Genomic DNA, 278,680 nt, shown 5'->3' with positions numbered 1-278,680 from the left:
AGCCAAATTTCTTCAGTCTCCTGAGGTTGAAGAGGCGCTGTTGCACATTCTTAACCACACTGTCTGTGTGGGTGGACCATTTCAGATCGTCAGTGATGTGTACGCCAAGGAACTTGAAGCTTTCCACATGCTCCATTGTGGTCTCGTTGATGTGGATAGATGCATTCTCCCTCTGCTGTTTCCTGAAGTCCACGATCAGCTCCTTTGTTTTGTCTACATTGAATGAGAGGTTATTTTCCTCGCACCACACTCCCAGGGCCCTCACCTCTTTTCTGTAGGCTGTCTCATCATTGTTGGTAGTCAGGCCTACTACTGTTGTGTCGTCTGCAAATTTGATGATTGAGTTGGAGGCCTGCTTGGCCACGCGGTCATGAGTGAACAGGGAGTACAGGAGGGGGCTGAGCACGCACCCTTCTGGGGCCCCTGTATTGAGGATCAGCGAATTGGAGGTGTTGTTTCCTACCTTCACCACCTGGGGGCAGCCCGTCAGGAAGTCCAGGACCCAGTTGCACAGGGCGGGGTTCAACCATTTGTTCGCCTGCCATATCAGTTCTGTTATACTCACAGACATTATTTTAACAATTTTAGAAACTTCAGAGTGTTTTTATCCAACGCTACCAGTAACAGGCAGTTTACTTTGGGTACGTCATTCATCCGAACTTCCGAACACTGCCCCCTAGCCCTACGAGTTTTAAGGTAGAGGGGATATGATCCTTAATTAACTAGCCTCTCAAAACACTTCATGATGACATAAGTGAGTGCTACGGGGCGATAGTCATTTAGTTCCAGTTACCTTTGATTTATTGGGTACATGGGTGATTTATTGGAAAAAAGACTACAGTATCATAGACATTCGAGATGTAATGTACAGTATACGCAGTGGTGATTTCAGCATGTAAATCTTTGTGGGGCAAACTCCCCCCAATTGTTGTAGATGCGTGCCAGCAAGGCACTTCACAACACAACACAACACTAAAGAATACATTATAACGGTGGCAAACGATGGCCACAAACTATAAGGGCTTATATAAATCTGTCCCAACAGCAGTGCCAAAACCTTACCATTGTAGGCCTGCTGCAATCAGCGGAGCCTTGTCTGGGAGCGAAACAGTTCATTCAGCGTCATTTACTACCTTTAAAAAAAACATAGCTGTTATGGCTGACTTGTTTAAACAAATGTGGTTTCTACTGACAATTGAGATGTACAAACTATAGCATAAGGGCACGACTAGCGGATGAGAGGCAATCCGCAATTTCGATTAAGACATGTATGAGCGAGCTAGGACGGACAGAGTCAATATAACTAAACTCAGCAAAAATATAAATTTTTTCAGGACCCTGTCTTTCAAAGATAATTGGTAAAAATCCAAATAACTTCACAGATCTTCATTGTAAAGGGTTTAAACACTGTTTCACATGCTTGTTCAATGAACCACAAACTATTTATGAACATGCACCTGTGACACTAACAGCTTACAGACGGTAGGAGATTAAGGTCACAGTTATGAAAACTTAGGACACTAAAGAGGCCTTTCTACTGACTCTGATAAACACCAAAAGAAAGATGCCAAGGGTCCCTGCTCATCTGTGTGAACGTGGCTCAGGCATGCTGCAAGGAGGGCATGAGGACTGCAGATGTGTCCAGGGAAACAAATTGCAACCTAGAGACGCCTAAGACAGCACTACATGGAGACAGGACGGACAGCTGATCGTCCTCACAGTGGCAGACTACATGTAACACCTGCACAGGATCGGAACATTCGAACATCACACCTGCGGGATAGGTACAGGATGGCAACAACAACTGCCGAGTTACACCAGGAACGCACAATCCCTCAATCAGTGCTCAGACTGTCCGCAATAGGCTGAGAGAGGCTGGACTGAGGGCTTGTAGGCCTGTTGTAAGGCAGGTCCTCACCAGACATCACTGGCAACAACGTCACCTATGGGCACAAACCCACCGCCACTGGACCAGACAGGACTGGCAAAAAGTGCTCTTCACTGATGAGTCGCGGTTTTGTCTCACCAGGGGTGAGGAATGAGCGTTACACCGAGGCCTGTACTCTGGGGTGGGATCGATTTGGAGGTGGTGGGTCTATCATGGTCTGGGGCGGTGTGTCACAGCATCATCGGACTGACAATCTCAAAGCTGTGCGTTACAGGGAAGACATTCTCCTCGCTCATGTGGTACCCTACCTGCAGGCTCATCCTGACATGACCCTCCAGCATGACAATGCCACCAGCCATACTGCTCGTTCTGTGTGTGATTGCCTGCAAGACATGAATGTCAGTGTTCTGCCATGGCCATCGAAGACCCCGGATCTCAATCCCATTGAGCACGTCTTGGACCTGTTGGATTGGAGGGTGAGGGCTAGGGCCATTCTCCACAGAAATGTCCGGGAACTTGCAGGTGCCTTGGTGGAAGAGTGGGGTAACATCTCACAGCAAGATCTGGTGCAGTCCATGAGGAGGAGATGCACTGCAATACTTAATGCAGCTGGTGGCCACAGCAGATACTGACTGTTACTTTTTATTTTGACCCCCCCTTTGTTGAGGGACACATTATGTCAGTGACATGTCTGTGGAACTTGTTCAGTTTATGTCTCAGTTGTTGAATCTTATGTTCATACAAATATTTACACGTTAAGTTTTCTGAAAATTAATGCAGTTGACAGTGAGAAGACGTTTCTTTTTTTGCTGAGTTTATTTGTTTGGCACTCTTGAAATGTAAAGTGACAGAATTAAGAACATGGGCTGTTCTTACAGTATTCTCCCTGTACACCAAGTCAGAACCATAGGATATACGGTATAATGGGGGCTTATCAGCAGACAATGAAAGCTCTTACAATTTTCGATGATGACATTTATCTAAAACAGGCTATAGACTACATGTGCACCACCTACTGTAGTCAGAACAGTAGGCCAAGTTGTGAGGGGGAAAGGGACCAAAATATTAGGGTGAGGCACATGGGCTACTAACAGCTTATTACACAACATATACTTAGTATTACTTTCTTATCTACAGTATACATATCTCCCTGGTAAATTGCATAATTTATAAAGCAGCATACAATACTTTTCTGGACTTACCTTGTTGTGCTGTACTCACTTGAACAGGAAGGAGGTGTGGGGTCCTTCTTGTAGGCAAATTTTGTCATCAAACTTTGTTATCAAAGTCTGGCATTCAATGGATTTATGCTGCTTTCAAGACAACTGGGAACTCTGAAAAAAAACAAGGTTGAATCATGACGTCAGTCATATTCAGGTCGGAGCTCTATAAAGAGGCCCGAGTTCCCGACTTGGAATTCTGAGATAGATGACCGTTCAAAGCGTATTTTCCCAGTTGTCTTGAACTCACTGAAGTCTGAGATTTCACAGTTCGGAGTTTCCAGTTGTTTTGAACACAGCAGAAGTCAATGTTGAATGTTTACCATTTTAAGCTTTGAAAATAGACCATTAAAGACCACACACCCACTCCACTGAATAGCACGCTAGTGATTGCTTTGCAATGCTTGCAGTAAGCCACTGATTCCTTCAAAACCACTCATTGTTGAATTTGCGATTTCCAACTTGAAATGTGTATGCACCCAAAACCTTTTATCTATAATTTATCTTCATAACTTCTTACAAGGGTTAAAAAGGATTTGCCAGTAGATTGTCGACTTGATTCATGATGATAATTGCTAGGTTTCTAGCTAAGATTTTGAAAGTATGATGTTGACAAGTCCAATCAAAGCTACAGTAAATATAACAGGTTTTTTAGTCATTTTATCTGTGGCCAATGATCTTGAGTCTTCTTGGATGGGCACTTCTAATGTAACTCTATGGCCTCACCCAAGGTGCCTGAATTTTCGAACTCTCCCCATAGAGTTTGCGGTGACGTAGTGTCTCCATGAGTGACAGAACACTGAGCGAAACATGTCGCAACTAGAAAACATTACCAACCCCTGTGCTCTGTATTTTCTGCTGACTGCTCCACCACCACAGAAAACAATGAGTTAGGCTGAAACACCGGCATTTTCGAGCTGCCTTCCTCAAAAAAGCAAAAAAGAGACCATGTTTGCATGCGGCTTTAATAACTCAATGGAAAAAAAACGTTGTTTACAAACTGATATGTGACACCTATTAATGCCAAAAAACAGGCTTACCCCAAAAATATTTATGTACATTACCATTCAAAAGTTTGACACATCTACTCATTCAAGGTTTTTTCTTTATTTTGACTATTTTCTACATTGCAGAATAATAGTGAAGACATCAAAAGTATGAAATAACACATATGGAATCGTGTAGCAACCTAAAAAGTGTTAAACAAATCTACGTATATTTTAGATTCTTCGAAGCAGCCACCCTTTGCCTTGATGACAGCTTGGCACACTCTTGGCATTCCTTTAACCAGCTTCACCTGGAATGCTTTTCCAACAGTGTTGAAGGAGTTCCCACAGCACTTGTTTGCTGATTTTCCTTCACTCGGCAGTCCAAATCATCCCAAACCATCTCAATTGGGTTGAGGTCAGGTGATTGCGGAGGCCAGGTCATCTGATAGCCAGGTCATCTGATGCGGAGGCCAGGTCATCTGATGCAGCCAGGTCATCTGATTCAGCACTCCATCACTCCATTACTCCAGATGGGATGGCATATTGTTGCAGAATGCTGTGGTAGCTATGCTGGTTAAGTGTGCATTGAATTCTAAATAAATCACAGACAGCGTCACCAGCAAAGCACCCCCACACCATCACACCTCCTCCTCCATGCTTCACGGTGGGCACCACACATGCGGAGATCATCCGTTCACCCACTCTGCGTCTCACAAAGACACAGCGGTTGAAATAAAAAATCTCAAATTTGGACTCATCAGATCAAAGGACAGAGTTCTATTGGTCTAATGTCAATTGCTCGTGTTTCTTGACCCAAGCAAGTCTCTTCTTATTATTGGTGTCCTTGAGTAGTTGTTTCTTTGCATCAATTCAACCATGAAGGCCTGATTCACACAGTCTCCTCAGAACAGTTGATGTTGAGATGTGTCTGTTACTTGAACTCTGTGAAGCATTTATTTGGGCTGCAATTTCTGAGGTGCAGTTAAGTCTAATGAACTTATCCTCTGCAGCAGAGGTAACTCTGGGTCTTCCTTTCCTGTGTACGGTCCTCGTGAGAGCCAGTTTCATCATAGCGCTTGATGGTTTTTGCAGCTGCACTTGAAGAAACGTTCAAAGTTCTTGAAATTTTCCAAATTGATCGACATTCATATCTTAAAATCAAATCAAATTAAATGTTATTGGTCACATACACATGATTAGCAGATGTTAATGCGAGTGTAGCGAAATGCTTGTGCTTCAAGTTCTGACTGTGCAGTAATATCTAACAAGAAATCTTACAAATTCACACAAATAAACACAAATGTAAAGGGATGAATAGAATATGTACAAATAAATATCTGGATGAGCGATTGCGTGTGGCATAGGCAAGATGCAGTAGATGGTATAGAATGCAGTATTTACATATGAGATGAGTAATGTAGAATATGTAAACATTATTAGTGGTGTTATTTTAAGTGACTAGTGATACCTTTATTAATTCCATTTATTTAAGTGGCCAGAGGTTTGAGATTGTATGTTGGCAGAAGCCCCTCTATGTTAAGGATGTCTGTTTAACAGTCTGATGGCCTTGAGATAGAAGCTGTTTTTCAGTCTCTCGGTCCCTGCTTTGATGCACCTGTAGTGGCCTCGCCTTCTGGATGATAGTGAGGTGAACAGGCAGTGGCTCGGGTGGTTGTTGTCCTTGATGATCTTAGTGGCCTTCCTGTGACATCGGGTGCTGTAGGTGTCCTGGAGGGCAGGTAGTTTGCCCCCGGTGATGTGTTGTGCAGACCGCAGCACCCTCTGGAGAGCCCTGCAGTTGAGGGAGGTGCAATTGCCGTACCAGGTGGTGATACAGCCCGGCAGGATGCTCTCGATTGTGCATCTGTAAAAGTTTGTAAGTCTTTTAGATGAAAAGCTAAATAATATTGGGCTGTCGTTTCTCTGTGCTTATTTGAGCTGTTCTTGCCATAATACAGACTTTTTCTTTTACCAAGTAGGGCTGTATACCCCTTTTAACAAGGCACACCTGTTAATTGAAAATCTGGCTGAGAGAATGCCAAGAGTATGCAAAGCCATCATCAAGGAAAAGGGTGGCTACTTTGAAGAATCTCAAATATAAAATATATGTTGATCAACACTTTTTGGGTTACTACATGATTCCATATGTTTTATTTCATAGTTTTGATGTCTTCACTATTATTAGACAATGTAGAAAACAGTAAAAACAAAGACAAACCCTGGAATGAGTAGGTGTCCCCAAACTTTTGACTGGTACTACATATATTTAGCTTAACAGGTGGGGCTCAGAACAGGTGGGTTTCTGCTCCACCTGCCGTGAATGACGGGTCGCCACTGAGTATACATAGGAAGTGCTCATCACCTAGCTGTCACAGTCCGTTCTCTGGAATCAGGTGTGTCTCTACAGGTACCAGCTGTCTTCTGACTGGCTCATAATCACTGTGATTCACAGTGAACACTGTATTTTGGGACTGGAGTAATTATCACACACACAGACACCCATAACACATTTCAGACAAGGTGTGCCTCATAATGCTGTTTATATTTGTTTTAAGAAATACAACTGTTTAAATGTAAAGGGATATTAGATTTATTTAGTAAATCATATTTTTTCTGTCATTGTCTGAATTGTAGTAGTGTATACTCCAATGTGCAGTGTCGTAGAGTGGAAAGCAAACATTGGAGTGATTTAAAGGTTAAAGGAATGCCAAGACTGTGCAAAGCTGTCATCAAGGCAAAGGGTGGCTGCTTCAAATAATCTAAATTCTAAAATATATTATATATTTTATTTTATTTTAAATGTTTTAATTGGAAATGCAGGTACCTCAAAAAATGTTGACGTGTGTGTGTGTGTGTGTGTGTGTGTGTGTGTGTGTGTGTGTGTGTGTGTGTGTGTGTGTGTGTGTGTGTGTGTGTGTGTGTGTGTGTGTGTGTGTGTGTGTGTGTGTTTGTGTGTGTGTGTGTGTGTGTGTGAGATTGAGTGTGAAAGATCAGAGACAGACAGAAATAGTTGAGAGAGAGAGAGGGGTTAGGATAGACATGCAACCAAACTGGTCGTGCTCTGCCAATCGAAAGTAAAAGCTTCCAAAAGTTCTCCAGGTTGTTCATAGAAGCACATGTAGCCAATAGGACATTGCGAAAGGGTTAGACAGGGTTAGACAGGGTATTAAAATAGACACATGCTCTTAGCATTGCTGACAATGAAAGAAGTGGGCGAGGGAGGGGGGCAGACATGAAGGCCCAACCCTGTGCCACACCTACTATACTGTTGAGTGAGTCTGTAAGAGATTCATACATTCTGACTGGAGCCTTCCTACTGAACCCCTTAGACTTACCAACTTTCCATTCTAGAATCAGACATTAACAACAACTACAAAAACGAGGCATGGACATAACTGCAACTCATTGTCATCTTTCTGTTTACTATCTAATGATCCCAACCCCATTATGCTGGAGGGAGTCAGAGTGACACATCATGTCTGTTGAAGTCTTTGTTAGGGGATATTAGGTAGTGTTCAGTCCAGCTATTTCAGGGTGGCTCCCCACTGTACACATGACATTTGAAAACACAGGCGCGTTCAGTCTCGCTCTGGGGTTTGTTGGTGCAGTAAGGATTATTAGATCTAAGGAGGGAAAGAAAGGAGAAAAGCGAACACCATCACTCAATCTCTGCTGAAAAAAACAAGGTGTGTCCCTTGGGTGTGGGGTGTGTTTGGCCCTTCAAGTCGAGAACCTGGTTCTGATTATGCATACGGTAGAGAAGAAATGGGGTAGAACTGTTTGGTACATTGCAAAATAGAAATGTTACTGTCGTTGTTTTCACCCAAAAATACACTGCGAAGTGTCTACACACCTCCATACCCATAGCAGAGATTGGTTATAAACATTTCAGTGTTGGTTATAAACATTGAATTACCTTATATTAATAGCCCTAGGAGGACACTCAATACCTCTGAAGGATACAGGTAACTGGCCAAAATAAACACTTATTTGTAAATTAGGGATATAAAGTATATTGAAAGCAGGTGCTTCCACACAGTGTGGTTCCTTAGATAATTAAGCAATTAACATCCTATCATGGGTAATGTATAAGAGCATAGGGGGTTTAAAAGTGTGTGTGTGTGACCGTGTGTATCAGTCACCAGATCTCAACCCAATGTAACACTAAATAAGAATTAGTTCTTAACTGACTTGCATAGTTAAATAAATGTTAAATTTACTTAAAAAAAGAAAAATCTGGGAGATTCTGGAGCGGAGCCTGAGTCAGCGTTTTCCAGCACCATCAACAAAACACCAAATGATGGAATTTCTAATAGAAGAATGGTGTTGCATCACTCCAATGGAGTTCCAGACACTTTTAGACTCTATGCCAAGGTGCATTGAAGCTGTTCTGGCAGCTTGTGGCGGCCCAACACCCTATTAAGACACTTTATGTTGGCGTTTCCTTTATTTTGACAGTTACCTGTATATGCACATGCCAAACACTCTTCATTCTAAACATGGTCCGTTCAATAAGAGACACGAATCATGGATTCTGCTGCTCCATACATATCAAAGAGATATCTCATGATACAGAGATAGGACCAGTGGTGTAGCGGAGGGTAAACACAAGTAAACACCCTTTAATCACCTTTGTTTTGCATGACAGTTTACCCACCTTTTGGGGGATTGTATTTCATGAAAAACATGTACCACTATTTTAGCAGGGAGTATATGTAGCGTTACTTGTTTTCACTGTGACCAGCTATCAAAGTTTACCCACCGATTTTCTGTTTAACACTGCATCACTGGATAGGACCACATGTTATGTATTATTCACCATGCAGTTATATGTGGGTGCATTGATGTTTATCTCTCTTGTAATTACAGTAGCCTAATTTAATTGATGAGAAGCAAATATGAATGGCTGAATCTTTACTATAGTAATTACTGGAGGTAGACACTGGAAGTAGTGGCTATGACCACACACACACACACACACACGCGCACACACACACACACACACACACACACCAGAGAGAGTGCACTCGATCCATTAGGGATCGACACAGACCAGATTTAAACACCAGAGGGCAGAATATGTCATTCTGAAAAATCTACTCTCAGACACATTGTTTAAAAAGAGACACATGACTCAGTTGTTTTATCTTCTGGCCAAAATATGGATGTCTGGCCACTATCTATTTAAGATGGAGGGTTGGAGTGTTTGATAACATTGAACATGTGAGTGTCATATTGTTGAAGGTTGAAGGTTTTGTAGGTTTTGTAGGTTTTGAAGGTTTTGTAAAGCACTTCAGATCAGCTTCACTTGTTCCAGCAATCAGCTATTCGCTTGTGTGACGTTGCTGTCTTGTGTTAACGCTATGATTAGCCCAATGGTATTCAAGTCGGGGTCTGCAATGGGGTCACCAAAAAGGAACAGAAGATTAAGATTACAGATTATTGTATGGGACAATATACAAATGTTTTTGAGAAAGATCGTTTGAAAAATCTAATTTTATTGTGTAAACGTATGTATTGGTTTCTTTTCATTTTAATAAGAGATGAAAATGTAATGAATTGAGGGTTATTTGTTGATGTAAAAATGTCAGATTTTAAGGTTGTGTCATTATATTTGGGGTGGGGTCAAGAGAAATTATTGTGGAAAGAAATTGGTCCCCAGAAATTCTGGCGGAAAAAAATGGTGTCCCCGCTGAAGAAGTTTGAATACCACTGATATAGCCTAATGCTTACTTATTGTCTGCTGAAAGCACATACATGTAGGTGTTCCAATTCTCCCATACTGGAGCAGAGCCTCAGACTGGGTGTGTACTCCCCTCTCTCCTCCATTACTCTCTCCTCCTTTCCCTTTAAAGCCTGCTGCTCAGACACACCTCTCCGCTATGTGTGTCTAAATCGAATTTATTCAACCTAATAAAACCAATTCCCATATTAAAGTATTTTGTTTTTTTTAATGTTACAGACAGAAAATATAATTGTACCAACGAATTTATTGTATAATAATCACTTGTCCATTTGAGCATTTAGTTTGGGAAAAAAGTGAGACAATATTATTATACTCATTCGACCTTCCCGACCTCAAGAATCTTGCTTGTGAAGAGCGTGACAAATTCTTTGCACAGCTATCCGTCATATTCCCAGCAGAAAAAAGTTACCCCCAAATATAATGAACAAAAGGGCGTTACAGCAGCCTACTGTCTGTCTTCGTTTAAGACACTTTGGCGCTAGGAGTGGTCTGTCCAAAAACGACACTCCTCCGTGTTCTCACACTAGTAACTACAATATCTGCGCGACAGGAGACGTCGGAGAGGGTGGGCGTAGGGACGAACTCCTCCGATGTTTAGGACTACACTTCTTTCAAGACCATTTACCTTCTTTTTTTTAACAACATTGTAAATCAGAAACTGTGCTTGAAATTAGTATGTACGGCTCTCAAAATAGACTTCCGACAATGAGTCGGAGGACTAATTCTCGACCAGACCTGACAAGCGGCACTCAGTTCGCCGTTGGTGGAAACGGCTATCAACAGGAATATGGAGACGGATACAACTATTCACAAACTTTCTCCAAAACGTCCATGAGTGGAGGTGGTGGGGGCTACGGAGGGGGACTTGGAGGGGGGGCAAGGTATGTGCACCTTGCATTCAGAATTAGGCTAAAGGTTGGTTAAGGAGAGGATACAAATTGGACCAATAGTTAATGACTAGTTTATTGTGAATCTGATGAATAAATGCATTGTATATAGACAGTGAAAAAAAATCTAACTTTTTTTGTCAAATACATAAATCCAACATTGGATCAGCATTTTTAATCATAGTGAATTCGGGGATTATCCCCGACCAGAAATCGAACCGGGTTCCAGCAACTGTCTAGCCAACAACTTAATCGTTAGGCCAAGAGGTCCGAATCACGCGTTTAGGTGGCTAGGTGTTGGTTTGACAGTAGCTGGACCAGGGTTCGCGTACCGGTTGTGGCGCCCCTTGAGCAAAAATGGGCAGTATTTCTGTGGTAAGTATTAGAAAAATATATTTCAATTACTTCTGAGTATTTCGTCATTTGAAATACATTGGCCTGAACTACACTCTAGTGTATATTGCAACAAGATACTTTCGAGAGCTGTAATTTGTACTTTCACTCTGCATTGGTATCAGAGTTCTGAAGGCACTATGGTGCGATAAGAGCGTCTGCTAAATGAACTAAATAAGAAGTATATGACTGCAAAGCATGCTTAGTATTATTCTAATAAACTTCGCCCTGAAACAAGGCCAATAATAATACCCAGTGCGCTTTGCAGCTCATTTAGGAATGTTCATTTTCACATATATATTTACATATTGATCATTTAGCAGACACTTATCCAGCGTGACTTACAGTCAGAGTATTCAACTAAGATAGATAAACAACAACATATCACAGTCACTGTCAACATTTATGTAATATGTTACTGAGAACGTTGTTAGGCTGGCTATTTGAAAATGTATTTTTGTATTCTAAAATACAAAATACATGTACTTTAATTAAATACATTATTTTGATACATTGATCTTTATGGTATTTTGGAATATTAAATACTGAAGAAATACACTGTTTAGACTTAATTAAGATAAATCAGATTACATTGAAACTAGGCCTATCTATGATATTAGGGATCACATTATTACATTATGATTAGCATTATACAAAGTACTGTTTTACATTATGTATTAAATGACAAAACTACACTTACAATAGTGGTCATTGCCCTGATTCTATACAGGGCTTCAATAGCCTAAGCTACATTATTCAGTTAACCCACTTTTCCTCTGCTACATTATCCAGAATACAATCACAGATTACTCAACTCAACACATATTCTGGGTCAAAGTCAATAGATTGAGATCTGAGATCGATATTTGACTGTGTTCAAGAGTGAAAAGTGTTGGAAACTTTTAACACACAACATACACACACAAACCCTGAACTTGATCCTCCCCCAGAACGTGATGTCACCTCACGATGTCACGTACCTTGTTGTTATTGTTAATATTAGTATAATGCCAATATAATGGATGTGTTGTGTTGCAATGTCGCAAACGCTGATGGTGTGTTCTTTGTTTTGTCATGTTTAGTGTGCAGAGCATCCAACACAAAGCTCTCTTCCTGCAAAGCCAGTGTCAGGAGTACCTGCAGAGAGTACAGCAGATTCTCCAGGCAGTAAGTACCTTACACAGGTCAATTATGGATAGAAACACACATACATGTGTGGATGCACATGCCCACACACAAACATGTTTGGTTGTGGAATAGCAGCATTAAAATGGGTTTAGCTTTAGCATAATAATTCATCTTCCACTTACAAATTATTATTATTATTAATTATCCAGGATGTTTCTATGTAAAACAGGAGGATTTTGCAATGCTGTTTTTTTCTGTGTTGATGCAACATTGGTAGCAGCTGTCTTCAGCTGTACTGATAATATTGCACTCCTCTAGAATTACTGTCCTGAAAAGTGCTGTTTGCCTTCTCGTCCATGATTGGTCCATTATGATCTCCCCTCCCTGAAGTGTTTTCAGCCATTATGGGTCATAATGGTGTGGTCTTTTTGACCTTGTTGGTCTTCCTGGTTGTCTTTTTGACAGTTTAGTGCAGCGTTTCCCAAACTCGGTCCTCATGACCCCAAGGGGTGCGCGTTTCGTTTTTTTGCCCTAGCACTGGGGTGACAGGCAATCTAGTGGTTAGAGCGTTGGCCCAGTAAACAAAGGTTGCTGGATCAAATCCCTGAGCTGACAAGGTAAAAATCTGCCTTTCTGCCCCTGAACAAGGCAGTTAACCCACTTTTCCTCTGTAGGTTGTCATTGTAAATAATAATTTGTTCTTAACTGACTTGTCTAGTTAAATTATATATATATTTTTTAAACTCCACAGCTGATTCAAATGATCAAAGCTTCATGATTTGTTAATTAATTATTTGGATCAGCTGTGTAGTGCTAGGGGGGGGGGGGGGGTGCTCCCTTTGGGGTCCCGAGGACAGAGTTTGGGAAATGCTGGTGTAGTGTGTACCACAGCAGGTTGGTGGCACCTTAATTAGGGAGGACGGGCCCGTGGTAATAGCTGGAGCTGATTAAGTGGGATTGTTTCCATGTGTTTGATGTTGCTTCGTTCCAGCCATTATTATGAGCCATCCTCCCCTTAGGAGCCTCCACTGGTGTATACTGTGTTGCCATGTTCAGGCAGTTGTCTTGTTGGCTGTTTTGGTGTGCTTACCATGTTGACATAGTAGCTTACTGGGCAGTCTTGTGGACAGTGTGGGTGTATTGACAGTACTGTGTTGACTGTGTGTGTGTGTGTATTGTTGTACTGACCATATGATTGTCCTCCCCCAGGGTGGTCCAGCGGGGGAGGTGGACAAGCTAATGAGTATGTCTTCTGAGGCCATAGACCAGCTGAAGGGATGTGCCATGGAGCTGCAGCACATGAAACAACCCAAAGACAACATCATCAAGAGGTAAAACAGAGAAAGAGATGGAGAGACAGAGGAAGAGAGAGCTAGTGAGAGTGTGCTCATGTGTTTGTGTGTGTGAAAGAGAGAGAGAGAGAGATTGTGTGTGTTTGATACATTAATTTGCATATGTGTTTGCATTTACATTTGTGCTCAAAAACAGATGGGACGAATCCACTCTTATCTTTCATGTCTGACATTTGCTGTCTCACCCTCCCTACAGCATACAGCATCTCCAGAACATGCAGAGTGGGATCACCTCCTCCATCAGTGGCTCGACCAAGAGGAAGAGCAGGGGCAGCATTGGCTGGGAAGAGAGGGGGAGGACCTACACTGATGCCATGTCTTGGATCGGCCAACAGAAGGTATTAAAGCTAGAAAACCTGCAATTAAACCTGCATAATTTATCTACCGATTCCCCGTCAAGGTGATTGCAAAGGTTGAAATAGATGACTGCATCACTCTGGAACTCACCCCCTAGACATGCCATCCTTCTCTCGAAGCTCCAAACCGGTTTAGAGCAGTAGGATAGATAGTTTGAGTGTGTGTGTGTGTGTGTGTGTGCGTTTGTGTGTGCAGGGAGGTTGGAGCATGACACCAATCTTATCACAGATTCTGGCCTGCTGAAACTCAAACCACTACGATGCAAAAACATAAGCTGCTCAGAAAGAGAGAGAGAGAGGGTGGGGACAGACAGAGAGCGAATAAAGGGGGGAGGGAAAAGAGAGAGGGAGAGTGATGAAAGAGAAACGACAAACAAGGGGGAGAGAACACATACCAGAGAGAGAGAGAGAGAGAGAGAGAGAGAGAGAGATTGAGCAGTAGAGAGTGAAAAAGGGGCAAAAGAAGGAGAGGAATGTGAAATCTAACACTCACTACTGACAGTGTTGTGGAACATGACTGTTAGACTGATGACTTACATGCCTATGTGAACACACCCTGCACGCCTTGCTTCCAACTAAATCTGCTCAGTCACACACACACACCACTCCCTACCTCTCCCTATTTGGGGCGGCAGGTAGGCTAGTGGTTAGAGCGTTGGGCCAGTAACTGAAAGGTTGCTGGATCGAATCCCCGAGCTGACACGCTGTTCTGCCGCTGAACAAGGCAGTTAACCCACTGCTGCTACGCCGTCATTGTAAATAAATATTTGTTCTTAACCGAATTGACTAGGTAAATGACATCCCTATGTCTCACTCCTTACCTATCATTATCTCAGATGTTTTTCTTTCCCAGATGTCTGTCCTTCTGACTTTGTCACTGTGTTGTGTTGTGTACACTCTCTCCTTCTGTCAAGTTGACAGAAGTATTGGCAACAGTAAAACGGCAACAATGAAAACGTTTCTCTGTCGTGACCCTATTTGAGCGTCACATACTCTCTCTCCCCACCCACATACTCTCTCTCCCCACCCACATACCCTCTCTCCCCACCCACATATCCCTCTCTCCCCACCCACATATCCCTCTCTCCCCACCCACATACCCTCTCTCCCCACCCACATATCCCTCTCTCCCCACCCATATCCCTCTCTCCCCACCCACATATCCCTCTCTCCCCACCCACATACCCTCTCTCCCCACCCACATACCCTCTCTCCCCACCCACATACCCTCTCTCTCCCCACCCACATACCCTCTCTCCCCACCCACATACCCTCTCTCCCCACCCACATACCCTCTCTCTCCCCACCCACATATCCCTCTCTCCCCACCCACATACCCTCTCTCCCCACCCACATACCCTCTCTCCCCACCCACATACCCTCTCTCCCCACCCACATACCCTCTCTCCCCACCCACATACCCTCTCTCCCCACCCACATACCCTCTCTCCCCACCCACATACCCTCTCTCTCCCCACCCACATACCCTCTCTCACCCCACACACATACCCTCTCTCTCTCTCCCCACCCACATACCCTCTCTCTCCCCACCCACATACCCTCTCTCTCCCCACCCACATACCCTCTCTCCCCCCACCCACATACCCTCTCTCTCCCCACCCACATACCCTCTCTCCGCACCCACATACCCTCTCTCCCCACCCACATACCCCCTCTCTCCCCACCCACATACCCCCTCTCTCCCCACCCACATACCCTCTCTCTCCCCACCCACATACCCTCTCTCTCCCCACCCACATACCCTCTCTCTCCCCACCCACATACCCTCTCTCTCCCCACCCACATACCCTCTCTCTCCCCACCCACATACCCTCTCTCCGCACCCACATACCCCCTCTCTCCCCACCCACATACCCTCTCTCCCCACCCACATACCCTCTCTCCCCACCCACATATCCCTCTCCTACCTCTATATTCACTGCGACAGTGGAGCTCACCGAATAGACATTTGTGCATACCAGCTTACAAACATAAATGCATTTAAAAAAAAGGGTGGGGAAAGAAAACAAAAGGACGGAGAGAGAGAAGAAAAAGGGAGTGCAGTTCTGTAGAAACTGTCTGGGGGTGGTGGGGTGGCCAACCATCCCAGCTAGTTTCTACTGAGCACAGCACTCACCCTTTTTATTATCAAAGATGAGTGGAGTGAAGTGAACTCTCTACAGGGGGAATAGGTGGAATAGTTTCCTGCTGATGCCAGACACACTGACAGTGGGAACAGTTAATTATGATTTACTACCATCTAGAGGATGGAGTTAGGAAACACATTTATTTAGGCTTCCATACAAACAGATGTGGTTTCAGTAGCACGTTGTCACTGTCCTACAGCTTATATGGAAATATTCAATAGAATTGCTAACTAAATGACACCAAATTGTACTTTTGTTATTCAGTAATAATAATGTAATGAATCTTTTGGTGGCATGCTGTTTCGCAGTGTCGCTGTGGTAAAGTAAGCTGTATCTCTCCTGTCTGTCTGTATGCAGCGTCTGATCGAGACGTCTCCGTGGGGTGAGGACGCAGCCGCCATCGAGCAACAGATCCTGAACCAGAACAAGTTCCACAGCTCTATACAGAGGAGCCAAGAGGTGGAATGTGCCAGAGATGAGCTGGTACGTACTGTAGAGTTGACTATAACTTGGGCCCAGAGTTCCCCCTGGTCAGGTCACATGGTTCACATATAACCTACTGATCGTCTGTGTCTTTACTCAGGCCCAAAATGATGACAAGGGTGGCCTCCATTCCCTGCAGCAAGAATGGGACAGTCTTCAGGTATGAGTCCATATTAAACAACAATCAATTGAACAAAATACAATGATTTGATCATTCATTTCTTCAGAGTTATGATTAGTGTATTAACATTGAACTCTTCTCCTCTGTCAGAAAATGTCATTTGCTCGTACGGGCCAGCTGAGAGAGCTGCAGAACATGATCGAGGAGATCTCCAGGGCCATCATGTGGGTCAACGAGAGAGAGGAGGAGGAGCTGGTGTTCAACTGGGGAGACAAGAACATCGACGTCTACATCCCCAAGAAACAGGAGAGCTACTCCGTAAGGCTTTACACTGACATAATATCAGTTCTGAACACTCATTGATCTCATGTTACACTTCCTACTTTCGTTTTCACCTTGCTATTTACTAACTAACATGGGAACAACGGACATCAAAGTCCTTGCACTGGTAACCATTAGGAGACACGCCTAGATTCCTATGCTGTAGTAGCCTTTTTGAAGGTCCTCGCGCTGTCTCTTTCCAGAAACTGATGAGTGCCCTGGAGGTAAAGGAGAAGGAGCTAAACAAACTGAAGCAAAAAGTCGATGGCCTCCTGAAGAACAATCACCCAGCCTCAGACAAGATCGAGGTGAGATTCGCTTTACCCTTAGCTAGGGTTGAACATTTCCGCAACGTTCCCAAAAGATTCCTGGAATCAGACAGGTAAACACAGGAAAACCTGGGAATTTGGGGAAAGTTACCGGCCTTATGCAACCCTACCCTTAGCCTCCCATAAGTAGTGAAGTGGAAACATCAGTTTGTTCTACACTATTTATGGAGGTGCTGCTAGCTAAAAAGGCGGTGTTTGTTCCCTAGGCCTACATGGACACTCTGCAGACCCAGTGGAGCTGGCTGCTCCAGATCACCAAGTGTATTCATGTCCATCTGAAGGAGAACGCTGCCTACAGTCAGGTGAACACACAAGTGGATACTTCCATAAACACACAGACGTGTGCACAGACACGCACACACACACACACACACACGCACACACACACACACACACACACACACGCACACGCACACACACACACACACACATGCACACACACACACAATGCTGCTTAAAAGCTACCATAGGTCATTTTTAATAAACTTCCTGCTCCACTTCAGTTCTTCAAGGAGGCCAATGAGACCTACAGCAAGCTGCAGAAGGAACATGAGAACATCCGTAAGAAGTTCACCTGTGATAAAGGAACATCTCTGGAGAACCTCACTGAGCTCCTCAAGAACCTTGAGGTAGCTAAAATTGACTGACACCTGGGCATGTTTCTACAGGATCTCTCCCACAACTATCATAATATCAACAAATAGTTGACATGAGTATGATGGACATGGAGTGAGCATTTTTGCTATATATTAGACAACCCTCCTTACTACTCATACAGATGCAGGATCTTAAGTTGATCCCCCTGTTGCAGGTGAATTTACTTGCAATCCAGGAAATGTGAAACGTTCAGTGTATTTGAGGTTTAAAAAGGCTTCTGAACTTCCAAACGAAAAATGTGTCAAACCCTACAAAAATGTCCATTAATTATAATCCACATAATAATTCACATTTCCTGTTGCTGCAGGATTAGTTTCCTGCTGTTGCAAACTGGCTCAAATTAAGATCCGATATCTGTGTGTTGTTGAGGGTAACTCCTTCCCTCATATGTTAGCAAGGCAAACCGCTCTGGCTTGTTTAAAAAAAAATGCAATTGCGCAACAGAATGCAAATGACATACAGTTATATTGCAATTGTTTAGGGTGGTTCATGTGTCCCAAGACATGATTGATATGTAACTGAATTATTGTTGGTGAGAAAGTTGCGGATATAAAACTAGTTGGAATTTTTTGAAAGGGAGGACTATTAGCTTTAGGGATAACTATAGGACTATTGGACCTGTCTCCGTGACCTTTCTATGACATGTGTGTTGTCCCCAGAGAGAGAAGGAGACGATCTTGGAGAATAAGAGGCAGGTCAAAAACCTGGTCAACAAGTCCAAGAGCATCGTGAGGCTGAGACCACGTAACCCTGAGGAGAAGAGTAGTAGTCCTAGTCCTGTTATAGTACAGGCCCTGTGTGACTTCAAGCAAGACCAGGTCAGACAGACACACACAACACAACACAACACAACACGGATTCCAAATTGTTAACCCATGATCTTATGTAGCACATGCACATTTTTGTGTATGTACTTGTATACTACAATGCTTGTATACTACCACTACCAACACACACGTACAATATTTGCAGAGAACAACTGGAACAATAGAGAGTTTACACTGTTTTGCATGTGTTCTTTGTGTCCATCAGAAAGGGATCTTCAAGGGGGACAGGGGCATCCTGACGGACAACACCCAGCGCAGTAAGTGGCACGTGACGGGTCCTGGAGGTCTGGACATGCTGATCCCATCTGTGTGCCTCCTCATCCCCCCTCCCAACCCCCTCAGCATCGGACTGGCCAACAAGTAAGACTCCCTCAACATCCACGCTGTCTGGCTCTCTGACATTACTGCCATTTCAATAACTCTGCCATAAAAATGACATTACAATACATATTAAAAGTTCATTAAAGCTGGTGTCAGAATAGATCAACTGACTTCCTACTATTATGACACAAACAGATCATTGATTAGTAACTGATCCTATGTTGTGTATTGCAGGAATGAGCAGTACTACGAGGCCATCATGGGCATCTGGAATCAGCTCTACATCAACATCAAGAGCCTCATCTCCTGGCAGTACTGTGTTAAAGACATCAACCACATTAACTCTCTCACCCTCACCATGGTAAGGCCTTACACAAGACTACCACTTACACAGCGGCCCTCATCTGCTAGATGTACTACACAGCATCTGTCACATAATACAATAGTACTGTACTCACAATGTGAACAGGTAACAAAGGTTTTAGGAAGCAAATATCCTACATTACCATTTGGAGATAAGATCTATTAACTTGTGTTTTAGAAATGTCAAGTGTTGGTCTTATTCATACATTAATGTTTAACTCTAACATCTCAATATTTATCATCCACAACAAGAAGTAAGTACAGTTGGAGTCGGAAGTTTACTTACACCTTAGCCAAATACATTTAAACTCAGTTTTTCAGAATTGCTGACGTTTAATCCTAGTAAAAATTCCCTGTCTTAGGTCAGTTAGGATCACCATTTTATTTTAAGAATGTGAAATGTCATAGTAGTAGAAAGAGTGATTTATTTCAGTTTTTCTTTCTTTCATCACATTCCCAGTGGGTCTGAAGTTTACATACACTCAGTTAGTATTTGGTAGCATTGCCTTTAAATTGTTTAACTTGGGTCAAACGTTTCGGGTAGCCTTCCACAAGCTTCCCACAATAAGTTGGGTGAATTTTGGCCCATTCCTCCTGACAGAGCTGGTGGAATTGAGTCAGGTTTGTAGTTCTGCCCACAAATTTTCTATAGTTTGAAAATTGCTGCCAAGCATGAACCAGAATTGTGGAGGTCTACCATTTTTTGTCTGAGGTCTTAGCTGATTTCTTTTGATTTTCCCATGATGTCAAGCAAAGAAGCACTGAGTTTGAAGGTAGGCCTTGAAATACAGTGCGGAGAACCAGTATTTGATACACTGCCGATTTTGCAGGTTTTCCTACTAAACTATAGTTTGTTAACATGAAATTTGTGGAGTGGTTGAAAAACTAGTTTTAATGACTCCAACCTAAGTGTATGTAAACTTCTCTACTTCAACGGTATGTATAGTAAGCGTTCTCTCTACCCTTGGTGGTCTTTCAGAGTAGGCTTCTTAGCCCACAGTAGTTGTAAATCTCACTCTTCCTTCCTCTCTGTCACTCTCTCTCCTAGCTGTCCCAGATGCGTCCTGAGGAGTACCGTAACATCATAAAGAGTCTGGAGACTCACTACCAGGAGTTCCTCCGCAGCAGCCAAGGCTCCGAGATGTTTGGAGAGGATGAGAAGAAGAAGATGGAGGGCCAGTATTCTGGAGCCCAGACCCACTACGACACACTGGTCATAGGGCTGCCTACATACAGTGAGTCCTAGGGCACCTAGACTACCCAGTGGAGCTTCTTAGATGGCTGAACTCCTTCCCTGTCTACACTGCAAACCACATCAGTTCAATAGAAATCGTAGAGTCAGGGAGGTTAAGAGAATGAATTTAGTCATTGAAATAGGACACTGTGACCCCAATTGCTACAGATGTTTGCCAAGAAATCACTCATGTTATGTTGGATATAGGTTACTACATTAATATGTTATGCTACTGGATTTGATGCCAGTGCACTAAATTCAAATTGGTTCCATTTCATTTCACAGATCAATCCAAAGTGGACGTGGTCAAGCAGGAGGTGGTCAAGCTGGTGGTCCAGCATGAGCCGCCCATCAAGGGGGAGACGACCAATACCTTGCAGGGCTCTACCCTCAGCCTGACCCTGCTTAGTGACCTCCACGCCCTCAGACGCAGGCTGGAGCTGGCCGAGTCCGGCCTTAGCCACCACCTCCATGTGCCCCTGGGGGAGAACAGTGTGCAGGACTGCTCACAGCGTCTCCTAAAGCTGGAGGTATACAACCACATCAACGACAAAGACGTTCGATAGAGAAAATGGGCCTGTGAAAACTTTTACAAACTTTGCAATTCTTCCTCCTGTCTTCAATGTATCTGAGATAACATGACTGGATAGGCGATAGCAATGAAGGGAAACCTGTGTGGTTAATCCTATCCAATTGTGTATTTCTCTTTGAATAATCTTGATAGTCCTCAACGCAACCTATTATACATGATGGACTAACCCTTGATCCTGGTTCTCAGGGCATACGCCATGATCTGGACGGGGTGCGTGATGAGTATCTGAGGCTAAGCGAGAGGGTCCTCAGGCAGCTGGAAGGGACAGCAGCAGACTCAGAGCAGGCCAAGTTCCTCAGGAAAGAGCTGGACCTCCTCAACCAGAAACTGGGAGATCTGCAGGGACTATCCTCTGCCTACCTCCAGAGGTACGGCTCTCACGGGAGCTCCCACCTTCTAGTCTTCTTACTACGTTAAGAAATGGTTGCGGAAACATACTGGTTAGCAAATGTTTGTTGGGGGTATGTGTCAGCTCTGTGAAATGGTTATAGTTTGTTGTGGTTTTGTTTCATGTTTCACTGTTGAAATGTCATTTGCTGAGATGGTGTTGTAACGTGGTGCGTGTGTCTGCTTTCTCTGTGTAGACTGTCATATCTGCGGAACTTGCTACAGAGCCTCCTCCAGGCTGAGGATGTCATCAAGGTCCACGAGGCCCGTCTGACTGAGAAGGAGACCACCTCCCTGGATCTCAACGAGGTGGAGAACTACAGATCCTCCCTCAAGGTCAGATAAACCATCAGTTACAACTGCTGTCAATTCATATCTTTCAATCCATGTTTAGTGTGTACATTATGGAGTGTTGTGACTGTTTGACTCTGAACAGCCTTCTGGAACGGCCCTCTGAACGATGCTTCTGGGTTGTTGTGTGGTCTGCTGCACAATGGCTATGTCGGTGATGGCATTGCAAAGGGGAGTGTAATTTCAACTAGAAGAGTGTCAGTGTTTTTCCTGAGGCTTGTCTGTCTGTTGTCTGCCCCTACAGCAAATGAAGTCTGAACTGGAACTTAAGAGAGACTTGCTGAAGGCCATGGAGAGTGACCTGGTCAATGCAGTGCACGTGAACAGTCAGATCTCAGCCTCCTTCCACAAGTGTGATGTGGACCTGTCCAAGTACGCTGACCTGGTGGGTCAGATGTCTGACCGCTGGCGACGCATCCAGACCCAGATTGACAGCAGGTGAGGGTCACTTAGATCTCTAAACATACACTTCTCACATACACTCTTACAGACTCTTCTAAACACACACAGCAAATTCTCCAGTGTTAAATCAACACTGACAGTGTTCAATTTAACACTGGCCCAGTGTCTATACGGGTCCACACTTTAGAGTGTTAAATGAACACAGTGCTTAGTGCTGATGTGCTGATCAGCTTAGTGCTGATGTTAGGTAATTAACACTTTCAGTGTTATGCAATAACACCTTATATAGTATTTTTTAACACTAGGAAGTGTATATAGTTTGTACCAATGGTGTTATGCAATAACACCTCGTACTATTTTTAACTATCACAGCAAGAGATCTGTGTTGGGTTAAGGAAATAATATAATATAATATTTACTAGTCTTTACTGCAACATGCTCATGAGCATTTATAGACTTCAAAACTGGCAGCAGACATTCTCAAACTTAAATTAACGTAACCATAGACCACAAACGGTACAATACTTCAATCAATCAATTCAATGTGTTTATAAAGCCCTTTTTACATAAGCAGAAAACTAAACTAAAACCCTAAACAGCAAGCAATGCAGCTGTAGAAGCATGGTGGCTAGGAAAAACTCCCTAGAAAGGCACTTCCACTCACCGGTGGCCAAAAATAACGAACTGGAAGCCATGTTGCCACTAAGCCATGCCTCGAATATAAATTCCCAGTGTTCCTTAACTTCTTGAGTGATTTGTAGAGTTACCACCCATGACTATATTTGTTAGTGACAGAGACATGGTTGTTAAATTAGAACATTCTTTGTTCTGTGGACTTTACCAATTGAGTTTCTACTGTATGTTATCATAAAAATGTAACTGTTTATGAAAATACATTACATACAGTATATCATAAGGCCTTACTTTGAAGGCCATGTTTTACCCTAACACAGTGGTGTTAGCAATCTACTGGTTTACAGGCCACATTTAGTGATGTAATGTTTGATACCGGAGCTCTGAGGCATGCGCCGAAATCGCTAAGCAGTTTGCTTTGAAGCAGTGCGATGCTTGTATCACTTTATCAGAAGCACGTGATCAATGACGCCCAAGGCTTTGTTTTGTCAAACAACCACCTGATTGGTTTGGTATTGGTTCCGGTAGAAGGCAAAATTGGTACTGTGCGCACTCACAACGCGCTACGGCATCATCTATACTAATTTGTCTGTTCTAAATTCTTTTGACCAGCAAGTGCCACTAGTGTACAACGTGTTGATCATAGCTTCGTGTAATGAACCTATTTTCGACACAATTGGCCAGAAATGCTAAATGCTTCAGGAAGCTTTGTTTCCCCATCGTGAACCACATCAGGCCTCCCAGTCACATTATGCTGGCTTGCAAAATGCAACATTTTGATTCACCCGCGACCTGCATTCAGAATGACTGTCAGTCTTTGGGAACTTTGATAAAGGAGACAACCTTAACCATTTCAACTGGTGCAATCAATATAACCAAGTAAAATGTATGTTATTTATCTTTGTGTACCATAAGATGAATCAATCAATGTATATGCAAAAACAGATATTAAAAACAATCCCAAAACAATGGAGCTGCAGTAGAGCATGCTGGGAAATAAAGATAAAGATGGCCGTGGTTTTGACGGGAGTGTTTCACTCTCCACAGAGTAAAAATGTCTCAATCACACTCAACACTAGTTATTAACACCAACACTGGGGTACTTTTACACCACTGAGTGTTCATTTCACTTCTGAATCAACACTCGACATGTTACACAGAGAAATCAAGCAAGGTAAGACTGGCCAGTTTGCTGTGCATGAAATCACTCTCAAATCCAGTTCTGATGTTTCAGAATAATTGCTTCTATGCACTAGTAGGGGATCCATCACACTCAGCCTCCTTGCATTCCATAGTCTTCTTTTTGCTGGTAGTCAGCAACTCAATTGACCATGGGACTGACTCCTTTTTCGTTCTCCCTCCCTCTCTCCCTCCCTCCTCTTCTCCATCCCTCTAATAAGAGTGTGGGACCTGGAGAAGCAGGAGAAACAGCTAAGACATTTCCAGCAGAGCAGTGGAGTGGTAGACCAGTGGATAAACAATGCTAAACAGCGCCAGGACACCCTGCAGGCAGCCAAGTTCAGCGACATCCAGAACCTCATGGAGCACCTCAACAGACAGAAGGTGCACAGCCATCCCCCCCAAAAAAAAATTCTCCTCCCAAAATGCTGTCGTACAATTCTGTACAGTACAGCAACTAACTGGTTGTTTTGGGTATGATTGATAGATTTGAACACACTCATAACACGATATGTTTGATGGACAGGTGCTGCACAGTGAGATCAAAGGGAAGAAGGAGAAGGTGGAGGTTATACAGAAGGATGCGGACACCTGCGCTGCCTCCATCAAGGTGAAGGTCAACCTTTCACAACCTCTCTCAACACCTTGAATTTGGTTGTCACTAAAAGTATCGTACCAGTTTGCATATCACACCGCCAACTAAAAACCGTATCATGTAGAATGAAATAAAAACGAAATCCTTGTGTTCATACGTGGTTCTACATCATTCCAGGACTATGAGCTGCAGCTGGCCTCCTACAGTGCTGGACTGGAGACCCTGCTGAACATCCCCATTAAGAGAACCGTGCTCCAGTCCCCTGCCACTGTGGTCAGAGAAGAGGTAATGAACCAGCCTGTCCAACAGGGGGCAGTATACAGTGTTATAAAGATTTCAGGGCCCATTAATATAAAGCGTCTCAGAGTAGGATCAGTTTTGCTGTTTAGAGCAGTGTGTGTGTGTGTGTGTGTGTGTGTGGAGGGGGGGGGTTGTTATGTTTTATGCAGGGCCTGGTTTTTTTTTCTTTTCTTTTTCAAATGAGCCCTGTAATTACAAAGATGCACATCAAGTACACATGTGAAATGCAAAGCAGGAATACAAATCCACTATCATCATAGAAAACAAACACATTCTTCATCACCCTGATAATCACCCTGGTAATGTGGATAAAGGAGTTCATGAAACCTAAGGTGGCATAATGCCAGACATAATACCCTACAGGTATTACAGTGATGTTAATCCCAGTGTGGTAATCCTTGTTTTTTGGATTGATTTGCTATTTGGCTCTATTAAAAAAGGTGCTATCTGGAACCTTAAAGGGTTCTTTGGTTGTCCCCATAGGAGAACCCTTTGTAGAACCCTTTTTGGTTCCGGCTAGAACCCTTTTGGTTCCAGGTATGCCTTCAATGTAAAACCCTTTCCACAGAGGGTTCTACATGGAACCCAAAAGGGTTCTACCTGGAACTAAAAAGGGTGCTCCTATGGGGACAGCCATGGAACCCTTTTGGAACCCTTTTTTCTAAGTGTACATAGCAGTTCCTCTATTATAATGTTTGAGAGAGAGAGTCTACGACTGCTTGTTTATCTATTTAATCTAACTGTACCCCACTAGGCAACTGACCTCCAGTCTCGATACATTGAGCTCCTGACCCGCTCCAGTGATTATTACAAGTTCCTGGGGGAGATGTTGAAAAACATGGAGGAACTGAAGGTAAGGGCGTAATGGCAGAATCATACAAATAATGTGTTTGCCATATGTAGCATATGAGTTTCCTCCAAATTATTAATTTCTGGAAGTGATATGACTTTCCTTGGTTATGATAGAGTTAGGTTAATCTGATCCTAGTTTTTAAAGGCAACTACTTTTCATTGCGACTATTATCTCATTGTGACTCTTCTATTTTCCCCCCTCAGATAAGGAACACCAAGATCGAGCTTCTGGAGGAGGAGCTGAGGCGTCTGAAGGATAACATCCAGGACCGCAGCGAGAAGAACCGTTCCTTAGAGGATGCCCTGTCCAGCTATAAGCTAGAGCTCTCACAGTCTAAAGAACAGCTCATCTCCATGGAGGAGGTGAAGAGGACCACAGCCATGCAGGCCAGTGTGGCCAGGGAGAGCCTGGACACCACCAGCAGCCAGCTGACTGAGCTCAGTGACAAGTTGGCCCGCCTCACCTACCAGCTGGATGAGGAGAAGAGGAAGAGGAGGCTGGCCGAGGAGCGCTATACGAGCCAGCAGGAAGAGTACGAGGCAGCCGTGCGCCGGCGCCAGAAGGAGCTGGACGAGGTCAACTGGTCCAAGATTGACCTGGAGAAAGTGGTGAAGGACAAGGAGCGTGAGCTGGAGAGGCTCAGGATGCAGCTGGAAGAGGAAGCCACAAGGAGGCGCGGGGCGGAGCAGGATATCTCAAAGGTAAGAACGCAGTGCAACCAGGAGATTAGTAACCTTAAGCAAAACTATGAGTCGGAGATAAGTGTCACCAAGACCACCATCCTCAAGGCTTCTCAGCAGAAACAAGAGGACATGGCCGAGCTCAAACTGCAGTGTGAAAGACTAGAAGCTGATAAGAGTGATCTTGAAGAGGAGCTGAGGAGTTTGAGACTATCTGTGACTCAGACTGAGGATATGAGGAGGAAGGCAGAGGAGGAGGCCCACCAGCAGAGGTCTAAGGGGACGGAGGAGTCGAGGAGGAGGAGAGAGCTGGAGATACAGCTCCAGACCCTGGTCACCCAGAGAGGAGAAGAAGAGCTAAGGCAGAAAGAAGCATTGGCCGAGGCCACCAAGAGCAGCCATGAAAAGAGCAGGCAGATCAGCCTGCTCACATACAACCTAGATGAGGAGGGAAAGAGTAGGAGTGCCCTGGAGATAGAGGTCATCAAGCTGAGGCAGTCCTACACTGAGCTGCAGACCAGTAAGACCACCTCTCGGGAGGTCATCAACAAGCTCAAAAGCTCAGAACAGGAGATACACCTGGTCCGAGTGGAGCTCGAAAAGCAGACCAATGAGAGGACCAAGGCTGAGATGATGTCCGCCAGTCTTCAGAGCCGCATCCGGGACGTGCAGGTCATGGTGAACAGTCTAGAAGCGGAGGTGGAAAAGCAGAAGAGAACCACCCAGGATGAGTTCACCCGCAGGAAGAGGATAGAGTCTGAGCTGAAGAAGATGACGCAGAGCTGCAGAGAACACACCACCACCATCAACACCCTCCAGGCCAGGCAGGAAGAGGTGTCCACCTCAGAAAGGAAGTATGATCAGGAGCTCCGGCCTCTCCAGGAGGCTCTGGACAAGAGCCTGCGTGTGCACACAGCTACCACAGATCGCCTGGGTCAGGTATCCGCAGAGCTAAAGGCACTCCAACAGCAGCTCCTACAGGAGCATGCGAAGGTCCGTGAGGTCAATCTCCGCAACGAGAGCCTCTACAAAACCATTGAGGAGAAGAGCCGGCTGCTCAATGATGCCACCACAGAAATCGAGAAACTCCAGTGCCTGACCCAGAAGCTGACCAAGGAGAGGCTGAGGCTGGAGGAGGAAATGAGAGGAGTAAAGCAAGAAACATCCCAGATCTCTTCCCTGCATGTCCAGCTCCAGAGCAGCAGCAAGATGACACTGGAACTTCAAGTTCTCATCAAGGACTTGACCAAGGAGAGGGAAAAACTCAAATCGGATTTAGACAAAGTCCAAAAGCAATCATTTGAGGTATTTTGATTGATCTGAGGAGCCAATTCCAAATAATTCCAACTATTTCTAACAACTCTGCATGAATGACTGGCACTAGGAGGATCAAGTTCAAATGATTTACATGATAAATTAATGTTTTCTATTATTCTGTTTGTTTGTTTTTTTCTCAAACTTTTGTATGAGAAAATGGTTTTCCTTTTGTTCACTCAAATAACAATTTTATTGTTGTTAACAATTAATAACTATTACTCAACTATGAAATATTCATTAATTATTAATAATTCCTAAACTAACTCGCTAAATTCTATAAGTATTTCATCAATAACTTAATTGTTCTCAGAGGACCAATGTTCACCACCTGACTGCTTCCATTGTTTGCACTGCACTCACGATATCTACAGTAAATTAAGGCTATACATTCGCTGGTTGTTGGAAATTTGCTAACAATCTGCTAACAATAGTGTTCATCTTTCTTCCCTCAATATTTTTACCAGAAGGGAAGAGGGTAACTTTTTTTAATGTGTAATGATTTATACAGTCTTTATCCATACAGTTTTTTTTTTAAATGGGAGTGTTGACCAATATGTCTTATTTTCTCTTTCCCTTCCAGACCTCCATGATGGTGCAGCAGTCTCAGAACCACTACACTGAGATCCTGACTGAGAGGGACACCCTTCTGATCAAGTTGAAGCAGCTGGAACAGGACAAGACTCGCCAGGGTCGCTACGAAGAGGAACTGAACCGCGTCAAGGTCTCCCTTGAGACTGAGCTCCGCAACAAACAGCGTCTCCAGGAAGAAAGAGACAAGATCCACAAGGACTTTACATACTGGAAGAGCCAGTACGAACTGAAGGAGGGACAGATGAGGCAATGTGACTCAGACAAGGACAAGATGGAGAGGGAGAGGCTCTCCCTGAAGAGCGATTTGGAGCGTATGATGGTGGAGCTGAGGACTGTGGAGGAGAGGTATAAGGGCAGGCTGCAAAGCTCACAGGGGGAAGTGTCGGATCTGGCCCTGAAGAGAGATTCCCTGGAGAGGGAGCTAAGGAGGCTGCAGCAGAGGCCTGACTCCATGAGCATCCAGACCCAGACGGACGAGAAAGTGGTCACTGTGGATCCGTCCAAGCTGGTGTTCGATGGGGTTCGCAGAAAGGTCACCGCCCACCAACTGTGTGATTGTGGCATCATCAGCAAGGCCACACTGGAGCAGTTGCTGAAGGGAAAGAGGACCGTGGAGGATGTGGCAGTGGACATCCAGCTCAGCCTCAAGGGAACAGGCGTCATTGCAGGGATGGTCAGAGGCCCCCAGGGCAGGATGAGCATCACTGAAGCCAAGACCAAGAACCTGCTCAGCCAAGAGAGCGCCATCATGCTACTGGAGGCCCAAGCTGCCACCGGCCACATCATGGACCCCAAATTCAATGAGAAGATGTCAGTTGATGCTGCGTGCTCCAGAGGGGTGGTGGACACAGACGATAGAGACACCCTGATGACAGCTGAAGCAGCCGGCACAGGCTTCAAAGACCCTTACACCGGAAAGCTGCTGTCCATCGGACAGGCTCTAAAGCAAAACCGTCTGGACAAGAAGACAGCCCTCCGTTTGCTGCAGGCTCAGGAGTCCGTTGGCGGCATCCTGGACCCCGTTCTGAGCGTGTTCCTGCCTAAAGACCTTGCGCTTGATCGCAACCTGATCGACGAAGACCTCTACAGGGCTCTGAACAAGAAACCTGCCTGCTATCTGGACCCAATCACTGAGGAGAAGATCAGCTACAGTGATCTGAGGCTGAAGTGTAGGATGGAGCCCGCCTCTGGCCTGCTGCTCCTTCCAGTCCCAGAGAAGCCCATGACCGTGCAGGGTCTCAGGGGAGAGGTGTCTGTCACAGAGCTGATCAACTCCAACCTGCTGTCTGAGTCCGATGTGCAGAAGCTGAACCAGGGAAAGCTCAGCAGCAAGGAAATTGAGGACAAGCTCAAGAACTACCTGCATGGTTCTACCTGTATTGCGGGGATCTATGATGAAGCAAACAACAGGATCATGACCATCTACCAGGCCATGAAGGAAGGTCTGCTCAGACGAGGAACCACCCTGGAACTTCTGGAAGCCCAGGCTGCCTCCGGCTTTGTGATCGACCCTATCAACAATGTCTGCATGAATGTGGAGGAGGCCTGGAAGAGAGGCCTTGTGGGCAAAGAGTTCAAAGACAAGCTGATGTCTGCAGAGAAAGCAGTCACTGGATACAAAGACCCCCACACTGGCAACACCATCTCCCTCTTCCAAGCCATCGAGAAGGATCTGATTGAGAAGGGCCATGGGATCAGGCTTCTAGAGGCTCAGATCGCCAGTGGTGGCATCATCGACCCCAAGGAGAGCCACCGTATCGATGTAGACATTGCCTACAAGAGGGGCTACTTTGATGAGGAAATGAATGAGATCCTGACCTACGAAGGAGACGACACCAAGGGCTTCTTTGACCCCAACACCCAGGAGAACCTGACCTATCTGCAGCTGAAGGAGAGGTGTATCACCGACCCCAAGACTGGTATGGTTCTTCTGCCTTTGAGGGACAAGACCAATCCTCAGCAGATGGTTCAGCAGAGCAGCCAGAAGAACATCCTCCGTAAGAGGAGGGTAGTGATCGTAGACCCTGACACTGGAAAAGAGATGACCGTGAGGGAAGCCTACCATAAGGAGCTCATCGACTATGACACCTTTCTGGATCTCTCAGAGCAGGAGTGTGAGTGGGAGGAGATCACCATCAGAGCTTCTGATGGTTCAGCCCGTATGGTTGTGGTGGACAGGAAGACAGGCACACAGTATGACATCCAGGACTCCCTGGACCGCGGCATCATCGACCAGACCTCCCTAGATCAGTATCGTTTAGGAACCCTGACTCTGACCAAGTTTGCCGACCTCATCACCAGCAAGAGCAGCCTGAGCGAGCTGTCAATCACCGCCAGCAACATGGAAGATGTGGCCACCTGCACCAGTCCCACCCAGGCCTGCCCTTCTTCCCCCACCGTACGCAAGCGCTTCAACAGCATATCCATCACCTTCTCCCCAACAGATGAGTTTGATGAAGGGAGCCCCATAGCGGCCATCTTTGACATGGAGACAATGGAGAAGATCACCATCCCAGAGGCTCTACGGAGAGGCATAGTTGATGCCATTACAGCTCAGAGGCTTTTGGAGGCCCAGGCCTGTACTGGAGGCATCATCAACCCCACCAATGGCCAGCGGCTTAACCTGCAGGATGCCGTCCACCAAGGCCTCATCGATGATGACATGGCCACCAAGCTGAAGCCAGCCCAGAAAGCCTTCATGGGCTTCGAGGATGTGAAGACTAAGAGGAAGATGTCTGTGGTCGAGGCCATGAAGGAGAAATGGCTGCCTTACGAGGCTGGCACAAGGTTCATGGAGTTCCAGTATCTGACAGGAGGGCTTTTAGAACCCGGCAAGGGACAGAAGACCAGCATTGAGACGGCCATCCGGAGGGGCTGGCTGGATGGGAAAGGAGCACAGAAGCTTCAGGACACAAGGAGCCATACCAAGAACCTGACCTGCCCCAAGACCAAGCTGAAGATCTCCTACAAGGAGGCCATGGACAGCTGCATGGTGGAGGAAGGCAATGGTATGAAGATGCTCCAGGCTTCCTCCATGTCCAGCAAGGGCATTAGCAGCCCTTACAACGTGTCCAACCCAGGCTCCCGTTCGGGCTCCAGGGCTGGCTCACTGGCTACCTCTCGTACCGGGTCCAGGAGTGGCTCCCGCAGGGGCAGTGTGGATTACTCCTCCAGCTACAGCACCTTCACCACTTCTGCCTCCAACACCTTAAGCGTCAACTCAAAGTTCTAATATTAAAACACACATATGGGGAAGGAGGGTGTGGAGTAGAGTTGTTTTGGGGTCTGAAAATTAAAGCCTGGTCTTACCCAAGCCCGATGAGCTGAAGCCCGATGAGCTGAAGCCCGATGAGCTGAAGCCCGAGCTCAGGCCCGGTCCGACATCATAGAAATGTTATGAACCCAAACCCCCCAAAAAAGCTAGATTTCTAGAAGACATCATATTGATTTAAACTGAGAACGATGCGGCGGAAGCGGTTAGGCAGCCGAGTGAGGAGACGTGGAAACAGCCCGTGTCTTAGAAAAGCGAGGAGAGAGGAAAACTCACCTTAGGCCTAGTTATGATCAACTGAATTACGAAAATATTGGAATTAAGTAGGCTATAGGCTAATGTAATTGAAGGCATGTATCACATGTTTTCTTATGGAAACTCCCAAAGTCATATCCAACCGTTAGCCTATAATACATTTAAAGCAATAGCCATGGGTGGTCAACCTTGATGATATTTTCAGCACCGTTTTGATTGGGACCGTGCCTTCGCGCTGCTTTTAGACAAGCGTGAGGATTTGTTTTCACTGAATCTCCGTTTGGATATGTGTTTACAATTAGGCTGGGAAAATGTTAGCTAAATTGAGGTGAGTGCTCATGAGCCTGTTATACAGCTTAACACGTGGATTTTACTCTTCACTCCCGTAGTAACCTAAACCCTGTGACTTGTCTGATAATCAATCAATGTTATTTTGTTTCACTGAGTCTGTATAATTGGTTGATCTCTGGCTGGGCAAATAAGTGGAGGTGGTAGCTCATTTATTAGTTTGCTCATCTTGTCACCGATCAGCAACATTTTGCATGCAATAATGTAGCCTAAATCAAGTTCATATTTTGCACTTGACTCTGTATAGGCAACTCCAAAAGCCTGCAGAGGTTATGGAAATATGAACACGAGACTCACATGCTTTTGAAAATATTGATTGCTATTATTTTCTATTGGAATCATCATGAATGAACTAAGTGTTATTATTATTATTATCATCATCATTATCAGGCCTGGTAGGCTGTAGTAAACGTATATAATTTATTCACCATCGAGATGAGAGCACGTCCTGTTTTAGCTGTTTTAGCGAAATTTACATCAATATTTAATCTCAGTCATTCATTCATGTCATTACACAGCATACAAGTCATTCATGGCCTTAAATACAATCAGGCATTTTATTTTGAAAATGAAATAACAAAGGGAGCCTTGAATAATTAAACAATAAATCTAGAAATTAAACCATTTTTAATCTAACACCTGTTTGGCACACAAATACGCACGCAGCGCTCGGTCCTACCCTCCCTGTTCTCCTTCATCATTAAGCCTAGTAGAGGGAGGGGGAGAGAGATTTTTATAGAGAGAGCAGTAGTAGAAGCCAAGGTACGCTAGTAGTCACGAAGACAATCACGGTCCAAAAATGTATTTTACATAGTGCGGCAAATCTGAACCCCATCCGGCCCGAATACATTCTCAGAACTCTATGTCCAGCGGGTTTGGGCTGAAAATGACAACTCTAGTGTGGAGTAGATGGGGGTAGATGTGATGTGGCACATTTGTTATGGTTGAGGAGAGGGAAAGTGGGTTAGATAGGGTAGAATTTGTGATGTGGTATATCTTTCATTGATTGATTGTGTTTAGTTTGTTTTGTGCTGTTAGCTAAATCTGGTTCGGGGGTATAAAGGTTGAACATATTCAACCATTTGATGGATAACAGTTTGTTAGAATGAAATCTAAAATCCATGTAGATGTTTAGATTTTTTTTTAAACTTGAAAATAAATGTAGTATTGAAATATATAACGTTTTACCAAATGTTTTGTTATTATGCAAAGGGAATATCTTACTGCTTCAATGTCCTTGACTCACAGCATCTAATCTACAATGTCTACAATATTAATTTATCTGACTTTTAATTTTGCTTTAATATCACTCAATCACTGGCAAACATTAGCTGATCTGATTTTGGTTTTCAAGCAATCCTTTGAAGTAGCAATGAATGTACTTGACAATGACTAACGCCTCACAACACAATGTCCCAATGGTACTGAATTACAAAACAAGTAATAAACCATTATGAATTTAACCCGTTGAATAGATTTTATGTCATGATATATTTTGTATTCCAAACAATTGAAAAATAAAAGTTAATTTCCCAACACTGTCTTTTGTAAGTGTCATATAGAGATGGTTTAAAGTTCATCATTAGTCTATGGAGCTTTAAGAAGCATGAAAATAGGGAGAACATGCCCTCAACTATGATGATAATGCAATAGTGGGTTCACTCACTGACGGTTTGTCGAAGCTTGCGCTCTCACACTCAATGGGGTCGTTGAAGACCATGTCCCATACCGTCCACACTGTTCTAAAACTTTTTTTACTGTGTACATTTACCACAATCATAACTGACATAACGGTACAACTGCAAATTAGCAATATAATGAAAATTAACACAATCATTTAATGAGATGATATAGTAACAAAAAGTTGACTTAGAGGACAGCAACACAGGAATATCAGTGTGTGTGTGTGCGCTAATGCCTGGCTTTAGTTTGGACAGAGTCAATCATTAAGCAGGTCACTCCTTCTGTAACCAAGGTCCACCACTCACAAAGTGCTGTTATGTAAGCCAGATTCCACTGTCCTTAGGTCAGGTGCCAAACAATTGAATCATCATGTACCTTTGTACTACTACACAATATGAGGTACAGTCACTGTCCTCCAATGGTGTTGAAATGTGTGCTTCTGAAACCCTATGGTGACTGAAAGTGACTAACTTACTCTATAGAAATGACCTGTCCTTACAACTTATTGTCACGACTCATATTACATGTATATATCCCTCCCAAGTTTCAGCTTGTGCACTTTCTTTGCTTCTTGCCATACCATGTCACCAAGCCTAGGGCAGTGTTTTACAATTCCAGTCTATCCCCAACAGCACAGATTGCCCATTATATTGACCAGATACTCAAGTGGCCGCTCTAACAATTACAATAAATGTCTTAAAAATGAAGGCAAGATCAGGTGGGACCATTCTAGCCAATATAATGGCAGATATACAGTGGGGCAAAAAAAGTATTTAGTCAGCCACCAATTGTGCAAGTTCTCCCACTTAAAAAGATGAGAGAGGCCTGTAATTTTCATCATAGGTACACTTCAACTATGACAGACAAAATGAGAGAAAAAAAATCCAGAAAATCGCAATGTGGGATTTTTAATGAATTTATTTGCAAATTATGGTGGAAAATAAGTATTTGGTCACCTAAAAACAAGCAAGATTTCTGGCTCTCACAGACCTGTAACTCCTCTGTCCTCCACTCGTTACCTGTATTAATGGCACCTGTTTGAAGTTGTTATCGGTATAAAAGACACCTGTCCACAACCACAAACAGTCACACTCCAAACACCACTATGGCCAAGACCAAAGAGCTGTCAAAGGACACCAAAAACAAAATTGTAGACCTGCACCAGGCTGGGAAGACTGAATCTGCAATAGGTAAGCAGCTTGGTTTGAAGAAATCAACTGTGGGAGCAATTATTAGGAAATGGAAGACATACAAGACCACTGATAATCTCCCTCGATCTGGGGCTCCACGCAAGATCTCACCCTGTGGGGTCAAAATTATCACAAGAACGGTGAGCAAAAATCCCAGAACCACACGGTGGGGATCTAGTGAATGACCTGCAGAGAGTTGGGACCAAAGTAACAAAGCCACCATCAGTAACACACTACGCCGCCAGGGACTCAAATCCTGCAGTGCCAACTCAACTCGTCGTGTTTGGAGGACAAAGAATGCTGAGTTGCATCCAAAGAACACCATACCTACTGTGAAGCATGGGGGTGGAAACATGCTTTGGGGCTTTTTTTCTGCAAAGGGAACAGGACGACTGATCCGTGTAAAGGAAAGAATGAATGGGGCCATGTATCGTGAGATTTTGAGTGAAAACCTCCTTCCATCAGCAAGGGCATTGAAGATGAAACGTGGCTGGGTCTTTCAGAATGACAATGATCCCAAACACACCACCTGGGCAATGAAGGAATGGCTTCGTAAGAAGCATTTCAAGGTCCTGGAGTGGCGTAGCCAGTCTCCAGATCTCAACCCCATAGAAAATATTTGGAGGGAGTTGAAAGTCCGTGTTGCCCAGCAACAGCCCCAAAACATCACTGCTCTAAAGGAGATCTGCATGGAGGAATGGGCCAAAATACCAGCAACAGTGTGTGAAAACCTTGTGAAGACTTACAGAAAACGTTTGACCTCTGTCATTGCCAACAAAGGGTATATAACAAAGTATTGAGATAAACTTTTGTTATTGACCAAATACTTATTTTCCACCATAATTTGCAAATAAATTAATTTAAAAAATTGTCTGTCATAGTTGAAGTGTACCTATGATGAAAATTACAGGCCTCTCTCAAGTGGGAGAACTTGCACAATTGGTGGCTGACTAAATACTTTTTTGCCCAACTGTACGTGTGAATAACAGGCACAACTCCGATATAAAGTGTTTTTTTTCTCAAAGTTGCAACCGTAACAACCTAAGCATTACAAAACTTCAATTAGATCAAATAAGCCACGTGTAGCTAATAAGCAATTACATTTTTTTGTTAACTCATTGACTTCCATGCAAAAACTCATTGCTTGGTGATTGAAACAAAGAAAGCCACCTGCTGGAGAAGACCAATCTTGGGCCCAGTTATCCCTCTCGCTTTGCCTCTTCCTCATTTTTCTTGTAGCCCCAGACAAGCACACCTGATTCAACTTGTCAACTAATCATCAGGCTTACCGATCACTGTACCTGTACTCAGCCAATCTGTAAATAGCACACCCAACTACCTCATCCCCATATTATTACTTACTCTCTTGCTCTTCTGCACCCCAGTATCTCTACTTGCACATCTATCACTCCAGTATTAATGCTAAATTGTAATTATTTTCGCCTCAAGGGCCTATTTATTGCCTACCTCCCTACTCTTCTACATTTGCACACACTGTACATAGATTTTTCTGTTTTTCTTTATTTTGTGTTATTGACTGTACGTTTGTTTATGTGTAGCTCTGTGTTGTTTTTGTCGCACTGCTTTGCTTTATCTTGGCCAGGTCGCAGTTGTAAATGAAAACTTGCTCTCAACTGGCCTAACTGGTTAAATAAAGGTGAAATAAAATAAAAAAGGTTGTGCACAACATTTTAGTGAATGGTAGGATAACATTTCAAGGATTTTTAATTTAAAACACATTTCTGAATGTAGAGATGTTATCATCCTAATGTTAGATAAAACCCTAACTACTCTGGGGAAACCAGTCCAAATCTCTCTGGGTCCTCATTGACTCTGGGGCCGATGAGAGCTTTTTGGACGACACACTGGCTTCCGAGCTGAACATCCCCATTCAGCCTCTCTCTCTTGATCAGGTCACTCATAACACCACTCCCATCAACCTACCTGTGTCTGGGAATAACAGCGAGACAATTCAATTCCTGCTCATTAAGACCTCCCAGATTCACATGGTTTTGGGATTCTCCTGGCTCCAGCGACACAATCCCCTCATCAACTCTTGTTCTGCCCTTGAACAGGCAGTTAACCCACTGTTCCTAGGCCATCATTGAAAATAAGAATTTGTTCTTAACTGACTTGCCTAGTAAAATAAAGGTAAAAAAACAAATTAAATTAAAAAACTTGTGTATGGGTGCTATCATGGGCTGCAGTCTGTTCTGCAATTGTCCATTGTCAGAAGTCGGCGCAACCTGCCCCGGGATGTCTTCCTGGGGGCTCGGAAGTTGCTCCGGACCTCTCCACCATTCCCGCGGATTACCAGGACCTCCGGGAGGTGTTCAGAAATTCCCGGGCCACTTCCCTTCCACGGCACTGCCCCCCTCATGCCCTTTGGCCTCACCAACGCCCCTGCTATGTTCCAGGCTCGGATGAATGATGTTCTCTGTGACATGCTGAACCGGTTTGTCTTCGTCTACATTGATGACATCCTCATCTTCTCCCGCTCCCCCACAAGAACACATGCACCACGTCCAACAGGTTCTTCAGCGCCTTCTGGAGAACCAGTTGTTTGTTAAGGTGGAAAAGTGCGAGTTCCATCGCTCCATCATTCCCTTTCTGGACTACATCATCTCTGATGGGAGTGTCCAGATGGATCCCGAGAAGGTGAGAGTGGTGGTGGATACATCCAGGGAGCAGCTGCAATGCTTCCTGGGGTTTGCCAACTTTTATCGCCGCTTTATCCGGGGTTACAGCACCCTGGCCTCCCCCTGTCTGTAGAAATAGTAAGTCAACTCAGGTGCCTGGTTACAGCTAACGTTAACGTAAGACAACATGCTTGGATTCTTACGAGCTGAATGTCTCTCTCGTTGATTTTATTGATTTATTTCACCTTTATTTAGAACAAGTTCTCATTTACAATTGCGACCTGGCCAAGATAAAGCAAAGCAGTTCGACAGATACAATGACACAGAGTTACACATGGAGTAAAACAAACATACAGTCAATAATACAGTATAAACAAGTCTATATACAATGTGAGCAAATGAGGTGAGAAGGGAGGTAAAGGCGAAAAAGGCCATGGTGGCAAAGTAAATACAATATAGCAAGTAAAACACTGGAATGGTAGTTTTGCAATGGAAGAATGTGCAAAGTAGAAACAAAAATAATGGGGTGCAAAGGAGCAAAATTAATTAATTAATTAAATACAGTTGGGAAAGAGGTAGTTGTTTGGGCTAAATTATAGGTGGGCTATGTACAGGTGCAGTAATCTGTGAGCTGCTCTGACAGTTGGTGCTTAAAGCTAGTGAGGGAGATAAGTGTTTCCAGTTTCAGAGATTTTTGTAGTTCGTTCCAGTCATTGGCAGCAGAGAACTGGAAGGAGAGGCGGCCAAAGAAAGAATTGGTTTTGGGGGTGACTAGAGAGATATACCTGCTGGAGCGTGTGCTACAGGTGGGAGATGCTATGGTGACCAGCGAGCTGAGATAAGGGGGGACTTTACCTAGCAGGGTCTTGTAGATGACATGGAGCCAGTGGGTTTGGCGACGAGTATGAAGCGAGGTCCAGTCAACGAGAGGATAAATAGCTAAATAACTGTCTAGCTAGCTAATGTTTTAACCCTTAATGCTAGCTAACGTTGAGTTAGTTAACGTTTGCTGACATTCTAGCAGGAAGAAGTGAGGCTAACTAGCAAGCCTACAGTTGTTAATGATGTCCATGTTACGTCAACCTAACGTAGCAGGAGTAGAATAAATGCCTGAAACTACCTGAACCACATTCTGGTCATGATGAGAGAAAAAAACTGTCAGGGGATGTTCCCTTCTACACTATTCCACCACTTCAGTAAATGTGAAGGAGGAGTTAAGACGGAGGGCCGCCTTGTTAATATTCCGGATGTAAACTTCAGACTGCAAGCTAGCAAATGTGCCTTAGCTAACTGCTATATGTTTCACTGTAAACAGCGAGGCACACGTCCAAAATCAGAGGTCGTTCACAGGGTCTCTTCCTTTTCCCTTGAAAACCAGCTTTTTGCCGATGGCAACTAACTAGCTAGCTAGCTTACTAATGGTACAGTGTCCGCTACATATATCTAGTTAAGGTAGCTACAACATTACACAACAGATAAAAGGTAAATAGACCCAGGGTCCTCATTGCTCTTTGCTGATTGCTTTTATTGTGGGCTGTTATCTGTGGAAAGTCTGTCTCATGCCGACATACTGTATGTAAAGAACATACATAGCACTGTACACAGTTTTCAGTTTATATTCTATCACAGTAAAATGGGTGTCACAATTACACTGTTGTCCCTGCTATCACAGCTTCTAGGAATCCCCCCTGATAATTAATTTTAAACTACATTTTAAGTGAAAAAATATAGTTTATGTCTGAAGCCGAAAAAGACAAAAAATTCCAAAGCTAATTTGACCTAGGTTTTTTAGCATACGCAGCTTCACAACTTGTTAGTGCATAGGTCAAATTCTCTTTTGCATTTCCTGCCTTTTTCTGCTTCAGACAAAGCTAAATATTCCACGTAAAATAGAAATAAAAATGTGTAATCATAAAACTAATACAAATAAATATTGCTGGTGAGAGAATACCTCTAATGTGAAACATACAATACTTCCATTCACAAATCAAATTTTGATGGTGGTCCTATCTTTATTAATTTATACCAGATGTATGTTGTGAATAAACATTTAAATGAGAGTGAAGGGAACCCTTGAAGGTTCTATTTCCTTGAGGGCGCCAGACACTTAAGTTAGCAAAATAAGTTTGAAGGCTTTTAGGTTTGCCAGCACTGGTTTCATGTTATTAAGACTGCTATAGATACAAAGCATATACAAGCTGGCCAATATCATATTAAATCCATAATAATCATTTAACTTTCCTTTAAAAATTGCAGGATTAAAGCTTGAAAAAGACAGAAAGGCCAGCACACTTGTCACGCCCTGACCATAGAGAGCCTTTTTTTCCTCTATTTTGGTTTTAGGTTGGGGTGTGACTAGGGTGGGTACTCTAGCTTGTTTATTTCTAGGTTGGCCTGGTATGGTTCCCAATCAGAGGCAGCTGTTTATCGATGTCTCTTATTGAGGATCATATTTAGGCAGCCATTTCCCCACTGTGTTTTGTGGGATCTTGTTTATGTGTACTTGCCAGTGAGCACTTATAGTGGCAAAATAATTCAAATTTAGCATTAACACTGGAGTGATAGATGTGCAGATGATGATGTGCGAGTAGAGATACTGGGGTGCATAAGAGCAAAAGAATAACAGTATAACAATAACAGTGGTTTGGTGGACTATTTACAGATGGGCTGTGTACAGGAGCAGTGATTGGTAAGCTGCTCTGACAGCTGATGCTTATAGTTAGTGAGGGAGATATAAGTCTCCAGCTTCAGTGAATTTTGCAATTCGTTCCAGTCATTGGCAGCAGAGAACTGGAAGGAAAGGCGGACAAAGGGGGTGTTGGCTTTGGGGATGACCAGTGAAATATACCTGCTGGAGCGCAGCTATGGTGACCAGTGAGCTGAGATAAGGCGGGGCTTTACCTAGCAAAGACTTGTAGATGACCTGGAGCCAGTGGGTTTGGGACAGATACAGTGGGGCAAAAAAGTATTTAGTCAGCCACCAATTGTGCAAGTTCTCCCACTTACAAAGACGAGAGAGGCCTGTAATTTTCATCATAGGTACACTTCAACTATGACGGACAAAATGAGAAGAAAAAAAAATCCAGAAAATCACATTGAAGGATTTTTAATGAATTTATTTGCAAATTATGGTGGAAAATAAGTATTTGGTCAATAACAAAAGTTTCTCAATACTTTGTTATATACCCTTTGTTGGCAATGACAGAGGTCAAACGTTTTCTGTAAGTCTTCACAAGGTTTTCACACACTGTTGCTGGTATTTTGGCCCATTCCTCCATGCAAATCTCCTCTAGAGCAGTGATGTTTTGGAGCTGTTGCTGGGCAACACGCACTTTCAACTCCCTCCAAAGATTTTCTGCCCAACCTTACCTGGTTTAATGCTCCCGGTCGCCCTGCCAGTGCGGCGAGGTGGAATAGCCCGCACTGGGCAATGCAGGCGAACCGGGGACACCATGCGCAAGGCTGGTGCCATGTAAGCCGGCCCAAGGAGATGCACAGGAGACAAGATGCGTAGAGCCGGCTTCATGGCACTTGGCTCAATGCCCACCCTAGCCCGGCCGATACGCGGAGCTGGTATGTACCGCACCGGGCTATGCACCCGCCCTGGGGACACCGTGCGCTCCACAGCATAACACGGTGCCTACCCGGTCTCTCTCGCCCTCCGGTAAGCACAGGAAGTTGGCGCAAGTCTCCTACCTGGCTTCGCCATACTTCCTGTGTGCCACCCCCCAAGACATTTTTGGGGCTGACTCTCGGGCTTCCATCCACGCCGCCGTGCTGCCTCCTCATACCAGCGCCTCTCCGCCTTTACCGCCTCCAGCTCTTCTTTGGGGCTGCGATATTCTCCTGGCTGTGCCCAGGGTCCTTTTCCGTCCAACTCTTCCTCCCATGTCCAGTCCTCCTTGCGCTGCTCCTGCTGCCGCTGCCTGTCACCACACCGCTTGGTCCTGTTTTGGTGGGTGGTTCTGTAACGGGATTCTTCCTGGGAAGGAGACGCGGACCAAAATGCAGCGCGGTTGAAGTTCATGTTTTTTAATAAGAAAACTAAACATGAACATAATACAAAACAATAAACGTGGAAAACCCGAAACAGCCCTATCTGGTGCAACAAACACAAAGACAGGAAACAACCACCCACAAAATCCAACACAAAACAGGCTACCTACATATGGTTCCCAATCAGAGACAATGACTAACACCTGCCTCTGATTGAGAACCATATCAGGCCCAAACACAGAAACACAGAAACAGACAAACAAGACATCCAACATAGAATGCCCACTCAGATCACACCCTGACCAAACAAAACATAGAAACATACAAAGCAAACTATGGTCAGGGTGGGACATTAAGTACATTTGAGTACTTTTGATACTTAAGTACACTAGAGGTCAAAAGTTTTAGAACACCTACTCATCAAGGGTTTTTCTTTATTTTTAATATTTTCTACATTGTAGAATAATAGTGAAGACATCAACACCATGAAATAACACATATAGAATCATGTAGTAACCAAAAAGGTGTTAAACAAATCAAAATAGATTTGATATTCTTTAAAAAGCCACCCCTTGCCTTGATGACCGCTTTGCACACTCTTGGCATTCTCTCATCCAGCTTCATCTGTAATGCTTTTCAACAGTCTTGAAGGAGTTCCCACATATCCTGAGCTCTTGTTGGCTGCTTTTCATTCACTCTGCAGTCCGACTCATCCCAAACCATCTACATTTGGTTGAAATCGGGGTATTGTGGAGGCCAGGTCATCTGATGCAGCACTCCATCACTCTCCTTCATTGTCCTGTTGAAAAACAAATGATAGTCCCACTAAGCCAAAACCAGATGGGATGCTGTATCGCTGCAGAATGCTGTGGTAGCCATGCTGGTTAAGTATAAATTGAATTCTAAATAAATCACAGACAGTGTCCCCATCAAAGAACCCCCACATTATCACACCTTCTCCTCCTTGCTTTACAGTTGGAAATATACATTTGGAGATCATCCGTTTCACCCACACCGCATCTCACAAAGAGAGGGCAGTTGGAACCAAAAATCTAAAATTTGTCAAAAATGTCAATTGCTCGTGTTTCTTTGCCCAAGCAAGTATCTTCTTTGCAGCAATTTGACCACGAAGGCCTGATTCACACAGTCTCCTCTGAACAGTTGATGTTGAGATGTGTCTGTTACTTGAACTCTGTGAAGCATTTATTTGGGTTGCAATTTCTGAGGCTGGTAACTTTAATGAACTTATCCTCTGCAGCAGAGGTAACTCTGGGTCTTCCATTCCTGTGGCGGTCCTCATGAGCCAGTTTCATCATAGAGCTTGATGCACTTGAAGAAACATTCAACGTTCTTGTAATTTCCTCCATTGACTGACCTTCATGTCTTAAAGTAATGATGAACTGTCATTTCTCTTTGCTTATTTGAGCTGTTCTTGGACTTGGACTTGGACTTGGACTTGGACTTGGACTTGGACTTGGACTTGGTGACTATCTCTTGAAGCTGATTGAGAGAATGCCAAGAGTGTGCAAACCTGTTATGAAGGCAAGGGTGGCTATTTGAAGAATCTCAAATATAAATTGTGTTTTAATTGTTGAAGACTTGATTCCATATGTGTAATTTCACCGTTTTGATGTCTTCCATATTATTTTACAATGTAGAAACTAGTAAAAATAAAGAAAACCCCTTGAATGTTGTTGTTGATAAAAACAAATACTATTAGACTTTTACCCAAGTCGTATTTTACTGGGTGACTTTCACTTTTACTTCAGTAATTTTCTATTAAGGTACCTTTACTTTTACTCAAGTATGACTATTGAGTACTTTTTCCACCACTGGTGTATATATGTATGTGTGTGTGTGTGTGTGTGTGTGTGTGTGTGTGTGTGTGTGTGTGTGTGTGTGTGTGTGTGTGTGTGTGTGTGTGTGTGTGTGTGTGTGTGTGTGTGTGTGTGTGTGTGTGTGTGTGTGTGTGGAAAGGGAGGGGGACGGAGGGAAAGTGGAGGAGGGAGGGATCAGGGAGGGAGGCAGCAACACAGTGGGAGGACTATCCCGTGCCAGAACTTGTGGCGGCTGCAGCAGCTAGCAGCCTCGTCTGACTGGAGGAAGTGTGTTGAGGGTTGATGGGAGCAGAGCAGCAGTTCAGGCACAGAGCAGAGCTTCCATTTTAATATTATTTTACAATGTAGAAACTAGTAAAAATAAAGAAAAACCCTTGAATGAGTAGGTAGTATGTTTTTTGTTGTTGTTGATAAAACAAATACTATTAGACTTTTACCCAAGTAGTATTTTACTAGGTGACTTTCACTTTTACTTCAATCATTTTCTATTAAGGTACCTTTACTTTTACTCAAGTATGACTATTGAGTAGTACTTTTTCCACCACTGGTGTGTATATATATGTATGTGTGTGTGTGTGTGTGTGTGTGTGTGTGTGTGTGTGTGTGTGTGTGTGTGTGTGTGTGTGTGTGTGTGTGTGTGTGTGTGTGTGTGTGTGTGTGTGTGGAAAGTGTGTGTGTGGGGAAAGGGAGGGGGAGGGAGGGAAAGTAGAGGAGGGAGGGATCAGGGAGGGAGGCAGCAACACAGTGGGAGGACTATCCCGTGCCAGAACTTGTGGCGGCTGCAGCAGCTAGCAGCCTCGTCTGACTGGAGGAAGTGTGTTGAGGGTTGATGGGAGCAGAGCTTCCATTTTAACACGGCCTGCAGCAGCCAACAGCCAGTAGTAGGAGCCAGCAGCAACAGCCAGTAGTAGGAGCCAGCAGCAACAGCCAGTAGTAGGAGCCAGCAGCAACAGCCAGTAGTAGGAGCCTGCAGCAACAGCCTGGGAGGGAGCAGCAACAGCCAGTAGTAGGAGCCAGCAGCAACAGCCAGTAGTAGGAGCCAGCAGCAACAGCCAGTAGTAGGAGCCAGCAGCAACAGCCTGGGAGGGAGCAGCAGTGGGGGCAGCAGAGCCTGAACAAAGTGAGCTCACAGAAGAAGTGCCTCTAATCACCGCATTCCAGCAGAGGAGAGCCAGTCAACTTCCTCTAAGCCTGTGTGACGGGCAGAGAGCTATTTTACTCGTCTTCACCTGGACTGGACTTTACCCACCTCTCCCTAGCAGTGTCTGACTGACGAAGGATTTTAAAGAAAGGAGGAAAATAAAAGTGACCTTCTTTGGTTCTAAAACGGTAAGGTTTGGTGTTTTGAAGTTGTTTGTAGTGCTATACTTGCAGGGGAGCTGGTTTCAGTGTTGCGCTAGTTCATCAAAGTAGTTCTGGAGTAGTTTCATGGAGTCTGGGGAAGTTTTAACCTGTGGTTCAGGCACATTTCGCTTCGGGGAATTGATTCAAAATACCAGGCGGGATTCAGGATAGAGAGAGAAGTGGGTTATTACCGGTGTCATTCAAACTACAAGCAGTGTGGTTGTGATTTGTTTGAATTCGACAGTGAGTGTAGTTCATTAAAAACCATGATCTCCTCATCAAGCTTTGGCTGCAGCTTTTCACACAGTGAGAGAATTGCACAACTGTAAATGTCCTATTTGTTGAGCCGTCTTTTGCATTGGTTTGGGTCTCCATGCTTTTTGGGGCTTTGCTGTGCTGGAGACCTTTATAATGTGAAACATATGGGGCCATTCCAGAGGTAGCATAGGCCTCACATAGCTCTATGAGTCTTGCATTTAAAAACACCTTTTTTCCACCTCTTTTGTTGAATGGCTGGTCTGCTGGGAAAGGAAAAATATGGGGAGAGACAGAGACAGAGAGAGAGAGAGAGTGAAAGAGAGAAAAAAAACAAGTTCAACTCTTCAAGCCACAGCTGCTGTGTGGTATTCGAGGCCTCAGGCCCATTGTTGATGACATGTACAAGAGTCCCTCTTACCTCACATAGGCTACACCCTGCCTCCTTACCGGTGTCTAGATCCCTCCTCTTTATCTCCTTAAAAGTCTGGATCCAGACACACACACCTGCATTTACACCTTCGTATCTATAAAACAATCTGAAGAAAAGCTCTAATGCATCATGAACACACATTAGAACACATGTAACAGTATAACTTTAGACCGTCCCCTCGCCCATAGCCGGGCGCGAACCAGGGACCCTCTGCACACATCAACAACAGTCACCCACGAAGCATCGTTACCCATCGCTCCATAAAAGCCCTTGCAGTGCATGGGGAACCACTACTTCAAGGTCTCAGAGCAAGTGACGTCACCAATTGAAACGCCATTTAGCGCGCACCACCGCTAACTAGCTAGCCGTTTCACATCCGTCATACACACACATCAAGATGTTTTTTCAACTATCAGGTGTGAAATGTGAAACAAGTGTAGAAAGAAGTTAGAAAACACATGAGTTCTCTTATCTTCTCTGTCTCTCTCTTTCCTTTGATAAATAGGCGGCAATTACAACAACGGATTAGTAGGCCCTCGTGGTTTGGACAGGTGGGTTGGCAAATGGCTGGTGTGTGTGTACAGCAAGCTAAGCTTAACAGGGCATTCTGTTCTTCACACGGCACAGACTGACTGTCGGTCTGAGGGCTGCTGGGGCAGTATTGTGTGTCACAGAAATGAAAGCTATCTCTTTTGTAGCCACACAGCACACATATGTGAGCCATTAGCTAGAGCGAAGAGAAGGAGAGAGAGAAAGAGAGAAAGTAAGTGAAAGAGAGGGATATAGAGAGAGAGAAATAGAGGGAGGAGAGATAAAGTGGGAGTGTAATTCATTTTGGAACACATTCCTCTATGACCTTGGGAACGAAGGCGGTAATTAGGTGGTGCTTTAGGAGCCTGGTGGGTGCTGCTGTCACACACAGATTCCACTGAATTATTTATTTAGGTTCCTCTGGGGTTTTTGAAATATATCTTTTTTAAATTGCTATGTTAGTTAACCCCTCCCTCTTCGGAGGACAAATATCGTAGTTTTTTGTTGTTGTTGCTTTTTTGCTACATATACAGGGGAGAGAACAAGTATTTGATACACTGACGATTTTGCAGGATTTCCTACTTACAAAGCATGTAGAGGTCTGTAGTTTTTAGCACAGGTACACTTCAACTGTGAGAGCCGATTTGATTTGATTTGTAAGTAATTAATTTGCATTTTATTGCATGACATATGTATTTGATCACCTACCAACCAGTAAGAATTCCCGGCTCTCACAGACCTGTTAGTTTTTCTTTAAGAATCCCTCCTGTTCTCCACTCATTACCTGTATTAACTGCACCTGTTTGAACTCGTTACCTGTATAAAAGACACCTGTCCACACACTCAATCAAACAGACTCCAACCTCTCCACAATGGCCAAGACCAGGGAGCAGTGTAAGGACATCAGGGATAAAATTGTAGACCTGCCCAAGGCTGGGATGGGCTACAGGACAATAGGCAAGCAGCTTGGTGAGAAGGCAACAACTGTTGGCGCAATTATTAGAAAATGGAAGAAGTTCAAGATGATGGTCAATCACCCTCGGTCTGGGGCTCCATGCAAGATCTCACCTCGTGGGTCATCAATGATCCTGAGGAAGGTGAGGGATCAGGCCAGAACTACACGGCAGGACCTGGTCAATGACTTGAAGAGAGCTGGGACCACAGTCTCAAAAAAAACATTAGTAACACACTACGCCGTCATGGATAAAAATCCTGCAGCGCACGCAAGGTCCCCCTGCTCAGGCCAGCGCATGTCCAGGCCCGTCTGAAGGTTGCCAATGACCATCTGGATGATCCAGAGGAGGATTTAGAGAAGGTCATGTGGTCTGATGAGACAAAAATAGAGCTTTTTGGTCTAAACTCCACTCGCCGTGTTTGGAGGAAGAAGAAGAATGAGTACAACCACAAGAACACCATCCAAACTGTGAAGCATGGAGGTGGAAACATCATTCTTTAGGGATGCTTTTCTGCAAAGTGGACATAACAACTGCACCATATTGAGGGGAGGATGGATGGGGCCATGTATCGCAAGATCTTGGCCAACAACTTCCTTCCCTCAGTAAGAGCATTGAAGATGGGTCGTGGCTGGGTCTTCCAGCATGACAACGACCCGAAACACACAGCCAGGGCAACTAAGGAGTGGCTCTGTAAGAAGCATCTCAAGGTCCTGGAGTGGCCTAGCCAGTCTCCAGACCTGAACCCAATAGAAAATCTTTTGAGGGAGCTGAAAGTCCGCATTACCCAGCGACAGCCCCGAAACCTGAAGGATCTGGAGAAGGTCTGTATGGAGGAGTGGGCCAAAATCCCTGCTGTGGTGTGTGCAAACCTGGTCAAGAACTACAGGAAACGTATGATCTCTGTAATTGCGAACAAAGGTTTCTGTACCAAATATTAAGTTCTGCTTTTCTGATGTATCAAATACTTATGTCATGCAATAAAATGCTAATTAATTACTTAAAATCATACAATGTGATTTTCTGTATTTTTGTTGAAGTGTACCTATGATAAAAATTACAGACCTCCACATGCTTTGTAAGTAGGAAAACCTGCAAAATCGGCAGTGTATCAAATACTTGTTCTCCCCACTGTACATACATTTTACCTATACATTTGACATACTCTTTTAACATATACATTTCAAATACATGGTACTTTTTTATATAACAATAATACATTACCAAACAAACTCTTTAATCCCAACCCTCAGCCACTCTCAGCCCATCCCACCTATCACCGTAGACCAACCCTCAGCCACTCTCAGCCCATCCCACCTATCACCATAGACCAACCCTCAGCCACTCTCAGCCCATCCCACCTATCACCATAGACCAACCCTCAGCTACTCTCAGCCCGTCCCATCTATCACCATAGACCAACCCTCAGCCACTCTCAGCCCATCCCACCTATCACCATAGACCAACCCTCAGCCACTCTCAGCCCATCCCACCTATCACCATAGACCAACCCTCAGCCACTCTCAACCCATCCCACCTATCACCTCAGACCACCCCTCAGCCACTCTCAGCCCATCCCACCTATCACCGTAGACCAACCCTCAGCCACTCTCAGCCCATCCCACCTATCACCTCAGACCACCCCTCAGCCACTCTCAGCCCATCCCACCTATCACCGTAGACCAACCCTCAGCCACTCTCAGCCCATCCCACCTATCACCATAGACCAACCCTCAGCCACTCTCAGCCCATCCCACCTATCACCGTAGACCAACCCTCAGCCACTCTCAGCCCATCCCACCTATCACCGTAGACCAACCCTCAGCCACTCTCAGCCCATCCCACCTATCACCATAGACCAACCCTCAGCCACTCTCAGCCCATCCCACCTATCACCATAGACCAACCCTCAGCCACTCTCAGCCCATCCCACCTATCACCATAGACCGACCCTCAGCCACTCTCAGCCCATTCCACCTATCACCATAGACCAACCCTCAGCCACTCTCAGCCCATCCCACCTATCACCATAGACCAACCCTCAGCCACTCTCAGCCCATCCCACCTATCACCATAGACCGACCCTCAGCCACTCTCAGCCCATCCCACCTATCACCATAGACCAACCCTCAGCCACTCTCAGCCCATCCCACTTATCCCCATAGACCAACCCTCAGCCACTCTCAGCCCATCCCACCTATCACCATAGACTAACCCTCAGCTACTCTCAGCCCATCCCATCTATCACCATAGACCAACTCTCAGCCCATCCCACCTATCATCATAGACCAACCCTCAGCTACTCTCAGCCCGTCCCATCTATCACCATAGACCAACCCTCAGCCACTCTCAGCCCATCCCACCTATCACCATAGATCAGCCATCAGCCACTCTCAGCCCATCCCACCTATCACCATAGACCAACCCTCAGCTACTCTCAGCCCATCCCATCTATCACCATAGACCAACCCTCAGCCACTCTCAGCCCATCCCACCTATCACTATAGACCAACCCTCAGCCACTCTCAGCCCATCCCACCTATCACCATAGACCAACCCTCAGCCACTCTCAGCCCATCCCACCTATCACCATAGACCAACCCTCAGCCACTCTCAGCCCATCCCACCTATCACCATAGACCAACCCTCAGCCACTCTCAACCCATCCCATCTATCACCATAGACCACCCCTCAGCCACTCTCAGCCCATCCCATCTATCACTATAGACCAACCCTCAGCCACTCTCAGCCCATCCCACCTATCACCATAGACCAACCCTCAGCCACTCTCAGCCCATCCCACCTATCACTATAGACCAACCCTCAGCCACTCTCAGCCCATCCCACCTATCACCATAGACCAACCCTCAGCCACTCTCAGCCCATTCCACCTATCACTATAGACCAACCCTCAGCCACTCTCAGCCCATCCCACCTATCACCATAGACCAACCCTCAGCCACTCTCAGCCCATCCCACCTATCACTATAGACCAACCCTCAGCCACTCTCAGCCCATCCCATCTATCACTATAGACCAACCCTCAGCCACTCTCAGCCCATCCCACCTATCACCATAGACCAACCCTCAGCCACTCTCAGCCCATCCCACCTATCACTATAGACCAACCCTCAGCCACTCTCAGCCCATCCCATCTATCACCATAGACCACCCCTCAGCCACACTCAGCCCATCCCATCTATCACTATAGACCGCCCTTGTTTGGTTTCCATGTGCCATATATTTTTCAATTGTGCTGTGATTATTTACAACATTTTTTAATCGTTCTAATCGTATATTATCCACAGATTGTGATCTAAAGATGAAAACCTTTCCTACGAGTATTATTATATTATTTATTGACTGACTATGGCTTTCCAAATCGCCCAACACTGCTATTTGTAAGGTTAATTTTAAGTGCATGTTGTGATTTTTTAACCATTCCTGAACCTGTGACCAGAAACAAGCTACATAGGGGCAATACCAGAATAAATTACCTATTGATTCTGTCTCTTCACAGCAAAATCTACAAACTTGAGATTGTTGTATTGTTCTGTTGGTGGCAAGAATTGTAAATAATAATGTATATTGAATAACTCAAATTGTTGAGTCAAGTGTAGTTTTTTTGTACCAGTTCATAAACCATATGCCATGGAATTGGTACATCAGAAATCTCATCCAATTTACTTTGCAACCTGTATGGCGCAGCTGTCAACCTTTTTGTCCTCAGATGAAACGGGTATATTTTTCTATTTATGCCTGTTCCTTTCAGACAATTTGTCTTTAATCTTTAATATATGGCAGGATAACAAGTTTCCTACCTTCTCCCTTTTTCACTTGCCTCCCACATTTTTGTGGTAGTGCTGCAATCAGTTGATTGTAAATTTGGATTGAGCAGATATTCCCAATTATTTTTGATAACTGCATATGTGACATAACTCCTCCATTTTTATTCATAATATCATTAATAAATATAATAGAATTTTTAAACTAGAATTTTTCCATAAATAATGTTTTTTTCATTAATCAAAATATTTTGAGTTTAACCATAACATTTGTTGTAATATTTGTTCTATCTTTTCTTTTCTGGTTCTTCTGTGTTGAATGAGGGTCAAAGCCACAGTGCAGCTTTTTTTTTTGCAACAGATTCCTCGGTTTTGTTTATTTCGGTTCTTCGGTGTTGAATGGGCATCAAAGCCACAGTGTAAACCTATCGAGCGAGACAGGAAACGGGCAGAACAAACTGTGGCCTATTCTCTTCTCCCCAAAGCTACTTCATCCACCCAGCCTGTCATGTCATGGTGGGAGATGTTATCCCTTCTACTGTTTGAAGCGTGCTGCTGCTTTCTATCCATGCCAAGTTGTCTGAGTGACTGATGGGAATCAGGGAGGGTTATTAGATGGCGTCCAGATTGAATGCTAAATACCTTCAGGAGCCCACAGTCTCTGCAAACTAGCCGTAGGAAGGATAATTGATATACTGCACCACAAGCAAAGAACATGCAGTGTTGAGTTGAAAAGATGAACTTCATCCATTCACAACTACAGCGCCCCCTCCCCACACACACACACACACACACACACACCTTAACAATATCCCGGTAAGCAGCTGGACTTCCTGAAGCGTTTACGACACGTTTGGTGTGGCTGAGGGTCGAAGACAAACAGCTTAGAAGATCATTCATGTGTACCTGTAACTTCGGGATAAGGATTGGCTCTAAGGGCTGGGTCGGTCGGGCTGGGGTGCGAAGCGGGGCTGGGCTCGAGCCGCGGCTGGGGGAGCTGTTGCTCCACCTCCCTTCGCTCGCCACTGCTGGAAGTTCGTTGTGCGGCCCATCTCGTGGGCTCTCGTTTGTGGTCTCGCAAGGGGCTTCTTATGGGGGTTCATTGGGGTGGTGTCCATCGGCGTTCCGAAGGTGGATCGGTGGGGGTTGGGTTGGTGGTTGGCAGCGGCGACTCTGGACGCGTGCCGGGCCCTTCTCGCGGATCTCCCCAGCTACGGTGCTCGTTGGCCCCGTTTACGGGTTGCCTCGGCCGGCACCTAGCAGCTGACTTAGAACTGGTGCGGACCAGGGGAATCCGACTGTTTAATTAAAACAAAGCATCGCGAAGGCCCAAGGTGGGTGATGACGCGATGTGATTTCTGCCCAGTGCTCTGAATGTCAAAGTGAAGAAATTCAATGAAGCGCGGGTAAACGGCGGGAGTAACTATGACTCTCTTAGAGACAAGCCCCAGAAGATAGTGGAGCGTGGGCAAACAAACTCAATACAATACAAGAAAAGGGAACTAAAAACCGAAATGAAATCGGCAGACGACCAGAGGGCCTCAACATAATATAACTACTAATATGTATATATAGCAGGCATGAAATTTATAAACAAAGGGGCCTCTAAACAGGACCCCAGCACCCATTAATGGGGATGAGTACAAAGATAAGTTTAAGGCTCAAGCTTTGGAGCCGTGCCAGCAGTTAAAATTTAAATATAGCACCTGGCTGCCGGGCCAAGCACACTGACTCCCAGAGAGACAGTAGGCTCCGTGTGGCTGGTTTATACATTGGTCCACAGCATGGCCAAGTCCTCCCATGCTGAGCTGTACTGAGCCATATCCCCCCTGCAGCAATATCACATTAGTTTCACATTAGTTTCCCTATTTGCCTATTTATGGCACGTTTGACTCATTCATAACATACTAACCTTAGGCCATGGTGGAAAGGCTGACTTTGTACTTTATTGACTATAGATTTGGGTTTTGTCAATGTTTGGTTAAGAGAGAACTGGAAGGTTTCTTTTTTAGAGTGTTGCTTACATTGACTGCTCTCCTTTTCATCACTGGAACATATTTCTGGTTTAATGTGACCATGGTGAATTCTAACTAACCCCAAAATGGACGGCATTGCCACAAACTACCCTTACAAAAAATATTGCAGTCAGAGTGCAGTATAACTGCAGTTGAACTGCAGTACACTGCAGTCATTCTGCTATTACTGCATCCAAAATATCACAGTCGACTGCAGCTACTGCACTTTTACTGCAGTTTTAAAACTGCAATATTTTTTTGTAAAGGTGTCAATCATGAACCAAGACCAGCCAATAAGAACAGTTCTAAGTTTGATGTTTTGAGCCAAGAATGGGGGGGGAGGTTGTTGGCCATCAGGTTGCCAGGGGCGGACTGGGACAAGAATTCAGCCCTGGCATTTTATCCACACCAGCCCACATTGCAGCGTGACGCCAACTCACACACACCCGATACACCCTACTCAGGCAGTAGCACTGACACATAACATTGGCACTACAGTACACCATTTCTGAACCATTTCTGTACCAGTGACTGGTGAGTCTTGGCCCTCCTCTTTTTTTTAACCAGCTGATATTTAAAACAAATACAATTTTAAAAAACACCACTGGAGGTACAACTCACCACTATAACTGCTCCTCTGTCTGGAGATAAAACTCACCACTATAACTGTTCCCCTGTTTGGAGATACAACTCACTACTATAACTGCTCCTCTGTCTGGAGATACAACTCACCACTATAACTGATCCTCTGGAGATACAACTCACCACTATAACTCTTCCTCTGGAGATACAACTCACCACTATAACTGGTCCTCTGGAGATACAACTCACCACTATAACTTTTCCTCTGTCTGGAGATATAACTCCCCACTATAACTGTGCCTCTGTCTGGAGATACAACTCACCACTTTAACTGTTCCTCCGTGTGGAGATATAACTCACCACTATAACGGTTCCTCTGGAGACACAACTCACCACTTTAACTGTTCCTCTGTGTGGAGATACAACTCCCCACTATAACTGTTCCTCTGGAGATACAACTCACCACTTTAACTGTTCCTCTGGGTGGAGATACAACTCACCACTATAACTGTTCCTCTGGAGATACAACTCACCACTATAACTGTTCCTCTGTCTGGAGATACAACTCACCACTATAACTGTTCCTCTGTTTGGAGATACAACTCACTACTATAACTGCTCCTCTGTCTGGAGATACAACTCACCACTATAACTCTTCCTCTGGAGATACAACTAACCACTATAACTGATCCTCTGGAGATACAACTCACCACTATAACTGATCCTCTGGAGATACAACTCACCACTATAACTTTTTCTCTGTCTGGAGATATAACTCCCCACTATAACTGTGCCTCTGTCTGGAGATACAACTCACCACTTTAACTGTTCCTCCGTGTGGAGATATAACTCACCACTATAACGGTTCCTCTGGAGACACAACTCACCACTTTAACTGTTCCTCTGTGTGGAGATACAACTCCCCACTATAACTGTTCCTCTGGAGATACAACTCACCACTTTAACTGTTCCTCTGGGTGGAGATACAACTCACCACTATAACTGTTCCTCTGGAGATACAACTCACCACTATAACTGTTCCTCTGTCTGGAGATACAACTCACCACTATAACTGTTCCTCTGTTTGGAGATACAACTCACTACTATAACTGCTCCTCTGTCTGGAGATACAACTCACCACTATAACTGTTCCTCTGTGTGGAGATATAACTCACCACTATAACTGTTCCTCTGGAGATACAACTCACCACTTTAACTGTTCCTCTGGGTGGAGATACAACTCACCACTATAACTGTTCCTCTGTGTGCAGATACAACTTACCACTATAACTGTTACTCTGTGTGGAGACACAACTCACCACTTTAACTGTTCCTCTGGAGATACAACTCACCACTATAACTGTTCCTCTGTGTGGAGATACAACTCACCACTATAAATGTTCCTCTGGAGATACAACTCACCACTATAACTGTTCCTCTGGAGATACAACTCACCACTATAACTGTGCCTCTGGAGATACAACTCACCACTTTAACTGTTCCTCTGTGTGGAGATACAACTCACCACTATAACTGTTCCTCTGGAGATACAACTCACCACTATAACTGTTCCTCTGTGTGGAGATACAACTCACCACTATAACTGTTCCTCTGTCTGGAGATACAACTCACCACTTTAACTGTGCCTCTGTGTGGAGATACAACTCATCACTATAACTGTTCCTCTGTGTGGAGATACAACTCACCACTATAACTGTTCCTCTGTTTGGAGATACAACTCACTACTATAACTGCTCCTCTGTCTGGAGATACAACTCACCACTATAACTGATCCTCTGGAGATACAACTCACCACTATAACTCTTCCTCTGGAGATACAACTCACCACTATAACTGATCCTCTGGAGATACAACTCACCACTATAACTTTTCCTCTGTCTGGAGATACAACTCACCACTATAACTGTTCCTCTAGAGATACAACTCACCACTATAACTTTTCCTCTGTCTGGAGATATAACTCCCCACTATAACTGTGCCTCTGTCTGGAGATACAACTCACCACTTTAACTGTTCCTCCGTGTGGAGATATAACTCACCACTATAACGGTTCCTCTGGAGACACAACTCACCACTTTAACTGTTCCTCTGTGTGGAGATACAACTCCCCACTATAACTGTTCCTCTGGAGATACAACTCACCACTATAACTGTTCCTCTGTCTGGAGATACAACTCACCACTATAACTGTTCCTCTGTTTGGAGATACAACTCACTACTATAACTGCTCCTCTGTCTGGAGATACAACTCACCACTTTAACTGTTCCTCTGTGTGGAGATATAACTCACCACTATAACTGTTCCTCTGGAGATACAACTCACCACTTTAACTGTTCCTCTGGGTGGATATACAACTCACCACTATAACTGTTCCTCTGTGTGCAGATACAACTTACCACTATAACTGTTCCTCTGTGTGGAGACACAACTCACCACTTTAACTGTTCCTCTGGAGATACAACTCACCACTATAACTGTTCCTCTGTGTGGAGATACAACTCACCACTATAAATGTTCCTCTGGAGATACAACTCACCACTATAACTGTTCCTCTGGAGATACAACTCACCACTATAACTGTTCCTCTGGAGATACAACTCACCACTTTAACTGTTCCTCTGGAGATACAACTCACCACTATAAATGTTCCTCTGGAGATACAACTCACCACTATAACTGTTCCTCTGTCTGGAGATACAACTCACCACTTTAACTGTTCCTCTGTGTGGAGATACAACTCACCACTTTAATTGTTCCTCTGTGTGGAGAACACAACTCATCACTATAACTGTTTCTCTGTGTGGAGATACAACTCACCACTATAACTGTTCCTCTGTCTGGAGATACAACTCACCACTATAACTGTTCCTCTGTGTGAAGATACAACTCACCACTTTAACTGTTCCTCTGTGTGGAGATACAACTCACCACTATAACTGGTCCTCTGTCTGGAGATACAACTCACCACTTAACTGTTCCTCTGGAGACACAACTCACCACTTTAACTGTTCCTCTGTGTGGAGATACAACTCACCACTTTAACTGTTCCTCTGTGTGGAGATACAACTCACCACTTTAACTGTTCCTCTGGAGACACAACTCACCACTTTACCTGTTCCTCTGGGTGGAGATACAACTCACCACTTTAACTGTTCCTCTGGAGACACAACTCACCACTTTAACTGTTCCTCTGTGTGGAGATACAACTCACCACTTTAACTGTTCCTCTGGAGACACAACTCACCACTTTAACTGTTCCTCTGGGTGGAGATACAACTCACCACTATAACTTTTCCTCTGTCTGGAGATACAACTCACCACTATAACTGTTCCTCTAGAGATACAACTCACCACTATAACTGTTCCTCTGTCTGGAGATACAACTCACCACTATAACTGTTCCTCTGTTTGGAGATACAACTCACTACTATAACTTCTCCTCTGTCTGGAGATACAACTCACCACTTTAACTGTTCCTCTGTGTGGAGATATAACTCACCACTATAACTGTTCCTCTGGAGATACAACTCACCACTTTAACTGTTCCTCTGGGTGGAGATACAACTCACCACTATAACTGTTCCTCTGTGTGCAGATACAACTTACCACTATAACTGTTCCTCTGGAGATACAACTCACCACTATAACTGTTCCTCTGTGTGGAGATACAACTCACCACTATAAATGTTCCTCTGGAGATACAACTCACCACTATAACTGTTCCTCTGGAGATACAACTCACCACTATAACTGTTCCTCTGGAGATACAACTCACCACTTTAACTGTTCCTCTGGAGATACAACTCACCACTATAAATGTTCCTCTGGAGATACAACTCACCACTATAACTGTTCCTCTGTGTGGAGATACAACTCACCACTATAACTGTTCCTCTGTCTGGAGATACAACTCACCACTATAACTGTTCCTCTGTGTGGAGACATAACTCACCACTATAACTGTTCCTCTGTCTGGAGATACAACTCACCACTTTAACTGTTCCTCTGTGTGGAGATACAACTCACCACTTTAATTGTTCTTCTGTGTGGAGAACACAACTCATCACTATAACTGTTCCTCTGTGTGGAGATACAACTCACCACTATAACTGTTCCTCTGTCTGGAGATACAACTCACCACTTAACTGTTCCTCTGTGTGGAGATACAACTCACCACTTTAACTGTTCCTCTGTGTGGAGATACAACTCACCACTTTAACTGTTCCTCTGGAGACACAACTCACCACTTTAACTGTTCCTCTGGGTGGAGATACAACTCACCACTTTAACTGTTCCTCTGGAGACACAACTCACCACTTTAACTGTTCCTCTGTGTGGAGATACAACTCACCACTTTAACTGTTCCTCTGTGTGGAGATACAACTCACCACTTTAACTGTTCCTCTGGAGACACAACTCACCACTTTAACTGTTCCTCTGGGTGGAGATACAACTCACCACTTTAACTGTTCCTCTGTGTGGAGATACAACTCACCACTTTAACTGTTCCTCTGGAGACACAACTCACCACTTTAACTGTTCCTCTGGGTGGAGATACAACTCACCACTTTAACTGTTCCTCTGGAGACACAACTCACCACTTTAACTGTTCCTCTGTGTGGAGATACAACTCACCACTTTAACTGTTCCTCTGGAGACACAACTCACCACTTTAACTGTTCCTCTGGGTGGAGATACAACTCACCACTTTAGCTGTTCCTCTGTGTGGAGATACAACTCACCACTTTAACTGTTCCTCTGTGTGGAGATATAACTCACCACTATAACTGTTCCTCTGTGTGGAGTTACAGTCAAATTATTTAGTAGAATGGGGCCTTTTTGATGCCAACTACTTTTCCAGTGATCTTTACATCATGTACTTTGTTCACTACATTCCTTCCCCGTATCAAACCCTCCCATATCTAGTCTAAGGACTATTATGGCAGTTATTGTAATGGTTTCTGGCCAGACAGTGCTGTTGAAACGGTGCTTGCTTGGTAAGTCAGGATATATGACATTAACCAATAAATATATTAGTAGAACTTCTAAAGATGGTCATCTGTGGAAGTCAGGACTGAGGACTTTATGGCTGCATAGTGAGTTAAATCCCATCTGTGTGATTTTAGACACTGGCTTTAAAGGATTATACTGCTTCTCTCACCTTAAGCTGTTTCACGTGCTCCTCATTTTCCCTCTAAACACAGGGCTCCCTCTCTTTTTCCCTTCCCTTTACCATTCATATGTCTTGCTTGTTTCACTTCTCTTGAGTTGTATCCACATCTCAGCTCCTCGTCTATTTCCGTCCATATATATCTTGTTTTTTAAATGTATCTCTCTTACAGTCAAAAGCACGCACTAACATACATCTCCGTCACGATCACCACAATGTGTTTTTTTAATGGAAAATGCAACCAAATAATGTACAAACAAAATGTGGACGTCGTAATTGGACTCAGTTGCTGTGGTCCAATCCTCCAATATGATTAGCTAACCTTCGAAAGCACTTGAGGTGTCATAAAAAAAGACCCCCCCCCCCCTCCCCCCTCCACAACATAAACAATATTTTCACATGACCGTCCCCTTGTACTGTAACAAATGCACACCCTCCCCACTCATTAAATTAACTCTAAATAATGATTACGACCACAAATAACGATAACTGTATCGACCCAAAAATCTAAGTTAAAGAATTGGACAAATTCAAACTTTATTTTAATTGTATTTTTTGGTTTTCTGATTTTTGGCTGCGATGGAGATGTGAATCCAACATGTAAATTATTGATTTGTAGACTAAATGGAATTAAAGCCAGACTAAGTCAGAGGTACAGATTAATCTACCCAAGCAATAGATACATCACATTTAAATGTTGATATTTGGTTGTATTGTCAACCAAACATAATTCAATATTACACTACCGTTCAAAAGTTTGTGGTCACTTTTTGAAAGAAAAGCACATTTTTTGTCCATTCAAATAACATCAAATTGATCAGAAATACGGTGTATACATTGTTAATGTTGTAAATGAATATTGTAGCTGGAAATTACAGATTTCTTATGGAATTTCTACATATGCGTACAGAGGCCCATTATCAGCAAGCATCACTCCTGCGTTCTGATGACACGTTGTGTTAGCTAATCCAAGTTAATAATTTTAAAAGGCTAATTGATCATTAGAAAACCCTTTTGATATTATGTTAACACAGCTGAAAACTATTGTTCTGATTAAAGAAGCAATTAAAACTGGCCTTTTTTTTAGACTAGTTGAGTATCTGGAGCATCAACAGTTGTGGGTTTGATTACAGGCTCAAAATGGCCAGAAACAAATAACTTTCTTCTGAAACTCATCAGGGTATTCTTGTTCTGAGAAATGAAGGCTATTCAATGCGAGAAATAGCCAAGAATCCGAAGATCTTGTACAACGCTGTGTACTACTCCCTTCACAGAACAGAGCAAACTGGCCCTAACCAGAATAGAAAGAGGAATGGGAGGCCCCGGTGCACAACTGAGCAAGAGGAGTACATTAGAGTGTCTAGTTTGAGAAACAGACGCCTCACAAGTCCTCAACTGGCAGCTTCATTAAATAGTACCCGCAAATCACCAGTCTCAACGTCAACAGTGAAGAGGCGACTCCGGGATGCTGGCCTTCTAGGCAGAGTTCCTCTGTCCAGTGTCTGTGTTCTTTTGCCCATCATAATCTTTTCAATTTATTGGCCAGTCTGAGATATGGCTTTTTCTTTGCAACTCTGCCTAGAAGAGAAAGCATCAGAGCGAGCGAAACAGAGCCCCTCTATCTTAGTATGTGTAGCCCATGTATCTGATGCTGACTGGACTTGTCATATTATTTTTGGCCAGACAGCATCAGATACATGGGCTACAAATACTAAGACAGAGTGCCACTGTTTGCCTTGCCCGGATGCTTTCTTTGGTGAAATAGATTCAATTATGAAACATGGATAGACATGAATGAGAAATTATTGTAGAAGTTTGTTTCTTTTGTTATTGTATATATTTTTTTTAGGAATACACACCACTTTGTAGGCTGAATGTCATTACACTTATGGTGTTTGTAATAGATGTCCCTTTCCATTCAAATTGCGTGTGCACAGTACACTGTTCGGATGCTGGACTTACTGTGGAGTAGACAAACTTAACCTAAGGTTTGAAGTGATTTCTTTGACAATCAGATGAAAACATAATGACTGGTGGGTTCCTGACAAATTTAAAGGGACATTTTTACAGTTAAATTACATGTACTATAAAGGCCATAAAAAAATGTGTGCACACGCAAGCAGTTACCTAGCCAAAGCCATCTACTACAGCCATCTGCACTTCTGCACTGCAGCTGAATGGACTGGCTGTCCATAAAGCCAGCCATACAAACAGCCTTCCCTTCCAATGGCCAGGTGTCCCCATGGTCTTAAAGTCAGCCCTTTCATACCTCTAAACTGCATTTGCCTTGAAGTAGGGATTGGAATGATTTTAGTAGCCTAGTGGTTAAGCACATTGGGCCAGTAACCAAAAGGTCACTGGGTCAAAACCGTAGGTGAATCATTTGTTGATTGGGCAAGGCACTAAACTCAAATTGCTCCTGTAAGTCGCTCTGGAGAAGAGTGTATGCTAAATTACTAAAATGTATTTTAAATTGTTGGTGTTAAGCTAGCCAGCCATATCCAATTGATGTCCCTGATGCAAACACTGTAACAAGACTTTTGGAATTGATTGCTGATTTATTTGAACAGGGAAATATACCAAACCAAAGCTGTTGAACCATCATAATTATTTTGAAAAAATCCACCTTCCAACGATTAAGGTTCAAAATGTTATGGCCCCCATAAACTGGGTCTGGGCCCCACCTTGGCCACCCCATTCAAAATGTTCTGGACACCCCACTGGTGGTATGCCCAGTGGGAGATTTCTCTTTCCATTCATCAAATGGGGGGGCGCACAGTGCCCTGTTTGGATGCTGGAATCGCAGTATATTAGTGGATAAACTTGCGGAGGCAGCCTACAGCAGACTTATGAAGTAGCCTATTCAGATTAAAACATTGTGACTTGTTGTGTTCATGCCACACATGAAAAGTAATACACTTTAAAAGTGAAATGACAAATATTAAGGCTATATTGAAGAATTAGGTTCTAGGAGCATGAGGGAAAGCCACTCAGATCAAATAGGAGGCAGAGAGCGTGTTAAGGTTTCCTGAATAACTGGCCCTGCTGGGAGCATATGTGGCCACATTACTTTAGGACAATTTAGGAGATTGATGATCCACTAAAGAATGCATCTAGCCTAGGCAACCATTTGGATCAGTTGTGGGTCTAATGTCAACAGTTTATACGGTCTAGGAAGGCACAGTAGCTGACCTTTCTGGCTGTATTTTTACTTCTGATAATGAGACACGCTTTCTTTAGTAGATTTTTTTTTATACCTTTATTTAACTAGGCAAGTCAGTTAAGAACAAATTCTTATTTTCAATGACAGCCTAGGAACAGTGGGTTAACTGCCTAGTTCAGAGGCAGAACGACAGATTTTTAACTTGTCATCTCAGGGATTCAATCTTGCAACCTTTCGGTTACTAGTCCAACACTCTAACCACTACGCTACCTGCCGCCTCCAAATTTACAGTACCAGTCAAAGGTTTGGACACACCTACTCATTCAAGGGTAGATTTGAGATTCTTCAAAGTAGCCAACCTTTGCCTTGATGACAGCTTTGCACACGTTTGGCATTCTCTCAACCAGCTTCACCTGGAATACTTTTACAACAGTCTTGAAGGAGTTTCCACATATGCTGAGCACTTGTTGGCTGCTTTTCCTTCACTCTGCGGTCCAACTCATCCCAAACCATCTCAATTGGGTTGAGGTTGGGTGATTGTGGAGGCCACGTCATCTGATGCAGAACACCATCCCGTTGAAAAAAAATGATAGTCCCATAAAGCGCAAACCAGATGGGATTGTGTATCGCTGCAGAATGCTATGGTAGCCATGCTGGTAAAGTGTGCCTTGAATTCTAAATAAATCACCGACAGTGTCACCAGCATAGCCCCCCCCCCCACACACACACACACACACACACACACACACACACACACACACACACACACACACACACACACACACACACACACACACACACCATCACCTCCTCCTCCATGCTTCACTGTGGGAAACACATGTGCGGACATCATCAGTTCACCTACTCTGCGTCTCACAAAGACATTGCGGTTGGAACCAAAAATCTAAACTTCGGACTCATCAGGCAAAAGGATAGATTTCCACCAGTCTAATGTCCATTGATCATGTTTCTTGGCCCAATGAAGTCTCTTCTTCTTATTGGTGTCCTTTAGTAGTAGTTTCTTTGCAGCAATTCGACCATAAAGGCCTGATTCACTCAGTCTCCTTTGAACAGTTGATGTTGATATGTGTCTGTTACTTGAACTCTGTGAAGCATTGATTTGGGCTGCAATCTGAGGTGCAGTTAATTGCCCATTTCTGAGGCTGGTAACTCTAATGAACGTATCCTCTGCAGCAGAGGTAACTCTGGGTCTTCCTTTCCTGTGGCGGTCCTCATGAGAGTCAGTTTCATCATAGAGCTTGATGGTTTAAGCGACTGCACTTGAAGAAACTTTCAAAGTTCTTGAAATTTTCCGCATTGACTGACCTTCATGTCTTAAAGTAATGTCTTAAATGTCTTAAATGTCTTAAAGTATTTGAGCTGTTCTTGCCATAACATGGATTGGTCTTTTACCAAATAGGGCTATCTTGTCTTCTCAACAGTTTTTACCCCCTTATTACCCGGACTATTTGCATTGTGTTCCTGCTACTGCTACTTTCTGTTCATCATATATGCATAGTCACTTTAACCATATCTACATGTACATACTACCTCAATCAGCCTGACTATCCGGTGTCTGTATGTAGCCTCGCTACTTTTATAGCCTCGCTACTGTTTACAGCCTGTCTTTTTACTGTTGTTTTATTTCTTTATCTACCTATTGTTCACCTAATACCTTTTTTGCACTATTGGTTAGAGCCTGTAAGTAAGCATTTCACTGTAAGGACTACTACACCTGTTGTATTCAGCGCACGTGACAAAAACTTTGATTTGAACTGATTGGCTCAAACACATTAAGAAGAAAAGAAATTCCACAAATGTACTTTTAACAAGGCACACCTGTTAATTGAAATGCATTCCAGGTGACTGCCCTCATGAAGATGGTTGAGAGAATGCCAAGAGTGTGCAAGCTGTCATCAAGGCAAAGGGTGGCTATTTTCAAGAATCTCAAATGTAAAATATATTTTGATTTGTTTAACACTTTTTTGGTTACGACATTATTCTATATGTGTTATTTCATAGTTTTAATGTCTTTACTGTTATTCTACAATGTAGAAAATAGAAATGAAGAAAAACCCTTGAATGAGTAGGTGTGTCCAAACTTTTGCCTGGTACTGTATATTGAACATGTTGGTGCAGCTTTGAATGATTTGATGTGTGGTATGATTGCTAGTTAGCCTATAGCAGATCTTGGCAATCGATCCACCTACCACTATTTTCACTATGAATGGTGAATAGAGGGCAGGATAGACAGTAAGACAGGTAGACTATATTGACTTGTGGTATAGTTAGCACACGGAAAAGCGTAGGGTGGGGAAGCACCAAAACACCTTGATTAGGGAGGCACATGCAAGCAGATGAGGAAATGTGACTAGGATGCAAGAAATTAGGCCTATATAGGAAAACCTGCAAAATACTGAATGTAAACCTTGGAGAAAATGCACTCCCCTCCTCTGTGCCCAAGAAAAAAGACATACAACCCTCCCCAAAGCAAAAGAAAAAGTTACACCCCCTCTCCTATTTTGGACCCCACCCCCCAAGTAATTTTTGAACAGTCCCTTAGATTACTTTATTATTTGTGACGGTCCAGAATGCTGGGTTTTTGGCAAATGTTGTCACCACAATGTGATCAAAAATGTAAACAACCATCAATGTTCACATGATTGGACCATGCTTCAATTCTCAGAGGCTGACCAACATGGATTATTAGTGGGTGGATTTTATCCCCAGCCTGTCAACAGCGCTCAGTGTTTCTTCTGTTGCCTCCCCTGCAGTTTATGATTTGAGATTCCATGCTGTGTCAGCTACAACCAGGTGAGGGGTGTGGTTCCCAGGAGAGATCAGGGCTGTGTGTCAATACTCTGAGGTGGCACCTCTCTTTACCTCAATCCTCTCCTTCAGGATGTCTGGAAGAAACGAAGCCATTGAAGACTATTGAGATGCAGTCCCAGGTCTCAGTGCTGAGTGCTCTATGCTCATCTCAGTGCTGTTGACAGCGCCCACGCACCACAGCCCAGCCCAGCTTTTATCCATACCTCCAGGGGCTGTGTCAGCCAGGGAATCCAGAGTAACACCTAAATCCCTAGCATCCTAACCCGAGCAGCCCTGTTGCAGCTTGTTCTCTATGGAGTCTGCTGGCAACCTACTTTTTCAATCAACACATAGCTTAGCTCTACTACCCTTTTCCTTCTGCAGTTGCTCAACTGTCTACTCCCAGTCATTGTGCCATGGGTGGGCTGTGGGCTGAACTTTGCGATCCTTGGCACGGCTGCCTTGGTCGGTTGTTGTGTTGTGCTGTTGTGGCCGAGCACCATGCCCCGAACCAGGAACAAAAGCACTCTGTGTAAATTAAAGAGCAATTATCTGTAGTGCGTGCTGGGGCAAGTCGCTGCTGTTTGCCTGACTTGAGTGATGAGAGGCAGAATGGGACTATCGGAGAGAGGGGCCTACTTGAAAAGCACTACCGCAGCATAGCGTATGTCTGGATTATTTATATTGACATGTAATTGAGTATAAAATGAAGGAGTTTCAGGATGAAATGTAACCCAGGAGTGGGCTACCATAACTTCTTTCACATGTCTGTGCTCACACTGAAATGTACATTTGTCATCAAGTAGACTGACATATGTTTCGATGTATCGAATAGACCTATGTTTTGGAAATTAAAATGTCTCAATTGAATGAAAGGATAGTCTGTTAATAAAGTAATTCAACTTTACTATGATTTAGGCCTACCCTCCGTAGAACTTCATGGGATAAGGGAAGACTTTGCACACATTGATTCTTTCAAATACCTCTGCGAGGGTAGACTATTAAACACAAACAGATCTTTAACTTCAGCGTTTTAATAACTTTATTGAAACAACATTCTATAACACCTTAGAGTCATTCAGAGGTTAAGTAGTGGTGGTTTCCAGAACCCCTCTCCTCTCTCTTTCACCATGCTCAGACACTTTCTAAAACACAGTCCAGTCCAGCCTTCCTGTCACACAGTCCCCTTCACCACTGAAAACACATCTTTCAAGTGTTGACCGGTCAACCTGTTCATTAAATTCTCATTAGCCAACAGTTTTTCCTGCAGCTCCTGAGGGAAATAGACTAACCCCACTATTAACACCAACTGTGTGTGACCACCCCTTACACACACACACACACACACACACACACACACACACACATGCACACACGCACACACACACACACCCACACACGCACACACGCACACACACACACACGCACCCACACACGCACACACACACCCTCCACTACCCCCAGTCCGTTTCCCCTAGCGATGACCCTCTCACACACACGCACACACACACACACACACACATAGCCCCCTTTTATTCCACTCTGAGGGGTGGTTTAAGTCCCCTGGGTGCAGTAGGCCGCGGCTCCCTGGTTTACAACCCTGGCCCTTCTTTCCAGAGTCATTCAAAGTGTTTGACTTTAGCCTGCAGTCACTTCAGACTTAATTAACAGGCACATTCCCCAATGGGACAGACCAAGGCCTTTTCACTGTTAATCACAACAAGCAAGCAGGTGACTCGACTGGAACACCACATTTTGATTCATTAGCCTTTCTATAGGCCTACATGTGTGTGTGGTGTTGGGCTGTGAACAGAAAATTCCAAGCTGACTATTTGTCGCCATCGTGTTGGTCTAGATTGGAAGGAGATCAGGCATGAAATAGATTTACATGTACATGTTGAGAGTTTTCCAGAGCCATGTCCTGTTGGGGAACTACCTTGAAATCAATACTGTTTGAGAACTCATCAAACTTTATTACCTGTACTTGGTTTGATTCTTGTCGTTGTCAGTGAAATTGGGAAACTGATAGAATGGCATTGAAATAGAATATGATTCTGATGTAAAAAATGATTCCAAGAAATATTCACACTGAGATTTGTATTGTGGTATTTTTGATGGATTATCTTTGCAGGGATGCCAGCTAACAGCTTGCCTGTTGTTTAAAGAATCACTTCCCAGCTGACAGGCAAGACAGAGCACTGGGCCAGAAGTCTAGAACACAGATTACAATGGATAGGCTAGATAAGAGATGTGTGGGGGAAGCCTCCCTCCCTCTCTCTCTCTCTCTCTCTCTCTCTCTCTCTCTCTCTCTCTCTCTCTCTAGCAGCTACACAGGAAGTTCATGGCCATGAGGTCACAGGAATACGCCATGTTTCAGGGCTACACGGCACACTGCACACGACTGGTTTCATCCAGAATTCTTACAGTCTTCAGAAGTTTTTTTTTTCTTCATTGTTGCGGTCTGTCTTGTTTTTACTGTGTCAACTTGAACATGATCAGTTGGTGACTATTTCATTGTTTTCCTATTCAGCAGCAGTTACTTTTTGTTTTACATGGAGTTTAATAGAAATGAGGAATACACTTAAAAGTAAACATAATAGTGAAAATATGGTTATATCTCCATGAGGCATAATGGAAGTCAGTGTGACACCTGTGCAGACAGACAGTTGAATGTAAACAGGCGTCCTTCTTTGTCATACAAGCTACAGTAGGCCTGTGTTCCTATTCTAAAGGTATCAGCGGGGTGGCCGGTCACAATTGCTGACACCAAGGACTTTGCACATCAATCACTGACTACAGTAAAAAAAACACAAAAAAAACATGCATACTGCCAATGGGCAGAGGAAATTGCATCACAAGGCCTGAGGCATCTCTCTTTCTCTCTCCTCAAAAGGAAGAAGACCCAGATGTGAAGATGGAGGAGGGATACGAACTTGACCTGACTTACGTGACGGAGCGCATTATCGCTGTGTCCTTCCCCCGGGCATGCTCAGAGGAGATCTACTTTCACAACCTGAAGGATGTCACACGGATGCTCAAGTCCAAGCACGCTGATAACTACCTGGTCAGTTAGCACTAGTCGCGTCCATGTGTCTCACGCCATCCTTCATCTCACTGAGTCATTTCAAACTTAAAAGCCTAGTCCTCTATTACTGGGTTGTTTGTTTTCTTGATTTGGAAAAGTTTCAGTTGTGACTGTTATTAACCAAGTGACCCTGTATCATTGACACATTTTTTTTTTTTTATAGAAGTGATGATAACAGGAAAATAGCCTACTTTAACCTCAGCACAACCACCTTTTAGTGTGATATAGTGTGAAGCACAGAAGCCTTTTTTAGTTAATATTGGAAACAGTTTAAATGGTTACATTTGAATAGCGAAATAAATTAATGTATTCATGCATACATACCTGTATACTTTTTCTTTCTAGATTATCAACCTGTCGGAGAAGAGACATGATCTCTCTAAAATGAACCCTAAGGTAAAGCAACCATACTGTATTTTTCCAAATGTAGAGCATAAACAAATCATTGGCCAGGACACGAAGACATACAGGTATCAACAAGCCGCAGATCCATTAAGCTGTATTTTCCATTAATCAATGAATATCAATGGTAACAAGGATCTCAACCGTATCCGGGTCGTTCCACCAATTCGGCACCTTTCGAGATGTATAACTTGGTTTGATTTCACCTCATTTGAAAGATTCTGTCATAAAGAGCACATGTTTGACTTCATAAAAACATGTTTTCAAATCTCAAAAGGTTAAATGAAAAAAATGACTATAGTAAGTGCCTACTAAGTGCCAAATAAAGTAACAGGGTTGACGATTTCATCTTAAAAATCAGCCATAAATCCCCTTTTGACAGGGGAAATGGAAGCTTGTTGTATGTGAGTGGCAATTAAATGCAACAAAAAAAAAGTTGTTTTGGGGGCTGTCTATCTATGGGCAACAGGGTTGATGTGTTATGCTCAACCCGCTCAGTTTTCCACCGCCAAATCTTCCTGGATGTCACAGACGGATGTCAAAATGCAGATATGATAAATATAATACGTTTGGACACACCTACTCATTACCGGGTTTTTTGTTATTTTTTACCATTTTCTACATTGTAGATTAATAGGCTTAAGGCATCAAAATGATGAAGTAACAGATATGGAATCGTGTAGTAACCAAAAAGGTGTTAAATGCATTAAGAAGGAAAGAAAATCCACAAATGAAATTTTAATAACAAGGCAAACCTGTTAATTGAAATCATTCCAGGTGACTACCTCGTGAAGCCGGTTGAGAGATTGCCGAGAGTGTGCAAAGCTGTCATCAAGGGAAAGGGTGGCTACATTGAATAATCAAAAATATAACATTTATTTTGATTTGTTTAACACTTTTTTGGTTACTACACGATTCCATGTGTTATTTCACAGTTTTGATGTCTTCATTATTATTCTACCGTGTAGAAAACAGTCCAAATAAAGAAAAACCCATGAATGAGTAGGTGTGGCCAAACTTTTGACTGGTACTGTGTATTAAAGGGCATTTCCTTGAATAACAGCCTTTTAAGATGTAATGTTGGTGCACAATTTCTACCTAAAATATCAAAGGGACGCCAAAGGCACTCGTTTTGTGGATGACCCATCCGTTTGAACAAATGTATCACTAGATAACCCTTTAATTCCGGAAGGCTATCTCTAGGATTTCTGGAGACTCTGCCCATGCTAATTAGATTAACATATATATTGTATAGAGGTTGAATAGACGAGCATCATCTGTTACAAAGTGCGTATGTCTATGTGTGACTTACCTTGTGTGTGTTTGCAGACTCTGGACACGGGCTGGCCTGACCTGCATGCTCCTCCTCTGGATAAGATCTGTACCATCTGTAAGGCCATGGAAAACTGGCTCAATGCTGACCCTCTACACGTGGTGGTCATACACTGCAGGGTGAGCAGCTTCCTCATCACCCTGTCATCGTCACCATTTCATTATCTCTCGTTCTTCTTCTGGCCTCATTTGTTTCACTTTGCGTTGACTTATCTATTCAAAGCTGATTTTTGGAACACATCCATCAAGACAGTGCAGGAGAGAGCACTGTGGCGACGATGTCCGCATGGGGATATCTGGCTAGCAGCAAAGATGGTTGCCTCTTCCTTTCTGCTAGCAGCTAGCTGGGAAGTAACCCAATGACTCTATAAAACCTATAAAACATAAACCTATGGTGGTTTTGTAGCAGTGGCTTCTTCCTTGCTGAGCAGCCTTTCAGGTCATGTCGATACAGGGGATTCGTTTTACTGTGGAAATAGATGCTTTTGTACCTGTTTCCTCCAGCATCTTCACAAGGTCCTTTGCTGTTGTTCTGGGATTGATTTGCACTTTTCGCACCAAAGTTCGTTCATCTCTAGGAGACAGAACACGTCTCCTTCATGAGCGGTATGACGGCTGCGTGGTCCCATGGTGTTTATACTTGCGTACTATTGTTTGTACAGATGAATGTGGTACCTTCAGGCATTTGGGAATTGCTCCCAAGGATGAACCAGACTTGTGGAGGTCTACAATTTGTTTTCTAAGGTATCAGCTGAATTCTTTTGATTTTCCCAAGATGCCAAAGAACTTGTGTTGTGCACAAAGTTGATGTCCTAACCGACTTGCCAAAACTATAGTTTGTTAACAAGAAATTTGTGGAGTGGTTGAAAATCAAGTAATTAATGACTCCAACCTAAGTGTATGTAAACTTCTGACTTCAACTGTAATAGAACATCTTTGCGGGAAGTGCACGGATCCCGTTAACATCCGGTGAAGCTGGAGCACGCCAAATTCAAATGACAAAATTGTAATATTAAACATTCATGAACGTACAAGTGTCCTACATCATTTAAAAGCTTAACTTCTTGTTAATCCAGCCACTTTGTCAGATTCCAAAAAGGCTTCACGGCGAAAGCATACCATGCGATTATCTGAGGACTGCGCCCCCACACCAAAATACTTTTCCAAACCTGCACAGGTATCACAAAAGTAATAAATAGTGATAAAATAAATCCCTTACCTTTGAAGATCTTCCTCTGTTTGCAATCACAAGGGTCCCAGCTACATAACAAATTGTCATTTTGTTTGGTAAAGTCCTTCTTTATATCCCAAAAATATCAGTTTAGTTGGCGTGCTTGATTCAGTAATCCACTCTTTCAACATGCATACCAACAAATCCAAAAAGTTACCAGTAAAGTACATCCAAACAAGTCAAACGATGTTTCTAATTAATCCTCAGGTACTCTAATATCTAAATAAATGACACAATTTACAACAGAGAATAGTATGTTCAGTAGGGAAGATAAATAAGGAAGAGCGCACACCTCATTCATGCGCTCAACAAGACTACATTTCTAATGAGAGACACTTTGGAAAAACTAGAACTACTCAATAATTGTTTTTAAAACAAGCCTGAAACCCTTTCTAAAGACTGTTAACATCTAGTGGAAGCCATAGGAACTGCAATCTGGGAGGAATTCCTTTGAATATCCCATAGACAATCATTGAAATGGACTGTGATCTCAAAAAAACTTTTTCCGGTTGGTTTTTCCTTGGGTTTTCACCTGCCGTATCAGTTCTGTTATTTTAACAGTTTTAGAAACTTCAAAGTCTTTTTTAAATGCATATCCTAGCTTCTGGACCTGAGTAACAGGCGATTTACTTTGGGCGTGTCATTCATCGTGTTTACTTTGGGCGTGTCACTGCCCCCTAGTCCTAAGAGGTTAGCAACTTAGCCAACAGGTTAGCTTTCCCTGCTAATGTTTTACCATTGTTTCACATGTTTATTGAAGTACCTTGTTTAACCGAACATTGTGAAATGCAGTGAAACGTGTCTAGGGTTCGAAGGACTTTCCACCGCGGTAGTGCAAATTTGTTTAAGTTTTAGCGGGAGCTACTTCTGTTTTGCGATGGGGTTCATGGGTATTTGTCATGGCTATTTGTTTGCTGAATAAACATTAGCTGTTTATTCAGAATGTTAATGCTTTTTAAAATGATTACGCAGTGGCAAAATATGACTTATCTTGTTACATTCTCAAAGTAATGTAGGCTAATGCTCTCTCTATCTTTCTTTCTCCTCTCTCTCTTGTATTTCAGGGTGGGAAAGGCCGAATTGGAGTGGTCATCTCATCATTTGTGCATTTCACCGACATATCTGCCAGGTAGGCTAACTGCTGCAACCAATGGCAGCTCCCATGGCTTTTCCTTCAATTAATTTATGTGACTTTGCTCAAATCCTTATATCCTCATCAACTACAACCACATCTCAGATAAACATAGACACAAGTATAATCTTTCACAGTGCCTGACCACTACTGGCCTACTCAGCCCTTTCACTGTGTCAGAGCATGAGTCAAACAATAGTTATGGATATAGGATCAAAGGAAAGCCATAAGTCATGAGTAACGCTTACAGTATTTACACACTCTAAATCAACATATACACACGAGACATTAATGATAACAGAGCGTAACACCATTTGTCATTTAGCACAAAGGTCAATGTAATTTTTCCTGAATGGACGTGGAAATTAATTTAGTAATGAAATGTGAGTTTCAGTAAGGCACTTGAGTTCAAAATCATTTCCCCTCAAGGACATGCAGTTCCTTTTGGATGAAGCTACACAAACGGAGATGAACGATATTAACACATGGTCATTTCCAGCCTGAAAGTCTATTCAGAAGAGCTGCAGCTAGGGTAATACCTAAAGTCATCAACTGACAGCACACATTAAGGCAGAAAGCGGGTTATAAGGTCAAGGGAAGTGTTGTGTGTGTTTGTGTGTGTGTGTGTGTGTGTGTGTGTGTGTGTGTGTGTGTGTGTGTGTGTGTGTGTGTGTGTGTGTGTGTGTGTGTGTGTGTGTGTGTGTGTGTGTGTGTGTGTGTGTGCATGCTTGCATATGTACGTGCATGTGTGTGTGCTTTCGTGTCAGAGAGAAACAGAATATACATTCAGGACCCAAATTACTGACACTCTTGATAAGGAGGAGCAAAAGAGACAGTATGAATTAAATAATACAAATACTATATTGAAAATGGGCTAATTCTATTATGTTATACTAATACAATTGATCAGAGATCAGAGGGTTTAACAAGTAATAAAAAATCTAAAAAAGGATAAGGGTCAAAATAATTGGCACCCCTGTTTTCAAAACTTGAGCACCCTCCCAATGTGAGGATAATGACAATGAGCTTTTTTCTAAAATGTTTTATGAGAGAACATATTGAGAACATATTGGGAGGGATCTTAGACCATTCCTCCATACAGAATCCTTCCAGATGATGTGTTTATGGACTGCCCTCTTCAATTCAAACCATAGGTTTTCAATGGGGTTCAAGCCAGGAGACTGGGATGGCCATTGAATTTTTACAATTTTGTGGTCAATAAACCATTTCTTTGTGTATTTGATGTGCGCTTGGGGTTATTGTCTTGCTGGAAGATCCACCTGTGGTCAAGTTTCAGCCTCCTGGCAGAGGCAACCAGGTTTTTGGCTAAAATGTCCTGGTAATTAGGTAAAGTTCATGACCTTAACAAGGGCCCCAGAACCAGTGGAAGAAAAATAGCCCTATAACTTCAAAGATCCACCACTATATTTAAGAGTAAGTATGAGGTACTTTTCTACACATGCTTCCATTTTTGACGCCACTGGTGTGAGTGGCCAAAGAGCTATATTTGCATGTCATCAGAACATAGCACCGCCTACAGTTTGCTAAATGGCATTGGCACCTGATTGGAAACAGAGGTGTCATGCCCATAGGGGGCACAGAGGCACATGTCACTCAGATTTGTCCCGTTTAAAACTATAACTGCCAAAGAAGTCATTTTTATTACTCTCCCATTTTTTTAAAGTCATGCCACCCTCTGTCCTTGACTTTTCCTAAATAAGTCTATATAAGACACTGTCGTTGTTAGAATATTAATACCACAAACAGAACTGGAGTTACAACCAGTTTTAGTAGGGTATGTCGTTTTTTTATGGTTTTCCCTGTTGCCCCTCCTTCTCCCAACTGTAGGGCTCTGCTCCTTCTTTGACAGTTGAAAGTGCAATGCCCAGCTGAAAATCACCCTTATAATTTCCTCGAAACTGAACCAAAACTATACCAAAACTATATCCACACATATAACAACAAATTAAATAAATGATGTAAAGTCTGATGGGGAGAAAGGGGGAGAATGGGTGAGTTGATCATAGAAATCGAACAATGCAAATGTATGTAATCCCCAACTGTGAATGAAGAACAGGGCAGGCCCTTCTATTGTTTTGATCCATTATAATTCTAATCTTAAAATGTAATGTACCCTGTATCAGTCCACAGAATCAAAGCATCTTATTAGGCTACTCTGGCCTACTTGGAATAGGCTACACAGTGAGAGCGTGCGTAATTGTACGTGCAGAACAGCTTTTAATGTCTGGGAAAATATCCACATTGGGCAGCAGGTGAGCGAGTTTCGGAGAATGTGGTGATGAGGCTTGCGCAACCTTTCGTTGGCAAGGGGAGAAATGTCACCATGGACAATTTATTCACTTCACTGTCATTGGCGAACAAGTTGCTTGAAAAGAAAACAAGTCTGGCCGGCACCATGGACAAAGTGAGAAGGGAGCTCGCTCTGCGCAAAATAAGGCACCGGCACAGCCATCATGCAACAGGGCTGAAGAATGAAAAAAAGACAGGACACAATAAAGAGAAAACTGGAGATTATTACACAATACAACCAAACAAAGGTACACTCTTAGAAAAAAAGGTGCTATCTAGAACCTAAAAGGATTCTATTGCTGTCCACGGGAGATCCCTTAGAAGAACCGTTTTTGGTTCCAGAACCCTTTCCACAGAGGGTTCTACATGGAACCTTAAAGGGTTCTCCTATGGGGACAGCCGAATAACCCTTATGGAAGCATTTTTTCAAAGAGTATATGTCAAAGTGTGTCAAGCAAGTGAAAGTTGAAATTGTGTCTTCTGTTAGGACAAGGGATAACAGCTAAATGAAATCCATTGCGTGAAGACGCACACAAGCAAAAGCTGACAATAATTTACTTGTTTTGAATGCTGTTGCCGTGGAAATTCGTACACAGGGACACTCAAAGTCAATCTTAAATGAATCATTGTTTATTAACAGTGAACTGGAGAGACTCCAACAAAATGCATGCACCATGGTGAACGTCTGTCAGGAGATCTAACAGGGCAGTCCCGTTAGTTCCCTTATATATTGACAAGCTATATTTGCATGATTTAGCTTATTCATCATTCACAATTAATGTTTGCTTCATATATGTAACGACCAATACTGGGTCATGTACAGTATGTGACAGACCAATACCTCATAAGGCTTGCTCTCTCTAAGCTGAGACCTTGAAACTGAGATATCCCTTTCTCTAAACAAGGTTCTGGACGCACTGCCAAATTGGAGATTCTGATAGTGAGGACTCGTTCGATCAGTCACTTGCATGAACACATAAATTGGTTTATAGAGACGCACAAACAGAACACATATATTGGTTTATAGAGACGCACAAACAGAACACTGAAATGGGTTAATAGAAAAGCACAAACATAAACATTTCCAAAACACTGTCATTGTTTTTAGAATTTTACAGAAATAAGTAAATAAGTATTCAGACCCTTTACTCAGTACTTTGTTGAAGCACCTTTGGCAGCGATTACAGCCTCGAGTCTTCTTGGGTATGACCTTACAAGCTTGGCGCACCTGTATTTGGGGAGTTTCTCCCATTCTTCTTTGCAGATCCTCTCAAGCTCTGTCAGGTTGGATGGGGAGCATCGCTACACAGCTATTTTCAAGTCTCTCCAGGGATGTTCAATCAGGTTCAAGTCCGGGCTCTGGCTGGGCCACTCAAGGACATTCAGAGACTTGTCCCGAAGCCAATCCTGCATTGACTTGGCTGTGTTCTAAGGGTCGTTGCCCTGTTGGAAGGTGAACCTTCGTCCCCTGTCGGAGGTCTTGAGCGTTCTGGAGCAAGTTTTCATCAAGGATCTCTCTGTACTTTGCTCCGTTCATCTTTCCCTCAATTCTGACTAGTCTCCCTGTCCCTGCTGCTAACAAAAGTCTCTACAGCATGATACTGCCACCACCATGCCTCACCATAGGGATGGTATTGGCCAGGTGATGAGCGGTGCCTGGTTTCCTTCAGACGTGATGCTTGGCATTCAGGCCAAAGAGTTCAATCTTGGTTTCGTCAGACCAGATAATATTTTGGCAAACTCCAAGCAGTTGTCTTGTAGCTTTTACTGAGGAGTGGCTACTTTCTTTCCACTCTACCATAAAGACCTGATTGGTGGAGTGCTGCAGAGATGGTTGTCCTTCTGGAAGGTTCTCCCATCTCCACAGAGGAACTCTGGAGCTCTGTCAGAGTGACCATTGGGTTCTTGGTCACCTCCCTGACCAAGGCCCTTCGCCCCCGATTGCTTAGTTTGGCCGGGCGGCAAACTCTAGGAAGAGTCTTGGTTGTTTCAAACTTCTTCCATTTGAGAATGATGGAGGTCACTGTGTTCGTGGGGACCTTCAATGCTGCCTTGACACAACCCTGTCTTGGAGTTCTACAGACAATTCCTTCGACCTTATGGCTTGGTTTTTGCTCTGACATGCACTGTCATCTGTGAAACCTTATATAGACAGGTGTGCACCTTTCCAAATCATGTACATTCAATTGAATTTACCACAGGTGGAATCCAATCAAGTTGTAGAAGAATCTCATGGATGATCAATGGAAACAGGATGCACCTGAGTTCAATTTCGAGTTTCATAGCAAAGGGTTTAATTTTAATACATTTCCCCAGAAAATCTAAAAACCTGCTTTTGCTTTGTCATTACTATTGCAACAACACATCATCAGTAGGGTAAAACTAACCTGTCTCACGACGGTCTACCATTTTGGGGTAGTGTGTGTAGATTGATGTAGATTGATATCAATTTTAGAATAAGGCTGTAACGTAAAAAAAAAATTGGAAAAGGTGAAGGGGTCTGAATACTTTCTGAATGCATCATTGCTTTTGTGCTGAGATTTACTATTCATCAAGGCCACTTATAATAATGTTTAGGCTACAGATGTTGTCATCATTTGAAAGTTTTTTAGGCTGGGGTATTCTTTTATTGTTGTTGTTATAAAAAAATAGCTGTTACCATGTTTCAAAACGTATTGGAAACATTTTTGTGTTTTTTAATGTTTTTTGGTTTTTGCATATAGCGTAGAGTAACATTAACCAATGAAAATGCTAATGTGCTTTTGAAAATAATTGTATTCAAATGTTACCAAAGGCATTCTTAAAGACAACCAAATTGTTATTTTTGCAATAGTATATATATATGAAATGTATTAATTACACTGCTAGAATGTTGCAGTCAGAATGACTTGAAGGCGGTTCCAGCGTTTCTAGTGTTAAAAAAAACTAGAAAATGATTATAATAAAACATTTGCTTGTGTTTATCTCTGTAATACTACTAGCCTCAATTTATGAAGTTTGCTTTAGCTAGCCTAGATAGGTTCCCAATCTCCCACCCTCATAACTACCTAAACTATTTCAGACTATCAATCAGGTTGGAGTAGTTAGCTTGATGATGCAGAGATGCAGGTTATTAAAAAAAAGAGGTATTATTAGAGATGCAGAAAAATATACATTTTTTTTTACATAGAGTTAAACACAATGATTATGGCTCTAGATTGTAGGAAAAAGCTGTGTCAGGCGTTTGAAAAAGTATAAATTCTCCAACTTATGGATGGGGGCCTGGCCCCCCTATGGACCAACCCCCAGCCATCCTCACATACTTTGTGCCCCCTCAGATTTTTGGGGTGCATGATGCCCTGATTAGAAACCTGTGGTTTCAATTGAACAGGGCAGTCCATAGGGGCAGACGAAGGATATCAAGGATTTGGAAAGGTTATTTTATGGAGGAACGGTCCCTCTAAATGTGTTGAATATTTGCAAATGTTTGTTTACAGTGTGTCACTCCACTCAGTCAGCCAGGAGGGTTTCTGGTAATACTCAGATGACTTACGCTCAGTTCAGTTTAACTCACTCTTATTTAAATGTAAAGCTCTTATCTACAGCTTACTTACCATGATTGTCATGCTTACCCTGTCAGTGTTTAAGCCCAAACAGGAGGGTAACTCAGTGTTTAAGCCTAAATCATGTCTGTGTCTGTCTTGCATAGTGCTGATCAGGCCCTGGACCGCTTTGCAATGAGGAAGTACTACGACGACAAGGTCTCAGCATTAATGACACCCTCTCAGAAAAGGTAAGACCTCTTCTCGGGCATAATATGAATCTACTCTTTTAGAATTGAGAGAATGCCCATTGTGTGATAAGGATGGTGAGGTAAAGGTGTTTTCCCACACCCAACACACACACACACCCACACACATATCCCTCTCCGCCCACCTTAGGGCAAGTTCAGGTCCCTGTCCCACCTGAGCCAATAGAAAACCTTTTGCGTGTCTTGGTCTTGTTAATTCATTCCCATAGAAAAGGGCCCGTGATAATCATGCCATTGTGAGTAATTGAAACAGAATGGGATCCCGTGGTGACCTGGTGTAATCTTATCCTGCTGCATCACACTGAATCACTGTGACTCAGTCATACCCTGGGCGCCTTTGTAAGAATGTCCCCATCACAAACACACAACCTCAATGGATCTTCAGAAAAGCAACATTCCTATGCGTGCTACAGTATCTCTGTTATACTTGTCATGGTTGGACCCAGCCATTGATGTAATTGTTGTAAATGATCTGTTGTTGTTTACTTTAACCTACAGTATATGCAGAGGGGTTTAGCTATTGAGGATCCTCTTGCTAGCTATTGTGTGGATTACTGTATCTCTACTATTCTGCCATGCCAGGTACGTTTGGATCCTGAACAGTCTCCTGAGTGGGTCGATGAAAATCAACGCCTCTCCACTGTTCTTGCATTGCATCATTCTACGTGGGATACCAAACTTTGACACTGCAGGAGGTAACTTACTACCTGCTTTTGTTCACATATCGGCCCACTTGAGAAGCTAGAAGTCTGACAAATAACTACCAATAAAATCCCTATGTGCTTATCTAGAAAGAAATGGGCATTTTTGAAAGCTTGCATGCTAAATGAACCTGTCCTTTCCCTCGGACTGACACATGTGTATGCACGCACATGCACATACATGAACACGCACCACAGAATAACTTTTTTTTTTTGTCTGCCAATAACATGGAGAATTTCTTTGTTGATTTCACTTTGAATTTACGTTAGTTGACAATTCAACCAAATGTAAATAAAAACTAGACGTTGAAATGACTTCTGTGCCCAGTGGGTGGTTTTTTGCAAGGTGGCAAATAAAACAACCAAATAAATCAACCTCTGATTTCTTGTCATTAAGCTGGAGAAATTTGTGAAGGGCAGCTATGTTAGCTTGGTCACCGGGTCTGATTGGTAAATAAAGCTGTGTGTCATCCGCAAAGCAGTGAAACTGAATGTTATATCTGTTTGGGCTTCTTGCAGTCAATTTGCAGTCTATAAATATTTTTTTTATAATGTTCCTGCCCCCCAACCATCCGCTCAAGAATAAATTGGAACTTGGCTGAATCTAGTGCATGATACCTGCCATAGTGAATAGGTGCTGGGGAAGATACTGAACCCCCGATGCTTACTGAGAAACGTACGCCACATAGATATGACCTGAACAAGGATGTTGTGATAATTAGTATCAAACTGAGATCCAAAATAACTAGAATGGAGCATTCACCATTCATCTGTAATAGCCCACAAGATGCTTGAGGGAAAGTTTTTATGCCATTTTGTTAGCACGTATTGTGAATTGAAACCTACCTGAATCAATGCTTGATAATACACACATCTTACGATGCAGTTTATTGATGTGAATAATATTCAAAGAATTTTTGTTCCACACTTTTGCCACAACAAAATTGATCTCGCAGTACTATATTTCTCTTCTCATAATACAATCATTTTTCCCCAGTGTGTCGGCCATACCTGAAAGTCTACCAGGGAATGCAAGCTGTCTACTCCTCAGGGGTCTAGTAAGCACTCGTTTAAGTTTCCAATTTTGTTTGACAATAAGTGACACATTTTCTTTTTTAATAACAATTTGTTGTTCTAATTTGCCCGCTCTCTGTGACTGTCACTGAGGGAGTTAGACTCTGGCTATACACCGTCACTTTTGCCCATGATTCGTGACTGGGCTAAAGTGGAGATGGCAGGAGTGGACTACGTACATGGGGCAGTACTCTGCGCCGCCCGGTCATATTGGGTGCGTTCCTCTGCCCAGGCGTTTCTGACGCATTCCAGATCTTACAACGCCTGGATAGACAAGTATCAGCTAACCACATCATATGTTATAGCAATCTGGTGCTTGACGGCACAGTCGATGACGTGGCACGCAACCTTTGGTTTACGCATGCAACGTCTGAGCAGGGGAAGGCAACCTATGTCAACAAGGCAGCATGGTGCATCATTCAGAAATACACGTCTTTTCCATAAGACGTGCACACATTTTTATAATAGATTTCCTTTGGAATGCAGCAGATGAAGCACGTGTGCGTTTTTATCAAGACTAAACACAACTTTGGCATATGAATACTCAGAATCAGTCATTACTCCAGGTGCTTGACATACGTCAGTTTGGATTGAGCCGACTTTGGCTTTGAACGGGGAGCCCGGCTCGCGCCGGGAGGCAGCCCTGTCTCAAAACAATGCAACCACTTTTCACCTGGTGCAAGTGTCCGGTCTGGAGTGTGGCGTCACGAGCTCTGCTGATCGGTTACTACGTAGCAACCACAGGAGGTCGTGGCACCTTAGTTGGGGAGGACGGGCTCGTGGTAATGACTGGAGCGGTATCAGTGGAATGGCATCAAATACAGAAAACATATGGTTTTCATGTGTTTGATGCTATCCCATTCGCTCTGTTCCAGCCATTATTATCAGCAGCCTCCACTGGTAGGAACCTAGCGGTGCCAAAAGCCCTGGTCTCAAGAACGGCCAACCTCAAAAAAATGTAGACGGACGTTTTGGGCTCTAAAATGTGATAATTATGATCAAGTTTAATCCCCACAGCGAATTATTTAAAAGTTTGCTACAAATCAAGATATATTTCATTAAATAGTGTTCCCTTCTGACTACTATATTTGTCATCACGCAGGACCACATGTTGAGATAGACCGATCACTCATGCACACGCTTCTTGGCTGTTTATGTCCAAGTCTTCCGGTATTGATGCCGACGTCATCTAGCAGTGTTGGGTTAACTCTCTCAGGCAGGATGAAAATGACTATAATGTTGATCCTTTGTTAGTTACGGCCATTTTCACCATGATCTTTAGCAATTTCTGGGTGCCATTCAGCCTCATTCAACAATATGGCGAGCTTCAAATTCAAATACTTCCGCCTTCATGAGCCATTGGGAGTTTTCCATTGAAATACGTGGATAACGTTAGCGCTATCACTATCTACTGGTTTTAATGTCTATGGTGCAAACTCTGTCCACCTGGGCCATCTGACCACCAGGGAAACCTGGCCATCATAGCATGTTCTCTCTGATTGGTTGTTTGTCTCTATTACCCAGTCACATTGGGCCTGGACACAGAGACAGGATATGTATCAGTCTGGAACCTGCTCAGATGTTAAAGGGAGACATCATGGTAAGAATAACGTCTCATAGCATCACATAACATATCCTACAGAATGTACTGGGTATACCATACAAGAAGAAAGATACAAGTTATGACCGATTAGACTTACACACATAAAATAGTGAGAACGTTTTTTTTTGTAAGGTCACATGAACACACACACAAACAGCTGTTACAACAGCCAGTCTTTCTATGTTCCTGCAGGTGAAGTGTTACCATAAGAGTGATGCCACTTTGGAGCGCGAGGCGATCTTCCGGCTCCAGTTCCACACAGGAGCAGTGCAGGGCTACAACCTGGTGTTCGAGAAAGAAGACATGGAGACTGCCAATAAAGGTCTTCACACATTGCCGTCACAGGATAAAAAAAAAAAAATGCTGGACTTCCTTTGGGTTTGGCTCACTCATTAGTAAAAACCAATCATGTGTTCCCATAGACTGTAATGTATTATGGCTTCCTGGGAGAATCTCAGTCATAGGCAGAATCATTCATCTTTCCGAGGCATTCCAATGCAGCCACACTCACTCCATTCCTTTGTGTTTCCTCTGCAGATCACAGATTTCTGGCTTACGGGAAAGTGGAGCTGGTGTTCTCTGAGGGCCCGGAGAAAATCCCAGGTATTTTTCTAAAGTCCTGTAACTCAGTTAGAAAAGCAGGAGGGTTTGAAAACCTCCAGACACATGGTCCTTTCACCACCCAGCTTCCCCCCTCGATCACCCCTCTTTTCCCCCTCGACCCCCTGCTGAGATGAGGATGTGGAAATCCGTAGAGGGGAAATGTAGTGTGAAGTGTGTGCTGACAGAGAGGTAAAGGAGCACAGCATGCCCTTCCTCCCAGCCCCACAGGAGGGAGCGTGTGTGTTGTGTGTGTCTTTGTGTGCATATATGGGCTCTAAACAACTCATAAAATGTAACATTCCTTCAACTCTTAGTTGCAAGATGAAAACACTCTGGCCACAAATCACTTACAGAAAATAAACAAAAATGGCTTCTGTCCGCAGAAAGTTTAAATCTAGAAGAATGTCCCACTGATCCCTTGTTGTTGATTGAACCCTACAAGAATGTCCCACTTATTCCTTGATGTTGATTGGACCAAATAAGAGTGTCACACAATGATTCCTTGCTTTTAAATGGTATCCTTTAGGTGCAGAGCGCTGGCAGAACGGGGCAGACATAAGTGTGGACTACAACACAGCCGACCCTCTGACACGATGGGACTCTTACCAGAACATAATTGACGCGGAAGGTAACAGCATTCACTTGGACTTACTTCTCCTCATTACAATGTGAAACATAAAACTTCCAGTCACTCTGCATTAATATCATATTGTCCACCATAACTAACAACCAAGTTCATCAAGATAAACCAAGCAATATCTGTGGATCATGCACTTACATTGACCAATAGTGCCAGGAGTTTTATCTGACCGCATTACTTGATGAGTAAAATCTCTGGGCCATATCTAGGCTGTCTCTGTCAGGAACAACTCTCGATCCTAGCTACATGCTACATTTTTAACAACACAGGTCCATGTACACCCATTAAAACCAACCAAATCTGGGTCAGTCAATGTCTGCTTTCTAAATGAATGGAGATCCTTCCTTAGAGGGCCAAGTGACAACTACAGTATTTTTGTCAATGCAGAGCTTCTAGCGAGACAGATCTCACAGCAACCCTGTAAATCTCATGTTAGACTCAGTACTGCAGAGCAATGATAGATTTTGGGGTGCGTTTGTAAATTCCCTCTGGCCGTCTACTCTGATTTCCGAGCACTCTCGTCTGTGTGCCAGAGCGCAGAATAACTGGTGAATTTACGATCGCTTAACACCAGTTGAATATGGCCGATGTCAGTAAACATTGGTAAGAAAGCGTAATTAAAATGTTGCCAGCAGTATAGTTAGTCCCCAATGCTCTGGATAAAATGAAAACAGCCTAACCAGCTTTGTAAGGGAGAGTAAAATGTTCAGAGTGAGCTGTTATCTCATTTGTGTCTGGAAGTAGGTAGCAAGCTTGCCAACGTTAGCCAGTTAGCGTGGGTGATTGACTGCCTGTTGTTAGGGGCGTGTTCGTGAATTCAAATTGGAGTTCCAGAGTGCGCTCCTAGTGCTCTCTGGGGGTTTGTAAATTCAGAGTGTTGTCAGATTGTCCGTTGGTAAATTCAGAGCGCACACTGTTGAAATTCATCAGTTATTCTGCACTCTGGCACATTCAGACGAGAGTGCTCCGAAATCAGAGTAGATAGCCAGAGTGAATTTAGGAACACACCCATTACCATTAGGTAAAACCATTAACGTAGTCAGTCTCCACCGGCTTGGTTTATGTGTCTTTACTTGTACCAGGGCAATTCTTATGGAAACATTCTTTATTTACAATGGTAAACAGAGGAAATGAGAGATAGTATCTTTCCCTTGGTGTACCAAATGCAGAAGATTCAAATCAAACTTTATTTGTCACATTCGCGGAATACAACAGGTGTAGTAGACCTTACCTTGAAATGCTTAACCCTCCTGCTGTGTTCTGGTCGAATTGGACCAATTCACAAAACATAGTTCATTTAATCAGATTGTCATAAGGTTCCATGACTTTGTCCACAAAGGGCATCTGAACACACAAGATACATGTTGATGATTTTCATAACATTTAGTGTGTTTTATTAAACCTGTGGTGTTCCCAGTCTAAAATGACCGGTCATTAGAAATGAATGGGTGAGTCTATAATTAGTGTATAAAATTGAGTTCAGGCACATGCCCATCCATCAGATGGACACACTTCCTCTCCCAGACCCCCACATGCATGTGTGTTTGAGCACACAGACACACACACACACACACACACACCTCACTCCCCTTCTTGGCTTCCATGACAACCCCCACAGGAACCTTTCTGCAATAGAATCTTTCCTCCACGGGAACCACACCTGTTGGCATTCTCACAAACAATCACAACATTGTTTCAATAACATATAGAACTTTTCTTGCAGTTCAGGTACATAAAGCTTTTTTGAGGCCTTGCTCACAATTAATTCTGTGGCAGCACAATGACCAAACGATATACTGTATGTGAGGCTCTTGATCATATCTTTGATCATGACAGTGGTGAGGAGGAGAGTCCTTGTTAAACTTTGACACAAAGTAGTCTGTGATAAATAGCATTTGTTATAGTCAAAATAATCCAACATTGTGCTTTTTTTTAACTCAAAATGAGTTTTATGAGCTCAGGTCAATGAGGCCTTCAGGCCATAAAGAGCTAATAGAAGTTCAAAACTTGTAATGTTCACAATAACTTAAGTTGATAAAAAAAAGATCTAACACAACATTAGGTGATAATATATATATTATTATGGATTTATAATCAGCTATAATGGGGAGGTCATTTTGGATCGGGACACAACATGCAACGAACACAACAGGAGGGTTAATTACAAGCCTTTAACCTACAGTGCAGTTCAAGAAAGAGTTAAGAAAATATTTACCAAATAAAATAAAATAAAAATTTATAAAATAGTAACACAATAAATAACAATAACGAGGCTATATACCAAGTCAATGTGCAGGGTTACAGGTTAGTCGAGGTCATTTGTAAATGTAGGTAGGGGTGAAGTGACTATGGGCGGGGCGGGTCAATGTAAATAGTCCGGGTTGCCATTTGATTAATTGTTCAGCAGTCTTCTGGCTTGGGGGTAGAAGCTGTTAAGGAGCCTTTTTGTCCTAGACTTGGCGCTCCAGTACCGCTTGCCGTGTGGTAACAGAGAGAACAGTCTATGACTTGTGTGACTGGAGTCTAAATTTTTTTGGGGCTTTCCTCTGACAATATATAGGTCCTGGATGGCAGGAAGCTTGGCCCCAGTGATGTATTAGGCTGTACGCACTACCCTCTAGCGCCTTCTGGTCAGATGCCGAGCAGTTGCCATACCAGGTGGTGATTCAACCAGTCAGGATGCTCTAGATGGTGCAGCTGTAGAACCTTTTGAGGATCTGAGTACCCATGCCGAATCTTTTCAGCCTCCTGAAGGGGAAAATGTGTTGTTGTGCCCTCTTCACGACTGTCTTGGTTTGTTTGGACCATGATAGTTCGTTGGTGATGTGGACACCAAGGAACTTGACACTCTCGACCCACTCCTAAACAGCCCGTCGATGTTAATGGGGGCCTGTTCGGCCACCTTTTCCTGTAGTCCACGATCAGCTCCTTTGTCTTGCTCACATTGAGGGAGAGGTTGCTCTCCTGGCACCACACTGCCAGGTCTCTGACCTCCTCCCTAGAGGCTGTCTCATCGTTGTCGGTGATCAGGCCTACCACTGTTGTGTCATCAGCAAACTTAATAATGGTGTTGGAGTCGTGTTTGGCCACGCGGTCGTGGGTGAACAAGGAGTACAGGAGGGGACTAAGCACGCACCCCTGAGGGGCCCCCGTGTTGAGAATCAGCGTGGCATACGTTACCACCTGGGGGCAGCCTGTCAGGAAGTCCAGGATCTAGTTGCAGAGGGAGGTGTCCCAGGGTCTTTAGCTTAGTGATGAGCTTTGTGGGCCCTATGGTGTTGAATGCTGAGCTGTAGTAATGAACAGCATTCTCACATAAGTGTTCCTTTTGTCCAGGTGGGAAAGGGCAGTGTGGAGTGCGATTGAGACTGCATCATTTGTGGATCTTTTGGGGCGGTATGCGAATTGGAGTGGGTTAAGGGTATACAGGATGATGCTGTTGATGTGAGCCATGACCAGCCTTTCAAAGCACTTTATGGCTACCAACGTGAGTGCTAAGGGGCGGTAGTCATTTAGGCAAGTTATCTTCGCTTCCTTGAAACATGTAGGTATTACAAACTTGGTCAGGGAGAGGTTGAAAATGTCAGTGAAGACACTTGCCAGTTGGTCCGCGGATGCTTTGAGTACATGTCCTGGAATATCTAACTATGAATTCTCAGAAGGCAGCCCGACCTCTGCCCCCTTTTTCTCCATATTTTTCTTCACGCAAATGACGTGGATTTTGGCCTGTTCCTGAGAAAGCAGTATGTCCTTCACAGTGCCTGTTTGCAGGTACTTTCAGGATGCTCTTTGCAGTGTTAGTACCATGGGGAATATGGAAGCACTGGAAAAGTAGTTCCCTAGAGATTATTATAATTGTTTTATCATATGAATGGGCGTGCTTCGACCAACCCAGTTACACAGACGTGGGTGTGATCTCTCTCTCTCTTTCTCTCTCACTCACTCACTCACTCACTCACTCTCACACACACACTGTCAGGGCATCCCTTGCTGCTCTGCCAAATCTTTCCTCTCAGCCGGTGAATTCACAACAACTCACCAGAATAGAGAAATATGGTGACATTAAAACATGAATCCACCCAGGCCTGTTATACAATAAGCATTTTATATACAATACCAATATAAGCCATTTGATAATAAAGACAACTAGTTATAGTTGCTTTATTTGAGAAACTACTACACAATCTTAAAGTGAGGTTAGCTTTTATGTTTGAAGTGCTAGATCAAGAGTCTCTGGGCATGTAATGAAAGAGCAAACATTGGATGTGAAAAGATTAATTAAAGGCAAACAACAGCTTAAAAAACTAATTTTTCACTTTCTCCTTTTCATTGAGTCAGTGAGGCATTCCTGTGGAATATTTACAGCCTTGTTTTCTCATGTAAACTCTAGACTAGAGACGAAAGACTGGGAGCTCTACTGAAATTCAGCAGCTACTTACCAGTCTGTTTGATTTGGCAGCTCCCAGTGTCCCTCTGACTGCCTGTCAATCAGCTTAAAGACAGCTTACCACTTCAGTGTTAGGTATGTGGAAGGACAACATCATTTACTTCAATGGCTTTTTAAATTCCCCTTCCCCCCCATTCAAAATGTGGCTTTATCCGCTAGTGTGAATTAAGTATTGTGTTTGATTATGGGTTGTTCTTTATTGAGGGATATAATGCTTTACCGCACACAACATCGCGGAAACTGCTCTACTCTTTCCGGGATCGATTTCCTCCCCATCAATAGAAACAAATCCAGCCAATGTGTGTTTTTTAAATATTTTTTAGAAAAAGTGTACATGCATCAGAGGATGTCCAAGCAATCAATGTATGTCAACATAACCCCATTTGAGTCAATTACAAGAGAAAGTCTAGGCCACAACAGGCTTGTCCTGTACCAAGGGCTCCCCTCTCTCTCTCCCCTCTGTTACTGCATCTAGCTCCCAGTAAGAGAGTGAGTCAAACCAGAGCCATGGAACAGGGCCCTGGTTTGACTGCTGGATTAACGAGGAATGTGTTAGCTGAGGGCCGTCTGGCTGGACCCCAAACGGAAGCCCAAACGGAAGCTATAGGCCAAGCCACGCAGGCCAGGGGTGATGGAAATGAGGATGGTGATGTTGAGGGTTAAATAAGCTTTATGACTCACAGGCCTGGCATACAGTATGAGAGGAGGAGGAGGGATGGTAGATGGTAATAACACGGATGTGAATGGAGCAGGAGTGACAGCAGGGTAATTTCGGAGGTGTAGCGACAACAATTCCTCTGGGGGTAAAGAATAGTCGGGAGTCGGAGCAACAGTTTTGCTGCCACATTCCCATTTGCCTTGTGTTTACAGAGTGTCAAGTGTTTTTTTAACAACATAATAACCTAAGAAAATTTACAATTTAGAACAAAAAGTTGTTTGATAAATTCCAACATAAAATGTAGATTTAGGATAGATGAAATGGTTCAAAGATGAAGACCACCTGATGGGGCCATACTTGGTTAACCATCTATGGACCTCAGTCTTGCCAATGTGTGTCTTCTGATAGAAAAAAAACTGTCAAAACAATTGTTGAACCCCATAATTGAGGTTAGGGCACATCTGTTTCCATGCTGGTGTTGTACGGACGCCAGGCATGTAATTTCATGATACATGAGAGTGAAAGAAAAACAACCTGGCTATCCCAGGGGTTTCATAAACCGGCAGAGAGCGCCCAACTAGAAGGTAGGCTTGTTCTAATTAAAAAGTCTGTCTTTACGGTGTGAAAGAAAGAGGGATGGAAGAGAGGGAAAGGAATGTTGTTTTCATTCTCAGACCCTCTTTGCCTCTCGTTCTCTCTGTGTCCCTCTCTTCCTCCCTCCTGGCAGAGTAGTACCCTGATGCAGCCAGGGCATGAGGTCGGATTACAGCTCACCCCAGGGCCCGGCCCCACCCCCCTGCCCCCACCCCCCTGCCCCCACCCCCTTGCCCCTCCCGACTTGTTTACATTCTTCTGTCCATATTTGGAGAACTCAAGGTCCCCCATTGTGTGGAGTGCAAACACCCTCACCTTCCTTCTCACTGCTAGGAGGGAGAGTAGAGCCAGTGTGTGTGGTTGGAAGACCTCTGTGGGTTTCTGATCCTGGTCACTATCTGTCAGCTAAACTTCCTACTCTTCATTTCCCATCCTCCTCTCCATATCATCTCTCTGTTTCTCCATATTGGTATGCGGGAGATGGTGGTTGTCTGGTGCACTTATTTACCTGCAGTCGGTGAAGGAGAAGGTTAGAGCTGTGGCTGCATTACTTTCTTGAAGGAAAGGTTAGAGCTGTGGCTGCATTGCTTTCTTGAATGAGAAGGTTAGAGCTGTGGCTGAATTACTTTCTTGAAGGAAAGGTTAGAGCTGTGGCTGCATTACTTTCTTGAAGGAAAGGTTAGAGCTGTGGCTGCATTACTTTCTTGAACGAAAGGTTAGAGCTGTGGCTGCATTGCTTTCTTGAATGAGAAGGTTAGAGCTGTGGCTGCATTGCTTTCTTGAATGAGAAGGTTAGAGCTGTGGCTGCATTGCTTTCTTGAATGAGAAGGTTAGAGCTGTGGCTGCATTGCTTTCTTGAATGAGAAGGTTAGAGCTGTGGCTGCATTACTTTCTTGAATGAGAAGGTTAGAGCTGTGGCTGCATTGCTTTCTTGAAGAAGGTTAGAGCTGTGGCTGCATTGCTTTCTTGAATGAGAAGGTTAGAGCTGTGGCTGCATTGCGTTCTTGAATGAGAAGGTTAGAGCTGTGGCTGCATTGCTTTCTTGAATGAGAAGGTTAGAGCTGTGGCTGCATTGCTTTCTTAAAGAAGGTTAGAGCTGTGGCTGCATTGCTTTCTTGAATGAGAAGGTTAGAGCTGTGGCTGCATTGCTTTCTTAAAGAAGGTTAGAGCTGTGGCTGCATTGCTTTCTTGAATGAGAAGGTTAGAGCTGTGGCTGCATTACTTTCTTTGAGGAGAAAGGGGACCGTGAAAGAAGAGTAGGAGGGGGGAGGGGGAGAGAGAAGTGGGAGGGTGACATACCGAGGGAGAGAGTGGAGGGATGACATATGTCTTCAGAAGTGTTACCACCTTGCCAGTTGGATTGTTGTAGAGGGATCTGTTGGACTACTCCTCAGAGTTTGGACCTGGACTGTAGCCTGGTGAGGAGGCCTGAGACATGCTGTAGAGAGCCAGATGTGAGTTCCAGAGAACCGTGTGTGTGTGTGTGTGTGTGTGTGTGTGTTGAGGGGGAAGGTATAATTTATCATGCGTGTCTAGTATTCGGATCCTACTTACAGCCCTGTTTGCTTCAGGAAAGGGAAGTAATTCACACCTCTAGATTGAGACAAAGGCATGTCCTTTGTTGAACTACAGGCGAGTGACACTGATTATGGAATGGTGCTTTTAACCTCGACTTTACCACAGCTTTTGGTTGCACTTGAAATATGTACATTGAACTCCATTCGGTAAGCACTGACCAGGCTCCTTGTCCTGTTAGCTAACTCAAAGTCTTTTGTTTTTCCCAGAGTCATTTATCCGAGTCCTGAGAGAGGGCGCAGGTGGATTTTAATGTGCTGCTTTCCATTTGACCTCTGACTGTAGTTCACTTTTTCTGCTGAGGGTCGAACATACAGTATGTTGCAGGGTCAGAGGGCGGCGGGGAACGGTAGGTAAATCACGCCACGGTGAGGAATGCAGAGGTCAAACATAGTGGCTGACTGGCCACGGACTCAACAGTACCTTGACTGCCGGATATCAGCTCACAGGCAGACAGTCGGATGGGTGCTTGGCTTTCATTACCAGTTGCTTATATAACCTGAACACGAGGAACACCTTTGTCTAACATGCAGCACAAGGTGCGAACGAGAGTTATAGTGCTTGATAAGAGTTAAAGTGCTAGTTTTATGCTTTTATTTCATTAGAATGGTTAGACTCCATGATTAGTTTTGCCGTTTGTGTCGTTTTGGTTTGAGATTGACGGGAATCTATTCAGTGGTGCACAGTTGTCTGGGAGAACACTCTTGTTATGTGCAGTGAGAAGTGCTGATCGTTCCCATGCTTTGCTATTCTTACAACCTGTAGTCTACTCATTGTCCACCAGCTCTGTAAATGTGTCATGAGAGAAGAATGTCTCACTTATTTTCATACCTCTCAGTTGATGTGTGTGTTCATTTGTGTCTTTGTACGTTTGTGTAACCCTGTTTGTTTTTATCAGACACCTGTACTTGTTGTTCAGTGAACTTATTTGTCTATGTGAAAAAATGATTGTCTTTTGTGGTCATGTGAGCATCTTTGTGGTCATCTACCTGTACATATGTGTGTCCATGTGTTTGTGAGTGGTGATGTCTGTGTGTGTCTCCGTACCAGCTGACTGCTTGAAGCCGCTGCATCTCTTGTTGTTCCAGTGCCCCGCTCTCAGGGACTGGCCCAGGACAAAGCCTCCCCATCCAAAAGGAGCCCTAACGGGGAAGGATCCACCACCGTGACCCTGGCCCGTGGAGCCCACCAAGCCACTTCTACCACCAGCAGTCCCGACCACAGCGACCACGCCCTGTCAGCCAGCAGCGACTCAGGCCTGTCTAGCACCTCTCTGTGGACTGACAAACCCCCAGCCCCCATCACCACAACCACCAGCTCCAGGCCCCAGCAAGGCCCCAGCCGTCAGGAGAAGGCCCAGCTGAAGCGCCTGCTGAGCGGGTTCGGCCTGGGGGAGATGTCTGAGTGCGGAGGAGGGGGGCCAGGAGTGATGACCATACAGAAACGGGCCCCAGTCCAGGTGCATGGCAACGGGGACCTGCGGCCCCCCAGGGAGAGGGAGACGGACATCCTGGATGATGAGGTCCTCCTGTCGGGTCATGACCTGCGCAGCGTGGACAGCCTCGGGACCCTGTCGTCCTCCTGCCACAAGAGCAGCCAGAACTCCTTGCTTTCAGATGGCTTCGGTAGCCCTGGGGGAGAGGAGCACCAGCTCCACCACCACCAACCCCAGCACCACCACCCAGCCCCGGCCACAATGGAGGAGTACGAGAGAGCCTACGCAGAGGCCCGGAGGAGCTGCTTTGGCCAGAGGAGTGCCTCGGTCTCCACCCCCGCCACCGCCATGCCGATGCCCAAGCAGCAGGTCTACCGGCAGGGCAGCTACTCCACACACACCTGGGTGCGCCAACAGCAGATGGTAGCAGCCCATCAGTACGCCTACCTGCAGGCCGAGGAGGGTGAGGAGAGGGAGAGGTACCTAGGGGACAACAAACCACAAGGAGGAAGCCCACCCAAACCTCCAACCCATACAGTGTCACAACAAGGACCCGTGCTGAGTATGAACACTGCTGCCTTGAGAACGGTGGTGGCACCACAGACACACAACGAGCAGCCTCCTGCAGTCGTCAACGATAACAACAACAGCCGAGACGAAGAGTTCAACTCTTTGACTGTGGACATTGATAACTCCATCGACCAGCTCAACCAGTTGATCATGGACCTGGACCCCACGTTCGTGCCTGTTCCCACACGCTCCAGCTCGGTCAAGAGGAACGGCGGGGAGCATGTGAATGGCTCAGCCACCACAAACGCCACCTCCACCGGGTGCCCCAACGGAGTCAGTCCCAGAGTCACAGAGAACAGTACAGCCGCACTGCAAAGCACACAGCCGTCAGGTAAGACAGCAAGTTCTGGGTGTGGTGATTGGTGGCGGTGGTGATATGAGTGGTGGTGGTTGTAATAATGGTGATGTTTTACAATAGTACTGGTGGTAGTAATGTTAGTGGTGGTGGTGGAAATGTGATCCAACATCTGCACACAGCAGAGCATCATGAAAAAAATGGTGGTGTTAAGAAATCAATGAGACGATTGAAGAGTTGGTGATGTTTCTTTTCAAATCCTCACTTCTCTTACAACACAGTGTTAACTTTTCCCAAACACACCGTTGCTCTCTCCTACCTTGAGAGCTGTTAGCCAATGTAAATAGCAGGCTTCCTGCCAGCTTTTCAGATGTTTTCTGCGTGTTTCTGAGGAATAGGCCGTTGTCGAGGCTTGTCTGTGTACAACTGTCTCACTCGGAGAGCGAGATCAAGAGAGATGACTGTCATCAGCTCTGTAGATCTAGGCTCACAGCTCTCAGCTCAGGTGCTCACTGAAGCCACTTTTATCAGTAGAGACACCAGCTTGATGTGTCTTGCTTTCAGAAGACAGTATCTTAAAGGGAATATTACAGCTGTTGGAGTCCATGTCAGCAGGTCCCCTTGCATGTTGTCCATCTAAAAGAATAGAAAACCCCCAAAAAGTGGAGGAATATTCTAACTTACTTGTATGTTTTAAATATTACAATAGTTTCCCTCTAATAACCCTTATGTACAGATCAGCTGCCAAATATTGTATTTCCTCTGGATATTGGCCTGACTGATATTATGCCATTGGACACAGACTGAAACAATGTGCCAAAGAATCATAGGAATGTTAAGTACTTATCAATGACTGAAAAGTTGGCTAGGTCTCCCACCAGCGTTGGACCTTCACAGTGTTTTGGTCTGTAATCTGAAATCAGCTAATTTCACTATCTCACTTTCGTTTGTTTCCCGCTATCAGCAATACGTATCTTACAGCTAGCTATTCAAATGTGCATATGCAATCTTACACTCTTACTAAAACCACAAATGTTCTGCCTTTTTCATTTCACCAAACGTAGCTGTATCTTAAGTTGTTAAACTTGTGAACGTTGTTGACTCAAGGACGTCAGTCCATTCATTGACTCTGGAACTGTGGTCCACCATTTTGTTTCTAACTGGAGTGTGCGAGTGTGGTCTGGCCGTCAGTAGAGTGTGAATCACTTTAAGATATTTACCTGGAGCAGCCAGTGGGAACAGAAAGAGGTGAGCACAGTGCCGGGAGGAGGACCAAGGAATTTCCAAGCAAGGAACAAGTGTGCCTTGAGGCATTGCATTTTCCATCTGATTCCAGATACTTGTACCTGTCTGTGCATATTGGCTACATACTCTAGAAAGCCTAGACACACAGCACAGTATAGTACAGGAACACTCTGTGTTTAGTTTATTTACAACAATGCAATCTATGATAAATGGCCATATACAGTGCCTTCAGAAAGTATTCAAAGCCTTTGACCTTTCCATATTTTATTGTGTTACAGACAGAACTTAAAATGGATTAAATGCAGATTTTGTGTCACGGTCCTACACACAATACCCCAACATGTCAAAGGGGAATCATGTTTTAAGACCATTACAAATCAAAAGCTGAAATCTCTTGAGTCATTTCAGAACCCCTTTGTTATGGCAATACACCCAGTCACTACAAAGATACAGGTGTCCTTCCCAACTCAGTTGCTGGAGAGGAAGGAAACCCCTCAAGGATTTCACCCTAAAGCCAATGGTGACTTTAAAACAGTTACAGAGTTTAATTCCTGTGATAGGAGAAAACTGAGGATGGATCAACAACATTGTAGTTACTACACAATACTTACCTACATGAATAAAGCATGTACAGAACAAAAATATTCCAAATGATGCATCCTTTCTGCAATAAGGCACTAAAGTAAAACTGCAAAGAAATACACTTTATGTCCTGAATACAAAGTGGTATGTTGGTGGCAAATCCTACACAACACATTACTAGACTCTCCATATTTTCAAGCATGATGGTGGCTAAATAATGTTATGGATGTCATCTGAGTTTATTTTACTAGGCAAGTCAGTTAAGAACACATTTTTATTTTCAACTGCCTGTTCTGGGGCAGATTGACATATTTGTACCTCGTCAGCTCGGGGGTTTGAACTTGCAACCTTCCGGTTACTAGTCCAACGCTCTAACCACTAGGCTACCCTGCCGCCCCAGGATAAAAATAAATAAAATACACAGAATAGAGATAAGCACAGGCAAAATCCTACAGGAAAACTTGGATCAGTCTGCTTTCCAACAGACACTGGGAGACAAATTCACTTTTCAGCAGGACAATAACCTAAAGCACAAGGCCAAATATACACTGGAGTTGCATACCAAGATGACATTGAATGTTCCTGAGTGGCCTAATTGCAGTGTTGACTTAAATCTGCTTGAAAATCAATGGCAAGACTTGAAAATGGCTGTCTAACAATGATCAACAACCAACGTGACAAATCTTGAGGATTTGTTTTTATAACAACGTGCAAATATTGCAAAATCCAGGTGTGTAAAGTTTTTAGCGACTCACAGTTAGTGCATTCATCTTAAGATATCTCGGTGGGACAACCACATATTACAGTCATAGTAAGTTCATTTTTCCTCAATAAAATAGCATAGTCTAAGCTAGTAAGGGGGAAGGGGTCAAGTGTGAGTTTAAGTTTGAAGAGGTAGGGTTTCAGATTTTTTGGGAAGATAGAAAGGGTCTCTGCTATCCTGGTTCCAGCATTGGGGTGACAGGTCAGAGAAGAACTCTCCCACCACTTAAGGGTGGGAGGGCCAAGAGACCAGAGGTGGCAGAACAGAATGCTCGGTTTGGGGTGTAGGGGTTGAGCATCAAATCAAATGTATTTATAAGACCCTTTTTACATCAGCAGATGTCACAAAGAGCTTATACAGAAACCTAGCCTAAAACCCCAAATAGCAAGCAATGCAGATGTGGCTAGGAAAAACTCCCTAGAAAGGCAGGACCTCAGCAGTAAATGTCAGTTGGCTTTTCATTGCCGAGCATTCAGAGGTCGAGACAGCAGGAGAGAGAGAGAGAGAGAGAGATGGGAGAATTAGAGGAAGCATACTTAAGTTCACACAGGACATCAGATAAGACAGTAGAATTTCACCAGATAGGTCAGACTGACCCTAGCACCCCAACTATTGAAGCTTAGCTACTAGAGGCTGAGACAGGGGTGATAGGGGGACACTGTAATCAGCTCTGTCAGGAGGAATGGGCCAAAATTCACCCAACTTATTGTGGGAAGCTTGTGGAAGGCTGCTCGAAACGTTTGACCCAAAGTAAACAATTTAAAGGCAATGCTATCAAACACTAATTGAGTGTGCGTAAACTTCTGACCCACTGGAAATGTGATGAAGGAAATAAAAGCTGAAATAAATATTTCTCTCTTCTATTATTCTGACATTTCACATTCTTAAAATAAAGTGGTGATCCTAATTGACCTAACACAGGGAATTTCTACTAGGATTAAATGTCAGGAATTGTGAAACGGAGTTTAAATGTAATTGGCTAAGGTGTATGTAAACCTCCGACTTCAGCTGTACATATAAATATTGAAATTTGCTGTCGTAAATGTTACCAGCACCTTTGCGGGATGTGCGGGGAAAGGCCTTATTTAAAACAGTAGATTCATAAGGCTTGAGCCATGTTTCAGGCAGGCCAATCACATCAAGGTTATGACCAGTGCTTAGTTCATTGACTACGACTGCCTTGGAAGTGAGGGAACTAGCATTAACATTAAGTAGTCCTATTTTGAGGTGTGAGATATAATCACAATCTCTTTCAATAACGACAGGAATGGAGGATGTCTTTATTCCAGTGAGATTGCTCAGGCGAACCCTGCAATGTTTAATTTAGCCCGGCCTAGATCGAGGCACAGACATGGTCTCAAATCAAATCAAATTGTATTGGTCACATACACATTGTTAGAAATGGGGAAAGCTGAGCTGACTACACTGACTGTGGTATTGGTAGACTCCACTAAGCTGTCAGGCTGGCTATCCCATTGTGGAGATAGAGGAGTTAGAGCCCTGCCTATCTTGATAGGTAAGATGAGAGTCCATCACTCCTCAGCAGGCCATGCTTGGTCCTGTTTGTGGGGGAGTCCCAGAAAGAGGGACAGTTATCTACAAATCCTATCTTTTACTCGATGCCAACATATCTTCCTAGCTAAATTGCACGCTGAAGTTATGTTGCGCTTGGTGACGTCTGACTGTTTCATCCTAACATCGTTGGTGCCAACGTGGATAACAATATCCCTATACCATTTACACTCACCAGTTTTAGCCTCAGCCAGCACCATCTTCAGATGAGCCTTTATGTGGGTAGCCCTGCCCTCTGGTAGACGATGTATGATCGTTGGATGATTCTAATATTGCGGACAATGGAGTCGCCAACGACTAGGGTTTTCAATTTGTCCGATGTAATGGCGGGAGGCTTCGGCGGCTCAGATCCAGTGACAGGTGGAGGAGAGACCTGAGAAGGCTCAGGCTCTGATTTGTTGCTTTGTGTGGAAAACCCCTTGAAAGTTTATAGCGGCTGAATGAGCGACACCAGTTGAGCATGCTAAAAGCATTTATTTCCAGTAGCCATAAGACAATTGCCTGGGACTACTACCTGTATTTACTGGTGGCACAGACACTGTATCATCCTTTCCTACACTTAAATGGTCCTTGCCTAACGATTGCGTCCTGAAGCCAAGCTTGCAACTCGGCTGTCCTCACCATAAGGTGATAGTTCGCCTTTATATTAAGAGTACAGTGACTGCAATGAGAAGGCATAATGTTTCAGTTGTAAGGAGCGACGCAGGAGATGAGAAGCAGGTACAGGGAGTGAAGGTTTAATAGCTTGCAGACATGAAACGGAACAGGAACAGCGTCTGGACAGGAACACTTAACAACAACTAATGCGGACACAGAGAACACCACCGAGGAACAGACAGATATACGGGGGGGGGGGGGGGGGTAATCAACAAGGTGAAGGAGTCCAGGTGAGTCCAATGAGCACTGCCCATGCGTAATGATGGTGACGGGTGCTTATAAAGAAGGGTAGCCTAGCGCCTTCGAGCACCAGGGAGGGGGAAGTCCGGCCCATCGGACTTCTCCGATGGGCCGGCTGAAGCATGACGTGATATAGGAACCTGCCGAGCCAACCGAGGCAAGGGAACCTCTTGAGCCAGCTTGGGCGTGACAGCCCGACGAGTCAGCTTAGGCACCCCCGGTTTCATCGGAGGCGGCCCCCGGGTCTGTCTCCAACAAAACAAAACCCTAAAAAACTCCATGATGCTTCTTGTAATGGTGTCCACATTCTCTATGGAGCGACGCAGGAGAAGCAGGTACATGGAGTGAAGGTTTAATAGCTGACGGACATGAAACGGAACAGGAACAGCGTCTGGACAGGAACATATAACAACAATTAATGCGCACACAGAGAACACCACCGAGGAACAGACAGATACAGGGGGTAATCAACAACGTGAAGGAGTCCAGGTGAGTCCAATGAGCGCTGCTGGCGTAATGATGGTAACAGGTGCGTGTAAAGAAGGGTAGCCTGGCGCACTCGAGCACCAGGGACGGGGAGCGGGAGCAGGCGGGACAACAGTAGCTTGTTTTCGTCCGGAGGAGGTCCTGCAGATCTATGTCCAGATAAAGCCTCCATGGTGAAAAAGTTTAATCAAAAAAAGTGTTGTGAGGAAAAAACTAAGACTTCATAGAACTTGTTAAAAACAGAGTTTGATGAAATAATTATTAAGCGTAAAAAGCTAAAAGGTTTGGCAGGGAGCCAAGTAGCAACAGTACAGCAGTGCAGAGACAGTCAGCATAGTCTGAAGGTAAAGAGTGTCAGTTCCTCTTGCTTCTCTGTAGGCAAGGACCATGGTCTTGAAGTGGAATGCGAGCTTTGACTGGAAGCTTACAGAGGAGTGGGATAACATGGGAAAATAGGGAAGGTTGAACATTATGCGGGCTGCAGCATTCTGGATAAGTTCCAGTGGTTTGACAATATGGCAGACAGAGAGACAGAGAGACAGACAGAACAGCTGTAGCCATAGATCCCATGTGTAGAGCAGCTGTATAGAAGACATGCACAAACACTGCCACACTCATGAACAGTGAACACTTCACATGAAACATCCTGAACATTACAAGCAAACTCGCTCAGCCTTTGACACTGTTGTGTACATGTCAAGCCCAACTTAGAAGTGAATATCCGGGTTGTGTAGTGTCTCCTTTCCTTCGTGAAAATAGGCGAAGTACTGTCGTACTGTCGTGCTTATGTTTGCTGAGTGACTAACATAATCTTAACCCAAATCATGATATCATTTTAGGAATATCTGATATCTCTACAAAGTGAGGTCTCCCAAAAACAGAAAAAGATAGCAACATCCCAAAAATGACTGTGTTTACAAGCTAAAGGACAATGACGAGATCCCCCCTGAGATCAGCAGTTCGAGAGGTGATAGTGAGTCGTTGCAGTGTTTGGCTATCACATGGTAATGAGATGGCCATTCATTCAGACCCTCTTCAAAGAGCTCAACTCCCCATGATGCCTCCAACCCACAACAGAGAAACTTTTAGTCGAAGCTCGCATCCACTTCAAGACCATGGTACTTGCCTAATGGATCTGCAATGAGAACTGCCCCTCCTTACCTTCAGGCTATGCTCAAACCCCCAATCAGAGCACTCTGTTATGTCACCTACGGTCTCTTGGCCCTCCCACCCCTACATGGGTCATCTTCCGCTCAGCGTAATCAAAGCTCTTCTCTGTCCGGGCACCCCAATGGTAGAACAAGCTTCCCCCTAACGTCAAGACAGTGGAGTCCCTGTCCATCTCCCAAAAAGGTCTGAAACTCTACTTCTCCAAAGAGTAGATAAAATAAATCCCACGCCCCCAGAAAAAAACAGCCTGCTCTTGTCTTTTCCTACTAGCACTGACTTTGCTGATAACTTCATTACTGAGGGAAAGTGTATTTACTACGACTGTGATATTTATATACATCTTAAAGATGAATGCACACATTTTAAGTTGCAACAGGAAACGTGAATTATTATGTGCATAATAATCAATAAAAAAAAATTGTAGGGGTTGATAACCTTTTTAGTTTGGGAAATCAAGTCGGACATTTCAAATGACAAACTTTAGAAGCCTTTTTCAAACTCAAATCCACTACAAGTTTGCATTTACTAATTTGCAGGAAAAGCAACAAAAGAGTGATCCAATTAAGATCCTACCTCTGTAAATGGCTCAAATGTAAATGTTAATGTACAAACAAGTGTGCCTAGCCAGACTGAAACATACAGGTTTCGAAAGAAAACGGACACACACTCAAAAGAAAAGATTCTGACAGAGAAAAATACAACAAATGAAGTCCAAAATAACACACGCCACACACACACACACCGGGAGGCCTTAAATTAGCACCCCGTGCCAAGTGGAGGGTCACCCCACGCCAGTCATTCACAATCCTGACCCCCACCTCACATTCCTCTCAGCCCCCGCTGCATTCCTCACCTGTCCACTCACAACGACACAGACACTAGTACTGAAGTTATTGGAGTGGTATAATGACTCCTAGTAGAGATTGTAGTGAAGAAGTTAGAGCCAGAAGTCTTTGGTATGCTATTGCTTCACACATTGCATTTCACTAACATGGCTTAACGGGTTGACATTCTTCAGAAGCGTGTATTTCCTATAGGTTTGTGGTGGTAGGGCTTTCTGGTATGTTCAACGTTAATGGCCAGTTCTCACCCTCCTCTCCGTCTCCGTGTTTGTGTTTGTTCAGCTGCCCCATTGTCCGTTGGTGACGTCAGAGTGGACTCCATGCAGAGTCGGCAGGACCGTGATGTCACAGATCACCCAGGATTCGGTGGCTCACGCTGGGGCGTGCAGGAGGAGTACAAGAGCACACGGACCTACTCACCCTGCGTACCTCACTCCCAGGTACAGGAACATACTGAAACTGTGTCTCACTGACTCCCAATGTCTGTCAATACCGTGTCATTATCTTGCTTGTCGTGGTGTGCCCTACTTTGTGTGTTCGTGCCGGGTTTTGCTGTGTACTGTTTTTGCTGGGTACAATGAGGTGATGTTTACACACATGTTTTTCCTGTGTGTGTGTGTGTGTATGTGTGTGTGTGTGTATTTCCGTCTGTGTGTTTTGTATTACAGCATGGCATGCTGTTCAGGAGTGACAGTGTGGACTACAGAGCTCAGGGTCCAAAGATGGACAGCGGAGTGGAGGCTGCTAGTGACATGACTCCTACTCCTGCCTTCCCCATCTCTCCCCCTACACCTTATGGTAAGAGCATCCGTTATTGTCTTGTGTATTTTTCCAGGGGTTTGTGTGTGTGTTCATATGATGGCTCTCGTGATCGTTGCTGAATTACTGGATTTTAAACCTCATCTCGTCTTCTATGCTTCCATAGTGAAAAACATGGCGGAATTCACTCACCTGAGGCAAACTCCATCTCCCAGCATGCAATCATATGGAGCTTACAGGACGGAGCATGGTATGTCATTGTAGCAATGTGTACTGTACCTCTGGAGAATGTAGGCTCTAAGCTGTGTGTATCACAGCACACTGACATTCTCATTCATTCAGATGAAGTGAGATAAATGTTTAAATATATTCTTTAACACGATGGATTACAGCTGTTACTCAAAAAATACTTCTATTTTTAGAGTATAGAATTATTTGTAGAAATACCACTAGTCTCTAAATAAAGTGAATAGATGTATTGAAATGTCAGGCCATTGTGAGGTGAATAGATAATGTGGCACTTGACCTTTGACAAAGCCATTTGATTGAAGGAGCCAGACCATGGGGCAGTGAAACAATTGCTAGTAAGTGTTCTATGTAGGGAAGTGTACACATTGGAAGTGATGGAGTCTATTCCACTCATTCTCCATCTCATCCCCCTCTCCCGCTTTACTTAATCTCTCACTTAATTAACAACAGAGAGTGGGTGATGGAGAGTGAGAGAAGGAGCTCTAGGAGACAGAGAGGGACCCAGTGCTGGTCACATTCCATAACTAATGTCTGAGAACATTGTGTTTGGTTGGAGGCAGTGCACTAAACAAAGCCATGGACTGCCTCCCTTCCCTGGGGGTTCCATACCAGACTCCCTCCTCCCATGGTTGGTTTGGAGAACGTCTGTGTGGTTTCAGTCCTGAAAAGTTAGTCTTTTATAGCACGTTGTGTCAAAGCCTTCAGTGCCTGAAACAGTTAAATTTTTTGTTTGTCCGTAGAAGTTTTGTTGTGGTCTTAGGCTCTTAAAGTGAGCCAGTCTGCTTCAGCAGGAAAATAATTCTGCAGCAACAGGAATTGTGAATTACTATGTTGATTATAATGAATAGACATGTTTGTAGGGGTTGATACATTTCAAGTCTGAAATTTCAAAGTGGAAATTACAAACTTCAGAAGCCTTTTTAAACCTAAAGTATAATACATGTTTAAAATGTCCTGCATTGCAGCAAAGTTTTCCTGCATAAGGGTGCTCAAATTAAGATCCTTCATCTGTATCAGTGGGCTCCTCAGAGGAGAAAGGGGAGGACCATCCTCCTCAGTGAATTAAGCACATTAATCCGCTTTACAACGGGTGTGGAGCCCAAGAGTCATACATAGGCGACGCTTGAGTTTCAACTTTGGGGGAGATGATTTTCACCATAACAATGCAACTTTAAAATAAAGTATTACATGCATAATCACATTTGCGGTCCCTTTTGAGAACAGTGTTTTCCAGCTAGTTGATTGCGTTTTGGAACATTTGCGCTTTTAGCCTACTGCCATGTGCGCACTACAGATCCAGGTTCGATCCCGGGCTGTGTCGCAGCTGGCCCCGACCAGAAGACCCATGAGGCGGCGCACAATTGGTCGTCCGGGTTAGGGGAGGGTTTTGACGGACAGGATCTCCTTTTCCCATCGCGCTCTAGCGACTCCTGTGGCAGGCCGGGTGCATGCACACTGACACGGTCGCCAGTTGGACGGTGTTTCCTCCGACACATTGATGCGGCTGGCTTCCGGGTTAAGCGAGCAGTGTGTCAAGAAGCAGTGAGGCTTGGCAGAGTCTTGTTTCGGAGGACGCATGGCTCTTGACCTTCACCTCTCCTGAGTCTGTAAGGAGTTGCAGCGATGGGACAAGACTGTAACTACCAATTGGATATCACGAAATTGGGGAGAAAATAATAATACATAAGGTACATAAGGTACATAAGGTACATAATACATAAGGCAAGCCACTGATGCAAGCCACTGATGCAAGCCACTGATGCAAGCCACTGATGCAGTCCTTTGGAACATCTACATTTTTAAAATTCTAATAAATCAATTTAATAGAGCCTACCCCATCACAAAAGGTCTACAGAAACATGATATGAAGAAAATGTAGTCTATTTCAGATGAACAGAATAGCATACTCTGATTTGTCCTTATGTTAGGCCTTGAAATAGCTAAGCCATATTAATTTAACAAATAAGATTTGCTTAGAATTCCATGGCGTTATTTTTATTATCTCATAGTTTGAAGAATACAATTGAACGAGGCTGAATAAAATAGAAAATACATTTTCTCCAAACGATTTCCAAGAAAGTGTGCACATGTGGCTATTCTGTGTTGAGCGATTTTCAGGCTGGGGTCCTTTTTTCGCAATTTCTGCCTGACTGACGTGCCCGAAGTCAACTGCCTGTTACTCAGGCCCAGAAGCCAGGATATGCATATAATTGGTACCATTGGATAGAAAACACATTGAAGTTTGTGGAAATGTTTTAAAAAATGTATGAGACTACAACTCAATTGATATGGTAGGAGAAAATCCTAAGAAAAACCAACCAGAATTGTTGTTTTTGAGAGACCATCCTCTTAGAATGGAAAGCAGGCTGCACACACATCATCAGTCTCTCAATCACAATTTGACATCAATGGCTGATGTTTTGTGTACTGAAGTCCACAAGAGAAGGGAAAAGGTGAGAGGAGGAGAGCGCATAGATAGTTGTGAGAAGGAATGATATATACAATGAGAAAAGTGATCATGCTGTTTTTATGTAGCTGCAATGAAAGTGAACTGTTTGCTGATGTAGAGATTTATCATGTACTGGCATATATCTTAAAGGCACCATCTGCAGTTGCTGGATCCATTATTGGACTTTTAAATGACTTGTATATACTGATTCATTATCGGAGAATATAACTTACAATTGCCTCAGGAGCATTAATTCGCTTTTGCCCGTTTATTAAACAATAGTTTAGGGTGTAGAGACATAATCAGACATGCCATAATGACCTGTGGTTCCCTTCCTCTGAAAACAGTCACAAAGAGGGTTTTTGTTCCAAATTCAGTTGAGTAGTTGACAGAGTTGTGCCGCCCTGTCGTGACTGTGGGTCATTGGTGAGGAATGGCAGTGATGATGTCTGGGGTTATACTCACACACACACAGTGACTGTTGTCATAGTGACATAGTGATCTGTGTCAGAGGGGTTGTGAGAGTGACAGCATCCCCAGACTGATCTGTTCCCCCACTGTGCCCACTTCATCCAAGCACGCACTGCATATCGAATCACCGCATTCAGCCGTGCCATGGTTACAGCGGGTCGAGAAATCGGGTGGCCCACCATTTTTTTTACATTTCCTTGATGAAAGTGCTAGTGTCAATAGAAGGGGCGAGGGACAAAAAGATACCAGTCCCCCTCTCTCTCGTCTCTTTGTCTGCCTTGCCCTCCACATTCCCATAGAGATAACTGGTAACCCATGGAAACATCCGTCAGTCACTAAACTGTGTGGAATACGTGGACTGGAAACATGTGGTTTCAGGTTTTGGGGGCAGGCACCTGTCAGGGCCTCCATGTCAGTGATAAAAAATGTATTCAATTATGTTGGGGGGGCTCTGCTAGGCAGAGTAATCGGCTCTGTACTGAACAGAGCGATGGATGGCTGCTGTACTGTTGAGCCAGCAGCAGACTGACTGGAGAATCATTTAACTCCACTGCTGACTGCTCTCTTTACTATTGGATGTACTCTAAATATGTCTCACCTGGGGGGACAGCACATTTATGTGACTGAAATTCTTAAAGTGGTTAACAGATGAGACATTTCTGCTCCGTTTCTGTTCATGTATTATCCAGATGTTTTGGAGAAACTGGATGAAATTCGATTTATTTTGGAGTGTCTGTCAACAGACTTAGGTTTAGTGCATTCTATCCCTACTCCTTGAATGTAATTACCTATATGTGTAATTTGTAATATATATGCCCTCTCACACCCCCACAGAGCCCAGAGGATACTTAGAGATGATTGGTCATGTTCCCCAGTCCGCAGAAGAGGGCCTTCCAGACTCTTCCCCCAGCTGCCATAGGTCCTTCAGCTCCTCTCGCTCGGCGTTCATTAGTGGGATGCCACAACGGACAGACAGGTACAGCCAATCAAATACAACGCTTTCGCACAATTTATTAGAAGCCCAGCTCATGTTTATTCAAAATGTACAATACCAGTCAAAAGTTTGGACACACCTACTCATTCAAGGGTTTTAATTTATTTGTACTATTTTTCACATTGTATAATAATAGTTAAGACATCAAAACTATGAAATAACACATATGGAATCATGTAGTAAACAAAAAAGTATGAATAAAATCAAAATATATTTTATGTTTTAGATTCTTCAAAGTAGCCACTCTTTGCATTGATGACAGCTTTGCAGGCTCTTGGCATTCTCTCAACCAGCTTCATGAGGAATGCTTTTCCAACAGTCTTGAAGAAGTTCCCACATATGCTGAGCATTTGTTGGATGCTTTCCTTCACGCTGCGGTCCACCTCATTTCAAACCATCTCAATTGGGTTGAGGTCGGGTGATTGTGATTGTGATAGTCATCCGTTCGCCAACTCTGGGTCTCACAAAGACACGGTGGTTGGAACAAAAAATGTAAAATTTGGACTCATCAGACCAAAGACAGATTTCCACTGGTCTAATGTTCATTGCTCGTGTTTCTTGGCCCAAGCAAGTATCTTCTTCTTATTGATGTCCTTTAGTAGTGGTTTCTTTGCAGCAATTGGACCATGAAATCCTGATTCACACAGTCTCGTCTGAACAGTTGATGTTGAGATGTGTCTGTTACTTGGACTCTGAAGCATTTATTTGGGCAGCAATTTCTGAGGCTGGTAACTCTAATGAACTTATCCTCTGTAGCAGAGGTAACTCTGGGTCTTCGTTTCCTGTGGCAGTCCTCATTCCTTTCCTGTGGCAGTCCTCTTTAAGTGCAGTTTGCGACTGCACTTAAAGAAACTTTCAAAGTTCTTGAAATGTTCCTGATTGACTGACTTCATGTCTTCATGGCCTGTCATTACTCTTTGCTTATTTGAGCTGTTCTTGCCATAATATGGACTTCGTATTTCACCAAATAGGGCTATCTTCTGTATACCACCCCTACCTTTTCACAGCACATCTGATTGGCTCAAACACATTAAGAATGAACAAATTAACTTCCACAAATTAACCTATTAATAATGCACACCTGTTAATTTAAATGCATTCCACATGTCTACCCCATGAAGCTGGTTGAGAGAATGCCAAGAGTGTGAAAAACTTTCATCAAAGAGTGGCTACTTTGAAGAATCTCAAATTGTTTAACACTTTTTTGGTTACAACATAATTCCACATGTGTTATTTCATAGTCTTATTATTATACTATTGTTCTACAATGGAGAACATACAGTCGTGGCCAAAAGTTTTGAGAATGACACAAATATTAATATCCACAAAGTTTGCTTCTTCAGTGTCTTTAGATATTTTGTGTTGACCCTTCTTTTTCAAGACCTCTGCAATCTGCCCTGGCGTGTTGTCAATTAACTTCTGGGCCACATCCTGACTGATGGCAGCCCTTTCTTGCGTAATCAATGCTTGGAGTTTGTCAGAATTTGTGGGGTTTTGTTTGTCCAACCGCCTCTTGAGGATTGACCACAAGTTCTCAATGGGATTAAGGTCTGGGGAGTTTCCTGGCCATGGACCCAAAATATCGATGTTTTGTTACCCAAGCCACTTAGTTATCACATTTGCCGTATGGCAAGATGTTCCATCATGCTGAAAAAGGCGTTGTTCTAAACTAAACTGTTCCTGGATGGTTGGGAGTAGTTGCTCTCGAAGGATGTGTTGGTACCATTCTTTATTCATGGATGTGTTCTTAGGCATAATTGTGAGTGAGCCCACTCTCTTGGCTGAGAAGCAACCCCACACATGAATGGTCTCAGGAAACTTTACTGTTGCCATGACACAGGACTGATGGGAGCGCTCACCTTGTCTTCTCCAGACAAGCTTTCTTTCTGGATTCCCCAAACAATCGGAAAGGGGATGCATCAGAGAAATGACTTTACCCCAGTCCTCAGCAGTCCAATCCCTGTACCTTTTGCAGAATATCAGTCTGTCCCTGATGTTTTTCCTGGAGAGAATCACTGACATGATGTTAGCTGGTCCTTTTGTGGCAGGGCTGAAATGCAGTGGAAAGTTTTTTGGGGGATTCAGTTAATTTTGCATGGCAAAGAGGGACTTTGCAATTAATTGCAATTCATCTGATCACTCTTCATAACATTCTGGAGTATATGCAAATTGCCATCACACAAACTGAGGCAGCAGACTTGTCATTCTCAAAACTTTTGGCCACGACTGTAGTAAAAATATGAGTAGTTGTGTTCAAACTTTTGACTGGTACTGTACATGCACATTTTACATTTAAGCAGATGCTAATTATGGTTATAGGCTACATGTTCTGAAAATATATTATGGTCATACAGTTTCATTAGAGAGGTGTTTTTCATGATCTTCCTCCTCTCTCAAGCCCCTCCATGGGTCAGCCCTGGCCAGAGGACAGAGCCCTCCATCCCCACTCCATGTCCTTGGACTACAGCCACCACTCCCCTCCCATGCACCCCCAACCCCACACTCACCCTGCGCCCAACGCCCACAGCTCCCCCCGGGGCAGCCAGCAGAGCCACATGGCACACTATGGCCTCACCCACAGCCTTGCGCACAGCTTCGACGAGCAAGACAACTTAGGCCTGGGGGGCTATGGCGCAGTCCACAGCCCACCCTCTGCCTCTCCTCTACTGGGGAACGGAGGCATGGAGAGGGGCCTGTCCTGTATGGGTTCCATGGATGGGCTGGGCACCATCCGGACCCAGCACCTGCCGCACCTGCAGCAGCTCCAGGCCCAGGGGGCCTTGCCTCCACTGCTGCCTGAGAAGAGGAGGGAGTCGGATGGGGAGCACTCCTTGGGCACAGCCTCCCCAGCCCCTAGCGGATTCTCCAGCCCACATAGCGGAAGCTCCCTCAGTATCCCATTTCCCAACATCCTGCCTGATCTCTCAGCCTCTGCACAGATGCCGGGCACCGCTTCACCTCTGCCAGGTAACCCCCTTGCTCACACAATTAATAGCCAATCACTTCTTATCTGAGCCAATGGCTTGGGTTGGTACAATACTGTAAAGAAGGTAATCAGTTCTGTTCTACAGTGGCAAGAAAAGTATGTGAACCCATTGGAATTACCTGGATTTCTGCATAAATTGGTCATAAAATTTGATCTGACAATAGTCACAACAATAGACAAACACAGTCTGCTTAAACTAATAACACGCAAACAATTTTACGTTTTCATATCTTTATTGAACACACCGTATAAACATTCACAGTGCAGGGTGGAAAAAGTTTCTGAAGGTTTGGATTTAATAACTGGTTGACCCTCCTTGGCTAGCAATAACCTCAACCAAACGTTTTCTGTAGTTGCAGATCAGACCTGCACAATGGTCAGGAGGAATTTTGGACCATTCCTCTTTACAAAACTGTTTAAGTTCAGCAATATTCTTGGGATGTCTGGTGTGAACCTCTCTCTTGAGGTAATGCCACAGCATCTCAATCAGGTTGAGGTCAGGACTGTTGTTGATTTACTTCTGTGTTTTGGGTCGTTGTCCTGAAGCTCAACTTCTGTTGAGTTTCGGTTGGCGGACAGATAGCCTTAAATTCTCCTGCAAAATGCCTTGATAAACTTTGGAATTCATTTTTCTGTTGATGATAGCAAGCTGTCCAGGCCCTGAGGCAGCAAAGCAGTCCAAAACCATGATGCTCCGTCCACCATACTTTACAGTTGGGATGAGGTTTTGATGTTGGTGTGCTTTGGCTTTTTCTCTCCACACATAGGCTTGTGTGTTCCTTCCAAACCAATGAACTTTAATTTAATCTGTCCACAGAATATTTTGCCAGTAGCACTGTAAAACATTCAGGTGCTCTTTTGCGAACTTGTTTTTTTGTTGTTGACAGAAATGGGTTCTTCCGTGGTGTCCTCCCATGAACACCATTCTTGTTTAGTGTTTTCCGTATCGTAGTCTCGTCAACAGAGATGTTAGCATTAGAGGTCGACCGATTAAATCGGAATGGCCGATTAATTAGGGCCGATTTCAAGTTTTCATAACAAACGGTAGTCAGCATTTTTGGACACCGATTATGATCGATTACATTGCACTCCATGAGGAGACTGCGTGGCAGACTGACTACCTGTTATGCGAGTGCAGCAAGGAGCCAAGGTAAGGTGCTAGCTAGCATTAAACTTATCTTATAAAAAACAATCAATCTTAACATAATCACTAGTTAACTACACATGGTTGATGATATTGCTAGTTTATATAGCTTGTCGATGCAGTGCCTGTTAATTTATCATTGAATCATAGCCTACTTCACCAAACGGGTGATTTAACAAGTGCATTCGCGAAAAAAGCACTGTCGTTGCACCAATGTGTACCTAACCATAAACATCAATGACTTTCTTAAAATCAATACACAAGTATATATTTTTAAACCTGCATATTTAGTTAATATTGCCTGCTAACATTAATTTCTTTTAACTGGGGAAATTGTGTCACTTCTCTTGCATTCTGTGCAAGCAGAGTCAGGGTATATGTATGTGTGAAGACCATTTCTTCCTAACAAAGACCGTAATTAATTTGCCAGAATTGCAGATAATTATGACATAACATTGAAGGTTGTGATATGTAACAGCAATATTTAGAGTTAGGGATGCCACCAGTTAGATAAAATACGGAACGGTTCTGTATTTCAATGAAAGAATAAACGTTTTGTTTTCGAAATGATAGTTTCTGGATTTGAACATATTAATGACCTAAGGCTCGTATTTCTGTGTTATTATATTATAATTAAGTCTATGATTTGATAGAGCACTCTGACTGAGCGGTGGTAGGCAGCAGCAGGCTCGTAAGCATTCATTCAAACAGCACTTTCCTGCATTTGCCAGCAGCTCTTCGCTGTGCGTCAAGCATTGCGCTGTTTATGACTTCAAGCCTATCAATTCCCGAGAGTAGGCTGGCAATACTAAAGTACCTATTAGACCATCCAATAGTCAAAGGTATATGAAATACAAATGGTATAGAGAGAAATAGTCCATAATAACTACAACCTAAAACTTCTTACCGGGGAATATTGAAGACTCATGAGAAAAGGAACCACCAGCTTTCATATGTTCTGAGCAAGGAACTCAAACGTTAGCTTTTTTACATGGCACATATTGCACTTTCTTCTCCAACACTTTGTTTTTGCATTATTTAAACCAAATTGAACATGTTTCATTATTTATTTGAGACTAAATAGATTTTATTGATGTATTATATTAAGTTAAAATAAGTGTTCATTCAGTTTTGTTGTAATTGTCATTATTACAAATATATATATAAAAATCGAACAATTAATCGGTATTGACTTTTTTTGGTCCCCCAATAATCGGTATCGATTTCGGCGTTGAAAAATCCTAATCGGTCGACCTCTAGTTAGCATGTTACAGAGATTTCTGTAAGTCTTTAGCTGACACTCTAAGATTCTTATTAACCTCATTGACCATTCTGCAGTCATCTTTGCAGGACAGCCACTCCTAGGGAGAGTAGCAACAGTGCTGAACTTTCTCCATTTATAGACAATTTGTCTTACTGTGAACTTCAAGGCTTTTAAACATACTTTTCTAATCCATTCCAACTTCATGCAAGTCAACAATTCTAATCTTAGGTCTTATGAGATCTCTTTTGTTCGAGGCATGATTCACATCAGGCAATGCTTCTAGTGACTAGCAAACTCAAATCCAGGTAATTCCAAAGGGTTCACATACTTCTGCTTGAGACTGTTTGTACTGTATCCTTTAGGTGAGTTTTCTTGGTCAATTCGGATTAGCCACATATGGATGTCTTTTGAACTTGGTTACAGTGATTGAATGCCTGAGGTCTTTGTGCATTGACTAACCTCTGGTGTGTTTGTGATACTGTTTTTCCAGATGTCCTGGCCAGCAAGCATGTGACTGTAAACTTTGTGCAAGACACATCGAAATTCTGGTACAAGCCTGATATCTCCAGGGACCAAGGTAAAAACATTAGGACATATGTGTTTTGTTTCCCAGGAGTATTTTGTCTGCCAAATTTCCATAATGCTCTTCAACATTTTGACAGTGTTGTGAGATTTTGACAGTTTCCACACTCCTCTGTGACATCGTCACTAAAGTGTATTCCTGTGTCCTTCTCTTCTCCTTTCCTCCTTCTTTCCTCCTCCTCTCAGCTATCTCAGTCCTGAAGGACAAGGAGCCCGGATTTTTCATAGTACGGGACAGCCACTCCTTCAAAGGAGCCTATGGGCTGGCCATGAAGGTGGCCACACCCCCTCCCTCAGTCCTGCAGCAGAGCAAGAAAGGTAGGAATTGGCTGAGAGAGATAAGGGGGCAGAGCTTTAGGTTCAGACCGGTTCCTGTTTGATGTGGGACATAGGAGTAGGATGATGATTGATGAAGCCCATATAAGCTACACGTATTTATATGGACAGTGAAGCTACAACTTTAAATTTGGCTCTATACTCATAGCATTTTGGATTTGAAATAAAATGTTTCATATAAGGTGACAGTACAGAATGTCGCATTTTATTTGAGGGTATTTTCATACATATCTGTTTTACCGTTTAGGAATGAAAGCACTTTATGTATCTAGTCCCCCCATTTTAAGGTGTCTTCAGTATTTGGCCAAATTCACTTATAGTGTATTGAAGAAGTCAAAGGTTCAGTATTTTTTCCCATATACCAAGCCTACAATATCAAGCTTTTGACTCAACAAACTTGTTGAATGCATTTGCAGTTTGTTTTGCTTGTGTTTGTTGTGCCCAATAGAAATGGTAAATAATGTATTGTGCCATTTTGGAAAAAGGTTTTTTGTAAATAAGAATATAATATGTTTCTGAACACTTCCACATTAATGTGGATGCTACCATGGTTACGCATAATCATGTATGAATCGTGAATAATGTTACAGAAAGTTACAGAGGGTAAAATATCATGCCCCCAAAACATGCTAACCTCTCACCATTACCAATAACAGGGGAGGTTAGCATTTTTGGGGTGGGTATGATATTTATGCCTGCTAGGAATATGGGACCAAATGCTAATCTTTTGACTACCGGTAAATGTTATACACTATAAGTGAATTTGTCCAAATACTTAGATACATAAAGTGTGGTAAAACAGATATGTATGAAAATACCCTCGATTACAAGATGACACACTGTTGCCTCATATAAAACATTTGATCTTAAATCCAAAATGCTGAAGTTTAGAGCCAAATTCAAAGTTTTAGCTTCACTATCTAAATAAATACGTAGGGAAGTGTATGCTTATCTAGGGTCAATTTTATGTTCATCCATGGTCATGGTTACAATTGTTGGAGCTGGTCCTAGATCTGTACATACGGGCAGGTTCCACACATTTCCAGAACCTTTCCGTGCTCCAGAAGGCCCCATTAGAACAGGGGTATCACGGAATTGGCAGCATCCTGGGAACCAAACAGCTATAAAAGCCCTCTACTGTTACAACTCTCTGAATTCAACTCCATGGAGGGAACATGATAGTCCCCTCTCTGTTCGTTCAACAGCTCCTAGCTTTGGGTCTCTCTTCTGTGCAGCATTGTGATAGAACCAAACAGGCGTGCTCTTTGTTAAGTCATTTTAGATGTAGCAGCTAGTGCTTTAAAACAAACAATAGAATAAGCAAGCTTTCTAAACCTGCACAGATTTCAGGCCTTTCTCCATGGGTGCTTTTTGCCCTACATACAGTAATGTAACTTTGTGTGACATTCAGTGCAGCTTGTTTTATTACACACCATGAAACACAGCCTCTATTCAATTTAGAAATGTCCTGGCAAGAAATACATCGCTTTGTTCATGGCATTCCTTGTTTTACGTTTCAAGTTATGTTTCTCACATGCACAAGTACAGTGAAATGCTTAACTTGCAAGCCCTTCCCAACAGGGCAGTATTCAATGTCAAAATAGTATAAGTAAAAACTAAACACGAGAAATAAGAACAAACTTGAAAGTAAGCTACGTATGTGTATACAGTGCAATTGGAAAGAATTCAGACCCCTTGACTTTTTCCAAATTTGGTTACATTACAGCCTTTTTCTAAAATTGATTAAATATATTTTTTTCCTTCTCATCAATCTACACACAATACCTCATAATGACAAAGCAAAAAAAACTGAAATTTCACATTTACATAAGTATTCAGACCCTTTACTCAGTACTTTGTTGAAGTGCTGCAGAGATGGTTGTCCTTCTGGAAGGTTCTCCTATCTCCACAGAAGATCTCTGGAGCTCTGTCAGAGTGACCATCAAGTAATTGGTCACCTCCCTGACCAACACCCTTCTCCCCCGATTGTTCAGTTTGGCCAGGCGGCCAACTCTAGGAAGAGTCTTGGTGGTTCCAAACTTCTTCCATTTAAGAATGATGGAGGCCACTGTGTTCTTGGGGATCTTCAATGCTGCAGAAATGTTTTGGTACCCTTCCCCAGATCTGCGCGATGACACAATCTTGGAGCTCCACGGACAATTCCTTCGACCTCATGGCTTGCTTTTTGCTCTGACATGCACTGTCAACTGTGGGACCTTATGTAGACTGGTGTGTGCCTTTCCAAATCATGTCCAATCAATTGAATTTACCACAAGTGGACTCCAATCAAGTTGTAGAAGAATCTCATGGATGATCAATGGGAATGTTTGCAAAAATGTCAAAAAATATGTTTTTGCTTTGTCATTATGGGTTATTGTGTGTAGATTGATGAGGTTGTAAGGTAACAAAATGTGGAAAAGGGGAAGGAGGTCTGAATAATTTCCGAAAGCACTGTACATTGTCAGAGCCAGTACCAAATTGACAATGTGCAGAGATACTGGAGTAGTTGAGGTATGGCTGTATACGTTTCAAGCTTCAATGTCACATGCACAAGTACAGTGAAATGCAAACTCAAAACCCAACAATGCAATAATCAACAACAATGTATTATTAGAAAAAAAACACTTTAGAAATAAGAATAGGAAATATGAAATACACAATTAAGTAAGTAATCATAATGTATAAAAAGTCAGTTCCAATACCATATTTACAATGTACAGGGGTTCTGAAGTGATGGAGGTAAATATGTATAGGGGTAAGGTGACTAGGCAACAGGATATAAGATAAACAGAGTAGCAGCAGCTTGTATTTCAGTGGGTGTGTAGAGTCCGAATAAATGTATATGTGAGTGAGCAAAAAATCTTTGTGTTGGATTGACAGTGAGTGTGTAGGGCCCTGTGATTGTGCATAGAGACTGCAAAGATTGAAATAAAAGGTCAAGAAAGATACGAGGTTAACTCAAGTCTGTGAGCTATTTTGTTAGCTATTTATCAGTCGTATTGCTTGGGGATAGAAGCTGTTCAAGACCCTGTTGGTGTCAGACATGTCAGTCTTGGCGTGTGGTTGGAGAAATTGTCTATGGCTTGGTTGGTTGGAGTCTTTAAAAATTTCCCATGGCCTTCTTTTCCGCCTGATATAGAGGTCCTGGATGGCAGCGAGCTCGGTCGCAGTGAATTCTTGGGCTGTCCTCACAACCGTATGTAAAGCCATGCTATCAAGGGCGGTGGTATTGCCATACCAAGCAGTGATGCAGCCAGTCAATATGCTCTTAATGGTACATCTGTAGGCCTCCCGGGTGGCGCATTGGTTAAGGGCGCTGTACTGCAGCGCCAGCTGTGCCATCAGAGTCCCTGGGTTTGCGCCCAGGCTCTGTCGTAACCGGCCGCGACCGGGAGGTCCGTGGGGCAACGCACAATTGGCCTAGCGTCGTCCGGGTTAGGGAGGGCTTGGTCGGTAGGGATGTCCTTGTCTCATCGCGCACCAGCGACTCCCGTGGCGGGCCGGGCGCAGTGCGCGCTAACCAAGGTTGCCAGGTGCACGGTGTACCCTCCGACACATTGGTGCGGCTGGCTTCTGGGTTGGATGCGTGCTGTGTTAAGAAGCAGTACGGCTGGTTGGGTTGTGTATCGGAGGACGCATGACTTTCAACCTTCGTCTCTCCCGAGCCTGTACGGGAGTTGTAGCGATGAGACAAGATAGTAGCTACTACAACAATTGAATACCACGAAATTGGGGAGAAAAAGGGGTAAAATATATTTTTTTATAAAAATGGTACATCTGTAAAACCTTTTGAGGATTTGAGGGACCACGCCAAACTTTTTCAACCTCGTGAGGGGGAAGAGGCACTTTCGCACCTTCTTCACAACTGTGCATGTGTGTTTGGACCATTTGAAGTCTTTAGTGATTTGGACACTGAGGAACTTGAAGCTGTCTACTTGCTCCAACCGCCCCCATAGTCCACAATCATTATTTATTCGTAGAAAGAAGTTTTTAAAAATGGGATTCCTGTAAGACACTGGTGTCCTTATGCCCAGCCCAGAGCACAGCCCACTAAGTCCTAACCCCTCCCTTTCTCCTCCACACGGTGTCGGGAGCCCCCTCACCCCCTCACTCACCTGTAGGGACATCATGACACAGTCCCTCTCCGAGCATTGTGACTTAAGAGGTTGAAACCCAACCCAGCTCCAGGAGAAAGCTTTTCTATGGGAGGACATTCCTCAGACACACTCTCGACACGCTGCTGTTAAATCATAATAACGCTAACCTCAGCTGTGATTGGATAAGATGTATGTATCTCTTAGAATTTGGGATTGGAGTTAACAGGGGTAAGGTAACTGAGACTCCGCTAACACTTAACTTACAGTCAACAGGTAAACCCGTTATAATGTGTTGTAGGCATGTATGAGCATTTATAGCATTCTTGTGTATAATAATGTTATCTCTCTCTCACTCTATGATTGGAGGTGATCTGTCCAATGAGCTGGTCCGTCACTTCCTGATTGAGTGTACACAGAAAGGAGTTCGGTTGAAGGGCTGTCCCGATGAGCCCTATTTTGGTGAGTGTCTCCTCTGTAGCACACGTTTTGTCATGCCCTTTTGGGAACAGTGATAACACAATGGTGACCCCTGCTGGTTACTCTCTGTACTGAAAAAAAAGCATAACGTTCTTGTGTGCCCTCTACTGGATAATGATTGCAAGTGTGCTTCTTAAGATGATGTTTATAGCTAATATGAAATCTTCTTTGAAGTAATAGGATGGTTACAGTTGTTTTTTTTGTTTGTTTTTTACAGGTAGTTTAACTGCGTTGGTGTGTCAGCACTCCATAACTCCCTTGGCTCTGCCCTGCAAACTCATCATACTTGACAGAGGTAAGATGCCAAATCTCAATGTCCTTATACATAACATTGTGTTACAGTAACAAGGTAAAGATGGTTTAGATTTATAAAACATAATTGTGTCCTCTGCCAAAGCAATTTAACGAACACTAGTCTCTCTCCTCTCTGTGTAACTAAATGTGGCAGGGCTGGAAATTGCAGGGCAGTTTCAAATTATATGACGTGATTTTATAAGCCTGTGCCTGCAACTCATGTCAACGTAGATGAATTGCCTTTATGTGGTAGCCATAAACCAATGTCATCAGTGTCAGAGGGTCAATGGAGAGAGGAAGGGGAGAGATCGAGGGAGAGTTTAATCAGATGTATTTTAATTCGGTGATATGTCACTGCCTCCCATTCTTCATTTCAAACATCTTACTTCTACATCATATGCAAAAAAAAAAAATGTTTTTCCTATGTTGGTAGATCCTCTTGAAGACGTGGTGGAGAATACTGCTCCACAATCTGTCACCAACTCTGCTGCTGAGCTCCTTAAACAAGGAGCAGGTAGGGCTTAAAGTGATACTTCGGGATTTTGGCAATGTGGTCCTTTATCTACTTCAGTCAGATGAATTTGTGGATACCATTTTTAGGCTAAATACAGTGCCTTGCGAAAGTATTCGGCCCCCTTGAACTTTGCGACCTTTTGCCACATTTCAGGCTTCAAACATAAAGATATAAAACTGTATTTTTTTCTGAAGAATCAACAACAAGTGGGACGCAATCATGAAGTGGAACGACATTTATTGGATATTTCAAACTTTTTTAACAAATCAAAAACTGAAAAATTGGGCGTGCAAAATTATTCAGCCCCCTTAAGTTAATACTTTGTAGCGCCACCTTTTGCTGCGATTACAGCTGTAAGTCGCTTGGGGTATGTCTCTATCAGTTTAGCACATCGAGAGACTGACATTTTTTCCCATTCCTCCTTGCAAAACAGCTCGAGCTCAGTGAGGTTGGATGGAGAGCATTTGCGAACAGCAGTTTTCAGTTCTTTCCACAGATTCTCGATTGGATTCAGGTCTGGACTTTGACTTGGCCATTCTAACACCTGGATATGTTTATTTTTGAACCATTCCATTGTAGATTTTGCTTTATGTTTTGGATCATTGTCTTGTTGGAAGACAAATCTCCGTCCCAGTCTCAGGTCTTTTGCAGACTCCATCAGGTTTTCTTCCAGAATGGTCCTGTATTTGGCTCCATCCATCTTCCCATCAATTTTAACCATCTTCCCTGTCCCTGCTGAAGAAAAGCAGGCCCAAACCATGATGCTGCCACCACCATGTTTGACAGTGGGGATGGTGTGTTCAGGGTGATGGGCTGTGTTGCTTTTACGCCAAACATAACGTTTTGCATTGTTGCCAAAAAGTTCCATTTTGGTTTCATCTGACCAGAGCACCTTCTTCCACATGTATGGTGTGTCTCCCAGGTGGCTTGTGGCAAACTTTAAACGACACTTTTTATGGATATCTTTAAGAAATGGCTTTCTTCTTGCCACTCTTCCATAAAGGCCAGATTTGTGCAATATACGACTGATTGTAGTCCTATGGACAGAGTCTCCCACCTCAGCTGTAGATCTCTGCAGTTCATCCAGAGTGATCATGGGCCTCTTGGCTGCATCTCTGATCAGTCTTCTCCTTGTATGAGCTGAAAGTTTAGAGGGATGGCCAGGTCTTGGTAGATTTGCAGTGGTCTGATACTCCTTCCATTTCAATATTATCGCTTGCACAGTGCTCCTTGGGATGTTTAAAGCTTGAGAAATCTTTTTGTATCCAAATCCGGCTTTAAACTTCTTCACAACAGTATCTCGGACCTGCCTGGTGTGTTCCTTGTTCTTCATGATGCTCTCTGCGCTTTTAACGGACCTCTGAGACTATCACAGTGCAGGTGCATTTATACGGAGACTTGATTACACACAGGTGGATTGTATTTATTATCATTAGTCATTTAGGTCAACATTGGATCATTCAGAGATCCTCACTGAACTTCTGGAGAGAGTTTGCTGCACTGAAAGTAAAGGGGCTGAATAATTTTGCACGCCCAATTTTTCAGTTTTTGATTTGTTAAAAAAGTTTGAAATAGCCAATAAATGTCGTTCCACTTCATGATTGTGTCCCACTTGTTGTTGATTCTTCACAAAAAAATACAGTTTTATATCTTTATGTTTGAAGCCTGAAATGTGGCAAAAGGTCCCAAAGTTCAAGGGGGCCGAATACTTTCACAAGGCACTGTAAGTATTGGGTAAGCCTCAACAACAACAACTTCTGTTCCTAAGGGATTGTGTAGATAACATGTTGTGTTAGCGCCTCTCTCCTGTGGCCTTGCAGTGTGTAATGTGTGGATCCAGTCTGTGTTCATTGTGTAGTGTGTGTTTGTATCTGTGTGTAATGTGTGTTTCTCTGCAGTGTGTAATGTGTGGATCCAGTCTGTGTTCATTGTGTAGTGTGTGTTTGTATCTGTGTGTAACGTGTGTTTCTCTGCAGCGTGTAATGTGTGGTTCCTGGGCTCAGTGGAGATGGAGTCTCTGACCGGGTACCAGGCTGTGCAGAAGGCCACCAGTGTAACATTGGGCTCAGACCCCCTGCCTACCTCCACCGTGGTCCACTTGAAAGTCTCCTCACAGGGAATCACCCTCACCGACAACCAGAGGAAGTGAGTCATGGAGAATACACAGACAGGCAGACAGACAGTGAGGCACACCTACATGGTCACATTAGTAATGCATGTATAGCTAATATAAAATGATATATAAATGAATACAGGACCAGTCAAAAGTTTGGACACACCTACTCATTCAAGGGTTTTTCTGTATTTGTACTATTTTCTACATTGTAGAATAAAAAACGATTAAACAACACATATGGAATCATGTAGTAACCAAAAAAGTGTTCAACAAATCAAAATATATTTTATATTTGAGATTCTTCAAAGTAGCCACCTTTTGCCTTGATGACAAATCATTCACTAAACCCTAAACCTCAACTAAATGATGTAATAAATAATGTGGAAATTGAGCAAGTTGAGGTGATTAAACTGCTTGGAGTAACCCTAGATCGTAATTTGTCAAGGTCAAAACATATTGATACAACAGTAGCTACGATGGGGAGAAGTATGCCCATGTTAAGGCGCTACTCTACCTTCTAGACAGCACTGTCGACAAGGCAGGTCCTACAGGCCGTAGTTTTGTTGCACCTGGACTACTGTTCAGTCGTGTGGTCAGGTGCCACAAAAAAAGAACATAGGAAAATTGCAAGTGGTTCAGAACTGGGCAGCACGGCTGGCCCTTGGATGTATACAGAGAGCTAATGTAACCAATGTGAAATGGCTAGCTAGTTAGCGGTGGTGCGCGCTAATAGCATTTCAATCGGTGACGTCACTCGCTCTGAGACCTTGAAGTAGTTGTTCCCCTTGCTCTGCAAGGGCCGCGGCTTTTGTGGAGCGATGGGTAACGGTGCTTCGTGGGTGACTGTTGATGAGTGCAGAGGGACCCTGGTTCGAGCCCGGGTAGGGGCGAGGAGAGGGACAGAAGCTAAACTGTTACATTGGTGCCGTGACCCGGATCACTGGTTGCTGCAGAAAATGAGGGGTGTGTGTAACCGATGTGAAATGGCTAGCTAGTTAGTGGTGGTGCGCGCTAATAGCGTTTCAATTGGTGATGTCACTCGCTCTGAGACCTTGAAGTAGTTGTTCCCCTTGCTCTGCTGTGGTTTTTGTGGCGCGATGGGTAATGATGCTTCGTGGGTGTCAGTTGTTGATGTATGCAGAGGGTCCCTGGTTCGGGGCGAGGAGAGGGACGGAAGCTAAACTGCTACACTAATATTAATAGTATGAATGTCAATCTCTCCGGGCTCAAAGTGGAAGAGACTTCATCACTACTTGTATTTACCAAGAGTGTGCAAAGCTGTCATCAAGGCAAAGGATGGCTACTTTGAATAATCTCAAATATAAACATATTTTGATTTAACACTTTTTTTGGTCACTACATGATCCAATGTGTGTTATTTCATAGCTTTGATGCCTTCACTATCATTCTACAATGTAGAAAATAAAATAAAAATCCTTGAATGAGTAGGTGTGTCTAAACTTTTGACTGGTGCTGCATATATACACAGTTGTATTTCTCTTTTACCCAGGTTCTCTTCTCCTCTTCCCAGGTTGTTCTTCAGAAGGCATTATGCAGTGACCACTGTCATCTTCTGTGCATTGGACCCTCAAGATCGGAAGTGAGTCAAATATGCCAGAATTAACATCATTTGAAATAAAAGTACTGTGGTAATGATGTCATCAGCTTACACTGTCTGTATGATGCCTTGTATGTTCCTTCTGTGTTCTTTTCCCCATCCATTCTTAGGTGGAAAAAAGATGGCTGCACTTCAGCAAAGATCTTTGGCTTTGTGGCGAGGAAGACGGGCAGTGGGCAGGACAACGTGTGCCACCTGTTCGCCGAGCACGACCCCGAGCAGCCCGCCAGCGCCATCGTCAACTTCGTCTCCAAGGTGATGATTGGCTTCCAGAAGACCAAGTAGCGCTGCAACGCTGCTAGCTAATTGGCTAGTGGGGCTGTTTCTAAAACTTAAAACCGTACAACCCTCAACCTGAAGGTTATGAGCCAGGACTTGGACAGGAAGGCAGTGGAACAGAGTTCCATCCACAGAACTAGAATGGGTTTTGCGAGATACTATTTCAATGGTTACACTACCTAAGAACGGGATACAATTGATAACAATAATCTTGAGGCGAAAGAAATGCACACCTATTTAGGCGAGGTGTTGCCTAGCGTAGTGGAACACTTTAAAAAAGTCAAGGAGATCCGCACACTCTAGGAGCTCAGATGCAAAAAATATTTATGTCCAACGTTTCGACAGACAAGCTGTCTTCATAAGGGCAGCACTCCATCACTTGTCTGTCGAAACGTTGGACATAAATATTTTTGCATCTGAGCTCCTAGAGTGTGCGGCTCTCCTTCTCCTTTATACAATTGGCAACGAGCATGAAAAGACTTACAAGTTACAACTCCACAACCTATCCAAGTCATCTCCTGCTTACAACACAGAGGGAACTGTGGACCATCAGCAGGACAGGAGACTCATTGAGATCTTTCATTGAGTCGAATGAAAACTCAGAACTCCTTTGCCATCATTTTCTAACAGACTCTTTCCTTATGATGATTATTAGGGGTTTGTCTGGAAGGAAAAAGAGAATATACAACAGCTACGTTATAAGATGTGTATTTCATTTTTATGTATCATTGTAGAACTAATACAGATGTTTGCATTTCTGTCTCGAAAGGGCTTACAGTTTTATGTATCCCAAATCTTTACAAGTTAGTTACATATATTCCTATTCTCAACATGCTCTGTATGATGTGATACTATACTAAAGTTAGTTACATATTCCTATTCTCAACATGCTCTGTATGATGTGATACTATACTAAAGTTAGTTACATATTCCTATTCTCAACATGCTCTGTATGATGTGATACTATACTAAAGTTAGTTACATATTCCTATTCTCAACTTGCTCTGTATGGTGTGATACTATACTAAAGTTAGTTACATATTCCTATTCTCAACTTGCTCTGTATGGTGTGATACTATACTAAAGTTAGTTACATATTCCTATTCTCAACATGCTCTGTATGATGTGATACTATACTAAAGTTAGTTACATATTCCTATTCTCAACTTGCTCTGTATGGTGTGATACTATACTATAGGGAAGCATAGAAGCCTGGCATGTAAGGGTTTTGTCATGTTTAATATTTAACCAAAAATAAATCAACTATATAAAGCATTATGCAAGCTATTAAAAACAGTATTAAAAAAATACTGTAAATCATAACTTCTCCTTGTGTTATCAAAAACTTTATTTTTTTAAATGCATCATATACTATTTGAAAAGTAATACCTATTGACTTTATGTTAGAACAAAAAAATATAAATATTTTCCCTAAACTAATGTTTCACCATCATTTATCTTGAATTTTGATATTGCTCAACTCTGGATATGCCAATTAAAACCACCATCAAAGCAATAACACACAAAAATGTAAAGATCTGGAAGGGGAGCGTTGGAATGAATCAGACCACAGAAAAATATTATATATGTAAACCCTAATATATTCTATGATTCCTTTATATCATTTGTCAATTACATGTACTTTGAACTCATGTACTACTTCGTTCAGTACTGCTTTGTCTGGAAGATTGTTTTCAAATTGATACATTTCTGTATGTTTTTCCTTTGGCTAGTCTCAAATAAGTGTTTAAATGGACTATTTGGTGGTATATTATTGGCACTAACTATATATTGAAATGTCTCAGTGTTAAAATATATACAGTACACTGAGTGTACCAAACATTAGTATTGATTAATATTAAAATTGAGTTGCACCCACCCTTTAGCCCTCAGAACAGCCTCAATTCGTCAGGGCATGGACTGTACAAGGTGTCGAAAGCGTTCCACAGGGATGCTGCCCATGTTGACTCCTGCTCACAACTGCTTCCCACAGTTGTGTCAAGATGGCTGGATGTCCTTTGAGTAGTGGACCATTCTTGATACACACAGCAAAGTATTGAGCGTGAATAACCCAGCAGCGTTGCAGTTCTTGACACAAACCGGTGCGCCTGGCACCTACTTCCATAGCCCGTTCAAAGGCACTTAAATATGTTGTCTTGCCATTTCAACCGCTGAATGGCACAGATACACCATCCATGTCTCAATTGTCTCAAGGCATAGAAATCCTTCTTTAATCGGTCTCCTCCCCTCCATCTACACTGATTGAAGTAGATTTAACAAGTGACATCAGCTTTCACCTGGTCAGTCTATGTCCATGGAAGGAGCAGGAGTCCTTAATGTTTTTATACTCAGTAGATGACATTTTGTATTATATATTTCATTTGGAATTATGAAATAAATATTGTGTTGGAACAATAGGCGATCATTGGGGCTCGATTGAACTCGATGGAAAAGTGCAAAAGTGTCAACACCGCCCACCCAATGCATCGAGCGAGCTCAATGAAGTGCAGCTTTTTAACCACTTTTCTGTGTAGATTAACTTTTTCACGGTCACATTTCTTCATGTCAAATAATCAGGGCAGGGACCACCTAATTCCAAGACACTTTGTTTATTATACAATACATTCATTGTTTGTGTACATTTTAGTTGTATTATTTTTTTCTTCATTTTGCTCATGATGTACTAATATGATTTACAGTCTGTACCTCATCATACCTTTACTATCTCACGTTAATATGATTTACAGTCTGTACCTCATCATACCTTTACTATCTCACGTTTGAAAAAAATCATTCTATTTTTTTATGTTTCATATTGATTTGCAGCAAGTGACATAAAAAGTTCATTTGTATATGAGAAATGATATTTTCAATGTTGAATGTGAATAAACAAAAGGGAAAAATTATGTAATTGGTCCACTTATTATTATTATTATTATATATATTTTTTCGATAGAGAGAGAATATGATGGAGATTTGTTGAGTTCGACAGTATGCATGATTTATGTCTATTTTTCAGCCAGGAAACCAGAAGAGGGTGCTAGTAACACACACATCCATGTCTGTAAGATCCTTTGTGAACTAGCTCTGTGGTTGTTGTTGTGCTTGCTCTAGGTGATGTGTACAGTAATGTCTGGACACATTTTCTACCCCAGCATTGGAAGGTGAAGTACAAGTTGGCTAACAAGTCGGCTAACCTTCACATGAAACAGGTGACAGATTAGGAGAGTAGATGACAGCAGCATAAAATCAATATTAAAAGAATGATTGATTAGAAGATGATCTGTGCACTGGATCGATCCTGGTTCGTCTTGTGCACTGTGTCAGTCCTGGGTAGTCTGGTGCACTGTGTCAGTCCTGGGTCGTCTAGTGCACTGTGCCGGTCCTGGATCGTCTGGTGCTCTGTGTCGGTCCTGGATCGTCTGGTGCACTGTCGGTCCTGGATCGTCTGGTGCTCTGTGCCGGTCCTGGGTCGTCTGCTGCTCTGTGCCGGTCCTGGGTCGTCTGGTGCTCTGTGTCGGTCCTGGGTCGTCTGGTGCACTGTGCCGGTCCTGGGTCGTCTGGTGCACTGTGCCGGTCCTGGGTCGTCTGGTGCACTCTGCCGGTCCTGGATCGTCTGGTGCTCTGTGTAGGTCCTGGATTGGCATGACTATGACAGCAAATTGTGCAAATGTTGATGATGTCACAAAGCAGTCTATTGGTTGATGGACCCTAAAGACAATCCAGGAACATGTCATGTATCTTTAGCTGGTCCGGTGATGAGACTGAGGCACAAATTGCAGTGTGAGGAGAGGAGAAGGAACCCCCTCCCCCCTATTGTCCTTGGACAGATGGTGAAAGTGAAGAATTCTCAGGGAGGGAAGAATGGAAGTATTGGCCCAGGTGTACCTGTCCCAATACCCCCTGGCCCACAGAGAAAAAGGAATTTGGGGAAAGTACAGAGAAGCAATACATTTTACGAGAAGAGATTATGAAATTGCAAGTATCAGACAAGTTTAATTTAACAGACAAACATAGAGAGAGAGAGATATTGTATTGAGCATGTTGTCCATACCTTTCCATCACAGAGTTCATGCGTCACCATTCATTTGATCCAATAGTCTCTTGTACAGAACAACATGCAGCATAATGACAGTAAATTCTCAGAACAAACTGGAGAGAGAGAAAGAGAGAGAGACCTCCTATAGACTCTACTGAGCATGTTGTCCATAATATATTGGGTTAAATGCATTCAACATACATTCATTAGATACTGTAGTCTCTTGTACAAAAATAATGACATGTATTATAATAACGTCTAGGAAAAACTGTCCTAGAAAAATGATTTCTTGAAAATAATTTTTCTGAATTCTTCAACTACCACCACTATTCTGAAACTACTCTGACCCTGAACAGAAACCCAATCCCTACTACAGTTTACTATAGAATACTACAGCACATGCTGTATTAAATTGCAGTATACTTTATAATACTATACTACACACTGTAGTATCCCTTTACCATGTGTAGTACTTAATATATAATGTTGTATTATCCTGTAGAATACAATAGTAAATACTACAGTATTATCTCCCAAAACACCACAGTCTGCAAAAACACTTAAAAAAAAACTTTTGTAAATACTACAGTATTTAAATTGCATATACACATTCCTCTCACCTATATCCCAATTTGTGCCACCCGTCAGTGAGAAACCTACATGCCATGTATAGACCATATTATGCTTCATAAATGTTACAGAAAACAGCATCAGCGCTGAACGAACCGCTGAATGACCTATCTAGTATTCACTGCTGTGTTTATACCATAATTTATACCGTAATAAATAGAAATATACTACAGTATTTTTTTCATGTGGGGAGTCTCAACCGGGGCATAAACACTGCAATTGTCCCATGTTTTCTGATCTGCTCAAGGGCCCGTAACAGACACTGATTAGGGCTGTCACACGTACAGTAATAAAAAACTCAGCTCTGCCAAACAATTTCACAAGTTCACACAAGGCTGTTTGGAGTAGGAGCTCTTCAAGTCTGGATTGGCCGGTGGTGGCCCTTGGCCCGCCACTAGAGTGTCAGGAACAATGTTCGAATGAAAGGCTTCGGCCATCAGAGGCAAGCTTCTCTATAGAACTCTGCTCTTGCCTGCTCCCCTCCTCCCTCCCTCCATTCACTTGTTGTTTAATTAGGGAGGAAAGGAGGAGGTGAGGAGGGAGGGGAGGGGAGATCCCATTTTGTAGGAAGAACAAAGGTAGGGGCGCAGAAATAGAAAGTTCAATTTTGGGATCGCTGCACAAATGCCACGCACTGTTTGATTTTGGGCCGTCTTTGCCACCCAGCGCCTACGTAAATACCTTGTTAGGGTTACTGGAGGCCATTTAACCTACTCTGCAGCAGCTACAGTATATTAGTAGTAGCCCCGTTTATACCTGGTGGTAACCTGCGTCCTTTGTCCTGATCTTGTCTGATTATACATGACCCTACATACTAGAGGTTGTATGAATGTAAAAGGGCAGGGTGCAGATCAGAAGCTTTAACTAACCATATATAACCAATAACCACGCCCCCCCAAAAAATTACCTAGAGTACATTTTTACCATTACATGTACATATGAGACCCATACGATGTTTCATCAGTACCCTGCCGACCTGCCTACAGAACAACAAGGATCAACAGTTACAACATATAGGAAGGAGGGAGGTGGCTGGGAAGGTATCTGATGGATTGCGGTCATTTGAAGGTGAGGTTCTGCAGTTCTGCAGGCCTGCTGCTGTGTAACACTTGACTGTGCTAAAAGTGGAGGAGGTGACCCATTTAGACTGACTGTATGCATGGGGGAGTGTGTTACGGGCCAGACAACAGAGACTGCTAATCACTACCAGTCTCTCGCTCTAACTCACACTCCACCTCAACAACACTGTTTTTACGTCCCAGATGGCACCCTATTCCCTTCATTGCACACTCATTTCCACCAGGGCCTATAGGGAATAGGGTGCATTTGGGACCAACCGTGTATGGGACTTGAGTGACTGCCCTCAGGGTCACAACAAGGCCAGGCCACTATTATATAGATCAGCTCAGCCATGACTGAGCTTACATTAAGTGGACACTGCAGGAATAGCAGAGCAGTGTGTGTGTGTGTGTGTGTGTGTGTGTGTGTGTGTGTGTGTGTGTGTGTGTGTGTGTGTGTGTGTGTGTGTGTGTGTGTGTGTGTGTGTGTGTGTGTGTGTGTGTGTGTGTGTGTGTGTGTGTGTGTGTGTGTGTGACTGAGTGTTTGTGTGCGTAAGTGTGTAGAGATTCTAGCTCCCTCCCAAAGGATAGAACTCTCCACTAGTATCAGAGGTAGTTTGGTGGTTGTGCCATTTAACCTGGATGTGCACTCTCTCTGTGTCTTCTGCCTCCCTTTCTAAACTCCACAGTTTCCTTGGTGTTTAAGCTTTGTCTCCTGACTAAGTTACCGTTCCCTTTCTACAGTAGCTTTAGCAATTTATGTCACATAACAAAAGCCATAAAAAACTGGCGTATATCCAGAAAAATGTGTTTGTGTGGAGGTGCTGACTAACGGCGAATAAACTATTAAAATAAAGAGAGTCGCACACTCCATATATAAACTCCCAGTAATATTTTGGCATCACTGTGCCTTCTTCAGGGTGTGATGCCGAAATAAAACAAAAGTCAAAGAACTATTCATAGACATTTTTGATGTGAACAGTCCCTATAGAAATTAAGCTCAACAAATTAGCGGATCGCCGAAGCTGTCGAAGATGATTATAACTCTCTTTATAAAACTCTCTGCTCCCCACTAAGATTACTCTATAACTCTGGTTCTTTCGTTTCCACGTAGGCAATACACCGCATCTCGCAGCCACACACCACCGACACATCTAAAATAAGTGAACCATTGACTGGCCTACGACTGCCAAGTGGAGCTATTCCATCCACCACCTATGATTTGCATGGGGCCTGACATGTCATTGTCCACCAGCAGAGCACTGTCTTTGTGTGTCTGTGTGAAAACTGTACGTGTGTGGTTGCGTGTATTGCAAGTCACCAGCAGAACGAAGGGTACGCACACGGAGCTAGGAATTCATGTGCATTAGTATGAGTGTGTGTGTGCGTGCGTGAGGTGACTATTCCTGCAAAAATACGTATGTGTGCGCATGAGTGTGTGCATACATGCATGCAAAGTACACATACTGTAAGTGTGTATGATTATTTCTGCCTAATGACATATCCTACTGTAAGTGTTCAGTGCACGTGTGTGCATACATGGGTGCATGTACAGTACATATGAAGACGGGGCAGCTGGTCGGGACAACTCTCAGCTCACTTCCTTGCAGCTCTGCAATCGATCAGGTAGGGTCCTGAGAGCTGCACTCTCTATTCCCCGTCTTCCCATATCGCTCACACACACACACACACACACACACACACACACACACACACACACACACACACACACACACACACACACACACACACACACACACACACACACACACACACAAATGCTCTCCTCTGTCTTCCACCATCATTCTGGGCTAATTGAAGCCTTGGGCTGGTCTTCCATCCTGGCCTGGGCCTGGGCTGGCCTCCTAGAGGGGCGAACGACTACAACAGACTACTGTAACTACACCAGGATCAGGCAGGCTTGCAGGGTCCTTGTTCCTCGCACGACACAAATGGGCTAGTCCAAAAACGAGACGGGAGGGAAGGGAGAGCCTCCAGAAATAGATGTATGTCGTCGGTCTGTTTGTTGACCGTCGTCGGACTGGGCTGATGATTGAATTTATTTTATTTATTTATTTTACCTTTATTTAACCAGGTAGGCAAGTTGAGAACAAGTTCTCATTTACAATTGCGACCTGGCCAAGATAAAGCAAAGCAGTTCGACAGATAAAACGACACAGAGTTACACATGGAGTAAAAACAAACATACAGTCAATAATGCAGTATAAACAAGTCTATATACAATGTGAGCAAATGAGGTGAGAAGGGAGGTAAAGGCAAAAAAAGGCCATGATGGCAAAGTAAATACAATATAGCAAGTAAAATACTGGAATGGTAGTTTTGCAATGGAAGAATGTGCAAAGTAGAAATAAAAAAATAATGGGGTGCAAAGGAGCAAAATAAATAAATAAATAAAAATTAAATACAGTTGGGAAAGAGGTAGTTGTTTGGGCTAAATTTTAGGTGGGCTATGTACAGGTGCAGTAATCTGTGAGCTGCTCTGACAGTTGGTGCTTAAAGCTAGTGAGGGAGATAAGTGTTTCCAGTTTCAGAGATTTTTGTAGTTCGTTCCAGTCATTGGCAGCAGAGAACTGGAAGGAGAGGCGGCCAAAGGAAGAATTGGTCTTGGGGGTGACTAGAGAGATATACCTGCTGGAGCGTGTGCTACAGGTGGGAGATGCTATGGTGACCAGCGAGCTGAGATAAGGGGGGACTTTACCTAGCAGGGTCTTGTAGATGACATGGAGCCAGTGGGTTTGGCGACGAGTATGAAGCGAGGGCCAGCCAACGAGAGCGTACAGGTCGCAATGGTGGGTAGTATATGGGGCTTTGGTGATAAAACGGATTGCACTGTGATAGACTGCATCCAATTTGTTGAGTAGGGTATTGGAGGCTATTTTGTAAATGACATCGCCAAAGTCGAGGATTGGTAGGATGGTCAGTTTTACAAGGGTATGTTTGGCAGCATGAGTGAAGGATGCTTTGTTGCGAAATAGGAAGCCAATTCTAGATTTAACTTTGGATTGGAGATGTTTGATATGGGTCTGGAAGGAGAGTTTACAGTCTAACCAGACACCTAAGTATTTGTAGTTGTCCACGTATTCTAAGTCAGAGCCGTCCAGAGTAGTGATGTTGGACAGGCGGGTAGGTGCAGGTAGCGATCGGTTGAAGAGCATGCATTTAGTTTTACTTGTATTTAAGAGCAATTGGAGGCCACGGAAGGAGAGTTGTATGGCATTGAAGCTTGCCTGGAGGGTTGTTAACACAGTGTCCAAAGAAGGGCCGGAAGTATACAGAATGGTGTCGTCTGCGTAGAGGTGGATCAGGGACTCACCAGCAGCAAGAGCGACCTCATTGATGTATACAGAGAAGAGAGTCGGTCCAAGAATTGAACCCTGTGGCACCCCCATAGAGACTGCCAGAGGTCCGGACAGCAGACCCTCCGACTTGACACACTGAACTCTATCAGAGAAGTAGTTGGTGAACCAGGCGAGGCAATCATTTGAGAAACCAAGGCTGTCGAGTCTGCCGATGAGGATATGGTGATTGACAGAGTCGAAAGCCTTGGCCAGATCAATGAATACGGCTGCACAGTAATGTTTCTTATCGATGGCGGTTAAGATATCGTTTAGGACCTTGAGCGTGGCTGAGGTGCACCCATGACCAGCTCTGAAACCAGATTGCATAGCAGAGAAGGTATGGTGAGATTCGAAATGGTCGGTAATCTGTTTGTTGACTTGGCTTTCGAAGACCTTAGAAAGGCACGGTAGGATAGATATAGGTCTGTAGCAGTTTGGGTCAAGAGTGTCCCCCCCTTTGAAGAGGGGGATGACCGCAGCTGCTTTCCAATCTTTGGGAATCTCAGACGACACGAAAGAGAGGTTGAACAGGCTAGTAATAGGGGTGGCAACAATTTCGGCAGATAATTTTAGAAAGAAAGGGTCCAGATTGTCTAGCCCGGCTGATTTGTAGGGGTCCAGATTTTGCAGCTCTTTCAGAACATCAGCTGAATGGATTTGGGAGAAGGAGAAATGGGGAAGGCTTGGGCGAGTTGCTGTTGGGGGTGCAGTGCTGTTGTCCGGGGTAGGAGTAGCCAGGTGGAAAGCATGGCCAGCCGTAGAAAAATGCTTATTGAAATTCTCAATTATGGTGGATTTATCAGTGGTGACAGTGTTTCCTATCTTCAGTGCAGTGGGCAGCTGGGAGGAGGTGTTCTTATTCTCCATGGACTTTACAGTGTCACAGAACTTTTTTGAGTTAGTGTTGCAGGAAGCAAATTTCTGCTTGAAAAAGCTAGCCTTGGCTTTTCTAACTGCCTGTGTATAATGATTTCTAGCTTCCCTGAACAGCTGCATATCACGGGGGCTGTTCGATGCTAATGCAGAACGCCATAGGATGTTTTTGTGTTGGTTAAGGGCAGTCAGGTCTGGGGAGAACCAAGGGCTATATCTGTTCCTGGTTCTAAATTTCTTGAATGGGGCATGTTTATTTAAGATGGTTAGGAAGGCATTTTTAAAAAATATCCAGGCATCCTCTACTGACGGGATGAGATCAATATCCTTCCAGGATACCCCGGCCAGGTCGATTAGAAAGGCCTGCTCGCAGAAGTGTTTCAGGGAGCGTTTTACAGTGATGAGTGGAGGTCGTTTGACCGCTGACCCATTACGGATGCAGGCAATGAGGCAGTGATCGCTGAGATCTTGGTTGAAGACAGCAGAGGTGTATTTAGAGGGGAAGTTGGTTAGGATGATATCTATGAGGGTGCCCGTGTTTAAGGTTTTGGGGAGGTACCTGGTAGGTTCATTGATTATTTGTGTGAGATTGAGGGCATCAAGTTTAGATTGTAGGATGGCTGGGGTGTTAAGCATGTTCCAGTTTAGGTCGCCTAGCAGCACGAACTCTGAAGATAGATGGGGGGCAATCAGTTCACATATGGTGTCCAGAGCACAGCTGGGGGCAGAGGGTGGTCTATAGCAGGCGGCAACGGTGAGAGACTTGTTTTTAGAGAGGTGGATTTTTAAAAGTAGAAGTTCAAATTGTTTGGGTACAGACCTGGATAGTAGGACAGAACTCTGCAGGCTATCTTTGCAGTAGATTGCAACACCGCCCCCTTTGGCAGTTCTATCTTGTCTGAAAATGTTGTAGTTTGGAATTAAAACTTCAGAATTTTTGGTGGTCTTCCTAAGCCAGGATTCAGACACAGCTAGAACATCCGGGTTGGCAGAGTGTGCTAAAGCAGTGAATAGAACAAACTTAGGGAGGAGGCTTCTAATGTTAACATGCATGAAACCAAGGCTATTACGGTTACAGAAGTCGTCAAAAGAGAGCGCCTGGGGAATAGGAGTGGAGCTAGGCACTGCAGGGCCTGGATTCACCTCTACATCGCCAGAGGAACATAGGAGGAGTAGAATAAGGGTACGGCTAAAAGCTATGAGAATTGGTCGTCTAGAACGTCTGGAACATAGAGTAAAAGGAGGTTTCTGGGGGCGATAAAATAGCATCAAGGTATAATGTACAGACAAATGTATGGCAGGATGTGAATACAGTGGAGGTAAACCTAGGTATTGAGTGATGAAGAGAGAGATATTGTCTCTAGAAACATCGTTGAAACCAGGAGATGTCATTGCATGTGTGGGTGGTGGAACTAATAGGTTGGATAAGGTATAGTGAGCAGGACTAGAGGCTCTACAGTGAAATAAGCCAATAAACACTAACCAGAACAGAAATGGACAAGACATATTGACATTAAGGATAGGCATGCTTAGTCGAGTGATCAAAAGGGTCCGGTGAGTGGAGAGGTTGGTTGGTGATTTAGACAGCTAGCCAGGGCATCGGTAGCAAGCTAGCATAGGATGGAGGTCTGTTAGCCACCCCTTACGTTCCGTCAGTAGATTAGTGGGGTTCCGTGTGGTAGAGGGGATTAATCCAAATCACACAACAACAACAAAAATAAAAACAATAGATATAGTTATAGAGGCCCAAGAAGAAAATATAATAATAATAATTTAAAAAATAATTTAAAAAAAATAATAAAAAAATTGTCCGATTGTCTATTCAGATAGCAGCCGGTAAGACAGCTAACGGTTAGCAGGCCGCAGATGGGCGTTCAGGTAACGTCGCGACGGAGGAGCCGGCCGAATAACTCCTTCGGGTAGATAACGTCGGCAGTCCAGTTGTGAAGGCCCGGTGGGGCTCCGCGAAGGCAGTAAAACGGGTCCGGATAGGTGACTGCAGCCCAGGTGTGATTGATGGAACTCAGGAGTGATTGACGGAGCTTGCTAGCTCCGATGGTCACACGGATAGCAGCTAGCTAGCTGTGAGATCCGGGTATGAATGTCCAGGGACATGGAGAGAAAAATTGGTCCGGTATGTTCCGTTCCGAGCCGCGCTGCGCCGTACAGAACTGGCGATAGATTTTCGAGCTAAAGGATAGCTGATGACCACAAAACGATTTGCCAGTAAAGGAGCTAACTAGCTTCTGAACTAGCTTCTGGATTAGCTTCTGGCTAGTTTCAGGCTAGCTTCTTGGAGTTTCTGGCTAGCTTCTTGGAGGATTACAGATCTGAGGTAAATAATACTTTTTTATAAATATACATTGGTGAGGCGGGTTGCAGGAGAGTGTTTTGAAGATGAGTTGATGGAAAATAAAAATAAAATGTATGTGAAAAAGTTGTAAATATATATATATACAGGACACGACAAGACGAGGACAAAAGACGTCTGAACTGCTATGCCACCTTGAATATTGAGACTAGTAGTGCGTCTGAGATTGAAATGAAAGGGAATGGTTGGCTGGATGAAAACTCTGCAATGAAATACAGTAACATTATAACATATGATGTAGGAATGTAGGAATCAAGGAATGAGCCCACATCAACCTAGATTAACAGTTTCTATCTTCTTCTGCAGTTTTGTACTGTACAGTTGTAAGAGAGATATAAATTTTGTTCACTTAAGAGAGAGAATTTGAAAGGCACTCAGACAGAGTAAATGATCCTACGTCTGAGACAGTCACGAGATAGGTCAGGGGAAAAGAAAAACAGAGTACCAGACATGTCATGTGATCTACCGTCTCCTTTCTGCAGGACAAGCCACACACACACACACACACACACACACACACACACACACACACACACACACACACACACACACACACACACACACACACACACACACACACACACACACACACACACACACACACACAAACTACCCTTTCCTGGGTAAACTCAGACACGTTTGGCTCAGTCGACCTCCAGCTGATTTAACTATGTGCTTTTTTCTCTGTGAGCTTTGGCGCACCTTGCAAATTCCTGGGATTTTACTGTCTCTGCAGTAATCCCAATCAGCACACAGCACAGCACCGTACTCGCTCCAAGACTGTCCATATTGTATCTTCAGACAAGCAGAGTCAGGGACCATTCAAAGACTCATTGTTTGAATCAAGATTTTATAATGGAAATTGTATGCCTAAGGATGACACTGTTGTTGGTGATGATGATGATGATGATGATGGTACTGACTGACAGCAGTAGTCCTTAGTAGGCCTATAGCTGTCTCTCCTACAGCAATTGTAGTCGGAAGTTTACATACACCTTAGTCAAATACATTTAAACTCCGTTTTTCACAATTCCTGACATTTAATCCTAGTAAAAATTCTTGACGTACTTTTTGGATTGCCCGTATTGCCCAGCGACAGCCCCGAAACCTGAAGGATCTGGAGAAGGTCTGTATGGAGGAGTGGGCCAAAATCCCTGCTGCAGTGTGTGCAAACCTGGTCAAGAACTACAGGAAACGTATGATCTCTTTAATTGGAAACAAAGGTTTCTGTACCAAATATTAAGTTCTGCTTTTCTGATGTATCAAATACTTATGTCATGCAATAAAATGCTAATTAATTACTTAAAAATCATACAATGTGATTTTCTGGATTTTTGTTTTAGATTCCGTCTCTCACAGTTGAAGTGTACCTATGATAAAAATGACAGCTTTGTAAGTAGGAAAACCTACAAAATCGGCAGTGTATCAAATACTTGTTCTCCCCACTGTATGTAAACCGGTGTAACTGACTTCAACTGTAGGTAGGATTAAAGTAATCAGGGAACAGGATCGATAATAGACAGTAGCAGCAGAATTTAGTCATTTGATTAGCTATTTAGCAGCCTTGTTTAGCTGTCATGGCTTGGGGGAAGAAGCTGTTCAGGGTCCTGTTGGTTCCAGACTTGGTGCACTGGTAGCAGAGAGAACAGTCTATGGCTTGGGTGGCTGGAGTCTTTGACAATTTTTTGGGCCTTCCTCTGATAACACCTGGTATAGAAGTCCTGGATGGCAGGGAGCATGGCCCCAGTGATGTACTTGGCCGTACTCACTACTCTCTGTAGCGCCTTGCGGTCAGGGGCCTTGCAGTTGAGTTGCCAAGCTGTGATGCAGCCAGTCAAGGTGATCTCAATGGGGCAGCTGTATATATTTTTGAGGATCTGAGGGCCCATGTCAAATCTTTTCATCCTCCTGAGGCGGAAGAGGTGCTGTCGTGCCTCTTTCCAGCTGTGTGGGTGTGTGTGGATCATGTTAATTCCTTAATGATGTGAACACTGAGGAACTTCGAGCTCTCGACCCGCTCCACTACAGCCCCATCGATGTGTATGGGGGCGTGCTCACCCCTTTGTTTCCTGTAGGCCACAATTAGCTCATTTGTTTTGCTGACAATGAGGGAGAGGTTGTTGTCCTGGCACAACACTGACAGTGTAAGGGTTTTCATCCTCCTCCTTCTGACGAAGAGGAGTAGTATGAAGGATCGGAGGACCAAAATGCATCATGGTAAGTGTTCATGTTTTTGAATGAATAACGAACACTGAAAAAAACAATAAACGTGAAGTAAATCAAACCGAAACAGTCCCGTGTGGCACAGACACTAACACGGAAAATAAACACCCACAACTCAAAAGTGAAACCGGGCTACCTAAGTATGATTCTCAATCAGGGACAACGATTGACAGCTGCCTCTGATTGAGAACCATACTTGGCCCAATTATCGAAAAACGAACATAGACAACCCACCCAACTCACGCCCTGACCATACAAAAACAAAAACATAAAGGAACTAAGGTCAGAACGTGACAGACAGGTCTCTGACCTCCTCTCTATAGGCTGGTTCATCATCAACAGTGACCGCTGTGTCATCAGCAAACTTGACGATGGTGTTGGAGTTGTGCGCGGCCACGCAGTCGTAGGTGAACAGGGAGTACAGCAGGGGACTCAGCACACACACTTGAGGGGCCCCCGTGTTGATGATCAGTGTGGCGGATGTGTTGTTTCTTACCCTCACCGCCTGGGGGCGGCTCGTCAGGAAGTCCAAAATCCCAGTTGCAGAGGGAGGTGTTCAGTCCCAGGGTCTTGAGCTTGGTGGAGACTATGGCGTTGAATGCTGAGCTGTAGTCAAAGAACACCATTCTTACATAGGTTCCTTTTTTTCTTACATCATTCCTTTGGCCATGTGGGTGAGGGCATTGTGGAGTGCAATAGAGATTGCGTCATCTGTGGATCTGTTGGGGCGGTATGCGAATTGGAGTGGGTCCAGGGTGTCTGGGATGATGGTGTTCATGTGAGCCATGACCAGCCTTTCAGAGCATTTCATGGCTATAGATGTGTGCTACGGGGCGATAGTCATTAGACAAGTTACCCTGGCGTTCTTGGGCACGGGGACTATGCTGGTCTGCTTGAAACAAGTTTGTATTACAGACCGGGTCAGGGATAGGTTGAAAATGTCAGTGAAAACACTTCCCAGCTGGTCAGTGCATGCTTTGAGTACGTGTATTGGTATTCCGTCTAGCCCCATGGCCTTGCAAATGTTAACCTGTTTAAAGGCCTTACTCACATCAGCTACGGATAGCGAAATCCCACAATCGTCCGGAACGGCTGGTGCTCTCATGGATGGCTCAGTGTTGCATGCCTTGAGGTGAGCATTGAAGGCATTTAGCTTGTCTGGTAGGCTCGCGTCACTAGGCAGCTCATGGCTGGGTTTCCCTTTGGAATACATGGGCGTCAGAGCCAGCGTAGTAGGATTCAATCTTAGTCCTGTGTTGACGCTTTGCTCATTTGATGACTCTTCAGAGATCATAGCGGGATTTCTTATAAGTATTGAAAGTTGCAACTTTATCTCAGTGCAGATGTTGCCTGTAATCCATGGTGTCTGGTTGGTGTACGTACTGTCACTCTGGTGATGACGTCATCGATGTACTTATTATTGAAGCCAGTGACTGACGTGGTAAACTCCTCAATGTTAATGGATGAATCCAGGAACATATTCTATTCTGTGCTAGCGAAACAGTCCTGTAGCTTAGCATCTACTTCATTGGACCACTTCCGTATTGAACACGTCACTGGTACTTCCTGTTAGAGTTTTTGCGTGTCAGAAAGAAGCAGGGGGATATGAGTTATGGTCTGATTTTACAAAGGGAAGGTTTAGGGAGGGCTTGTATGCATTTTTGTGTCTGGCATAAAGAGTTTTGTCACCTATTGTTGCAAAGCACAAATGCTGGTAAAAATTAGGAAAAACGGATTTCAGTTTACCCGCATTACAATCACCAGCCATGAGAAACGCCACCTCTGAATGTACATTTTCTTGTTTGCTTATGGCCCTATACAGCTCGTTGACTGAGGTTTTAGTGCCAGCATCGTTTGTTGTGGTAAATAGACAGTTACGAAAAATATACCTTGGTTAATAGTATGGTCTGCAGCTTATCATCAGGAATTCTAACTCAGGCAAACAAAAACCTGAGAATTCCTTTGCATTAGAGATTGTGCACCAGCTGTTGTTAACAAAGAGACACGCCCCTCCTCCTTTTGTCTTACATAAGCCTGCCGTCCGGTCTTGACGATGCATAGAAAAACCAGTGAGATGTATATCCATGTCCTTGTTCAGCCACGTCTCTGAGCAACATAGGATGACAGTTTTTCAGGTCCCATTGGTAGGATAGTCTTGAACGGACTTCATCCAGTTTGTTCTCCAGTGATTGCACGTTCGCCAATAGAACTGAGGGCAATGGCATTCTATTTGCTCGCCGACGTAGACTTATCAGGAGGCCAGCTTGCCTGCCTCTGTTTCGCCACCGCTTCCCCTTTTAGTCCTGAGGAATAGGCCCTGGTCCAGAATAAGCAGAACATCCAGAGCTGCCGACTCATTGAAGTATACATTTTCGTCCAAATTTAGGTTAGTGATGGCTGTTCTGATGTCCAGAAACTGTTTTCAACCATGGGAAATGATGGTGGAGACATTGCCTTTGTCCCAATCAACAAGGATGCTGCCTTTTGATGCACTCAGTCATGTAAAATACATAGATTAGGGTTTAATGAATTCATTTCAATTGACTGATTTCCTTATATGAACTGTAACTGAGTAAAATCGTTGAAATTATTGCATGTTGCGTTTATATTTTTGTTCAGTATACAATGTTCTATTCATTTAATTTCATATATATATCTCATTTCAAAATCATGGGCATTGATATGGAGTTGGTAACCTTTTTGCTGCTATAACAGCCTCCACTCTTTTAGGAAGGCTTTCCACTAGATGTTGAGACATTGCTGCGGGGACTTGCTTCCATTCAGCCACAAGAGCATTAGTATGGTTGGTCACTGATGTTGGGCGATTAGGCCTGGCTCACAGTCGACGTTCCAATTCATCCCAAAGGTATTCGATGGAGTTGTGGTCAGGGCTCTATGCAGTTCTTCCACACAGATTTCGACAAACCATTTCTTTATGGACCTCGCTTTGTGCACAGGTCATTGTCATGCTGAAACAGGAAAGGGCCTTCCCCAAACTGTTACCACAAAGTTGGAAGCACAGAATCGTCTAGAATGTCATTGTATGCTGTAGATTTAAGATTTCCCTTCACTGAAACTATGGGACCTAGCTCGAATCATGGAAAACAGCCCCAGACCATTATTCCCTCATCCACCAAACTTTACAGTTGGCACTAAGCATTCGGGCAGGTAGTGTTCTCCTGGCACCCTCCAAACTCAGATTTGTCCGTTGGACTGCCAGAGGGTGAAGTGTGAGTCATCACTCCAGAGAACGTGTTTCCACTGCTCCAGAGTTGGCGGCAAGCTTTACACCACTTCAGCTTGGCATTGCGCATGGTGATCTTAGGCTTGCATTTCATGAAGCTCCCAACGAACAGTTCTTGAGCTGACGTTGCTTCCAGTGGCAGTTTGGAACTCGATAGTGAGTGTTGAATCCGAGGACAGACGATTTTTATGCACAACATGCTTCAGCCTCTCACTTCGCGGCTGAGCCGTTGTTGCTCCTCTACGTTTCCACTTCACAATACCAGCACTTACAGTTGACCAGGGCAGCTCTAGCAGGACAGAAATTTGACAAACTGACTTGTTGGAAAAATGGCATCCTATGATGGTGCCATGTTGAAAGTCACTGAGCTTTTCAGTAAGGCCATTCTACTGCCAATTGCATGGTTGTGTCCTTGAATTTATACACCTGTCAGCAATGGGTGTGGCTGAAATAGCCGAATCCACTAATTTGAAGGGGCTCCCACATACTTTTGTATAATTATTTTGGACATGTTATCCTGATCATCAGGGTAATTTATGCACGGGCATGATAGTTGTATAAACTAATCACAATGTAAGCCTACTCATAGAAAAACCCTTCAGCTCTAATGCAATATTAGCTTCACAGTAAAACACCACTATTCTGGATATGAATCATTCTTAAACAATCAGTAAAATATCTTATTTAATCATTTCAAAAATGTTTATTCTGTATCATGCATGCAAGGCTTCTTGTCTATCCACATCGATGGAGCTGCAGACCAAGCAACATGCAAGAGGAGGACGCTATACTGTAGGATAACTATTCTGGTCGGTGTCAACTTTATTCATGAACAGGCACTGTCGAGATCGATTCTGTTGCTTGTTAAGTTGAAATTTATATTCGATATCTCAATTTTGGGATAGTTGTTCACTGAATTGCTAGCACTAGTTGATCATGCTGCTGCAGTGGCTACAATGTAAACAAATGTCTCCTGCTCGGTGGAATGCATTGTCAAGTGACATTGCCTTCGAATCCCATCCCAAAGGACAGTTACCTACTGTTAAAGTGCTGCCTACTAAGGTAATGTGCCTTTGGAGGCAGGTAGGCAGCATGCAGCTGCCTTTGGATTGGGACACATCCATTAAATGCAAAAAGAGTTAAGATATCAGAATTGGTCAGGAGCCCATTAGATGTCTGCTATCCACTGCATCTTCTAACAGTTGCTAGTAGTGGTTCCAGTAGGAAATGGGGGCAATTCTGCTGTAGGCCTTGTGCTCTAAAAACCATAGCCGGAATCATCCAAATCGTTTTAAAACGGTGGAAAATTGTCTGGGATTAGGATTTGACAGACTGTTGTGGTTGGCTGACATTGCTTCTGAAAGCGGGGTATGTTAAACACATGTACAGCAATATCCTGTGTGGGTAAAAAAAAGCGCATTCTTCACACGCCAACTTTATTGAGTGGCTGGCTGCGGGACTACATTCCACCGGTAAGCCTCTAACAGCATACTTCCCATGTCCAATGCTCTCCTCCTGCGCTTTGCAGACTATTTGCAGGTGCTTGAGAGACCCCCTTCCAAAAAAAACGCAGACTGGGTAAAGAGGAGGAAAATCAGCACTTTTCTTCAGAATATGAAACAAGCGTTTGGCATTCCACTGCACCGTGCTCTGCTGTATACGGTCTGTAAACTTTTGGTGTGAAGCCACATCTTGTTCGCCATGTTTGTTATTCTCACGGTGTAAGTTCAGTTTGTGGTTGTTGATCCACAACACTAGTTCCTCATAGTCCAATTTGTGCAACAGGTCTACTTGGAAGTTCTGGAAGCTTGGGTAGAACCTGCCAGGTGTCAAAGCAAACGCCTTCTTTCCAATAAGCACACTTACTGTACAATATAGTTGATGTCCTCAGATCTACTTGAGATTGAGTGTTTTCCAGACTCTGGCTTCATCTCACAGTCTTTATCAAATCGCTGCATGAGGTCTGTCTGCTCTCCAATGGTCCGGCTGATGTTCTGTGCCATGTTAAACTGAAGATTGGCACCTTGATGTTAGATGAGGTCTTTTGTGAGGCCACATGGTGTGTTTGTAGTTCAAGTCCAACGCTATGTTGTTTCCTGATCCACCCCCTGTATTCACTGTGCGGTTCCACCGGAGTCTAAGAGACACACTGAGGCCTTGTAGGGCTAGATCAAACTGCACTTTCAGTCCCTCTAGGCTGTGTTGTGTTCTCCCGGCTTGTCACAAATGGAGCATTTTTGAATTTCCACAGCCTGCAGGTTCTCTCTCCTTCACCCTCATGTATAGAATCTAGAAAGTTCCTTTCCAGGAGTGACACTTTCAGCAGGCCATGTTTCAATTTAGAGCTGGCTTAAATTTTAGCTTGATTATCGACAATTGATATATTGTGTTCTTTTTGCTCATGGTGACTCAGTTGTTTCTGACTTCGGAGGGCCGGATGGCTACAGCCAGGATAGTGACAGGTCAACGACTGTGGTCAGAACGTGACACACGTCCCGAGACGCAACCATTATGATCCAGCGGTAGCTCTTTTTTAATGTCTAGTGGAATTATGTGAGGTGTTATGCTTCTGTCGAATTCGTCAGTTGTAAGTTGATATGGACTTCTCCATAGGCATAGGCCAATGAAAGGTGCACAGCAACAAGTTAATTCATTCAAATGTTGCTTATTCCGTGGAATGCCCAGCATCAGCCTAATCTAGCTGCATATTACACCCGAAAGGATAGTTCATGGTTTCGACAGTTATTTAATTCATACCATTTGATCATTGTTCAGTTGAGAGGGTCTCTCCTCGGATCCAGGTGATGGGTTGTCAAGAAGAGCTTCAATCCCTGGTAGCTGGACCTGTTCACTCTCGAACATGCCTTGTGGATGGTAAACGGTTACAGAGGTCATGACAAGTTATACTGTAGGTGATTACGTGGACGCAGCTACCATACACAGTCATATATTTAATATAATTGAAGTATTTAAAAGTATTTACTGACAGTGTAATCCCTGAACCAAAAAATGTCACAAACTGTGCTTGGATTCCGTGTGCAGAAATGGAGGTAGAACAGTTCATTATCAGTTCATTGTCAGTTCATTTTTCCACCCCCTAGCAGAGACTCGGGTAAACAACCATCCACAGGCCCTCCCGTTCCATAAGGTCCACCTGTTGAAATGCACTTTCTCCATGTCAAGCACCACAAGAAACATGCATAAAAAAATACCTGATACTTAAGTGTCATTGTCAAAATGAATACATTGTTGCTACTCATTAAAAAAAAAGGACATTAAGATTTACATTTGTATGTAAAATCTGATTAGATTTCCATTCTTGTAAACATATTGGGCCTCGCTGAATTGCTTTATTACTGTTACAAGCGATTATTACCGTGTGCAAGCTTTATGAGTCAGGCAGGCCCTGCTAATCGGTTGTTGGGGTAGGGAGCAACCAATCAGAGCTGAGGGAGGATGTGGCCAGAGCTGTAGCCACCTAATATATTTTTTATAAAGGACAGCTACTGTGAGTTGCCATGTACTGTATAAACACGGATCCAGGGGATGGGCTATCAGCAAGAGCTTCAATCCCTGGTGGTTGGACCTGTTCACTCTCAAACATTGGATTATAGATACTGGCAGAGGTCATTACAGGTTCATATATTAAATGAATAAAGCAATACTGACGTTGTGGTTTAGCGGTAACGCACCAGATATCAAGGCATGTGCGATTAGCGCTACCCAAGGACCTGTCACTTGTTTCCTACTGTTCTGGTAATTGTCAAAAATCCCAATAATTTATTTTTATTTTTTATTAAATCAAATGCAAACATATGCATGATATCTACAAAAGTATGTGGACACCCAAATGACTGGATTCGGCTATTTCAGGCACACCCATTGCCAAGGGCGCAACTTGACACAACTGTGAGAAGCATTGGATCCAACATGGGCCAGCATCCCCGTGGAACGCGTTCGACTCATTGTAGAGTCCATGCACCGAAGAATTGAGGCTGTTCTGAGGGCAACTCAATTTTAGGAAGGTGTTCTTATTAACGTTTTGTACACTCAGTGTACAGCCACGTATCATTTTTGTTATTGTTTTTTTTTGTATTGTTGTTAAAATGGTTGTATGTAGAATGAACATAAACCATCAACACATTTCAATAGCTATATACATACCATTCGATCATCGCTGCGTTGTGTTGTCAGGACAAGCTACATTCCCTGCAGTCTGGAGCTGGACTCACTCCCTATCTCTTTTTCCACTGGAGACCTTTCTCATCCCATGACTCGCCAATCTATTTTGTCATTGTACTCTTCCTGGACATACAGACACCGAGCCTGGAAACTTGGTCAAAAGCATCTATTTTTGGCCCTACCATTGATGCATGAAAAGTGCATTATGAAATATTGGTGCACACTTACATGTTGAACGTGCCCTTAAAAAGGGTGGCACCTGCCATGGCCATTGTGCACTACTTAGCACAGTCTGAAGGCCTCTTCTTTGTTCCTGTAGCCACTGTCACACATTACAAAAATTGAAGAAATGTTGGGACTTTGTCCACTTATTTCCAAGGAATAAACACTTGTGCATGTGCGATACAGGACAAAAATGAACACCCCCCAAATGATTAAGTTGGTCATCGATCAGGGTTTTAAAGTGCCCTTTATTGATGTGTAATATTGTTATTGTAGTTGCAATAAAAACAACAGCAATTTGGTAGCATATCAAATATATTGCTGTGTTGCTATGAAAAACATATCCTAGATAATAATTGTTGTAATAATAAGGCTTCTCTGTACAGTTGTTTCCGAGTGGCCTAAAGAAACTAACAACCTGGTAACTTTACTAGCATATCCTAACATTTGGGGCCACAGGTGCCATCCCACTGGCCACACACTGGTTGAATCAACTTTGTTTCTACATCATTACAATGAAATCATGCTGAACCAACATGAAATAGACATTGAATTGAAGTGCCCAACTGAATCAGATTTTTATCTCTAACTTTGGAATGCTTTGGGCTATCAACTCAGTTCCAACTGCATCTGAAACAACAGACACTCCACTTGGTATAAACATTAACTGGAAGCTAAATATGTATTTACATTTTAAAAAAAATTATTATTAGGGGTTAATCCTCTTCCACTGAGGTTGATTTAGCCACTTTTTATTTGTCTTTCAGGCAAGTGTTCTAGCAATTTCCTTGGCATAAGGTTTTTTATTCTTGTTAAAACTGGTATTCTATGAAGTTCACATAAAATACCCTGACTGAAATCAAGAGTCCTTAGAACAGCATCAAACATCTTATATTTTGTTATGTTCATCCAATTTAAGTTTGAAAAGATTTCATAAAACTAAAATAAAGCTAGTTATTGTGGTGGCATACCTAAAGAGAAAATCCCAAACAATCTGTTTGAGAATAATTAGTTGTTCAATCACCTCCCTACTCTTCTACATTTGCACACACTGAACATAGATCTTTCTATTTTTCTTTTATGTTATTGACTGTACATTTGTTTATGTGTAACTCTGTGTTGTTGTTTTTGTTTTTAAAAAAAGGTGATTTTTTTTTATCAGGTGGATTGTTTCCTATTTAGATTGCTTATTTGATTAATTATTTGTACACAAAAAACTTTTAAGGAAGTTTTTTCTGAAAATATCAGAGTGGAAGTTAAAGTAATCCCTCCAATCCCTCACTTAGTCAACTCAGAGGGGGTGTGACTTTGCAGTGGATGGCTGTATATATTGAGACGTTAAATCCAAAGGGGCTTCATTTGTATGAAATGCAGAGTTAAATTCAGGACAATACGCACCAAGACCCTTCTGATATCATCACCATGGAGACATGTTTTCGCAGACTTTGGATGACAGTTGTTCTGGCATCGATTATGCGGAGATCAGTCGCAGTAGGACCGGTTATCCGGTGCGAACCATGTGATGCTGGAGCCCGGATACTGTGCAAGCCGTTGCCCAAGGACTGCGCGGAGAGAGTTCGCGAACCGGGCTGCGGGTGCTGCACGACTTGCGCGCTGGCCTTTGGAAAGCCGTGCGGAGTGTACACCGGGAGATGTGGCTCCGGAATGACATGCCAGCACCAACCCGGCGAGACGAAACCTCTCCAAGCTCTGCTGGAAGGACGAGGACAGTGTGCAAACGCGACCATTAAAAGACCTGTTGCCACTTTAATCAATGAGAGACAAGGTAAATGCCAAGATGATGACGCAGATTGGAAAGTTTTTTAAGAATGCTTTGCCAACTGATTATTACATTATTATGATGACGTGAGCTGTAAAAAGATCGATAATTGTTTTGCTTGTCATCTGAAACATCTTGATGTAAAGCAGCCTAAAATATAATTTATCACCTTGAGCTATCCGGGAAGGATAACGCCAGTCTGCGCGAAATATGTCCAATATTTACACAATTGGATTGGCAAACAATTATACTGTGTAACCCATTATCTGGCTGATATTGACCTTGTAATGTTACTGTATCACTGCTGTTTATGCTATTATAATTGTCACTTTGGGGAATTGTAAAACTGTGACACTGTGATACAAGGGTTTCATGGAGATTATTGATGGGATGAGTCTTATTTGACAGATATCAATATTTATTTCAACCATCTATATTGTGGTTTCTAATTGTAAATCAAAACTGCTTTTCAATTTTGTAATCTTTAAAGGATATCAAACTCTCCTCTCTACCCTCCTTTCTTCATCAGTAATTAATGTGCAACTACACTGAACAAAATTATAAATGCAACATGTAATGTGTTGGTCCCATGTTTCATGAGTTGAAATAAAAGATAACAGAAATGTTCCATATTCACAAAAAGCTTATCTCTCTCACATTTTGTGCACAAACTTGTTACGTCCCTGTTAGTGAGCATGTCTCCTTTTCCAAGATAATCCATCTACCTAAAAGGCCACTCTAAAATGTGCAGTTTTATCACACAACACAATGCCACAGATGTCTCTTGAGGAAGGCTGCAAGTGGTATGCTGGCTGTAGGAATGTCCACCAGAGCTGTTGCCAGATAATTGAATGTTAATTTCTCTACCATAAGCCACCGGGCAGGCATAAACTACGGACAACAAAAACAAGTTAATTTTATCGATGGCAATTTGAATGCACAGAAATACTGTCACGAGGTCATGAGGCCCATTGTGAGGCTGTTTTAATTTTTTATACATATATTTTCTTAAGGTATCTGTGAACTACAAATGCATATCTGTATTCCCAGTCATCTTTAATCCATAGATTAGGGCCTAATGAATTTATTTCAATTGACTGATTTCCTGTAACTCAGTAAAATCTTTGAAATTGTTGCGTTTGTGTTTATATTTTTGTTCAGTATATTATTAGCTTGGATGAACATCAAGGGATTGTCAAAAAAACATCTGAACCAGCACATCTAGACCATTCACATGATTATTGTGATCCACCCACACAAATAATTATTATATATCAATAATTTACTGTATGTTTTCTTTAGCCCTTGGTGGGCTAAACAAAATACAAATATTTGAATAAAACAGTATTAAGTATTGGGAATGCTTCCAAATGTGCCACAACATAAACTCACAAACAAAACAATCCCCCCCCCTTTCTGTTTTTGGCAGAAAATGATGGTGGTTTTCAGGAGGAGGAGCGAAACACCACCGCTCCAGTGCTCCAAGCCTCCTTCAGCACCAGCAGACCTCCTGTAGGCTCCCCCAGAATCCCCCATCACCCCCCTCGTCTCCACCCCGTCAAGGCAGAGGTCATCCGCAGGGAGCAGCTGAAGAAGGCCCAGAGTTACAAGATGGAGCAAGGCCCTGGAGCTCTCAGCACAGACCAACAGAACTTTTCCCTGGAATCCAAGCAGGACCCAGAGTATGTAAGTGCCAGGTCCACTGTTTTCCTTTCTAGGAACAGTCTGTGAGGAAATGTTCTCCTCCTCTTCCTTCTTTGCTCTGTGTTGTGTTTTCATCCTCGTTTTCTCCCCCTTCCTCATCCTTTCTCTCTCTTTCTTCCCCCTCTCCTCTGTGTGTTGGTGTTTTTCTCCCCCTTCCTCATCCTTTCTCTCTCTTTCTTCCCCCTCTCCTCTGTGTTTTGGTGTTTTTCTCCCCCTTCCTCATCCTTTCTCTCTCTTTCTTCCCCCTCTCCTCTGTGTGTTGGTGTTTTTCTTCCCCTTCCTCATCCTTTCTCTCTCTTTCTTCCCCCTCTCCTCTGTGTGTTGGTGTTTTTCTCCCCCTTCCTCATCCTTTCTCTCTTTCTTCCCCCTCTCCTCTGTGTTTTGGTGTTTTTCTCCCCCTTCCTCATCCTTTCTCTCTCTTTCTTCCCCCTCTCCTCTGTGTGTTGGTGTTTTTCTCCCCCTTCCTCATCCTTTCTCTCTTTCTTCCCCCTCTCCTCTGTGTTTTGGTGTTTTTCTCCCCCTTCCTCATCCTTTCTCTCTCTTTCTTCCCCCTCTCCTCTGTGTGTTGGTGTTTTTCTCCCCATTCCTCATCCTTTCTCTCTCTTTCTTCCCCCTCTCCTCAGTGTTTTGGTGTTTTTCTCCCCATTCCTCATCCTTTCTCTCTTTCTTCCCCCTCTCCTCTGTGTGTTGGTGTTTTTCTCCCCCTTCCTCATCCTTTCTCTCTCTTTCTTCCCCCTCTCCTCTGTGTGTTGGTGTTTTTCTCCCCCTTCCTCATCCTTTCTCTCTCTTTCTTCCCCCTCTCCTCAGTGTTTTGGTGTTTTTCTCCCCCTTCCTCATCCTTTCTCTCTCTTTCTTCCCCCTCTCCTCTGTGTGTTGGTGTTTTTCTTCCCCTTCCTCATCCTTTCTCTCTCTTTCTTCCCCCTCTCCTCTGTGTGTTGGTGTTTTTCTCCCCCTTCCTCATCCTTTCTCTCTTTCTTCCCCCTCTCCTCTGTGTTTTGGTGTTTTTCTCCCCCTTCCTCATCCTTTCTCTCTCTTTCTTCCCCCTCTCCTCTGTGTGTTGGTGTTTTTCTCCCCCTTCCTCATCCTTTCTCTCTCTTTCTTCCCCTCTCCTCTGTGTGTTGGTGTTTTTCTCCCCCTTCCTCATCCTTTCTCTCTAATTCTTCCCACTCTCCTCAGTGTTTTGGTGTTTTTCTCCCCATTCCTCATCCTTTCTCTCTCTTTCTTCCCCCTCTCCTCAGTGTTTTGGTGTTTTTCTCCCCATTCCTCATCCTTTCTCTCTCTTTCTTCCCCCTCTCCTCAGTGTTTTGGTGTTTCTCTCCCCATTCCTCATCCTTTCTCTCTTTCTTCCCCTCTCCTCTGTGTGTTGGTGTTTTTCTCCCCCTTCCTCATCCTTTCTCTCTCTTTCTTCCCCCTCTCCTCTGTGTGTTGGTGTTTTTCTCCCCCTTCCTCATCCTTTCTCTCTCTTTCTTCCCCCTCTCCTCAGTGTTTTGGTGTTTTTCTCCCCCTTCCTCATCCTTTCTCTCTCTTTCTTCCCCCTCTCCTCAGTGTTTTGGTGTTTTTCTCCCCATTCCTCATCCTTTCTCTCTTTCTTCCCCCTCTCCTCTGTGTGTTGGTGTTTTTCTCCCCCTTCCTCATCCTTTCTCTCTCTTTCTTCCCCCTCTCCTCAGTGTTTTGGTGTTTTTCTCCCCATTCCTCATCCTTTCTCTCTCTTTCTTCCCCCTCTCCTCTGTGTGTTGGTGTTTTTCTCCCCATTCCTCATCCTTTCTCTCTCTTTCTTCCCCCTCTCCTCTGTGTGTTGGTGTTTTTCTCCCCATTCCTCATCCTTTCTCTCTCTTTCTTCCCCCTCTCCTCAGTGTTTTGGTGTTTTTCTCCCCCTTCCTCATCCTTTCTCTCTCTTTCTTCCCCCTCTCCTCTGTGTGTTGGTGTTTTTCTCCCCCTTCCTCATCCTTTCTCTCTCTTTCTTCCCCCTCTCCTCAGTGTTTTGGTGTTTTTCTCCCCCTTCCTCATCCTTTCTCTCTCTTTCTTCCCCCTCTCCTCAGTGTTTTGGTGTTTTTCTCCATCCGTCTGCAGGTGATGAAATGTTCTGGTTCTGGTTGCTGACTGCTGGCGGTGGCGCATTGGTGGTGGTGGGAGATTGGCGTGGCGCAAATTTGGACATGGTAGCTCTGCCTCTGCAGCTGACTTCCAGTTTCTGATCAGGCTGTTTCGCCGCAAGGCATCCGCGTGCCGCCCGGGGGCACGGAGGGGAGCATTGGCGGGCTGGAGGGGAGCGCCGAGCCTCAGAACAAGCTGATGATGGATTGGGCCTCTGCGTGTGCCTGTTTGGACCCTCCCTCCTCTTTCTATTTTTGATTCTGCCTTTGACTCGGCGGCAGGAGAACAAGTGCAGCACGAGGAATGAGCTTTGCTTTGCCTTGCTTTGATCAGCGACTGGAGCTGAACTTGAGGACAAGACCTGTCGGGCTCCTTTCTAGGGTCTCTTTGATTGCACGGTTATCCCCTGGCCTATCCCTTTGTGTAAAGTATTAGAGTTTTTAAGCGGCTTACAGCAAAGCGTAAGCCCTCGCAAGGTGGTCAGATGAATTAATTTCCTATTAGTTGCCTCTTTTTTCTTATCCCTAGTACCACCAGTGTTTGTGTACTACTGAAGGGTAGTGCTGTAGGCTACAGATGGAGCTTGGTGTTGCCTTGTACCAATGATCGCATCCCTGTCTATGTTCCTAGAGCATTTTGATTGAATTACAGTACCAAGTAAGCACACTGCACTGTTGGGGTTTGTGTTGGCACACTGTTTGAATTGGATAGAGTAAAGCCATTAGATAACTACTTTTGGTATTTTATTAGGATCCCCATTAGCGGTTGCAGAAACAGCAGCTACTCTTCCTGGGGTCCAACACAAAACATGAGACATGACATAATACAGAAGATTAATAGAAAATAGCTCAAGGACAGAACAACATAAATGTATTTTTTTTTATTACAAAAGGCACAAGTAGCCTACATATTAATACATACACACAAACTATCTAGGTCAAATAGGGGAGAGGCGTTGTGCCGTGAGGTGTTGCTTTATCTGTTTTCTGAAACCAGGGGTACTGTTCACTTGAGCAATATGAGATGGAACGGAGTTACATGCAGTAATGGCTCTATAATTATCTGACATAATGACATAATTATCTGAGCTGTAGTGGGCAGAGTGCTTTGGAAGGAGTAATATGGGTCATTATAGTCTGGGCTTGTGTCTTCTTGTGTGTTTAGGGTCCCTGTCGTAGAGAGATGGAGAGTATCCTCAATGGACTGAAGATCACAGACATCCTCAACCCCAGAGGCTTCCGCATCCCAAACTGTGACAAGAAGGGCTTCTACAAGAAAAAACAGGTATAGAAATCATACAAACACACTGTAGGAAAAACTATGCAATTTTATGAGTCAGCCACCCCAGGCTACATCGCATTACTGAATGTGTTACAATCATGCTTTCACCAAGGAAGACCAGCCCAGATACCAGACCCCACCTATTTGAACAGTGTTACAAAGGCCAGGAGAATCACCCCCATTAGAACATCGTAACTACTATAATTTCTGATCATCTTGCCACTTAGTCTTTCTTCATCAATGAACACTCCAAAATCAGTGACTGACTCATCATGCATACAATATTCATATCTGGAGTGGATCCATTCCTCTAGCACTGCTGCAGTCGTCTTTCACTAGTTATTAGAGTCTCATCACTGCTCAGCCACACCAGTTGGGGTATACCATAGGGACAGATGGTTGGCGCTGTAGACCTGGAACCACAGACCCCTAAACCACAGCAAGCGCCCTGCACGGCTCGAAAGACGGCCATTTAACGCGAACCCTCCCAGGGAGACAGACGTCAAGGTGGCCGCCGCCACCCGCCACTACCCGTCGCTCGCTCCCCATAATTGTCAGACTTTTGAAAAAGCAGTGCAGAAAATAGAAGCTTCAGCCATTTCCCACATTTGCGTGGTCCTGGACGCCCACAATCTGTTTATAATAAACGAGTGTCCCTGACGCATTCATATGGAGGCACTTAGTCCACTAGCGCCATCATGGCATCCACCAAAAGCAAAGCAACATTTATATTACACACCACGGCACTGAGTCTCATACCTAAAGGATGTGCCTCCATTTGACAGTCATCTCGTAACCAGCTTTACCAAAATGGCAGACTCATTGTCTTTGTTTATTTAAAATGTACGTATGTGTTTCCTCAGAGATGGCAGGCAGGGAGTGAGTGGCAGACATTCCCATGAGTCTCAGACCCAACATTTCTTCTTAACTATAAATGTATACATAGTTTGAAGGAGTAAGTAACTTATTTTTGAACTTATTTTGTGCATAATGTTGCTGCTACCGTCTCTTATGATGGAAAAGAACTTCAAGACATCAGAACAGCGATTACTCACTTCAAACTGGAAGAAGCTTTATCCTTTAACGAGTCCTACGCGAAGGATATACTGATTAGCCAGGAACAGACTTAAATCCCGTCATTTGCATAAAGAAGAGATGGAGAAAAAGGGGGGCGGCAGTTAGGCTACCTTCGGAGAATTCGTAGGCGAGGCAAGTAAACTCCCACTGCCATCCGTTCTATTGGCCAATGTGCAATCATTGGAAAATAAAATCAATAACCTAGGATCAAGATTTCTCTACCAACGAAACATTAAAAACTGTAATACATTATGTTTCCCCAAGTCGTGGCTGAACGACAGAACAGAGAAGCTATGTCTGGTAAGACGAGTGTCTATTTGTCAATAACAGCTGGTGTGCAATGTCTAATATTAAAGAAGTATCGAGATATTGCTCACCTGAGGTAGAGCACCTTATGATACGCTGTAGACCACAATATCTACCAAGAGAGTTCTCAACTATATTATTCGTAGCCGTCTATTTACCACCACAATCTGATGCTGACACTAAGACCGCACTCAACCAACTCTATAAGGCCATAAGTAAACAAGAAAATGCTCATCCAGAAGCAGCGCTCCTAGTGTCCGGGGACTTTAATGCAGGCAAACTTAAATCCATTTTACCTAATTTCTACCAGCATGTCACATGTGCAACCAGAGGGAAAAAACTCTAGATCACCTTTACTCCACACACAGAGATGCATACAAAGCTCTCCCCCGCCCTCCATTTGGCAAATCCGACCATAATTCTATCGTCTTGATTCCTGCTTACAAGCAAAAACTAAAGCAGGAAGTAACAGTGATTCGCTCAATACGGAAGTGGTCAGATGACGCAGATGCTACGCTACAGGACTGTTTTGCTAGCACAGACTGCAATATGTTCCGGGATTCATCCAATGACATTGAAGAGTATACCACCTCAGTCATTGGCTTCATCAATAAGTGCATCGACAACGTCATCCCCACAGTGACTGTACGTACAAACAGAAGCCAAGTATTACAGGCAATATTTGCGTCGAGCTAAAGGCTAGAGCTGCCACTTTCAAGGAGTGGGACAATAATCCGGACGCTTATAAGAAATCCCGCTATGCTCTTAGACCAACCACCAAACAAGCAAAGCGTCAATACAGGATTAAGATTGAATCCTACTACACCGGCTCTGACGCTCGTCGGATGTGGCAAGGCTTGAAAACCATTACGCACTACAAAGGGAAACCCAGACGCGAGCTGCCCAGTGACGCGAGCCTACAAGATGAGCGAAATGCCTTTTATGCTCGCTTCGAGGCAAGCAACACAGAAGCATGCACAAGAGCACCAGCTGTTCTGGACAACTGTATGCTAACGCTCTCGATAGCCCATGTGAGCAAGACCTTTAAACAGGGCAACATTCACAAAGACATGGGCCAAATGGATTACCAGGATGTGTACTAAAAGCATGCATGGACAAACTGGCAAGTGTCTTCACTGACATTTTCCTGACCGAGTCTGTAATACCTACATGTTTCAAGCAGACCACCATAGTCCCCGTACCCAAGGAAGTGAAGGTAACCTGCCTAAATGATTACCGCCCGGTTGCACTCACGTCTGTAGCCATGAAGAGCTTTGAAAGGCTGGTCCTGGCTCACATCAACAGCATCCTCCCGGATATCCTAGACCCACTCCAATTCGCATACCGCCCCAACAGATCCACAGATGACGCAATCACAATCGCACGACACAGTGCCCTTTCCCACCTGTACAAAAGGAACACCAGAATGCTGTTCATTGACTACAGCTCAGTGCTCAACACCATAGTGCCCATGAAGCTCATCGCTGGGGCGGCAAGTAGCCTAGTGGTTGGAGCGTTGGACTAGTAACGGAAAGGTTGCAAGATCGAGTCCCCAAGCTGACAAGGTAAACATCTGTCGTTCTGCCACTGAACAAGGCAGTTAACCCACTGTTCCTAAGCCGTCATTGAAAATAAGATTTTGTTCTTAAGAGAGTCATAGTTAATCCCGCCCTTCGTTGAGTTCCTTCGCTTTGACACCAGGAATTGGATTCCTTCGCCTTCGCATCAGGACCACAGCCGATGAATCGTCGGCGCAACAGAGGGGAGAGTGCACGCTGCGGTCGGCTATCCTCACGTGGACACCCGGTCAAGTCATGCGAGCGGTGTCTAACGAATCTCTGACTAGCCTAGTTAAATAAAGGTAAACATTTTAAAAAATCACTAAGCTAAGGATCCTGGGACTAAACACCTCCCTCTGCAACTGGTTCCTGGACTTCCTGACGGGCCACCCCCAGGTGGTAAGGGTAGGTCTGCCATGCTGATCCTCAACACTGGGGCCCCTCAGAGGTGTGTACTTAGTCCCCTCCTGTACTCCCTGTTCACCCACGCTGTGTGGACAAACACGACTCCAACACCATAATTAAGTTTGCTGACGACACAACAGTGGCCTAATCACGACAATGATGAGACCGCCTATAGGGAGGAGGTCAAAGACTTGGCAGTGTGGTGCCAGGGCAACAACCTCTTCCTCAATGTGAGCAAGAGAAAGGAACTGATCGTAGACTACAGGAAAAGGCGGGGCCGAACAGGCCCCCAATAACATCGACTGGGCTGTAGTGGAGCTGGTTGAGAGTTTCAAGTTCCTTGGTGTCCACATCACCAATGAACTATCATGGTCCAAACTCACCAAGACAGTCGTGAAGAGGGCCCGACAACACCTTTTCCCCCTCAGGAGACTGAAAAGATTTGGCATGGGTCCCCAGATCCTCAAAAAGTTCTACAGCTGCACCGTCGAGAGCATCCAGACCGGTTGCATCACCGCCTGGTATGGCAACTGCTTTGCATCTGACCGTAACGAGCAACGGAGGGTACATCACTGCGGAGAAGCCTCCTGCCATCCAGGACCTATATAATAGGCCAAGTCATAGACTGTTTTCTCTGCTACCGCATGACAAGCGGTCCCGGACGCCAAGTCTAAGACCAAAAGGCTCCGTAACTGCTTCTACCCCCACGCCATATGACTGATGACCAATTAATCAAATGGCCACCGGACTATTTACATTGACCCCCCCGCCCCTCCTCCATTTGTTTTGTACTCTGCTGCTATTCGCTATTTATTATCTATGTATAGTCCCTTCACCCCTACCTACATGTACAAATGACCTTGACTAACCTGTATCCCTGCAAATTGACTCGCTACCGGTACCCCCTGTATATAGCCTCGTTATTGTTATTTTATTGTCTTACTTTATAATATTTTTTGCTTAGTTTATTTGGTAAATATTTTCTTAACTCTTCTTGAACTGCACTGTTGTTTAAGGGCTTGTAAAGTAAGCATTTCACGGTAAAGTCAACACTTGTATTCGGCACGTGACAAATTAACTTCTTGCGTCGAGCCATCCCGGATCCGGGATCGTGAATACAGCCTCAAGCTCATTACCATAACGCAACGTTAACTATTCATGAAAATCGCAAATGAAATGAAATTAATATGCTAGCTCTCAAGCTTAGCCTTTTGTTAACAACACTGTCATCTTAGATTTTCAAAATATGCTTCTCAACCATAGCAAAACAAGCATTTGTGTAACAGCTAGCGCAGCTAGCGTAGCATTTAGCGTTAGCATTAGCAGGCAACATTTTCACAAAAACCAGAAGATCATTCAAATAAAATCATTACCTTTGAAGAACTTCAGATGTTTTCAATGAGGAGACTCTCAGTTAGATAGCAAATGCTCAGTTTTTCCTGAAAGATGATTTGTTTAAGAGAAATTGCTCCGTTTGTTGCGTCACGTTTGGCTACCAAAAAACCCCGAAAATTCAGTCTTCAAAACGCCGAACTTTGTTCCAAATTAACTCCATAATATCGACTGAAACATGGTAAACGTTGTTTAGAATCAATCCTCAAGGTGTTTTTCACATATCTCTTCATGATATATCATTTGTTGAAAGCCTCCTCTCTCCTCTCAATCACTGGATGACTGCGTGCAGCTTGTAGATTACACACCAATTTAGACAAAGGACACCGGGCGGACCCCTGGTAAATGTAGTCTCTTATGGCCAATCTTCCAATGATATGCCTACAAATACATCACAATGCTGCAGACACCTTGGAGAAACGATAGAAAGGGCAGGCTCATTCCCGGCGCATTCACAGCCATATAAGGAGACAATGGAAAACAGAGCTTAAAAAATTCTGCCCATTTCCTGGTTGAAGTTTCATCTTGGTTTCGCCTGTAGCATGAGTTCTGTGGCACTCACAGATAATATCTTTGCAGTTTTGGAAACCTTAGTGTTTTCTTTCCAAAGCTGCCAATTATATGCATAGTCGAGCATCTTTTCGTGACAAAATATTGCGCTTAAAACGGGCACGTTTTTTAATCCATAAATTAAAAGAGCGCCCCCTATATCCAAGAAGTTAAGTTGGATTTGAGTTTACGTGCAGCCTTTGAAGTTAGATGACGGAAATAGCAAAGGGATTATGATTAAAGCAGCTTTTAAATGCATTTTTTTTCCGGATTTTGTCTTCTTTTTATTACTTTTATTAGATTCCAAGCTACTGTTTAGTGGAGTCATTCTTTGACTCCAAGTCCATCTTTTGAATTACTCTGCCTCGAAAATATACAGTGGGGCAAAAAGGTATTTAGTGAGCCACCAATTGTGCAAGTTCTCCCACTTAAAAATATGAGAGAGGCCTGTAATTTTCCTCATAGGTACACTTCAACTATGACAGACAAAATGAGAAGAAAAAAAAATCCAGAAAAATCACATTGTAGGATTTTTAATGAATTTATTTGTAAATTATGGTGGAAAATAAGTATTTGGTCAATAACAAAAGTTTATCTCAATACTTTGTTATATACCCTTTGTTGGCAATGACAGAGGTCAAACGTTTTCTGTAAGTCTTCACAAGGTTTTCACACACTGTTGCTGGTATTTTGGCCCATTCCTCCATGCAGATCTCCTCTAGAGCAGTGATGTTTTGGGGCTGTTGCTGAGCAACACGGACTTTCAACTCCCTCCAAAGATTTGGAGATTTTAAATATTTGGTCACCTACAAACAAGCAAGATTTCTGGCTCTCACAGACCTGTAACTTCTTCTTTAAGAGGCTCCTCTGTCCTCCACTCGTTACCTGTATTAATGGCATCTGTTTGAACTTGTTATCAGTATAAAAGACACCTGTCCACAACCTCAAACAGTCACACTCCAAACTCCACTATGGCCAAGACCAAAGAGCTGGGACCAGAAACAAAATTGTAGACCTGCACCAGGCTGAGAAGACTGAATCTGCAATAGGTAAGCAGCTTGGTTTGAAGAAATCAACTGTGGGAGCAATTATTAGGAAATGTAAGACATACAAGACCACTGATAATCTCCCTCAATCTGGGGCTCCACGCAAGATCTCACCCTGTGGGGTCAAAATGATCACAAGAACGGTGAGCAAAAATCCCAGAACCACACGGAGGGAGCTAGTGAATGACCTGCAGAGAGCTGGGACCAAAGTAACAAAGCCTACCATCAGTAACACACTACGCCGCCAGGGACTAAAATCCTGCAGTGCCAGACGTGTCCCCCTGCTTAAGAGAGAGCATTTGGATGATCCAGAAGCAGATTGGGAGAATGTCATATGGTCAGATGAAACCAAAATATAACTTTTTGGTAAAAACTCAACTCGTCGTGTTTGGAGGACAAAGAATTCTGAGTTGCATCCAAAGAACACCATACCTACTGTTGAAGCATGGGGGTGGAAACATCCTGCTTTGGGGCTGTTTTTCTGCAAAGGGACCAGGACGACTGATCCGTGTAAAGGAAAGAATGACTAGGGCCATGTATCGTGAGATTTTGAGTGAAAACCTCCTTCCATCAGCAAGGGCATTGAAGAAGAAACGTGGCTGGGTCTTTCAGCATGACAATGATCCCAAACACACCGCCCGGGCAATGAAGGAGTGGCTTCGTAAGAAGCATTTCAAGGTCCTGGAGTGGCCTAGCCAGTCTCCAGGTCTCAACCCCATAGAAAATCTTTGGAGGGAGTTGAACGTCTGTGTTGCCCAGCAACAGCCCCAAAACATCACTGCTCTAGAGGACATCTGCATGGAGGAATGGGCCAAAATACCAGCAAACAGTGTGTGAAAACCTTGTGAAGACTTACAGAAAACGTTTGACCTCTGTCATTGCCAACAAAGGGTATATAACAAAGTATTGAGATAATCTTTTGTTATTGACCAAATACTTATTTTCCACCATAATTTGCAAATAAATACATTAAAAATCCTACAATGTGATTTTCTGGATTTTTTTTTTCATTTTGTCTGTCATAGTTGAAGTGTACCTATGATGAAAATGACAGGCCTCTCTCATCTTTTTAAGTGGGAGAACATGCACAATTGGTGGCTGACTAAATACTTTTTTGCCCCACTGTATATATTTTTTACCTTTATTTAACTAGGCAAGTCAGTTAAGAACAAATTCTTATTTTCAATGCCGGCCTAGGAACAGTGGGTTAACTGTCTTGTTCAGGGGCAGAGCAACAGATTTTTACCTTGTCAGCTCGGGGATTTGATCTGGCAACCTTTCGGTTACTAGTCTGCTCTAAACACTCTAAGCCCCAGGCTACCTGCCACCCTGTAGTACCCATAAAAAATATGACCGCACCTCTCAGCATGTGGAGTTGACTAAAATGATATTACTCGATGGTTTGTTTAGATTAAATTATCATAAAACATAATTTGTTAACATATGGGAAATTAAATGATAGCGGGGGTCAATATTAGGTTTAAGATGCAGTAGATATGATAGTCATTTTTTGACTAAACAGTCCATACATACACTTTACTGTACCCTATCACTTTTACAGGGTTGAGATTATTTTATGGTCTCTGGGGTCAGATACCAAGACAAATTTAATATCAAGCAGAGAAAGGGTTGACTTCCATTCTGATCTACTCTTTTACAGAGTGATGCTGTTTGTTATCCTTTCTTTCAAATGAATTCCTGCATGTTTTACTAGAGAGGACTCTGACCTTCAGTAAAATTGGCAGTAAAATAACAGCACTTGTGTTGCTTCAGAGACTCTGTAAGTCATGTGTAGTACCCATAATTTGGAGCTGTGGGGTATAATCAGCAACAGATGACTTGTACTGGCCACCGGCTCGCTGAAAATAGATCTTGGGTCTCAGTTGTTCACAAACGGGCCTAAGCAAATATTTGACCAGGTTTCTGTTTACCTTAAAGCTCTCTATATGTGTGTGGAACTGGAGGTAGACCTTAAAAGCAGCTGAAAATACCACCAGCGTGCGTCCCATGGCCAAGTCTCCTCCGCTCCTCAGCACAAAATGGACGTTAATGTCCTTAACCATTTATTGTCCCACTTCCTTGCGTCCTTTTTTATTGCCATTGTGCTAGATCAGTGGTTCCCAAACTTTTTATAGTCCATCACCCCGTCAGACATTCAACCTCCAACTGCATACCCCTTCTAGCACCAGGGTCAGCGTGCTCCCATTTTTTTTGGCCATCATTGTAAGCCTGCCACACACACACTATACAATACATTTATTAAACATAAGAATGAGTGTGAGTTTGTCACAACCTGGCTCGTGGGAAGTGACAAAGAGCTTTTATAGGACCAGGGCACAAATAATAATATAATAATAATCAATAATTTTGCTCTTTTTGAACCATCTTACATATAAAACCTTATTTGTTCATTGAAAGTGTTGAATAACTCACCACAGGTTAATGAGAAGGGTGTGCTTGAAAGGATGCTCATAACCCTGCAATGTTCGGTTGTATTTGAGAGAGTCTCAGTCTTAAATCATTTTCCACACAATCTGTGCCTGTATTTAGTTTTCATGCTAGTGAGGGCCGAGAATCCACTCTCACATAGGTATGTGGTTGCAAAGGGCATCAGTCTTAACAGCGTGATTTGCCAAGGCAGGATACTCCGAGCGCAGCCCAATCCAGAAATCTGTCAGTGGCTTCTGATTAAATTATATTTTCACAGAACCGCTTGTTGCAATTTCGATGAGGCTCTCTTGTACAAATATCGGTAAATGGACTGGAGGCAGGGCATGAAAGGGAGAATGAATCCAGTTGTTTGTGTCATCCATTTCAGGAAAGTACCTGCGTAATTGTGCACCCAACTCACTCAGGTGCTTTGCTATATCACATTTGACATTGTCCGTAGCTTGCGTTCATTTGCACACAATAAATCATACAATGATGGAAAGATCTGTGTGTTTTCCTTGTTAACACAGACAGAGAAGAGCTCCAACTTCTTAATCCTAACCTTAATTTTGAGAGTTCCTGTAATCCTAGATTCAGATCGAGAAAAAACATCACCCAGACAGGCCAGTCGTGTGAGAACCTCGTCATCATGCAAGCAGCAGTTAGACAAGTGAAAATGATGGTCAATAATGAAAGCTTTAAGCTTGTCTCTCAATTTAAAAAAACATGTCAATACTTTGCCACTTGATAACCAGCGCATTTCTGTATGTTGTAAAAGCGTTACACGGTCGCTGCCCATATCATTGCATAGTGCAGACAATACACAAGAGTTCAGGGACCTTGCTTTAACAAGGTTAAACATTTTCACTGTCGTGACAAAAAATGTCTTTCAAGCTGTCAGTCATTCCCTTGGCAGCAACAGCCTCTCGGTGGATGCTGCAGTGTACCCAAGTGGCATCAAGCGCAACTGCTTGCACGCGCGTTACCACTCCACTATGTCTCCCTGTCATGGCTTTTGCGCCATCAGTACAGATACCAACACACCTTGACCACCAAAGTCAGTTTGATGTCACAAAGCTGTCCAGTACTTAAAAAATATCCTCTCCTGTTTTCCTGGTTTCCAGTGGATTGCAGAAGAGGATGTCTTCCTTAATTGACCCCCCATAAACGTAATTGACATATACCAGTGAATGCATATAATTAATTGGCTTGTATGCGAAGCATAAAACATCTCCTGCCATGTCACTGATGTGTCGTGAAACAGTGTTGTTTGATGAAGGTATTGTCTGTATAGTTTTTTTTTGCCTTTTCCCCCAGCATTGTCCCAGCCATATCCACGGAAGCAGGAATAATTAAGTCCTCCACAATAGTATGGGGCTTGCCTGTCCTAGCCACTCAGTAACTCACCATATAAAATTATTCTAGCCCCTTCTTATTAATGGTATCTGTTGCTTTTATACATGTCTTACTCAAAAGTTGTCGTAATTCTCGCTCAAACTCCTGTGGCTTATTTTTCAAAATAACCCTAACCCTAACCCTAACCCTTATTTTTCAAATTGCCATGTTTTGTTTCTAAATGTCTGCGCAAGAGTGAAGGTTTCATAGAGTTGTGAGATAGTACTTTTGCACATATAACACACTGTGGCTGAGGAAAGGCACTACTCACAATATAAGTGAACCCCAAATCAATGTAGTTCTCATTATATTTGCACCTCTTCGATGGCCCAATGTCCCTGTCTGATGTTCTGGGCAGTAGATCTTCACAACTGTCAGTGTCCAATGCTAGCTGGGCTAACAACAAATGTAGAATTACTTATGCTAGCTTTGGGCATGCTCGTGGAAGCAGAAAAACGTGTGTCGTCGTCAGGTGCAGATGTAGTACTGCTGGTAGTAGCAGTACTGCCACTACAGCTGGTATGTGTCTCGATGGACGCGGGCCTTACTAAATGGACTGTTAAAAAATGTGAAGATTCTTTGGTATCTAAAAAAAAAAAAGGTTTTATTTGGCGTACCCCCCGACGGCATCTCCACCTGGAGATGATCTCTGGTGTCAATTTAATAGTCTAAATCTTTTTCTAATATGCTCTTTCCCTGTATGTCTCACTTTCTCACACAGTGCCGTCCATCCAAGGGCAGAAAGCGAGGGTTTTGCTGGTGTGCCGATAAGTATGGGCAGCCATTGCCAGGTTTCGACGGGAAGGAAAAAGGAGACGCTCAGTGCTACAACTCAGAGAGCCAATAAGACAAGAGCAGCGAGAAAGAGCCAGAAAGAGAAATGCACAGAGAAACTGAGGATATCGGGATTCAAAAATGATTCCAAAATGGCTGGGCCTGGACATGTGTTGACTGGCATTGATGACTCTTTGGCCCATGGGACCTTATGGAGGGCAGAGCAGGGGGAGTGGCTTGAGAAGAAGACAGGACTCATCCAATCACACTCCTTGTGTCCAGCAAACTCCCTCCTATGCTATGTGCTGCTCCTATGTACTGTAAACAGGTGTGTGGGTGGATTCTCCATAGACTGAAAGGGCAGACCAGACTTGGTATATGTAACTCTAAGGACACATGAGACGTAATCATTCATTCCATAGCACAGGGCTAGCTTTGATGATTACAGACTTGACGACAGAGGATCATATACAATAATTGTCTCGACCCTCAATGAGAGGCGTACACCAACGCACAGCTAGGTGGCACTATACCCATGTGTGTGCGTGTTTGTATGGCTGCATGATATGATTATATTTGTATGTGTGTGTGGTTCTGTATGTTTGATATGTTACTGTATGTATTTGTTTAAATGTGTGTGTCTGTGTACAATACAAGAGTGTCTCTTTGTCTATCCGTGTAACCGTATGCTGTGGGGTGCTGGTGTGCGACCACCCTGTGGCACAGTACAATGTCATAAAATGCTTTCCCACTTTGTGCCGGAGGGTACATAACTCAGATTTTAGTCCATTCGGTATCTCTCTCTAGGATCACTGTCCTCTCCTCAGGACCCTTTTAAGGGAGTTGACTATAATGCTTGGATGTTGTTCTCACCTTTCCTTTGCAACTCATATACACTGTGTACCAAACTTTAGGAACACCTGCTCGTTCCATGATGTGGACTGACCAGGTGAATCCAGGTGAAAGCTACGAGCCGTTATTGATGACACTTGATAAATCCACTTCCATCAGTGTAGATGAAGGGGAGCAGTCAAATGCTTACTTACTTGCCCTAACCAACAATACAGTTTAAAACAAATATGAATAAGAATAAGAAATAAAAGTAACAAGTAATAAAAGAGCAGCAGTAAAATAGCGATAGTGACACTATATACAGTGGGGTACCGGTACAGTATCTATGTGTCTATACAGTGTCTATGTGCGGGGACTGGTTTAGGTGAGGCAATATGTACATGTACGTAGAGTTATTAAAGTGACTATGCATAGATTATAACAGAGAGTAGCAGCGGTGTAAAAGGGGGGGTGCAATGAAAATAGTCTGGGTGGCCATTTTATTAGATATTCAGGATTCTCATGGCTAGGGGGTAGAACCTGTTTAGAAGCCTCTTTGACAATTGTTAGGGCCTTTCTCTGACACCGCCTGGTATAGGGGTCCTGAATGGTAGGAAGCTTGGCCCCAGTGATGTGCAGGGCCATACGCACTACCCTCTGTAGAGCCTTGCGGTTGGAGGCAGTGATTCAACCATGCTCTCGATGGTGATGGTTCAGCTGTAGAACCTTTTGAGGATCTGAGTACCCATGCTGAATCTTTTTTTGATGTTGAATTTTTTTCCCCCCTTTTCTCCCCAATTTCGTGGTATCCAATTGTTAGTAGTTACTATCTTGTCTCATCGCTACAACTCCCGTACGGGCTCGGGAGAGACGAAGGTTGAAAGCCATGCGTCCTCCGAAACACAACCCAACTAAGCCGCACTGCTTCTTAACACAGCGCACATCCTTCCGGATGTCTTCCGTAACAGCTGGTATTCTCATGCATGTTTAGTGTTATTTGCCTCGAAGTGAGCATAGAAGTAGTTCAGCTCGTCTGGTGTAGGCTGTGTCACTGGGCAGCTCTTGGCTGTGCTTCCCTTTGTAGTCTGTAATGGTTTGCATGCCCTGTCACACCCGACGACTGTCAGAGCCGGTGTAGTACGATTCGATCTTAGTCCTGTATTGACGCTTTGCCTGTTTGATGGTTTTGTCGGAGGGCATAGCGGGATTTCTTATAAGCTTCCGGGTTAGAGACCCGCTCCTTGAAAATGGCAGCTTTAGCCTTTAGCTCAGTGTGGATGTTGCCTGTAATCCAAGACTTCTGGTTGTGGTATGTACGGTCAGTCACTGTGGGGACGATGGTCACTGTGGGGACGACGGCATCGATGCACTTATTGATGTGGTGTACTCCTCAATGCCATCGGAGGAATCCCAGAACATATTCCAGTCTGTACTAGAAAAACAGTCCTGTAGCTTAGCATCTGCTTCATCTGATCACTTTTTTATAGATCAAGTCACTGGTGCTTCCTGCTTGAATTTTTGCTTGTAAACAGGAATCAGGAGTATAGAATTATGTTCAGATTTGCCAAATGGAGGGTGATGGAGAGCTTTGTATGTGTCTCTGTGTGTGGAGTGACGGTGATCCAGAGTATTTTTCTCTCTGGTTGCACATTTAACATGCTGATAGAAATTTGGTAAGACGGATTTAAGTTTCCCTGCATTAAATTTCCTGTTTGCTTATGGCGAAATACATCTCATTTGGTGCAGTCTTAGTGCCAGCATCAGTCTGTGGTGGTATGTAGACAGCTATGAAAAATACAGATGAAAACTCTCTAGGTAGATAGTGTGGTCTACAGCTTATCATGAGATACTCTACCACAGGCGAGCAAAACCTCAAGACTTCCTTAGATATCGTGCACCAGCTGTTATTTACAAAAATTCATAGTCCGCCGCCCCTTGTCTTACCAGACGCCGCTGTTCTATCCTGTCGATACAGCGTATAGCCATGATAATGTCTCCGTGAAGCATAAGATATTACAGTTTTGAATGTCCCGTTGGTAGTTTAATTTTCCGCATAGGTCGCCAATTTTATTTTCCAAAGATTGCACATTTGCTAGCAGAATGGAAGGAAGTGGGGGTTTATTCGATCGCCTATGAATTCTCAGAAGGCAGCTCACCGTCTGGCCCCTTTTTCTCCGCCTTCTCTTCACGCAAATGTCGGGGATCTGAGCCTGTTCCCAGGAAAGCAGTATATCATTCACATCGGGCTTGTCGGACTCTTCTTTTTGATAATAAGAGACGGTAGCAGCAACATTATGTACAAAATAAGTAAAAAAATAAGTTACAAACAATGCAAATAAACGAACAAAAACACAATTGGTTAGGAATCTGTAAAATGTCAGCCTTGTTGTCCAGCGCCATCTTGTCAATGCCAACCCTCTTGCCACATGGATTGTGTGTGTGTTTATTCAGAGGATGAATGGGCAAGACAAAATATTTAAGTGCCTTTGAACGGGGTATGGTGGTAGGTGCCAGGCGCACCGTTATGAATGGGAGTTTCACGCTCAACAGTTTCCTTGTCTGTCAAGAATTGTCTTCCAGCCACAGGACATCCAGCTGACTTATCAGAGCTGTAGGAAGCATTGGAGACAACAGGGGCCAGCATCCCTGTGGAACACTTTCGACACCTTGTAGAGTCCCATACCCTGACGAATTGAGGTTGTTCGGAGGGCAAAAGGTTGTGCAACTCAATATTAGGAAGGTGTTCCTAATGTTTAGAATACTATCTAAGTACATTCCCTACACATCTACCAATGGAACATATTTCTGCTGGATTTCAATGTACCAGAGAGAGGGGAGGGACATTCACCACAGTCAATGGTGTGGTCATTCTTCCTCCTCTCTGTCAGTTTGCATAAGCTGGTTACTGGGATAAAGTCTTTCACGACTGTGTGCGTGTGTATTTGTGTGTGTGCGTGTGTATTGTGTGCGTGTGTATTGTGTGCATGCATGTTTTTGAGCCTGTTCTTCTGTTTTCAAGAGATACATTTTCACCATTTAGTTGTGTCTAGATTCAAGGCCAATATGCTCTATACAAATAAATGCATTAACGATGACGCCAGCTTCTATTGCTATGTGATTTATATTTGTGTGCTGTCTGGATTTCTAAATGTCCATGATTGTTATTAATGAAGCTGAGATTCTGAATAGTTGTTTTTTTTACAAACTAACTTGATGATAACCCTCAATTTTGCCACTAGAGATTCTGTTGAGGGTAAATGTCTTTGTTAGAGGAAGTTGGAGATATTAGCATGTTGCTAGCTCTGGAAGTGTTTTAGGTTCAAACAAGGGATCTGTCAAAATTATTACCCTATTCAGTATGCAGTGTTCCACTATTGACCAGGTCTATAGTAGCACACTATAGGTAATATGTTACTATTCTAAACTCAGGATCTTGAACACTATCTTGTAAGTTTTTTTATAATCATTTGTTGCAAAACAGCTGTTCTCCTTGCCTTGGGGTTAAAGCCAGGGGATATATAAGGACCTCTGGTATGGGGGAGAGTGATTTAGTAAATTTCCTCACTTCAAATAAATACTTAATTTTATGAAGTTATTGGCATTGATGTCTTCATTCAACTCTCTCCACATTTGCCGTATCCTTACATGTTACCGAAACATGTACACAATGACCACTGAGGTTAACATGTTTAATGAAAGCACAGAATATCAAGAGAGTAACTATCATAGCCCTTACAAAAAAAAGATTGCCGTTTTAAAACTGCTGTAAAAGTGCAGTAACTGCAGACGGCTGTGGTATTTTGGACGAAGTAAATTGCAGAATGACTGCAGTGCACTGCACTCACACTGCAAACTTACTGCAATCTTTTTTCATAAGGGAGTTTATACATGTAAAATTGTATTTAAAAAATTACATTGTAAAAAAAAGAAGAAACGTCCCTTTTTCAGGACCCTTTCTTTCAAAGATAATTCATAAAAATTAAAATATCTTCACAGTTCTTCATTGTAAAGGGTTTAAACACTATTTTCCATGCTTGTTCAATGAACCATAAACAATTCATGAACATGCACCTATGGAACGGTCGTTAAGACACTAACAGCTTACAGACGGTAGGCAATTAAGGTCACAGTTATGAAAACATAGGACACTAATGAGGCCTTTCTACTGACTCTGATAAACGACTTAGGCATGCTGCAAGGAGGCATGAGGACTGCAGATGTGGCCAGGGTAATAAATTGCAATGTCTGTACTGTGAGACGCCTAAGACAGCGCTACAGGCTCAGACTGTCCGCAATAGGCTGAGAGAGGCTGGAACCCCCCGTCGCTGGACCAGACAGGACTGGCAAAAAGTGCTCTTCACTGACAAGTAGCGGTTTTGTCTCACCAGGGGTGATGATCGGGTTCGCGTTTATCGTGGAAGGAATGAGCGTTACACTGAGGCCTGTACTTTGGAGCGGGAGCGGTTTGGAGGTGAAGGTCCCGTCATGGTCTGGGGCGGTGTGTCACAGCATCATCAGACTAAGCTTGTTGTCATTGCAGGCAATCTCAACGCTGTGCATTACAGGGAAGACATCCTCCTCCCTCATGCGGTACCCTTCCTGCAGGCTCATCCTGACATGACCCTCCAGCATGACAATGCCACCAGGCGTACTGCTCGTTCTGTGCATGATTTCCTGCAAGACAGGAATGTCAGTGTTCTGCCATTGCCAGTGAAGAGCCCAGATCTCAATCCCATTGAGCACTTCTGGGACCCGTTGGATCGGAGGGTGAGGGCTAGGGCCATTCCCCCCCAGAAATGTCCAGGAACTTGTAGGTGCCTTGGTGGAAGAGTGGGGTAACATCTCACAGCAAGAACTGGCAAATCCAGTGAGGAGGAGATGCACTGCAGTACTTAATGCAGCTGGTGGCCACAGCAGATACTGACTGTTACTTTTTTCTGTTAGTCACGTCTGTGGAACTTGTTCAGCTTATGTCTCAGTTGTTGCGTCTTGTTACGTTCATTCAAGTATTTACACAGTTTGCTGAACATAATTGCAGTTGACAGTGAGAGGACATTTCTTTCTTTTTTGCTGAGTTTATTTCTGTCAGGAACAGCGGCTTGACATATAATAAATAGACATGTAGTCATGGCATCAAATGAAACAAAAAGAGATAAGACGTCATTTCAGACAAACAAAACAATGACTTTACATGAGGAGGGCGGTGTGTGCGCCGACGAGTGTCACAACAAACCCCTGCTAAACCAGAAGACCTGCACAGACCAGTAGAGGTAGATAAAAGACTAAACAGTGGCTTGAATGAGCAGTGACATGTTTGTGCCTGGCCAACAGATGCGTACTTGTGGCACTTTAAGTATTTCCCCGATGCCCATTGAGGAAATATCAATGAGAATACATTCCGACACTGTCAACATGTCGACTGAATGAGGGGATGTGTTGTTTCATTTACATAAGTCCACTGGGTTGAATGAATCAAAAACAGATTCTGAAGACCCTGGACCGGGTTTGGCAGAGCTGGAGACCTGTGGTCTTCAGAGATGGAGTTATTTAGTCAGAAACACAAATGTATACACTGTTGCCCTATTTACAATCAGAAAATAGACAAACATATAAATAATCAAAAAATTACAAATGGTTCATACTAGTAAGCACATACACGTTTTGAATAAATAAGGTGTGATACGTCATGTAAATAAATTAAGAGTCATTTCGAAAAAAAAAAATTCAATAAAATGTTATGTTGTGTGCTCATGTGAATGAGAGTGTTTTTGTACGGATTTGTAGAAAGAAAGTCAGTATATTTGGTGGATGTTGATGTGTGTAGGCATGTGTTAAGTAGTGTTTAAGCTGAGTAAAAAATGACACAGTATATGTCCATACGCGTCTGTCCATGCGTGTGTGTGTGTGTGTGTGTGTGTGTGTGTGTGTGTGTGTGTGTGTGTGTGTGTGTGTGTGTGTGTGTCCGATTATATGCATACTGTAAATGTATGTCGGAGCGTCCAGGCTTTAGTGAGTGAGCTCCTGCTGACACTCTGAGTCTCCTAGTAGGTCATTTGACCCCGGGATCTTCTTCCCATTCCAGGAGGATACACACCAACACCTGGCAGGGGGTCCCACCAGAGACGACTCACACTAAAACAGAAGAGAGGGGAAAAGAGAGAGAAAAATGTTCAACGACATGGATCAACTTAAGTACATTGCTATTTTTGTTTGAACTCTCAACTAGGAACCAGAGTCTTCGTGATCCGATCACCTGGTCCTAATATCAACCACTAACGAGCAAATGCTCTTGCTAAACACACCAACCCCTTTCTATCGAGGCAGCTCCCGAAGAAGACGCGTGGGCTGCTTACCTGCTTAGCCTTGTGGAAGCCATGTTTGTCACAGTTAGGGAGGTAGAAGGTGGTGAACTTCTCTCCTAGTTCCTGCTGAGAGCTGGCTATCCTGTCGAGGGCTGCATGCAGCTCAATGTGGCAGGGCCCCTAGCGGTAGGACAAAGAGAGGGCAATGAACATCTAACACAAATAATACGCACAGAAATATGGACACAGAATACATATGAAATAAGTAGTTATATCTGACTGAAACAGATTAAATCACCACGTGATTAAATTCAAAGCTAATTTAATCTCAAGAGAATAACACTTTCCCACTGAGGCTTGGTGGTTTTTGTTAAAATGGCAACAGCTTCCTCTGGTGGCTAGGAGCTAAATTGACCTGAACTGTAAATCAGGTTTTAGAGGCCCTTTGCTGCATTAAGCTAAAGGTAAAGAAGAAGAAAGTAAGTCAGGGCCGTATAAAGCATCTGATTTAGGATCAGTTCAGCCTTTTAGATCACAATTAATAATATTACATGGAGAGGGGGAGACCTGATCCTAGATCAAAACTCCTACTCTGAGAAGCTTGATACAATAGTGGTAGGTTCCACCATTACAGTCTGATGACCGAGCTACCTAACTCAGATTGAATAGTGTGCGTACCTGTTCCACCAGGTTCTTGCGGATAACATTGACCTTGTCCTTGATGCTCTCCTGATTCCCCTCATCTCTTGGGTCAAAGGGGGTGTTAAGTCCCAGGAGGTAGGGCAGGGAGCTGAGGTCTGTCAACCATTCTACTACCTCTGTGCATCAGAGAGAGAAATGAGTGGGTGAGTATATCATTTTTAGCATTAGTTGACATGATATATTTTGTATTATGTTGTCAAAATAAGTTGATTTTGTATGGAAAGAAGGAAGGAAGTTATCTTTACTCATTGTGTATTCATTCCTTGTGTTATTAACTTTCTATAATTGTTCTATTCTTCTCTCTGAATTGTTGGGAAGGGCCCGTAAGTAAGCCTTTCACTGTTAGTCTATACCTGTTGTTTATGAAGCATATGACAAATATATATATATTTTTATCAATTCATCAATGAATCAATTATTTAAAAACTAAAACACAACAACAGAAAGCTGAGTCTACCTTGTCCCTTGTCCTCGATGCAGATAGCCTGTCCCCTAGTGAGAGAGTAGAGAGGTCTGGGGTCTCCAGATCTAGGGCTGCATTTGAACCCCTCAGCACAGTGGGCCGTGTACACCCCACAGGAGGCCCCCTTCGCCAGGGCACATGCTAAGCAGCAGCCACATCCCGGCTCCCTTAGAACCTGCTTACAGTCTGGGGAGATGGCCGGGCATTCATCCAGTTTCTCCTGGTTACAGGGGGCACAGCGGATAGGCTCTGGACCTACCACGGGGGAAAACAGGGCCAGAGAGGCCAGGAGGGACAATGACACCGCTGCCAGCAGGGTCAACTTCTCATATAATCCAAGCATCTTGAATCTGAAATCTTCAGGAGTAGGAAGAATCTTCAAGTATAGTTATTGCTTAGTTTTCGAGTTCTTTTGACTAGCACAATATACTGTAGATAGGTAGTTCTAGGTCTCCTTCTATCCTTCTGCACTGAATTCTCCAAACAGAAGAGCTGCAGTATTTATACAGAACTCTGACCCTCAGGGAGGTTAATGTTTGAACCAGATATTAAATATTTTGGACGGACAGAGCAGCAGCAGTTGTATTGGGTTGGAGGGTGGATGGATGGGTGGTTTGACCTCTGGTAGAGTGCGTAGATCTGAACTGAGGTTCACTGGAGCTGCCTGCCTGCCTGCCCTGTCGTCAATATTTACTCTGGGACGAGGAGTACAGTAATTGTACAAGGTGATGTTGGAAAACATTTGTGTGTGTGTGTGTGTGTGTGTTTTGACCCCTAAGACGGTTATTCATGGTCTTATGACCGGTATCATAATGAAGATGCAAGAATATATTTAAGAAGGGTATCTATTGAAATGTAATGACAAATACATGCTGTGTGATGTGGTAGACAAACTAATGAGGGATTGATGATGATGTGCATTGAGATTCATTCATGATAGGGTCAGAGGTTATAGGTAAGTCGAGAACTGGCTATGACTTGATTCTATTTGACTTAAACATATTTGTTGGTCAGTCCATGTGGTTGAAATAGGGGTCATCTGTGGGTCACATAAACACGATCATCCCCTCAATTGCATAACCAGGCAACCATAACATGTTTGTCTGGAGAAAGACTTTTGTAAATGGTCATTTCCTGTTGAAGTATTAGATCATCACACTTTATCTAAGGTAAACACTGAACACCTCGACACCCCTTCCCCATACCTCGATACACACATGCATACACACATGCACACACACTTTGTCTCTCTCTCTCTCTCTGTGACTCTATGAGATACCCCATGCTTCTCGTCACGTGATGAAGCATGGTGACTTTGTGTAATTACTGAGCTATTGGTCAGTGTGTCACGTCACACCAACTGAAGCCACCATGTCATTTGTAGATGTTGACAAACACAATAGGTTGGCTAGGAGTGTCACCTGCTCTCAGTGTCCTAATTCATGGTCATGAATCAACATAATTTATTGTGTATTGGTGACACAGCCTTTTTTGGTCTTGCAATGTTGCAATGTGCCCTTTTCAAGTCTACTCAACAACCAGCTCATATGTTGTAGCCTCCTCAATGCATAAGATTCACCAGACGTTGTGGGAAAGGATCATCCTAGGAGGATAAATTGAAAAAAGTATCATGGGCAGATTATCAAAATGTGTGTTTGATCACTATAATTGAATTATTCAATCTCTATAAACACAGGAGGGAAATGTACATTTGATATATTTTGTTTGTCCAGACCGTCATGACTACAGGGCTTATTATTGGTTCTTAGTGCAGTTGGCACCTTTCTCCGCCCTCTAGCCCCTCTCCTCTTCTGTGGTGGTGGTAGCTCGTCCTTCCCTCTCCTCTGCTGTGGTGGTGGTAGCTCGTCCTTCCCTATCCTCTTCTGTGGTGGTGGTAGCTCGTCCTTCCCTCTCCTCTAGTGTGGTGGTGGTAGCTCGTCCTTCCAACTCCTCTAGTGTGGTGGTGGTAGCTCGACCATCCCTCTCCTCTTCTGTGGTGGTGGTAGCTCGTCCTTCCCTCTGCTCTTCTGTGGTGGTGGTAGCTCGTCCTTCCCTCTCCTCTTCTGTGGTGGTGGTAGCTCATCCTTCCCTCTCCTCTTCTGTGGTGGTGGTAGCTCGTCCTTCCCACTCCTCTTCTGTGGTGGTAGCTCGTCCTTCCCTCTCCTCTTCTGTGGTGGTGGTAGCTCGTACTTCCCTCTCCTCTGCTGTGGTGGTAGCTCGTCCTTCCCTCTCCTCTTCTGTGGTCGTGGTGGTGTAGTTGGTTGCTCTTCATCTGACGATCTGACGATGACCAGGAGTCTCCTCCTTGTGCAATGTGTTTGTTTCCCTCTCCTGTTGATGGGTAGCTGAGGCTGGAATAAATTGAAATACTTGCACCGAACCGTCAACAAAAATATAAAGTGAGAAGAGGGCTGGGGACAGGAGCCTACTTTCCTCTACTTCCAGCTGAGCTCCATCCTCTTCCCCATTAGCCTCTCTGTTTCCCAGGGAGGATGAACCCTGGTCAGGTTTCCTCATCCCAGAGGTCCCCTGTTGTCTGGGTAGGAGTTGGATATGGTAGGCCTACAGAGAGATAGTTGATCTCCACCTGGGCAGCACTACTTTGGTCCAGAGAACTGGAGTCCCGACAAGGCCTCCGCACCTGAAGACACTTCCTCTTCATCCTCCTCCCCTTCTTCCTGGATGGGTTCCAGCAGCTGTATCATTAGTTTTTCATGAGCTGATTAGTTTTATGCAAATAGATCATGTGAACCTGATGAACTGAACAGGGCTATATATATAATATATAGGATTCTTGTATTATTTGTGATGACTCTGAAGCTAGCAAAATGACTGATCATTTCAATAGCACACATTATAATGACTATGCAGCAGTAGCACCAACAGTAGAATTTGCATACTTCCAATTCAAAATCTTGGTTTCTGGAGACATTTCTGGTTGGAGACATCCCTTTTAACTTACATATTGCTGTCGAGTCTCTAAAACATCAATTAACTGAGGATTTTTATTTATTTACCTTTATTTAACTAGGCAAGTCAGTTAAGAACAAATTCTTATTTTCAATGACTGCCTAGGAACAGTGGGTTAACTGCCTGTTCAGGGGCAGAACAACAGATTTGTACCTTGTCAGCTCTGAGATTTGAACTTGTCCAACGCTCTAACCACTAGGCTACCCTGCCGCACCAAGAAGGAACGTTTGTGCAGTTGAACACCACATGTTTTTATCTTACATTCCCTTTCTTGCTTAATTGTAACCGTAGAGACATTGATTGATGGGCCATCATAACAACAGCAGCTGGTCAGTTTGGTTTGCCCTTATTTGTGTCACACAAGTCCGCCTTTGCTTAAACTACAGAAAACTGTGCCAGTCATGGTTATGGCAGTACAAACCGTGACACCAATCCTGGTTTGGTAGAGCCAGCATCTGCCCATATCAGAGACAGATGAGATTACACAAACATTCTTATTCATAAAATGTTCTAAGTTCGACTAATTTCTCTTAATGTTCAATTTTCTAGGACCAGCAAATATTACAATTACAATTGGTTCAAATGTAAAATGTTTGGTCATTTATCAGACGATCTTATCCAGAGCAATTAAATCAAATCAAATCCAATTTTATTTGTCACATACACATGGTTAGCAGATGTTAATGCGAGTGTAGCGAAATGCTTGTGCTTCTAGTTCCGACAATGCAGTAATAACCAACAAGTAATCTAACTAACAATTCCAAAACTACTGTCTTATACACAGTGTAAGTGGATAAAGAATATGTACATAAGGATATATGAATGAGTGATGGTACAGAGCAGCATAGGCAAGATACAGTAGATGGTATCGAGTACAGTATATACATATGAGATGAGTATGTAAACAAAGTGGCATAGTTAAAGTGGCTAGTGATACATGTATTACATAAGAATGCAGTCGATGATATAGAGTACAGTATATACGTATGCATATGAGCTGAATAATGTAGGGTAAGTAACATTATATAAGGTAGCATTGTTTAAAGTGGCTAGTGATATATTTACATCATTTCCCATCAATTCCCATTATTAAAGTGGCTGGAGTTGAGTCAGTGTCAGTGTCAGTGTCAGTGTGTTGGCAGCAGCCACTCAATGTTAGTGGTGGCTGTTTAACAGTCTGATTGCCTTGAGATAGAAGCTGTTTTTCAGTCTCTCGGTCCCAGCTTTGATGCACCTGTACTGACCTCGCCTTCTGGATGATAGCGGGGTGAACAGGCAGTGTCTCGGGTGGTTGATGTCCGTCCTTGATGATCTTTATGGCCTTCCTGTAACATCGGGTGGTGTAGGTGTCCTGGAGGGCAGGTAGTTTGCCCCCGGTGATGCGTTGTGCAGACCTCACTACCCTCTGGAGAGCCTTACGGTTGTGGGCGGAGCAGTTGCCGTACCAGGCGGTGATACAGCCCGCCAGGATGCTCTCGATTGTGCATCTGTAGAAGTTTGTGAGTGCTTTTGGTGACAAGCCGAATTTCTTCAGCCTCCTGAGGTTGAAGAGGCGCTGCTGCGCCTTCTTCACGATGCTGTCTGTGTGAGTGGACCAATTCAGTTTGTCTGTGATGTGTATGCCGAGGAACTTAAAGCTTGCTACCCTCTCCACTACTGTTCCATCGATGTGGATAGGGGGGTGTTCCCTCTGCTGTTTCCTGAAGTCCACAATCATCTCCTTAGTTTTGTTGACGTTGAGTGTGAGGTTATTTTCCTGACACCACACTCCGAGGGCCCTCACCTCCTCCCTGTAGGCTGTCTTGTCGTTGTTGGGAATCAAGCCTACCACTGTTGTGTCGTCCGCAAACTTGATGATTGAGTTGGAGGCATGCGTGGCCACGCAGTCGTGGGTGAACAGGGAGTACAGGAGAGACCTCAGAATGCACCCTTGTGGGGCCCCAGTGTTGAGGATCAGCGGGGTGGAGATGTTGTTGCCTACCCTCACCACCTGGGGGTGGCCCGTCAGGAAGTCCAGTACCCAGTTGCACAGGGCGGGGTCGAGACCCAGGGTCTCGAGCTTGATGACGAGCTTGGAGGGTACTATGGTGTTGAATGCCGAGCTGTAGTCGATGAACAGCATTCTCACATAGGTATTCCTCTTGCAGTGTGGTTGAGATTGCATCGTCTGTGGACCTATTTGGGCGGTAAGAAAATTGGAGTGGGTCTAGGGTGTCAGGTAGGGTGGAGGTGATATGGTCCTTGACTAGTCTCTCAAAGCACTTCATGATGACGGAAGTGAGTGCTACGGGGCGGTAGTCGTTTAGCTCAGTTACCTTAGCTTTCTTGGGAACAGGAACAATGGTGGCCCTCTTGAAGCATGTGGGAACAGCAGACTGGTATAGGGATTGATTGAATATGTCTGTAAACACACCGGCCAGCTGGTCTGCGCATGCTCTGAGGGCGCGGCTGGGGATGCCGTCTGGGCCTGCAGCCTTGCGAGGGTTAACACGTTTAAATGTCTTACTCACCTCGGCTGCAGTGAAGGAGAGACCGCATGTTTTCGTTGCAGGCCGTGTCAGTGGCACTGTATTGTCCTCAAAGCGGGCAAAAAAGTTTAGTCTGCCTGGGAGCAAGACATCCTGGTCCGTGACTGGGCTGGATTTCTTCTTGTAGTCCGTGATTGACTGTAGACCCTGCCACATGCCTCTTGTGTCTGAGCCGTTGAATTGAGATTCTACTTTGTCTCTGTACTGACGCTTAGCTTGTTTGATAGCCTTGCGGAGGGAATAGCTGCACTGTTTGTATTCGGTCATGTTACCAGTCACCTTGCCCTGATTAAAAGCAGTAGTTCGCGCTTTCAGTTTCACGCGAATGCTGCCATCAATCCACGGTTTCTGGTTAGGGAATGTTTTAATCGTTGCTATGGGAACGACATCTTCAACGCACGTTCTAATGAACTCGCACACCGAATCAGCGTATTCGTCAATATTGTTATCTGACGCAATACGAAACATATCCCAGTCCACGTGATGGAAGCAGTCTTGGAGTGTGGAGTCAGCTTGGTCGGACCAGCGTTGGACAGACCTCAGCGTGGGAGCCTCTTGTTTTAGTTTCTGTCTGTAGGCAGGGATCAACAAAATGGAGTCGTGGTCAGCTTTTCCGAAAGGAGGGCGGGGCAGGGCCTTATATGCGTCACGGAAGTTAGAGTAACAATGATCCAAGGTTTTTCCACCCCTGGTTTTTCCACCCCTGGTTGCGCAATCGATATGCTTGTTTTCAGATTAGCCTTGTTAAAATCCCCAGCTACAATGAATGCAGCCTCCGGATGAATGGATTCCAGTTTGCAAAGAGTCAAATAAAGTTCGTTCAGAGCCATCGATGTGTCTGCTTGGGGGGGGGATATATACGGCTGTGATTATAATCGAAGAGAATTCTCTTGGTAGATATTGCGGTCTACATTTGATTGTGAGGAATTCTAAATCAGGTGAACAGAAGGATGAGTTCCTGTATGTTTCTTTCATCACACCATGTCTCGTTAGCCATAAGGCATACGTCCCCGCCCCTCTTCTTACCAGAAAGATGTTTGTTTCTGTCGGCGCGATGCGTGGAGAAACCCGCTGGCTGCACCGCCTCCGATAGTGTCTCTCCAGTGAGCCATGTTTCCGTGAAGCAAAGAACGTTACAGTCTCTGATGTCCCTCTGGAATGCTACCCTTGCTCGGATTTCATCATCCTTGTTGTCAAGAGACTGGACATTGGCGAGAAGAATGCTAGGGAGTGGTGCACGATGTGCCCGTCTCCGGAGTCTGACCAGAAGACCGCCTCGTTTCCCTCTTTTTCGGAGTCGTTTTTTTGGGTCGCTGCATGGGATCCATTCCATTGTCCTGTTTGAGAGGCAGAACACAGGATCCGCATCGCGAAAAACATATTCTTGGTCATACTGATGGTGAGTTGACGCTGATCTTATATTCAGTAGTTCTTCTCGACTGTATGTAATGAAACCTAGGATGACCTGGGGTACTAATGTAAGAAATAACACGTAAAAAAACAAAAAACTGCATAGTTTCCTAGGAACGCGAAGCGAGGCGGCCATCTCTGTCGGCGCCGGAAGTAGACAGAGATGGTCAGTAACCGAAAGCTTGTTGGTTCGAAACCCCAACCCGACAGTGTCAGTGACTTAAATGTCTTGCTCAAGGGCACACCAACAGATTTTGTTCCTAGTCGGGTTGGGGTTTCGAACCAACAAGCTTTCGGTTACTGGCCCAATGTTCCTAACCGCTAGGCTACCTGCCGCAAATATTCAACATCCACTCTGTCAGTGCTACCCAGTTACTTACAGTATGTAGCCAGTGTGTTTACCTTGGGAATCCTACAGGCACAGAACCATATAAGCAGAGCTGACACACAACTGGATTTACTAATGAGGTCGATAGTATTATCAACTACGTTTAGTAGTTAGAGTAACCACCGAAAGGCTAGTCATCCTCCAATATAATAGGTTATAACAGAACACCACAACAGACTGTGTAAACCAGGGAGTACTGTTGAGCAGGCCAGGCCAGTTCTTTATTGACTTAACTGTTATACTGATTGAGCCCAGGGAAAACCACAAAATACTGGGAAAACATTGGAAAGCATTGGCCGCCGCTCAACATTTTGGGATATTTCTAGGTTTATCTGTGGAAAGTAACACAGACAGACTAGGCCAATTTGCCAGTGTCAGTGACTTTGGGTAGCTGAAGCTTTGCAAGGAAGTTGTTATTGTAAGAACCATGTTGGTTCAAAGGTTAACAAATGGACCTGGAAAACCCCATTGAACACACACACACTGAGTATACAAAACATAAAAACACCTTCTATTTCCATGACATAGACTGACCAGGTGAATCGTGGTGAAAGCTATGATCCCATATTGATGTCCCTTGTTAAATTCACTTGAATCAGTGTAGATGGAGGGGAGGAGACGGCTTAAAGAAGCCTTTTTAAAGACTTCAGACAGTTGAGACTTGGAGTGTGTCAGTGGTTGAATGGGCAAGACAGAAGGTTGAAGTGCCTTTGAAGGGGGTATGGTAGCACGTTAGACGCACAGGTTTGTGTCAAGAACTGCAACGCTGCTGTGCTTTTCACACACAGTGTCCCGTGTGCATCAAGAATGGTCCACCACCCAAAAGGACCTCCAGCCAACTTGGGAACTGTGGGAAGCATTGGACTCAACAGGTGCCAGCATCCCTGTGGAGACCTTTTTCCGAGAGAAAAATAACATGCTTTAACGAGGACTAACCTCATCAAGGAAATGACTTGGCATCCCAGGACACCAGCATTCCAGAATCTTGACCTAATTCCTAATTTAATTCCTACACACACACACACACACACACACACACACACACACACACACACACACACACACACACACACACACACACACACACACACAAACACACACACACATCAAGAAACTTAAGATCATGTATTTTGTACATCAACAATGTGTTTATTACAAAATAAACTGTAAACGGAGATAACTGTACAAGATACGTTGTTTATAGCTGTTTACAGCTGTAGTAATCTATTTACAAAAGTACCATTGTCTGTGTATCAAACTGATGAGCTAAAAAGGCATGTTTCAATCACGGTAAGCTTTCTTAGAAGTAAGGCAAAATACTTGAAACTGGAACTGCAGATCGAGTGAAAGTCGTCACCTACTGTATCTCTCTAATGGCCAGGCTTAATCTACGGTATGGGAGCTGGAAACTGTGATTCTACAGCTCCTACGTAGGTTGCTGAGTCTATACTTATTTGCAGAATACGGATTTTTGTGTGTGTGTGTGATGTGCACAGGGGTGCATGTCTATGTGTGTGTGTGTGTGTGTGGGTTTGTGTAAGTGCATGTGTGAAGGTGTGAGCATGTGTATGTCGCTGGATGTGTGTGTGTGTAAGACGTAGAGAACGTGTGTAAACGTACCGTTGACACTAACACGGCCGCACCGGGTTTGGCATTCACTAGAGTTCTACAGCGCACGTCAGTCGGACTCAAGGATAAGGGCATCCTTATCGCTCTGTGGGTCAAAGCCAATGTACTTTACCCAATACCTCTCGTACCGACCTCACTTTCAAAGCCTTGGCTGCTTGTGTAGCCAACACAGGACACACACTCCCACACGTAATCCTTATCAGAGCAGAGCAATGGACGAATAACAAGCCTTGATCAATACACGAGCTCAACAAGGTCACAGAAGCAAACAAAGTGTGTGTATTTCTCCCGGTCGCCTACATTAGAAATAATACTATGTTACTTACCCTCATCCGATACATGTTTGTTTGGATCCATGAGACATCAAAAAAAAAATGTCATATGCAGTAAACCATATATCCTGCCTATTGAGTGTTTCTGGGAGAAAAAATTACCTGAATGACTTTTTCCCTCGTTGCTCTAGAAATCCAGAGACCTAGATGGTATTTGTGCTCCTGCCGTGAAGGACGATGTACTAAACCACAGGATCTTAAAAGAAGCTCATTGCTTTGGTTTGCGCTCGACGGGGAACCGGACCAGTCAATCTATCCCAGCAGTATGAGCAGCACTAACAGTTCGTGAACTGCCGAAAACCTTTCAAAAGCCTTTTGAGATTTTGAAAACTCTTTGAATGTATAAAAACCTATTTGTGCTAATTTGTTTAAGATTTAAGAACACCCACATGCACACACACATATAAATATTTGTGTAGAAATACACACTTGCATGCATACCATACGTACAGTACACAGATTGTATTTACACTGTGAAGGATGGAATGTATCCTTGGCATAATCAGAGAAGAAGACATAAAAAAGCATTAATAACATGATCAGTCCTCTTATATGTGGATAATACTGGGTTGTGTGTGCATGACCCCTTGTTGGGACTGTGCACACACAGAGGGACGACACACTGTCACCTGACTGCCACCCTTAAGTCATCAAGCATGGTGTTCCAATCCTGGAAGCTGGAATCCTTCAGTTGATTGTATGTGGATCCAAACGGTGGCAAGTCACAACTACTGTCACAAAAACGTACACAAACCCAATCAAGTCCGCAGGTTGATTGCAATTGGGATTTTAAACTTGGTGTGATTGTCCAGATATCCAATCTGACCATCCTCAGAACCAGGTAGCTCCTGGAGGAGCATCCCTCCATTGATCCATTGTGCAGTGGACTGTCCCAGTATCCCAGTTACCCACAGGAGACCTTGGTTCATTCTGTAGTGGGACCCTCAGTGGATCTAGTCCTGATGGATGTTATAGCCCAGGATCCTGGAGCTCAAGTTTACAATAGTGCAGCGCTTCTTCTCTCCACCAACCTACACAGCCACTCCTCCCACATCTACCTCTGTCTCCTCTTCTTCCTCCTCCTCTCCCAGAGTAGGCACGCAGTGCGAGGGCAAGCATTGCGTGGTGTGGACGTTGACACCGGGGCTAGAGCTGCTGTTACCCATGCCACCGAGGCTAACCATGCTAGCACGGACGGTGAAGCTGGCGACAGAGTTGACGCTGCCCAGTTTGGTGGGAACGCTGGCCTTGCCGCAGGAGTGGGCGCGGCGGTTCAGGCTGGCAGAGCGCACCACGGAGGACGTGGGGGCACAGCCGGTGCTGTGGACCTTGCCCTCCAGGAAGTATGTGAGCATCTCACCCTTACCCTTCACGCTGACCTTGCCCCGGCACACCAGGTCATAGTTATCCCCCAGGATCCGGTACACATCTTCTGTTACCTTGGGGAGGGAGGGAGGGAAATAGAGAGAGAGAGAGGTTATACCACTGTCATACAATGAAATTTACTCTAGGCCAATCAACAGGCCTTAATCATAACACATAATTTAGTACAGTACACATGGCACATGCACAGATAGGGCTCAACCAGTACACAGGCACATGCACAGATAGGGCTCAACCAGTACACAGGCATAGATAGGGCTAAACCTGTACACAGGCACATGCACAGATAGGGCTCAACCAGTACACAGGCATAGATAGGGCTCAACCAGTACACAGGCACATGCACAGATAGGGCTCAACCAGTACACAGGCACATGCACAGATAGGGCTCAACCAGTACAGGTATATGCATAGATAGGGCTCAACCAGTGCCTGAGCACTTGCCCTCCTATGATAAAGTGCCCTAGCAGCTCTGTGGTTTAAAAAAAAGTAGTCTTTACATTTTTGCTTTCATTTTGAATGTAACAAAATGCACATCAAACTATCTTATTTTATAAGCTCATGAATCTCATAAAATACCCTCTCCCCTGCCTTCCCGCTCAAAGAGCGCACACCTCTGACTTGCATGCGTGGCCACTGGCCACATGCGGCCACTGGGCGGGAAGACAGTAATACGCCAACTGGTAGGAGGCTACTGGTAGGTAGGAGGCTACTGGTAGGTAGGAGGCTACTTTTGAGTTGGATCTGTCATTCGTGTCTCTCACTGTTATGGACAAAGAATGGGGCAATCTGACTGCTTGTTGCTAAGAGGCAGATGTCAGCAGCAGAACAAATTCAAATCAAGTTTGTTCCAACAGCATATCTAATTAGCCTACACTAGCATTTTACCTTTATTTAACTAGGCAAGTCAGTTAAGAACAAATTCTTATTTTCAATGGTGGCCTACGAACAGTGGGCTAACTGCCTTGTTCAGGGGCAGAAGGACAGATTTTTACCTTGTCTGCTCTGGGATTTGATCTTGCAAACTTTCAGTTACAAGTCCAACGCTCTAACCACTAGGCTACCTGCTGCCCCATTCTTATTCTCTTTGGTCAGCTGATAGCCACTCTTCTCCCCATGTCAATCATCTCATGTCCTCTCTTGACCTAGGAGTCACTGGCACTAGCTTGCCTACAATATGTGATGAGTGAGTGTGTTGTTGCAGGAAATATATAGGCCTATAAATGTTGACATTTTGCCTACAAAAGGCAGCTGGTAGGTTAATGCACAGCCCTGACAGTACCTGTATCTTGCCAGGGACTCCGGTGCTGTCCATGCGGCTGGCCACGTTCACTGTGTTCCCCCAGATATCATACTGAGGCCTCCTGGCCCCGATCACCCCCGCCACCACTGGACCCACGTTGATACCCACTCTCAGGACAAAGTCGTTGTATGACTGGTAGTTGATTTCATCCAGCACATCGAACATCTCAATAGCATAGTCTGCCACTGTGCTCAGGTGATCATAGACAGATTTTTTGTCCTATAGAAGGGAGTAAGGAAGTAAACAAAGATTGCTTTTAATTATCACATTCATTCACTGTCCTTGTTATATTCATACTTTTTACATGTTATTTAACACACACACACAAGACCGCACCAGAAACACACAAACACACACACTTGCCTTTGTTCCGATGGTGGGGACTAGACCCACAGCTGCCATATATGTGCTGCCAATGGTTTTGATCTTCTCTATGTCCTTATAGCATTCTTTATCCATGAGCTGATGAAAAAATGAGATTTACACCTATACACAGGAGAAGGCAACAAAGGATGTTAGTATCCCAGATAACTGTAGCAGCCAACATCCTCACCTCGTCAAAATCTGCGATGATTTCATTGAGTAGTCTCAGACACTCCACTCCCATGTTGTTCCCATCCAGCTCAATGTAGAAGTCATTGAAGTTGGGGATGGAAGCAAACAGCACTCCGACTTGGGCATAGGACTGGTAATACAGATCCTATAGAAAAACACATAGCCAACCATAGTCACTAGGCCAAATAGATGTACTGTGTAGTGAACAAAAATATAAACGTAGCATGTAAGGTGTTGGTCCCATGTTTCATGAGCTGAAAGAAAAGATCCCAGAAAATGTCCATACGCACAGAAAGCTTATTTCTCTCAAATGTTGAGCACAAATTTGTTTACATCCCTGTTAGTGAGTATTTCTCCTTTGCCAAGATAATTCAAGCCCTTTGGTGGAGAAAAACTGATTCTGATTGGCTGGGCCTGGCTCCCAAGTGGGCTGCGCCCCTGACCAGTCATGTGAAATCCATAGATTAGGGCCTAACAAATGCATTTCAAATGACTGATTTCCTTATAAGAACTGTAACTGAGTAAAATTGTGGAAATTGTTGCATGTTGTATTTATTTTGTTCCGTATACAGTGCCTTCGGAAAGTATTCAGACCCCTTGACTTTTTCCACATTTTGTTACGTTACAGACTTGATTAAATAAATTGATTAAATAAAAATATTTCCTCAGCAATCTACTCATAATGACAAAGAGAAAACAGGTTCTTAGAAATGTTGCTAATAAAACATTATACAAAACAGAAAGAGCCTATATACATAACTATTCAGACCCTTCGCTATGAGACTCAAAATTGAACTCCGATGCATCCTGTTTCCACCTCTGGTAAATTCAAGTGATTGGACATTATTTGGAAAGGTACGCACCTGTCTATATAAGGTCCCACAGTTGACAATGCATGTCAGAGCAAAAACCCAGCAATGAGGTCGAATGAAATTTCCCTAGACCTCTAAGACAGGATTGTGTCGAAGTTTGGAACCACCAAGACTCTTCCTAGAGCTGGCTGCCTGGCCAAATTGAGCAATCGGGGGAAAAGGGCCTTGGTCAGGGAGGTGACGAAGAACCTGATGGTCACTCTGACAAAGCTCCAGAGTTTCTCTGTGGTGATGGAAGAACCTTCCAGAAGGACAACCATCTCAGCAGCACTCTCTATGGAACAGTGGCCAAATGGAAGCCACTCCTCAGTAAAAGGCACAGGACAGCCCGCTTGGAATTTGCGAAAAGGCACCTAAAGGACTCACAGACCACGAGAAACAAGATTCTCTGGTCTGATGAATCCAAGACTGAACTCATTGGCCTGAATGCCAAGCCTCACGCGTGGTGTAAAGTACTTAAATAAAAATACATTACTATTTATATTTTTACTTTTACCCTCACTTCACTACTTTCCAAAATAAAATTATATCGTTTTTACTCCATACATTCTTCCTGACACCCAAAAGTACTCATTACATTTTTAATGACTAGCAGGACAGGAAAATGGCCCATTTCACACACTTATCAAGAGAGTGTCCCTGGGCATCCCTAATGCCTCTGATCTGGCAGACTCATTAAATACAAATGCTTCATTTGAGTGTCTGTGTGTTGGAGAGTGCACATGGCTATCTGTAAATGCAAAAACTAAATGGTGCTGTCTGGTTTGCTTAATATTAGCACTTTGAAATTATTTATACATTCACTTTTGATACTTAAGTATATTTAAAACCAAATACTTTTAGACTTTTTCTAAAGGAATATTTTACCCGGTGACTTTCACTTGAGTCATTTCTATTAAGTTATCTTTACTTTTACTCAAGTATGACCATTGTTTCCTTTTTCCAGCTCTGGCGTCACGTCTGGAGGAAACCTGGCACCATTCCTACGGTGAAGCATGGTGGTGGCAGCATCATGCTGTGGGGTCATTTTTCAGCAGCTGGGACTCGGAGACTAGTTAGGATTGAGTTAAAGATGAACAGAGCAAAGTACAGACAGATCCTTAATGAAAACCTGCTCCAGAGCACTCAGGACCTCAGACTGGGGCGAAGGTTCACCTTCCATAGGACAACAACCCAAAGCACACAACCAAGACAACGCAGGGGTGGCTTCGGGACAAGTCTCTGAATGTCCTTGAGTGGCCCAGCCAGAGCCCGGACTTGAACCCGATTGAACATCTCTGGAGAGACCTGAAAATAGCTGTGCAGCGACGCTCCCTATCCAACCTGACAGAGCTTGAGAAGATCTGCAGAGAAGAATGGGAGTAAATCCTCATATACAGGTGTGCCAAGCTTGTAGCATCATACCAAAGAAGACTTGAGGCCGTAATCGCTGCCAAAGGTGCTTCAACAATGTACTGAGTAAAGGGTTTAAAGACTTATGCGAATGTGACATTTTATTTTAAATAGAAAAACACCCCCCCCCCAAAAAAATGTGCTTTGTCATTATGAGGTATTGTGTGTAGATTGATGAGGGGAAAAACCAATTTAAACCATTTTAGAATAAGGCTGTAACGTAACAAAATGTGGAAAATGTCAAGGGATCTGAATACTTTCCGAAGGCAGTGTATATGGCAAGATACTATTGATCCTTTGAAGGAAAGGTAATATCCTTTATGAAACAACACATTTTGTGTCTGTCTGCCTGCCTGTGTCTGTCTGTTTATCTGTCCGTCCGTCTACGTAGGACCCACCATGTTTCTGGGGTTGGACAGGAGGAAGTGTTGAGCCACATGAGCAGGAAGCAGGTTGAAGAGAATCCTCCTGTTGTCCAGCTTGACCTTCTCCATGCCGTCCCTCTCCTCCTCCGCCTGACAACACACACAAACACAAACACATACATTTGAATAAAATAATTATCCCCAAAGTACAACTCAAGGATGCAGTTCAAAGCTCCTACCACAAGGTGTCGGTATAAGCTCTAAATGTACACCAGGGCTGAGGCACCATGTTAGTCTGACATTGTGGACAAGGAGCACTTAGAATCAAGAGTTAAAGGTCCAAACCTAAAGCCAAACCCTACTAGACACTACAACTGCCCTACCAGCCAAGTGTCTCTATTGTACCAAACCATGTCAATATCAGTGACTTGTCCTGACCTATCCTTACCAACCATGCCAATATCACCCCCTTGTCCTGTATAGGGTTACAGTATTCTGTGAACTTTCAATAAATTCCCTGGTTCCCAGTGATTCCCCAGTGATGTGTGTAATAAAACTGTTCCTTCTCCCTTCATGTGACCTGACGTGACCTCAGCCCACATTCCTCACAAATCCACAGCAACCCACCCTTATCAGTGACTGCAACCATGTGATTGCCTTTTCCCTTACTTAGTAACTCTCCAGGCCCATATGTATTATCCAACCGCCATTGACCCCACCACATACATTCCTCATAAATGTAACCATTATCCTCTACTATAGCAAGTATTTCAAACTATAACCCAACACAACCACGCCAATAACAGCCCCTTGTCCTATTGTAAACAACCATGCCAATATCAGCCCTGTCCTATCGTAACCAACAACGCCAATATCAGCCATCACCATGCTAGCATCTGCCAGCAGCTTTAACAGCCAATAGCCTGGCATTTGGCAGCCAAAAGCCTCAAAATATGACTTGGCATGGTATGGTCACAACAGAAGGTTGGATGATGAGTAAAGCATGGTGTTCATCAGCTAGCTAGATCTATGCATACGAGAACAGCCCACACAGACACACACACCTGTGTGGCCCAAAGGAAGTCCAGTCGTAGTTTGAGGTCCAGCTGTCTGGAGTGGAGGGCCAGGGCACTGGTGAACAGCAGCAGGGACAGGATGGGCTCATAGCCCTGGATCTGGAGATTAGACCCCCCGCTGTGTGACAAACCAACAGAGACATCAGCAACAATCTTCACAAAAGACCTCATCATTCATTAAAAGGGAGAGTTGAGGTATAGGGAGAGACCCAGCCCCTCCACAGAGATATTTTTTTAGAATAGATTAGATTCAACCTTATTGTCATTGAACAATACAATACAAAGAAATGCAGTTAGCATCTGACCAGAAGTGCAAATAACTGAGTACAAAAAATGTACAAGTGAAACAATTAAGTAGGATGCTTAAATGTGCAATGAAGGCAAATGGCAAGTGCAAGGAGGCATGCAACTGAAATGCAGGGATAGCAGAAATTAGGTTACAGAGGTAGACATGTACAACTGAATAATGTCCTTAGTCAGACTTTGCAAAGCAATGTCAGAGTCCAGTAAAGATCGCAAGGAGAGTAGTGAAACAAGGTCCCTGAGAGGCCGTACTAAGTGGTGGGCGGGTGGATATGGCTAGTGCCATGTCAGAGTTCAGCAGGGTTACAGTAGCTGGAAAGAAACTGTTCTTGAGCCTGCTAGTGCGGGAACATAGAGACCTGTACTGCCTGCCTGATGGTAGGAGGGCTAACAGTTTGTGGCATGGATGTGAAGGGTCCCTGATGATGCCACGCCCTACGCCGACACAGCTTGCACTGGAGGTCTACAATGGCAGGGAGCTGGGCACCAGTGATGTGCTGGGCGGTTTTCACCACCCGTTGCAGGGCGGCCCCCTTGAACTTTGCGACCTTTTGCCACATTTCAGGCTTCAAACATAAAGATATAAAACTGTATTTTTTTGTGAAGAATCAACAACAAGTGGGACACAATCATGAAGTGGAACGACATTTATTGGATATTTCAAACTTTTTTAACAAATCAAAAACGAAGCCTGAAATGTGGCAAAAGGTCGCAAAGTTCAAGGGGGCCGAATACTTTCGCAAGGCACTGTATTCTGAAATGGATTAAATCGTTTTTCCCCCTCATCAATCTGCACACAATACCTAATAATGGCAAAGCAAAAACGAGTCCAAAAAGTCCAATCTTGGTTTCATCAGACCAGAGATTCTTGTTTCTAATGGTCAGAGTCCTTTAGGTGCCTTTTGGCAAACTCCCAATGTGTTGTCATGTGCCTTTTGCTGAGGCTTCCGTCTGGCCATTAACATAAAGGCCAGATTGGTGGAGTTGGAGATGGTTGTCCTTCTGGAAGGTTCTCCCATATCCACAGAGGAACTCTGAAGCTCTGCCCGAGTAATAATCGGGTTCTTGGTCATCTCCCTGACCAAGGCCCTTCTCCCCCAATTGCTCAGTTTGGCCGGGCTGCCAGCTCTAGGAAGAGTCTTGGTGGTTCCAAATTTCTTCTATTAAGAATGATGGCGGCCACTTTGTTCTTGGGGGATCTTCAATGCTGCAGACATTTTTTGATACCCTTCCCGAGACCTGTGCCATGACACAATCCTGTCTTGGAGCTCTATGGACAATTCCTTCGACCTCAGGGCTTTGTTTTTGCTCTGACATGCACTGTCAACTGTGAGACCTTATATAGACAGGTGTGTACCTTTCCAAATCATGTCCAATCACTTGAATTTACTACAGGTGGACTCCAATCAAGTTTAGAAACATCTTAAGGATGATCAATGGAAACAGGATGCATCTGAGCTCAATTTTGAGTCTCATAGCAAAGGGTCTGAATACTTAAGTAATTAAGGTATTTCTGCAAATATTTCTACACATCAGTTTTCTCTTTGTCATTATGGGGTATTGTGTGAACAATTGTTTTTGAATCCATTTTAGAATATGGCTGTAACGTAAAACAAAATGTGAAAAAAGTCAATGGGTCTGAATACTTTCTGAATGCACTGTACATGTAACACTATGGACCCCCACTGTGGGAGAAACCAACAGAGATGTTAGCAATATAAGTCATAAACAGTTAGACTGTACCACAACATTAATTAATAGTGAAAGTGGGGAGATGTGGATAGACCCCCCCCCCCCCCCCCCCACACACACACACACACACTGTGGGAACAGCCTAACATAGATGTCAGCAACATAATACAGTAGGACTGTACCACATCATTAATAAAAGGGGGAGTGGGGGACCACATAAATACAGTGGGGAGTACAACTTCACAGGGGAGAGATGTGGAGGGACAGGGACCCCCCCACTTTGTGAGAACCAAATTTGATGTCAGCAACATACATTTGGTCTGGGCCACTACAAAAAGAATTAAGTCTGTGGATGAAACCACCAGTGAGAACCAACATGTCAGCCACAACCGCAGGAAAACAGACAGGGTGACTTAAACCAACGGTGATGTAAACCCCATACACTCAGCACAGATATAATATTTGCGGATAATAAGACCCATTTGGAGAACAACAAGTAGTTTTCCATCTCAACAATATCAGAGTATTCCAGCGTTATACGGTAAGCCAGGGTTCCCCAACCGGCGGCCCCCACGTTTTTATTTGTTCAGGTTTTCTGAACAAGAGTTTTATTGTTGGAAATCCTTTCCCAAGTATTGCCACACATAATTTCCTCAATTAAAATCCCTTGGAGCTGATTTGCTGCTGTTTTTACAATACTTTATGTCCACCAATAATGTGATCGTATACTAATGCAAGCAAGGTTTGAAATGATTATGTTTTAGTCATATATGATATATGTTTGGGCTTCTTGCTGTCAATTTGCAGCCTACAAATTATTTGTAATTATGTTCCAGCACCCTGACCATCTGCTCAAGAAAACAATTGCCCCGTGGCTGAATATAGTTGATGATTCCTGCACTAAGTGATCTGTTTGTATCTATACAATGGGCCTGTGCTCTGAGCTGTACTAGGTCCTGGGTACTGAGTTACTCCTACTCAGTACCCAAGCAAAAGCATACATTGTCAGCTCAGCCTTTTGGTTCAGAGTTAATGAACATGTACTGTGTGGCTCCTCTTCAAACAGTTCCCATGAGAGAGTGCGCAGGTCGAGGACAAACAAAGACTCCTCTCCTCCTACACACGTCCCCACAAAATGGAAATATCCCTGTGACTGTTGTTTGTTTGTTCCCACTCCAAATCAAACCAAGAGGAAACCGTAGCTGACACTACTGTCATGTAAAATCAATCATGGCCTTGGATGCGTGAGTGGCAGGGGGAGCATAGTAAATCTGAGGGCTATAGCTTCAGGACTGACAGTGGGAGGATGGTGGGTGCATTTGTCCGTTCAGGTTTTTCCCCTCTCGCCCTCCTGTGTTTGTGTCAGTGGAGGCAGCTGAGGGGAGGACGGCTCATAATAATGGCTGGAATTGAGTGTATGGCTGGAATGGATTGAATGGCATGGTATCAAGCATGTGTTTGATACCATTCCATTTACCCCATTAGAGTCATTATTAAGAGCCGTCCTCCCCTCAGCAGCCTCCACTGGTGTGTGTGTGTGTATTCTCCCTCACCCGGCGGTGTGTCTGAATCCGCTGAGCTCCAGCACAGTGACATACAGCACCCCCAGCAGGAGCAACAGGGCCATCTTTGGCATCCAGGAGATGCGCAGGAAGAGCGCCAGTGTCAGCGTGCCCACAATGCACGACAGGAAGGCGTAGCGGACACCGTCGCATGGCAGCTCCATCGCGGTGCGGTTGGCACCGTCGCTCGTGTCAATGATGACAATGGAACTGTTAGAGTGGTGGGCACTGCCCCACAGCCATGGCATGCAGCCCACCTGGCAGAGAAACAGAGGAGAGAATGGACTCAAAACTCAAGCAGTAACTCAAAGGTTGGTTCTTTGCATATTTGATTTGCATGACATTTACATTTATGATTTCAAGAGTATTGCAATGAATATCATGAATATTGTTGTTTTAGTGCCTTGTTGTTAACCCTACTTACCACACAGGCCTGGGCAACAGCATAGATTAAGAGCACTATGAGAACACACAGAACAGTACGGATCTGAATGGTGAGGCAGCCTGGAAAACACTGAGAGAGAGAGAGAGAGAGAGAGAGAGAGAGAGAGAGAGAGAGAGAGAATAGACACAAAGAGAAACAGATTAAGGATGAAATGGAGGGAGAGTAGAAAAAGCTTACCACACAGAATTTGAATTTGAAAAGAATTATAACTTAATTCATGTAATATTAGCTGAGGGCGTTAGGGAAGTTGGAAAAAGTCAATCTGTCAACCTCAACAAAAGCTGAAATTAATAGACTTAGCATTGAGTTTGAAAAGTTTTCTGAAGGCCATTGACATCAATTTCCTACATAATATTATTATCAACTACCGACTAAAATATGATTTCATATTTGCAGATGTAAGCAGAAAAACGTAATATTTGCAAAATGAACTCAATGATCAAAAGGGACTTTGACCTACCCATGGAAAACCACTGACAGCATAATCAACCCCTCGGAAAAGTGAGTGTATGAACGACATGTTAAATCAATTGGACCGAGGCATCCAGCAGGCTTTTACCTGGAATTTTGTGACATGCAGGTACATGATACAAACTACTAGGAAACAGATGCAGAAGACCAGTAGGACCAGGACCACTGTTCCCCTGGTGACGGCAGCAGGAGAGAGGAGGGGAAAGACAGGAGGACGAGAAGAAGAGGTAGTGAGTTAGTGGACAGAGCCTGTGGAAGTCAACTGAAGAGGCAGCAGACCAAAAGAAAAGAGAGAGAGAGAGAAAGACAGCGTGTCGCTGTCAGATATCATATACTAAAACGAGCGAGAGAGAGAGAGAGAGCGAGATAAAGAGAGAGGCACAGAGAAAGAGATAGAGGTACAGAATGTGTTGCTCTCAGATATCCTATAATAATCTAGTACATACTGTGGTAGGATGAGAAGGTAGACAAGGCCGAACAAGGCAGCTAGAATTAGAGAGAGGACCACGGCGCTGGTGAAGTACTCATCATGGAGCTGGTGGTACTGGCAGAGCAACCAGAGAGAGGGATGTCTCAGATAAAATAATTATTAAAGCATCTTCTGGGAAATACGTCCATCAAAACGTCGGATTCAAAAGTCATTGCATTCCTTGCGCTGCGACGTTTGCGTGCGTATGTCTGTGCATGTATGCTGTGTAGTGTAGTACAGTTACTCACCCTCTGCTCGCGCTCAGAGCACTTATACATGAGTGTGAGGAAGTTGAGGTCAGCTGTGTCTGACTCTGTCTGCCTCGCCTCGATTAGGCGACCAATGTAGCGGTTGACCCGTGTTCCGGGACTGGCCTGGGTCACGTTAGCCGACATCGACGTCCGGTTCCGCAGCTTCTCTGGAGCCGTCCGCAGGGCCCTCCGCTGTGGCACAGAATTGTGGGAAACGGAATCCTGTCTTGACTACGTTCAGAGGGTTTTATACCAGCTGTTCAAAACAATGGGTCACGGAGGAAATAGGCCTCTGCTGTCTACTGTTCGGGTATCATTGTGGGTGAGAGAAAGTTTACACTTATCTACAAACACCAAAATTCACCATGGAGTAAGAAGAGGTGTGTTCTAATAGTACTCAAATCTTTTAATGTGACCAAGGGAAATCAAACAAAGTCAATCCTTGTGGTTGACTTGACATGAATTGAAAAGGGGCATCAACACATTAAATGCTCATCTTCACACAACAAACAAAACATAAATGATTTACTCTACAGTTAACATTCATTCTCTGACCCCAACTGAACCCCCTTTTCTTGATAGTCCTTTGGAAGTGTTGTTACTGTACAGTGGGCTATTTGGAGCAGCAGAGCAAAAGCAGTGATTTGACACCAGAGAGAATGAGGACCTGTCCCAAATGGTGCTCTTCGTGGTGTTCTACTTTTGACTTGCAGTGTACTATATAGGACACAGTGTGCAATTTGGGATGTAGCCTGATTGAGTCTTCCTGGATGAAGGAAGAAAGCCAGTGAGCTGTACAGACTGAGGCCCATCAGTGTCACAGCATGAGAGACAGTGGGTAAGCGAGGAGCGGCTGAAAAGAGTGCCATCATAATGGGGATGGGGGAGGGAGGGGGGGGCAGAGCGAATGAGGACGGTTGAGGAAGGTTAACAAACACACACCCCACTGACTTCATCCTCATCACCCCTCACTTTCTCTTGGTTGCTTTGGAGGCGTGTGTGCATTGATTACGCTAATTAGTGTTTCTGTGGCTGTGTTGTAAGCCTGTCTCTCACCCCCTTCCTCTCCCGTCGCCCTCTCGTTTTCCCTCTAGTCTCTCTCTTTAGTCTTTCCATCTCCCACTCTGCATGTGACCCAATTGTTTGGAGATGGTCCGAGGAGCATAGGACACTCATCACATCATACACCCACGGCTGCTCCGAGTGCACTCATCCTTTCACTCCTTCCTCGTCTCCCATCTCCCACTCTCCCTCTCTCTCGGAGTTCATTGTCATTTCCGACAGCCTGAAGATTGTGTGTGTGTGTGTGTGTGTGGCCTGAATCTGAATATCTCAGTCTGTGTCGAGTATATTTTAACTTCACTCCAATCCCCTCTCTTTTGAAAGCTATGTTTACATGCTTCCACCCAGGCTTCTCACGAAGCATCAGAGCTCTATGACATATTATATAAACGTAACCACAGAGGTTCTTATGCCCTTTACAGAATGATTGTACTAAGTTTTATGGTTTTATCTGAAAGGGCGAGATTTCTTTTGGCTCTTATCCCCTGCATTACATCTCCTTTCCCACACACACCCACACAGACCTGAATATCTGGATTTAAATATCCTGAGCCAGAGTTGAACTGAAGCCAGACTTCAGGATATCTTTACAGGGACAGCGGGTCAAGATAACACACTGACAATCAGCCATATTAACAAAGGAATTGAAAGTATACTGATGAAGGTCAACAAAGTCTGGTTGGTTGGGAAGCACACATTGCACGCAGACAAGTACACGCACATGCATGCTCACACACACACACACACACATGTATGTACACACACATGTACTCAAATGTATACACACAGACCGTCTCTCTTTGTCTCTACATTCCCTTACACAACACACACAAACAAGCATGCACAAAACACACACACACACACACACACTCACCCACACATATACAACACACACAAACACACACACACAAACAAGACACTCAAAGATCTTACCTTGTCGCCGTCCTCACAGTTCATGGCGTTTGAGAAGGGGATCTCGGCCTTGAACATCTTCCTACAGTGCATGAGCTGCACCAGCAGGTAGCACACGGTCTTAAACTTCATCTTCTTGGCAGGTTTTATATCCGAGAGAATCAATCCTGGGAATATCTGTCAACAAACAAGCAGTGAGAGCAGGGATTAGGATACACACTAGGATATATACTTGTACTGTGGATACACTTCATATACGTTTGCGGATGACTATGTTTTCATCTCAGATTACAGTAGACAAACACTAACTCTCCCTGCGGCGCCTCTTCTCGGTCTCTTCTCGTTGATGAAGTAGAGCGGTCAGCTCGTCGATCAAGAGGATTAACCGAGCATGTGTTTCAAATGGCACCCTATTTCCTATTTAGTGCACTACTTCAAAAGGAATTCTCTAAATAGAGAGCCATTTGGGACGTGGGACACTTGACTAAGGTTACATCTCCACAAAGGAGGAGAGTAGAAGAGGGCTGGGTGGCTGAACAGCCCCCTGAGACAATAGTGTGACACTACTGTGAAGGTTCACATAAGGATCCACATAAAGCTCTTACATAATCTGAAACCTGACGGACAACAATGCAACAAAAAATACATCATACACTCATCTCTCCTTGCTTGTGGATTTATTAACCAACGTCTCGGCTAAAGAGCCATAGTTGTTTATCTTCTGTTTTTCAGCACCTCACCAGAGTGTGCATTGTGCATTTCTTTACAGTGTACCAGATGAATAGCCAAGCAGCGCTGGATAAATACACAGGCATCAGGAAGTTAGACCACCCTCTCCAGACCTAATAAAGTCTGCAGGGCAAGGGTAGGGTACGAGAAGGGGAGAGCAGGAGAGGAGAGATGATTATGAACTGACACGGATGTACGAATGCTGCTAGTGGCACATCTGTTGGAGATGTGAAAACTAGAAGGGGATGGGGCGGGGGTGTGTGTGTGTGTGTGTGTGTGTGTGTGTGTGTGTGTGTGTGTGTGTGTGTGTGTGTGTGTGTGTGTGTGTGTGTGTGTGTTGCTGCCACAGGCTGTTGACAAGACAGTGTCAGAGCTGAGGCCAAACATCAGGGAGACTGTAAGGGAACCCATCGGATCTGAACAACCGTGACTGAGTGACAACTCAATGAAAAACATACCCAACACTTTCTACAATGCACACAGCATATTGAACATGTAGGCCTACAGTAGTACAGGACTAAAATACTGCTCAGTTCAGATCGATAATGTTTCACCTTATGTTGAAAACGAAAGTTAATGAGAGGTTATGTCTTTTTTAAATCTGGACTATATTTTACCAGGTAGTTCCTTTAAAATGTATTGTCTGTCCGTTCTAGCAGTCAAACTACATCTGTCCACATACAGTATGACCAATGTCATGTTCAGTACTATATATCAAAGTTACTTCAGCATAGATCAGCATAAATTTCAAGCTGGTCCATGCTGTTCTATGCTGGTCAGTGAAGGTCGGACGCTAGTCAAGCTGGCCTTACCAGAATGGTCTAGCTGGTCAAGCTGGTCTTACCAGCATGGTCTAACTCAGGGGTCTAGAGTAGCTCGCAGCTAACCTACTGTATGAGTAACTTTTTAAGTATACAGGACAAAAATGTGAACGCAACATGCAACAATTTCAAAGATTTTACTGAGTTAGAGTTCATATAAGGAAATCAGTCAATTGAAATAAATAAATTAGGCCCTGATCTGTTGGGGCGGCAGGATAGCCTATTGATTAGAGCATTGGACTAGTAACCGAAAGGTTGCAAGTTCAAATCCCTGAGCTGACAAGGTACAAATCTGTCGTTCTGCCCCTCTGTCGTTAAGCCACTGTTCCTAGGCTGTCATTGAAAGTAAGAATTTGTTCTTAACTGACTTGCCTAATAAAATTAAAATAAAATAGATTTCACATGACTGGTCAGGGGCGCAGCCATGGGTGAGCCAATCAGAATGAGTTTTTCACCACAAAAGGGCTTTACTACAGATAGAAATACTCCTCAGTTTCATCAGCTGTCCGGGTGGCTCTCAGATGATCCCGCAGGTGAAGAAGCCGGATGTGGAGGTCCTGGGCTGGCATGGTCTGCGGTTGTGAGGCCGGTTGGACATAATGCCAAATTCTCTATAAAGACATTGAATGTGGCTTATGGTAGAGAAATTAACATTAAATTCTCCAGCAAATGTTCTGGTGACATTCCTGCAGTCAGCATGCCAATTAAAAGCTCCTTCAGAAATTGAGCCATTGTGTTGTTTGACAAAACGGCACATTTTAGAGTGGCCTTTTTTTGTCCCCGGCATAAGGACTTGGCAAAGGAGAAATGCTCACTAACAAGGATGTAAACAAATTTGTGCACAAAATGAGAGAAATACGCTTTTTGTGTGTATGGAACATTTCTGGGATCTTTGATTTCAGCTCATGAAACATGAGACCAACATTTTACACGTTGAGTTTACATTTTTGTTCATGTGTTCCATCGCAAACTGTGATAAACAGAAAATCTTCCGCGTACGATCCAATTAAAGTCACATTGACATTATTCCCCCCCCCCCGGTTAGCCACTATTCTATTGAAATGGCCAAATGTAACATAATATCTGCCCATTAAATTCCAGCAATATTTCCCTTCTGTCTGTTTGGTGTGCGCGTTTGTCTACTCTGTATGTAAACAGTTAGTGTTGCTAATGTTAACCGTCTTTTGGGTAGTTAAACGACTTTCCCCAAAAAAACCTTTGGCAAAGTAGGCTTACCTGACCACACCACATCATCATTATTTATTTGTATGAATTGAGTGGGGATTGTTTAGCAAACCGTGCCAATGACGCGCTGCAGCAGTAGGCCAAACAGCAGAAACCACACATCCTCTCTTTTTGGATGTACAATTCATGGGAAATTACACTCAAACATCTAAAACATTTATTTTCCCAGACCTCAAGAATTTTCTTGATGTGATTTAAGCAAGGACATGGACTCAGAACATCAATTTCAGTTGTTTGTCTATTAATAATTGTAACATTGAATTAAAAAAACTAAACCAGGGAAGATAGAAGTCAGGAAACTAATTGAGTTGTTTATTAACCATAATTTTTTCAGGCATATTAACAGAAAACACTTCTCTTTCACATCAAGGACCATCAAGGATCAAGGACCACGTCAAGGCTTCTTCCTTGCTGAGCGGCCTTTCAGGTTATGTTGATATTGGACTCGTTTTACTGTGGATATAGATACTTTTGTACCAGTTTCCTCTAGCATCTTCACAAGGTCCTTGGCTGTTGTTCTGGGATTGATTTGCACTTTTCGCACCAAAGTACATTCATCTCTAGGAGACAGAACGCATCTCTACCCGAGCGGTATGATGGCTGCTTGGTCCCATGGTGTTTACATTTGCATACTATTGTTTGTACAGATGAATATGGTACCTTCAGCATTTGGAAATTACTCCCAAGGATGAACCAGACTTGTGGAGGTCTACAATGTTTCGTCTGAGGTCTTGGATGATTTCTTTTGATTTTCCCATGATGTCAAGAAAAGAAGCACTGAGTTTGAAGGTAGGCCTTGAAATACATCCACAGGTACGCCTCCAATTGACTCAAATTATGTCAATTAGCCTATCAGAAGCTTCTAAAGCCATGACATAATTTTCTGAAATTTTCCAAGCTGTTTAAAGGCACAGTCAACTTAGTGTATGTAAACTTCTGACCCACTGGAATTGTGATACAGTGAGTTATAAGTGAAATAATCTGTCTGTAAACAGTTGTTGGAAAAATTACTTGTGTAATGCACAAAGTAGATGTCCTGACCGACTTGCCAAAACTATAGTTTGTTAACAAGAAATTTGTGGGGTGGTTGAAAAACAAGGTTTAATGACTCCAACCTAAGTGTATGTAAACTCCAACTTCAACTGTACATGCAAAAACACAGATATTGAATGAACAATTTAAAAAAATCTAACTGAAATAGAGCATGCTGGGAAATACAATAATTATGGGCGTAGTTTTGGAGATCAGCAAAATCTTATGACTTGGGAGTCAACCTCGCTTGGGATTTGAACTCAACCTCTTGGTTTCCACAACCTGAATTTCCTGCTCCGCCACTGGTTCTGTGGGTATCATAAAGATTGTTAAAAGATTAGAACTGATAGACATTCTGTAATTTGTCCCTGTAGGCCAGAGATCATCAACTAGATTCAGCCGTGGGACGATTATTTTTGGAGCGGATGGTCAGTGATCCAGAACATAATTACAAATTATTTGTAGAATGCAAATTGACAGCAAGAAACAGATATCATATTTGACTACAACATAAGCATTTCAAACCTTGCTTACATTTGTATATGATCTCATACTGTATATCTCCATTATGTGTGGGAATACTTTGGAAAAGCGTTCCAAAACGTAAAGCAGTTGGAGCTGATTTGCTGGTGTCTCTTATGTCCAACCATCCAAAACATTCCTGTCTTGCAGGAAATCACACACAGAAAGAGCAGTACGGCTGGTGACATTGTCATGCTGGAGGGTCATGTCAGGATGAGCCTGCAGGAAGGATACCACATGAGGGAGGAGGATGTCTTCCCTGTAACTCACAGCGTTGACAACAAGCTCAGTCCAATGATGCTGTGACACACAGACCATGACAGACCCTCCACCTCCACATTGATCCCGCTCCAGAGTACAGGCCTCGGTGTAACGCTCATTCCTTCGACGATAAAGACGAATCCAACCATCACCCCTGGTGAGACAAAACCACAACTCGTCAGTGAAGAGCACTTTTTGCCAGTCCTGTCTGGTCCAGCGACAGTGGGTTTGTGCCCATAGGCAATGTTGTTGCCGGTGATGTCTGGTGAGGATCTGCCATACAGGCCTACAAGCCCTCAGTCCAGCCTCTCTCAGCCTACTGCAGAAAGTCTGAGCACTGATGGAGGGATTGTGCGTTCCTGGTGTAACTCAGGCTGTCGTTGCCATCCTGTACCTGTCCCGCAGGTGTGATGTTCGGATGTACCGATCCTGTGCAGGTGTTGTTACACGTGGTCTGCCACTGTGATGATGATCAGCTGTCCGTCCAGTCTCCCTGCAGCACTGTGTTAGGCATCTCACATCTGCAGTCCTCATGCCTCCTTGCAGCATGCCTAAGTCACATTCACGCAGATGAGTAGGGACCCTAGGCATCTTTCTTTTGGTGTTTATCAGAGTCAGTAGAAAGGTCTCTTGGTGTCCTGTTTTCATAACTGTGACCTTAATTGCCTACCGTCTGTAAGCTGTTAGTGTCTTCATGACCGTTCCACAGGCGCATGTTCATTAATTGTTTATGGTTCATTGAACAAGCATGGGAAACAGTGTTTAATTTTTACAAATTATCTTTGAAAGACAGGGTCCTGAAAAAGGGATGTTTCTTTTTTTTGCTGAGTTTATATAAAGGCAGCAGCCTCTAATGTGCAGAGTTGAGTAATCGGGTGAAAGTCGACTAGTGATGGCTATTTAACAGTCTGATAGAAGTGGTTTTTCAGTCTCTCGGTCCCTGCTTTGATGGACCTATACTGACCTCGCCTGCTGAATGACAGCGGGGTGAACAGGCCGTGGCTCGGGTGGTTGATGTCCGTGATATTCTTTTTGGCCTTCCTGTGAAGGCCATTGGGGGCAATGTGCTGGCGTGGGCTCATTAGCATATTTGGGCGCATGGTTTAAAATATGTTGTATATGTGCCAACCATTAGTGGAAGTGTTGTACTAGTTTAAGTGGCTTCATTGTTATGTTGAGCATCTCATTTTTCCACTCCAAATTCTACAATCAAGAGCTGCACTGTTGAGATGTTACTGTGGATTTTCCAGTTACTTTAAAGGTAGTTGGTCATCGGGAAGTTCATGTTCAATTTTCAATCATTTACGGTCAGCTTGCTGCGAGTAGATATTGTAAAATTCCCAATAACTGACTGTGGCTGACGTCTGTCACGTACACTGACCTGACAGAAAGATCAGTTAGTTGCCAACCAAGAGATTGAGGCCAGGTGAGGCTGGAGCCCAAGTGTGCTCACCACAAAGAAAGCGTAGTAGTTGTTATAAGCTATCAGAAAAGTTCAATGAAGATACAGTGAGCTACTGCCAGTGAGTTGCTTGCGGTTACTGGCTCTTACATGACTGATTTTTACAGCTGGTTGCCAATTAGGTCAAGCAAAATTCACAGCAACTAACTTCCATTAAGGTACTACTAAATGCACAGTAACCTCTTAACAGTGCAGCTCATATGCCCTTACAAAGATTACAGAACTGACCGTGTTAAGAGGTGCTCAACCTTTAACATAGCCATCAACCACTTCCACTGACAGTTGGTACAAATACACATTTTTGGATCATGCCACCAAATATGCTAATTAGACTACCCCACTGGTACATTGCCCCCACCTATATTTCAAAGCGCATTGATGATTGGACCTTATATTCTAAATATTGAGTGGAAAAAGTGCCTGGATTAGGACCTGCGCCGCTTCCTGTGTGAGGTAGGGTCATACTTTACAGATATTGTAGCGCATGAACCTGCAGGAGCGAGTCACTGCTCTGATGTTTGCATTGTCATGCCAAGGTTCTTTTCACTCTAGGCAGGCAACACTGGAGTTATCAACCGTGATGGAGAGGTCTTTGAGTGGACAGGCATACCCCGGGAGGAAGAGAAGCTCAATCTTGTCGAGGTTGCGCTTGAGGTAGTAGGCCGATATCCAAGCTGAGATATCTGCCAGGCATGCAGGGATATGTGTCACCACCTGGGTGTCAGAAAGGGGGGGGGAGTAGTTGAGTGTCATCCGCATAGCAATGATAGGAGATGACGGAGCTGAGTGACTTGGTGTATAGACAGAAGAGGAGATGGCCTAGAACCGAGCCCTAGGGGACACCAGTAGTGAGAGTACGTGGTGCAGACACAGATCCTCTCCATGTCAACTGGTAGAAGCGGCCTGCCAGGGAGGATGCAATCCAAAAGTGTGCAGAGCCTGAGACTCCCAGAGGGTCTGATGGCTCATGGTGTTGAAGGCAGCGGATAGATCTAGGAGGATGAGAACAGAGGAGAGAGAGTCAGCTTTGGCAGTGCAGAAAGCCTCAGTGACAGAGAAAAGCAGTCTAGGTTGAGTGATCTGCCTGCCTGCCTGGTTCGTTCTGAGAGAGATAAGAGAGTTGATCAGAGACAGTACACTCAAGAAAATAAAGGAACACAGGTCTATAGTTTGACGTCAGATGAGTCGAGTCTTGGTTTCTAGTGGAGGGGACCATCTCGGGCCATTTTGAAGTCAGAGGGGACACAGCCAGTGGTCAGGGATGAAGGAGAAGGGAATGAGGTCGAGCAGGCAGGTTGTCGGGCTGCCAGATCTCACTAGTCGCAGGACTTGATCTGGGGGTTGACAAAGTAGTCCGCAGAGAGGTAGGAGGGAGAAGGTAGGAAAGCATTTCCTAGGATTAGAGGCAGAAGATTGAAATTTAGAGTGATATAAAGTGGCTTTAGCAGCAGATACCGAGAAAGAAGGTAGAGAGGAGGGAGTGAAAGGATGATAAGTCCTCCAGAAGTTTAGTTTTCCTTTTTATGAATCACTCAGCCACGGAGCAGGAGGGGAGGGCCGAGTCAGCCAGGAGGAAAGGGGACAGTGTGAGGAGTCAAATGATGCGGAAAGTGAGGAGAGTTGGGTCGAATAGGCAGAATCAGGAGAGAGAATGATTTATCAGAAGGGAGAGATGATAGAATAGAAGAGGAGAGTAGTGGGAGAGAGGGTGAAGATTGCAAAGGCATTTGACCATCTTAGGGGCTAGGGTTGGAGGAGGGTTGGAGGAAAGGGAGAGAGAAAAGGAAACAAAGTAGTGATCAGAGACCTGGAGGGGGGGTTGCAGTGAAATTAGTAGGCAAACAAGCGCTAGGAAAGAGGAAGTCAAGCGTACTGCCTGCCTTATGAGTGGGAGGGGCTTGGGAAAGGGCGAGGTCAAACGAGGCAAAATAAGTCGAAGGCAGACATCGGGAAGTTGAAGTCACCAAGTACAAAGAGCCATCATCAGGAAATTAGCTTATCAAGGTGTCAAGCTCATTGAGGAACTCTCCAAGGCTAACTGATGGGGGATAGATGACAACTATGTTCAGCTTGAGTGGGGACAAGGGACAGCATGGAATTCAAATGAACAGATGGACAGGTGAGAGGGAGAAAAGAGAATCTCCAGTTAAGAGAAATGAGTAGCCTTGTGCCACAACCGCAACGACCAGATGCTCTCGGACTATGAGAGAAAACGTAGTCAGATGAAGAGAGCAGCTGGAGTAGCAGTGTTCTCTGGGGTGAGCCATGTCTCCGTCAGGGCCAAAAATTAAAGGGACTGAAGGGCAGCATAGGCTGAAATGAACTCAACGTTCTTAACAGCAGATCAGCAGTTCCAAACACTGCCAGAGACCCAGAATTCCACATGGGTTGTGCGCGCAGGGTACACTAAATTAGAAAGGGTTGCAGCCAAGGGGTGGGAGCGTCTGTAAAGCCTACAGGGAGAGGAGTGAACAGGTAGAAAAAACACACACAGTTACAAAAGAGCAAAATGAGATGATCAGAAAAAAATAACTAGGTAAGATACTCAAGTGAGAGCAGTGTGGAGCCTTCTCTCTTTCGTTCCGCTAAGAAACGTCTTCGTTTCGGTGATGGCCTTACTGACACAACCGCCGCTTAGAACTGCCATTGCGAAAACTGGGGAGACTGAAGTACTAACAGTAATTGCTAGTTGCCTAGCAGAGGTGAAGAGCACACCTCCCTGTACTAATTGCTGATTGCCTAGGAGAGGAGAAACCACTCCCCCTCCAAAACAACCACTGATTACCAAAACAAGTCACAAATTGCCCTGCCCTTTGATCCTGGTTGATGTGCAAGTTAGTTTGACTTATATAGGCACATTCTTCCCTATCATCTACCCTGCAACTCTTCCCCAGATCCTTGGTGTACAAGATATGTGTTTTCTGTTAATATAACTGATAAAATAATGGTTAATAAGCAACTCTAATGGGGCCCCAGAAAATGTAGTTTTATTTTTCTTGGTTTAGATATATATATATTTTTTTCAATATATTTTACAATTATTAATAGACAAACAACAAATGCATGTCTTGAGGTCTGGAAAAAAGTAGCACATTTAAACTAATCCAATATGTTAGTTGGACTGATTGCACCCGTTACTGAAATCATTGTTTCAGTTTAGATGGTTTAAGTAGTATAATTCATTCATCTTTCAAATCCTGGCAGTCATTCTGAATTGTCGGTGAATATAACTTCCAATTGTTGGATATCCCCACTCAGGCTGGATTCTAATAGGAATTAGAAATCATTGGTCAGCAGTTTTCAAAACCAATCGAAGGCTGGTCACCAGCGAAAACACAACGAAGACTGGTCACCAGCAAAAACACAACGAAGACTGGTCACCAGCGAAGGCTGGTCACCAGCGAAAACACAACGAAGGCTGGTCACCAGCGAAAACACAACGAAGGCTGGTCACCAGCAAAAACACCTCGAAGGTCACCATGTCTATGCTGTTTTTTTTTCAGCAGGGTACACATATATACTGTACACACATGCAAAAACTCTCGATCATCCTCTCTAATGCAGAAAATTTCCCATATTTTACACACACATGCACGCACACACACAAACATACATGCTTGCACACAAGTACACACACATACACAAACACGCAGCCCTGACCTTCCGTCGGTGAGATGGTACAATGAAGAAGGTCTCGATCTGGTGTTTGAGGAGGAAGGCGTTTCTCTCGTGGCCGTTGCCAGGTTCTACCTCATAGTCTCCATTCAGGGAGTCCAGGGTCGCCTTGGTGATGTGGACCTTCCTGGTGGAGAAGGAGAAACACAGAGTCAGCATCATGTGGTGCTGCCTACCGCCGTTGTGCCTTCAAGCAATGTACTTAAACACTAATTGCTCCAGAGGCTGTGTTGTGTGTCAGGATGGGTACTGTGAAAGCAAATTACATGGTGATAACTGGTACTAACCCAGGCAGTCCCCCTGCCTCCATCACGTTGGCCAGTGTGACGTCGTTGGACCACACATCATACTGCCACTTCCTCAGTCCCAGGACCCCACACAGCACCCGGCCCGTGTGGAGACCCACACGCATGTTCAGATTCACCTCAGTGGCCTCCGCTACTGATCTGCAGGAGCATGAGAAGGGTCATTACAATATTATATCATTGACACTATGCGTGTGGTTGTGGGGCAGAGTTTGTGTGTGTGTGTGTGTGTGGTTGTGTATGTATGCGTGTGTGAATACTAGGGTTGTAAAACTACTGTTAATTTACAGGTTATCTGATTTTCCTACTGCAATCTATGGTAAGTTTGGTAGTTTATAACTTTTTTAAAAATGCATTCATATACAGCTTTCATTTGTCCATATTGTTGTCCATTACATTCTAATGGATAGACCATATACAGTGGGGCAAAAAAAGTATTTAGTCAGATACCAATTGTGCAAGTTCTCCCACTTAAAAAGATGAGAGAGGCCTGTAATTTTCATCATAGGTACACTTCAACTATGACAGACAAAATGAGAAGAAAAAAAATCCAGGATTTTTAATGTATCTTTTTGCAAATTATGGTGGAAAATAAGTATTTGGTCAATAACAAAAGTTTATCTCAATACTTTGTTATATACCCTTTGTTGGCAATGACAGAGGTCAAACGTTTTCTTTAAGTCTTCACAAGGTTTTCACACACTGTTGCTGGTATTTTGGCCCATTCCTCCATGCAGATCTCCTCTAGAGCAGTGATGTTTTGGGGCTGTTGCTGGGCAACACGGACTTTCAACTCCCTCCAAAGATTTTCTATGGTGTTGAGATCTGGAGACTGGCTAGGCCACTCCAGGACCTTGAAATGCTTCTCACGAAGCCACTCCTTTGTTGCCCGGGCGGTGTGTTTGGGATCATTGTCACGCTGAAAGACCCAGCCATGTTTCATCTTCAATGCCCTTGCTGATGGAAGGAGTTTTTCACTCAAAATCTCACGATACATGGCCCCATTCATTCTTTCCTTTACACGGATCAGTCCTCCTGGTCCCTTTGTAGAAAAACAGCCCCAAAGCATGATGTTTCCACCCCCATGCTTCACAGTAGGTATGGTGTTCTTTGGATGTAACTCAGCATTCTTTGTCCTCCAAACACGACGAGTTGAGCTTTTACCAAAAAGTTATATTTTGGTTTCATCTGACCATACGACATTCTCCCAATCTTCTTCTGGATCATCCAAATGCTCTCTAGCAAACTTCAGACGGGCCTGGACATGTACTGGCTTAAGCAGGAGCCCCAGATCGAGGGAGATTATCAGTGGTCTTGTATGTCTTCCATTTCCTAATAATTGCTCCCACAGTTGATTTCTTCAAACCAAGCTGCTTACATATTGCAGATTCAGTCTTCCCAGCCTGGTGCAGGTCTACAATTCTGTTTCTGGTGTCCTTTGACAGCTCTTTGGTCTTGGCCATGGTGGAGTTTGGAGTGTGACTGTTTGAGGTTGTGGACAGGTGTCTTTTATACTGATAACAAGTTCAAACAGGTGCCATTAATACAGGTAACGAGTGGAGGACAGAGGAGCCTCTTAAAGAAGAAGTTACAGGCCTGTGAGAGCCAGAAATATTGCTTGTTTGTAGGTGACCAAATACTTATTTTCCACCATAATTTGCAAATAAATTCATAAAAAATCCTACAATGAGATTTTATGGATCTTTTTTCTCATTTTGTCTGTCATAGTTGAAGTGTACCTATGATGAAAATTACAGGCCTCTCTCATCTTTTTAAGTGGGAGAACTTGCACAATTGATGGCTAACTAAATACTTTTTTGCCCCACTGTATATGGTTTAAGTGATAGTCCATATAATGAAAAAAGCATCTAACCAAATATGGCATTATTTTCTCTTCCAACAATTGACTTTTTTCACAACTGCCACCAGTTTGGTGCCAAAACACAACAAAGCCTATTTGCCACAGTAATATAAATCAAAGTGTGTAAAAAAAGAAGAAGAAGATACTTAATGCTTAAACCCTCATATAAAAGCAAACAATAATGGATAATAATGGAGATAATAATTGAGATGCAATCACTCTCAAATTCATAGACAAAGCTATGATGCAAGGTCTGGCCATCCAGATATCGAAATGATGATTTTAACGATGTTTTGAGGCTACAATGCCTTGCAAAAAAAAACGTTTTGCCGTGTTACATTGTGAATTCAAAATGGATTAAATAAAAATAATTCTAACCCTCCTACACACAATACCCCAATAATGACAAATTTAACTAATGTTTTTAGAAAATGTTGCTCATTTATTGAAAATGAAATACAGAAATATCTCATTTACATGAGTATTGACACCCCTGATTCAACACTTTGTAGAAGCACCTTTGGCGCTGAGCTGATTACAGCTGTGAGATAATTACAGCTCTGGGTAAGTCTCTAAGAGCTTTGCACACCTGGATTGTACAATATTTGCCTATTAATCTTTTTAAAATGGATCATTCCTAGACAGTCATTTTCAATTCTTGCCATAGATCTTCAAGCCGATTTAAGTCAAAACGGTAACTAGGCCACTCAGGAACATTCAATGTCGTCTTGGTAAGCAACTGCAGGTGTCGATTTAGCCTTGTGTTTTAGGCTATTGTTCTGCTGACTTCATCTCCCAGTGTCTGGTGGAAAGAAGACTGAAGCAGGTTTTCCTCTAGGATTTTGAATGTGGTTATAACTGTATTCTGTTTCTTTTTATTAAAAAAACTCCCTAGTACTTGCCAATTACAAGCATAACCATAACATGATGCAGCCAGCACCATGCTTGAAAATATGAAGAGCGGTACTCAGTGATGTGTTGTGGTAGATTTGCCCCAAATATACCTCTTTGTATCAGGACAAAAAGTGTATTTCTTTGCCACATTTCTTGCAGTATTATTCAAGTGCCTTTTTGCAAACAGGATGCATGTTTTGGAATATGTTTTATTCTGTACAGGCTTCTCTCTCTTCATTTATGTGAGTATTGTGGAGTAACTACAATGTTGTCCATCCTCAGTTTTCTCCTATCACAGCCATTAAACTCTACAACTATTTTAAAATCACCATTGGCTTAATGGTGAAATCCCTGAGCAGTTTCCTGCTCAGTTTACACAGCTACCAATCGATGCCCTTCTTTGCAAGGCATTGAAAAACCTCCCTGGTCTTTGTGGTTGAATCTGTGCTTGAAAATCATTACTAGATTGAGAGACCTTACAGATAATTGTATGTGTGGGGTACAGAGATGGGGTAGTCATTAAAACATCATGTTAACCACTATTATTGAACACGGAATGATGGGATTTGTTAAGCACATTTGTAGTCCTGAACATATTTAGGCTTGCCATAACAAAGGGGTTGAATACTTATTGATTCAAGACATTTCATCTTTCCAATATTTTCTACAAACAGAATTCCTCTTTGACATGTGGTATTGTGTGTAGATCAGTGACACAAAATCTAAATTCAGGCTGTAACACAACAAAATGTGGAAAAAGTCAAGGGGTGTGAATACTTTCTGAAGGCACCACATATATTGTTTGTTTACATTTACCTTGTTCACAAACATTGAGGTAAAAAAGCTTACATTTTGGGTTCTGATGGGGTACGACAGTTGAAATAAGCTCATGAGGCATTTATAAATTATATTCTTCAAGAACCGATAGGTACATATCATTAATTTATAAGTCCAAAAATGTATGTAGCAACTGAAGATTGCCCCTTTAAACACTAATGGTATTTACTAAATTGATGGTTTATATTTAGTATCAGAGATAATTACAGGCACCTGTGATAATCTGAAGTACCCAAAAAGGCCACTAGATGTCATGTGATAAAATTCCACAAAATCCTTGAAAGTTACCAAAATTCTGGCAGTTTACTGGTAAACTTTGAAAGTTACCAGTAATATACCCTCCATTTGCAACCTTAGTGTGTCCACTCTAGCATTACTGTATGCAAATCATTTCTTGCCTCCACACATTTTATTCTGCCATGATAAACGGTGCTGCCCCTCTTCACATAATAGTACAGATAGGCCAGGCAGCACTGCGTTCTAACCTCCGTCCCAGCCTACCATCCTCTCCCTCTCTGTCTGGAAGAAAAAGTACACCTGTTCTGGGGAGATAAGCCAGAAGGAAAAAAATTGTAGCTACTTCAGATTCTAAACAGTTTTTTCTCTACTCCTGTCTGTTAGGAAAGTAAAGTTAAAGAGAATGGGAGAGTACAGACAGAGGAAAATTCAACCCGCAACGAGGGAGCAAAGTGAGGTTTAGGATCATTATCTAGAGTCTAGACACTCAATAAACAGGGCAAAATGCTACGCTTGTCATCAATATGAACATGAATCCACCGCTAACATAAGGTGTTTTTATTGTGCATTGTAGCCCTATATCTGTCATTCTTAAAACACTACGTATATGGGTGTCTGAATGTACAACCCCTATATGGCATATGGAGCGAAATAACACCAAGCCAACGGCCATGAATTTATCACAGAACGGGGTAAGGCTCATTGAAGTGTTGCGCTCCTCCTTCTTTCTCCAGATTGTGCAGGACATGCAAAGGAGTCAAACACTTTCAAGCTTCAATAGGAAGCATCCAAATGCATTTCCATTCCCTCTCAACCCCATCTATCTGCGGCGTTGTCATGTATTCATAGAATCCTTCAGCCTGGACTTGTACACCAGGGGTTTAGAAGAATTGAGAATATCAATATCCCCAGTCCTCAGTCTCACTCTTATCCCTGGTCAAACCAAATGATTCAGCATTCAGCAGGCTCATTCCTGCTGCCTGCTGCCTAGCTAAACTCACTGTTGATTATCTGTGCATAGTCACTTTACCCCTACCTATATGTAAAAATGACTTTGACTAACCTATACATTCCGCGCATTGATTCGGTACCCCCTGTATATACTGTAGCCTCATTGCTGTTCTTTTAGTGCGTTTTTAATTTTTTTTTTACTTTAGTTTATTTAGTAAATATTTTCTGAACTCTATTTTCTTAAAACTGTATTGTTGGTTAAGGGCTTGTGAGTAAGCATTTCACGGTAAGGTCTACTACGCCCGTTGTATTCTGCGCTTGTGACAAATCAAATTGGATTTGATACAGGGATAAATGTGATATGGTGTCCATCACAAATCAGCAGGTGTCGACACTGACCCTAACATCGCGATGACTCGTGTGGTTTATCAGGCGACCAGGACCATATACGAGTGACATGTTTATCATGGATGACACAAACTGGAACATAACACCACATCAGTCCGGGACCTGGCCCAGAACAGGACGGCGTGGAGAGACAAATGGCCAAGGAGCTAGCAAAGATTAGTGAGAGAGTGAGTGTCCACCATAAACCTATAGACTCACGTGATGGTGTCAATCATGTCCAGGCCCATCTCCACACAGCAGTGGGCATGGTCAGTCTTGGGCTGGGTCAGACCTGACACACAGTAGTAACAGTCTCCCAGGATCTTTATACGCCTACAATGGTTCTCCTGTCAATCAGAGAGAGAGAGGGGGGGGGGGGGGGGGTGGAGAGAGAGAGCTTTCTGATATTCAGAGCAATATTGAGACAGACTGACACAGACAGTGTGGGGGGACTAGACACATGAAGTGCATTCATTTCTAAACGGTTAAACAGATATGTATGAAAACACCCTCAAATAAAAAGGTGACATTCTGTACTGTGACCTCGTAAAAAAACATTCCATTTCAAATCCCAAATGCTAAAGTATAGAGCCAAATAAAAAAGCTTTAGCTTCACTGTCCAAATAAATACGTAGGGGAGTGTATTTACACATAAATATCACATACGCTTTCCAATATTCAGAGCAGTATGTCAGACCTACGATGTTAGATTGCAGCGAGGGATTACTGACAAGATTCCCTTCTGCTTTCTACCTCGTATTCAAACCCTCTCTATCCAATATCCATTCGCCTAAACCATTCAGGGAACATGGTGTATTTTAACATCAAGAAACTCCGCCCATCTGAATTAGGTCTTGTGCATTCATACATGCAGTAATGTGCAAATTCTCTATAACATACAGTATGTAACAGTTTTGCTTCCATCCCTCTCCTTGCCCCAACCTGGGCTTGAACCAGGGACCCTCTGAACACGTCAGCAACTGCCTCCCACGAAGCAGCGTTGCCTATCGCTCCACTAAAGTCACGACCCTTGCAAAGCAAGGGACACAACTCCTTAAAGCTCCCAGAACGAGTGAAGTCACCGATTGAACCGCTACTAGCACGCACCGCTAATTCGTTAGCCATTTCACACCAGTTACACATACATCCTGTAGGCTACCACAGGCTACAGCTGTACACACTAATGTGAACGTTGCAAGAGGTACCGTACAGTACAAATCCAACTTTAAAAAAGGAAATGAGTCTGAGTGCAGAAGCATAACGGTCCCCACTCCATCATATCATCGGGTCAGTGTTGTAGAAGAGAGTAGATGTGTGGCCCGGGGTGGTATAGCTGTCTAAGCCGCTTCCTGTGGAGCGTGTGTACCACTGCCAGCCGAGGTCCAAATCCAAGCCCACTGCTCTTTCAGCACTCTCTCTCTATCAAAATAAACATACAAAACACAACAACAATAAATAAGTGTGAACGTCCACGATGTGGAGCAACGCTGCCTGGCGTGATGTGAAGCTCTGCTCTGGGATGAAAGGAGCTTTGAATTGGAATTTGTAACCCATCCTTAGGGATCAGTGAGCCACAGAGTTCACAGTGAGCTATGGGTTGGTGGGCTGAGCTCCTAGCGGGTGATAACATCACCCGGGCTCCCATTGTTACTTCATGGAAGAGATGTGCTCTTGGGCTGAGCAAAGCATGTGAACTGAAAGACTCATAGCTACGCGGTGTGCGTAATAGATGCTCTATTTTAACGTGCAAGTCCATTGGTGTTGAGAGAGCTTGTTAGCAGCATGAAATAGAGTTTCCTTCACATTATGTTACATACAGGCTACACTCGCGTTGTTATTGCTCAGTAGTACTGAGGGCATATTTCTTTCAAGTCAGATATATATTGATAAAGATATTGTCTTAAATAAAAAATATGTATTATAATAATTTGAAAGGAAATTCTTTTGATATGAGCTTAAATGCCATGGTGAATGACAACAATATTAAAGGGGACAACTCTGGTTCGTCACTGATAAAAATGAACTGCTTTGTAACACCAAAACTAGTGGCAACTGAGCATCCACCAATGCGAAGGAGTCGAAACCTTAACTTTTCTGGAGTATTAAAACACATCATCCTGAGATGTTTTGAAACATTATATGGTGTGTGGTAACACCACTTAAAACTTCTACAGGATCGGTGGGTCCCCCGCGGGATGTAGGCTAATGTGATTAGCATGAGGTTAGCATGAGGTTGTAAGTAACAACACAATTTCCCAGGACACAGACATATCTGATATTGCAGAAAGCTTAAATTCTTGTTAAGCTAACTGCACTGTCCAATTTAAAGTAGCTATTACAGTGAAAGAAGACCATGCTCTTTTTTGAGAAGAGTGCACAGTTATGAACTTGAAAATGTATTAATAAACCAATTAGGCACATTTGGGCAGTCTTGACACAACATTTTGAACAGAAATGCAATGGTTCATTGGATCAGTCTAAACCTTTGCACATACACTGATGCCATCTATTGGTACAAAAAAAAATACAGTAGTGTTATCTTAGTGTTATCTTTTACCAGATCTAATGTGTTATATTCTCCAACATTCATTTAACATTTCCACAAATGTCAAAGTGTTTCCTTTCAAATGGTATCAACAATATGCATATCCTTGCTACAGGCAGTTAGATTTGGGTATGTCATTTTAGGCGAAAATTGAAAAAAAAGGCCGGATCCTTAAGAGGTTTAAATGAAGTGTGTTGTTCAACACCTTGCCAGGGAATCCTGTCTAGTGGAGAATTAGATCACTTGTTCTGGTGTATTTTCATGTTTAACATTGATATGTATAGTGCATCCGGAAAGTATTCAGACCCCTTCACTTTTTCCACATTTTGTTACATTACAGCCTTTTTGAAAAATGTATTTAATTATTTCATATCTACGAACTAAACCCCATAATGACAAAGCAAAAACTGGTTTTAAGAAAAAAATACCTTATTTACATAAGTATTCAGGCCCTTTGCTATGAGACTCGAAACTGAGCTCAGATGCATCCTGTTTCCATTGATAATCCTTGAGATGTTTCTACAATGTGATTGGAGTCCACCTGTGGTAAATTCAACTGATTGGATATGATTTGGAAAGGCACACATCTGTCTACATAAAGGTCCCTCAGTTGACACTGCATGTCAAACCAAACCATGAGGTCGAAGGAATTGTCCGTAGAGTTCAGAGACAGGATTGTGTCGAGGCACAGATCTGGGGAAGGGTACCAAAATATTTCTGCAGCATTGAATGCCCCAAGAACACAATGGCCTCCATCATTCTTAAATTGAAGAAGTTTGAAATCTCCAAGACACTTCCTAGAGCTGGCCACCCGGCCAAACTGAGCAATCGGGGGCCAAGGGTCTTGGTCAGGGAGGTGACCAAGAACCCAATGGTCACTATGACAGAGGTCCAGAGTTCCTCTGTGGAAATGGGAGAAACTCTTCGAGAAACTCTGGGAGATGTATGTCTATCTCAGGTCTCTACTCCCCACACTCTCCCCTTACTGTGTATCCTGATTGAGGACACTCTCATTTCTCTTTGATTCTGATGTGTCTTTCACAAAGCATCTATTTAATGACGTTGATGGGGACAGATATTTTTGGAGCACCTCAAAAGCTCCAGAGTTCCTCTGTGGAGATGGGTAAACCGTCCAGTAGGCCAACAAACTCTGCAGCACTCCACCAATCAGGCCTTTATGGTTGCCACTCCACAGTAAAAGGCACATGACAGCCGGCTTGGAGTCTGCCTAAAAGCACCTAAAGAACTCTCAGACCATGAGAAACAAGACTCTCAGGTCTGATGAAACCAAGATTGAACTATTTGGCCTCAATGCCAAGCGTCACGTCTGGAGGAAACCTGGCACCATCCCAACTGTGAAACATGGTGGTAGCAGCATCATGCTGTGGGGATGTTTTTCAGTGGCATGGACTGAGAGATGAGTCAGGATCGAAGGAAAGATTAACAGAGCAAAGTACAGAGAGATCCTTGATGAAAACCTGCTCCTGAGTGCTCAGGAACTCAGACTGGGGCGAAGTTTCACCTTCCAACAGGACAACGACCTTAAGCACACAGCCAAGACAACGCAGGCGTGGCTTCGGGACAAGTTTCCTTGAGAGGCCCAGCCAGAGCCTGGACTTGAATCTGATAGCACATCTCTGGAGAGACCTGAAAATAGCTGTGCAGCGACGCTCCCAATCCAACCTTACAGAGTTTGAAAGGATCTGCAGAGAAGAATGGGAGAAACTTCCCAAATACAGGTGTACCAAGCTTGTAGCGTCTCACCCAAAATGATGCAAGGCTGTAATCGCTGCCAAAGGTGATTCAACAAAGTATTGAGTAAAGGGTCTGAATACTTATGGAAATACAAGTTTTTTAAGTTTTTTAAAAATACATTTGCAAAAAAATCGTAAAACCTGTTTTGCTTTGTCATTATGGAGTTTTGTGTGTAGATTGATGAGAAAAAACAAACAATTGAATCAATTTTAGAATATGGCTGTAACGTAACAAAATGTGGGAAAAGCGTCTGAATACTTTCCGAATGCTCTGTATATGATCATTTTCCAGTTTAACCCATGTTTGGCAGGCATTGTTGAGCACAGTGCTCCGTCTACCAGCGGTAACTAGAGGTTGTATAGCAAGCATTGCAGGATACTTAAGTTTAAAAAATAATTTAAATGATTGCATTCATTTTTTTGTAAATATACAGCACCAGCAAAAGTCCAGACACACCTACTCATTACAGGGTTTTTCTTAATTTTTTACTATTTTCTACATTGTAAAATAATAGTGAAGACATCAAACCTACAGTTGAAGTCGGACGTTTACATACACTTAGGTTGGAGTCATTAAAACTTGTTTTTCAACCACTCCACAACTTTCTTCTCTACAAAAAAATATAGCTTTGGCAAGTCAGTTAGGACATCTACTTTGTGCATGATACAAGTATTTTTTCCCAACAATTGTTTACAGACAGATTATTTCACTTATAATTCACTGTATCACAATTGGAAAATTCCAGAAAATTATGTCATGGCTTTAGAGGCTTCTGATAGGCTAATTGACATCATTTGAGTCAATTGGAGGTGTACCTGTGGATGTATTTTGAGGCCATCCTTCAAACTCAGTGCCTCTCTGATTGACATCATGGGGGGAAAAATAAATAAGCCAAGACCTAAAAAAAAATGTTGGAGACCTCCACAAGTCTGGTTCATCCTTGTGAGCAATTTCCAAACGCCTGCAGGTACCATGTTCATCTGTACAAACAATAGTACGCAAGTATAAACACATGGGACCATGCAGCCGTCATACCGCTCAGGAAGGAGACGCATTCTGTCTCCTAGAGATTAACGTACTTTGGTGTGAAAAATGCGAATCAATCCCAGAACAATGGCAAAGGACCTTGTAAAGATGCTGGAGGAAACAGGTACAAAAGTATCTATATCCACAGTAAAACGAGTCCTGTATCGACACAACCTGAAAGGCCGCTCAGCAAGGAAGAAGCCACTGCTCCAAAACCACTATAAAAAAAACAGACTACGGTTTGCAACTGCACATGGGGACTAAGATCGTACTTTTTGGAGAAATGTCCTCTGGTCTGATGAAACAAAAATAGAACTGTTTGGCAATAATGACCATTGTTATATTTGGAGGAAAAAGGGGGAGGCTTGCAAGCCGAATAACACCATCCTCACTGTGAAGCACAGGGGTGGCAGCATCATGTTGTGGGGGTGCTTTGTTGCAGGAGAGACTGGTGCACTTCACAAAATAGATGGCATCATGAGGAAGTAAAATTATGTGGTTATATTGAAGCAACATCAAGACATCAGTCAGGAAGTTAAAGCTTGGTCGCAAATGGGTCTTCCAAATGGACAATGACCCAAGCATATTTCCAAAGTTGTGGCAAAATGGCTTAAGGAAAACAAAGTCAAGGTATTGGAGTGGCCATCACAAAGCCCTAACCTCATCCTATAGAAAATGTGTGAGCAGAACTGAAAAGTCGTGTGGGAGCAAGGAGGCCTACAAACCTGGCTCAGTTACACCAGCTCTGTCAGGAGGAATGGGCCAAAATTCTCCCAACTTATTTTGGGAAGCGTGTGAAGGATACAATTTAAAGGCAATGCTACCAAATACTAATTGAGTGTATGTAAACTTCTGACCCACTGGGAATGTGATGAAAGAAATAAAAGCTGAAATAAATCATTCTCTCTACTATTATTCTGACATTTCACATTCTTAAAATAAAGTGGTAACTGACCTAAGACAGGTCATTTTAAATTTTAAATGTATTTGGCTAAGGTGTATGTAAACTTCGGACTTCAACTGTATGAAATAACACATATAGAATCATGTCGTAAGCAAAAAAGTCCCGCTTCCACTTGTCCCACTTTCACTCTCTCTGTTTCCTCCTGTTTTCTAATCTGTCAACAACAACAACAAAAAAGCATTTAAAAAAAGGTGGAACTCCAGAAAAAAAATTCTCTCCATAGGACGTAATCATCCACCATCATTTCTATAAACCAGTTCTATTTCTTAACAATTTGATGAGATCACCGTAAAAAAAGGTAATAAAATTTTTTATAAATACAATGGCAGGAGAATCTATGACCTAGCTATGTAAACATAAGCAATGAGATCGGTGACACGTAGCCTACTTTCTAATAAGACAGTGGTATTGATTGAACAATCGAACCACACATAAAACTAAATAAAAACTCACTCAAACGTACATCATCAACCCTCCAAAGCCCAAAGCTCATCTCAAGCTAACTACTCCGACACAGTCAGGTAGAATGAACACTGTAAAATCAAATAATAGAAGAGTGGAACACATAATGAAAGTTCTGAAACTTCAGAGGAGAGCTAGAGTATTGGGTTCTGTTTGAGGTCTCTAGCTATTTCACTAGCTCTTTATGGCTGTGTGAATGCACAAACAACAGAAGTTACACATTTTCATCAGGACTTGGGAGACTCCCCTTCAGGCTCCTACTCACACATAGCCATTTCAAATAGACAGCTTAGGCAATTACACTGTGCCAAAGGAGCAAGCCACAGAGTTAAGCCACCTGCGTGAAGAACGTAGGCTACGTGCCAGCTGTTCACTAACAGGTTAGCCTCTGTCGACGTTCCAAATGGCACCCCGTTCCCTTCATAGTGCATAACATAGAGAATATGCAGCCATGTGGGACTTTGACAAGAAAAGAAGAAAGAAGAAATGTTCTTTAAGTGTAACACTCCAAGGTGCTACTGTATCTGCTAGCACTGGTTTAACTGGGGGGAGACATCGTCTTACTGTACAACAGGAGAGGTACTGTACTACTAGACCAAGCCACCTACAAGGACATATCCATTAATATGACCCCTGAGTGTTCAAACTACTGGAAAGACAAAGATCACATATAGCTCCAAAATGAACACCCTCTGTTAAAAAGAAGAGGCGCAACTAGGATCCCTGCTAGTGAGTATTTATGAACGTACTCCACTATATAAACACATAAACTCTACCTTTTTTTCTTCTTTAAACAAATGTGAGCAAGCAGGGATGAAACCAGGGTGAAACCAGGGTGAAACCAGGATGAAACCAGGGTGAAACCAGGGTGAAACGTCCATGGTGTGGTGTAACACAGTCAGCCTATAACAGATGGTGGGTTGTACACTAGAGTCTGGCTACAGTGAGGCTATAATAAGTAGATAGAGTCTGGAGTTGTGGATACGTGAGGGAGAGGAAAGCCCTGGTGCTTAGAAAGCCTCCTCTCCTCTCAGTCCTCTCTCTGTGCTGCGCTGCATCTCTTCTCCTGTCCCTGTGTTAGTTCATCTGATCTGCCCAGTGAGCTAGGGCTTAGGGGGCAGATTCAGACCCAAGCCGTGCAGGATTACTCGGGCCCTGTCACGTGACAATACCACCCATGCGCAAACTGTATGGCCATGATTAGAGAGAGAGAGAGAGAGAGAGAGAGAGAGAGAAAGGGAGAGAGAGAGAGAGAGAGATTATATTAAGCAAAAGACAGCACCATTTTCTTTTCTTTTAAAAAAAAATTACAGATAGCCAGGGGCACGCTTCAACACTCAGACATCATTCACAAATGATGCATTTGTGTTTAGTGAGTCCGCCAGATCAGAAGGAGTAGGGATGACCAGGTGTTCCCTTGATAAGTGCATGAATTGGACCATTTTCCTGTCCTGCAAACCATTCAAAATGTAACTAGTACTTTTGGGTGTGAGGGAAAATGTATGGAGTAAAAAGTACATTATTTTGTTGAGGAATGTAGCGAAGTAAAAGTTGTCCAAAATATAAATAGTAAAGTACAAATACCCCCCAAAAACTACTTGAGTAGTGCTTTAAAGCATTTTTACTTAAGTACTTTACACCACTGCCTAAACGTTGTGTGTTCCGTCCGTCTTCAAGGTGACAGGGTGTAGTAGAGAATGTCATCCAGACAAGATGGCCTGACCATGGCTCTAGCACATCAATATTGTGATATGTTAAGGTCTGTCATTGTATCAAATCAAAACTAATTCTATTTGTCACGTGCTTTGTAAACAATAGACTAAAAGTGAAATGCTTACTTACAGGCCCTTTCCAGCAATTCAGAGAAGAAAAAAGATAAAGAATTGAAGAATTGAAAAATAATAACACAAGGAATAAATACACAATGCGTAACAATAACTTGGGGTACCAGTACTGTGTTGATGTGCAGGGGTTTGAGGTAATTGAGGTAGATAGTCGTAATAGTTGTGCGCGGCCACGCAGTCTTGGGAGAACAGGGATTACAAGAGGGGACTAAGCACGCACCTCTGAGGGCCCCCCCCCCCCCATGTTGAGGGTCAACATGGTGGATATGTTGCTACTGACCCTCACCACATAGGGTGGCCTATCAGGAAGTGCAGGATCCAGTTGCAGAGGGAGGTGTTAAATCCCAGGGTCCTTAGTTTAGTGATGAGCTTTAAGGACACTATGGTGATGAACGCTGAGCTGTAGTCGATAAACAGCATTCTCACGTAGGCGTTCCTTTTGTCCAGGTGGGAAAGGGCAGCGTGGGGTAAAATAGAGATTGCGTCCTCTGTTGATCTGTTGGGGCGGTATGCGAATAGGAGTGGGTCCAGGGTGTCTGGGATGATGGTGTTGATGTGAGCCATGACCATGGCTACAGATGTGAGTGCTAGGTGCCGATATTCATTTAGACAGGTTGCCTTAGCATTCTTGGGCACAGGGACTATGGTATCAACTAAAACATATGTCAGTCCCTTCCCAAAAGACGTTATGGGACATGGGATTTCTGTGCTCAGCTGTGTCCATTGGCTTCTCTGACACTCATTTACACAATGATGATGATCTCTGTGTGTGTGTGTGTGCGCACACACACAAACAGGACATAAGAAGAAATATCAAAGAGTCCGATTACAAATGGAAGCCCTCAAATGAGTGGAGGGAACAAAGGGAAAGGAACATGAAATATAACAGGGGCATGAAAAATGCAGTTCAGGGAAGCAGGCTGTTGTGTGTCAATTAAAAAGACCAGAAACAAGGAGCTGGTCTAAGAGCTGAGATGCAAAGTGGAATTGAGAGGAGATTGGAAGAGAGAGGGGGATAAGAAAGCTCTGTGTAAACTCTACCATGGAAACTGAAAAATCACACACACACACACACACACACACACACACACACACACACACGAGCCAGAGTCATTAAAAGTTATTGCATAATAATGCTGTATAAATCAGCAGAGTATCTCTCTCTGCACAGAGACTATTGATTCCGGTGCTTGGTAGACAGAGAGAAACCGAGAGAAACATTGTTTAAACAGTTCTAGAGGAAGAGAGGGATGAGTGGAATGTGTTTCTTCATCACGTACCAATTGTCTTAGGGCCAGAAGTTTTTCCTATAACCACGTGACCTGATCAGGAAAATACCCTAGTTATGGGCTATGATAGGGAGTTTGTCCTGATCAGGTCCCATGATTAAGGAAAAACAAAAGGCCCTATGGGTTACGAATGTGTTTTAGAGAATCATTGTACCATCTAAAAAAATGGATTCTATTTTCAGCTGTTTGAAGCTGGTGTACAAAACCGAATGTAAAAGACTCATAAACAAAACTTAAGAACGGGAAGCATAGAAATAGGGCACATAGAACAGATCTACCACTTCTTAGACTTGCTTTCGATGAGAAAGCAAGAGACAGATCTATAACTCTATAACTCTATAACTCACATTTGGTCGGGTCGTCCCAAAAAGTTACATATTGCAGCTTTAAATAAAAGGGATAACCCATAGTTTAAGATAGAAGGGGTTAACCAAATCAACAGTAATGTTATTTTTGTCCCTTTAATTTTGACACAATCACAGAGCAACATCAATACACCCTAAGGCGCAGGGAGGAGAGTGATAGAGAGGCTGTGAGAGAAGCCAGCGTGAAACAGTCAGCACAGAAACAGACTGAAAGGGAAGTGGGATCAAGCTCGTTTTTTACATGCCTAAAGTCAAATGTGATACCAAGTCATTGCTCATTTGCATTGTGCATGTCTTAGAGAGAGAGAGAGAGAGAGAGAGAAAGAAAGAGAGAGAGAGAGAGATGGGGGGTGGTGGGAAAGAAAGAAGCATGAGCAGTGGGTGAGAGGAGAGGAGAGAAAGAAAGATATGAGTGGGAGAGAAAGAGAGGAGGAGTCAGTTTGAGGGAGGATAATTGGAGAGAGTAGTGTGTTCTTGGCCCACTTCCCCGGTGGAGAGACAACAAGTCCAACAGTTGGACAGGTGGTGTGGGGATGGTGTTGTCGACCGGCAGGACTGACGAGCTGAGACTCTGCCCGGTGGACATGTGGCTTCGCCCGCTCCTCGTCTTTGACAGGGAGAGACTGTGTGTGTGTGTGTGTGTCTCAACTTGTGTGCTTGTGCGTGTGTGTGTGTGTGCTTGTGCGTGTGAGTGTGTGCAGCCTGTTGTGACCTGGCAGAATGAATCACTTGCGGTGCCACTTATCACAGTGACTGGGTCTATGGGTCAGGACACAGGGTGAACCTCTGGTGAGGGAGTTAAAGTCTGGGGACAGTTGTCACTGTGATCTGTGGGGACACTGCCACTGTGACACAATACACATCAAGCTTATGGGAGATAGCTTAAAGCTTAATGTGAAATGTGGTTCTTGCATGTCAGCATCTACTATATACTGTATATAATCTCTCTTTCTCTCTCTCAGTTACTCTGACTTGTGAGGCATTAGGTTGTAGGACTGTATCTGTGCCAACAGGCTGGCCAGGACCTTCTTATATGAATAATGTAGGCCCAGAGCATTGAAGGCATGGTAATATATACAATTGGGAATAATCCCAAAATTACCAATGTCACAACAGTTTCTAGAAATTCCATCTGAAAATTACACTGTACCACCATAACCGCCCTTCATCACCTTTAGTCAAACTGCAGTCGTCTTGTCTGGTTTTGTTTTTAATTGCATGTAAACAAAGAGACTGAAAATAGCCGGGACGATTTGGCCAAGAAAATGTTCTATGAAAGCAGAAAAGGGTTGGTTGTAATCCCGTGGATTAAGGGATTTCACAGGCACATGTGCACAGTGTACATAATTGGGGCCAGATTACATGTAGTTAAGAGAGGTGGGAGGATGATCTGCTGGGTGTGTGTGGTTGGGGTTGGAGAGCTAGGGGTGAGGGGTGACGGGTCTGACACCTCCTTCTCTATTTGTACTGACAACCTCTAACTCCAACACAACACATATGTTTCAGCCTAATATCAAGGTCTGGGATTCCCTGTAGAAGGGGAGGGGTAGGGTGAGGCTACTACAGCAATCATGGCTGTTGAGAGGTGAATATACATGATATTAACTATTTACACTTTCTCTTGTGATAACAATGATAACTGCAACAAGCAAAAACTGACCAAAAATAGTACTAAAGTACAAAAAAAAATGTTTTTTGTCCAAAGCAAGACAAAAGTTGGCACCAACATAGCAAGAGAGTTGCTAAGAATGAAACACTATATATTGACCGAAGGAGCGTTAACATCTGTTTCCATTGACGCCGAATGTAAATATTGGGACGGATACAACTCGGACTAGTCCGCTTAACCCCTCCCCTCCATCCAGACCATTCAAAACGATCACAGACAAGACATCTGGAATGGATTAAGAGTCCTGTCACCTCTGCCGCAGACGAGAGCGCGTGTGATCGTACCAAACATATGTTGCCCTGATGCCACCGATGACATTCTGGAAAGCTGGAATGACAGCTGTGAGAGAGCCAGTCAACCGTGTCTCACCTCCTGACATTGAGATGCACACGATCCATATCGCTACGGGTCAAAACCAGACCCAAAGCCTAGACAGACCAGGGAGCAAAAGGACAGTCCTCTGGTCAAAGACAAACTGAAAACATTGGGCAATTGTAGGTCAAAAGGGGATCAAAATTGCCTGTGACAAATGAACAGATACAAATTCTCAATGATGCACCAGCAATTACTTAAATGAATGTACCAAAGCAAAAAAATCACCAAAGTACATGACTTGGTATTCGTACTTCAACAACAAGCACCAGGGTAGCATGCAGATGAGGATCAAATATGTCACAGTATAACAACTAAACAGCCGATTGCCCATGCTAGCATGTCTAGGAGCCAGCCTTCAGAATAGGGTGATCATGAGGAAAAGTAGACCTACGGTAAGTGTCACCAGTAGAAGCTCAAAGTGAGAACAGGAAAGATAATAGACTTACCGTGGCCAGCTCATCAAACTTCCCAAAGAGCTCATTGAGAAGTTTGACCAGCTCCTGGGCTGTGCACTGAGACGCCAGGCTGGTAAACCCCACAATGTCAGCAAACAGGATGCTGGAAGAGAGTGAGAGATAGAGAGAGTAGAGATTAGAAAAATGAGAGAGAGAGCGAGAGAGTTGGGGTTGAGGAGAGACAGAAATAATACATTCCAAGATGACAGGTACTGCATAAGCTTCCTGATATAACAGAGTCGCAGACCTGAGATGTTAGATCGCGCCGATGAGGGATAGAGATGAGCATCGCGTGCTCGGTCAGATTGTTGAAATGAGCATTGTCTCTTGTGATAATCTGCTTAGATTGACAGCCAATGAGATGATCCATGTTCTGTTCCATTGCCTGACAGGCAGTGGAATCAAGCAGGACTCAGAATAGCAACATGGATTGTTCTTCCCCTAGATCATTCTCATAGGGATCAACGCAGAGCCATGCCCTGTTAGGAGTTAGACAGACAACATACACCTCCCTAAGTAGTTAGTATCTGTTTTACCATTATGAATGCACTTTATGTATCCAGTCCCCCCCATTTGAAGAAGTCATTCACCTGTAGTGTATTAAATGTAGTCAAAAGTTTGGTATTTGGTCCCATATTCCTAGCCCTAATGACTACATCAAGCTACAAAATTGTTGGATGCATTTGCAGTTTGTTTTGGTTGTGTTTCAGATTATGTTTGGATTATAATAAAAAATATTTTAAAAACCTGTATTAGAAAATCTCTTTCTCTGAGCAATTGTATTAGTATAAAATAATATAATTATAACATTTTTTAAGCATACAATATAGTTTAGTATAGGGCTGACCTATATGGTCAAAATATCGTATGACAAAATATTTCAAATTTTTTACAACATGACGGTATTGTAGGTTTTTTAATAAGTTCTAAATTTGCTTTACGAGTTGTGCATGACCCTAGGGTGGCAACACAACATGAGTGATTTCAATTTACACACTGCTACGTAGGGCTGCACAATGTGTGCAAAAGATCTAGGCCTTATTTTTTACCAAATATTACAATGGCACTTGGACTGAGCCTGCAACGCTGCCGGCTTCATACCTAAGTGGAATCATTTATGCCACAAGGCAACACATTATCTTTGAGTTTGCAATTTCACACAAAAGAATGGAGAAGCGTGCATTTGTTTACTGTATGTCTGATGTCGAGACTTGACACATGTAAAAGATGAAATACCTCCCAAATGAAATGGTGAACTGTTAAGGTTTATATTTTGTAAAACGACAGGCGGGGTGTTCATTTGAATGTCATGCTCATTTTATTATTTAAAAGTGGAACATGAATTGCATCATTGAAGTCACAAGTGCCCCAAAGTTGATTGATTCTCGCCGTTCCCTGGAAGTCACCCTCTGAGTTTTGTCAGCAACACATGACAACAGAGAACCCGCCAAGCGAGTTGGTAGGGGCGAGGCGGCGGTTCGGGATTCACAATAGTGAGCAATCGGCATATGATCTAGTGGTCGAGCAACAACAACTGCGCTCCTTGAGTGATAAGGGGCTTAGTGAGACAGCGGGAGAGAGATGAGTCAAGTAGTAAACTACAAAAACGGAGGGGTGTATCACATTTAACCAACTAAACACTGAAATACCATTATAGAAGGTAATTGTGCATATAAACCACTATACAATAAACTAGGGTATATTTTAATATTTATTTTTTAGGCCTACCATATGTTTTTCTCATTTTTATCAAGGGTGCCAATAATATATCCCAGACCAGCCATATTCCCTCCAGCCCTGACCCCAATAAACAAATCATCCTATTAGAGCCATTACTGTGAGCAGATGTTATTAACCCAGTGCTGAGTAATATCCTCCCCCAGCGCCCCAGCCCCAGGTCTCATGGGGCATTTAAACCCTGGACCGAGCATCTCAGACAGCGCTGTCTCCCAGTCTGTGTTGCCCGCAAGACCGCATCGCCAGGCCAGGCGGACATACTGTATTTGACCTCGCCATGTAATCCTCCATCATCTCATCCAGCCAGATCTCATCACATTCCAGGGGACTTCTCTGCCATCTCCCTATTATACTAATGTGTGGTGGGGCTGAGTACTGCTGTGACGGCCAAAAAAAACCTGCCAAAACACATTTATGTTCTATTCAGTGTATAATGGACCAATAAACATTGTATTGTATCGTAATGTAACCTAGCCTTTCTGAAGCAGCCAGGCGAGCCTAGTGCACGTGATTGGAATGTAATCATGTGTGTGAAAAGGCTTGCAAAGCAACTCGGAGGGGTTCAAGGCTAGAGGTGTGTGTGTGTGTGTGTGAGGAGCAGTTGTTGACGTCAAGGCTCTTGTAGAGACTGGTGGCAGTGGTAAAGAGCCTGCTTGATGAGATGGCATGTGGGTCACAGTGATAAAAGCCACCCTGAGCAGAGGGTCAATTACTTCCTGGATGGATAATTCTGCTGATTCTCTGAGTGAGAGGACAGGGAGGCCGGCAGTGTTGTGACACACACACACACATCATCAACAGGTGTAAAGTCCCCAGAGGGCCGTGCTCTAGGAGATCTAGACCTGTCAAGCCAGACCAGAATGTGTCAGGTGGGATTCAGGAGATGGCTGTGAGGCAACCTGCCTGCCTGTCTGTCTGGGTTACGCAACAATAGCAGACTGTCAGTAGGATTGGGCATGTTGCCAGTAATGTGGGACAATGGAGTGTGTGTGTGTGTGTGTGTGTGTGTGTGTGTGTGTGTGTGTGTGTGTGTGTGTGTGTGTGTGTGTGTGTGTGTGTGTGTGTGTGTGTTGCCCGTTGGTTTGAAGGCTGCAGGAAGTGGCGGATTTACAAAATTGCCTCAGGTCTTACATTGCCTTCAGAAAGTATTCACACCCCTTGACTTCTTTCACATTGTGTTGTGTTACCGCCCGAATTTGAAATGTATTAAATTGTGATATTTTCGGTCCCTAACCTACACACAATACCCCCATATTGTCAAAGTGGAATTATGTTGTTAGAAATGTTTACTGATGAATGAAAAATGAAAAGCTGAAATGTCTTGAGTCAGTAAGTATTTAACCCCTTTGCTCTGGCACTTTCAGAGCTGGGCAGGGAAGAGAAATAGAAAAGGAAGACATTTCTGGAGTAAAAACACAGGTGCTGCCGATCATACTGCCACTGTCGTTGAGGCAGAGGACATGTACTGTATATGTAACCCATGTATCTGATGCTGTCTAGCTAATAGTATGGCATGACATAATCAGATATACACAGTTTCCTGTTTCACTGCTACTGCATTGTTTAGTACACAAACGAGCTAAAGGCTCTGATGCATTGCTTTTCTAATTCTCTTCCCATCTATGTTGTTTCCCTCTCTTCCTTTCCCAGTATAATTCTGCACACACCATTGCCTTCCTGCTTTTCCCTCTTTCCTTCTCAGTGCAACACAGACACAGCTTAATGTGATGTAAATTGAGAGTTGAATACAATCGAAAGCATCTATTAACTTATCTCGTTTGCAAAGAAGATTCCCTTATCAAGGAGCATTATAATCTATGGCTGGCATTTCATGTGAGGTAATGCTCTGTAACATACTATGGTTTTTCTTAGCTTAACTTTGGCAATGTTTCATATGTTTCTTATTTATAGACACGTTTATTAGTACGGCATAATATTTAAGTGTTTATAAACTACCCACACCGGCACCGTATCATAATAATCCAAGCTACCATAATCATTTCATTTCAAATCCAGTCGCGGAACATAATAACAAACTATTGACTAAATGACTGTATCACTGTTTACTTTTCAATTGCAGCCGACCTTAATCATATTATTCACCCCTTGCAATAGGCTTGGATCTCTTTCAGTAGATCGTCAGTGGGCACTAACTGCATGTGAACAAGGCCTAAAGCCCTTTGGTGCAGTGAGAGGCACATAGCAATCAGCAGCACTCCACTGAGATGTGTCCATATTTAACCACATACACACACACACACACACACACACACACACACACACACACGCACACACATCTGCACACACACACACAAACATACACACACAGCCTTACGCTAAACAGTTTAGTGTCCATTGCATTTAATCTCCTGTAGAGGCTTAATCCCGAGGCTAAGCAAACTTCCCACCTCACGCGTCAACACCCCTCTGACAACATGAAGGAAGTAAATATACAAAGTGAAAAAGGGAGAAATAAAGAAAATGAGGAAGAGGAGGAGAGTAGAGGGAGGATAGAGGAAGAAAGAGACAGAGAGCATGGAGTGGGGGAGAGGAAGACAAGAGGGGTTGATAATCAAGTGAAGAGTAGCAACAGGAGGGTGGGAGAGGGAGAGATAGAGAGAGAGAGAGAGAGAGAGGGGGAGAGAGAGAGAGAGAGAGTGTGAGAGAGATGTAACACTGTACATAGCCATAATAGGACATTTGAAATGTCTCTATTCCTTTGAAACTTTCGTGAGTGTAATGTTTACTGTTCATATTTGATTATGTATTTCACTTTCGTTTATGATCTATTTCACTTGTTTTGGCAATGTAAATATATGTTTACCATGCCAATAAAGCCTTTTGAATTCAATTGCAAAGAAAGAGGGAGGGACGGAGGCATGGAGAGAGAAAAGTAGAGAGAGAGAGAGAGAGGGAGGAAAGGAGTGAGGGAAGGAGGCATGGAGAGAGGAAAGTGGAGAGAGAGAGGGAGGAAAGGAGTGAGGGAAGGAGGCATGGAGAGAGGAAAGTGGAGAGAGAGAGGGAGGAAAGGAGTGAGGGAAGGAGGCATGGAGAGAGGAAAGTGGAGAGAGAGAGGGAGGAAAGGTGTGAGGGAAGGAGGCATGGAGAGAGGAAAGTGGAGAGAGAGAGAGGGAGGAAAGGAGTGAGGGAAGGAGCCAAAAAAGCTCTTTGGAAGTGGAAGAGTTACTGACGAAGAAGCACTCAGTCAACCCACTGAATAAATTGCTGGTCCCCCTCCAGCGAAACCAGTGTGTTGGTCGGTAACACTCTGTGCAAGCTAATGCCATCTGGCAAACACTGACACCAACCACTGACTGAGACACAATGCCCCTCTGTCAGCTCACAAGAAGCTTTGCTCAATGCCAATTTAACCATTACAACAGCAAACCCAAGCGTCAAATCTGGAGGAAACCTGGCACCATCCCTCCGGTGTGTTCCATAACGGTGAAGCATGTTGGTGCCATCATCATGTTGTGGGGTTGTTTTTCAGCAGCTGGCACTGGGAGACTAGTCAGGGTAGAGGGAAAAGTGAACAGAGCAAAGTACAGAGAGAGATCTGAAAATCTGGGCCAGAGAATTCAGGACCTCAGACTGGGGCGAAAGGTTCACCTTCCAACAGGACAACGACCTTAAGCACACAGCCAAAACAACGCAGGAGTGGCTTCGGGACAAGTCTGCGAATGTCTTTAAGTGGCCAAGCCAGAGCCCAGACTTGAACCGGATCAAACATCTCTGGAGAGACCTAAAAATAGCTGTGCAGCGACTCTCCCCATCCAACCTGACAGAGCTTAAGAGGATCTGCAGAGAAGAATGTGAGAAACTCCCCAAATACAAGTGTGCCAAGCTTGTTACGTTATACCCAACAAGACTCAAGGCTGTAATCGCATCGAATGGTGCTTCAACAAAGTACTGGGTAAAGGGTCTGAATACTTATATATATATATATACATACATACACAGACAATCTAAAAAATAGTTTTTACTTTGTCATAATGGGGTATTGTGTGTAGATTGATGAGAATATTATTCTTTTTTAAATCCATTTTAGAATGTAATTTTACAAAATGTGGAAAAAGTCAAGGGGTCCGGAAACTTTCCGAATGTATATGGTACATTTCAGCTGCAGAGCAAGATTATCTTTCCAAGCCCCCGAACTCTCTCTCGGCACATGACATTCCGTTGCTAATTTAAATTGAAAAGTATAAATTACGTCAATTGAAATAACGTTACTGGTTACCTTAATCACTGTAATCACATTTTCAAGTAATATGCCAAACGCTAGTTACAGTTGAAATCGGAAGTTTACATACACCTAAGCCAAATACATTTCAACTCAGTTTTTCAACATTCCTGACATTTTATCCTAGTAAAACTTCCCTGTCTTAGGTCAATTAGGATCACCACTTTATTTTAAGAATGTGAAATGTCAGAATAATAGCAGAGAGAATTATTTATTTCAGCTTTTATTTCTTTCACCACATTCCCAGTGGGTCAAAAGTTTACACACTCAATTAGTCTTTCGTAGCATTGCCTTTAAATTGTTTAACTTGGTTCAAATGTTTCCGGTAGCCTTCCACAAGCTTCCCACAATAAGTTGGGTAAATTTTGGCCCATTCCACCTGACAGAGCTGGTGTAACTGAGTCAGGTTTGTAGGCCTCCTTGCTCGCACACGCTTTTTCAGCTCTTCCCCCAAATGTTCTATAGGATTGAGGTCAGTGCTTTGTGATGGCCACTCCAATACCTAGACTTTGTTGTCCTTAAGCCATTTTGTCACAACTTTGGAAGTATGCTTGGGGTCATTGTCCATTTTGAAGACCCATTTGCGACCAAGCTTCAACTTCCTGACTGATGTATTGAGATGTTGCTTCATTATATCTATCCACATAATTTTCCTTCCAGTCCCTCCTGCAGCAAAGCACACCACAACATGATGCTACCACCCCCGTGCTTCACGGTTTGGATGGTGTTCTTTGGCTTGCAAGCCTCCCCTTTTTCCTCCAACAATAATGATGGTCATTATGGCCAAACAGTTCTATTTTTGTTTCATCAGACTAGAGGACATTTCTCCAAAAAGTATGATCTTAGTCCCCATGTGCAGTTGCAAACGGTAGTCTGGCTTTTTTATAGCGGTTTTGGAGCAGTGGCTTCTTCCTTGCTGAGCAGCCTTTCCGGATATGTCGATATACAGTAGGACTCATTTTACTGTGGATATAGATACTTTTGTACCTGTTTCCTCCAGCATCTTCACAAGGTCCTTTGCTGTTGTTCTGGGATTGATTTGCAGTTTTCGCACCAAAGTACGTTCATCTCTAGGAGACAGAGCGCGTTTCCTTCCTGAGCGGTATGACGGCTGCGTGGTCCCATGGTGTTTATACTTGAGTACTATTGTTTGTACAGATGAACCTGGTACCTTCAGGCATTTGGAAATTGCTCCCAAGTATTAACCAGACTTGAGGTCTTGGCTGATTTCTTTTGATTTTCTCATGATGTCAAGCAAAGAGGCACTGAGTTTGAAAGTAGTCCTTGAAATGCATCCATAGATACACCTCCAATTGACTCAAATTAACTCAAATCATGTCAATTAGCCTATCAGAAGCTTCTAAAGCCATGACATAATTTTCTGGAATTTTCCAAGCTGTTTAAAGGCACAGTAAACTTAGTGTATGTAAACTTCTGACCCAGTGGAATTGTGATACAGTGAAATAATCAGTCTGTAAACAATTTTGGGAAAAATGACTTGTGTCACGCACAAAGTAAATGTCCTAACCGACTATAGTTTGTTAACAAGAAATTTGTGGAGTGGTTGAAAAGCAGGTTTTTCAACCACTTCAAATATATGTAGAATACTATCATAATGTGATCTTGCAGACATTCATTCAGCTTTGATCTAATTAAACAAGCACCATTCGTCAAAGTAACTTGTTATCTGGGCAGCCGAATGAGTAGAGCAGACCCAGTTCTATAAAATAAATCATATTTTAAGCTTATCGGCAGGAGACTTCCAGGGACTTCTAAAACGCAGCCATATCGTTTAAATGATCATCGGAGCTAACCAATGCCAAGTTTCTACCCCTGACGCTGGGTTGGGAGTTTTGGAGTTTGGATGGGTGTCCTACCTGACGTTGTCGTGGCGTTGGATGTAGATCTTGTGGAAGATCCTTTCAGGAGGCTTCAGGAAGTCTTCTTTCATCTCCATCGCCACGTTCCTGGGCAACAAACTCATCAGAAGTCGCTCCTGTGTGGGTGGGTGAGAGAGAGAGAGCGAGAGAGAGAGAAAGAGAGAAGGACAGCGTGAGGAGAAGGAAAGAGAGGTATACTTAAAAGTCAATCAGACTTGAGAATATGAGAGGAGAGTGTTAGTGGTGGTGCAGATAAGAAAAGTGAGAGATAAAAGGTGGTGGAACAAACGGAATTGAAAAAAAAAAGTGTGAATGAGTCACCAAGTGTGTTTAAAGAAATAATATGAGAGAAATATAGAAGCCTGTTTTTACCCTTATGCCTTTTTGTTAATGTGTGTTTGTGTGTCTGCATGCTTGTGTGTCCGTGGGAATTTGTGTGTGTGTGTGTGTGCATGTGTGTGTGTTTATACCTGTTTCTCATTCTCATCCTCCATGCGTAGCCTCTCCTCGATGCAGTTGCGTGCCTGTAGGAAAGCCTTCCTCTGTGCTCGCTCAGTCAGGATGCGCACAAACAATCCAGAGAGGTTCACACTGGTAAACAGCACTGTGTTGGCCACCAGCTGCAAGCACAAACAACACAACATTATACCACTTAGCATACACCTCATAATCTTTCATCCAAAGTGACATAGGATCCCTGCGGAAATTGAAGGTGTGGCTTCAGTATTCCTAGTCCCATGCTCTCACACCAACTGAGCGACACTATGCTCTCAAGTTAAAGACGGTCTGAAATACCAAATACATGATGCAGCTTTTTTCCAAAATCCTAGGGGAAACACTGGCACATTTCTTTTGTGGAACGAGAAGGTCACTTTCGGTGATTCTTTATTATCACAACCGTCAAGACGTCAATCTGACTGTTTTGAATTTTTGGGCATTTTAATAACTTCCTTTCAATAAAAACATTGAACCTACCTGTCTCTGACTTTTCCAAATGATGTGTATTTAACACTCTAGCAGTCCTTTGAGATAAATATCATAAAAGACTAAAACTTTTGGGGCATTTCAACCTCAAAGCAACATGACGGTCGAAATGACCGTATGCATGTTTAACAGTAGAATAGCCGGCAGTCAAATAAATCAAATGTAATATCCACAATCAGAGAGAAATCATTCATATTTAGTTTAGGAAGGTCATATTAGACATGATACAAAAGACAATTTATTTCAAAAGAACAGAATAACATGTTTTGAGTTTTATGTATAGGTACTTACAGTACTTGCCGAGGCTATATGGCTTCGCCATGCCAATGAAATCAACTTGTCAATTTAGCATACATAACACGCTTGTATTCATTTCCCTGCCCAACCACAGTCAACACATATACTGTATTTTACAGTAAGAATATAAAGGGATATAACAGAATACAATTCATCACTGTTTGCCACCAGCACTCACAGGAGGAGGAGTGGAGCCGTGGTTATACTAGGAAAAAGTTATATGATTACCATATTCTGTGCCATTTTGAGAGTTGTTTGGCAAAACCAGGTGAATTTGGAAAGCTTAGAATCTGCTCTCTCCGATAGGGTATAGCAATCAAAACATCTTGTCTGCATGAACCTCTGCAGGATGATTTGAAAAAGTGTTTTTTGGTCAGCTATTTGTCAGTGGATGCTGTCAATGTATGCTGCGCTGGTCATCAGTCTCAATTTGGCAATTCATCATTTTGTCACCCATCAGACCATTATCTATTTAATCTTGTCTTTGGGCTCACATCTATTATTATATGTGTGAAATTGGTTTCAATATACTGTAGTTTAGACACGGTCTGGATGGGCTGTTAGCTAATTGAACATTTAAAAAATAATTCATTATTTTAGCTATTTATCATGGAATATTTACAAAATTGAAATATTGAAATATCAACAGTCAAAATCCCGGCGCTCCGTGGGTTAAAAGCCATTATGTTGACGTCATCTGAAATATAGACTGACTGATGCGGCGTCACTGCGCTGTGGTGAGATGATAAAGGAAGAGGTGGCTGTGCGCTTGTGGCTCTAATTCACACCACTGCTCACTCTGTTTGCTACCAATATGTTGTAGCCTAACTTGTCACTCTGATCTCAAAAGGGACATTGAGACATTTTTGGCAATCAAGCCCTTTTTGTACTTACCCAGAGTCAGATGAACACATGGGTACCATTTATGTCTCAGTGTGAAGTTTGAAGGATGTTGAAGGTAGTTTCACTACCGTTAGCAGAATGACTGGCAGACCGGACCCATTCAATCTGGCCCAGGGGATGTTTGAATAAAAAAAATGTAATGTTAATAGGAAATGATTATTTTGGGTTAAAAAAAATACACTCCAGGCCGCTCTTGAATGTCTACAACGAGAAAGTATGGAGAAATGGGCTCCCAAGTGGCGCAACGGTCTAAGGCACTACATTGCAGTGCAAGAGGCGTCACTACAGACGCTGGTTTGATCCCGGGCTGTATCACAACCGGGCTTGATCAGGAGTTCCATAGGGCGGCGCACAATTGGCCCAGCATCGTTATGGTTAGGGTTTAGCCGGTGTGGGCAGTCATTGTAAATAAGAATTTGTTCTTAGCTGACTTGCCTAGTTATGGAGAAATGGGCTCCCAAGTGGCGCAGCGGTCTAAGGCACTGCATTGCAGTGCAAGAGGCGTCACTACAGACGCTGGTTTGATCCCGGGCTGTATCACAACCGGGCTTGATCAGGAGTTCCATAGGGCGGCGCACAATTGGCCCAGCATCGTTATGGTTAGGGTTTAGCCGGTGTGGGCAGTCATTGTAAATAAGAATTTGTTCTTAGCTAAATATTAACTTTAAATAAATGATAATGGACATGTACGTTTTCAAATTACTGCCATTTTCAAATAAGCTTGTTTTCACCTTTGTTGGAAAACAATGTAATTGAAAACAAACACTGCATAGCCTCAAAGCATGGTTAAAAATATAATTGTATCTCATGGATGGTCAGTCCTTGCATCCATAGCTCTGTCTATGAATTTTACAGTGGTTACATTTCCAGTCCCACTCCTCAGCTATTTACCAAATCAGTGGCCGGGTGATCCGCTTTGGTATTCTTTGAACTGCTGATTGACCCTTTAATGCATAAAGTGCTAAGTGAAGCTGAGGTATCAGAAACCACCTGGCCTAAACACATTGCACATTGACGGACTGATGCATCGTACAGACAGAGGAAGAGAAAAGAGATGTACTGCACATTCACAACCATTAATTTGAAGTCAAAAATGAAGTATTTGCTTTGTCTTGTCAATACACATTTGGAAGCAATCACTCAGGGTGTGTGTGTGTGTGTGTGTGTGTGTGTGTGTGTGTGTGTGTGTGTGTGTGTGTGTGTGTGTGTGTGTGTGTGTGTGTGTGTGTGTGTGTGTGTGTGTGTGTGTGTGTGTGTGTGTGTGTGTGTGTGTGTGTGTAAAAGCACAGAGGGGTAAACATAAGTGGGCTATGCTTCCAGCTGAGTGTAGGTCAGGTAGGAGAGAACAACAGATAGACAGAGCCTGTGTAAACTGAGTGTTTTCCATGTGGCTGAGCATGACTGGGCCTGGAGATGTGACCTTTAGCACCCAAACACAGACACACACACACATGCACAAGCAAACACACACACACATACACTGTATGTCAGCCTGTCTTCCTCACCAGCAGTAATTTTTTCTATAGACCCTGATTGGTTATTCACCACTGGTGTTTCCAAGGTCTGCTGTAATACAGTTGAAGTCGGAAATGTACATACACTTAGGTTGGAATAACTTAAAACTCGTTTTTCAACCACTCCCCAAATTTCTTGTGAACAAACTAAAGTTTTGTCAAGTCGGTTTGGACATCTACTTTGTGCATGACAAGTAATTTTTCCAACAGTTGTTTACAGACGTTTACATACACTAAGTTGACTGTGCCTTTAGGGTGCATTACGGCCACACAAAGGGGATGCCACCGTGAAATTCTAGGCATTATCAAGTGCTTGTCAAATTGTGAATGAGTAACTGATGTAGTGTGTACAGCCTGCGCAAAAAAACAAACAAAGCAGAGCTCAGGCCTTTCAAGCTACATTTTTCAAATCATCATTAGAGTCTCATCGTGCAGCCTTAGAATGTTTTAAAAATAACATATAGGCCAACGTTTGTATCACAACTAAAGTTATATTAATAACTCTAAATGAACCATATAAGAGTATCTATTTCTTTGTTAACCGCTCAACACAGAATAGCAGCATGTGTGCACTCCGTCAAACCGTTTGGAGAAAATGTCCTTTCTATTTTATTCAGCTTTGTTCAGTTGTATTCTTCATACTATACAATAATGCCACGGAATTCGAGGAAAATCTTGTCTGCTAAATGAACTAGTGTAGCCCACATCCATTTGGCATAGCCAGAGTGTGCTATTCTGTTCTGTTCTTCTGAAATAGACTCAATTTTCTTCATATCATGCTTCTTTAGACCTGTCTAAAATAAATTATGGATTTATTGTGATGGTGTAGGTTATATTACATGGATTTATTAGACTTCTTAAAATGTAGATGTTCCAAAGGTCAGTATCAGTAGGCTATCTGTGGAAGCCAGGAGATGCTAAATGGGTTTATTTTAATTAACGGTCAATTACCGTGAGACCGAAAGTTATTTGCTTGAAAATCACCAGCTGAAGAAATTTCGTGACCGCCACAGCCCTACTCACAACCGCAAATCATTATTTCTGTCTGTAATAATGCCCTTTTGTCGGGGGAAAACTAATTCTGATTGGCTGGGCCTGGCTCCCCAGTGAGTGGACCTGGCTCCCAAGTGGGTGGGTTTATGCCCTCCCAGGCCCACCCATGGCTGTGTCCCTGCACAGTCATGTGAAATGCATAGATTAGGGCCTAATGAATTACATTTTCAATTGACTGCTTTCCTTCTATGAACTGTAAATCAGAAAAAGCTTTGAAATTGTTGCATGTTGCGTTTATATTTTTGTTCACTATAGGTAAATGATAGACTAGTAAGAACAAGCAGCTCATTTAGACAACACAATACAGGAAACAGCATCCAATAAGTTAATTAGTTATACTGTACTGTAGGGTGTGTGATTGTATTTGATGAGGACAAGCTTATATTGTCAACATGAATAGCAAATGGCATAAGCTGGGATCTGACCCGATCCCCAAGGCACAAGAAATCCATGGTCTCATGTCTGCAATGCAGACAACGAGACTCAAGTATCATGATCACACATGATTGGTGTACTGGTGAACTCTTATAACAGAATTGAGCAATGCTGTAGTGGATAATCAGGAGAGGGAACATAATCATTTTATGTCCTTCTTGCTCTGACTGAGATTTGGTTATTATTGGTTTGTTTACACTACACATAGCCTCACTGTGACCCTGAAGGGAAGGGGGCCTATAGGCTTGTTTGGTGGTTGTTGGTTGGTTGAAACACAGGTCCTTTACGGTCATACCACTGAGCTAATCTCCAGGCTTAATGGATTAGCTTTCCCTTCCTAGGCTGTACTCTGCTACCGCTAGCGCTGTCCTTCACACACCGTCCTCCTGACACACGTATAGGCTACACGAGCAAGATATTACATGCCACATGCTAAAGGAAGTAAGCAAATCAGAGCTGATATGACTGAGGGCTAAACCTCTCCAACACAGAGAGAGCGAGCGAGAACAAGACCAAGAGAGAGAGAGAGAGAGAGAGAGAGAGAGAGAGAGAAAGAGAGAACTTGTTGAGACAGTCAAGACATTTTTGGTGTTAAGTTCTTTGGTTTGCTTGACCTTTTATTAACTGTCTGGTTGTCTAGTATCTGGTTGGGGTCATCAACCACGGCCTGCTTTGGTTCTACATCAAGTACTTTCAGCCTAAATGGACCAGATATTCCCTATGAAACAGAGGCACACTGTACGTGAATCCTGTCTGAGCACTGTCCGTCTGGTCTCTCTGTGTGGTCCTGTTTGTTTTATTCCACTCTGTTGGCAGTATAGGGTGATATGAGGTTGGGTCATATTATTTGACATACAGTGCATTCATAAAGTATTCAGACCCCTTCCCCTTTTCCACATTTTGTTACAGCCTTTTTCTAAAATGGATGAAATAATTGTTTCCCCTCATCAATCTACACACAACACCCCATAATGACATCACAACACCCCATAATGACAAAGCCAAAACAGGTTTTTAGAAATTAAAAATACAAACAAACAGAAATACCTTACAGAAATATAAATAATATAATTTCCCATTTTTTGTTGTTGTTGCATACAATATACTGTAGCTTAGTATTTTAATTATTTATTTTATAGGCCTACAGTCATTACTGCTCATCTTTTTCAAGGGTGTCAATCATTTAGGCACACACATCACGGACCCAAGTCAAATCAGTCACGCAGGCTATTTTGAAGTCAATGGTGTGAGACAGATACAGCTCTATTGCCTATTTGCATGCCCCCCCCCCCCCCCCCCCCCCCCTCCCTCCCTCCTACCTCAGTAACATGAGGCTATTAGCCTAGAACTGAAGCAATGTCAACACGGAAAGCCTGCTTATACTTTGACTGACCAGACATGGGCCCGGTTTCCCAAAAGCATATTAAGGCTAAATTCATCGATAGAACCTTCCTTCGTAGGAGAATCGTAAAATCTCAGAGCAGTTCCCCAAAGCCAATGTTATTAACGTTGCTCTTGAAAACACTCGTAATCAAACGCCTGCCTCAGACCACTCGTAGAACAGCCAAGCGCGTCGTTTTTTGCCCTCCTGCGTCACTTTATACACAGAAAGGTCGCTGCTAAACATAGAATCACATGGTTCGTCCGTCTCTCTGTGACCGCCGATAACTTCAGAACAAAGTTGACTACAAATAAAGTTGCCAATGTCTTTGTAATTGATACAAACAATAAAAGTATAAAAATACACTTCAAATGAAAACCGAGATGACTGCATTAAAACATAGCATAAACAGTAGGCTATAGGTCTATTTCAATCATATTGAAATACATTCCAAATTCAATCCATTAAGTTATATGTTGATACTTGTAGGTTACTGTCTGTAATTTGTCTCAATATATTATATGATGTCTAGCCTAATATCGGTGATTTATTGCTGGGCACAGATGTCAATTCAACGTCTATTCCACGTCGGTTCAACGTAACTTCATTGAAATGACGTTAAAATAACATTGATTCAACCATTGTGTGCGAGTGGAAATAAGCCGCATCAATATCTACAGCCGTAGATGGTAATATGAGCTGATCCGTCGTCGGTATTGTGAAATAATGTTAATGATGAGGTACGATTTGATTGGAGAAAGCTAATATGAGAGCAGCTCTCCCTTTCTTTTGATTTTATCAGCAGGATATTGGCTCCAACAACGCACTTAGCGACCATTCTCTCCGCGTGGTGTTTTGGGAAAAGCATGTTACATGTTCGGCCATTGTAGGAAAGATGAATCGTTAAAACACTCGTAAACCTAAATTCCAGGCCCTGCTCTCCTGTCTGCAGTTGTGATCACAATCAGCCACACGTCATTGAAGTCCGTGTTTAGATTGAACTACTGAGCACCTCTCCGCACGTTATCGCACACGGCTTTGCACTTTCTACTATAGTATACATCCAGCACGCGCTCCTTATAAAAAAACAGCCTGCCTTGAGTTCACTGATGTTTCTATTCTACATAAATCTAGGGCACTACAGATATAAAACCGAAACATATTTTATTTCAAAATCAAAGCAGGAGGATAAGCAGTGCTCAGACGTCGTATGAATCGCGCGCAAGTCGGTGACCCCCGCCGGTCGCTGTCCACTTGATGGTGCTGAACTTCATATTGACAGGCTCATTCTTCCTCTCGCTTTTCCCTTATCTGTTCTAGATTAAAGCCCCATTATCCATGCTTCGAATAGCCTAGCCTGGTGGTTAACTATGTATAGCCTACTTACCGTTCTCCATAATTTCTGCGTCTCAACTGTCACGGAGGTGGCTGTCACAATTATATGAGAGATGGCAATCATTATTCCAAACATCACTGCTAACAGAGTCCGCACCGGCAGGAGCGAGTAGGCAACGAATGTAACCAGCATGAGCTGCCACATGCCTTGCTCCGGGTTGGTCGGGGGCTCCAGCCCCACCGCGCCGAGGGAGAAGGGACAGCAGAGGAACGAGAAGGTGAAGCCGAAGAGCAAGGTCAGGTTGACGATCTGCTGGAGCTGGGTCACCTGAAGGTACTTGACGTTGGTGACAATGAAGAGGGACACGAAGACGATACAATGTACCGGATGGGACCCCTTGGAGATGGTCAGGTTGGGGCCGGACAGCAACTCCACCACCGCCAGCGTCGATGCCATGACGATGAGCACCGCCAGGGCTTTGAGAGTGGACGTCTGCTCCAGCTTTAGATTGTAGTTCTGGAACAGAGACTCCAGCTCCTTGCAGTCGAACTCATCCTCGCATGCGATGGTAGTCAGAGGGACGCCTGGTGGACAATGGCTTTTCTTCCGCCGGGTTTTGACTTTCTGAAACGGAATTTCCTCCATGTCAGGGCCATTCATAAACTAGACACTGGACCACACAGCGCGCCACAGACCGACGCCGGGAAACAATCAAGCACGCAGCAGTCTAGAGAGGAGAGCGTCCCGGATCACTAAGGCTGGAGGACTGGCCTGCCACTGTAATCTCCTGACGCGCGACATGCACTATCCACAGGTTGAAATCCGTTGTTCGTCGAGATCAGTCACCAAGGAAACGTGCAAGCATGTTCGCCCCTTGAGCAAGACTCCAAAAAGTATTTTTCGTTTCACAAGGACAACATCATGGAAACAGAGTCCCGCACACGACGGTCGAGTTCTGAATCTAACAGCTTTTCGCAAGGCTCAGATTGGATCACGCATGCGCATTATGAGGTGGAGATAAGACACGTCTCAGTAACTCAACAGACAACAAGACAAAACAGACTTGAGAGGTATGGAGGACCAAACCTGCCAAAATTAGAAATACATAAATGCACATATAAATGGATAAATAAATGAATAAATCCACACATAATTAAATAAATTAGCAAGTTAACAGAAAAATACTGACTAAAATGTATTAATTCTCTACATATCTACATGTATTTAATTATTTATCTATGTATTATCTAAACATTCTAACTTTAATTCATATATATATATATATATATATATACACACACACACACACACACACACACACACACACACACACACACACACACACACACACACACACACACACACACACACACACACACACACACACACACACACACATATATACAGTATATCACAAAAGTGAGTACACCCCTCACATTTTTGTAAATATTTGAGTATATCTTTTGAAGAAATGACACTTTGCTACAATGTAAACTAGTGAGTGTACAGCTTGTATAACAGTGTAAATTTGCTGTCCCCTCAAAATAACTCAACACACAGCCATTAATGTCTAAACCGCTGGCAACAAAAGTGAGTACACCCCTAAGTGAAAATGTCCAAATTGGGCCCAATTAGCCACTTTCCTTCCCTGGTGTCATGTGACTTGTTAGTGTTACAAGGTCTCAGGTGTGTGGGGAGCAGGTGTGTTAAATTTGGTGTCATCGCTCTCACACTCCCTCATACTGACTGGTCACTGGAAGTTCAACATGGCACCTCATGGCAAAGAACTCTCTGAGGATCTGAAAAAAGAATTGTTGCTCTACATAAAGATGGCCTGGGCTATAAGAAGATTGCCAAGACCCTGAAACTGAGCTGCAGCACGGTGGCCAAGACCATACAGCGGTTTAACTGGACAGGTTCCACTCAGAACAGGCCTCGTCATGGTCGACCAAAGAAGTTGAGTGCACGTGCTCCGCGTCATATCCAGAGGTTGTCTTTGGGAAATAGATGTATGAGTGCTGCCAGCATTGCTGCAGAGTTTGAAGGGGTGGGGGGGTCAGCCTGTCAGTGCTCAGACCATACGCCGTACACTGCATCAAATTGGTCTGCATGGCTGTCGTTCCAGAAGGAAGCCTCTTCTAAAGATGATGCACAAGATAGCCCGCAAACAGTTTGCTGAAGACAAGCAGACTAAGGACATGGATTACTGGAACCATGTCCTGTGGTCTGATGAGACCAAGATAAACTTATTTGGTTCAGATGGTGTCAAGCGTGTGTGGAGGCAACCAGGTGAGGAGTACAAAGACAAGTGTGTCTTGCTTACAGTCAAGCATGGTGGTGGGAGTGTCATGGTCTGGGGCTGCATGAGTGCTGCCTGCACTGGGGAGCTACAGTTCATTGAGGGAACCATGAATGCCCACATGTACTGTGACATACTGAAGCAGAGCATGATCCCCTCCCTTCGGAGACTGGGCCGCAGGGCAGTATTCCAACATGATAAAGACCCCAAACACACCTCCAAGACGACCACTGCCTTGCTAAAGAAGCTGAGGGTAAAGGTGATGGACTGGCCAAGCATGTCTCCAGACCTAAACCCTAGTGAGCATCTGTGGGGCATCCTCACACGGAAGGTGGGGGAGTGCAAGGTCTCTAACATCCACCAGTGGAAGAGGACTCCAGTGGCAACCTGTGAAGCTCTGGTGAACTCCATGCCCAAGAGGGTTAAGACAGTGCTGGAAAATGATGGTGGCCACACAAAATATTGACACTTTGGGCCCAATTTGGACATTTTCACTTAGGGGTGTACTCACTTTTGTTGCCAGCGGTTTAGACATTAATGGCTGTGTGTTGAGTTATTTTGAGAGGACAGCAAATGTACACTGTTATACAAGCTGTACACTCACTACTTTACATTGTAGCAAAGTGTCATTTCTTCAGTGTTGTCACATGAAAAGATATACTCAAATATTTACAAAAATTTGAGGGGTGTACTCACTTTTGTGATATACTGTATACATATATATATATATATATATATATATATATATACTACCGGTCAAAGATTTAGAACACCTACTCATTCAAGGGTTTTTCTTTATTTTTTACTATTTCTACATTGTAGAATAATAGTGAAGACATCAAAACTACGAAATAACACATGGAAACATGTAGTACATTTATTTTATTTTTGAGATTCTTCAAATAGCCACCTATTGCCTTGATGACAGCTTTGCACACTGTTGGCATTCTCTCAACCAGCGACTTCCCACATATGCTGAGCACTTGTTGGCTACCTTTCCTTCACTCTGCGGTCCAACTCATCCCAAACCATCTCAATTTGGTTGAGGTTGAAGTATTTTGGAGGCCAGGTAATCTGATGCAGCACTGCATCACTCTGCTTCTTGGTAAAATAGCCCTTACACAGCCTGGAAGTGTGTTGGTCATTGTCCTGTTGAAAAACAAATGACAGTCCCACTAAGCCCAAAACAGATGGGTTGACGTATCGCTGCAGAATGTTGTGGTAGCCATGCTGGTTAAGTATGCCTTGAATTCTAAATAAATCACAGACAGTGTCACCAGCAAAGTACCCCCACCCATAACACCTCCTCCATGCTTAATGGTGGGAAAAACACATACAGACATCATCCGTTCACCGCATCACACAAAGACATGGCGGTTGGAACCCAAAATCTTCAATTTGGACTCCAAACCAAAGGACACATTTCCACAGCAGAGGTAACTCTGAGTCTTCCATTCCTGTGGTGGTCCTCCTGAGATCCAGAATCATCATATATGATGTTTTTGCAACACCACTTGAAGAAATGTTCAAAGTTCTTGAAATATTCCATATCGACTGATGTTCATGTCTTAAAGTAAGTATGGAATGTCCTTTCTCTTTGCTTATTTGATCTGTTCTTGCCATAATATGGAATTTTAAGAAGCACACCTGTTAATTGAAATGCATTCCAGATGACTAACCCATGAAGCTGGGGAGAGAAGGTCAAGCTGTCATCAAGGCAAAGGGTGGCTATTTGAAGAATTTCAAATGTAAAATATATTTTTTTGGTTACTACATGATTCCATGTGTTATTTCACATCTTCCCTATTATTCTACAATGTAGAGATTTTTTAAAACGTAAAGAAAAACCCTTGAATGAGTAGGTGTTCTAAAACCGTTGACTGGTAGTGTATGTATATATAATTTATTTCTGTATTTCTTCCTCTAATATGATGAGGGGGTGTCAATCAAACATCTGTGGGTGGTATCTAACACACCATTGGTTGATCAATGTCAGCATTGCTCGGTGAAGCTAGCCACGATAACAATTAGCCACAATTGTGGAATTTGCGGTTCACCTTCAAAATAAAAGTCCTGCAGGAAAAAAATATATTTTCTTATAATATATATTTCTTTTACATTTAATTAATCAAGTCATTTAAGAACAAATTGTTATTTACAATGACGACCTACACCGGCAAAACCCAGACGACGCTGGGCACATTGTGTGCCGCCCTATGGGACTTCCAATCACAGCCGGTTGTGATACAGCCTGGATTCAAACCAGGGTGTCTGTACTGATGCCTCTAGCACTCAGACGCAGTGCCTTAGACCGCTGCGCCACTCGGGAGCCCTTTGTTTGCATTGTACATCCTTGCCTGTGGATCTTGAGTCCATGAAATGTGCTGCAATAGCGCAGTGGTGCAGCGCTCACTCACTTCTTTTTTAATTAGAAAATACACGGTGCTGGAAAAAATATTTCTGGGAAACAAAAATTCTATCAAAACGTTCGATTGACAAACAAACTAAAAATCTAGGCTATAGCTGCCTATAGGAAGGTAAATTGAGATTTCTTCCCTTTCCTCTCTCTCTGGCGGTGGCGTGAATGATGAATAACTATTGGCGTGTTTACAGAGGCCCGTCTGTCAGAGGCTTGACCACTTGGAGCAGGCCAAATCTGACATAACAGTCACAGACAGAAAACTCTACCAGAGGTTTCTAAAACAGCTGTCCTCAAAACAGTTTGTTCAGGAATTGGGGCTCATGTCGGCCTAAATCACACTTGAACTCGCTCTAGTGTCTGATTGCTTAGCTTACAGAAACGCAGGCAAACTGATCCAACGCATGAACCTTATCACATCAAAGAGATCTAGGAACCAAATTCTCAGCGTTTCTACCTTGATGTTCATAAAACTCCACATGATCCCTCTGTTGTCTACCCCTAATAGTCCTAATCATCACTTATTATTACAAATAGAAGAGTATCACTCCTCACAATGGTGCTCATTTAGTAAAGTTAGATCAAAGCGGAATCAATGTCTTGCAAGATCACATAATGATTCATTAGTATATTACATATAATTGTATAAAGGCTAATGTTGCATAGCAGTCCTATAATACATTATATCACGCCAAAAACACCTCCTCAGTTATTTCTTATCTGAAGCTTGTTAAGACACTAACATCTTACAGACGATAGGCAATTAAGGTCACAGTTATGAAAACTTAGGACACCAAAGAGGCCTTTCTACTGACTCTGAAAAACACCAAAAGAAAGATGCCCAGGGTCCCTGCTCATCTGCGTGAATGTGCCTTAGGCATGCTGCAAGGAGGCATGAGGACTGCAGATGTGGCCAGGGCAATAAATTGCAATGTCCGTACTGTGAGATACCTAAGACAGCGCTACAGTGAGACAAGATGGACAGCTGATTGCCCTCGCAGTGGTAGACTAGGTGTAACAACACCTGCAAAGGATCGGTACATCCAAACATCACACCTGCGGGACAGGTACAGGATGGCAACAACAACTGCCTGAGTAACACCAGGAATGCACAATCCCCCCATCAGTGCTCAGACTGTCTGCAATAGGCTGAGAGAGGCTGGACTGAGGGCTTGTAGGCCTGTTGTAAGGCAGGTCCTCACCAGACATCACTGGCAACAACGTCGACCTATGAGCGCAAACCCACCGTCGCTCCACCAGACAGTACTGGCAAAAAGTGCTCTTCACTGACGAGTCGCGGTTTTGTCGCACCACCGGGGGTGATGGTCTGATTCGCGTTTATCGTCAAAGGAATGAGCGTTTCACCGAGGCCTGTACTCTGCAGTGGGATCGATTTGGAGGTAGAGGGTCCGTCATGGTCTGGGGCTGTGTGTCACAGCAGCATTGAACTGAGCTTGTTGTCATTGCAGGCAATATCAACGCTGTGCATTACAAGGAAGACATCCTCCTCCCTCATGTGGTACCCTTCCTGCAGGCTCATCCTGACATGACCCTTCAGCATGACAATGCCACCAACCATACTGCTCGTTCTGTGCGTGATTACCTGCAAGACAGGAATGTCAGTGTTCTGCCATGGCCAGCGAAGAGCCCTGATCTCAATCCCATTGAGCACGTCTGGGACCTGTTGGATCGGAGGGTGAGGGCTAGGGCCATTCCCCCCAGAAATGTTCGGGAACCTGCAAGTGCTTTGGTGGAAGAGTGGGGTAACATCTCACAGGAAAATAGGCAAATCTGGTGCAGTCCATGAGGAGATGCACTGCACTTGGTGGCCACTTAATACTGACTGTTACTTTTGATTTTGACCCCCCATTCCCCCTTTGTTCAGGGACACATTATTCCATTTCTGTCAGTCACATGTCTGTGGAACTTGTTCAGTTTATGTCTCAGTTGTTGAGTCTTGTTATGTTCATACACATACAGTATTTACATGTTAAGTTTGCTGGAAGTAAACACAGATGACAGTGAGAGACAATAATTTTTTGTGCATTTCCATATATCAATAACACTAACAAAAGGGTTGAATTGTTCAACATGTGCAGTAGATGTTAACATGGCTTTGGTGATGAAAGGTACATAATGTATTTGGTATCAGGCCACTGCATGCTGTGACATGGGCCTGGATGGTGACATATCTTCAGGGGTGGCAGGTAGCCTAGTGGTTAGAGCATAGGGCCAGTAACCAAAAAGGTTGCTAGATCTATTCCCAGAGCTGCCAATGTAAAAATCTGTCGTTCTGCACCTGAACAAGGCAGTTAACCCACTGTTCATTGAAAATAAGAATTTGTTCTTAACTGACTTGCCTAGTAAAATAAAGGTTAAAAAAATATATTTAAGAAATTGTGTCCTTCAGTGGTACCGAAAGCAAGGGTCTTACCTGGGAGTACAGGAACACTCTCTGTCTCACAGCTGTCAACATGTATTGTATGTAACCACACAAACTGATAAGGACGCAATCACCGACTTATATTCTTTTTGTGTACTTTCAATCTTATCTGGGATATACAGTTGAAGTCAGAAGTTTACATACACCTTAGCCAAATACATTTAAACTCAGTTTTTCACAATTCCTGACATTGAATCCCAGTAAATATTCCCTGTCTTAGGTCAGTTAGGATCACCACTTTATTTTAAGAATGTGAAAAGTCAGAATAATAGTTGAGAGAATGATTTATTTCAGCATTTATTCATTTCATCACATTAACAGTGGGTCAGAAGTTTACATACACTAAATTAGTATTTAGTAGCATTGCCTTTAAATTGTTTAACTTGTGTCAAACGTTTCGGGTAGCCTTCACACGCTTCCCACAATAAGCTGGGTGAATTTTGGCCCATTCCTCCTGACAGAGCTGGTGTAACTGAGTCAGGTTTGTAGGCCTCCTTGCTCGCACACGCTTTTTCAGTTCTGCCCACAAATTTTCTATAGGATTGAGGTCAGGGCTTTGTGATGGCCACTCCAATACCTTGACTTTGTCGTCCTTAAGCCATTTTGTCACAACTTTGTAAGTATGCTTGGGGTCATTGTCCATTTGGAAGATCCATTTGCGACCAAGCTTTAATTTCCTGACTTATGTCTTGAGAAGTTGCTTCAATATATCCACATAATTGTCCTCCCTCATGATGCCATCTATTTTGTGAAGTGCACCAGTCCCTCCTGCAGCAAAGCACCCCCACAACATGATGCTGCCACCCCCACAACATGATGCTGCCACCCCCATGCTTCACGGTTGGGATGGTGTCCTTCGGCTTGCAAGCCTCACCCTTTTTCCTTCAAATATAACAATGGTCATTATTGCCAAACAGTTCTATTTTTGTTTCATCAGACCAGAGGATTTTTCTCCAAAAAGTACGATCTTTGTCCCCATGTACAGTTGCAAACCGTAGTCTGGCTTTTTTATGGCGGTTTTGGAGCAGTGGCTTCTTTCTTGCTGAGCGGCCTTTCAGGTTATGTTTATATAGAACTCGTTTTACTGTGGATATAGATACTTTTGTACCTGTTTTCTCCAACATCTTCACATGGTCCTTTGTTGTTGTTCTGGGATTGATTTGCACTTTTGCACAAAAGTACGTTCATCTCTAGGAGACAGAACGCGTCTCCTTCCTGAGTCATATGACGGCTGTGTGATCCCATGGTGTTTGCACTTGCGTACTATTGTTTGTAGAGATGAAGGTGGTACCTTCAGGCATTAGGAAATTGCTCCCAAGGGTGAACCAGACTTGTGGAGGTCTACAATTTCTTTGTTCTGGAATACCATTCGGTCTCTGTAGCACCTGGAGATAGATGGAGAGAGTTAGTGAGTGTGCTAGAAAGAGAGCCCTAACCTCCTACTGGCCCAGGGCCTAGTATCATGCAATATAAAGGAAAACAAACATTTCATGACTTACTGACATGGAGTGTACCATGTTCCTGCTGGTAGCAAGCCTCAGCCTGGATGCAGAGAAATGTCCTGACTTGTAGTATGGTTGCATATCTATCTCTACCAGGCTCTAAGAGATCAGATGATAAACGTGCAGAGATTAACAAAAGAAAATGGTACATGTATTTCAGTAGAGGCTCCTCAGAGGAGGAAGGGGAGGTCCATCGTCCTCAGTGAATTTCATAAAAATAAAAAGTGACACTAAATATATTAACGTCATCAAATAATTGATTAAAACACACTCTTTTGCAAAGAAGGTCTACAGAAGCCTCAACGGCACTCTGTAGGGTAGCACCATGGTGTAGCTGGAGGACAGCTAGTTTAAGTCCTCCTCGGGGTACATTGATTTCAATACAAAACCTAGGAGGCTCATGGTTCTCACTCCCTTCCATAGACTTACACAGTAATTATGACAACTTCGGGAGGACGTTCTCCAATTTATCAGAATAGTTGGTGAGTAGTTGACTCAAAGAGAGAGAAAGACAATAGCTTAACAGTGTTGAACAAATTAATTTCTTCAAAAATGAAGAAGAAGGAATGGAGAGAGAGCTAACTATATTTTGTTGTATTTTTTGCCCACTTAGCTAGTGAATGCAGCTAGTTAGTTTAGCCTACTGAAACACACGGCTCAACAGAGAGTGATGCTATGTCAGCTAGCTGGCTATGCCTATCCAACACTGAAACTCTTCCAAGTCAAGGTAAGCTTTTGGTTTTATTAATTTATTGCCACCGGGGCCCACCAGTGTAATTGCTGTTAACTGTACTACATGATTGTAGTGGGTTTACTAACAATGTTGACGTTAATACGGTGACAACGATGTAGGCTGTGTGTAGCGGTTAGCTGTTATGATAGGAAGGTTTGGCTTGGAAAGGTTTTTTGCTAGTTCACATACAGATGATTTGTTGTCACTAAAGTCCACAAGCAAAGGTAAAAGGTGAGAGAAGGAAAGTGTAGATGCGAGAATGAATTAAACAATGATCAAAAGTGTGAGTGTGATCAGGGGTGTATTCATTCCGCTGATTGTATTGAAAAATGTTTCTTAAACGGAAGCAAATAGAATAAAATGGGGATAAACATAAATTAATTTGTCCAATAGAAACTCTCGTTTGCAACTGTTGGACTAATGATTATGCCCTAGATCAGCTAGATGCAGGCAAGAGTGTGCAAGGCGGTATTGAATGTGTCAATGTCAGTCATTTCTCTCGACCTGTGCGCCTACGTTGTAAACTTTCATTCAAAGGCTAGGTTGAAGCAACCTCATGATGGGTATAGGGAAATGTGTTTCTTGTAGTAGCCTAAACCCATTGATGTTACATTGAGCTGGGTGAATGGAATATGAATGGCAGTCATCCAATATGCTGTAATAGAACTAAGGCCATGCTCATCATTTATTTCCGGCTTCCCTCATCTTAATTAAATGGCACCGACCACCACTGCTGTATTTAGCGTTCATGTATCAGTTGGCCTACTTCACACTCAAGTCCGCAAAGGACAACAACAGAGCTGATTAAAAGTATGCATGCCATTTGTTGATAAGGACTATGACAAATGACATGGCATACGTGAATTTATAGCCAGCTAAGCTATTATGCTGTATTATGGCACCACGTCACATCTCACTAACAATTGCTAAGGCGAAAATGCAAATTCCACTATTGTGGCTAATCCATATTGTGACTAGCTTCACATAAGTGACTTATTCCATAATGACATCATTCTCCTCCTTATTCGACTGTAGTTAGCTAGCTATTAGCTTAGATGCATGTGATTGTTGCAACCACGCTGCTTCAAAGATCGATGATGTCGAGAATTAGCCATGCTAGCTAAATGACAACCCTATTATTTAAGTATCCACTCTGTTTGCTTAAAGGTGATCTACTTCAGCTAACAGGAGCTAGCCAACATGCATTGCTTCTGACACATGCCATGGTCCTGCTTCCTTTCCATCCCGACAGATATTTTTCTATCGTAGCTAGCTATCTAATAATGGTTTATGATTATTGCAGTTTAGTTTATTATCTATTTTAAGGTTGAATGTTAGATAAGCTTTAGGCTATTTACTGTATAGAGCCCCACAGTGGAGGTGTCATAATACCTAGCCGTCAAACAGGGAAATGGTTCAAATAATTTTTCCACCATTCATTTTTCCCGTAGGGGATTTTAGAAACACTTCAAATAAGGCCTGTGTTTTGTGTAGGCTTACCCTGGCATGACAATTTGATAATCATGTAAATCTCTCTCGGACAAGGTGATTTATCAATATATTTTGCTCTATTTATTATTTTAATTTCGAAAACGATAACGGGACGGCAGGGTAGCCTAGTGGTTAGAGCGTTGGACTAGTAACCGAAAGGTTGCAAGTTCAAATCCCCGAGCTGACAAGGTACAAATCTGTCGTTCTGCCCCTGAACAGGCAGTTAACCCACTGTTCCTAGGCCGTCATTGAAAATAAGAATTTGTTCTTAACTGACTAGTTAAATAAAGGTTTAAAAAAAGGGGGGACCCACCAACTCCATATTAATGCCCATGATTTTGGAATGAGATGTTGGACAAGCAAGTGTCCACATACATTTGGTAATGTAGTGTAGCTATATGCGCTACACATTATTGTTTGGGGGGTGCTAATGTGAAACATGGCCTTTGTTGAACGCAGCCCAGTCAAATGCAATTGAGCATTGTGCCGTGGCATTGATAAACCAATGGCGTGTTAGATTTACCGCCAACATACGTTTGCTTCATTATCTTATTGAAAGAAGAAATACAGAAATGAATAAATGAAGAAATAATATAAATGAATCAAATTAAAGAAAGAAAGTGGGATTTATTATTTAAATAATGATTTATCTTTTTAAATGTACGAGCGGCTGCGTTTACCCATTTGTGTGTGCATTTATTCATATATTTCTAATTACGGCAGAGAGGTCGCACAACAGAGAGGTCGCACAAAGAGAGGTCGCACAACAGTCCACACTGTAGTTGAATTTGCTTAAACTTAAGCAGCTTACTGAGATTTATTTATACAAATTACAACGAGTATGGCCTTTGGAGGCCCATGCACAGAACACAATTAAAGTCTGTGTATAACATGTATCAGCTACAGGCCTATGAATAAAATAATTGCTGTATAATGGTTGTATTGCAGTATAACATGGTATCCATTTATAGACTGTGTGCATTGCCCAATTAGAGGAACAGTGACATGTTCACACATCTGTGAGCAGTTGTACAAAATAGCAACGCACAAGGGAGGAGACCACCGGTGTCTTTTTAAATAGACAGTCAAATCACCTCTGCCAGGTGAAGAGAGTTGTTTGGAAGATACCAGGAATAATATCGGATGTGTGAATCATTGTGTGAACTATTGTGTGTGTGTGTGTGTGTGTGTACGTATCTGTTTGTTTGAAAGAAAGAGGGAGGGAGGGAGAGAGAGAGAGCATTTTCTTTCAAGGGTATGTCATCTTTAAAGTTTAAAGTAAAGTTGTGATGTCAGACTGAACATCCTGACCTGTTTCCAGACCACAAGTGGAGCAAATAGCAAACAGCCAAGCGTTCAGAGGCATGAGAGGATGGTGGATCCAAAATATCGCTATGTCATTCTCCCTCTCTGTCTCTCTCCTCTCTTGAACAAAAATACTCAATATTGCAGAGCTCACAGTTCCCCCTCTTCCCTCTCTAGTACACTGTTTTGTTATCTTTAGATCATACACATTGAACACACAGAGAAACCATAAGATACTGTAGAATGTGAATCTACATGAAAAACTCCCATATTGGACACGGTTGTGAACATACAGTGGGGAGAACAAGTATTTGATACACTGCCGATTTTGCCGGTTTTCCTACTTACAATGTATGTAGAGGTCTGTAATTTTTATCATAGGTACACTTCAACTGTGAGAGACGGAATCACATTGTATGGTTTTTAAGTAATTAATTAGGATTTTATTGCATGACATAAGTCTTTGATCACCTACCAACCAGTAAGAATTCCGGCTCTCACAGACCTGTTAGTTTTTCTTTAAGAACCCCTCCTGTTCTCCACTCATTACCTGTATTAACTGCACCTGTTTGAACTCGTTACCTGTATAAAAGACACCTGTCCACACACTCAATCAAACAGACTCCAACCTCTCCACAATGGCCAAGACCAGAGAGCTGTGTAAGGACATCAGGGATAAAATTGTAGACCTACACAAGGCTGGGATGGGCTACAGGACAATAGGCAAGCAGCTTGGTGAGAAGGCACCAACTGTTGGCGCAATTATTAGAAAATGGAAGAAGTTCAAGATGACGGTCAATCACCCTCGGCCTGGGGCTCCATGCAAGATCTCACCTCGTGAGGCATCAATTATCATGAGGAAGGTGAGGGATCAGCCAAGAAATACACGGCAGGACCTGGTCAATGACCTGAAGAGAGCTGGGACCACAGTCTCAAAGAAAACCATCAGTAACACACTATGCCATCATGGATTAAAATCCTGCAGCGCATGCAAGGTCCCCCTGCTCAAGCCAGCGCATGTCCAGGCCCGTCTGAACTTTGCCAATGACCATCTGGATGATCCAGAGGAGGAATGGGAGAAGGTCATGTGGCCTGATGAGACAAAAATAGAGCTTTTTGGTCTAAACTCCACTCGCCGTGTTTGGAGGAAGAAGAATGATGAGTACAACCCCAAGAACACCATCCCAACCGTGAAGCATGGAGGTGGAAACATAATTCTTTAGGGATGCTTTTCTGCAAAGGGGACATAACAACTGCACCATATTGAGGGGAGGATGGATAGGGCCATGTATCGCAAGATCTTGGCCAACAACCTCCTTCCCTCAGTACGAGCATTGAAGATGGGTCGTGGCTGGGTCTTCCAGCATGACAACGACCCGAAACACACAGCCAGGGCAACGAAGGAGTGGCTCCGTAAGAAGCATCTTAAGGTCCTGGAGTGACCTAGCCAGTCTCCAGACCTGAACCCAATAGAACATATTTGGAGGGAGCTGAAAGTAAGTATTGCCCAGCGATAGCCCCGAAACCTGAAGGATCTGGAGAAGGTCTGTATGGAGGAGTGGGCCAAAATCCCTGCTGCAGTTTGTGCAAAACTGGTCAAGAACTACAGGAAATGTATGATCTCTGTAATTGCAAACAAAGGTTTCTGTACCAAATATTAAGTTCTGCTTTTCTGATGTATCAAATACTTATGTCATGCAATAAAATGCCAATTAATTACTTAAAAATCATACAATGTGATTTTCTGGATTTTTGTTTTAGATTCCGTCCCTCACAGTTGAAGTGTACCTATGACAAAAAATTACAGACCTCTACATGCTTTGTAAGAAGGAAAACCTGCAAAATCGACAGTGTATCAAATACTTGTTCTCCCCACTGTACATATTATGTATCTCTAAGCGAGTGTGTAGATACAGTATGATATAAACACCATATCCGGTTACTGCACAAAGCTAGCTGATTGAAGAGAATCATTTCCTTATAGCAGCCCCCTCTGCTATTGCACCCTTGTATGTGTGTATTGTATTACATGGTCAAAAGCAATTAAACATGAAAGCTCATGTTTTAAACAGGAGATCTAGATAACATCAGTCTGAATCAGACACAGTTAGAGGAATCAGAAACACGTGTCTCATCTTTGCAATGCTTGGTAGCGTTGCAGCCACCTTGCCTGCTTGTCTCTCTCTCTCTCTCTCTCTCTCACTCTCACTTCTGCTCTCACTCTCTCGTCTCTTTCCTTCTCTCTCTCCATCTCCTCTTCCTATTCAGCCGCTTGGCATTTAGAAGGTAGCTCCTCCTCAGTCATTACCAAGAGAAGATTAGTCATCTGTCAGAGGCAAAATGACAGCCACACACACACACACAGTCTCTTCCTGTCCCAGATGAGGAGCGGGCGAAGCCACATGTCCACCGGGCAGAGTCTCAGCTCGTCAGTCCTGCCGGTCGACAACACCATCCCCACACCACCTGTCCAACTGTTGGACTTGTCTCTCCACCGGGGAAGTGGGCCAAGAACACAGCGCCCTCTCCAATTATCCTCCCTCAAACTGACGACTCCTCACTTCCTCTCTTTCTCTCCTACCACTCATGTCTGTCTTTCTCTCCTCTCCTCTACCATAGGCACACCTACGTGAAGCAGAACACTATTTCACCCAGGCAAACAGTCTCCTCAGTGTTTAGCAAAAAAAACAGACAGAGTCTAGCTAGCAGTATCTGATGAATCTGCTGTTGATGTCTCTGGTATACAGTTGATGAATATTGCATCAATGGCTTTCCTGGCTTTCATGCAATATCTTTTAATACAGATCATTGTTCACTACGATCTGATACTTTAGGTTTCCTTTACAGTACGTGTCACAAACTATGGCAAACTGTCCGATATCAGGGACAAGCATAACATTCCTTTATGTTTCCAGGAGCGTGTGCTGCTGATTACAAAGTGAACATCGAAAAAAGACTCTGTATAACAATCCCCATGTGTTCCGTAGATGGATGTAAAAATGGTTTCTGACTGGGAGAGAAGTCTCCGGAAAAAAAAAACATGTCACAAAAAAATGGAATGTGTTTACCAGACGATTTACCTGGTTGCTTCTGGTGTGTGTCAGTTTAGCATTTGAGATTGGCAAGTGGATAGAGACATACATGAGAAACTTCTGAGAAAACCTTTTTGACAGACTGGTTGTCTGAGCTGCCTGTCACAGTCCCTCAAGCTGACACTAAAAACATCCCTCGCACTATGGTTGGCTCACACAAAGGTGGGAATAAAAAAAACAAGCAAAAAGCTATGGCCAGAATCTTGCGTTCGGAAAGTATTACGACCCCTTGACTTTTTCCTCATTCGTTACTTATTCTAAAATGTATGAAATAATTGTTTTTCCTCATCAATCTACACACAATACACCCTAATAACAAAGCAAAAACAGGTTTTTAGAAATGTATCTCAAATAAAAAACAGAAATATTTACATAAGTATTCAGACCTGTTACTATGAGACTCGATATTGAGCTCAAGTGCATCCTGTTTCCACTGATGATCCTTGAGATGTGTTTACAACTTTGATGGAGTCCACCTGTGGTCAATTCAATTGGTTGGACATGATTTGGAAAGGCATACACCTGTCTATATAAGATCCCACAGTTGGCAGTGTATGTCAGAGCAAAAACCAAGCCATGAGGTCAAAGGAATTGTCCATAGAGCTCTGGGACAGGATTGTGTCGAGGCACAGATCTGGGGAAGGGCACCAAAACATTTCTTCAGCATTGAAGGTCCTTAAGAACACAGTGGCTTCCATTATTCTTAAATGGAAGAAGTTTGGGACCACCAAGACTCTTCCTAGAGCTGGCCACCCGGCCAAACTGATAAATCAGGGGAGAGGGCCTTGTCTGGGAGGGGACCAAGAGCCCGATGGTCACTCTGAAAAAGCTACAGAGTTCCTCTGTGGAGATGGGAGAACCGTCCAGAAGGACAACCATCTCAGTAGCACTCCACCAATCAGGCCTTTATGGTAGAATGGCCAGACGGAAGACACTCCTCAGTAAAAGGCACAGCCCACTCTCAAATCATGAGAAGATAGTTTCTCTGGTCTGATGAAATCAAGATTGAACTCTTTGGCCTGAATGCCAAGCGCCTGGAGGAAACCTGGCACCTTCCCCACGGTGAAGCATGGTGGTGGCAGCACCATGTGAGGATGTTTATCAGCGGCAGGAACTGGGAGACTGGTCAGGATTGAGGGAAAGGTGAATGGAGCAAAGTACAGATAGATCCTTGATGAAAACCGTCTGCAGAGAGCTCAGAAACTCAGACTGGGGCGAAGGTCCACCTTCCAATAGGACAATGACCCTTAGCACACAGCCAAGAGAACGCAGTAGTGGCTTCTGGACAAGACTCTGAATGTCTTTGAGTGGCCTAGCCAAAACCTAGCCCGGACTTGAACCTGATCGAACAGCTCTTGAGAGACCTGAAAATATCTGTGCAGTGATGCTCCCTATCCAACCTGACAGAGCTTGAGAGGACCTGCAGAGAAGAATGGGCAAAACCCCCCAAATACAGAGCGAAGCATCTTACGTCATCCCAAGAAGACTCGAGGATGTAATCGCTGCCAAAAGGTGCTTCAACAAAGTACTAAGTAAAAGTTCTTATGTAAATGTAATATTTCCGGGTAATTGTTTTCTATAAATTAGCTTTTTCATTATGCCGTATTGTGTGTAGATTCATGAGGGGGAAAAAACAAATGAATTGATTTTAGAATAAGGATGTAACGTGACAAAATGTGGAAAAGGTCAACGGTCTGAATACTTTTCGAATGCACTGTACATTTTATCCTAGGCTAAATCTGTGTTTATACTATCTGTCATCAAGTGATCATCAGTGATTCTAGAGTTGCATGCAGGTCCCATTGGTGTCCGGATAGAAGCAGAGCTGGGTTATGTCCAAAATAGCAACCTATTCCCTACCCAGTACCTTTGACTAGGGCCCAAATGGCTCTGGTTGAAAGTAATGCACTATAGGTAATAGGATGCCATTTGAAACACAGCTCTGGTGTAATCTGAGACAGTTTGTGTCAGCACCATCCTAATGAAACAGAAAATCCATGCTTGAGAGAGAGAGAGAGAGGGCCTGAAGCATAGTGCAAATCAGCTGATGGCAGCCGCTGTAAAACGACTTTTGTTTTGGTTCTGTCATATTAGTACGTGAATGGCCAATACCAACACAGAGAGAGCACAATGTTTCACAAAGGCAGAGGAAAAGCAACATGATTCAGCCATGTGTGACAAAGGGCTCTAAAAGCCAAACTCCAAGATTAAAACCGAACTGTCATTATATCAGAGACATATTATTAAAATAACCAGGAGCCTAGGCTACTGTATTATAGAAGATTACATTTCCAGCATATTAGCCTCACCCATAACACAACCGAGAAATGTAAAGGTGTAAATACAAAACGAAAACATCATTCAAAATGTGTCTCCAGACCTTTGTTAATTTACATTTCAAATGCTCTAAACATTTGTCTGAAATGTATATCCTGTCATTAAACTAATTAACGGTGAGTGACTGCTGAACAGTATCTATGATAACACGAAACAGTGATAAACACTTCAAGTACCATTGGAAGTGTGTTACAGTTCACATAACTTAATTGTGATTTAACATACAATACAGTAAAGGCTATTTTTAGTAAGGCAAATGTTGCTTCAATATACTGTATACCTGAGCTGAAGAGAACATTATCTTAATCGAGCCAGAATGAGAACAACCATCAATTCTTAAAAACATTCAAGTTCTGTATTTAGGGGATTTTAAGCGTTTCTGGACCGGTTCCGACCAATTTGTTTGTGTACAGAGCACTCCTTGAGCGGCGCAACGTAAATTGCTGCGCAGTCCGTGACAGCTCCGGTTGTACCGCTTTGCATGCCATTCTCCCCTCTAATCTGAGATGCAGTCTGTGAAATCTGACACCTCATTTGCATAGGGAGTGACACGTCACATTTTCTGGTCTATCGACCCAAATGATCGAACTCCCCTGGCTGTGAACCTTGCAGTTCAGTTTACAATATGGCACATGAAACTGGAGACTAGCGGTTGCAGTAAATGTAGTCTCATCTCACTGTGATGTTCTCAGATGGATTTAGAGGGTTCTTAACATGACAAAATACAAAATGATTTCGTAGAATTGGAACACCACTTTCTCGAGATCACCTTGTACCTTAAAGCTGAAGGTGTAATGAGTCAGTAGGCATTTGAACGGTGTCTGTGCAGAGCGTTCCGAAAATGCTCTGTAGTCAGTTATATGAGATGGTGCCAATTTCGTACTGTCATTACCCACTGGGCACACCGAGTCATTTCAACGTGGATAATTGGGTAATATTTGGTTAAAGATGTTGATCAATGAGATCACAACCTATATTCACCCACTCAAAAAGAGACTAAAGTTAGTTGAATATTATCACAATGCTCTAGTCTAAACCATCTAAAATCACAACCAAATTTTAGTGGAAAAACAAAGTCAGATTTTTGGTTTAGTTATCACCCAAATGTCTAACACGGCGCTATCATTCATTTAAAAGCCCAGCAAACCTAACAAAATATGTAAAAAATAAACACAGTTCAAATGGGAATTCAAATGTCAGATATTTTGTTTATTTACTCAACAGATTCATGTGTCAATGCTGTGCTTCATCTAATAGCAGAGCCAAATGACCTGGATTGCCATTTCAGATTCTGCACAGATTATTACAGCAAATGCGAAGATCTCCACAGACCTGCGACAACCTATGCGAGCTACTTTCTTGAACATGCACTCTTTATATGATTACATAAGAATACAGTTATAGTTAGACTAAACTCAAAATGTGGCCATGGATGTGTTACTCATTTTAAGGTTGAATGTTAGATAAGCTTTAGGCTATTTACTGTATAGAGCCCCACAGTGGAGGTGTCATAATACCTAGCCGTCAAACAGGGAAATGGTTCCAATCATTTTACCAATAGGGGATTTTAGAAACACTTAAAATAAGGCCTGTGTTTCGTGTAGGTTTACCCTGGCGAGACATTTTGATAACCATGTATATCTCTCTAGGACAAGGTGATTTATCAATATATTTGGCTCTATTTATTCTTTTAATTTCAAAAATGATAATAATAATGGGGCGGCAGGGTATCCTAGTGGTTAGAGCGTTGGACTAGTAACCATAAGGTTGCAAGTTCAAACCCCAGAGCTGACAAGGTCGTTCTACCCCTGAACAGGCAGTTAACTCACTGTTCCTAGGCCGTCATTGAAAATAAGAATTTGTTCTTAACTGACTTGCCTAGTTAAATACAGGTAAAATAATTTGTATCAAAGTAGACATCATGCAAATCCCTGCAGGTATTGTGTCAATTTAAAACTTGCACAAGACAGTTCACATAATTGTCCATTTAAGAAATGTGGCCAATATATTAATTACTACATTTAGCATTTAACATTAGATAGCTAGTCCAGAGATTCTTACAATTGCCTCGATCCAGCAGTCTTGTCCAGATCATCATGGCATTGTAGTTTTTTTATGATAGCCACATTAGCAGCTAATTAGCATTTCATTTTTGGGGGTAAATACAGGCGAATATATTGACGAAAGTCACCTTGTCCTAGAGAGATTTACACAGTTATAAAAATGTAACGCCAGGGAAAGCCTACATGAAACACAGATCTTAGTTTAAGTGTTTCCAAAATGAATGGTGGTAAAAGATCAGAACAATTTCCCTGTTTAACCTCTAGGTTTTATGGGTGTTATGACTCATACTGTGGTACTGTATTACACAAGTAATATTGAATTGTGTTTGGTTGACAATGCAACCAAATATCAACTTTAAAGGAGTGGTATCTACTGCTTGAATAGTTCCATCTGAGCCACTCTCATTCTTTAACTTTTGGTTGAGTTGGTGTCACATTCTGACCTTAGTTCCTTTGTTTTGTCTTTGTTTTAGTATGGTCAGGGCGTGAGTTGGGGTGGGCAGTCTATGTTCTTTTTTCTATGATTTGCGATTTCTGTGTTTGGCCTGGTATGGTTCTCTTTTTTTCCTTCGTTTTTTTTACCCCTTTTTTCTCCCCAATTTCGTAGTATCCAATTGTTTTAGTAGTTACTATCTTGTCTCATCGCTACAACTCCCGTAGGGCTCGGGAGAGATGAAGGTTGAAAGTCATGCATCCTCCGATACACAACCCAACCAAGCCGCACTGCTTCTTAACACAGCGCACATCCAACCTGGAAGCCAGCCGCACCAATGTGCCAGCCGCACCTGGCAACCTTGGTTAGTGCTCACTGCGCCCGGCCCGCCACAGGAGTCGCTGGTGCGCGATGAGACATCCCTACCGGCCAAACCCTCCCTAACCCGGACGATGCTGGGCCAATTGTGCTTCGCCCCACGGACCTCCTGGTCCAGGCCGGTTGCGACAAAGCCTGGGCACGAACCCAGAGTCTTTGGTGGCACAGCTGGCAGTGCAGTACAGCGCCTTTAACCACTGTGCCACCCGGGAGGCCCCTGGTATGGTTCTCAATCAGAGGCAGCTGTCAATCGTTGTCCCTGATTGAGCACCATACTTAGGTAGCCTGTTTTCAGACTCACAAATGCTTGGTTTGTAAATGATGTCTGAATGGTGGAGTGTGCCTCTGGCAGTCAAATAATAATAATAATAATAATATGGAAACTGTGTCGTCTGCTTAATATAAGGAATTTCATGTATTGCATTTACTTTGACTTTTTACTTTTACTCAAGTATGACAATTGAGTACTTTTTCCACCACTGTACTTAAGTACATTTAAAACCAGATACTTTTAGACTTTTACACAAGTAGTATTTTACTGGGTGACTTTCACTTTTCTATTAAGGTATCTTTACTTTTACTCAAGTATGACAATTGAGTACTTTTTCCACCTCTGCCTAAATAACAGAGTGAAAAGAAGGAATTCTGTACAGAATACAAATATTCTAAAACATGTATCCTGTTTTCAATAAGGCACTGAAGTAAAACTGCAAAAAGAGCTAAGCATAGGAAAAATCCTTTCCAACAGACACTGGGAGACACATTTACATTTCAGCATGAAAATAACCTACAATACAAGGCCAAAAATACACTGGTTGCTTACCAAGACGACTTGAATGTTCCTGAGTGGCCTAGTTACAGTTTTGAGTTAAATCGACTTGAAAATCTATGACTAGAAAATGGCTGTCCAGCAATGATCAACAACCAGTTTATACGATTTAAAAAAGAATGTGCAAATACTGCACAATCCAGGTGTGCAAAGCTCTTAGAGACTTACAGTTGAAGTCGGAAGTTTACATACACTTTAGCCAAATACATTTAAACTCAGTTTTTCACAATTCCTGACATTTAATCCTAGTAAAAATTCTGTTTAAGGTCGGTTAAGATCACCACATTATTTTAAGAACGTGAAATGTCAGAATAATAGTAAAAGAGTGTTTTATTTCAGCTTTAATTTCTTTCATCACGTTCCCAGTGGGTCAGAAGTTTACATACACTCAATTAGTATTTGGTAGCATTGCCTTTAAATTGTTTAACTTGGGTCAAACGTTTTGGGTAGAATTTTGGCCCATTCCTCCTAACTGAGTCAGGTTTGTAGGCCTCCTTGCTCGCACACGCTTTTTCAGTTCTGCCCACATATTTTCTTTGGGATTGAGGTCAGGGCTTTGTGATGGCCACACCAATACCTTGACTTTGTTGTCCTTAAGCCATTTTGCCACAACTTTAGAAGTATGCTTGAGGTCATTGTCCATTTAGAAGACCCATTTGTGACCAATCTTTAACTTCCTGACTGATGTCTTGAGATATTGCTTCAACATATCCACATACTTATCCCTCCTCATGTTGCCATCTATTTTGTGAAGTGCACCAGTCCCTCCTGCAGCAAAGCACCCCCACAACATGATGCTACCAGCCCATGCTTCATGGTTGGGATGGTGTTCTTCGGCTTGCAAGCCTCCCCCTTTTTCCTCCAAATATAACGATGGTCATTATGGCCAAACCATTATATTTTTATTTCATCAGACTAGAGGACATTTCTCCAAAAAGTACAATCTTTGTCCACATGTGCAGTTGCTAACCATAGTCTGGCTTTTTTATGGTGGTTTTGGGGCAGTGGATTCTTCCTTGCTGAGCGGCCTTTTAGGTTATGTCGATACAGGGCTCGTTTTACTGTGGACATAGAGACATTTGTACCGGTTTCCTCCAGCATCTTCACCACATCATTTGCTGTTGTTCTGGGATTGATTTGCACTTTTTGCACCAAAGTACATTCATCTCTAGGAGACAGAACGAGTCTCCTTCCTGAGTGATATGATGGCTGCCTGGTCCCATGGTGTTTATACTTGCATACTATTGTCTGTACAGATGAACGTGGTACCTTCAGTCAATTGAAAATTGCTCCCAAGGATGAACCCGATTTTCCCATGATGTCAAGCAAAGAGGCACTGAGTTTAAAGGTAGGCCTTGAAATACATCCACAGGTACACCTCCAATTGACTCAAATTATGTCAATTAGCCTATCAGAAGCTTCTAAAGCCATGACATAATTTTCTGGAATTTTCCAAGCTGTTTAAAGGCACAGTCAACTTAATGTATGTAAACTTCCAACTTCAACTGTACATAGAAATACTCATAGCTGTAATCGGGGGCCAAAGGGAATTCTAACATGTATTGACTTAGGGTGTGAAAAAATTTGATATTTATGTATTTCCTTTTCAATAAATTCGCAAACGTTTCTAAAAACATGTTTTAACTTTGTCATTATGGTGTATTGATGGCTGAGAAACAAATATATTGAACCCATTTTGAATTCAGGCTGTAACACAACAACATGTAGAATAAGTCAAGGGATATGAATACTTTCTGACTGATAAAGTATGTTCACATTTCATTTGCTCTGTTAAAACTACCCTTTGGAATCACTTCGATAGCAACAGTGAATATATTTCGTTTTTAAGTGGATATTGCTCAACAATCCTTCTCATAGCATAGCACATTGGTAATAGTCAGTGACAAATATCATGGCTGGGCTTGGTTAAACCCCTGGTTGGGAGACCAAAGGGTAGCTGTAGATACACTACATGACCAAATGTATGCGGACACCTGCTCGTCAAACATATCATTCCAAAATCATGGGCATTAATATGGAGTTGGTCCCTACTTTACTGCTATAACAGCCTCCAGTCTTCTGGGAAGGCTTTCCAGTAGATGTTGGAACATTTCTGCAGGGATTTGATTTCATTCGCACCAATACACTTTGACTTGATTTAACTGCTTGGTTGTCTGACTGATCTATCTCCTGGGTTGTACACAGACTCGGTTACTGCATACTACATAACACAGCTCACTCCTCTTTCTGGATGACCATCAGATCATTGCATAAAGCATCTCAGAGTAGGAGTGCTGATCTAGCATCAGCTCTTCCCTGTCCAAATAGGCACGCCTACACTAAAAATCTGATCTAGCATCAGTTCTTCCCTGTCCAAATATGCACGCCTACACTAAAAAGCTTTATGAATATTGGCCCAGGAGTAGTAGTCCCACTGCTAGCTGTAATACCCATAAAGCGACTTACCATACATTTTTATATGGTGTGCCAGCTTGTTTATTTATTTGATCTATTAATTTATTTCGGTTACCATGAAGGAAACCATGAAGTAAACAGTGAGTGAGTCACTAAAGAGCTTAGGGGTGCATTCACTCTGACTATCGACTATAATTTCAGAGCACCCGCAACACCCGTTGAATATGACCGATGTCAGGAAACGTCGGGAAAAAAACATAATTCAATTGTTGCCAGCAGCACAGCTACAGTCACCAGCTCACTAGATAACATGAAAACAGTCTAACCAGCTCTGCTAGGGCGAGTAAAATGATCAGAGTGAGGTTTTCGCTCATGTGTCTGGAAGTAGCTAGCATGCTAGCCAACTTTACTGGTTAGCTTGACTGCTGTTTTGAGGTCAGAACGCTCAGATCAACCCTACTCCTTGGCCAAGGCTCTGAATTTACGAACGCCCAAAGCGCACTCTGCCACTCCAGAGTGAATTTACTAGATGGGATAAAAATAGCAGCAGTTTTTCTTCCCATGGTCATTTCTGTTCCTCTTATTAACAAACCACAGATTAGTTATTTTCTTGAGGATTTCAGTCCAAAAACCCAATCTGGAGTATCAACCAGAACACTGGGATTATTAAACTGGGTTTATTCTACATCAGTGTGTGCATTCCAGACCCCAAAGCTAGAGGATAACATATAAACTTCTTTACCTGTGAGGACTGGTACGAGGACTTGTAAAACAGGTTAATGTTTAAACAGGTTAACATTCACAAGACCTCCGGGCCAGATGGAATACCAGGGTGTGTTCTCAAAGAGTGTTCTCTTCATTCAAAGACTCAATCATGGACACTCTTACTGACAGTTGTGGCTGCTTTGTGTGATGTATTGTTGTCTCTACCTTCTTGCCCTTTGTGCTGTTGTCTGTGGCCAATAATGTTTGTACATGTTTTTGTTATATTGCTACCATGCTGTGTTTTAGGTCTCATTTTAAGTAGTGTTGTGTTGTCTCTCTTGTCGTGATGCTTGTTGTGTCCTATATTTATTTTTAATCCCAGCCCCGCAGGAGGTCTTTTGGTAGGCTGTCATTGTAAATAAGAATTTGTTCGTAACTGACTTGCCTAGTTAAATAAAGGTTACATTTAAAAATTAAAAATAAATCAATTGTATTCGGCGCAAGTGACAACATTTTTTATTTGTAAACTTATCAAGCGCAATGAAGTGTTAATGATCAAAACCCATTAGACTGAAAAGGCTCCAAGACACACATTTCTGTGTGTGGGTGTGTGTACTCTACTTTAGGTTGGATCAATAGCCAGGAGCCCTATTCCCACTGTGGAATCCTCTTAATTCTGCTGATACGGCAAGTCATCTGGGAGAGGCCAGCTACCGTGTGTGTGTGTGTGCCCATGTGCCCTGTCTCTTCCCTCCAGGGCTTTTCTCCAGAGACTCACGTGCCCTGTGCTGAATTACAATACAGAGTGCAGGGCTGGGGCTTACCCTTAACATGGGAGGCCACACACCCATGCACACACGAGCAAAGAGACACACACACGGAGAGAGACACAGAAACAGGAAGAGCGAGAGAAACAGAGGGAGAGGACAAAATGAAGAGAGGGAAAAACTATAAATTGGTATCTGCCATCAAAAGAGAGGTAACACCTATGAGTCAGATAGGATTTATTTATATAGATATATATTGGGGACCTTGACGAGTGAAGATTGTGCAGGAAGTTATGAGATGAACAAGTGGTTGTGGGTCAACACTCAAAGAGGAGCTGTCAGAGTTAAGTATACACATAGGAAGTCCAGAAGAACGAAAACAAGAGCACAGATGATGTGGAAAATAAGAAGTTAAATGTAGAAACATAATGTAACTAATTAACATGCTATTTCTTGCACTCAATAAAACCTGGTAGCACTGAATACATTCCCAAATATAGTTCCAATGTACAGAATAGAATATAATAGAGCCTGTTCAAGTCCTATACAATCCATTTATTATATCAATAAATATACAATGGTTCCTTTCATGTGTGTCCTGTGCTCTGATCTTATTCTGTGAGTGTTCAGACCCTGCTCTGAGGCAGGCCAGGGCCTGTGGCAATGATCAATAATCAGGTGACAGTGGCCACCTGCCTTGATCCTAATTAGCCTAGCTTTAGATGAGATTAGCCTGCACCTGAACCCTATTCTCAGTCTTAAAAACAACTCCCTCCCAGCCTCACTACCCAGAACCCCTAGCATCAGCCCTATACAGGGAAAAACATCTGGGCCGGCAGGGACAAAACACCTCACTTTATGCACCAGATCTCTCTTCACAGTAACATTGAAAAATAGTAATAGCTTGTCTTGTATGTGATTCAAATCATATCTATTTTTACTAAGCTACTATGCTCTTTGAATGGGTCATAATCATGGGATATTTTTGCTGACGTGGATAGCTCTGATAGTCCTGTCAGTCTGCATAAAGAGAAACATGAATGTTCCCCTCTCCTTACCAATCCCTGGCAAAGACATACACTCACACACAACTGACCCCAAATGTCACCTTCAACCATTTCAAAACTCAAACACTCCAAATAGATGTCATCAAGTCACTTCACCAGATTCAACATGCTCAGTTTCTCACCTTTTATTTTCGATCTCTCTCACACACACACACACACACACACACACTCTTCAGCCGGTGTCCTAGTCAATCTACTTTATCATTCAAAGAGACACAGGGATATTTGCAGAAGTGATACCAATGATGGTGGCTCTATTAACCTGCAGGGTCAGACAGGGACCTTTACACATCTACCATCTCATCCCTCGCTTATCCCACTCCCCTGCATTCTTGTATGACCTCCAGTCACTGCCAATATCACCACTCACACTCCAGCAGGCCTGCTCAATTGAGGCTTCAAACGACTACATCATCCTATCAATGCAAGAAGAATCTTATCCTTTTGTCTATTTCATTAGTTAATTTTATGTGAAAAACAGATTTCACCTCACTCCTGACATTAGACACAGTGTTAGTAGGTCGAAAATAATAAGAAAAAGGTAAGAAGAGTAGGAGAAAGGTTATGATGATAATCATCAATGATAATGAACATTTACAGTCGGGGATTGTGGGTAAAGAAATGAAGCAGAGAGAAGCAATGAAGAAGAGGGAATTGTTCCTTAATGAATGGGAAATGGGATGGGGTATTTTTGGACCATCTGATTCTAAACAGGGTTCTGATGTATGTGTTTATTGTGTGTTTGGTTCCCTCGGTTGCATTTGTGTGTGTGCCAGACACTAATTTGATGAGAGCGCTGGGTGCATGGTGGGCATGATATGAGCTGGCCCTGCATGACTCCTCGCTCACTCGCACGCGCACACACACACAGGTCTGTTCGAGGTTACAGCCTGCCTGTTCAGATTAACATGTAGGGACCACGGACCAGTAGGCCTACAGCTGCATTATGATTGATTATGTTAATTTCACGGGGGTAATGCTAAATAATCAACATTTCTGTAAATCTGACAGATTTAGCCATTTCCAAATCTCACAAATTAACTAGAAATGCCATACGCAGACACAGTAATAACCTCCCAATCCTCACTGACACCGTATGTCAGTGTGTTTTAGAATCATTTGCGTGGAACTTCAGCTCTTACAGTGATTCATAATAACGAGAGAGAGCGAGAGGAGCGGTTAACACTGGAGGACCCTGAACATGAGACTCATGTCATTAAGTCTGGACATTCACACTGGGGAACATAGACAAACACTGGGACACACAAACTGGAACACAGGTGCAACCATGCACACACAGTGCTCAGGTAACCTCCCTGTCAGTCTCTCCTTCCCCCTTGATTTCTTGTCAACCAGGCCTATAAAGAACAGATTCAGACCTTTAAACAGATGGTGACTCAGCTGGATGGGAACTTCTAACCTCAGCCATCAACAACCAAATCAACAGTAAGGAGCCAGGCAGACCCACCCCTGATGAGTAAACTTGCCTGTATTGTTTTGGGATGTTTACCGTGGTCCCGCCCTCCATCTTTGTGGATGTTTTCTATAAGACATTCTAAGTGAGGTCCTTCCCTTTGTATGACCTTTCACCTTTGACCTTGTGCGTTGTAAGAGAGGTCTGTCCTGCTTGGACCTTAGCAGGCAAATCCTCTCCCATAGACATGCTGCCACCTCATGCCCTCTCTGGTTTCTCACTCATTCAATAGATCAATACAAATGGAGACTCATTTCAGAATACATAGAGGACCAGATAAATAACTAAAATACGCTTAGAGATGGTCATTCAAGGGCCAGCATTATGCGGTCAAAATGGCGAGTAGTTCACACGTACATTAGCTTTTTATTTTTACAACATTACGATGGTCCAAATGAGCTCTCTGGTTTTGCTATCTACCGAAATAATGCTAGCGTTCACTTCACCTTGAGCAGAGCAAAACATTGTCCCAGAAGAATACAAATCTATATTTCCTCTTACCCATGCATTCTAATTGAGAGATAGCCAGGAGACTCTGCAGTCAGTCAGGCTACTCTGTCTGTTCAGAGGGGTTTTATTGAATCTACAGTCTACATACTGGCATCTACTGTTAGCTTTGGGAATGCAAACTCCCCCAATCACATATAAGCCTATTTTGAAGACTGACAGTAATGACACCATTGTGTGAGAGAGAAAAGGACAAAAGTAATGCAAATGAATTCATGGTGTTGACAGTAGTATATTTTGAAGCGTTGCATGAGATCTCATTACGTTGCATAAAAGCAAAAACACCTAAAGTAGCTAGCAGTAGTAGCTAGCGGAAAAAAAAAAAAAAAGTACACATACAGTCATGATATCCAAGTACACACTTGGTTCGGTATAGAACATTTCCAAAAACAGAGTTGTTGTGCGTGATTAAGCAAAACAATAGATTTCAATGAGTAATACAAATGATAATGTTAAAGGGACACTTCGGGATTTTGGTAACGATCAACTTCCCCGGAGTCAGATGAACTCGCGGATGAAAATGTCATGTCTCTGCAATACAGTCTGAAGGAAGTTACCAACTAGTGTTAGCGCAATTGCTAACTAGCATTAGCACAAGGCTTGGAAGTCTATGGTATCTACTAGCATGCTAGCAGTTACCATAGATTTCCAGTTATGGTGCTAGCGCAAGTTAGCAATTGCGCTAACAGTAGTTAGTAACTTCCTTCAAACTGTATTGCAGAGACATGACATTTTCATCCGCGAGTTCATCTGACTCCGGGTAAGTAGATAAAGGGTTTCATCCTGAAATATCCCTTGAACACATTCTCATGCCATGTAACCACAGTATGACTATTGATAGATATTGATATGGTAAATACTGTACAGGGACGGGAATACAATAGTCCAGGTTCAGCAATAGCCAGTTCAATGAACTGACTCTCTCTCTCTCTGTGACGTTGCTATGTACTTGAGGTTCAAAGCATGTATTTGGTCATGGTTGTGTGTATTTGGCCAAGGTTGTGGAAACAGTTGGCCAGGCACATGGATTAGGTATTGTACTGGGTTGGAGTTAATACAGTATATCCTCCATAGAGTGAGAAAAAGGTTCAGCTATATGATTATATTACTATACGCTATAAAGAATAATATCATCTGATCTCACAAGCTACATCAGCATGTTATATAATGTGTGTGTGTGTCATGTACAGCATGTGCACTGACCTCAATAATGTCACAAAAACAGAGCAACCAGCAAAGCCTGTACATCCGAAATATACTGAATTAGCAGTGAGAGAGAGAGAGAGAGAGAGAGAGAGAGAAATGTATGCTCACATGACTAAGTCGCTTTGGATAAAAGCATCTTCTAAATGGCATGTGTTATTATTATTATTATTATACTGTATATGAAGAAATGACACACTCAAAACTCCGGAGAAGAAAACATTTGCCCGTCCTATATCAAGAAATACTTCTCCTTATTTCAGCTGAATATATACTTTTCTGCCTTTCAAGAAGAGACAATAACACATAACATCTCAGTTCCAGTTTAGTTAACCGAATAAGTATCCAGTATCCAGTAAGACTATTCAGTCCTCTGCTGCAGACAGCAGCTCTCCCTCCACCAAGAATTCCTGTTTCAAAGTGTCTTAAGGCACGGTTTTTGGATAAGGGAATCACCATGGAATCAAACGGCCGTGGAGTGGATATGGGAGGAGCCCCAGAGGTTCGGACACCATCAGACCCCACCCCTTAGACAACTTCAGACTCGTGACGCGCCAACGCCAGGGGTAGCGTGGCCCCACACGGGCCCTGGAAATGGTACCTGTACAGCAGAAGCACGACACACACACACACACACACACACACACACACACACACACACACACACACACACGACAAAGCAAGGATAAAAGGAGAAATCTGAGAAATGCTCTCCAGTGTCCCTAAGGAAGTGTTTGGTTCTTAATTTCCCTGACACACATCTGATCAATCAGATCTAAGACCAAAGAGCTGATAACGCTGACTGATTTCAAACCTGACAAACTGTGTGATGCAGTAGAATCATGAATAAAACACTTTATAAGGCTTCGTCTTGACGAAGAATCCCGATTTGATTAAATATATCCCGTTTTACTTTAAAAAAAATTAGATATATACTATTTGACTTCACAAAATGTATTTGTATTTTGCACATCAAGAAAATAAATTGAAAATCATCCCCAAAGAAACTTGTATTACGACAAAAACACATGATTTTCTAATAGCGGTGGGCTGTGGCTTACGTGAAGCGAGTGGTCTCAGAGGTGGTCTCAATGTTGAACTCTGCTACTGGCACGCCCCTGGACGCCACCTGGGGGGCAAACATGGCTGCCGGGTACACTATGGAGGAGGTGCCAACCTGCGGGCAGATAGAGAGCATAGGCACCAGCAAAGCCATTTCGGAGAAATGTGTGTATATTATACATTGGTCTGAACATCAGTTTCAGGTGTGTGGTGCTTTACATCAGGCTCTGTCTCTACAGCGCATGACAAAATCTTACTACATACTAAAGTGTGTATATAAAGACTGAGATACATAGCAACAACAAGATTCTCCAGCGACTACGAGGCCAACTCACCACCAGACACAGATCACAGGTGTCCAGCACCGTCTCCACCTTGGTCAAGACGTGCGAGTCCAGAGTTTCCCCGAACCAGGTCACATTGGGCCTGAGCAGACCATGGCAGTCACTCTTCTCACACCTGCACATAAAACCACCAAGGGATGACATCACACACAAGGGATGACATCACACATAACAGGTGAATGGTTACTTAGGATTGAGAAGAGGTCAAGTTAAAAGCAAATAACACTACCGCCACCATGTGGAAACGATTTTATCACTGTGGCTTGGATTTTCTATGGTAGACTTGTGTAAAAAGAAATATATATATATATATATATATATATATATATATATATATATATATATATATATACACACACATACACATATATGTCAACAAATAGACGGAACCACACTAATCATCCCCTACCTTGGCAGCTCCTCTGGGGGAATCTTGGCATCACTGGTATCTGGGTCAGGAGAACTGTGGAACAATCGAATACAACCATTTTTCTAAAAGTCAAGTCACACATCCAATGTAGAAGATTCGCCTGAGCAGGTGGTTGTATTGTACTGAGGAGCTGTAGTGCTGCTTACCCTTTCCCCTCTAGGGCAGCGCATATTGGGCTGACTTGGTTCACAGCCACATGTCCACAGCTCACACAGCGCGTCTCAAACAGACTTCCTGATGATTCACCGGGGAGAAAAACAGAACTGAGCACCGTCCAGACACTTTGGAGAAGTCTCTCAAAAACATGCTGATAATGACAACATTTGTCCAAGTAGGATTTACCTTCAGGGACACTAAAGTCAATCTTATCCTTATCTTACGTTCAACTTTTGACAACAAGCTTTGGAAACCACCACTAGAGCAAGGGCTAATTATTTGAGTACATCTTCTGAGCTTACTTATTAACAATGGAGCCTCTCTTGAAACAGTGCCTTCTTTCTAAAATCATATTTGCCTGCCTTGTCTGAACCAATCCCTACTGCCCAGCCCATTCCAGCCCTCTAAAAGACCCGCTTAGCCCTGTCCCAGCCCAGCCCTCTCACCGTGGATCTTGAGGACATGTCTGGATCCGGCCTGGCGGTGCAGATCATCTATGACCTGGGTGATGACTACCACAGAGCGGCCCTGCTTCCTCAGCCGGGCCTCACACTCTGCAATGGCCAGGTGGGCCGCATTGGGCCCCTTACTCAGCATCACTTCTCGTCGGTAGTGGTAGAACTCCCACACCAGGGAAGGGTTCCGAAAGAAGGCCTCGGGGGTGGCTATGTCCTGTGGACAGAGATGGGTGGGGAGGGTTAGGGAACAGAGTTCACAGGATGCAGAGGTAGAGTCTAAGGGTGTCAGGGTGGAGATGGATGGGATAGTCTACATTGTTAAGGGCAGACTGGATGAGAGTAAGTGACTAGGTAAATAGCAGGTGGGAGGACTGGGTCATAGTTAGAGCAGAGAACGGCAAGGCACGCTGAGTTGTAGGTATAGAGATCCCAGGGAAAAACTAAATAAACATGACATTTTCACATATTTAAGAGTGTGAACAAGCTCCCATAAATAAACACTTGGGGGCACAGGATGGAACAAACACAAGTTAAAGGTTTGTTTTGATTCTCTCTCTCAAAGTGAATCTCTGATGAGACTGTCCTACTTAGATTAACTGATACTGGCTCCAGCTCCTCAGCTCTCCCTGGGAACCGCACACAGTAACCGTGGTTACGCCTAACCCCCCCCCCCCCTCATTGTTGTTGTCAAGACAAATCCATTGATACAGGAGTACACTCCCCTCCGTATGTATTTGGACAGTGAAGCTAACATTTTAAACGTGGCTCTACACTCAAGCATTTTGAATTTGAGATCAAACGTTTCATATAAGGCGACAGTGCAGAATGTCACAATGACTACATAAAGCTTGTGACTACAAACTTGTTGGATGCATTTACAGCTTTGGTTCTGTTTCGGATAATGTTTTGCCCAATAGAAAGTGAATGTGAATAATGTATCGTGTAATTTTGGAGTCACTTTTTGTAAGTAATAATAATAATTTGGTGGGTGCTTATATTGTCCTATTTCACACATGTACAAGCGTTTATACAATGGGTAGTTTGGAATTCCATCTTGCCCATGATATACTGGACATTATACAACAGGTGGGTCAAATCCTGGATGCTGATTGGTTAAAGCCACATTCCAGACCTTGTCTTTTCCACAAGTTACCACTGGCTAAAGAAATGACATTGAAATGCCTAGTTACTCTGTTCCATCTGACTGCACAATCCACAGTCTCACCAGCCCAGCCAGGCAATTATAAACTTGATCTCAACTATAAAAAATGCATCTAGACATTATCTCCCATTTCTTTTAGACTAACATTTAGTTTTCAACAGCGGAGATTCGTAGAAACCTTGCGGTCTTTCTCTTTGACATTTGCAACATTGAATTTCAATTTTGAAACAAATCTCCAGCTGTCCCATAGTAATGAAGGTGTCGGGAGTCAGGACAAGACAGACAGGCAGCTTTTCTCAGCCACTCGAAATCATGAATCAGCTGGCATCATTTTTATGGATATATACAAATAAATGTCAATAAAAAACAGGTAAAATGAAATGCAACTTTTTTTTTTTGCCATAGCAACCTACAAAGTTCTGGAACTATCAACCAACACTTGGGTAGTTTTGCTTTACATGGCAATCAATACGAATTGAACTAATGACCAGGGTACGCCTAAAATTGCAATTGACAACCAGTGTTAGTGAATGTAGCACCACGTTTTGCTGAAAAATGTTTGGTTTGGGAAATAATCTTGCTTTTTAATGCTGGTAACCCATTGCATAAAAGCAATAATACACTTGAACCCATGTGTCATGGTAACATTTTTAAATGCATGTATGAATTGGAAATGTGTTTTTAGCATATACCAACTCACCAAGACACTCTAGGAGAGAGGGGTCACTGCCACAATCATGAATTGTGAATGATGATGAGTGAGACGGACAAAGATCATACCTCCCCCAAAAAAAGCTAACTTCCCCTGCTATTGGTCATCGTGAGAGGTAAGCATGTTTTGTTGTAGCCTTGGTAACTTTCTCACTCGTCACTATTAATTCATGATTTTTCTAAATTGGTCAGAAACATCTTATTTACTCACTTGGAAAGAATTACTCTAGTCATCATTCCCCATTCAGTTCCTATTGGGCAAAACATAATCTAAAACACAACCAAACAAACTGCAAATGCATCCAATGTATTTGTAGAGTAACAAGCTTGATGTAGTCATTGGTCCCATATTCCTAGCACGCAAACACTAAATGTTTGACTACTTTAATACCCTATAAGTGAATTTGTCTAAATACTTATGACTTCTTCAAATGGGGGGGGGGGGTTAGATACATAAAGTGCTTTCATTCCTGAAGGGTAAAACTGATATGAACAAAAGGTAACATTCTGTACTGACGGCTCATATGAAACATCTCAAATCCAAATTGCTGGAGTATAGAGCCAAATGTAAAATTCGAGCTTCACTGTCCAAATACATATGGAGGGGAGTGTTTATGGCATGATGTAAACGTCTGCGTGTACATGAGCATGTTACAGATTGTGAAATGAATTCCTGTAGGTCTATGCATGTCTGTTTTACATTACCTGAGATTGCCATTTCCTCCAGTAGCCCGCAGCACCCCTAAAGGTAGGCACTCCACTCTCTGCACTCACACCCGCTCCAGTAATGATGGCTATGTGCCTGGCTTTAGAGAAGACCTTCCGGAATTCAGACATATCTACAGAAGATAAACATTTATACATTAATAAGAGCAGGGATGGGAAGCATTGATGGGAGGGCGGCACAAAAACCTGAACTCATCATGAGGGGCTGCAGTGGCTCCGGGGTCTGCGTACCCACACATGCAGTCAGAGCCAGACCTAGCCTTTTGGGGGCCCCAAGTAAAATTTTGTTGGGAGACCCGCCCAACTTGCGAACAAAAACATTTTCTCAGCCCCCCTCTTGACAGCGGTGAGACATGTTTGGGGTTTTAGAGTTAATTTCATGCAATTCTATTCATTTTCCCATGGGCGGAGAGAAAAGTTTACAGTTTTGAATATGATAGCCGAGTGAGAGTGACTAACAAAATCAATTGGGGCCCCCTGGTCGGTAATTCGACCACGATTACAACAAGTTTAGATAGCTGGCTAGAATAATTTTGCAATCTAAAGATGTTTAGCTGACATGGGGTAATGGAGTAACTGACATAACAATAAAAAAAACTGCTGATGCCCATCCTAATTTGTTTATTTATTATTATTTATTTATTTTGGGGGGGGGGGGGGGGGATTGATCCGAGGATTTGCCCTTCCCTGCATTAGACTGTTCACTCAGCAGTAGCCTAGGCCTATTACAATGTACACTAGAATGTAAAGCCAATGTATGGAGAGTTATGAATTCAGCTCATGCAATGTGGTAGGACTTTACCTGAACTGGCAGACCTGGTCATCTCTACCAAAGGCCGACGTGTCACTGGAGAAGACACGCGAGGACCAAGTCCAATTGAAACTAGATTTCGAAGAATCATTGTCACTACAGCTCTGTAAGAGAAGACAGAAAGTTAGGATAATTATTTTCTGACTGCATTGGAATAGTTTGTCCTAGTTAAATATTGGTGACACAGATGGACAAACTATATCATTACACATTTGCATTCATACACTTTTAATGCCACGGTCATTTATACATGTAGCCTCGTCGTGTCATTTACTTGTTTGAATGTGGGAATGAGAATTGTCACCAGCGCCTGATCAATGTCAACTGGCTGCGATATACATATTTACTTGTTACATTTTACATCGCGTTGTGCATGACAGCCTTGCATTTTAACACGTTTTGCGTGGGCATAAGATTACGCATTCTAAAGGCTATTTAGGCAAAAACGTGTCCAAACCAGCAGTCTACACAAGAAGTGTTAAAAGTTTTGATTGTCAGTGAGCAAACTCAAATCAGCTGTGGCTCGTAAATCAAATCGTGTTTTATAAAAACTAACAGAATATTAAAGAAATAAATATAATTTCCTCAACGATACTATAGCCTACATTTCTAAAACTTTGAAAACATGGGTATAAAGAAGAGCCATCTTGAATACTGAAAGTAGCTAAATACCTAAAGTAAAAATGTTACATGCAGGCAAATAAGGTGTACAACGATCACTACATGGAATTGCCTTTTTCAGAATAACTCGAGTTCATGCATAACACGTCCATACATACCCAGCAGAGTTACCAGATGGCGAGGCAGAGTTTGTTTACTTTTCTTAATGTAATTAATTTGAAAAACCGTAAAGACTCCCTTGCTGTCGCAAAGCATTGAAGATTCCGCTCCAAAATCCACTGTGGAGGGGAAAGTTGTAGGCTAGTTAAGTTAATAGTGCCCTCTGGTGGTGTACGTTTAAAAAAATATCCCCTGACCTCATACAAGATTTCCACTTGCTGATCAACATCCATACAGGAGCTTATATTGATCATTTAACTCCATAAATCCGCATTGGAGAGGCTATTTTGAAAATGTAGGCCGTTTACTTGATTATTCATAATTGTTTTCCTTTATTCCATTCTCATTCCCCTCTGTCTGCTGTTGGGTTAAGGAGCTTTGTAGTGGCGGCTCCACCTCGCTTCAAAAGTCACATCTCCCTCTCCGGTCTCTAGCCGTTCAGTTTTTTCCCTCCCCATCAGTACCTCCTCTTGAGCGGTGGTGGCTCTCTGTCTGTCCCAACCCCCCAGTCGTCACTGGGCGCTGCTCAAATTGATGGCGGCTTCTCCAGAGGACCATATAGACCGCCGGCCGATCAGGAGAGTCCGGTCCAAGAGCGATACCCCGTACCTCGCCGAAGCCAGAGTTTCCTTCAACCTGCGCACAGGTAGGTTGCTTCTCACGTTTGGCCATTGATTTTCAGTGTTCGATGCATTGTAGCGTATAAAGCACTGCACCTAACCTTACTAGCCTATTGTAAACTAACGGTTTTGTAACACATAATTCTATTTTATCGTATTTGTTTTACTGAGACTGTGCTTGATCTGCGCTATTGCCAGTGGGCTCTAGTGCATGTAGCTTATGAAATGGAAGTTTGGTTTTGCCTCATTTGCAATTTTGGTAGCATTTTGGACAAGTTTGTCATATCAATCGAATTGTCTGATTGCTAAATTGATCATGTGCGATTAGGCTTTGCAAGAAGAAGAACAATACTCATGATCATTATTCAACGTGTGAGATTTGATTTCGTAAGAGAACGGAATTAGGCATGAATTAAATTCAGTTACATAATAGAGAAGCATTCGAATGGCAATCTGAGCCCCAACGTCATCGTAGTCACCAGCAAGGTGTCCAGGATTAGGCTACACCGGATAGATCCCTGACAGCGAACAGATTGGTGTTGACTGTTAAAGCACCCGTGTACAGTGCATTAGGAATGTATTCAGACCCCTTCCCTTTTTCTACATTTTGTTACGTTACAGCCTTATTCTAAAACGGATTAAATGTGTTTTTTCCCCCTCATCCATCTACAAACAATACCCCATAATGACAAAGCGAACACAGTAAAAAAAAAAAAGTTTTCTAATTTATTACAAATAAATCAACAGAAATAGTTGATTTCCATAAGTATTCAGACCCTTTGATAAGAGACTCCAAATTGAGCTCAGGTACATCATTTTTCCGTTGAGCATCCTTGAGATGTTTCTACAACTTGATTGGAGTACAGCTGTGGTAAATTCAATTGATTGGACATTATTTGGAAAGGCACACACCTGTCTATATAAGGTCCCACAGTTGACAGTGAATGTCAGAGCAAAAACCAAGCCATGAGGTCAAAGGAATTGTTCGTAAAGTGCCGAGACAGGATTGTGTCGAGGCACAAATTTGGGGAAGGGTACCAAAACATTTCTGCAGCATTGAACGTCCCCAAGAACACAGTGGCCTCCATCATTCTTAAATGGAAGAACTTTTGAACCACCAAGACTCTTCCTAGAGCTGGCCACCCGGCCAAACTGAGCAATCGGGGGAGAAGGGCCTTGGTCAGTGACGCTTCCCAATCAACCTGACAGAGCTTGAGAGGATCTGCAGAGAAGAATGGGAGAAACTCCCCAATTACAGGTGTGCCAAGCCTGTAGCGTCATACCCAAGAAGACTCAAGGCTGTAATCGCTGCCAAAGGTGGTTCAACAAAGTACTGAGTAAAGGGTCTGAATACTTTGTCATTGTGGGGTATGTAGATTGATAAGAGAAAAAATTATTTAATACATTTTAGAATAAGGCTGTAAAGTAACAAAATGTAGAAAAAGTCAAGGGATTTGAATACTTTCTGAATGCACTGTATGTTAGATACATCCAAGTTATTACGTACAGTGTAAGAATATATTAGTGTATTGGATGTTGATTCGATTTTGGTTATGGCTTGTGGGAAACGTGCACAAATTGCTCCCCTCAAGCACCTAGGTGTATTGCATTCCTTGTTACCATGGTGACTTGGCATATTTCGGGCTGAGTCAGTTGTTAGACCATGAGGTATTCATATGTTTTGCAATGTAATAGCATACAGTCTGAACCAAATGCAGCCAAATGTAGCCTTTCAATCAAATATCGTAGTTATTCGTATTTCGATATCATGCAAAATATGGTCTGTGTGATTGCCATTTAAAAAATATATTTTTCCCTTTTATTTAACTAGGCAAGTCAGTTAAGAACAAGTTCTTATTTACAATGACAGCCTAGGAACGGTGGGTCAACTGCCTTGTTCAGGGGTGGAACGACAGATTATTAGTTGACAAATAGTCAATGCATCAGTTCAATAGTCTTGCAGTGCTTCTGTCACACAGCTGGCTGGCTGTGGTGCTGAAACTGCTAGCTAGCCAAGTTTGCCCGCCAGGTGCGTACTTGCAAAGACTTCAAATAACTTAAGGTAAAGTCTTTGAATGTTTTATTTTGGGGGCTTGTTTTGCCTTTAACCTGCTATATTTTGTTAAGCCAAACTGTATTGCTACATTTCTGTTTTGATCATCATCACCCAGTCCTCCATCCAGGCGAATTGCAGTTGTTTTTCCAGTCACACTCACACTGTGAATTCTGCAGCATCAGCCCCGATGGTGTTAAGATTGGCTTTACTTGTGTTGTTGATTTAACACACAATATTGCACACCAGCTTGAAGTCCTTTGCATAGTTTCGCGAATAAATACTTTGCAGGCTATTGATGTATTTTGGAAATGTCTACATTCTTGTGTTTTGATTTGCCCCAAAACAAGTTTTACTATAATCTGCAAGGAATGAGAGAGAGGGAGAGACTAAAGTCACCAAGCCATTTGGCCCAGATGAGCCCTGAGGTAACCAGAACTGTTCTAATGAGCCTGTCAGACCGTGGAGGGGAGCAGGCTGAGAGGGTTATGACTTTGCATGTCTCATTCCTCCATTTTGCCACTATTGGGAGGTGGCCTTAGTGGAGAGGGGGCAGGAGAATGGGGACCACCATTACTAACAGCTGAACTATACCCCACCAGCACCTACGGGATTCTTGGAATAGGCCTGAAGCAAGCTGCTAATGTATATTCTACTGTATATGACCACAAATCTGTCTTTGCCAGACACCACAGATCACAATATGGTGTCAGATATCCCACTCACTCATAGACACACACACACACACACACACACACACACACACAAACTCGAACAGACACAACATTCTGAGAGGACAACAGTGCAAATGTCTGAGGATACAGTTCCAAAAGGCACTCGATTGTCTGACTGGCCGATGAACGTGTTGATCAACATAATAAAGATGTTTCATGCGTGAAGAAATCAGTATGCACTTCTATTCTGTACTCTGAACGGAAACTGCTGAAACATTTGGAACCCTGTCCTCCCAGGGTCACATACAGTAGGCTCATATAGTCTCTGCAGTGAGGCTAGCTCAGCCCTGCAATGTTATAGCACCATGGTGTCCATTTACTTTATGACAGGAATTACCCCATCATTGAATCAGGGGTGAGTACAGTAAGGATTGAGTATGACAAGACATAGGTATATTGAATTGGTCTGTTTAGCATCGTGTGGCTAATTTGATTGGTCTCTTTGATTAGATTAACCGGAGCTGAGTCATGCTGCTGGCTGCCATGTGAGTTCATCCTTAACATAGTGGAGGTTTCTGTTGTTGGAAACCACAGCTAGGCTAAGCCTTGTTCTCTCTCACTGTTATGAAGCACCCAGTGATGTGATGCTGTACAGTTGAGTCCTAAACGGCACCCTATTCCCTATATAGTGCACCACATTTGACCAGAGCCCTATGGGACGCAGTCGAAAATCAGAGCAGTAGGTGACCATTCCAAAGGAGTATGTGTGTGTGTGTGTGTGTGTGTGTGTGTGTATGTATCTGCAAGCTATACATGGCTCTGCTTCGAGCGATTGGAACTACATCTGTCAGATGACTTAACAAGGTGAAGCCAGGATTCCAATCAATCATCCCAACAGGAAATTACTGCTAACCAGAGAAGCTGGTTGACACTTCCATTTCACACTGTGCACACAAATGCAGAATGAATAGAATCCAGTCCCATCTGTACAGGCAAATGAAGGATTAGAATGGCAGGCTGCGGAGTGACTGTTTGGGTGAGAGCTGTGTGTGTGTGCATGCTTGTATGCACGTTTGCGTGCATGTTTTTGTGCGTGGGTGCATGCGTGTGCTTGCAACGTTGTGTGTGTGTGTTGCCTGCCTGCCGGTCAGTCCAGCAGCTCTCTCATTAGATTAGTCTGTTTTGTTTGCTCATCACTTAGGCATAGCTTAACAACAGTCACATCTGTTATCTCCCTCTCCCAAACAGACACACACACACACACACACACACACTTCTCCCTTCCCTATACACACTCTCCTTTTATTTCTCCTCATTCATTCTCTTTCACACTCTAGCATACTGTCATCTTGTCTCACACAGTTTCACTTACTGAAGCCCACCTTTGCCTCTCTGTCTCACACACGCAGTCACACAGTGTGTTTTAAGTTCAGATGTACTGGTTGTCAGTGGTCCCTTCAGTTAGCTGTTACAGTGTTTTGTGGAAGGCATGAACCTTAACTTTGAATGGTGCTCTTTGGCTCTAACATGAGCTCAGATGGAAAGAGATGTATACTTTCTGTGTGTGTGTGTGTGTGTGTGTGTGTGTGTGTGCGTGCCCGTGCATTTGTGTGACAGACATACAGAAAGATTTGTTATACTGTAGTTTTGACTGTTGACCCCTCAACCCCTACAGCAGTGGTATTCAAACCTTTTTCAGCAGAGATCCCGTTCTTTTGTTTTTTTTCTCAAATTTCTTGCGACCCCACCCCAAATCTAATGAAACAACTTTAAAATCTGTACATTTTAGATTTTTCCATCAACAAATAACCTTACATTTGTTGCATTTTACTTTCTTATCAAAATGAAGAGAAAACAATAAGCACATTTACTCAATAAAATTGTATCTTTCAAATTGTCTTTCTTTAAAACGTTTGTATATTGTCCCATACGATAATCTGTACTCTTTAAAGATGCACTATGCAGAAGTTGATGGACCATTTCCTGGTTGCAAAAATGTATAATATTTTACCTAATTTCAGTTTGTGACAAAACAAGCAAGTATATTGTAGAAAGTCATCGTACCATCTGAACAGCTGTGAAATATAATACAAAAATATTGTATTTTTACCAAAAGTAAAAGACGCAAAAAAAAAAAAAAAAAAAAGTGAAGTATAGAACTAGTGCATATAGAACAGATCTACTGCTTCTTAGACTTTTAGACACACATTTCTGTGACTTGTGAGGTTTCCCAAAAATAAACATATTGCGGCTGTACGTTTTGGCGACCCCACTGCAGTTCCCTTTGAATACCGCTCTGCTAAAGTATTGTGAAAAAAAATCCGATCAGACAGGAGCCTTTCATCTGTGTGTGATTGTAAATTGGATCTGTTTTTTGGTTTAGTTCAATCACATGTTTTGTGCACTCCATATAGGATCGCTACACTCATTGTTGATCGGTCTTACACAGTATTTTGTTTATCTTGTAATGTCATGGATGTGATACACTGTGCATTTCACAGGGGTGGGCTACTGTGCAGTAGTTAGATGTCCTGGGCAGCTGAATGCTGTGTGTGCAGACTAGGGCGTGGGGGCGTGCGACAGGGGACACTGATGGCTAGATCTCCATTGCAGCACATGGGCTGAATGTAAATAGCCTGTATGGGCTGGAGACTGGACTGGACTAGGCTGAGCTGCATTGCAGGGGACATGATTTTGAAGCTATTTTCATACACATACACATGGATGCACACATACACACACTCCATTTAACACATGACTCCCTTCCTCAGCACCAAACATACTGACAACCTCTTCACATTGTTACGGGAACATTATTTCCCATTCCCAGATGCCTAGTATCAGTGTATAAGCATTACCTGTCAAGCCCTGATCTGCTTCACCTGTCCTGGTGCTTGTCTCCACACCCCTCGAGGTGTAGCCCATCTTCCCTATTATCCCCTGTGTATTTATACCTGTGTTCTGTCTGTTCGTTGCCAGTTTGTCTTGTTCATTCAAGCTAACCAGTGGTATCCTGTCAGCGCCTCTTTTCTCATCCTCCTGGTTTTTGACCTTTGCCTGTCCTGAACCTGTAACCGCCCGCCTGACCTCTCTGCCTGAGCCTGCCTGCCGTCCTGTACCTTTGCCTTACCCTGGATTTTTGACCCCTGCGTCCCTTGACCTGTCTTTGTCGGCCCCTGTTGCCACAATCAACATTGTTACTTCGACAGTCTGCATCTGGGTCTTACCTTGATTCCTGATAGTACGAACTGGC

General features: G+C 43.3%; 7 protein-coding genes across 10 annotated transcripts in view; 4 read left to right on the top strand and 3 right to left on the bottom strand.

The window, feature by feature from the left end:
• Positions 1 to 10,340: 10,340 nt before the first annotated feature.
• On the top strand, positions 10,341 to 34,057 carry LOC109871663 (desmoplakin-like). Of its 2 annotated transcripts, none has more exons than XM_031806753.1 (24): positions 10,341 to 10,724; positions 12,206 to 12,290; positions 13,461 to 13,582; positions 13,800 to 13,941; positions 16,464 to 16,589; positions 16,690 to 16,749; positions 16,861 to 17,028; positions 17,235 to 17,339; positions 17,567 to 17,662; positions 17,864 to 17,989; positions 18,677 to 18,835; positions 19,050 to 19,204; positions 19,400 to 19,526; positions 20,577 to 20,763; positions 21,048 to 21,292; positions 21,541 to 21,722; positions 21,939 to 22,077; positions 22,337 to 22,530; positions 24,528 to 24,690; positions 24,833 to 24,916; positions 25,079 to 25,186; positions 25,956 to 26,054; positions 26,258 to 28,039; positions 28,632 to 34,057. In XM_031806753.1, the coding sequence occupies exons 1-24, from the start codon at positions 10,519 to 10,521 to the stop codon at positions 31,872 to 31,874; spliced, it is 8,103 nt and encodes a 2,700-aa protein (XP_031662613.1). In that variant the 5' UTR covers positions 10,341 to 10,518; the 3' UTR covers positions 31,875 to 34,057. The 2 variants fall into 2 exon arrangements, with proteins under 2 accessions (XP_031662613.1, XP_020318191.1); XM_020462602.2 differs by having other exon boundaries at positions 10,345 to 10,724; positions 26,258 to 26,755; positions 28,632 to 33,979.
• A 10,587-nt stretch (positions 34,058 to 44,644) lies between these two features.
• Positions 44,645 to 123,495, top strand: LOC109872061 (tensin-3). The gene is made up of 26 exons (XM_020463155.2): positions 44,645 to 45,191; positions 67,820 to 67,990; positions 68,357 to 68,407; positions 69,743 to 69,865; positions 72,041 to 72,105; positions 78,107 to 78,190; positions 78,791 to 78,903; positions 79,907 to 79,967; positions 81,508 to 81,583; positions 81,779 to 81,908; positions 82,124 to 82,189; positions 82,716 to 82,817; positions 91,192 to 92,439; positions 100,243 to 100,400; positions 100,629 to 100,758; positions 100,886 to 100,969; positions 104,723 to 104,864; positions 107,281 to 107,849; positions 110,767 to 110,853; positions 111,045 to 111,176; positions 115,658 to 115,750; positions 115,986 to 116,063; positions 116,496 to 116,576; positions 118,553 to 118,721; positions 120,224 to 120,292; positions 120,421 to 123,495. The coding sequence occupies exons 2-26, from the start codon at positions 67,841 to 67,843 to the stop codon at positions 120,593 to 120,595; spliced, it is 4,236 nt and encodes a 1,411-aa protein (XP_020318744.1). The 5' UTR covers positions 44,645 to 45,191; positions 67,820 to 67,840; the 3' UTR covers positions 120,596 to 123,495.
• Positions 123,496 to 144,147: 20,652 nt separating this feature from the next.
• On the top strand, positions 144,148 to 165,004 carry LOC109872345 (insulin-like growth factor-binding protein 3). Its single transcript, XM_020463545.2, has 4 exons — positions 144,148 to 144,576; positions 146,000 to 146,256; positions 149,533 to 149,652; positions 160,530 to 165,004. Exons 1-4 carry the CDS (start codon positions 144,213 to 144,215, stop codon positions 160,653 to 160,655), a joined length of 867 nt encoding a protein of 288 aa, XP_020319134.1. The 5' UTR covers positions 144,148 to 144,212; the 3' UTR covers positions 160,656 to 165,004.
• Positions 165,005 to 166,306: 1,302 nt separating this feature from the next.
• LOC109872277 (insulin-like growth factor-binding protein 1) lies at positions 166,307 to 169,358 on the bottom strand. Its single transcript, XM_020463462.2, has 4 exons — positions 168,875 to 169,358; positions 168,394 to 168,533; positions 167,767 to 167,895; positions 166,307 to 167,545 (listed from the first exon to the last, which is right to left on the bottom strand). The coding sequence occupies exons 1-4, from the start codon at positions 169,221 to 169,223 to the stop codon at positions 167,420 to 167,422; spliced, it is 744 nt and encodes a 247-aa protein (XP_020319051.1). The 5' UTR covers positions 169,224 to 169,358; the 3' UTR covers positions 166,307 to 167,419.
• A 7,944-nt stretch (positions 169,359 to 177,302) lies between these two features.
• Positions 177,303 to 236,972, bottom strand: LOC109872139 (adenylate cyclase type 1). The gene is made up of 19 exons (XM_031807293.1): positions 236,030 to 236,972; positions 228,546 to 228,695; positions 228,073 to 228,191; positions 220,210 to 220,321; positions 207,689 to 207,816; positions 202,285 to 202,443; positions 201,983 to 202,124; positions 192,272 to 192,427; positions 190,274 to 190,468; positions 190,003 to 190,100; positions 189,645 to 189,729; positions 189,065 to 189,154; positions 188,632 to 188,897; positions 185,072 to 185,201; positions 184,041 to 184,157; positions 181,377 to 181,523; positions 181,187 to 181,285; positions 180,803 to 181,042; positions 177,303 to 179,576 (listed from the first exon to the last, which is right to left on the bottom strand). Exons 1-19 carry the CDS (start codon positions 236,636 to 236,638, stop codon positions 179,169 to 179,171), a joined length of 3,450 nt encoding a protein of 1,149 aa, XP_031663153.1. The 5' UTR covers positions 236,639 to 236,972; the 3' UTR covers positions 177,303 to 179,168.
• Positions 236,973 to 264,288: 27,316 nt separating this feature from the next.
• LOC109872231 (NAD-dependent protein deacylase sirtuin-5, mitochondrial) lies at positions 264,289 to 272,519 on the bottom strand. Of its 2 annotated transcripts, none has more exons than XM_020463394.2 (9): positions 272,080 to 272,519; positions 271,292 to 271,404; positions 270,469 to 270,602; positions 267,879 to 268,104; positions 267,423 to 267,510; positions 267,256 to 267,309; positions 266,838 to 266,961; positions 266,502 to 266,617; positions 264,289 to 266,041 (listed from the first exon to the last, which is right to left on the bottom strand). In XM_020463394.2, exons 2-9 carry the CDS (start codon positions 271,389 to 271,391, stop codon positions 265,969 to 265,971), a joined length of 915 nt encoding a protein of 304 aa, XP_020318983.1. In that variant the 5' UTR covers positions 271,392 to 271,404; positions 272,080 to 272,519; the 3' UTR covers positions 264,289 to 265,968. The 2 variants fall into 2 exon arrangements, with proteins under 2 accessions (XP_020318983.1, XP_031662734.1); XM_031806874.1 differs by lacking the exon at positions 272,080 to 272,519 and adding an exon at positions 271,575 to 271,815.
• A 69-nt stretch (positions 272,520 to 272,588) lies between these two features.
• The window catches only part of LOC109872244 (phosphatase and actin regulator 1), an 87,692-nt gene continuing 81,600 nt past the window's right edge, over positions 272,589 to 278,680 (top strand). For both annotated transcript variants that reach the window (XM_031806872.1, XM_031806873.1), the window contains exon 1: positions 272,589 to 272,726. In XM_031806872.1, coding sequence (XP_031662732.1) covers positions 272,615 to 272,726 — 112 coding nt within the window. In that variant the 5' untranslated portion in view covers positions 272,589 to 272,614. The remainder of the gene's footprint in view (positions 272,727 to 278,680) is intronic.

The sequence above is a fragment of the Oncorhynchus kisutch genome, linkage group LG27 (genome assembly GCF_002021735.2).
Source record: "Oncorhynchus kisutch isolate 150728-3 linkage group LG27, Okis_V2, whole genome shotgun sequence".
NCBI classification, from domain to species: domain Eukaryota; kingdom Metazoa; phylum Chordata; class Actinopteri; order Salmoniformes; family Salmonidae; genus Oncorhynchus; species Oncorhynchus kisutch.
This window is presented reverse-complemented; position numbering and strand designations above follow the sequence as displayed.

Bases quoted from the DNA above. Each gene is read 5' to 3' on its own strand.
- LOC109872139 (XM_031807293.1), bottom strand. From the start codon at position 236,638: ATGAATGGCCCTGACATGGAGGAAATTCCGTTTCAGAAAGTCAAAACC. The intron at 228,192-228,545 runs GTATAAACACAC...CCACCCACACAG, and splicing joins AGGATGAGAATGAGAAACAG to GAGCGACTTCTGATGAGTTT. The intron at 207,817-220,209 runs GTAAGTCTATTA...TCTGATTGACAG, and splicing joins AGTTTGATGAGCTGGCCACG to GAGAACCATTGTAGGCGTAT.
- LOC109872061 (XM_020463155.2), top strand. From the start codon at position 67,841: ATGGAGGAGGGATACGAACTTGACCTGACTTACGTGACGGAGCGCATT. The intron at 69,866-72,040 runs GTGAGCAGCTTC...CTTGTATTTCAG, and splicing joins TGGTGGTCATACACTGCAGG to GGTGGGAAAGGCCGAATTGG. The intron at 81,584-81,778 runs GTAAGAATAACG...ATGTTCCTGCAG, and splicing joins TGTTAAAGGGAGACATCATG to GTGAAGTGTTACCATAAGAG.
- LOC109872345 (XM_020463545.2), top strand. From the start codon at position 144,213: ATGGAGACATGTTTTCGCAGACTTTGGATGACAGTTGTTCTGGCATCG. The intron at 146,257-149,532 runs GTAAGTGCCAGG...TTGTGTGTTTAG, and splicing joins CCAAGCAGGACCCAGAGTAT to GGTCCCTGTCGTAGAGAGAT. The intron at 149,653-160,529 runs GTATAGAAATCA...TTTCTCACACAG, and splicing joins GCTTCTACAAGAAAAAACAG to TGCCGTCCATCCAAGGGCAG.
- LOC109872231 (XM_020463394.2), bottom strand. From the start codon at position 271,391: ATGATTCTTCGAAATCTAGTTTCAATTGGACTTGGTCCTCGCGTGTCT. The intron at 268,105-270,468 runs GTAATGTAAAAC...CTCTGTCCACAG, and splicing joins GGAGGAAATGGCAATCTCAG to GACATAGCCACCCCCGAGGC. The intron at 266,618-266,837 runs GTGAGTTGGCCT...ATCTGCCCGCAG, and splicing joins CCTGTGATCTGTGTCTGGTG to GTTGGCACCTCCTCCATAGT.
- LOC109872277 (XM_020463462.2), bottom strand. From the start codon at position 169,223: ATGCTTGGATTATATGAGAAGTTGACCCTGCTGGCAGCGGTGTCATTG. The intron at 168,534-168,874 runs GTAGACTCAGCT...TCTGATGCACAG, and splicing joins CATCGAGGACAAGGGACAAG to AGGTAGTAGAATGGTTGACA. The intron at 167,896-168,393 runs GTACGCACACTA...TCCTACCGCTAG, and splicing joins GCAAGAACCTGGTGGAACAG to GGGCCCTGCCACATTGAGCT.
- LOC109871663 (XM_031806753.1), top strand. From the start codon at position 10,519: ATGTACGGCTCTCAAAATAGACTTCCGACAATGAGTCGGAGGACTAAT. The intron at 12,291-13,460 runs GTAAGTACCTTA...GTCCTCCCCCAG, and splicing joins TACAGCAGATTCTCCAGGCA to GGTGGTCCAGCGGGGGAGGT. The intron at 19,527-20,576 runs GTAAGGCCTTAC...TCTCTCTCCTAG, and splicing joins ACTCTCTCACCCTCACCATG to CTGTCCCAGATGCGTCCTGA.